General features: G+C 37.0%; 31 protein-coding genes, 3 long non-coding RNA genes, 5 other non-coding genes and 1 pseudogene across 48 annotated transcripts; 22 read left to right on the top strand and 18 right to left on the bottom strand.

Annotated features, from left to right (window-relative positions):
* Window positions 1-484: 484 nt before the first annotated feature.
* Window positions 485-4,847, top strand: LOC130749006 (oxygen-dependent coproporphyrinogen-III oxidase, chloroplastic-like). The gene is made up of 8 exons (XM_057602267.1): window positions 485-1,178; window positions 1,678-1,753; window positions 2,053-2,147; window positions 2,610-2,693; window positions 3,770-3,857; window positions 3,950-4,074; window positions 4,174-4,272; window positions 4,381-4,847. Exons 1-8 carry the CDS (start codon window positions 618-620, stop codon window positions 4,447-4,449), a joined length of 1,197 nt encoding a protein of 398 aa, XP_057458250.1. The 5' UTR covers window positions 485-617; the 3' UTR covers window positions 4,450-4,847.
* Window positions 4,848-5,948: 1,101 nt separating this feature from the next.
* LOC130748779 (uncharacterized) lies at window positions 5,949-16,156 on the bottom strand. Its single transcript, XM_057602024.1, has 7 exons — window positions 15,865-16,156; window positions 15,181-15,314; window positions 14,612-14,701; window positions 13,324-13,376; window positions 7,323-7,425; window positions 6,812-6,916; window positions 5,949-6,415 (listed from the first exon to the last, which is right to left on the bottom strand). Exons 1-7 carry the CDS (start codon window positions 16,106-16,108, stop codon window positions 6,392-6,394), a joined length of 753 nt encoding a protein of 250 aa, XP_057458007.1. The 5' UTR covers window positions 16,109-16,156; the 3' UTR covers window positions 5,949-6,391.
* On the bottom strand, window positions 10,746-12,188 carry LOC130748778 (uncharacterized). The gene has a single exon (XM_057602023.1). The coding sequence runs from the start codon at window positions 12,141-12,143 to the stop codon at window positions 10,746-10,748; it is 1,398 nt and encodes a 465-aa protein (XP_057458006.1). The 5' UTR covers window positions 12,144-12,188.
* A 1,796-nt stretch (window positions 16,157-17,952) lies between the features above and the next one.
* Window positions 17,953-22,305, top strand: LOC130748456 (DEAD-box ATP-dependent RNA helicase 20). The gene is made up of 10 exons (XM_057601674.1): window positions 17,953-18,166; window positions 18,306-18,571; window positions 19,148-19,327; window positions 19,435-19,596; window positions 19,735-19,889; window positions 20,054-20,146; window positions 20,343-20,428; window positions 20,521-20,747; window positions 21,322-21,555; window positions 21,999-22,305. Exons 1-10 carry the CDS (start codon window positions 18,111-18,113, stop codon window positions 22,049-22,051), a joined length of 1,512 nt encoding a protein of 503 aa, XP_057457657.1. The 5' UTR covers window positions 17,953-18,110; the 3' UTR covers window positions 22,052-22,305.
* A 1,394-nt stretch (window positions 22,306-23,699) lies between these two features.
* Window positions 23,700-34,823, top strand: LOC130742511 (nicotinamide/nicotinic acid mononucleotide adenylyltransferase-like). Its single transcript, XM_057594607.1, has 7 exons — window positions 23,700-24,133; window positions 24,461-24,544; window positions 24,760-24,844; window positions 25,351-25,430; window positions 25,996-26,103; window positions 34,565-34,623; window positions 34,724-34,823. The coding sequence occupies exons 1-7, from the start codon at window positions 24,104-24,106 to the stop codon at window positions 34,821-34,823; spliced, it is 546 nt and encodes a 181-aa protein (XP_057450590.1). The 5' UTR covers window positions 23,700-24,103.
* Window positions 29,115-31,600, top strand: LOC130749052 (uncharacterized). 2 transcript variants are annotated; one of them, XR_009022836.1, is made up of 5 exons: window positions 29,115-29,270; window positions 29,811-29,997; window positions 30,350-30,549; window positions 31,050-31,169; window positions 31,277-31,600. It is a non-coding gene; the product is annotated as an uncharacterized LOC130749052 (long non-coding RNA). The 2 variants fall into 2 exon arrangements; XR_009022837.1 differs by having other exon boundaries at window positions 29,119-29,270; window positions 29,801-29,997.
* Window positions 34,824-37,804: 2,981 nt separating the features above from the next.
* Window positions 37,805-40,290, bottom strand: LOC130748495 (uncharacterized). 4 transcript variants are annotated; one of them, XM_057601721.1, is made up of 4 exons: window positions 40,099-40,290; window positions 39,249-39,303; window positions 38,809-39,136; window positions 37,805-38,020 (listed from the first exon to the last, which is right to left on the bottom strand). In XM_057601721.1, the coding sequence occupies exons 3-4, from the start codon at window positions 39,077-39,079 to the stop codon at window positions 37,941-37,943; spliced, it is 351 nt and encodes a 116-aa protein (XP_057457704.1). In that variant the 5' UTR covers window positions 39,080-39,136; window positions 39,249-39,303; window positions 40,099-40,290; the 3' UTR covers window positions 37,805-37,940. The 4 variants fall into 4 exon arrangements, with proteins under 4 accessions (XP_057457704.1, XP_057457705.1, XP_057457706.1 ...); XM_057601722.1 differs by having other exon boundaries at window positions 38,809-39,129; XM_057601723.1 differs by having other exon boundaries at window positions 39,249-39,300.
* Window positions 40,291-42,950: 2,660 nt separating this feature from the next.
* LOC130742507 (uncharacterized) lies at window positions 42,951-45,360 on the bottom strand (annotated as a pseudogene).
* A 2,004-nt stretch (window positions 45,361-47,364) lies between these two features.
* On the top strand, window positions 47,365-54,386 carry LOC130743295 (protein FLX-like 3). Of its 4 annotated transcripts, none has more exons than XR_009021431.1 (6): window positions 47,365-47,521; window positions 47,911-48,471; window positions 48,590-48,735; window positions 49,126-49,205; window positions 49,293-49,509; window positions 53,259-54,386. XR_009021431.1 is itself a non-coding variant. In XM_057595472.1 (5 exons), the coding sequence occupies exons 2-5, from the start codon at window positions 47,921-47,923 to the stop codon at window positions 49,368-49,370; spliced, it is 855 nt and encodes a 284-aa protein (XP_057451455.1). In that variant the 5' UTR covers window positions 47,365-47,521; window positions 47,911-47,920; the 3' UTR covers window positions 49,371-49,655. The 4 variants fall into 4 exon arrangements, 2 of the variants coding, with proteins under 2 accessions (XP_057451455.1, XP_057451457.1); XR_009021430.1 differs by having other exon boundaries at window positions 49,293-49,530; XM_057595472.1 differs by lacking the exon at window positions 53,259-54,386 and having other exon boundaries at window positions 49,293-49,655.
* A 624-nt stretch (window positions 54,387-55,010) lies between these two features.
* LOC130749713 (phospholipase D alpha 4-like) lies at window positions 55,011-59,086 on the bottom strand. The gene is made up of 5 exons (XM_057603092.1): window positions 58,820-59,086; window positions 57,805-58,362; window positions 56,919-57,414; window positions 56,031-56,726; window positions 55,011-55,728 (listed from the first exon to the last, which is right to left on the bottom strand). Exons 1-5 carry the CDS (start codon window positions 58,919-58,921, stop codon window positions 55,292-55,294), a joined length of 2,289 nt encoding a protein of 762 aa, XP_057459075.1. The 5' UTR covers window positions 58,922-59,086; the 3' UTR covers window positions 55,011-55,291.
* Window positions 59,087-63,122: 4,036 nt separating this feature from the next.
* On the bottom strand, window positions 63,123-63,587 carry LOC130743112 (S-protein homolog 29-like). The gene has a single exon (XM_057595226.1). The coding sequence runs from the start codon at window positions 63,585-63,587 to the stop codon at window positions 63,123-63,125; it is 465 nt and encodes a 154-aa protein (XP_057451209.1).
* Window positions 63,588-67,914: 4,327 nt separating this feature from the next.
* On the top strand, window positions 67,915-68,808 carry LOC130749309 (PRA1 family protein F2). Its single transcript, XM_057602643.1, has one exon. The coding sequence runs from the start codon at window positions 68,022-68,024 to the stop codon at window positions 68,586-68,588; it is 567 nt and encodes a 188-aa protein (XP_057458626.1). The 5' UTR covers window positions 67,915-68,021; the 3' UTR covers window positions 68,589-68,808.
* Window positions 68,809-69,548: 740 nt separating this feature from the next.
* Window positions 69,549-72,824, bottom strand: LOC130749733 (uncharacterized). 2 transcript variants are annotated; one of them, XM_057603106.1, is made up of 8 exons: window positions 72,670-72,824; window positions 72,456-72,536; window positions 71,980-72,131; window positions 71,727-71,866; window positions 71,350-71,564; window positions 71,045-71,251; window positions 70,189-70,269; window positions 69,549-70,041 (listed from the first exon to the last, which is right to left on the bottom strand). In XM_057603106.1, the coding sequence occupies exons 2-8, from the start codon at window positions 72,494-72,496 to the stop codon at window positions 69,786-69,788; spliced, it is 1,092 nt and encodes a 363-aa protein (XP_057459089.1). In that variant the 5' UTR covers window positions 72,497-72,536; window positions 72,670-72,824; the 3' UTR covers window positions 69,549-69,785. The 2 variants fall into 2 exon arrangements, with proteins under 2 accessions (XP_057459089.1, XP_057459090.1); XM_057603107.1 differs by having other exon boundaries at window positions 72,618-72,732.
* Window positions 72,825-82,156: 9,332 nt separating this feature from the next.
* On the bottom strand, window positions 82,157-88,498 carry LOC130748034 (inactive protein kinase SELMODRAFT_444075-like). The gene is made up of 11 exons (XM_057601121.1): window positions 88,277-88,498; window positions 88,027-88,187; window positions 86,780-87,585; window positions 86,279-86,433; window positions 86,109-86,203; window positions 84,910-85,952; window positions 84,375-84,535; window positions 84,168-84,244; window positions 83,796-83,943; window positions 83,455-83,604; window positions 82,157-82,912 (listed from the first exon to the last, which is right to left on the bottom strand). The coding sequence occupies exons 3-11, from the start codon at window positions 86,958-86,960 to the stop codon at window positions 82,826-82,828; spliced, it is 2,097 nt and encodes a 698-aa protein (XP_057457104.1). The 5' UTR covers window positions 86,961-87,585; window positions 88,027-88,187; window positions 88,277-88,498; the 3' UTR covers window positions 82,157-82,825.
* A 75-nt stretch (window positions 88,499-88,573) lies between these two features.
* On the top strand, window positions 88,574-90,147 carry LOC130748035 (uncharacterized). The gene is made up of 2 exons (XR_009022573.1): window positions 88,574-89,236; window positions 89,560-90,147. It is a non-coding gene; the product is annotated as an uncharacterized LOC130748035 (long non-coding RNA).
* Window positions 90,148-95,673: 5,526 nt separating this feature from the next.
* Window positions 95,674-96,592, bottom strand: LOC130742494 (LOB domain-containing protein 4-like). Its single transcript, XM_057594596.1, has 4 exons — window positions 96,155-96,592; window positions 96,001-96,059; window positions 95,804-95,910; window positions 95,674-95,720 (listed from the first exon to the last, which is right to left on the bottom strand). Exons 1-4 carry the CDS (start codon window positions 96,590-96,592, stop codon window positions 95,674-95,676), a joined length of 651 nt encoding a protein of 216 aa, XP_057450579.1.
* A 10,244-nt stretch (window positions 96,593-106,836) lies between these two features.
* LOC130749374 (inorganic pyrophosphatase 2-like) lies at window positions 106,837-108,889 on the bottom strand. Its single transcript, XM_057602719.1, has 4 exons — window positions 108,657-108,889; window positions 108,433-108,554; window positions 107,860-108,061; window positions 106,837-107,434 (listed from the first exon to the last, which is right to left on the bottom strand). The coding sequence occupies exons 1-4, from the start codon at window positions 108,798-108,800 to the stop codon at window positions 107,054-107,056; spliced, it is 849 nt and encodes a 282-aa protein (XP_057458702.1). The 5' UTR covers window positions 108,801-108,889; the 3' UTR covers window positions 106,837-107,053.
* Window positions 108,890-124,292: 15,403 nt separating this feature from the next.
* Window positions 124,293-125,723, top strand: LOC130748331 (inorganic pyrophosphatase 1-like). Its single transcript, XM_057601516.1, has 4 exons — window positions 124,293-124,476; window positions 124,595-124,716; window positions 125,002-125,191; window positions 125,290-125,723. The coding sequence occupies exons 1-4, from the start codon at window positions 124,339-124,341 to the stop codon at window positions 125,626-125,628; spliced, it is 789 nt and encodes a 262-aa protein (XP_057457499.1). The 5' UTR covers window positions 124,293-124,338; the 3' UTR covers window positions 125,629-125,723.
* Window positions 125,724-128,271: 2,548 nt separating this feature from the next.
* On the top strand, window positions 128,272-143,017 carry LOC130748330 (serine/threonine protein phosphatase 2A 55 kDa regulatory subunit B beta isoform-like). Of its 2 annotated transcripts, none has more exons than XM_057601515.1 (14): window positions 128,272-128,642; window positions 129,639-129,742; window positions 129,862-129,960; window positions 130,046-130,165; window positions 130,999-131,205; window positions 131,479-131,570; window positions 131,736-131,854; window positions 140,206-140,329; window positions 140,573-140,696; window positions 141,238-141,306; window positions 141,399-141,490; window positions 141,574-141,651; window positions 142,130-142,200; window positions 142,313-143,017. In XM_057601515.1, exons 1-14 carry the CDS (start codon window positions 128,522-128,524, stop codon window positions 142,447-142,449), a joined length of 1,557 nt encoding a protein of 518 aa, XP_057457498.1. In that variant the 5' UTR covers window positions 128,272-128,521; the 3' UTR covers window positions 142,450-143,017. The 2 variants fall into 2 exon arrangements, with proteins under 2 accessions (XP_057457498.1, XP_057457497.1); XM_057601514.1 differs by having other exon boundaries at window positions 128,274-128,642; window positions 130,999-131,208.
* Window positions 143,018-146,329: 3,312 nt separating this feature from the next.
* On the top strand, window positions 146,330-147,757 carry LOC130748332 (uncharacterized). The gene is made up of 2 exons (XM_057601517.1): window positions 146,330-146,920; window positions 147,375-147,757. The coding sequence occupies exons 1-2, from the start codon at window positions 146,739-146,741 to the stop codon at window positions 147,559-147,561; spliced, it is 369 nt and encodes a 122-aa protein (XP_057457500.1). The 5' UTR covers window positions 146,330-146,738; the 3' UTR covers window positions 147,562-147,757.
* A 1,725-nt stretch (window positions 147,758-149,482) lies between these two features.
* LOC130748615 (non-specific lipid transfer protein GPI-anchored 14-like) lies at window positions 149,483-151,142 on the bottom strand. The gene is made up of 3 exons (XM_057601848.1): window positions 150,758-151,142; window positions 150,556-150,657; window positions 149,483-150,040 (listed from the first exon to the last, which is right to left on the bottom strand). Exons 1-3 carry the CDS (start codon window positions 151,083-151,085, stop codon window positions 149,892-149,894), a joined length of 579 nt encoding a protein of 192 aa, XP_057457831.1. The 5' UTR covers window positions 151,086-151,142; the 3' UTR covers window positions 149,483-149,891.
* Window positions 151,143-152,312: 1,170 nt separating this feature from the next.
* LOC130748967 (non-specific lipid transfer protein GPI-anchored 14-like) lies at window positions 152,313-153,681 on the bottom strand. Its single transcript, XM_057602221.1, has 3 exons — window positions 153,307-153,681; window positions 153,105-153,206; window positions 152,313-152,672 (listed from the first exon to the last, which is right to left on the bottom strand). The coding sequence occupies exons 1-3, from the start codon at window positions 153,629-153,631 to the stop codon at window positions 152,530-152,532; spliced, it is 570 nt and encodes a 189-aa protein (XP_057458204.1). The 5' UTR covers window positions 153,632-153,681; the 3' UTR covers window positions 152,313-152,529.
* Window positions 153,682-158,223: 4,542 nt separating this feature from the next.
* LOC130749036 (uncharacterized) lies at window positions 158,224-159,676 on the bottom strand. The gene is made up of 3 exons (XR_009022823.1): window positions 159,193-159,676; window positions 159,006-159,107; window positions 158,224-158,491 (listed from the first exon to the last, which is right to left on the bottom strand). It is a non-coding gene; the product is annotated as an uncharacterized LOC130749036 (long non-coding RNA).
* A 13,871-nt stretch (window positions 159,677-173,547) lies between these two features.
* On the top strand, window positions 173,548-175,376 carry LOC130709456 (dof zinc finger protein DOF1.7-like). Its single transcript, XM_057558827.1, has one exon. It carries the CDS (start codon window positions 174,178-174,180, stop codon window positions 174,835-174,837), a length of 660 nt encoding a protein of 219 aa, XP_057414810.1. The 5' UTR covers window positions 173,548-174,177; the 3' UTR covers window positions 174,838-175,376.
* Window positions 175,377-177,841: 2,465 nt separating this feature from the next.
* On the top strand, window positions 177,842-188,668 carry LOC130709455 (uncharacterized). Its single transcript, XM_057558826.1, has 16 exons — window positions 177,842-178,008; window positions 178,634-179,234; window positions 180,409-180,538; window positions 180,640-180,841; window positions 182,691-182,777; window positions 182,851-182,910; window positions 183,005-183,091; window positions 183,901-183,972; window positions 184,319-184,374; window positions 184,702-184,787; window positions 185,048-185,138; window positions 185,226-185,383; window positions 185,477-185,568; window positions 187,328-187,408; window positions 187,716-187,789; window positions 188,216-188,668. The coding sequence occupies exons 2-16, from the start codon at window positions 178,676-178,678 to the stop codon at window positions 188,289-188,291; spliced, it is 1,911 nt and encodes a 636-aa protein (XP_057414809.1). The 5' UTR covers window positions 177,842-178,008; window positions 178,634-178,675; the 3' UTR covers window positions 188,292-188,668.
* Window positions 188,669-192,592: 3,924 nt separating this feature from the next.
* LOC130746714 (uncharacterized protein At1g51745-like) lies at window positions 192,593-197,346 on the top strand. The gene is made up of 4 exons (XM_057599426.1): window positions 192,593-192,751; window positions 193,025-193,257; window positions 194,078-195,147; window positions 195,862-197,346. Exons 2-4 carry the CDS (start codon window positions 193,055-193,057, stop codon window positions 196,905-196,907), a joined length of 2,319 nt encoding a protein of 772 aa, XP_057455409.1. The 5' UTR covers window positions 192,593-192,751; window positions 193,025-193,054; the 3' UTR covers window positions 196,908-197,346.
* Window positions 197,347-198,689: 1,343 nt separating this feature from the next.
* On the top strand, window positions 198,690-201,597 carry LOC130748632 (60S ribosomal protein L28-2-like). Its single transcript, XM_057601863.1, has 4 exons — window positions 198,690-198,844; window positions 198,939-199,089; window positions 199,403-199,566; window positions 201,238-201,597. The coding sequence occupies exons 2-4, from the start codon at window positions 198,942-198,944 to the stop codon at window positions 201,376-201,378; spliced, it is 453 nt and encodes a 150-aa protein (XP_057457846.1). The 5' UTR covers window positions 198,690-198,844; window positions 198,939-198,941; the 3' UTR covers window positions 201,379-201,597.
* On the top strand, window positions 199,941-200,030 carry LOC130709650 (small nucleolar RNA R24). The gene has a single exon (XR_009010128.1). It is a non-coding gene; the product is annotated as a small nucleolar RNA R24 (small nucleolar RNA).
* On the top strand, window positions 200,183-200,272 carry LOC130709649 (small nucleolar RNA R24). The gene has a single exon (XR_009010127.1). It is a non-coding gene; the product is annotated as a small nucleolar RNA R24 (small nucleolar RNA).
* Window positions 200,411-200,500, top strand: LOC130709651 (small nucleolar RNA R24). The gene has a single exon (XR_009010129.1). It is a non-coding gene; the product is annotated as a small nucleolar RNA R24 (small nucleolar RNA).
* LOC130709648 (small nucleolar RNA R24) lies at window positions 200,656-200,745 on the top strand. Its single transcript, XR_009010126.1, has one exon. It is a non-coding gene; the product is annotated as a small nucleolar RNA R24 (small nucleolar RNA).
* Window positions 200,894-200,978, top strand: LOC130709654 (small nucleolar RNA R24). Its single transcript, XR_009010132.1, has one exon. It is a non-coding gene; the product is annotated as a small nucleolar RNA R24 (small nucleolar RNA).
* Window positions 201,598-215,392: 13,795 nt separating the features above from the next.
* Window positions 215,393-216,320, bottom strand: LOC130742489 (jacalin-related lectin 19-like). Its single transcript, XM_057594591.1, is given in 4 exon segments — window positions 215,393-215,611; window positions 215,858-215,984; window positions 215,986-216,056; window positions 216,312-216,320. Coding segments are annotated over 4 exon segments (426 nt in total).
* A 91-nt stretch (window positions 216,321-216,411) lies between these two features.
* Window positions 216,412-217,331, bottom strand: LOC130742481 (jacalin-related lectin 19-like). Its single transcript, XM_057594586.1, has 2 exons — window positions 217,128-217,331; window positions 216,412-216,705 (listed from the first exon to the last, which is right to left on the bottom strand). Exons 1-2 carry the CDS (start codon window positions 217,329-217,331, stop codon window positions 216,412-216,414), a joined length of 498 nt encoding a protein of 165 aa, XP_057450569.1.
* An 855-nt stretch (window positions 217,332-218,186) lies between these two features.
* LOC130742478 (agglutinin-like) lies at window positions 218,187-223,368 on the bottom strand. The gene is made up of 6 exons (XM_057594584.1): window positions 223,320-223,368; window positions 222,620-222,682; window positions 219,292-219,506; window positions 218,928-219,167; window positions 218,524-218,724; window positions 218,187-218,435 (listed from the first exon to the last, which is right to left on the bottom strand). Exons 1-6 carry the CDS (start codon window positions 223,366-223,368, stop codon window positions 218,187-218,189), a joined length of 1,017 nt encoding a protein of 338 aa, XP_057450567.1.
* A 12,157-nt stretch (window positions 223,369-235,525) lies between these two features.
* On the bottom strand, window positions 235,526-238,685 carry LOC130742476 (uncharacterized). The gene is made up of 7 exons (XM_057594581.1): window positions 238,539-238,685; window positions 237,969-238,233; window positions 237,754-237,850; window positions 237,539-237,660; window positions 237,147-237,231; window positions 236,155-237,066; window positions 235,526-235,799 (listed from the first exon to the last, which is right to left on the bottom strand). Exons 1-6 carry the CDS (start codon window positions 238,683-238,685, stop codon window positions 236,205-236,207), a joined length of 1,578 nt encoding a protein of 525 aa, XP_057450564.1. The 3' UTR covers window positions 235,526-235,799; window positions 236,155-236,204.
* A 1,071-nt stretch (window positions 238,686-239,756) lies between these two features.
* On the bottom strand, window positions 239,757-250,934 carry LOC130742471 (uncharacterized). Its single transcript, XM_057594578.1, has 7 exons — window positions 250,740-250,934; window positions 248,728-250,207; window positions 248,450-248,620; window positions 242,210-242,456; window positions 241,692-241,849; window positions 241,031-241,240; window positions 239,757-240,297 (listed from the first exon to the last, which is right to left on the bottom strand). Exons 2-7 carry the CDS (start codon window positions 250,156-250,158, stop codon window positions 239,962-239,964), a joined length of 2,553 nt encoding a protein of 850 aa, XP_057450561.1. The 5' UTR covers window positions 250,159-250,207; window positions 250,740-250,934; the 3' UTR covers window positions 239,757-239,961.
* A 4,515-nt stretch (window positions 250,935-255,449) lies between these two features.
* LOC130748279 (IAA-amino acid hydrolase ILR1-like 4) lies at window positions 255,450-259,849 on the top strand. The gene is made up of 5 exons (XM_057601462.1): window positions 255,450-255,876; window positions 256,627-256,752; window positions 257,565-257,879; window positions 258,669-258,797; window positions 259,327-259,849. The coding sequence occupies exons 1-5, from the start codon at window positions 255,541-255,543 to the stop codon at window positions 259,732-259,734; spliced, it is 1,314 nt and encodes a 437-aa protein (XP_057457445.1). The 5' UTR covers window positions 255,450-255,540; the 3' UTR covers window positions 259,735-259,849.
* A 5,165-nt stretch (window positions 259,850-265,014) lies between these two features.
* LOC130748885 (uncharacterized) lies at window positions 265,015-270,798 on the top strand. The gene is made up of 11 exons (XM_057602134.1): window positions 265,015-265,423; window positions 266,024-266,266; window positions 266,358-266,525; window positions 267,183-267,292; window positions 267,847-267,955; window positions 268,807-268,962; window positions 269,043-269,158; window positions 269,246-269,412; window positions 269,574-269,704; window positions 269,781-269,926; window positions 270,173-270,798. Exons 1-10 carry the CDS (start codon window positions 265,091-265,093, stop codon window positions 269,886-269,888), a joined length of 1,641 nt encoding a protein of 546 aa, XP_057458117.1. The 5' UTR covers window positions 265,015-265,090; the 3' UTR covers window positions 269,889-269,926; window positions 270,173-270,798.
* A 3,834-nt stretch (window positions 270,799-274,632) lies between these two features.
* On the top strand, window positions 274,633-277,421 carry LOC130742526 (transcription factor bHLH87). The gene is made up of 3 exons (XM_057594623.1): window positions 274,633-275,155; window positions 275,320-275,434; window positions 275,699-277,421. Exon 3 carries the CDS (start codon window positions 275,736-275,738, stop codon window positions 277,038-277,040), a length of 1,305 nt encoding a protein of 434 aa, XP_057450606.1. The 5' UTR covers window positions 274,633-275,155; window positions 275,320-275,434; window positions 275,699-275,735; the 3' UTR covers window positions 277,041-277,421.
* Window positions 277,422-278,553: the final 1,132 nt, after the last annotated feature.

The following is a 278,553-nucleotide window of genomic DNA, read 5'->3' as shown; positions in this document are numbered from 1 at the left end:
GTGTTGAGACTAATACTTCATCTTAATGTTTAATGTTAGTGACGGAATGTTAATTGGGTTGACTGATTTTTTTTTTCCCATTTACCATAGATAAGAACTAATAAAGATTGGTGTATACCTAAAGAGTGTAGACCACTAGCGAGAAATAAGAAGAGAGAAAAGTTAAATGATAAATGTGATATAGTTAGAAGAAAAAAATAGAAAGAAAAAAGTGTCCGAAGGTGTCTGCTATATTTAGTGGTCTATGAATCATTGTTGGATAAAAATCGAACATCGATCTTACTTAAGAGATAAAGTATTCAACTGTGCTTAATTAAATAACTATTATTTAATGTTTTGTATTGTGACTAAAACAATATAAATTCACACAAATTAATTAAATTATTTCATAAGTTATGTAATGGAGAAATATTTTTTAATTTCTTCTAAACCAAAAGACTTATAAAGGTATTTAAATATTTCCCCATTTCAAAAAACAATTCCAAAGAATTAAATTAAATTTTCATTAGATTTGTTCTGCTGAAAGCTTATCGATGCCATCTCTCTGCTAAAGCTTCTTCAATCTCTGTAACTCTTCAAATCAATTTCTGGCGTTTTCGCTCTGCTGCAATTCTACAATGGCGTCTTGTGCATGTGCAGCAACCATTGTCTCATCTCCATCCTACGCCATTCCTCTCTTCACTTCTCCTTCTTCCTCTTCTTCTTCTCCCACCACCACCAAATTCCTCACCAAACAGCGCTGGAAAACCCCTCTAATCGAAACCAAAACCATGAGGAGCAAAAAATCGGTGGTGAGAGCCACCGTTTCGATCGAGAAAGAGACACCGGAAGCGGAGCGACCGGAAACATTTCTGCGAGGTGGAGATGCTGCTACTGCTGCTGAGTCCCTTTCGGTGAGGGCGCGGTTTGAGAAGATGATAAGGGAAGCACAGGACAGTGTGTGCGATGCCATTGAGGCTGCTGACGGCGGAGGGAAGTTCAAGGAGGATGTGTGGTCGAGACCCGGTGGTGGTGGTGGTATCAGCAGGGTTCTTCAAGACGGTGTCGTTTGGGAGAAGGCTGGGGTGAATGTGTCTGTTGTTTATGGTGTCATGCCTCCTGATGCGTATCGTGCTGCTAAAGGTTCTGCTGATCAGAAGCCTGGTCCTGTTCCGTTTTTCGCAGCTGGAATCAGCTCAGTCAGTGTTCATTCCATTTCTCTGCTCACTCTGCATGTTTGGATACACGGTGAAAAATGACAATTAGCCAAAATCACCATGGACAGAAGCAACTTCTGCTAGCATTTGTGGCGGTTGGCAATGATTTTGGCTTCAATGTGATTTTCCATTTTTGACCGTATATCCAAACATGCTGCACTTCCAATTCATTTGCTTGCTCTTGGTGAAAAATCATGGTTAGCCAAAATCACTATGGACAGAAGCAACTTCTGTTAGCTTTTGTGGCTGTTCACCGTAATTTTCTACTGTATATCCAAACATGCACTTGCAATCCATTTGCCTCTGCATGTTCGGATAAACAGTCAAAAATTATAGTTAGCTAAAATCACGGTGGACAGAAGCAACTTTCGTTAGCTTTTGTGGCTTCAGTGTGGTTTTATGCTGTATGTGTAAACATGCACTTCCAATACATTTGTATGCTCTTTGTATCTCAACTTTGTCTTCAATGTCTTCTGTTCAGGTTTTACATCCGAAGAACCCGCACGCCCCGACCTTACATTTCAACTATCGCTATTTTGAAACCGATGCTCCTAAAGGTAATGAACCAATGCCTCCTGCTCTTTATTATTTTTCTGGCCTTTGTTTATTCTTTATGCAAACACTATGCCATGCTCATATGCTAGCTGATTTTCATATCATCATGATTGTAGTGAATGATGTGATGCATGAGGTCTTTGTATGTCAACATTGCTTTCAAAAAGTTTTTAAGTTTTAAATGCTCACTGCACATTTGATGTGATGCATGAGGTCTTTGTATGTCAATATAAATGCATAAAACTGTTGAGCCCTTTTTCAAGTTTGCTGCTATTGATGGTCATGCTGTTGCGTTGTGCAGATGCTCCTGGAGCACCTAGGCAATGGTGGTTTGGTGGGGGAACTGACTTGACGCCTGCTTACATCTTTGAGGAGGATGTTAAACACTTCCATTCAGTATGTGCTTCACACAAAATATTGGTTTATGACATTTTTTTGGTTTAGAATCAACTATGGCATTTTGTTAAGGAATAAAAAATATTTCCCTTTCTTAAAATGCATGCTTTTCGAACATGCTTTATCAGAAACTTGTAGTTGTCATTACCCTCCAATCCCCCCCCCCCCCCAAGCAAACCAGAAAAAAATAGTTTTCTACAAATCGGTTGGCATATAGAAGTATGAACATATGCACCCTTGAGAATTTATAGCAAATGAGTGTTTGGTTTTCAGTTAGTTTCATCCTTAAAACCCAATTGAATCATTCCAATGCAAAAATAAGCCAATGGAGCTATGAGGTTGGATTGAGATAATGTGCTTTCACTTTTTGGAGAATGTTTATACAAACGCAATAGTATGACCTTTTCTGCATGCAAGAGCTAGTGTTTTACTAAGTGTACATCTATCATGCTTCAATTGTAGACTCAAAAACGTGCTTGTGACAAGTTTGATCCTACCTTTTACCCCCGATTCAAGAAGTGGTGCGATGATTACTTTTATATCAAGGTATTGTTCTTCATCCTTTTTCACGTAATAGAATTTTTTAGTATGGGAAATAATTTGTTGACACCCCATTTCCACTTCACACCTAGAGAGATATAGGAATAGAAAAGAGAGAAGTGAGAGATATGATAGGAAAAGAAGAGAGATAGGGAGAGAAAGTGAGTGGAAGTGGGATGGAAGAGAAAGTGGGTTTGAATGTATCAAAATTGTTTTAGTATGTTATTTCACAGTAGTCTTTAGTAGTCTTAGGGGGGCTGTTTGATAAAACAGAAACTACATAAAAAGCAAGCACCAAGCATTCGGTGTTCACTGTTCAATTCGTTAACCTTTAATAAAGTAGACATGGATTATTGTCTTTAATTTGTCATTGATTTTGAAATTTTTCACGTGTGATGTATTAGAGGCTATAATAAACAGGAATTCAATATTGGTAAATGGACAATGGCGATGACTGTTGGTCAGAATGAGATGATAGAATAGGAAGACGATATGTGATGCTACGGAAGGAATGACGTGGTCTGGTAATGGTGGGTGGAGATGCCATGAACTACATGCTGATAACATGATATATTTAGTATTCAGGGGCTTTGTAGTAGTGCAAGGAGGACAATAAGTGAAGTCTTCCCTGATGAGCATTGCTATGAAAAATGAATAGATAGGCGGTGTCTGATGTAGGTTGATTTGTTGTATACATTCTGCAAGAGTGTAAGGTTCATTTGATCTGTAAAACCCTAAATCATGCAAATGAAGGCATATGTGATATGTTGTAGAACCTCGTTGACAATTCTGGGCTTACCAGGCAAATGAAGGCATATGGGGTAGGACATCATTGACGATACTTGGCTTACAAATTTGACCTATGTTTTTAGCCTCTTGTTTGTCAACTGTCATGCACAGCTATCATTTTAGAATATACCAGTTGGGTGAACATAACATGTAATTAAGTGGATCATGGGTACCATCTGTCACGTTTAAGGGGTTAGAGTGAAAAGGAAAAAGAAACTTGAGAGTGCACCTGTACATAGCCTATGTAATCGTTGATTGGCTTTTACTTACTCTTCTTTTAATTCTATGTTCAGCATCGAGGTGAAAGGAGAGGGCTTGGAGGAATATTTTTTGATGATTTGAATGACTATGATCAGGAGATGCTTCTTTCCTTTGCTACTGGTAATGGATTGCTTATCTAAATTTGATAGATTTCACTGGAAAGACATTTAGTTCTTTCTGTTTCATTCCCGTCATATTATGGTTGCTTGCAGAATGTGCAAATTCTGTTATTCCTGCTTATATACCTATCATAGAGAAAAGGAAGGATACACCCTTCACAGATCATCAGAAAGCATGGCAGCAATTGCGAAGGGGAAGATACGTTGAATTCAATTTGGTACACTCTTTAACCTAGCTCTTAGGACAAAATTCATTTGCTACCCTATTTTTCAGGCAAGGTTTAAATTTGTGCTATCAAACACTTTTTATGCAACAGGTGTATGATAGGGGTACAACATTTGGACTAAAAACTGGAGGGAGAATAGAGAGTATTCTTGTTTCTCTCCCACTGACTGCTCGATGGGAATATGATCATGTATGATTTTGGAATCTTCTTTTTTTATTCTAAACAAGTTGAATGTTAGAGACATCTAATTTTCCATTTATGAAATTGTCACTGATATGCTGATATCTTTGAGTGCAGAAACCAGAAGAAGGGAGTGAAGAATGGAAACTCTTGGATGCGTGCATGAACCCCAAGGAATGGATTTAATTTATCAGCTGACCGCCCAATTTGACAGCTTTTTGATAATGAGAGAGCTTGTTTATTTCTTTTTCGGTGTATATCAAGTAATTGTTTAGATGAGTGATGAGTCACAACTGTTAAGCTTCTACTTGGTGGATTGTAAATCATAAGTTTGCAATTTTCAACTGTGTAAAGCTCGAAATGTAGAAAATGACATGTCTAGGCTGCTGTCTGTACCCAATGTGCTATGCCAACCGTTATTTAGTAAGTAGTATAAAAACCCATTGTGGACACAAGTTTGGAGTTTTCCACTGTGTAAAGCTTGAAATGCAGAAAATGACATGTCTAGACTGCTGTATGTACCCCATGTGCTATGCCAATCGTTATTGAAACAGACAATATGGAATTTCTCTGATTGATGCTCATTTCTTGATGAATTCAACCATGCTTCTTATTCAACAGTGTTATCAAATATCTATCGTGGCGCCGCCATGGTGAATCTCATGGCAGATTTTGCCATAGTCCGTCATCCGCCATTAACAACGTTGCAGCCTTATTATATCAATTTTGCTACTTGATACTTCCTTGCAGTTTTGGACAGCAGGTAGCAGGTTCAGATTTGCCTGAAAAACTGAAGAAGAATTATGGTTATTGGACTATTGGTTAATCGACAAAAAGAATGCCCCTACCTGTATTGACAGAAGGAAATTGTGGTTCTCAATAAGTTTGTTTGTGAAATTGAGAGAAATTGATGGTTTGTGACAGAAAATAAATCTGTTACAAAATCCTTGTCAGCGATTTTGCGACGGAAATCATATCCGTCACTAACATTTGCGTCGGTCTGCATATCTGTCACAAAATCCTCGCAGCATATTTGCAAGACGGTAGACAAATCGGTCATAGGGTCTAGGGTCTTTGTAAGTGAGGTGAATTTAGCGACGGAATGTTGTAAGTGAGGTGAATTTAGTAAGTATCTTCGTAAAAAACAAAACAAACACATCTTTTCAAGCAATATCCATTTGTTCGGAGCTGATTGAGTAGCTATTATTTCCTAAATCCATTTAATTTACGTGAACTCATTCGAACAATCATCAAACACTTTTCATGAGACTATTTTAGTTTAGCAAAATATGAAAATAAGCACATCAAAATGATGATTTAATTGAGTTAAAACCTTCATCTCGCCGCTACCCTTGCACTAACCATTCGCCCATCATTTATTTTTTAAACCACTCATAATTCAACCACTCTTTGGATGTTCACTATTCTAGATTCGTGATTTAGTCACAATTAAGACTCTTCATTTCTCTCCTCTCCCGAGAGTATTGTGCGAAGGTTGAACCCAAGAGCTCTTCTTGCACACTAAATCTGTATTGTCAACTGGACTACTCATCGTGAATAATTAAGTATCTATTTGATTTGATTAACATGCGTAATTAATTCCAAATTTACGAGATATAATATTTTTTTACACTTGGAAGATTAATTTACGATATATATAATTGAAAATTTTAACAAAATAATAATAATTCCAAAACAATATTACAAATAATTGTCCCTATGTAACTTAATTCTACAAAATCCAATCAACTGGACTGAACTCGAGCAAAATTTGCAAGCCCTAACACAAATCTACAGCATAGAACCGAAGTTTCACTGCATTATCTTCTTTTGATTGCAATAAAGTGCTAAGAAACTATGGTACTACCACAACCTTTGTATAACAGAAATAGATACAAAGGACCTGAAAGGCTTCAGATCTCTAGCATGGAAAAATATGCTGTTGGAATGTGGTACTGGCACAACAGCTAAGAGGAAGTCAAGCTACTAAGATACGCTTTGCATAAGAATGTAAAACTTTCTCGAATCTGCATGACATTGAATCTTCACGGAAGAATACATGGGATCAAACTAGATCTTGTATAAGTCGTTTCGCCTGCTCCAGTCGAAGATTTCCACAAGATCATCTTCATCTGTTTTTCAACTCACCTGTCTAAATGTGGAAAGAAAATCCAATTTTTAGCTAGTGAACCAACACCAAAGTGTTTGCTGACACTTACAAATAGAGGTAACACCATAAATTATCAATGTTCAAGTCTACTACTACCACTACATGAAAAGTACAAGAAACAGATTCTTGTATAAGCTAGATTATGTTGTTCCATAAATGCAAAAACAGCAGACTTGTTTGGATCATACCATTGAAGCCTTCTATGAGATACTAATTACTTAATTTTCCCCATATTTCGTTTTCTGTAAATTCTGGTTAATTCCCGGTTTTCTGTAATATTAGAGTAGGTTTCTATTTAAGTCCAACTGGGAAAGCAAAAATTAAACAGCAAAAATAAATAGTAAGCTAGAGTGCTGGACTGGATAATATGAAACTTACTATTGCTTCCTCCAAATTAAAAGGAACTGAAGAGTCAACTGAGAATCCCAATGCTACCATTAGCTTTTCCAAGCGATGTACATTTGTCAAATAGAGATAGCCAACCTAGTTCAATAGATATCTGTTAGAGAAGAGGCTGAAAACAAATTACGAAAGAATTATTTTTCTTCAGATTATTCCTAACAAATTATCTGATTGTCTGTCACAAATGAAAAATATTAGCAGTTGGATATGTTGTACCCAAAAGTAAGCTGAAATTGAAAAACAGTGATGTTGCAAATAGTTTTAATAGTTTATTTTGCAACATATAGTATACAAATAAAAAAAAACATTCGGATGTGTGTGGCTATTCCTAGTTGTGTTTTTTAACAGTAATCATTGAGAAAATCAGTACACTGTTGTTGTCATCACCATTTTAGAGTAAAACAATAAAAGAAAAGTCCCAAGAATCAGATGACTATTTTATGCAAGATTTATATCAGAAGAGAACCCAGAGTTTGAAGTCACTGACTAATGTTTCTAGTGAAGAAGCCCTGTTATATACAGCTGCACCAGCACGCTTTTTGGTCTTAGTTTTGCTTGAAGTGATGTTCTTTCCCCATCGAAGAACATCCCTGCAATAAAGTTCATTAAAAGCCATAAGCCAAAGCCAAAATTGTAACTTAACAAATCTCCTATGATCTACCAAACTCTAATCATCCTGAGTGTCTAGTCACTTGTTAAATTTGCATTAGATTAGAAAAGTTGTGGCATATTTCAGCAAATCCAACAGTATGTTCATTTTTTCTTTGCAAAGTTTACTGTTTATTGGCTTCACCCCATCGTCATATGTACCATGATACAGATGAAAATGTCGATTCAAATAAACTCAAATTCGGCATTTCAAATTCCAGACCCCGTCAAATTTCTCAATGCTGTTAGATCTGGTACTGTAAATCCAAGAGAAAAACCTAGAAATCTGAGGAAGAAGATGAGCAGTGAATGTGTATTGAAACTGAGAGAACAGTTAGAAAACGGTTACAGAGATGCCAACTGAATTGCCCTGCAATTCAGTTCTAACCAATCAACTCTATAACTGCCTAACTAGTGAAGACTAAGCTTCCCTTATTTATACTAATCATTCCTAACTAATCTGCTAGGAATTACAGCTGGCATTACAGCTCAGCAAAACAGAAACACCACAAGGGCTAAAAGCTATGTAACTCGGTTCCTTCTCTCATAAACTTTCCTAATAGGAGGCCTAACTTGACTGACAATCCTATCAATACCCCCCCCCCCCCTAAAAGAACCACCTTGTCCTCAAGGGGAAAAGAAGGAAAAGTCTCCAGCATCTTTGAAGCTCGCTCCCAAGAGTTGTCACTGGATGGCATATCAACCCATTTCACCAGAACCTCCATGTTACCTCCGACATCAGTCCTCCACTGCAGAATGTCCTCCGGTTGTACAGCCAATTCTAACTCTTCAGTCAGCATAGGTGGCAAGGTCTGTGGAGAAAGGTGAGGTGTCACAGCCTTCTTAAGCAAAGAAACGTGAAACACCGGGTGAACTTTAGACGCGATAGGCAGATCCAACTTGTAAGCCACCTAACTCTGCTCAGAATCTGAAAAGGACCATAATACTTAGGAGCCAATTTAGTGTATGGTCTATCAGCCAAGGACTTCAGCTTATAAGGCTGCAGTTTCAAGAAAACCCACTCTCCAGCCTCAAATTGCACGTCCCTTCTGTGCTTATCTGCTTGAGCTCGCATCTGATCTTGAGCTTTCAAAAGGTTCTGTCTCAGTTCAGCAAGTAAAGCATCGCGGTGCTGGGTCAATTGGTTGACGTCCTCCAACCTTGATGGAATAGTGCAGCCCTTTATCAACAAAGGTGGGTCTCTTCCATACAAAGCTTTAAAAGGACTCATACCCGCGGACACATTATAATTGCTGTTAAACCAGAACTCAGCCCAATGCAACCAGTTCAACCAAGTCTTAGGCTTAGGGCCAACGAAACACCGAAGATAGGTCTCCAAACATCTATTAGTCACCTCGGTTTGTCCATCCGTTTGAGGATGATAAGCCGTACTATGCCTTAAATTGGTGCCAGCCAATTTAAACATCTCCTTCCAAAAACTGCTGAGAAAAATTGCATCCCTATCCGACACAATAGTAGAAGGGAACCCATGAAGCTTCACAACCTCTTTCACAAACAAGGCTGCCACCTCTCTAGCAGTGTAAGGGTGCCCAAGCGGAAAAAAATGAGGATACTTTGTAAGTCTATCAATGACGACAAAGATGGTGTCCTTGCCCCGAACTCGGGGAAGCCCCCCCACAAAATCCATAGAGATATCTTGCCATACTTGGCTGGGAATAGGTAAAGGCTGAAGCAGACCAGCCGGGTAGAGTGTGGAATATTTATTCCGTTGACACACATCACACTCTTCAATAAATTTCTTAATGTCACCCCGCATGCCCTCCCAAAACAAGAAGCTAGAAATCCTCTTAAAAGTTCTGAACAGACCTGAATGCCCACCACAAGGAGAGTCATGACATTCAGCCAAGATTAGAGGTATCTTGTTAGATCCCTTTGGCAATACCAGCTTCCCCTTATACAATAGTCTCCCCTTCTTGAACTCATATCCCGCATGTGAAGTAGGAGAAACAACTAAATCCTGCACCAGCCGTTGTAATTTAGGATCTTGCTGCATTTCCTCCTCCCAAGAGTCATCATCCTCAATATTAACAACTGAAATGGCAGCATACATGTCTCGTCTTGATAAGCTGTCAGCAGCAGTGTTCTCTCGTCCCGGCTTGTACTGAATTTCAAAATCCAAACCAATGAGCTTGACAGCCCATTTAAATTGCTCTGCACTGAATAAGCGTTGGTCAGTTAAAAACTTGAGGCTCCTCTGGTCAGTTTTCACCACGAAATGGTGTCCCAAAAGGTAATGGCGCCACTTGGTCACAGCCTGAACCACCATTAACTCGCGCTCATAAACAGACTTTTGTTGTGCTCTCAATGATAAGCCTTGACTCCAAAAAGCAAGGGGCCTTCCTTCTTGCATTAAAACAGCCCCCAAACCCTTACTAGAAGCATCCGTTTCCACTACAAACACCTTATTAAAATCTGGAACAGCCAGTAAAGGGAGATCAACCATGGCAGATTTCAAGGACTGGAATGCACTTGTAGCTTCCTCAGTCCACTGAAACTTGTCTTTCTTCAAAAGCTCAGTCAACGGCTTTGCCAATTTCCCATAACCTTGGACAAAGCGTCTATAATACCCGGTTAATCCAAGGAAACCTCTAAGGCCCTTAACATCCATAGGAACAGGCCAGGATGTAATAGCTGCAGTTTTAGAGGGACAAGCTGCCACCCCTGCACCAGAAATTACATGCCCCAAGTACTCAAGACTAGATTGCCCGAAACTACACTTTTTCCTATTAGCTCTTAACCGATTTTGCAACAGCACAGCCAACACTTGCTGGACATGAACAATGTGCCCAGCTAAATCCTTGCTAAACACTAAGATATCATAAAAAAAAACAAGGACAAACTTCCGGAGAAAAGGTTTCAAAACCTCATTCATGAGAGCTTGAAAAGTGGATGGGGCATTGGTGAGGCCAAATGGCATCACCAAGAACTCATAATGCCCTTCATGAGGTCGGAAAGCCGTCTTCTCTATATCTTCTTCCTTCATCCGAATTTGATGATAACCGGACTTCAAGTCAAATTTAGTGAATATAGTTGCGCCATCAAGTTCATCAAGTAGCTCCTCAATGATAGGAATTGGAAATTTATTAGGAATAGTGATTTTGTTGAGGGTATAATCCACACAAAACCGCCAACCACCGTCTTTCTTTTTTACCAAAATAATGGGACTAGAGTAGGGGCTAATGCTTGGTCTTATAATTCCAGCCTCAAGCATTTCAGTAACTAGTCTCTCTATCTCAGTTTTTTAGTAATGAGGATACTTATAGGGTCGGAGATTAGGTATCTCAGCCCCCTCTTTCAAGTGAATGGTATGATCTAACCTCCTATGAGGTGGAAGACCTTGAGGATCCTCGAAAACCTCTGAGAAGTGCTGCAAAACCTCTGAAACAGCTGCTGGAACAACTGAGATCTCAGCTGGTTTCTGCTCAGCAGTGTCATACTGAATTAGCAATCCTTCTCCTTCCTCTTTCAGAATTTGCATGAAGGCACCATAAGACAATTCTGTCTTAGTCAATGAAGGATCTCCCACTAACGTAATCAGCTTGCCATCCTTAGATAAAGTCAGCTCCAACTTGCCAAAGTTAGCCTTGACCTCTCCCAAACTAGAAAGCCAATCCAAACCCAACACCAAATCCACCCCTTGCAAGGTGAACAAATAGAAATCCTGCTCAACCTCTAACCCTTGCAGCTGCAAACACAATTTGGAACACTTTCCCTTACATTTCACCCTATGACCATCACCTACTTCTACAATGTAAGATGGTGTCTTAGCTACCACTAAATCCAACTTCTGTACCACATCTTGTGATATGAAGCTATGAGAAGCTCCACAATCTATGAGGACCACAACCACCTCATTATGAACTTCTCCTTGTATCTTCCAAGATTTTGTGGAAGTCAGCCCCATCATTGAACAAAGAGACAATTGTAAGGACATGAAAGTTTCTACTTCATGAAACTCAGTGTCGCTATCCCCCTCTTCATCTTCCTCCAAAATAATCATTCGGAATTGCTTATTCTTGCATTTATGCTCCCTATGATAGGGCTCATCACATCTGAAGCAAAGTCCTTTCTCCCGTTTTCCTCTCATCTCTACCCCTGTTAACCTTTTGAAATCACCCCCCCTGAACTTATTCACTTCCCCTGCTTGAGTACTAACCAGAGAAGTAGCAGCTTGGCCAGTTTCATTTTTCTTTTCTAACCAAGGCTTAGTATCCACAGTTACAGTCTTAGTGTAAGAACTGGTTTTTAGGTGATTATTTTGTTTATTGAAGCTACTGGTTCCTTTCTTATTCCATACAGCATTCTTTTCTTCAATCATGATTGACTTTTGAATTAAATCAGAAAGAGACTTCAATTCATAAAGTTTTACCTCCACTTGTATCTCCTCCTTCAAGCCATTCATGAAAATTCCCCTTGCAAATTCTTGATCAATGGCCTTCAAAGCTCCAACGTACTTCTCGAACTCTTCCACAAATTCCACCACTGTCCCTGTTTGCTTGAGCGCCAGCAACAACTCAAAAGGGTTCTGCACCATTGATGGCTGGAACCTGCGAACCACTGCCAGCTTGAACCCGTCCCAAGTTGGTTCAGGATTGCACCTAGCCCACCAGTGGTACCAGCTCAACGCTCTACCTTCCATGGCCACCAGCGTCGCTCGCAGCTTCTCCTCCTCTGGAACGCTGCGCAACTCAAAGTAACGCTCCAAACGGTGTGTCCAACCGTAAGCGTCGTCGCCGGAGAAAATCGGAATCTCAAGCTTCCTCCACCTATCGCGCTCGACGTGGTCTCCCTGGGTCCTTCCGCCGCCGCTGGATTCCGCTTCTTCTCTACGCACGGTTTCGCCGCCGCTGGAATCGATCTTGGCCGCGAGTGCAGCCAATTGATCCTCCGTGCGTTTTGCGCGCGCCTCCGCCAGTTCCAATCGCGTGCGCCATTCCTCTCGTTCTTGCTCCCAATCGTTCGAGTCTCTCACCATACTTCTCGTCTTCATGCAATGCGCAGTTCAAGGAAGCAGAAATCAGGGCACCAGAACGGTGCTCTGATACCAGTGTTAGATCTGGTACTGTAAATCCAAGAGAAAAACCTAGAAATCTGAGGAAGAAGATGAGCAGTGAATGTGTATTGAAACTGAGAGAACAGTTAGAAAACGGTTACAGAGATGCCAACTGAATTGCCCTGCAATTCAGTTCTAACCAATCAACTCTATAACTGCCTAACTAGTGAAGACTAAGCTTCCCTTATTTATACTAATCATTCCTAACTAATCTGCTAGGAATTACAGCTGGCATTACAGCTCAGCAAAACAGAAACACCACAAGGGCTAAAAGCTATGTAACTCGGTTCCTTCTCTCATAAACTTTCCTAATAGGAGGCCTAACTTGACTGACAATCCTATCAAATGCCCCCTATCTTTTAGAGAAATAAAGCTGCTACATTTCAAAACGAAGCTAACCAACCAGCTGGCAATAAACTTATACAACTCAATTACATATTGTTCAAAATCAATTCAGGAGTAAGACAGGATATACAAGCATAGAGTCAATAATCTATATGTAGAGTGGCAATTGTTTCTAAAACATATAGACCTTCAAAATATTGGGCAGGATATTCCTTTTTATTTTCCAACAACAGTGATAAATCTGCATATAAGATTAAAGTTCACTTGCTTGTGAAGTTTTCATGCACCAAATAACAGGATCTCATATTTCAGAATCTTCATGAGATGAATCTTCATATAATGTCATAATAAAGTGGAAAATAGGTTTGTTGAACCTGCGGGGGTGGGGGGATGCTGAGACCAAAGAGTAACAGATTCTAACCTCTCTTGATCTGATAAGAAGTCAGTGTTAAGAAGTTTCTGGAGCAATGCATCCTGGAATGCACAAAAGATGAACAATTTCATATATAAGATTAGAAACATACTTTTTTTGTATAAATTAGACTTGAAAGGACTGAAACACTCTCTTTATTGTATTAATGTATTTCTTGCCTATACTCAGTTATAAGCTCTAATTTATAGTACAGCGAATGAAATATCAAGACGACTTACATAATCAGGAAAAAACAAATGGAAAATACTATCCTGATAATAATACAAATATTCTGTCTAAAAATAGCATCCTAATTTGGCACTCTATCTCATTCTTCTACTGATGAGTGTCCTCATAATGTCTTACACTACTGTCTTGGTGTTCTCTTTCAAGACGATGGAATGGGCTAATCCACGGGATGGAAGCAGCCCAAACATCTTGAAAACCTCAGAAAAGCAATTTAATAGTTTGGTATATTAGATCCGTCCGGAGCTAATATACCAGTTTGTTAGAACTGGTATAAAAAGATAGTATTTTATTGATCAAAGAGGACTTCCTAACCTTAACCAGTGAGGCTAGACCGAGAAGACCCCAAGAATACAAGAATGGCACTAAATATTTGAGAAACCCAATAACTCTTCACAGTCTCCACCCAATACAAGTGCTTTCCTTTGTCTCCTTCACTCCCCCTGATTATTCTTAGCTAACTGACTGAAAATGACATCTATCTCTAACTGAAAATGACAACTAAATGTATGTTTGGATATAAGTTAACCCTAAAGTGGAAGTACTTTTTCCTCGATCCGTTCACTTAATGTCTCAAAGTGAGTGTTTCTGCTTGCACTGGTGCCAACAGGTATCTGAACACAGCCTAACTTCTTATTTCAGTTTGCACAGTTAGTACTAACTCTAACAACTCTTAGAGGTTGTTATCTTCTATATTTATCCTTTTTCTAATCTGGTAGACCTCTGTAATTAAGGGTCTTGATCTATCACCCATGCCGGTTAGAAATGAATTAAGTGAAGACAATATAAGTGTAACGGCCCATACACTCATTTTGGGTTAAAATGTGATGTCAGCCTAAAACTAGCATGTTACTTGTCTAACTCCAATGCAAACATGACATGATACATGAAGTTAAAATAAAGAACCAAGAAAAGAACTATTACTTACTTAACTTCATCGCATACATGATACAAAAAATTAAAATGAAGAAGCAAGAAAAAGTTATTACTTAACTTCATCACACACATGATACAAAAGGTCAAAATAAAAAAGTAAGGAAAAAATTCATACTTGAGCCTCACAACGCACAACTGCCATCACACGATCATTGTACTCTTCAATACTAAGGGGAGGAAATAAAAAGTGTCTACGAGCATATAGCTGCATGTTTCAGAAGAAAAATTAGAATAAGATACCTCGAAATTCTGAAAACCACAAGAATTGTTACAATTTTACTGAACACAATTTTTTATACAAAATAGGCAAGCCTCACCAGTTAACATAGGTAATGAAAACTTGAAAATTCAGTTTGTTTCATACAAAAAAGAAGAAGAATAAGAATAGATTCGTAGTGTTATTTTTGTCAAAGATCTCATGGCGGAATTACAGAAAGCCGCCATGGCTGATATTCGACCATCAGTGTTTGTCAAATTTGGCCTGTTTTAGGCTTTCCGCCATCCATCATTAACAACACTGGCCTTATTAAAACTCTAGTACTTCAAAAACAAAATTTTCAAAGTCCATGCTTGACCAAATTCAGTCTCTCTTTTGTCAAATTCAAATTTGACTACATATGAGTTTTTATCTACTGATAGTGGTTAGTGGGAGGAAAAAACAAAGGTAATGAGAAAGAAAAAGACCTCATAAATGCCGTCACCAATATATGCTAAGGTAGCAGCATTAAACACAGAGCGAGGCTTCACCACTTTGGGTGGAGTTGGCAGCCATCTCTCATATCCCAGGTAGGATTCATCTTGTTCCTTTTCTACATGCGCTGTACACAGTACAAACGAATGAGCAATTTGAAGATAATAGACTAATGATACATGTATAAAGCATGAAAAAATATCAGCTTAATTAACCAGTTATCACATAAAAGCTTTTGTTCATAAGTTTAATTTAAGAAGTTTAAAGGTAGCATTAAGTCTGTATCAATCACCTAATATGAGTACGTTATGAATAAGACTTTGTGCTTATTTACAAGGTGCGTTTGGGAAAACAACTTAATTAAGCGCTCATGGTCGGGCATAAGTGCTTATTGCATATCTGTTTATTCAATATTTTAAGAAATTTATTGACCTAAGTTGAAGATAGGTTATAAATAAGCATAAGCCATTTTTCATAAGCTATTCTGAACAGCTTATAAACTATTTACATAAGCTCTTTCAAACGGGTCATGTCATATTTTCAACTTATATTAATAAATTCCTTAAATTAGCTTATGAATAAGCGCTTAATTAAGTTGTTTTAACAAACACACTCTAACCAAAACAGTTGCATAAATAAGCTCAAATTATATCAAATGCGAGCATAATAGAATATACCTATGGTGGGGAGAGGAGTGGTGCGCTCGAGAAGATCAGAAATGTACTGCTCCTTGCGCGGAGAGAGAGGAAGAGGGGATTGAGTTTGAGTGAGAGTAGTAGTTGTTGTTGGAAGGTTGGTTTTCTTGAGCTTTCTGGGAGCGTTGGGGTTGTAAGGGAGTCTCTGTTGTTCTTGAGTGTCCCATGAAGCCCTCAGTTTCAGACACAGTGGTAGTGACATTGATATACAAGATAGAGCCTGCATTTTTCTTTTTGCTGCGTCAACTCACTCACCAAGATATTATTTACTTGTGTTCGGTTACTTGTTTTACAGCTCTTATAGTTTTACCTGTATTGGGCTCTTGCAGTTCATGTTTATACAAGTTAGCCCAATGAAACACTCCCAAACTTTTGTTGGACTCACAGGCTGAACTTTTGGACCAAAACAAATATCATTTTCCACACTACATGAGTATAATTAAGACTTTTACTTTTGCATTTTAGTCATATAAAAAATTAAATTTACAAAGACATGTCCTTGGAACTTGGAAGTCTTTGTGACCTGAATATGAATATGAGGTTTTTTTTTCCCAAATTAGTATGAGAAAAAAAAATAATTTAGAATAATAAAATATTATAAGTGAATACTTTATTTAAGTGGGGTTTGACTAGGTAGAGGTAAGCTAGATGATGAAGTGCTTGGATCATCGCTAACCCGAGGTAGTGAGATGATAACCATGCGTTGGACGCCCCCCCTGTCTCTTGGATCAAGCTGAATTCATATGGATCCCTTGTTTCTCAACAGCAAAGTGCAGCTTGTGGTGGTATTATCAGAGATCATGAGGGCCAATTTCTCCTATGATACTCTGTTAATTTGGGTTGCTGCTCAATTGTCCAAGCTGAGTTATGGGGAATCTTTCATGGTTTGAGGATTGCCTTAGCTAGAGGATTCTCCCAAATCCTCATAGAATCGGATTCCAAGCCCGCTATCCATCTCCTCATAAAGGGGTGCCCTCCTTCTCATTCTAGTGCTCTTCTTATAAGGGACATCAAAGACTTGGTGATTCAATGCTCAGTATACAATTGGAAGCATGTCTACCGTGAGGCGAACTCGTGCGCTGATGCGTTTGCAAAGAATGGCTTAGTCTTGCTTATGCCTATGAAAGTATTTGATAGTTTACCTTCTTTTTGCTATGTTCCTTTTAGGTTTGACTCTTGTAACACCCTCTAAAAGGTAAACTAAATTAAGACCAAAGCATTAATTAGTACACCTATGACTGCAACACATGGGGAAAAGACCTGTATAAGAATGTTGGAAGAATTTTGTGTTAGTAGAGCGCTATTAGCGCGCCATGTGAGTTGGCGCAACTAAGCAGTGACAGCAAGATCCGACGCAGTTTAAGGGACCAGACGAGCAAAACGCAGAAAACATTGTCAACATTACCTCCAGGCCCACTGCAACGACCCTCAAGGAGAACACCTAATCAACACTGGCATGAAGCAAAACGTAGAGGTTGGAAAACAACCATAGTCCATAGACTTAACAACCTTCACATAGATCAATAACGAGATCCAAACACCGCACCGTACCCCACCAACAACCTCACTCCTTGAACATCACTTCCACCGTTGAAAGAGACGTATGAGAAAAACCAACAACCAAAACCCACGTTGGAGACACCCACCCCGACGACGCGTTGAGAAGGCGCACGAACGACAATCGAGGACGACCCAAAGGTGCATGTAAGCCGGAAAGCAAGGGCAGGACCACATGCGGCCTCTGCAACACAAACAACGACAAGAGAGAAGTAAGAAGAAGAGCCCAACAACGCCAACAGCCCAAAACACCCTCCTCCAACTCCAACACCACCAAACGTAACCCCAATCTTCTCACCAACCACGAATGCCCACCGCGATCACGTAGTGCTTGAATTTGGACCCTCTAATACCCTCGGTGACCGCATTACCTAACATAACCCATCATCATTTTTTTTTTGAACTCCCATCATCATTAATTATTATACTTTTTTAATTAATTAATTTTTCATGCAACAATCCCACCCTTAAAAAACAAAATCAACGGTCAAGATAAAATGCAGTGGCAGGAGCTGCAAACCTGCTGAGTATCCATTTTCGCAATACCTCGCATAACCCTATCTAGCAACACTGTAAAGAAGAAACCATACTTGAGTTGGGTGGTGACCGGTGTTCCTTCTCTTCCACTTCCACCACCGTCCTCACCCACTCCGCCACCGTCATCCGCCGTCATGAGCCGCTACGACAGCCGCTCCGCCGACCCCTCTTCATACCGTGATCGAAGAAGGTAACCAACCATTTGACTCCAATCTTTCTCTCTTTCTACTTCCAGTTTTAGGGTTTTACGGAACTGCTCATAGTTTAGTTAGTTTCCAATTCCGTCAAAACTCGTTGCTGAAATGGTGTGTTTGTTTGTTGATTCTCAGTGATTCTGGGCTGGGTGCACCTGCTGCCTCCACCGGGTACGGTGGTTCGAGCATAAAGAATCATGACGACGGTGGTTCAGGGTCGCCCCGTAAGATAAATTTGGATGGGTTGTCGCATTTCGAGAAAAACTTCTACACTGAATCACCCTCTGTTAGGGCAATGACTGAAGCAGAGGTTGATGAGTATCGCCTGCGACGGGAAATCACAGTTGAAGGCCGAGATGTTCCCAAACCCGTCAAGACATTTAACGATGTCGGTTTTCCAGGTACTTCGGAAGTATGATTGTCTTCATCAAATTAGGGTTCCTAGTGAATTTATAGCTTGTTCGATTATGTGGTCGGAGCTCCGTAATTACACATAGATTATGGGATTTCCATAATTTGGATTGTGTGCAATCCAAACCTGTTATTAGCTTATTTAGAAGGAAGGATGGCATTGCCTGATTTAATTTCGTTAGGTTCATTCATGTGACCCTTACCCAACACATTAAGCTTTTGGGATAATTGGTTGTTTGACATGGTATCAGAGCTTCTATGACCAAGCAGTCTAGTGTTCGATCATTGCCACCCCCAGTTCTTCTAATAAAAAATGAATTAAAGCACACGGTAACCAAAATGTTCATTAGATTCAGTGCTTGAGTGAGCTATTGGTGATTAAGCATAACCAATCGAAAGCTCAAGATACATTGAAACAATAAAAAAGAAAGTTACAAAAAAACATGTAGGAGTTATTTTAATTATTGTGTTTAGCTTTTGATTTGTTTTGGTTGTGCCTAATGAGCACTGTGCTCCATGTAAGTATTATTCTATGGGAATTCTGTACTGACCGTGATTTGATGTAGAGTATGTGTTGGAAGAAGTTAAGAAAGCTGGCTTTGTTGAACCTACACCCATTCAGTCACAAGGTTGGCCAATGGCTTTGAAGGGGCGTGATCTGATAGGAATTGCAGAAACCGGTTCAGGGAAGACACTTGCGTACTTGTTGCCTGCTATTGTGCATGTTAATGCGCAGCCAATTCTAGGTAAGCATCTAAGTGAGCAATGTGATTAAGATGTGAATTGTAAATGTGCTTGTATTTGTGCCACCTTGTATTTTCTGTCCAGCAATTGATAAATAATCATTTTTCAGACCCTGGCGATGGACCTATTGTGTTAGTATTGGCCCCAACACGTGAACTTGCTGTCCAAATACAACAAGAGTGTACTAAGTTTGGTGCATCGTCAAGGATTAAGAGTACGTGCATATATGGTGGGGTTCCAAAGGGGCCTCAGGTGCGTGATCTCCAGAAAGGTACGTGGTGAAGTAAGTATTACAAAGCCATGACTCGGGATAAATGACTTACTCTTCTATTGTAACTTTCATGGAAGGGTCTTTATTTTACACTGTTTTTTAAAATATGCTGATGCTTCTGTTTATTTTTGGGGTTAGGCGTTGAAATCGTTATTGCCACTCCGGGAAGGTTAATTGATATGCTTGAGTCACATCATACTAACTTGCGAAGGGTCACATATCTGGTATTGGATGAAGCTGATAGGATGTTGGACATGGGGTTTGATCCTCAGATACGGAAGATTGTCTCACAGGTGCCTTTATTTTCTATCTGATTAATATTTTAAAATAGCACAATATTAAGAAATGGTATGTAGTAGTATTATCAAAGTAGGTCGCTGAAGCTGCAGATAATATTGTGTTTAGTCTCCTGGGTATCTGATTAGTGTCTGGGTTTGGTTTTTCTTTCTTTATGTAGATTCGTCCTGACCGTCAAACTCTGTACTGGAGTGCTACCTGGCCAAAGGAGGTTGAACAATTGGCAAGGAAGTTCCTTTATGATCCATACAAAGTAAGAGATCTTTTAGTGCTGGGACATGTTTTGTTGTCTTTTTTAATATCATTCCTCTGCCTGCTGATATGGTTTTGTTCTGAAATATATAATGTTGTAAGAAAGGTGCATGTTTATTCATGCATGGTATTGTATTTGTGAGAATTTTGTGCTTATATTGAAGGTTGAATTAACAACTTTTATAACCATTGTGCAGGTAATTATAGGTTCTGAGGATTTAAAAGCTAACCATGCTATAAAGCAATATGTTGACATAGTTCCTGAAAAGCAGAAATATGATAAGTAAGATATGATCTACATGATTTTTACTTTTTAATTTTAATACATCATCACATTGGACCACCTAACTGAGTCATCTTGTCATCTTATTTCAGATTGGTGAAGTTGCTGGAGGACATCATGGATGGCAGCCGAATATTGATATTCATGGATACTAAGAAAGGGTGTGATCAGATTACTAGGCAGCTTCGTATGGACGGTTGGCCTGCACTTTCAATTCATGGAGATAAAAGTCAAGCAGAAAGAGACTGGGTGCTCTCGGAGTTTAAATCTGGAAAGAGTCCTATAATGACGGCGACAGATGTTGCAGCTCGCGGATTAGGTATGAATTTTTTTGCTTGATTGTTGAATGATATTCTTATTCAGTATAGTAAATTAAAGTAAGTGCTTTAACTCTAGTTTTGGAAATAGTCAGTAATTTTATTTGAAGAAGATATATCTGTTAAGGCTGGTTCCTTCCATCTTGTTTACCCTTTTCAAGCCACTTTTGATTACTAGATTTTATTTTCATTTTCTCTTTCCTATGCAAGAAACTGACTTAATGTATGGACGAAAGAATCTTAGGTGTCCTTAGTCCTCGCCGACTGCCATTATAATTTTTCATAGTTATGCAGCCACCAGTTCATATTGGCAGTATTCTCAGTGATGGATAAATCTCTACATAAATTGGTTGGCATAAGCTAGAATTGACTTGTGCTGCTTGTCAATGTCTTATTATGTTAATGTGGTGACTTAAATTGGCAAAAGGAACAACTTTTTTTCCATAAAAGGTGTCTTTCTCTCATTTGTGCTTGGCTGCACCACTGCTAGAGGAATTATCACTTTTTAACTTACTCCAATAGTGGTGCCTGTATGACATGATCTGATGATCCTATATATTATTTGGTTACTTACAGATGTGAAGGATGTAAAGTATGTGATAAATTATGACTTCCCGGGATCACTTGAGGATTATGTTCATCGCATTGGTCGGACTGGGAGAGCTGGTGCAAAAGGAACTGCGTACACATTCTTCACAGCTGCTAATGCCAGATTTGCAAAGGAACTTATAACTATACTCGAGGAAGCTGGACAGAGAGTGAGCCCTGACTTGGCAGCAATGGGACGAGGTGCACCTCCTCCACCCTCAGGTTAGTTTACTGGGCCATATGTAAGCCAAGCTTGTATATAATACACGTGTATATATTGGTTCCACGCTGTCCTATTTCTGGTTGAATGGTATGCTTTAATATGACTCTGTGACATGGATCCAAAGGCGGTTATTGTATCTTTGGTCTCTTCACCTGGCTTGTTTAATAAAATAATCTGTTTCTTTTAACTTTTTGGAAAAAAAATCAGAATCTCAAAGAAATTAGCTTTCTGATTATTTTGAGAAGCTACACTGACTCACTGGTAGCTTGTGGAAAAAAATTCTTTTGAAATAAAAATACATTTTTGTAGAAGTGGTGAAAGCATGCCTTTGTTATGCTCAATTTGATGATAAAACATGCAGCATTTTCATAACTCTGCCTTTTTCCCTATTTAACTTTTGATTTAAGAATTTTTCCTTGATATTTCTTCAATGGTCAATCAGGAGGATTCCGAGATCGTGGGAAGGGTTATGGCAGTGGTCGCCCATGGAGCTGATTGATGGAATTCCAACAATCTCCTTGCTACAACCTGACGCATACACTTGCCGTTTAGGTTATTGTAAGAATAGTAATAGGAGTTTGGTTTTTTTCTTTGTTAGACTCCTTTATCACCTATTCATGGTTAATATGTCCATAGAACATTGAGATGCCCTGTATCTACAATCGAACAGTTGTTTATACTTGATAGATACCTCAGTAGTTCATTTTGCAGGACGCTGGGGTGTATTTGATTTAAGTTACTTTTGGATACCTGTTAGCTCTAGTGTAAACTGATGTTAGCACTTATTTCAAGACAAAAATTGAAGGCTTAATTGCAACTTTGGTCCCCGACGTTTACCAATGCCACGATTTTGGTCCCCCACCTAATTTAATTACATGGATGGTCCTCGACGTTGTAGGCCGTGTGCAACGTTAGTCCTACCGTTTATTTCTTAATGGAGGAGGCTTACGTGGACGTCCAGTTGGAGAGAGAAAGGAGGTATGAGGAGAGAGGGAAGCACGTGAGTATCACGTGACCCTTATCTGAACCCATTATACCCAAACCCCTGACCTCCCTGGAACGAAAAAGGTAACGCGATTTAGATCCCTAGGGTTTCAGATTTGGGTATAATGGGTTCATATAAGGTTCACGTGATACTCACGTGCTCCCCTCTCTCCTCAGATCTCCTTTTTCTCTCCAACTAGACGTCCACGTAAGCCTCCTCCATTAAGAAATAAACGGTAGGACTAACGTTGCACGCAACCTACAACGTCGGGGACCATCTATGTAATTAAATTAGGTGGGGGACCAAAATCGTGGCATTGGTAAACGTCGGGGACCAAAGTTGTAATTAAGCCAAAATTGAATGAAACTCAATGAATTTAGATGAGCGTTTGTTCGCATTACACTCAACTAGATTAAAAAACACAATTACATCGCCACATTTATTTTTATTAATGTTAGTTTCAAGGTTGTATATTGTTGATGACTTGGTGCAGGAGAGGTGGGGGGGTGCTTGTTTATGCTTCAAAATATCAGGACATTAATATAATAAATATGAAAACATTGTGGAAATTATAGCGAAGGCAAGAACTGAATTACGATTAATGGTATTGGTAACCTATAATATAAGTTTAAGGTAACGTTCAAGTCATTTATAGAACGTAGAACAACACTTTGATTTAAGGTAATTTTTTATATTTTCTTTAATGATAGGGTTAGTTGTGTTAACTTTGCAATATAAGAGATTAAGTTATGTGTACTATTGACAACGTATTACATCAACATGTTGCACAAATAAAGTATTTACACTAACGATCAATCAGATTTAAAAATGTGATTTAAATTAATTTTTTGATTTAATTTAAGGTTTAAAGGAGAATGCACTGTCAGCGTAAAGTAGCATATCCATTAAATTCTTAATTTAAATAGTTTTTTAAAAGCTAATTTAATTAGTTGGTGTAAGTGTAACACAATTTAAATAAAAAACATTTACACTATCAAACATATATATTATTTTCATTTTTCTTGTACATTACCATGTGAATATATCTTATGAGAATGCCCTTATTATGTAAGAAAAGTAAAAATAAATCATGAACGTTTGATTTAATAATGAATGATCAAACTTAAAAGATTAATATGACTTATTCTATCCATTTATTTGTCAATTTAACGTTTTTTCCTTCATTCTCGTACGAGCTTTCGCCTTCCGGTGTTCCATTTGGATCAGATTTCAGCTCAATGTTTTTGTATTTGAGATTGCGCTTATGATTTTCATTCGGAGGCTGTGAACTCGGTTCAGTGCAAGCCAGAATAGGGATCTTCAATCTTCATCAAGCAAGCATATCATTGATTTTTTCTTCCTCTGTCTGTTTCTTATCTTAAAGTTTAAAGATGCATATATAGTTTGCTTTGTTAGGAGGAGGATGTTTGCTTTGTTAGATTGATTCCTTTGTTTTCTATTTCACTTAATTTCTTCTTTATGTTATCCATAGATAGAACTTGCAAGAGATGCATTGATTTCCAAAGGCTACTGCGTAATTGGAGGTTACATGTCACCTGTGAATGATGCATACAAGAAAAAGATATGTAAAGGTTCTATAATTTTATTAGATACTCCCACGTGTATCTTTGAAACTTGTGGGAAATTTATATTATTGAATAAGGAAAAAACATATGCTTAGCATTTGGGGGTAACACTGAAGTTATATGAGACTCAATGAGCATTGAGCAATATATTTGAGGTTTAATACTCCTTTAATTTTTAATTTGTTTTTCTCATATGCATTTAGACATGGTCCCTGGAGATCAAATCCTAAGCAGCTATTCATACAATCATGATTTTCCTTTTTTCTTTACCTATATCATGTAGTAATACTATTAGTTTCACATTGGTCTTATTGCGTTTTATATGTGATACAGAACTTAATATCTGCTGAACATCGAATACGATTATGTCATCTAGCCTGCAAAAGTTCAGAATTTGTAATGGTTGATCCATGGGAGGTAAATTGCTCTTTCTATAGTATCTGCTAGATTTCAGATGTCTTACTATTCGTCATGCATATATAGTTAGTAAAGTTTCATTGTTGAAACACCTGAATTTGCAAGATGGTGCTTATATAATGTGTAATGTGTATTGCAACTTGCAAGAAATATATCAGTCTGGTGGGCCTGGTTTCTTCATACTTTCATTTTTATCTGGCTATAAACTCTCACAGGCAAATCAAAGCTCATATCAGCGCACTTTAACTGTTCTCTCCACAGTCCACAGTTCTATTTGTGAGACAGGGTTGGTATCTAGAGGTATGCTAAACAAACAAGTCTTCAATAAAAGCACATTAGTCTAATTACCACCTCAGATTGCTCCCCTGTCCCTTCCTAAAATTTTAGACAATGGACAGGAGAAACAACACTAGTCTCTTTACTTTTGGAAAAAATAAAATGTAATGCTTGGCATTAGTGGTTCATGTAGGAATTCTTTGTTTGTTAACCAATTAAAATGTGGTTTAAGGTTTGATCATGTTTTCCTCCCTCTTGTTTTTGGTGGTCCATTGGTACTAGTATTTTAAAATTTCATTGTGCTATGTGAGTTCTTGAATGGCTGGCCTATTCGGTTCTGTATGATACTAAAGCCTTCAAAAGTGGTCTATATGTCATTGTTTGTAAATGTGACTGTAACTGTACTCTAAAAGATTCATTAGTGGTTCCTTTCATTTGATAAAGTCTCATGCTTTCTTTTATTTGTATACATGTTTCTGATTATGATGTAAAAGCAAGACATTGACTTTCTTTAGTATTGATTGGTGTAGAATTCCTCAAGGTCATGCTTGTTTGTGGTTCTGATCTCCTCCATTCTTTTGGCACTCCTGGATTCTGGATTCGTGACCAGGTACTTATGCATTGAGAAGAATAGAAAAATCTTATATTATTTATTTTTAGATCCAAGGGTGTCATTTCTCTACGCTGAATCTCTACTAGACCCTTTTTGGTACAATCGAACAATCTACAGAACCAAACCATAATTCAATAAGCATTGACCACTTTGCTAACATCACAAGTAGCCTAGAAATGCAAGGAGACGGGTTGACGAGGGAGGGCGAAAATGGTTCTATAGTCAAAATCACCTACTACAAAGTCTTGAAATACATTTCCTAGGATACATTGCCATCAACCATAAAGATGGTAAGGGCTAAGCTAACATCTCATTGACACTGTAGATAAATCCACACAGTATGTTTGGTAAACCACACTTAAATGGTACAAGAATTCAAAGTCATAGGAAGTAGATTGGTTTTGAGACGCTTTTATTGTTAGAATTGGTATGCCTATTAAGTTCAGAGGTTTTTCTTCTTCATACAAGGCCTGGGTGGAGTATAAATCTATATGTCAAGTGATTTGGCATAGGTAATGGAAACGATGGATAATAGTTTGGTTATTTTATATTTTTACTTCAGGAAAAGACTATATGCAGAGATTTTGGATTTGGAGTAGTCTGCATTCGCAGAGAAGGACAAGATGTGGAGAAAACTATATGCGATGATGAAATTTTGAATGAGAATCAGGTACATCACATTTCAAACTTGTCCTATTTACCTATACACGTTTAAAATGAAATGTGGACATTTTCAAATTTCTATTTCTTTCCTTTTCATTTGTATTTGATCACATTGAGGTCAAACTACAGGCTTGTTAATTATTTTTGCTATGGGCTGGCTTGCAAAGGCATGTTGTGTCAGTGTGTCTGCATGAGAATTTCAAATTGATGGTAAAAATTTATAACCTGTGTGTGTAGTAACGGGTTAAAAACTTAAAGTTGATCAATTCCTCTCTCAACCATGATTAGTTATGAAACAAGATTCACAGGACTAGACTTGGACTGTGTTTGGAAGAGATTATTTGAGATAATCGTATAGTATAAAAACATATGTAAGTGTTTGAATAAATTTACAAGAATAGTTTCTGTGGGAACCCCCTAACACTCTACTACCTCACTTCACTCCAAAACACATTATCTACTCTTACACTTCACATTTACCTATATATATTTTTTCTTCCCCTATATATATTTTTCCATCACTCAAACTTTCTTTCTCTTTATCCACTCTTCTCAATTATCTAATTACTTCACTTCTCTCTTTTCTTTTCTTCACATCACTCTCATATAGTCGTGTTTACTCACACTTACTCTACACAAACGGAACCGTAATGGTTTACTTCTCTATGCAAACTAACCAACACCATAGACACAATAACATAACATAGTTATATTATACAAGCGTAGCATAAAGGCCAGCAAAGGCCTACATGGGCATGGCCATGCACACGGCCTACAAAGTCAAGTCATATCAAGTACCACAAGTCGTCATACATAAGTACAGACACAGTCATCCGTCAAATAGTCAGCAACACAGAGATTAAGTCAAAGTACACAAACACACACTTACGAGTCACCCCACACCACCCTCTCCACCTCTCTGAGCCACTAGTCCTCCTCATCCTCACTAGGAGTGCTCTCCCTAGTGACTGGAATCCTCACGGTACCAGACAACTCTTCTCCGTTGAACTTAGCACGATACGCTCTAGCATTGCCACCCGTCCTCCGTGGAATGGCAACGTTGTTCCTCACCGTTGTCTGCATCTGAGGTCCATTATGGACAGGAGCTACTGCTGGAATCTCTGGCTCTGGGATAGGCATCTGCTCTGGTGGATCAGGGGGTGCTGATGGCTCCACATCCGGATAGTAATGTGGGGCAAGGTAGCGAGCTGGCAAGCGGAAAGTGAATGATCTAGGTAAAGCTACTGGGTATCCTGGCGCCATAGAACCCGACTCTCGGTACCAGAACACTGACATTCCTACATATGTACATATCCCTGAGGCTGGATCAACTTCCCAGCCTTCAGGAACGATGAAATCAGCATGAATTGTCCCAACAGGTGGCAAGGCCATTTCTCTTGTCCCTGTCACAATCTAAAATAAAGTTACAAGGGTTAGATACATAACATTTCAAGCATGAACAAACATATAAATGAAAGAAGACATAAATCCAGTAAGGACAACTACGCTCAATTAAACACTTACATTCCATATATATATCAACCAATATCATAAATGCCACACAATAGTCACAAGTCATAACCATATGCATATGCAATGAATGCCCCCACACCCGTGTCATTACTCTTCCATAAGGAAACAATAATCTGACACACATTCATAAACTCATGAATGCTGGACTCATTGGCTATACACAGCCACTGACCTGAGGCATGCAGAGCCTCTGAGGCCAGGGTTCACCTCCCTTACGAGGAGAATGATGAACGCGAGAGGTTGATGGAAAAATCCATCCCTCTCCTGGCTTACCTTGCCCTTAAATCACTCATGCAAGAGTTCCAATATGATCCACAAGCTTCCAGAGACACAATGAACGGTTCAAACAGCTCTGATAATCGAAAATTAGACATGCATGAGGAGTTTTGGCTGAAACCATAAAGTGAAAAGTTCACTAAGAGAAATTCAATTTTTCTTCAAACAAAAGTGATATTCAGGCTTAGGAGAAGATGCAGAACAAGAAAATGTAAAGAAATACAAATTCTTGGAATTTCCCGGCGAGGCTCACCGGAGAAAACGGTGGTTGACGAACCTCTGTGCCTGCTTCGTTTCTCTGACTAGAATTCACATGCAAGAGTCCAGAAACACAGTGGAGTAAGTTTTACAGGGTTTGAATGAGAGTTGAGGAAGAAGGAAGAGGACGAAGATGGTGATATATGGTGATGATCGAGGATGTCTGTTGAGAGTTCTAGAATGAGAGAGTTTGAGAGTCACCTAACTCTCTTCTTAGCCTTATATAGGCACGGTTGGAGGTGAGATGGATGTGATGAAGTTTTATCTCATAATGTGATTTTACACCACTTAAAACTAATGAGATGTGATCATGGTGCATGATTTTCTTCTCTAAAATTCATAAGAATTCAGAGTTAGAGATTGGGAATGAGAATTTCAGAAGAATCTCACACTTTAGTCTTTCATAAATTATTCTAGGATTGAATAGAGAATGATAAGAGTTCACATGACTCTTCTATTAGGATAATTATTCACTACCAGAAATTCGCTGTTTAGCGACGGATTTAGCGATCGAAATATTTCAGTCACAAATAGCGACCGATTTTGCGACGGAATCCATGCTATTTTGGTCATATTTCAAAATTGACTTATTAGCGACCGATTTAGCGACGGAATAATTAGCGACCGAAATTTCTGTCGCAAAAAAAGTAGAATAAAAATAATAAAGCAAAGTAGCGACTGTTATAGCGACGAGTTATTTAACGACTGACATATCCGTCGCTAGTAGCGACCGATTTTGCGACGGAATAATTAGCGACCGTTGTTTCCGTCGCTAAGAGTAGAGTAAAACTAACGAAGCAAAGTTGCGACTGTATCAACGACTGATTACTTAGCGACCGATATATCCGTCGCTATTAGCGACTGAGTTAGCGACGGATATAGTAGCGACTGAAATTTCCGTCGCTAATTCGGTCGCTAAGTTGCTTATAGTCACATAACCCTAATTTTATCAAAACTCATAATGTCAATCTAAATTCTATACCTCTGCTTCTAGACGCTCTCGCTCTCTTCTCTGCGCCGCGCAAGATGGTTCTTCAGTTGCACCTTGAAGTCCACCTTGAGTTGATGGGTTGAAGGATCTCCATTGTTAGGGTTCTTGCTTTCTTGGTATGACTTCAATTTGTTGCTCTCTTTACTCTCATGAATCTTTCTCCCCTCCTCTGTGTTCCTTCCCTCTCTCTCTCTCTCACTCCCTTTCTTTTGCGTGGGAGGTGGTGGCGTGGGAGGTGTGATTCTTGTTGCTGTGCTTTTGTACAAATATTTCTTTGATGTCTTGGGTATTTATTTCATGTTATATGGTTTGTGAGTTGATTTTGTGGATAGTAAACCAGGTTGCACAATCTTTTAGGGGGAGTTTATTTTTTTTGTTCCAGTAAGGGGTGTTCTATTTGGTTGGGTGTTTGTCTTGGCTGGGGGTTTCGTTGGCTATTTAAAAGTGTCCTCAATTGGGTTTGGATAATGGTTGTGGCTAAATGGTTTGTTTGGAAGCTTAGTGCTCTTTAGATTCTAGTTTAATGTATCTATGGATTTTTTTTCCCTGGCTGTTCTTGGAAAACTAACCATTCAAATACATTAAAGAAGTGCTAGTTTTGTTCAAGGGATGATGACTTAAGATTTGAAAGACTGAGCTTCATTAGTTTCTTGCAGGGATGAAAAATATTTGACCCAGTATAGAGCAGTATTTGTTGTCAACTGCAAGATTAAGGATGACAAAGTTGTGAAGCAAAATATACCAAAATCAAGAAAAAGAAATAGAAGGACTGAAAGCAATGATGCACATTCGACTAACACTGAAACATTCAAGCAAGTCTGCTGCTATGTTTACTTGACAGAGGTAGGTGCCCTTGATGGAGATGAGGTTTATCATTTCTTCAATGTTCTCCCTAGTGAGTCCTGACTGATTCAGATGTATATGCTCGGTCAAATTATTTGAGTCTATCATTGTGTTGGTGTCTGATTTTTACTATCTTGCAAAATATCAAGTCAGAACTAGTTGGCCTTAGCATCTATATGTCTTAGATCCAAGAGAACACAATTTATCCACTCTGAATATTCAGCAATCAGCATATATCAAAATGCATCATGTATTTCACTTGATCCTGAGTAAACTTGCCACTTATAATAACCAATAGAATTTTTACATTGGTTTCTTTCTTTTAATAACCAGTAGACCTTCCTTCTTCCAGAGGTGTCTATCACAGAAATGGGAACTTGTTTTTTCGTACAAACATTCATGTAGCAACAACATTGGAGCAGAAACAACTTGATTCAGCCAAAGCCAAGCTAAAAAGTCTGAATTCCTCTTCATAGTTATATGCTAGAACTGAACTCTGGTGGTTTGGGAGTAATGCAGCATTTTCCAGTGCGTTAAGGGCAATGAATCAAGGTGACATGTTATGTCCTAGATACTCTGTATGTTATTATTAATGCATTCACACTAATGACATCATTCTAGGCTGCAAAATGAAAGTCTCATGAATACGTTGAGATTTGAGATACTTTACCAATATGAAATTTTCCTTTAATGATCAAAAAAATAACCAGTAGACCTTTTCTTTCTTTTTTTCTTTTTTTCTTTGTGTGTGTGGGTTGTATGCTGGGAGGTGTGTGATGTCCTAACAACTACATGGGCTTCTTCTATCAAGTGTTTGAAACTAAACCCCACATCAGGCAATAAGAAATTCAGTTTGCAGACATTCTTTCATTTTCTTGCTTTTTTGTAAGTTTGTAATATCTCAGATTCTCATTGGTTCTAATACATAAAGTAAATATTTTAATAAGCACTAACTTAGTGAATTTGGTTAAAAGAAAAAATAGGGAACCATGCATATAGTCTTCAATGATGGGATAAGTTCTCTTTCCTCTAAACTATGCTTGTGTTTACAGGTTTTTTGGTGGATGAGAGTATGAATGAGTTGCAAACTCTTTTACATGGTTTTTAAATTTCTCCCGCAAATGGTCACTTGTTGATGCTCTTAAGTCAAATACTTTGATCTTTTGCTTAAGGTATGTTATTTAATTTCTTAACATTGGATGTTTAATGCTAGTTTGAATGGGTATGTTATTTAATTTCTTTTGCTTGCATGTTCTTCATCATCTGAATGGGTAAGAAGATCAGAATTTGATCAATTGAGAAACACTATTATGGAGGAGACTCAAAGAATGGTAAAACAAATGATGGAAGAAAGGATGCAACAACCACCAATGCCAACCCCAAATCAAGAGGAGTTAGAAACTGATGAGTCAGAGAATGAGGAGGATCTTGGTGCTTTTCCATGAAAACTTTGTCAAGCTTTGTTTCTATATTTAATGTAATAGACTATGTTTAATGTAATAGTTAGTAATCTACTAGACTAGTTTAAGTAGTTCATGGTATACTTTTTGTGATGATTCAGTGATGAATTTAGGTGGATATGTTAAGATTGTGTGTTTTGTGATGATTCAATGATGATTATGGTTATATTCAAATTTTTAACACTAAAAAAATCTGTCACAAAACTGATTATTTTTGTTAATTTTATATTTATTACCGTCACTGAACTCATCACTAACTTTTTAAATCTGTCGCTAATTCCGTCGCTATATTATAGCTGAAACCGTCGCTAATTCTGTCGCTAAATTCCGTCGCTAAATTCCGTCGCTAAATTCCGTCGCTAATGCAGTCGCTAAATTCTGTCGCTAAATTTCGTCGCTACATCGGTTGCTACAAGTCCGTCGCTATATCGGTCGCTAAATCGGTCGCAACATTTAGCGACGAGTGAAATACCAACCAACAAAAATCAGTCGCAAAATCGGTCGCTAAAGGTTTTAGCGACCGATTTAGCCCATTTAGCGACCGATTTGGTCCGTCGCTAAATGACTGTTTTCTGGTAGTGATTGAAGATATTATGAGATAGCTCTATCTCACAATTATTCTTCATAATTCATCTATATTTATTTAGTACTTAATTTTATTTAACAATTTATCTAATAATTCACACAATTGCACACACACACATATACATTCAACATATATTTATAAATTAGCTTATTATAAATTATTTCTGAATTATAATAAACATATGAAGCGGGATGTTACAACTTACATTACAATTTATATATGTGCTTTTTTCAGCTTATTTTCATAAGCATTTCAGATTAACTTATGAATACGCGTTTATACCTACTTATAAGTTATTTTGGGCTTATTTCAATAAATTTTTCAAATAAACTTATAACTAAGCATTACAATAAGCACTTAATTAAATTGTTTACCCAAATATATCCTTTCTTTTAATCACATTTTTCCATGTTTTTAAGTTGGACAGTGTATAAAAAACATTCTTGCAACCTATGAGCGTGCTTCTGGGCAAGTGATTAATTTGGATAAGTCCATGCTTTCAGTTAGCCGAAATGTGCCAGAGAACTGTTATTATGAGCTTCAACAGCTTTTGGGAGTAAAGGCAGTAGAAAGATATGACAAGTACTTGGGGCTCCCTACTATCATTGGGAAGTCTAAAAACCAAATTTTCCGGTTCGTTAAGGAACGAGTATGGAAGAAACTCAAAGGATGGAAAGAGCGTACACTCTCTAGGGCAGGTAGAGAGGTGTTGATCAAAGCTGTGGCACAGGCAATACCGTCATATGTTATGTCCTGTTTCATTTTACCAGATGGTTTATGTAATGAGATTGAAGGTATGATTTCACGTTTTTATTGGGGTGGTGATGTGACCCGAAGAGGTATGCATTGGGTTAAGTGGAGTACTCTTTGCTAGCCGAAGTTGAATGGTGGTCTTGGATTTCGGGATTTTAAATCTTTCAACCTAGCCCTCGTGGCGAAAAATTGGTGGCGAATCCATAACCATCCAGATTCCCTCCTTAGTAGGGTATTCAAGGCAATTTATTTTCCGAGGGGCAACATGATTGGAGCCAGAAAAGGCTATCGTCCGAGTTATGCCTGGACAAGCATCTTGAAAACATCTGATTTGGTTCAGAGAGGGACTTCATGGCGCATAGGTAATGGTTTGAATGTCCGAATTTGGGAGGATCGTTGGCTTCCTCATGGCTCGCCCATTAACTTTAGGCATGATGTGGTGGAAGAGCTTAAGCTTGAGACGGTTGCTCACCTTATCCAACCTGGGGCTAGTGTTTGGAACAAAGAGTTGATTGAATGGACTTTCTGTCCTGCTACTGCAAAGAATATTTTGGCGGTCCCTTTACCTCTTCATCCAGCTGAAGATTTGCTGTTTTGGGAGCACACTTCTGATGGGCTCTACACGGTGAGTTCTGGCTATGATTTCCTTCAGAGTTCAGCAAGTCAGGCATCCCCATCTTCCTCAAGCTCATCCTCTGCTGGTTTGGATATGGGCCTTTGGAGAAAATTCTGGAAATCGAGCTCTATCCCGCGAGTGAAAGAGGTTGTTTGGCGGATTTGCGTGGATGCTATTCCCACGCGTGCAAGCCTCAGGAGGAGGTCCCTGGATGTTGATCCCAGTTGCCCGGTGTGTGGTCATGAGGAGGAGAGTGCTAGCCACTTGTTCCTGCAGTGTCCGCTTGCTCGGGGATGTTGGTTTGTGCATCTTGGGGTTCATGTGGGAGCTGGAATGGAGATTATGGACTTCATGAGAGCTGTGCTTAGGGAGCGTGATAGCTGGGTAATTTCTCAGGTACAGACTGTGTTGTATTGTTTATGGGAGGCGCGGAATAGGTGGCTTTTCGAGGAACGGCGGGAGGAATGCCAAACGGTGTTGGATCGGGTTGCCGCGTTAGGTGTTCCAGCGGCGATAGCACGGGACGACGCGCGCCAAGAGCGGACGGGCATAGGGACTTGGACACGGCCAGCAGCTGATATAGTCAAGGTAAATGTGGATGCTTCTCTTGGTGATGACATGTTTGCTGGGTTGGGTTTGGTAGCTAGAGTTGCGCAAGGTGAAATTTTGGCAGCAGCTTCTTCATATCCCACGGTAGCAGCTTCTTCGACTGAGGCGGAGGCCCTTTGTCTCCGTTGGGCCATGCTTTTATCTTCAGAGTTAGGCTTCAGGCGTGTCCAGTTTGAGACGGATAGCTTACAGTTATTCCATGCTTGGAATAGGGGTGTTGGAAGGTCTCTTTTATTCTCTGTTGTTCAAGATTGTAAGGGTCTGTTGAATTTGTTTGATTATGTTGCTTTATCTTTTATTCGTAGGCAGGGAAACACTTGTGCTGATTTTATGGCCCGGAACGCCTCTACCCTCTCAGATGTTGTTTGGATAGAGGAAGGTCCCTGGGTTTGTATGGCCTTCTTCAGGCGGATATTTTGACTTCTATGCCGGCTATGATTTAATCCATTTGATGTTTCGTTCAAAAAAAAAGAATAAGTTGTTGAATGATTTGCTCTATTAGTAAGCTTTATTCATATTTAATTTTGTCACTGCTATTTTTAGGCTAATATTGAAGTTGTAGATGAACTTGTACCAAATCAGATCAGCTCAACGAGAGTAAGGTAATAATATGATTTTGCTTTCTTTTGTAACTTAAAAGTTAAAACACAATGACTTATTGAAGGGACACGTTGTTCAATATTATCCTTTTTTAATGTTCAGGCATTGCATTGCAAGAGGATTATCAATAAAATACCTTACTGCGGATGAAGTGATTGACTATATCAGAGAGCATCAATTATACTTGAACTCAATAACATGATCAATAGGTTCAGCCACCAAGTTGAAGCGCGGGCATACTAAAGTTTATGTTTGTTTTGACGTTGGTACAAAAGAAAACCTGATTTCAAGAATTTCAAGAAAGTGTAGGCAACGTTTTTTTTCTTTAAAAGAGAATTTGCAACATTGAGTTTAATATGGAATAGAGAAGCAAGATTTTACCCCGTTGAACTTAATAAAAAATACTAACAAACACTAAACCAGTAATGATTCATTAGTGCAAAATGTTAGTAATGGTTCATTAGTGCAAAATGTTAGCTTCCACTGATATGACATCATGAATATCCATAATTAAAAAGATGAATGTGTTTTGATTTTGGGACTTAATTTTCCCTAATTTCTTTCGGAGGCAGTTTTCACTAGAAAGTACATGAATAATGATACATTCACATTTCATTTTCTCTCTCATCTATTATCTTTCTATCTTTTTGCATTTCTTGTCACATCACATATCATATCACTTATTTCTCTCATTTCTCTTCACATTTTAAAGAGGTAGAGCTGGAAATAAATGAGAAACCTAACATTATTCGAAAGTACATATGTCTATGTCTGAGGAAGAAGCTTCTTGTGTCTATTGAGCCAAAATGAAGTGATATCCTCATCTGACATTATATATACCTTCTTTTGTTCTTCCCCAACAAAATCCGTCTTTACAACCATTAGTTGTAGGATTATTCTAGTTTATAGAGGGGTTTCTCATTCGAGTCTTTGTGAATGCAGCGCTTTGCTATTTATAATGGTCATATCCATTTCGAACATAATTGTATTAGTAGAGAATGTCTAGGGTTTACACAGAAAATAAAACTCATCTTATGAAATCTAGTCATTGTTATATGGCAATTTATGTAGTTTCAATTGGAAGAAAAAGTATTTAAAGAACCCTCATTTTCCATGATCCACTTTATGAGTCCAATTGTTCTCACAAGTAGTTGTTATTGTCATCAACCTCACATCTATTCATACATATTTATATTTGTAAAATTCGAAAATGCCTTTAATTTTTTTTTCGCTCGCACTGTCAAAGTGCGTTGCCAACGCACTTTAAAGTGCGAAACACACATTTCTTTTTTTATTTTCCTTTTAATTTATTGAACGAGTCTGGGATTGTTACTTCTTGGTTAAGGTAATAGGATAATTTTGTGCTGAATTCTGCAGTAAAAAATTGTAAATTGCAGCGTCTGGTAAGAATAATTCTAAGCAGAATTATGTAGTAAAAAATTAGCAACGCACTTTCAACTTTTTTTTTTTTGCAGTCTCGAATCAATACGGAGTCAACTACAAAATTGAAGAGAAAAATAAAGTAATTGCATGTTTGTCGTTTTGCCATAAGAGCTCTGTCCCGTAGCCAAATTCATTCATTTGCTATTTTATTTTTGATTTTTGAATTTCAATTTTTTTTTATTCCACCATAAATCTCCAAATATTCTATCTTGATTTTCTGTGGTGATCTCATAATTTTTAAAATCATCTGATATCAGATCTGTTGAAATTTGCAGCTATACTTTAAATTGCGTTTAGTTGCAAAAAAAAACCGAGTTTGGTTTGAGGGGTTTCTCTTCTTGCTTCTCAATAGTGGGCATTGGATTACCAGTGGAAATGAAGGTGGGGGTGTGGGCTGCTGCTAGAAGCTCTTAATTTAGAGCTTGTAAGAAGAAGAGAAATAAAGTATCTAGATGATGAGTTTTTTGTTTTTTTTTTAAAGATGATGAAGATCTTAGAAGAAGAGCAGAAGACGAAAAACTTTATGAATATTTTGAATTTTAATTTTAATAAATTTTTAATTAATTATTTTACCCAAACTCTGTTAAATTCTTGACGAAATTGGATAGAAAATTATAAGTGCTAACAAAGTTAAATGTGTGGGACTAAAAATGCAATTTTCAAAGCTTTATGACCAAACTTGCACAAAGGGTATAAAAAAATGCTTATAAGCCTTTTAAAAAGTGAGAGTTTGCTAAAGAATTATGTCATGAGGACTAAAATCACACATCAACTCTACTAGAGGCGAAAAAATGTAATTTTATTTTCTCCATTTCCCATCCTCTAAAAACCTTCTTTTTGAACCACCTATGCTATGATGGCTCTATGTGAAACTTAGGTTGGAATGGATCCCCACGTTGCTCTTAGAAAATCTGATCTTGGAAAATATTTGGCCTTTATCTTTCCATTAACCTTCATACGAAACATGGCTTGAAGGTCAGGGTGACAAAAAGAAGCGTTTGATTAAGGGGTCTCAGTTCAAAAGAACTTATTATGTTTGGCTTTCTACCTGTAATATTATGTTTGGCTTTCTCCTGTAATGTTATGTTTGGCTTTCTAGCTACCTGTAATATTTTTTTTTGTTCAACATGTAATGTTTATTTGAATGGTTGAAATGTAATATTTGAGCTTTTGTGTGTGCTCTATGTTTTTGATTCCTTATTGTTAATAATTTCAAATTTCTTATAGGAGTTAGGTAGTAGTTACAATTGTTCTTAGCTAGTTAGTTAATAAGGGTTCTCTATATGGCCCTGTAAATGGATGTGTAATGTGTAAACCAAATAGAAGTGTAAAGTGCACTTCAGTTTTTCATTTTATTATCTCCTTTCTCTTCCTATTCTGGTGTATGTGTTATTGTGAGTGAGAGAAAGCCTCAACAGATTTGGTATCAAGAGCTGTCATTGATCCATGGCCAATTCAAGAGGGAACGTTCCAGTTACGCTTCCATTCTTTGATTAAAAGAATTATGACAGGTGGAGCACTCAAATGAAGGTGGTGTTTGGCTATCAAGATGTGCTTGAGATAGTCAAGAATGAGGTTGAAGGATAGGGAGAGGACCTAAGTGATGCACAGAAGGCTACATACAAGGAATCTAAGAAGAAGGATGATAGAGGGGTGATTAATCTACCAAGAACAGCTAAGAAAACTAAGAAGAAAATTTTAAGAAGAGTAAAACTACAGTCTATAGGGCCTATAGATTAATTTCACCAAAAAATACTTAAATAACAAATATGATTCACACAATTCTATAGTGTCATTCCATCTAAACCATTGAAGCATACGGGGTAGCAGCCAAATCTGAAGATGACTGACAGTTTTCAAATATAGCTCAACTGCTCTAATAATCAGGGATGGCAGAAAAGCAGAATCCTTTGGCACCCCGCCATGCATAATATGCAATTCGAGTCTCATAAAAGCCTGTACCAAAAAATCAATCAACATGTGCAACAAGTTTAGTCGACAAAAAATCTTCATGCAAGATAAGTTCATTTCAGCAGAGTTAAAGGGTGATAACCATAAAGAGGCTGCATGGCAGATATAAGCTAAATCTACTCTCTATTTATGAAAAAGAAAAGTAGCCAGGCATAAAAGTTCTAGAACAAATAAAACAGGTAAAAATCATGTCAAGCAACATCACTCCACATATATAAGTGATTGAAAGAAATCATTAATTTGTAATGGTAACCATATCCATTCGGATGGAGATATCACTGTTATTTAACTAAATTGTGTTACTATAAATGACATCCCAAGCTGGGACAGGAAATTAGGACATGTGATCTGGATACAGAGTAGTATGCCTCATAGTATGTGTAATCCTAGTTATAAGGCAGAAGCTTTTCTGTTTTACAATTTATTTACAGCTTTTCTATCTTTTGATTAATTCCATATTAAATTCAGTTCCTATTAGAATTATCTCTGCAAATCATAAGGTGCATCCACTATCCTCCAATTGACCAAATTCACTCGAACATTGACAAGATTGAAACCTGTATGCTGGTTTGTATTTCTGACTGTAAAGCTGAAAGCAGTTGCAGCCAAGATAGATCTTAATGCATAACTATTAACATATACACAGAAGCATATTTTCAGCCTCAGAGAGTTGTCATAAACAATTAAAGTTCCTAATTCTTTATATTTATTCAACCAAAGCACTTTGCACACGTAAACAATGCATGTAACAACATCTTGAGACTTCAACATACCTGGGAGAAAGCTAAGAAAGCCAAGGGCTAAAAGGCCATAAGCTTGAGACCGTTCTCCCCCCATATGACCAGTGAAGATAAAGTATGACAGAAATAGTAGTCCTGTACCGAGAAATAACAGGAAGAGTGCAAGGACAATGGATTTCCAGGGAACTTTATCCAAGGCTTTTGGGATATAATCAAATCGGGGGTCAAATGGTCTACTTCTAGCAGCAATATAATCATCCTCATCCGTGGCAAGAGGAGCGTAATGAACGCGTCTAGTTGCCATATCCAATCTTCCTTAGTTCTTTGCTCCTAAGATTTTTAATCCAAAATGATCTGAGACCTTCAAATGAAATAAAAAAAGGGCCACGTTAAATTTAGATCTGATGAGTGCCGAGAGAGAACTGAACCAGAATTTTTAACACCACAAAGTAGAAGGGCAGGCATAGACTTACACTCAATTGGCTGGTTGTTGAAGATTGAGGCCATTTCACTTAAGGGAAGGTTCTGCTGCATAAGAAAAAAAAATCAATCGCTTCAACAATAGCAGTATAATAATATACCAAATTCATTACTTAAATAATAATATAATTCACATTGCATTCAAAAACAAAAAAATCTTCATGCAAACTGTAATCTAGTTTGGAGACTTTGCACAAGGCACTAGTCCCTCCAAAATTCAAGCTCATGAAGCTTAAGATCTTAACTACCAAAAAATCGTTAATTACCTTAAGCATACCTCAGGAAATAAAACTCCCTAATCAATACGAGTAGCTATAATCGCAACAAAGAGACACCAGTAAAACCCTCAATAATAGCTACCTTGAGACCCAACAAATTCTAGACGTTAAAGCACTCTCCAATCATGGGGAAGGCATCTTCAATCATTCACACTCTTAAGGGCTAACCTAAGAGCTCCTCTCTTCCACACCAAGTCTCAATGCGTGTTTGAATACTAGTTAAGTGTAATGCGAACAAACATTCATCTTAATTCATAAAAAGAGTTCCGTTCACTTTTTGTTTCGAAGCGCGTGCTAATACTTGTTTGCACAGCAACAAATATCCAAACAAGAACATAGCAATACATTCACATCTATCTTAGATTTGGATCAAACTTTATATTTCCACAATTTCTTTTGTTCCTATTTTCTAATTCTCCCCATACAATACAATGATAGTTAGACAGAAGAACAAGACAAATAATGAATATGAATGCTCATTAATATTCCTATAAATGAAGAATTGTACACAAGCACCTCACATTCAATTGTATCTTCATTTTCAATGTAATGTGCCCAAACTCACCACATCATCTCCAGCAATGAATGATAAGGGAACTTGTATGAATTCACACACCAACGCAGGCCTGAGACCAGTGAACTCGAAACCGGAGCTACAAATTGGAGAAACCAGTGAGCATGGAATCGTAACCGAAAATGGCGCGATGCAACTTGGGATATAAACCGAAAATGTGAGTGTTACAACCTTATGCTTCAATTTGGGAATTAGGTTGCTGATTTTGATTTTGTTTGGTTTTTTATTTTTCGGTATTTTCCAACGGAGCATGTTCGAGTTGAAAATATTCACATTACAATGAGGCAAACTCTCATATCGAATTTTGTTTTCCATTCACAAAAATTGAACCTGATACATTACTTAAGGGCAATTTGTACTACTTGAACTAATAGCTTGTTAGTTGGTTCGGTTGGTTTTTTTTCCGAACTCACTCTAATAGTGAAATTGGGTTAAATTAAATATGTTCCAAGTCTCTCACTTATTGGTCAAATCCAAATAAATTTCTAAAATATTTTTTTTTATAAGTTTTCATGATAATTAATCTAAATATAAGACTCAGAAACCATGCTCCATTGCTCCTTGTCACATATTAAATTTAATTTTAGTTATCCGAATAAAATGTTAATTTTTTTTTTATGCAAGAGGCTAAGAAACAAAAATAAGAAAAGAAAAATATCAAGCAAACTAAACCCGAGCGTAACTAGTTCCTATAGCGTCCATCAAGAGGAAAGAAACTTTTTTTTTTAAATGTCAAGAGGAAAGAAACTAAAATCACTTATGATATAAACTAAAGTTTTAAGCCTTAATTATTTTAAAATTAATCATTTTTATATCAATTCTTTTACACTAAGTTGAGTTATGTGATAATATAATGTGCATAATTGCTCATTTCAGATATCTATTTCACATACAATTTATATATGAGCTCTAATAAATGAAGAATCAACATCTAAATGCTTTAAGTAAAACGAGATAATTTTGAACAAAATCGATAACTTAATAGCAAAAACACTCTAACAGACACAAACTCTAGGTTGTAGAGAATTTTCATCCCTCGCATGCCGTCGGAGGTCCTCATGAAGGTTTCCTACGCATTCCTAATGGGGTTTCTCCTTCTTTATAGAGGGGGTTTTCATATTTAAGGTGAGATTTTTCTTTTCTGTTCCATCTACATTATCCATATTCTTCTTCGCTCATCCACTACTTTCAATTCTCCCTCCCTCTCGCATTTTTTTGTCTTTTATTTTCCCTTTCAATTTATTTATATTGGATCTCTTTTAGCTAAAACCATAACATAGATTAATTATTTTATTCTATAGCATGGATGAGTAGTGTGCATTATTATCAAATACTAGAATGATCATTTTACATGAGCTTCTCAAAACCCTAAAATCGTGTTTGTGAATTGACTTTTGAAGGAGAATGAAGAAAAAATGAGGCTTATGAGAAACTTTCCTCCTTGTTTGGGAGTTTTTGAAAAAGGAAAGGACGATTTTGGATATCTTTGAAAACCCTCTAAATCCCCAAATCCAGTTGTTTTTATGAGTTCCCCTAAATTGGAGATTCTTTGGATTTTGGACATTCAAACAAGAGGAGGAGTTACCCTCCCCTTCCTGTCAAAATCCCACCCTGCCCTACCAAACAAAGCATAAGTCACATAGACATGGTATTTTGTCTAATCTCAATATTACTCATTGTTAATGTATAGAAAGGTCTTATAATAGATTGTGCCAAGTCTATATATTTGTGAGTATGTAGGGTACATAATGGCACAAGTTGAAACTTTGTGCATATTTTGATGATGGTAAAATTGGTTATAATAAAAGTGTGTTGAAAGTGAAGTGATAACTTATATGTGGATACATTTACGAAAAAAAAGTTGTTGTAGGATAACTTATAATGTACTCTCTATAGAATTTAGCAAAATTGATTTTGTGACTATAATATATTATAACTAGGGAGACTTATACTCAACCACAAAAGCTAGCTCAAGAGTTGAAGTTTGCATTACCTTTATAAAGACTATCAATGTTCTATCTTTAGCAAATGTAGGACATGTAACAAAATCATCTCAAAAGATAACTTATAAACATCTATTTTTTCATCCAAAAATGATTTTATTCTATTAGGATTGTTTTTAAAGTTCTCAAAGAGGAAACCAAACACAAATAAACCTTTTTGTATATGCATCTGTGTATCATATATGCACGTTTTTTCTCTTCAAAATCTTCAAATGGTAGTTTGGATAAGTATGTGCGTTTAATGTGGTTCAATGGATATACAAAAAAGGCTATGGCCTCGTTTGGAAAGATAGCTTAATTAAGCGCTTATGACCATAAGCGCTTATGACATAAGCTCTTTTCCATAAGCTATCCTGAATAGCTTATGAAAATAAGCTCAAAACAACTTATGGTAGGTCATAAGTTGTCTGCATAAGCTCTCTCAAACACTGGCATCAGAGTTTATACTAGTTTTTTTAAACACTTTTGATGCCATAGCTAAATGAGTTGGCTTTAGTGGGCTCATTCAAGATGACTTGAATTGTAGTCGTGGTGGCTTCTTTGGGAGACACAAGCAGATTGAAAATCTACATATGGAGCTACTAGCTCTATTCCATGGCTTGAAGTTAGCATGTGGGATTTTGAGTTGAAGCAAGTGGTATGTCAGTTTAATTCTCTAGATGCAGGGCCGGTCCTGACATTTTGGAGGCCCTGTGCAAAGATTAAAAATGGACCCCTAATAATTTTTTTTAAATAACATTATCTATTTAAATTTTAAATAGCATCAACAACTTCAAAAATATGTGCCTAACATAAACAAAATGTCATATTCTAATCAATATTATCCAAAAAAAAATTTAACTACTTAAAAAAAGCCTCCCTCCTAGCATTTTTTGAAGCAAAATTTTCAATCAAGTCTTCATATTGTATTTTATCCAACAAATTATTCTCAATTGCTATCAATGCTAACCCATTAAGCCTTTCTTGTAACATGGTAGACCGCAAGTAAGACTTCAACAGCTTCAATTTTGAAAAACTTCTTTCTGCAGAGGCAACTGTCACAGGAATAGTCAATAAAATTCTATATGCAATAATTGTGTTAGGGAAAAAATCCATGCCTTTCAAAAATCTCAATATATCAATAGGTCCAATATTACCTACAGGCAGCATATCTCTTAGTAACCTTAACTCCATACATAATTCTTTCCCATCAATATCACATTGCTCATTATGTTTCAATGCCTCTTCAAAATGAATACAACAAGACTCTAAAGTTGCATTGTCCAATGATTTTTAAATTTTGAGAAGTAAACAAGAAACCAAAAACACTTTCATATTGTTGGTATTGCTCAAATCTCTTATTAAGAGATACAATAGCTTGATCAACAAGGTAAAGAAAAAAATTAACTCTAAATGATTCCTCTTCAGATAGCTCAACTGATGGGGTATTCAAATTCTCATCAAACTGTCTTTTTCTTTTGATTATACGCCTTTGAGGAAAGATTGGATCAATATTCAATTCAATGGCAATTTCCGTAGCATGACTCAAGGCATTTTTAAAACCGGTTTCCCTATATTCCTTAAAAAATGAAATCAACCCCGTTATTTTTTTCATAGCAACATCAATAACCATATCGCTTGATTGTAAAAGCTTGCTAACCACATTAATTGCAGATAATATTTCAAACCAAATAATTATCGCGATTAAAAACTCAAAATCACCAAGCTCATTTGTTGCTAAGGATTTAGCTTCACTTCTTATTTTAGAATCAAGATCCTTATCTGACACTTCAAGTAAAGCTTCTCTAAAATCTGACATTTGAGTTTTAATAGCTCTAACACTATCTACATGACTCTCCCAACGAGTGGATGACAATGATTTTGGAGTCAAACATTTTACATTATCTTTCAAAATTTGTCATCTCTTAGTAGAATTAGCAAAAATAGTATAAATGCGTTGAACAACGCCAAAAAAATCTTTAGCTTTAGCACAAGAGTTAGCCATATCACACAATGTCAAATTAAGACTATGACAAGCACACGGAGTATAAAAGGCTCTTGGATTTATGTCTAAAAATTTCTTTTGCACACCTTGATGTTTGCCTTTCATATTAGACCCATTATCATGACCTTGTCCCCGCACATCAAATATGTCAAGATCAAGACTTTTCAATTCATCTTGTAAAACATCAAAAAGCCCTTGACCAGATGTATCATTGACATTCAAAAATCCTAAAAAAGATTCTTCAACACTAACAGAATTTGACGAAATATCCGCATATCGTATTATCAAAGACATCTGCTCTTGGTGACTAACATCAGGAGTACAATCAAGTATCACTGAGAAATATTTTGCTTGTTTGATTTTTCTAATGATTTCATTTTTAATTGCAGAAGCAAGCAAAAATATTAACTCATTCTGAATTTTATGCCCAAGAAAGTGAACATGAATATTATCATCTGTAATACGCCTAACATGTTCTTGGACAATTGGGTCAAATTCAGCTAACATTTCAATTAAGCCTAAAAAATTCTCATTGCTATTTTGGTACAATCTCTCATTAGAACCACGAAAGGCCAAATTATGTTTAGCAAGAAATTTCACTATTGAAATAATTCTTTTTAAAACATTTTTCCAGTGTTCCTTTTCTTTCTCAATCAACCTTTGAGTTGTTTTATCAATAGTTTGAAAATTTTGCATTCTTTTACGCAACTCATACCAAGTAGTCATATTGCGAACATGTTCCATGCCTGTCTCATGCTCTCTAAGTCTCTCACCAACATGTGACCATGTACAAAAACCCTCATTTGCTAATTGACCTTTACCAAACCCTCTTTTAAAAATTTTACAACAAAAACAAAATACTTTATCAAGCTTTTTAGAATAAACAAGCCAATCTCTATCACATTTCTCTCCATTTGGTAAAACTCTAGTATACAAATTAGCCGTAAAACGTCTAGATGATTTATCTTTAGGACCCTTTAGAATAGACAAATCTCTTTTAGGACCTTTTGTTGCTAATAAATCAATCATTCTAGACTCAAGAGTATCCCATACTGTTGGATCAAATATGTCTATATCATCACCATTGTCATTAGCATTATCAACATCTAAATTCACATTTTCAGTATCATTAACATTAGCATTTTCCTCCATATTTTCAGCATCTAAATTAACATTTTCAGTAGCATTAACAGTAGCATTTTCCTCCATATTTTCAGCATCTAAATTATCATTTTCAGTAGCATTAACATTATCATTTTCTTCCATATTTTCAACAATTCCAACATCAACATTTTGATTTTCAATGGGAACTTGTGGTTCTCTTATATTTATTAAGAGCTCCTGATTGAGATCGAGTTAACTCATCAAGTCTCTTCTTTTTCTTACGTTTCTCACATCCAGAATCAAACTTTCTAATCTTAGGAGGCAATTTAGGAGGCATAGGGAAATAATGAAAACAAATTTAGAACCTGAAATAGTGAAATTTCTCACTTTCTCACTGTTCTTGATCAATTCCGCAACGTTGAAGTTGAATTGGTAAATAAAAAATGACTGCTGCAGTGTGCACTGGTTTCCACTACTTGGCAAATGGCAAATTGGCAATCAATCAGTTCTACAATTTTCACATGTCAAAAACTCATACAGTACAAAATAAGAAACTAAGAAAGTAAGAATAACAACAAAATTACAAAACAATCCAAAGCCATCATAATTCATGAACAATTGAACAGTAAATCAATAATCAGTAATCAAACAACTGAAGAAAATACAAATTTACATCATAAATTCATAATTCATTAATTATTTCTAAAATTTTCAAAGTTTCCATCAAAGATGCATACTGGAAAGTAAGAAAAAACAAACCTTTAAAATAAAAAAGAGAATAAGAGAGAAGAAGGGTACCGCCGGTGTGGACAGTGGATGAAGCCTGAAAGGCGCGGTGGACAGTGGGTGGCGGACGGCCGGACGCGGACGGCGCACGACGGACCGGCGGTGGTGACTGGTGAGTGGTGACGTTTCAGTGCAAAGCACGTTTCAACGTGAGTTCTTGCCTCTTGAGTCTTGACGTTTCACTGTTTCAATTTTGAGCACGTTTTAACTTTTAACATTTCATTGTTTCTAATTAAAAAATTAGGGTTTTTTTTTTGTAAATCATTGTTGGATTAAAATAGAACAGGCCCAAATGCGAGCCCACTGAAGTCTTTCTTTTTTTTGGTCGATAGCCCACGCAAGTCTGAAGCTACAGCAAGCAGACTGCCAAACAAATTTTTTTTTGGGGTAAATTTTTTTTTTCTGGGGTAATTTTTTTTTGAGGCCCCCTATTTTCTGAGGCCCTGGGCTGTGGGTCTGCCTGCACAGGCCCAGGGCCGGCCCTGTCTAGATGTTTGTGCTTCTTTTTAGAAGACGTTATCCGGATGACCGGATAGTCATATATGTGCCCCTATTATGGTATATTAGGAACATGCTAGATAAGGCCTCTCAAATTAAGGTAAGTTCATAATATGAAGGAGAGTAATGTGTGTACTGATTTTCTAGCTAAATTAGGAGTAGAACCAATAATAGTTGTTGGTCATTGTTGAGTCGCCCTTGGATGACTGAAACAATTTATCTTTAAGGATGCTGCAATTCTTTTTTTGGATTATTACCCCAATGGTTGCCTAAGACACTTGCATCAGTGAGATTAAAACGTGATGGAGTGATCTTTGGTGTAGTTTCATTCACATTTTTTTTGTTTTCCATTTTTTTTTGATACTACGGAAACTTAACAACAAAATGAAACTAAACAACATCTAATCGCTCCCTCAGCTAACAGCTAACCACTCTCTATCAAGCCAAGGGGGTATAGAGGGTGTGGTGGCTCCTTTCCTTACTAACCAGTCCGTCGGGGTATTGCACTCCCTGCTAACGAGCACCAGCGAAATTTTCCAGTCCTTGTTCATGAGCTCTTTGATATCAACAAGAATTGGTAGAAACTAGCGACTCTCCTCATCCTCTTGTGATCGCAGAAGATCTCGACAGTCACATTGCATATCACATCGCGGAACTCACGCTCCCACACCATTTTCTAGTTATTTTTTTTATATCTCTTTCAACATTTTCTATCACATTATTCATCATATAACTATCTATCTCTCTTCTTTTTCTATCTCACCATTAATATATGATATATTGATATGAGTAAAAGAGGGAAGTGTGAAATTGTAAATGATCCATAACTCTTCTTCCTTTTGGGTTATTGTCTTGTTTGGGGCCCTATGCTCTTGACCCAAATGTTTGTTAAACAAAAATTTTATATCATCGTATTACATTCACGAGTTGGATTCCATATCGATATCAAACCCGTGGGTTCATTCTGAGTTTTCTGTATTGGTGCATCATCCTCACGCGACTGCTACCAGACCCTTGTTCTCAATTCTCTTTCTGTAAGGTACCCTATTCATTCTCTTCATCTGTTAATCCCTATCTAGGTTTTAGTTTCGTTCTCAAACATTGATTTCATTCAATATCTGTCTGTGATTTATTTTTCTTCTGATTTTTTTGGGGGCTTTTGCTTGATGTGCTTCGTGTGCCATTCTCATCTTGTGATCATGTGCGTTGCCACCACCAATCCGATAAAGTTTTTTTTTTTTTTTTGGGATTCTGCATAACCCGTTTTGAAAAGGGGTTAATTATGATTATGACTCGCATTGCTGATCATAATTTGACATACCCTTTTGCTAATGATGCCTAAATTTTGAATCTTTGGTTGAAATAACAACATGGTCATAATTTTGATTCTGATTGTAATGGTATTTTTATCTGATTTTGCTGTTTTAGGTGACTTGAAATGGCAGGAAGGCACCGTGGTCACAGGGAACCGATGAGTGGCCGGAGGGGTTACCCACCTGAAGGGCCTTATACTCGTGGGCCGCCACCGATGCCACGACCGCATGTTCCCCCTCATCCGGCGCTGTTGGAAGAAGAGCTTGAATTGCAGCGTGCTGATATGAGGAATCTTGCGGCGGAAAACAGGAGGCTTGTGGTGGAAAACAGGAACCTGAATGATGACAGGATGGCATTGCAGAGGGAACTTGCAGCCGTCAAGGAGGATCTTCATCGCATGATTGGCAACATTCGCGCTGACCATGATCTGCAATTAAGGGAGATGGCCGAGAAAGGCATGAAGTTGGAGTCTGACCTTAGGGCAACCGAGCCCTTTAAGAATGAAGCTATACAGCTGCGGTCTGAGGTTAAGAAACTTACTAATACCAAACAGGAACTCACAGGGAAGGTTCAGACACTTACACAAGAAGTTTCAAGGTTACAAGCTGAAAATCAACAAATTCCGATGTTGAGGTCTGATTTGGATAACATGCACCAAGAGCTAATGCGTGCCAGGTGTGTGGCTCGATTGTTAATGGTGTTTCCGTTTTTCTATCTTCAAGCTCCTTTGTGATAGGTATTTCCACATTGGTTTGCTTAAACTGATGGTAAATGGTAATTACATTTTTTTTAGAACCATGGTGGATTATGAAAAGAAAGCAAATATGGATATCATGGAACAGAGTCAGTCAATGCAGAAAAACTTGGTTTCCATGGCCCGGGAAGTTGAGAAATTGCGTGCTGAGCTTGCTAACGCTGATGGCAGACATTGGGGTGCTGGTATGACTTGTTTGTTATATTGTCCTTTGCAGAATTTATTATCCTCTAATAGATAACTCACATAACTGGAATTGAATCCATATCTTGGATACTCTGAATAGCAGTACTTTGAGGGTGGTGGTATCTCCCAATTTCCAGAAGGTGCATGTGTAGGGGTATGCTAAAAGAACTAATGCAGCAGCATCAAATGATTTTCTGTTGTTGGATTATTGGATATGGATGTGATATTGATAAGCCACCAATCTTGGGAATATCTTTGCATCATGACCTGAAACTGAAATCATGAATCATTTTTGAAAAGCCATCCTGACCCATTTAATTCCAATTTACCAAAATATTAGTCTTGTTCTTTAGTCTATTTTTTGTTTCATGTTTGCTTCTTTCATGAAGGTGGAACTTATGGAACAAAGTTTGGTAGCCCAGACGGGGGTTATACAGCGCCATATGCAGATGGGTATGGTGTTCACCTGGTATGTGATTTACTTAATTTTTACAAATTTTAGATTTTGCACTCAATTTTCCAAACTTTCATTCACTTTTTATATGCTGCTATGTAGGGTGCTGCAGAGAAAGGTTCTCTGTATGGGGCTAGTGCTGCTTCAAGGCCTGAGAAACCTCGCATGAATCGTCGTTGATGTTTGTGTAATTGATGATACTGATGAAGAAAGGCCGTCACTTTGGCTGTGTCTGAGGGATAGCTGACATTGGGTTTGATGTCCTTCTGTGTGTGCATGCCACATGCATGGCCATATTATCTGGAATTCTGGATATATTGTTAGTTCTAAACTGGCATATGTAGGTTTTATTATTGCTTTACTTTTTCGTAAAAAAACATTGCTGCATTATCTTTATGTTTGAAACTTAGTATGTTGGAACCCTTCAATTATTTTTCATTGATACATATTTCGGGTTTCATATTATTATTTTTGTGTTTTTTGGTTGGTTATTGTTATAAGCATTTATTCTGGGTAAAAATATGTTTTCTATTGGTCATGAGCTGGAGTGCAGAACTGCAACATTGAGGTTTTGTAACCCTGATGTGTCAAATCATGTGGGCTGAAGTTCAACATATGATGGTTTTGTTGGGCTAGCTATATTAGAAGACTCCATATAGATAATTCACTCCTATTCTGAGTGGTGCTGTAGAATGCATTTTATGTCAAGTATTATAATGTGATTTCCGAATTACTCCTATGTAGTGGATAATGGTTAATGTGCCAGAGGAGTCACCACATGTAGAGGAAATACGTTGTACTTTCTGAATAGGTCACACGTTATACCACATGTAGACAAGAATATATTTCTTTTAAGGTAGAATGATAGATTTGAGTTTGCGACTATTTGGAAAGTTGGATAAAAACTGCTCAGGAATGCTAGTGATTTTGGTGGATTTGTGGGTTTCATTTAGCAAAATCCAGTGTAGTCCTGTAAATGATAAAGGAGGCATCCTGCATACAATAGTCCAGAAGTAATGAGAGGAAAGAGAAGAATGGAAAATGAGGAATCTGTGAGATGAGACTCTGATTGCACACATCCAATCACTCTTGTTGACTATGAGTCAGAGAGTGACATAAATTGACACGAAAATAGTGGCTGATCTTGCTGCTCCCATTGAAGATGTTCTTCATTCACTTTTATAGCATCTGGATCCTCTTAGAGAGTAATCGCTTAGGAATTTGAGGACTCGCAACATGGTGAAGAAGTTTTGTCCTTTAATTGCAGCCTCTGTTTGTAGCTTCCATACAAGATCCGGGTAAGTTTTTCTCATTGAGGCATACGGAAAAAGGGTGTAAAATGTAAAGGAGCACTCGCTGGAGCCATTGATGATGTTCTTCATTCACTTTTCTAGCCTCTTAGAGAGTAACCGCTTAGGAATTTGAGGACTCGCAACATGGTGAAGAAGTTTTGTCCTTTAATTGCAGCCTCTGTTTGTAGCTTCCATACTAAATCCGGGTAAGTTTTTCTCATTGATGCATACGGTAAAAGGGTGTGAAAATGTAAAGGAGCACTCCCTGGAGCCACTAGTTGTGCGGTGGAAGAAGGATGCAATATATTGCCTGAACCCTGAAGCTAGCAGTAGTGGCTGTGACATCGATCTTCAAGGGCATACCAGGGCTTAAAGCTCCAGTACCATACAAGGTGTAGAAAAGAGAAATTTCGAGAAGAATGGAAAATGTAGAATCTGGGAGATGAAACTCTGACTATTATGAAGAGTACAGATATATATAGATTATTTGGAGTATAAATTTGTGGGTGACTTATGTTGCTAATGGCTTCTAGGGTGTATGAATATATAGGATTCCCATTTTTGGAGAGTAAGTCTGCGAGCTCTCAGTGAGGAGTGGACTTTTTTTATTAGCTGGAAAGGATGCTTGTATTGGAGGTGGCTGTAATCATTCTTGGAGTCGATATACGTATTTGCTCAAGATGTATTAGTTTGGGAACATTCAAACTTTCTTTGTTCCTTACTTCCTCTCAGCTATGTTTCTGCTTGAAATTACTTGTATTTGCTGGCTTGGAGGGTAGCTGGAGTAAGTGCTGCCGTTTGAAGTGGCATTGTTGATGGCACATTTGTGTTGGAAGCTGCGACCATGTGCAGGCACTTGTGTTTCCCCATTGAGATAATATGGGCTTGCATTATGTTTGTAGTTGAGGCAGACCACAAGTTCAACAAATGTGGATGGAATGGATAGATATTTAAAAGTATTTTACACTACTGTTTAGTCGTGCTCCAAAACTTGTTTAGTTAGCTTTGGGTGCTATAATTTGGTAAATGCTATTATAAACTTGATATCAGTTAACATAGTATTATTTTACATGGGAATTGAGTTCATGAAAGTGCTATATTTTGCCAGCAAGAAGGTAGTGATGTGCTATATGTCTTGTATTGTACAAACTATTTATTTGAAGTGGACTGGAAATTGCTGATCTGAAGGTAGGATGAGATGTGGGAGTGAGCCTACAAATCTGCCCAACACTAGGATCCAAAGGGATGCCAATTTTATTCCCATTTTAATTAATCTTCAAAGAGAGAAATAACTGTCTGGTAGTTTTGTTTCTCATACCATCTCAAAGTTTCTCGTTCTTTTTATTGGTTGGGGCTCTGAAATCTCATTGGTTGAGGCCCTTCCTGACACACAAGGTTCTCCTCTGTCGCGAGTACCACCGCTGAATACCTGAAGAGAAAGCCTTCAGCCTGTGACGTCTGAAGGAGAGCTGTTTATCTGAAGCTCATAGGCAAGTGTTCTGCTTCTCTTTATCCCTGTGAATGATTAAAAAGAATATAGAACTTGCTATTATTATCCTGCTGATTACAATCATGTAAGATAGTGTGCTTCTTAATTTGAAACTGAATTAGGTCACAGGATTATATCAGCTTCAGATTTTGTTACTAGTGGACCAGAAATTTTAGAGTAATGGTCAGAAATTTAAAATTTCAATCAACTTGTGAATAGTAGCAGCCTAGTTTTAGCTGTCAATGCATTCTATCTAAAATCTTAGGAACTAAGATCTCCTATAGGCTCAAACGATTTGTTGGATACTTGGAGCTGTTTGAATTTTAGGGTGGAACACCTTCCTCTTGTGTTGTTCCTATAGGTCTCAATTCTTATCAGGCTTCTATTATGAGCAAAGGAAAATTAAGATCTTGATTTGTATACATAACAAATCAGGTCAAGTGTATAATCATACAGTATTGTTAATTGCTCCTGGATTGCTGGAAGACCCAGTTAACATGGATGTATTATAGCTAAAGTTGAATGCTTGCATCTTATAGGTTGAATTTGTTTCCAGTGGTGGGTTAAGTATACTGGTTTTTATTGCTAGTTTTCTCTAATGAGGGATTCATATAGCAGGATATGGAATTGTGGACACTACCTTGTTAAAGGGCATTAAGGCTGGAGCTAGTTTATTTATATTTTAGGTTATGTTATTACTGCTGACCTTGACATGGATATTATGACTTGAAAAAAGCAGTCTCTCTTGTGTCATGAACCAACTACCCAAAAGCTTAAGCTATTGGGTAAAGGACACATGAATGGTTTTATATTATATATCTAACACTCTGGAATAAGCTTGACTGTGAGTCTGTGCGAGTAATGAGTGGAAAAGATGAACACACAGTTTCCTTAGTGAGATAAAGATCTTGGGGTTATGTGTACTTGTGTCCTGGTTTCGATTTAGATTGAAAATACTGATGTGGAGTTCTGCTAGTACTCAAGCACTTACCCTCACAAGTCTTTTGAGATTACTGGTTTACTTTATCAGGGTGATGGATGCTAGCATAGCTTTGTAGCTTGCTTATCTAGTGCTCATAATTTTGAATAAGATTTTTTCTATTATCATATAAAAGGTCTTTTATTTTGTTTTGATACTGCTATTTCTGTATGATATACCATTAAGTAGTATGTTCCTTCACTTGTTTTTTATTTTGGTTTCTTCATGTATTTTTTCCCCACAGAACTTTGTTTGCATTTGCAAGTAACTTACCATTCTACCTAACCTTGTATTTATTATGGTTACAGGTTTTGGCTGGGAATCTGGTTTGGGACTGAGGAGTGATGTTGCCATAATGTTGTGAGATTTTGAGGAACACTGTAGGTCCTTTACGATTTCAAAAATACAAAACCGGATAACTTATCTTAGGTGAAGACTGGATGTCACTGGCAGAAGGAAGGATGTATTTTACCTGGTTGTGCTGGATCAGGATAACATATAGCCGCCTTTGTTGTTCGGATCATATGATTGAGGTTGGAAATGAAAGCTTTGGTGGTACGCATGGATTGTTTCTTACGAGTTATGTGCTATAAGGTATGGCTGGTGCCATGGTAAGACATCTTCATGTATTGCTCAGTGCATAACTCAATTTCAGATTGATTCTATGCGCAGACTACTATCAGTATGTTTAGAAACTCGTTCAAAAACCACATTGAAGTTAAAATCTTGGTGAAAGAGAAGCTACTTCCCTTAGCTTCTCCTATAGAGTAGAATTGATTATGGGTCTTGAAGACATAAAACCAAACATGCAAATTTTTTTGAAGCCTGTCGGGCAATGATCCTTTACACCCAGTTTGTTTATCATTGGATTTTGGTTTAAATTTGTAGATGAGACTATGTTAGAAAATTTTAGCACCTTTTTTAGAATTTTAGCACTTTAGAGGGTTAAGTAAGAAATCACAACCATTGATTGAGAATGAGATTATGTTAATATACTTGTAAAGTGTATAACTAACTGTATTGTTTCTAAAATCTCAAAAGTTGATTTCTAATTAATGGTTGTGATGATTTACATTATCCTCTAAAGTGAATCTCTCACCTTAGAGGAGCTAAATTAATTAATGTGCCTCAAAGGACTTGAGGCGTAGTTTGTCGGTTCGAGTTGTCCTCTGTGCACCTACCCATACGCGCACAGCCTTGTTATGATCAAATAGCGGCTCAACAGGGGGTTCAGACTTCAGAGGTTGTTTTACCAGTCTAATTTTTCAGGGGCCAATTTTTATGGTGTTGGTTTTGCTGGGTTTGGTCATGGTTCTGCTGTTGTTTTCCAATTTTTAAATTCCCCTCCCCTTATTTCTGCTTTCTGTTGCCTTTACCATCAACAGTATTGAAGTTGCAAGTTGCTGTTTACTCCAACTTTGTAGTTTAGTTGTTCATGAGTAGGGAAGTGTTTGGATAAACAGTTTGATTAAGCACAGCATTTACATTTACCACGAGTTATATTGTACCATGAGTTCAAATAGGTTGTTTCTTTTGAGTTTATGTAAATCTTGTTGATTTTTTTTTTTGAAAGTGTAATGCTTAATAATATTTTTGTGGAAATGAATTTAAAATGAACTGTGTTTATAAATTTATAACACTTTATATTATACCATAATGCTTTCTTCAGATGTTGGTTTTTCATTAAAAGATGAATTTCTATTAAAATTTATTGTCATTTGGCCTTCACCATACTCGGGTTGGAATTGCAAGAGCAATTTAACGTACAAAAAAGAATTTTTATACATGTAGTCACATATTATAATATTCAATGAGATTGATGTTTTAACTAATTATTGTAGTTAAACTGGTTAAATAGGATTTAAAACAAGGTTGAGTATTTTTTTGTCATTGACAAATTTTGATTTTAGTTCCAGTTAAAATTTTATTCGACTTCACTGTATATAAAAATTAAAAAATCGTGGTTTCAGTCCATGGTGAAAGATTCAAATCGCATATCTTTTGAATTTACAAGGATAAAAATTGAATAAATTTGTAATAGTATTAAAACCAAACATTACAAATTTTAAGAAATTGAACGAAAACGGTAGTAACATACAATTTGTGGACATGAGCATATTACACAGCTTATATTTATTCTGCTAGAATGGGAACACGTATTTCTGTGTAAAATGATAAGCAAAAGAATGGTCAGTCCTATGTGTATAAACTAAAGAATAACTAATTGTGTGTTTGAATATCAATTGAGTGAATGAATTTCCATCCCAATTTATAAGAAGAATTATGCTCACTTTTTATCTTGAAGTGAGTACTAATGTCTGTTTGCATTCCAAACACAGCTTTAAGTGGTCGAGATAGGAGGTAACCATTTAGATCTTTTCCCTTTCACTAGAGATTCTGTATCAGGAAAATGACCCTCACCATCATTTGAGTCCTCCAAAGACCCTTCTTGAGTTACTTTCACAGGGTAAGTTACAAGGTGCACACCTTCCATGTCCACAATCTCTTCACCGCTGTATATTTCCCACATTTGATCTCCTATTAATCTGATTCTCTGCACACATTCCAAACTTTCTGGCTCTAAGAACAATTCCTCAGCACTCCCAGTGTGCTCATACCATAGTGACATCCTGTATGCATGAATATCACCCTGGTTTATGAGGTGATCACCTCCATCTTGAGTCTGGTAGGCACCTATGGCAATCTCAGTGTCCCTTTGCCCGTCCATGGATCTTTGGTTCACATTTGCTGATCCTATTATTATGTATACATCGTCCACTGTGGCAGAAGCAAGACAACAATATTTTAGCTAACCAAGATTATCAATACAAAATATTGTGGGTGAGCCTCGGCGCAAGGGTGAAGTTGCTGTCATGTGACTTTGCAGTCATAGGTTCGAGCCGTGGAATCAGCCTCTTGTAAAAATTCAAGGTAAGACTGCCCACATTAGATCCACAAAGTGGATCCGGCCCCTCCCCGGACCTCGTGCATAGTGAAGACTTTATAGCACAAGGTTTGCCCTTTTTATCAATACAAAATACAAAATACAAAATACTAAGTGAAAAGTAGTGTAATCATACCTATCATGAGCTTGGAGTGAACATAAACCATGAACCTCCTGTTCTTTTGAGCATTCCAGTATTGTGTTTCAGGATTTGGAGGATGTGGTGGAAGACACTCCCCTTTTTCCTTCTTTTCCCTATTTGCAAGGCAAAAGAAATTCAAATAGTCTTTTGGATGCCCTGGCTCCCCACATTCTCTTATTGCTTCTCCAATCAACGTATACATCATTTTCATTGTTTCTCTGGTCCAATGCAGTATATCTTGAACTGGTTCACTTTCAGGCACTCCTTCTGGCCACATTGGTATGACTATATACACTGCAAACCTTTCTCTTGCCTTAATCTTATTGACCACCTTGAGTGCAATTTCAATAGGAATCAGATTTCTGCAGCCACTATTCCTATCTTTCTCCCACAAATGGCATCCCCCAATGAAGTACTGGTTTTCAATGTATATAAACCTGTCAGCAAGCCTAATTGCTTCAACATAAGCTTCATGGATGCTACTCTCCACAGTTAGTTTTCTAAATAGCTTGCTAACAGAAACGTTGTCAATTGACCTGTACACTTGAACTTTCCAATTCCTCTCTTTTGGGGTGCTTGAGGGAATTGGGATAAGGTTTAATAAGGTGCTAGCTGGGACTAAAAGAGAAGCATCACATTGCTTTGTCCACCTTTGCTCAAAATTGGTTAACACATCCCAAGCAGCCTCTCCTGCAGGGACAAAACCAGGAAAAATGGGTGAGACGAGCGGAATTTTAACACATTAAACAAAATTATCAACGACAAGCATATAACATCAGTATACTATTCTATTGAGGTTTTTTTTTCCTTCAAGGGATGACGGCCACATTTTGGCCCGATTTCTACCCGACTTCTAATACACTTGCACCCGTCCCTACTCACCTGTAACACAAGCATGAGCATCATGCCAAGCCTCTCTTGGCCCTCCTTTGTTGAGGCTAGCTCCTGCAATGTTTGTCTGGTAGAAGTCATGGTAATGTGATTCCTCATCAAGTGTTTGAAACAATGAATGTTTCTCTGTATCATATCTGCCATCACACAAATCTAAACCCCCCAAGAAGCTCATGATCTCTTTTTCATTAACAGAGTTTGGTGCTTTGGTGTCCACAGTTATGGTCTTCTGATGGTGAGCAAAGAGTGTTGGGAACATGTAGTGTAATCTTGGACACTTTCTGCATATTACTTTTGTGTGTTTGAAGTAAGAAAAAGTGTCCTCATCGTGTGTTTTCATCACACCCTTGTTCATGATAAAAGGCAAGGATGTCTCATCATCCCAAATCATAACCCTCACAGCCACTCCTTCCTCTGCCTTCTTCTTCAATAGCTCACCCAGCTTTATTTCTCTGGCATGAGGTATTTCTGTTTCAGGATCTCTAACCTGCACAAGGAGCATATTAGCTTCCCAACAATGGTATATATCTTACAAATATAATATGTACTATGAAATCATTCACGTGTCTTCACCCAAAAGTTGATAGTTAGTTTGTGACATAGTACCAGAGTCATTATAACCAAGTAATCTAGAGTTTGATGCATGTTGCCCCACTATGGCACTATGTAATAAAAAACTTAGTGCTTGTTTGGTTTACTTGGCGCAAACATGAAAACACTTTTGACGCATTAACGGAGAAATATGATTTAACCACATTGACTCAAACATGAGTTGACGTTGAGTTCATTGGAAATATAGACTTACAAAAGATTTTGGGATAATTGGTTCATTACAATATCAGCATAAAGAAAAAGTGTGAAATGAGATTATATGTACCAGAACCATCTTGGGATTTAAGGACCAGCCTGCTATGTAAATCAAATATTTTGCACCCTCAATGGCTTTATACACATCCTCCCAAAGCTTTCTTGGAGCTCCACATACACCAAAAGGAGGTTGGAAAGCAGATGAGTGGTGAGCATCATGATAGAGTTTAACCTCACAATTGGACCTTTGAGGAAATGTAACATTCCTCAGCCCTTGAAACTCCCCACTGCTAATTAGCTTTTCCCAACCTGGTTCCATATATGCTGGCTTGAACCATAGCAAAAACCTTAGTTTAAGTTGTGGATTTGGCTTTCCATTTTCCATGAGGAGAGGGAAGAACCCGTTGATCAAGGTTTCTTCATTCAACCTCTGGGCCTGGATATGGAGCTTCCCCAATATGGTGCATGGTGTTTTCAGTGTAATGGTGATAGGTGAATCATCTTGATGAGCACATTGAATCTGAAAGGTTTGGTTCCAGACACGTTCACGTTCTAAGGTTGTTTTTGCCACCACATTGTTGTCTATCTTTATGGTCACATAAGCAGGCTTTCCATTTACCAACAAACACTGAAAAAGATAATTTGTTGCATACTATGAGTTCACAAAAAACTGCAGGATTTCACAGAATAGCTAAAGCATTATTTTGGGCTCGTTTGGGTAAACAGTATAAGTAACTCTTATACAATTAGTTTTAAAACTAAAATCAATTATAAGTAGAAACTCATGTGAGTAGCTTCTGGGAGTCAGAATTGATTCGGACGAAAGAGAAAACGATCCTAACATGCTATAATTAAGCGCTTATGACAATAACGGTTTATTCATAAGCTAATTTGAAAAACATATTGAAATAAGTTCAATATAAGATTATATACATCTATAATCATTTGTCCATAAACTAGTTTGAGCAGCTTATGAAAATAAACTCAAAACACCTAAGCAATTTTCACAAGTCCCACCCAAATATTTGCATAAACACTCCTACAATAATATAAGATCATATAAGCTCTTCCAAACGCGGTCTCACGTTGAAGGGAAATCGATGTGAGTAAGGTGTGGCGTTGAAAATGGTAGCTTCAATTGTTCCATGGATGAGCTTAGGCTTTTCCTCCATCGCCTTATCCTTCATATGTTGACAAGGAGCAAATGAGAGAGACAGAAAACTATCAAATTTGGATTTGACTTATATAGGAATCTTTGTAAGTTACTACCCTCATATGTATTTGCCATAAAACTATCATATGTTTGATATATAAATGTTTAAGCTTGTTGTTACATATGAAGAAGCAAAGGGAACCTTTGAATTCAATTGAACTCTTGGTAGGCACAGTTTGGGAAAACTTGTGGAATTAATCAGACGTAGTCACAAACAAACCTTCACACGTTTGTTCTAATAACAGTTTTTCGCTTGAAGCACAAGTTTCTTTAACCCAAATCACAATTTGCCGTGCTTTGCTTAGTAAGATGTTATGAATGTCAACAATGAAAAAAATTCAAAACACTTGTTCTCGAATATTCTCAGTACATTACATTTTATGAATGTCAACAAGGTACTCTTAACATTTATTTTTCCTTATTCAAAACTTTATCCCAATGAATCATATCCTATACATGAAATTTTCCTAAGAAAAAGATGTTACAAAAAGTGATAATGATGCTCACATAAATTATAGCTATTAAAACTGGCCAATCCGGCCCATATGGCTTGGTCGCCATGGATTGTATGGAAAGTGGGTTGAGCTAGCCCAGCTCATTTTTTGGCAAACTAAAACAAAAGTTTTAAACTAATTAATTTGAGGAAAATCTAGCGTAAGTGTGATTAGAAAAGTACTAACAATTAACATTTGTCTATAAAAAAAATAAAAATTAGAATACTACATTATAAATAATCCCCATTGAACTTGCTACTTCGGCGATTTAGCACTGCACACGTGCCCCTTGGCTGTGTTTTTCTAAGTTATCAGCTATGTAGTATGATTTTGCAAAACAACAAATACAAATGAGTTTATGTGATACACGAAATGAATACTCTTAACGATACCTTCTTCATTCATCAGTTTCAATAATGTGAAATAGTCACACACCTTTGGTTTAATAGAAGTTTATATATATATTTTTTTGGTACAGAAGTTGATATATTTGACATAATGCATGTATTTATTGAGAATTTAATTCATATGGACTGAAAGTTTTTTATACACACATACATCTAATTAAATACCTCGATCTGGATTCAATAATTTATGCAGATAGCGTTTTCTATAAATCGATGACTTATAATTGTTTATATAAAAGCTAAAAAAACGTACACTAGCTAGTGTTTAAATATGTGCAGTTATATATATATTTTCATTTAAATTTTTAAGAGGAGTTTCGTTTACTTTATATTAAAAATGTGTGCTAACTTTTTTTTTGGTTCCATGTGAAAAATGAAATGTGTGCCGATATTTGTGACAACTTAGTAATAACAAATAGGCTTAAATATGTTGGAGGCCCCTATAAAATAGGGGTCCTTTGGTTTAAGCCCCTACAAAATTTTTTCTTGGGAATAAGCCCCTAATGAGAAAATAATATATAGTGATAAGCCCCTGCCGTCAACTTCCGTTAAGAAATATATGAGTCAACAAACGGAGCTGACGTGGACCTTTGCCACCTCATCAAGTGGGCCCACAAGCTGTTGACGTGGAAATGAGAAGAGAAATATGAAAATGTCAAATGTGGGATTTGAACCCAAGACCTAGAGCATAATGGGCAACATCCTTCCCACTAGGCTACAAGCTGCATCTTTAATACAAGTGCAAAATTTGATATATATCTCATTTAAACTTACAATTTTTTTTAAAAACACCATAATCAGGATTCGAACACCATACATGGAGGATCATACTCAATGTCCTTACAATTGAGCCACTAGCTCATTTTGTTATTCATGCGCACAACAATATATATATATATATATATATATATATATTATGTAAAAAAAAGAACAAGAATTCAACCCCACTTAAATCATAAAAAACTATTATTTTGTTCTTTCAGTATATATACTCATTAGTACTTAAAAGAAGTCAATATATGAACTCTAATAAATTTGTAAGATTTAACTTTTTTACGTTTTAAAGTTTTGTAAATATGTTTTTCTATTTACATTTAATATTTTATTTTGTTTCAAATTGATACATTATATTTTTTTGAACTCCAATTGATACATTATATAAGAGCGTATAAGAGCCTAAAAATGTAATTTTTAGAACTACCACATCAAATTTATTTAGCATTATCAGTTTGTTTTTAAATATATATTTAGTTTTGCGCTAAAAATACATGCATAAATTAGGCATTGACTTAGTGGTTAGAGCCTCCTCCATGAACCTCTATGTTTTGGGTTCAAATCATGCTTAGGACATTTTTAAATTTTTGGTTGAAATATTAGCAGCTTCAGTTTAAATAAGATATATATTAAATTTTGCACTTATACTAAAGATGCAGCTTGTAGCCTAGTGGGAAGGATGTTGCCCATTATGCTCTAGGTCTTGGGTTCAAATCCCACATTTGGCATTTTCATATTTCTCTTCTCATTTCCACGTCAGCAGCTTGTGGGCCCACTTGATGAGGTGGCAAAGGTCCACGTCAGCTCCGTTTGCTGACTCATATATTTTTTAACGGAAGTTGACGACAGGGGCTTATCACTATATATTATTTTCTCATTAGGGGCTTATTCCCAAGAAAAAATTTTGTAGGGGCTTAAACCAAAGGACCCCTATTTTATAGGGGCTCCCAACATATTTAAGCCTAACAAATATGTAAACACAAACAAAATCAATGGGACAACTTCTTAATTTCACATAAAGCATAATATCTATGCCTCCCGATATTTGTTCTATGCACACCCAATTAACGGGTTAGTGTGAGCTTATCTATGCTAGGAAACTACTATTTTAGTATACGGTAAACGACCAACATTTTGTTCATCCAGATATTAGACACTCGAGATTGTTTTACACCAACAACTCCCGGCATACACTTCGGAATTATCATGACCAGGGTAACTACTATTTAAATACTAGAAAACGCGTTTTGGTAAGACACCTAACCACCGAGAGCTAGATTTGTCACCCCAACCATTAGATTTCACACCCCTAATTTTCGGATTTTCAAGTTCCGAATTATTTCGGAATCTTAATTTCACATAAAGCATAATATCTATGCCTCCCGATATTTGTTCTATGCACACCCAATTAACGGGTTAGTGTGAGCTTATCTATGCTAGGAGACTACTATTTTAGTATACGGTAAACGACCAACATTTTGTTCATCCAGATATTAGACACTCGAGATTGTTTTACACCAACAACTCCCGGCATACACTTCGGAATTGTCATGACCAGGGTAACTACTATTTAAATACTAGAAAACGCGTTTTGGTAAGACACCTAACCACCGAGAGCTAGATTTGTCACCCCAACCATTAGATTTCACACCCCTAATTTTCGGATTTTCAAGTTCCGAATTATTTCGGAATCTTAGATTCCGAAATTAATTCGTGATTTTTAGTTCAAAATACATCTAACACCACACTTTTGAGTAAAAAACCACACTTTTGAGTAAAAAAGTGCTTCGGAAACCTTATTTCCGAAATATTTCGAAAACTGAGTTTCCGTAAGTGGGGTGACATTTCTAATGGTTGGGGTGCCAAATCTAATGATCCTAACCACCGTGAAATGTAATAAAATGATAGTTTTTACGTTCATTTTTATTCATCAATCTGAAAAGAAAAACTTAATATAAACCACAAATATCTTTCATTGAGATAATCATGTTTGAGTCGCGTATGATCAATATAAATGGCTAACCCTACCAAATATTTAATAAACTGCATATTCATAAAATCTATTAAATTTCAATCATGCTCTTTTGAAATGGAATGAGAAAATGTTAATTTTACGTATATATTTTTTACTAACCTTACTTAAACTTTGTCCCCCCTTTTTAATGAATTAGGGTTACCAACATTTAATATGAAAAATGTTAATTCTATGAAATTAGAATGAAAATAAAACTTGAATAAGCAACTTCAAGTATCCAGTCATTTTTTAAGAGTATATGAATCTTCATGTCACTGTCATTTATATGGGAGAAGATATTATTTAGATAATCAAAAGAAAGAAATTTGTGAAACTGAGAGAGAAAAATACTGGAGATAATGCAAAGATAATTATTTTAGATATGATATAAGGAAATGTAATTAAATATAGGAAAATATTATTCCCCATTAATTATTTCATATATTATCTAACACCATTCAACAATCTTAAAATACATTAAAGCTATTACCATGCGTATTCCTTCCACCAGATGTTTTTGAACTCATCGTAAAAATAGACTCCATCTGGTTGAATACTCCGATAGCATTTCGCTATACACTGTTGATTGTCCCTTTTGGCATAATAAATATCAAAACTCTTTACTAAAGTTGTTGATCCAGAAACCCATCTTATGTTGCACCAAAACAAAGTTGTGAGTAAAAAATTTAATTTGAATGACCATCGAAAGTGGTTCCCATTGGGAAGGATATATGGGCCAAGATCATCATTCTTTGAACGACAATGTATGAAGAGATTAACACCATCACCTAAATTATTTACAACACTCACATGAGTTTTGTGCCAAGGCCAAATATTTCCTCCACCTTGTTGACCATGAACAGGCATATCTGATGATTGAACAAGTACTATGGACATGTCTGCTGCAATGATCGCCAATACAAAAAATATTGTAACCAACACCTTCAACATGTTTTTAAGATACTTAGAAACTCACCTCTTCTATTTTCATGATCCACACTAAAAGTTGCAATATATATAATAAAATTGGATGTGTTTGACATTAATAAAAATATAAATGAGTTATTATAGACACTTTATAATATTAATTATATTAATTATTAATTTCCCATAAAAATAATTGAATTGTAAACTTTTAATGCATATAACAATCCTAATCAACTATATTAATAGCACTTTATATAATTAGTTATAATAAAAATTAATTGCAAGGCATAATTAATATATCATAATAAATTGGCTTGACTTAGAAATTATTAATAATATTAATTAATTATTAATCAAAGACATTTTATATTACCAATTATATTAATTATATTATTGAAAATTTTTAATGTGTATAATATACTAATAAATTATATAAACTACAATTTATTTTATTAGTCATATTAAGTTTTAATTGTATGACTTATAATACATAATATATATAGTAAAAATTGGCTTGAGTTTAATATTAATAAATAATTATATTAATATGTGTGTGTATAAAAATTGGCTGAGTTTGACATTAATAACAATATTAATGAGTCATTATAGACACATGATATTATTAAGTATATTTATTATTAATTCCATAAAACTTCAATTTTAAATCTTTTAATGCATACAACAATAATAATCGAATATATTAATTACACTTTATATAATTATTATGCTAAACATTTATTGCATGGCATAATTAATATATATATATATATATATATTATGGTAAATTGGCTTGAGATTGAAATTAATAATAATATCTTTTGAAGAAAAATTAATAACAATATTAATGATTCATGAAAGAAATTTTATTATTGTTTATATTAACTATAAAACTTTTAATGTGTATAATGATACTAATTAATTATATTGATTAAAATTTATTTATTAGTTATATTCATTATTGGCTTGAGATTGACATTACTAACAATATTATTGAGTCATTAAAGACACTTTATATCATTAATTATATTAAAAATTAATTTGAAAACTTTTAATAGGTATAACTAAAGCTGGGTACGTGGGTGGCCTGCCCCGCGTAGGCCCGAATTTTAGCGGTCATCTATTTTCCGAGCTATAGCCCGCACTAGTCCGCGGTTTCGCGGGTCGATCCGCGGGCTTTGGCCTCTCTTACCCCCCTTTTTGCCCTCGTAGGCTCGCCCCGCATTGACCCACCCCGCGCTGGCCCGCTTCGCGTAGGCCCGCATTTTAGTGGTCCCCGCACTAGTCCGCGGACTTCAACCCGCTTACCCAGCTCTATATAACAATACTAATTAACTATATTTATTACATTTTATATTACTCTATCAATCCCAAATTATGAGGTACTCCTATTTAGACACCTATTTAGACACGTATATTTTTTTTAATAAGTAATAAAATTATTTAATGTATTGGTTTTCAAAAAGTTTATACAGTCTTTTGTACCCTTAATTAATGTATTGAAATTTAAAAAAGAAAATTAATGTATTGAGTAATGTGAAACAATATTGATTAAATATACTTTAAATTATTATTAATTATATTAAAGATAAATTGCACCCGCCAGGAATCGATTCCTGAACCTCCCCTACCCAACTCATATATATATATGCCCCCCAACTTCTATCACTTGAACTATTTTACGGGGACTAATTACATTAACGTTAGTAATTGTAAAACTTTTAATTGTAAAAAAATAATACTAATTAACTATATTTTTTTTTGGTGCTTAAAATAAACTAATTAACTATATTGATTACACAAGATATTGATTAAATATAAGTAATAATTATTAATTATATTAACTATATAATTGTCATTTAAAAAAAACTATTAACTATATTGATTACACTTAGTGTTATTAGTTAGATTAACTAAAGACCAAAATTCATTTCATTTTCTACACACATGTATGCATGATGTATCTTAAATTGTATATCAGATTTCTTCCTCTTTCAACAAAAAAAAAAATTGAATATCAGATAAATGCAGATAAATACAAAAATATTGAAAATCTGTGACGGAATATTCTATCACAAAAGAGTCCTCGTAACTATGTGGTGACGGAATACAGCCATCACTGATATGTGAAAATCATGACCACTCATTTGTGACAGAAATTGCAGTCACTGTTATTAACGAAATGAGTCCTTTGCTAACTAGTGACGGAAATATCCTCCTACGCCTATCAATAGTTAATTTATAAGGAATTTTCTTCTCAGTGACCGGTGAAAATTCATCCCTAATTTGTTAGGAACTATAAATTCCATCATAAAACTAGCCACGAGACTTTATGACATTATCTTCGTCACTAACATGTTTTGTGAATGAATCTTTAACACTTTGTGACAAAATTTGTCTGTCACTGATTTTGTGATGTGATTTATGTTGTTCATATATGGAAACTACATTCGTTGCATTTACTCTAGATCTATCTAATTAGGTTTATAACTTTAGTGAATAAACACTTCAATATGATGATTCTAAATTGAATAGGAGATGGTGATTAGTGTTTATCAGTAACACTATAACGGTAGAATTGATTGTCATCATTCAAATAAAAAATCTAGGAACTATTTAGAATCATAATAATTTGAAGCAAATTGGTATTGAGTTATGTCACCAAATTTCAATCATATTTGCTTCTTCTTTTTTAGTTTTTTAATTAGTTTGAAGTTGCTCTGATTTCTATGACTTCTCTTTATATCAGACTCGGACATTGGAAGAAGAAGCTTTACCAGCATCCAACAAATTTCTAAATAAGAGTTTATTGAATCTTCATGTCACTACCATTTACATGGGAGAAGATATTACTTACATAGTAGAAGAAAAAAAGTGTGTGAAAGTGAGATAGAAAAATGCACGAGATAATAAAAAACCAACGCCCTTTATTTTGACATCCCTCTCGAGCTCTTTACAATCGCCGAGCTCGACATCTAAAGCCAAACAACAGCATTGTATGCCACAAAACAGTTACCAGCTCGACCTAGGTGGAGGCGCAACCTTGAAGGCCCCTAATACGATGGAAGACTCGTACACTCAACAAACACCCTTCACTCGACGTCATAAACCCTCAAGAAATCGGCACGAGGCGTCACACTACAAATACCAATTGGTATATGGTCACTAACTGATTGCACCGCCACAACCAAGTATGTCACTACAATCAGTTACATGGCATCCCCACAACCGATTACATATCCATGGTTGATTACCATTCTAGAATCTCTCGTCTCAAATCTAGAGTGCAACTTGGCATGCCCTCATTCACCACATTCAATCGGTTCTCTACTCACATGAACGACGCTCAAAGATCTCACAATAATACACAAGTTACCCTCGGTTGTTTGATTAAACAACGTGTTAGAAGATCCAACGATCATCGTTATACCCGCATACTCATGAAGTTCAACCTCAAACATCTCAATATCGGAGCCATCAAAGCCCAACCCTATAAAAGACAAGTTCCACATTGCACAACGTACACACAAGTTCATCTCTTACCGCATGCTTCTCCCTCACATTCTACCTTAGGCGTTACAAAGTTACCTACAGAGCTACTGCAAGTCCCCCACCAGCGTGGCTCAACAAGGAAAAACACTCTCTCAACCCAAGAAAGCACCCTTTCCGCAAGAAGAACCACCGTTCTTTGTTGTTCCACCTCATCTCAACACATTTCCAAAGTCAAGCTTACTTGATCACAAACTTACTTTTATGGAGTACTCCCCACGTTCCAGCAAGTTTGTAGTTTAAGGTTGTGGTACAAAGAGTAAGAAAACAATTATTGATAGTGTAATTTGACTAGATTGCCCTTATTTAATTTTACTGGTATGATGTGCAGATAGAGAAAAATGTAATTAATAGAGAAGAGTTGTAGTTGGTTAATATGAAAGGTGATAAGTGAGAGAAAATGTATTAAATGAGGGTATAAGTGGAAAAAATTAGTAAAAAATGCATTGATTTTCTAAAACAATAAATATTTTGCAATATTGAAAGATGGTCCAAAACAACAAACTTTGTGAAAGAGTATTATTTTACTTAATGTGGTAACTATTATAATATACTACTACCCTTTCAACATTTGAAAGTTGAAACTAAACCAAATTGTCAATCCACTCATAAATAAACCTTCTCTTTACTCTTCACTTCACATGTGCAAAGAGATGGGTTTCGTTTGTTGATAGTTGAGGCATAGTTTCCAAAAGTGAACTCATCAATCTCCTCTTTACAAAACCCCACACCTTTATAACAAAATGAATCAATAATTAATTGATCAATCAATAAAATAAAATAATCACATAAGATCCACACCCCATTGATTAAAATATCAAAATCATTGACATAGTCTTAGTCTCTCTCAAAATCTTCGTCAAACAAATTACAAAGAGAGCAAGCACAGCACATCATCAACCATCAACAACGATGACCAACTACGGCACAATCCCCACCTCCTCTTCACCACCAACAACCAACCTCGAGTTCATCTCACGCGCCAAGACCAAGATCAAAGAAGGTCTCGGCACGCGCCGCCCATGGAAGCTCATGTTCAACTTCCGATCCTTCAACCTCCCCGCCGGCTTCGCCGACGCAATCTCGCGCGTGAAGATCAACATCGGTTACTTCCAGATGAACTACGCGCTCGTCGTGCTCCTTGTCATCTTCGTCAGCCTCATCTGGCACCCAATCTCGCTCATCGTGTTTCTCGCTCTCATGGCCGTCTGGGTCTTCCTCTACTTCCTCCGTGACGAGCCGCTGGTTATCTTCGGCCGCCTCATCAGCGACCGTGTTGTGCTTGTCCTCATGGCGATACTCACCGTCGGGCTGCTGCTACTCACCGGTGCTACCCTTAACATCCTCATCTCGCTGCTTGTTGGGGTGGTGCTCGTGGTGATCCACGCCGCGTTTAGGAGGACCGATGATCTGTTCGTGGATGAGGAAGAAGCTTATGGGTTCGCTCCCGCCGGTGGCTCCTCCGCCGCAGCGTCTTGATTGATTCTGAATTGGGGTTGTTTTTCTGCGTTCTTCTGTTTTGTTGTATTTTTATTTTTTTTGTGAATTTTAGTAAATTGTTCTGAATTTTGTTACTGTTTATATTTATATATTTTTTTTTTTCTTTTATGGGGTTTGTGAAGAAACTTGATTTGATTCATGGACCTTGGTATTGTTGAATTTTTCTTTGTTTGTTAATTATATTAGTTTTTTTATTTTATTTTCCTTTTTGTCCTCTTTTTTTCTCTATGTATGTTCATGTGGTTTGGGATCCAAATGGCAAAAGTTAGACAATGATAACTTGACAGATTGGCGAGAGGGACAAGGGTCCCTGTTGTAGGTTAGCCCATGTTGGCTAAGGTGTTAATGACGAACAACTTTCCATTGAAAGGTTGTATCATATGTGTTCAATTTTCGTTGCCAATATGAAAATTATGTTGGTGAGACTTGAGAGGTTCGTAAGTACAAACAACCTATGAGTTCGGAAGCATGTCACGGCGTGGTGGTGACTGGAATCGAGTTCATCCAAACTTTTATTCATTGAATAAAAGAAAGGTTAAGTAACCTACCTACCACCTAAAAGATGTTTCTAGAAAGTTAAAAAAATTTATTTTAAATTTGCTTTAATACACAATGCTGTTATTTATTATTTATATACACTAAAATAGTAAGTTTGGTTTATTCTGTATAAAAGCTGATTGCTTTGATTGGATTTGCGGTGCCAAATTAAACATAACACTAATTATATGAGGTCTTGTATAGTTTCAACTTTTTAAATCAATATTAATGAAATAGTAAGTTTAATAGAAAAATATAAAATATGAACTTTATTTGAAAAATTAGCCTGTGTGCCGACATGCCAGCACAACTTTGAACCAATAGTTTGAAGTTAACACCATGATTTTAGCTATAATTATGCTAAAACTGAAAAACAAGATGAAAATGTGATTGGAGATGTGATTGAAGACAAACTGGGGTTGAGTGAATCCAACCCCATATTTTCATGTTCCAAACTCCTTTTCATGTTCCAATTGAACACACTGTTTCTTTTCTCTGTCCAGAGGATAACACTAACGCATAGAAAGATATAAACACAGAAAGGATCATTGCAAAACAATTTCCCCCTTCCAATTTTCATAGTTTCTAAAGAAATATGAACTACAACATGATGCTATGAACAAAACAATGATTAATAGTTCAGGCTGCCAATCTTGGTCTCAAATCCAAGCACCAACACTTGTAGTCTGATTTTGACATGTCAAAGAGTTCATCAGGTGTGAGGTTGTCAAGTTCCTTAGACTTCCAGCCATCAGACATGCCGACAAAGTTATTACTTGAAGTCAATGTTCCGCAGTTTTTCTCCTGATGATTTTGACCTCGCATTCTCTTATACAGCCTCATTGCAGAAATACTATCTTCATATGGGTCATGAGTGCCGAGTTGGATATCATAACTGTAAAGCCAAAGTTGTCAGTTAAAAACAATATAGGATTACTATAGCAACTCATTATGGTGATACTATGTGAAATGCAACTGGCAATTTATCCATTTCAATTTAAAACAATATAGGATCAGATTACTATAGGGCAAATTGACTTACCCTAGATATGTTCTGGTAAGATACTTGAGTGAATGACTGACAAAGTTTGTTTTCATCAATGGACGGTACATTGCAGTGTCTCTGCAACACAAAATATAAGCAAATATGTTAATTCCAATAAATAACATATCTGCTCTCAAATTACAAACTAAACACTAAGGAAAATCAACCTAGCTTAATGTACAGTAAGAAAAACCCAAGCGACTAAATAGGATGGATCACTAAAATCTAGAAACTTATTTATATCAAGAAAAATCAGATCATTGTAGCAATTATGAGAAATGATGGCAAAATACTCTTTTTGATACACCTTTCAATATATTCTATATGATCGGTCTACTGTTTAAGAAGTTAACACATTTTTTAAAAGTGATCAACTTACAAGGCAATAGTGTTATTCTTTAAAAAATGAACTAATCATTACAATGAAATATGAATGTTGCTAGCAAGTAGCAACTAGTAGTTCAAAAAATGCATCATACTCATAACCTCATAAGTGCCAAGAAAAAGGGTAAAAAGCAGAACGAATCTATGGATTTCCAACAATTATTTTATTAATCAAGGGACAAGGGCTTAAAGGGCAAAGCAGTGTTGTTAATCGCAGATCGCAGAAAGCCAAAATCCGCTATTTCAAGCCCCCAGAGCAGAAAATGGTGGCAAATAACGGATAGTGGTGAGCCCTCAAAACGCTACGCCTACTCTATAGCGCCGTTATATCCGCTATTTAACAACACTAGGGAAAAGAAAGAAAAGTGAATGACATGGTTATCAAGAACAGTTATGGAATAACATGGTTATCAAGAACAATTATGGAATGATTTAGCATAATTGAGTAAGTTAGTGAAGAAACACCCACCTCAACATGTGATCTGGATAGTTCATTTTCAAGCAATCTAAATCATGTGCTAATGCATGCCCAACAAGAAGCCTGGCCTTTCCTCCGTCCAATCTAACTTTGCTAATGGATTCTCCATTGTATAAAATTTGCAATATCTTTTCTTTAACTTCTTTAAGGGGCCTCGCATCTCTAAGATCATCTTCTGTTATCCCAGTTATATCATGTCTGAAAAATGTCAAGTAAAGTCAACCCCAACATATTTATATCCTTATCCACCTTTCTATTTCACAGTAAAGGAAAACAATCACACAAGGTTGAAGTACCTATAGTTTGTAACAGGGATTGGAGGCTGTACATATGCATGGTAAAGTAAATTCTCATCTTCATCGACCAAGCATACTCTTACACAAAGATCTAGCGATCCATCACTTCCACCACCAGCCATTTCACAGTCTAATGCAACAGCTCCAGGGTGATCTTCATTAGACGAATCACGATGATCAATTTGGGAGCCTATATAGGGCATTGTGTATATTCCCTGTAACAGGACGGCACACAGCGTAAACTTCCTTACATTAACACAAAACAGAATACAAGAAACATTAATTGTAAGCAGATTTCTTTGCCTGGTCCAAGCAAACGGCACAAAAGGAAATTTTTGTTTCATTTAAATGCCTTATGTAGTCAATAACCAACTTACTAGGGGTACAAAACCAGGGGAAGATAGGCGACATGTCACTCTATGCTCACCGAGAGACCTGGGGCTGTCAAATAGTGTCAAGCAAAGCCGACAACCCTGTTCAGAGAAAATCTTCGAACAAAGTCCTTTAGGCAAAGGACCTATAACACAGGAAACCAAAAGGGCACAAATAAGATAAATAGTGAATCGAAAGTCGAAAAATGCAGGCGATAATGTTGATATCAATCAAATTGAATAAGCACTTATAACTAACCGAAAAGATGTTCCCTTAGAGATTCAAATGATTTGCAATACTTTTGACAGACACCACATCTAGGATGATGGACAGAGTGGTATGAGGCTTTCATGTGCTCAATCAGAGACTCTTTCTTCTTATACTGCTTATAGCATGCTGAGCATTTGAGCCTGTAGGAATGAAGGAGTCAGCAATTGTTTCAACAAGCTTATACAAATAAACAATCATACAAGATTCCACCACAGATTCTACAATTTCATTCATTTGATGAAATTCAGAAACATGCAGAGGTGAGATCAAACAGTAACACTAAAGCATTTTTTGACAATTATACTATTGAAGTTCCTCATCACCCCCACACAAATGCTCTTGAATACGAATTGGGTACAAACCCCATTGTTTAATTGAGCTAGATTTCACTCAATTGAACACTAACAAAGCATGCATGGTGATCAAAATGTAAATAAAAACAGAATTGATAGTAAGAATTTGACCTTTTTGCTGGGTTTTGAGGAGGGTCTTCTTCAATGTCCATTAAGATTGCAAATCAAGTGCAAACGAAGCGATGAACAGAACTGTATCAGACAGAAATGATCAGTGATTTTTCGAATTCTAGCATTACCAGAATGAATCAAATGAGAAATGCAATGTTTTACTGTATAAATGGATAGAGTGTAGCACTGATCAAAGCTATGAGAGTGAACTCACTGGAACTCTTCAAACCCTAATGCGACGGAAGAGGAAGAAGACGCAGAAATCAATGTCAAAATGAAGTCGCAGCATTCGCTGTGTCTTAACTCTTAATTTTGTTTTGAGTGGGATATTAATACCACTGGCTAGCCTAATCCCATTTTTCCAAAAATACTTACCTCTTTGAATTTTGCATAATGCAATTTTAAATGCGGTATGTATTTTTTTAACTTTTCGCAATTTAGAGGTTTAACTCTTATTCAAGATTTGACATATCCACAATTGTAATGTTAGTAGAATGGCGGCGCACCCTAGTTTTCTGGTTTGACGGCGGCGCATCATTGACTCCAATCATTGGTGCGGTGTGGACCTCAGTGCGTGTATGATTAGAAAGACTTGCACGTAAATCTCTTCTACGAGTTTACGTTGTTTCCTTGCGGTGGCTTCTGTCTATTCCTGGGTTGCTATTTCAGTTTCTCTTGAGCGTCTTCCTTCTGTCTGCGAACCATGGACCTTAACTTTGAGTTCGACGGCGAGGAAAATGAGGTCTTGAACGTCGGAGAAATATTGGAGGATCCTCACGCGGCGGAGGACGTTTGGCTCGCCGGGAAGGTCCTTGCACACCACTCTGTCAGTGCTATAATGTTCAAGGATGTGATGCAAGAGCTGTGGGTCTCACGTGGGTGTGTGGAGATCCGTCACGCCGGCGTGAACCTTTTCACCTTCAGATTTTCAACGACAAAAAACAGGGACCTGGTACTTCAGTCTGGGCCTTGATTTTTTGACCGGTACATGATATCTCTCAATATCTTTGATGCCAGGGGCGACCCTGCATCGGTTTCTTTAACAAGAGTTCCATTCTGGGTTCAAGTCTACCATCTGCCTACGGCTGGCCGCACAGAGGCGATGGCGAGGGTTGTGGGGAACTCGCTTGCCGGGTATATTGGATGGGACAGGTCCGAAGCCAGTCGGTATGGTAGTTGCTTCCGTCTCCGTGCTTGGGTTCACGTTGATGCTCCTCTTCAACGAGGGAAGTTGCTGGCTACGGGGGGCGGTGCTCCGTTTAAGGTCACCTTCAAGTATGAAAAGCTGAGGAATTTTTGTTACCGGTGTGGCATGCTAAATCATGTTGATCGATATTGCACTTTGGAGGTGAGAAATCCATTGCCGTATGGCCCTTGGCTCCGTGGTGAAGGGGACCGTGGCCATTGGTCCCGCCAGCGGCGGGTGGCTCGTGAAAATGCTAGGCGTGAGGAACATGGGGAAGCCAACGTGCATGATGATGAAGGCCATGTTGAGGGTGCTGATGAGAACCAGGGGGATAACGTGGCTAATATTGATACAAGGAAAGTGGTTGATGAAATTACAAGCTCTAGTGAAAAAAACAAGGCTGGACCGAGTGGAGACAAAGGCATTTTGGCAACAGGAGGTGATATAAATAATTAAAAAAAGGAGGAAATGGTAGTGGTTGCTAATGGCACTACGGGTTCTCAAGAGTGTGATGATAATGATGGTTTTTCCTTTCATGGATCGCAACGCAAGCGGCCGAGTGGTTCTTCTTCAGCATTTGGCAGCTCTAGCACGGGGGTCTCACCTCCACTGAAGAAGGTAAATTCTGAATTTGGATTGGGGTTGGCGGAGACTGCTGTGTAGTCCCGCCCACCTCAATGAGGATTTTATCTTGGAACTGTCGGGGGCTTGGGAACCGACCGACAGTTCGAGTCCTGCAGGGACTCATCCATTCTGAAGCGCCCGATGTGGTTTTCCTGTCGGAAACCAAGTTATTTGATCCTGAGATGTTGCATCATAGAGGAATTGGTGGATTATCGAATATTTTCCCAGTAACTTGTGTGGGTCGTGGTAGGAGAGGAGGTTTGTGTTTGTTATGGGGCTCTGATGTACAAGTTGAGGTTGTTAATGCCTCCCCTAATCATATTCTTTGTTATGTTACTCACCCCAGCCACTTTAGTGTTATGCAGGTTATGGGGGTGTATGGTTTCCCTGAGGAACCAAATAAATTTCGCACATGGGAGCTTGTTCGGCGGTTAAAGCCCACACCTTCCATGCCTTGGTTATGTATTGGTGATTTTAATGACATTCTTTCCCCAGCTGATAAGCTCGGTGGTGATGTACCCGATGTGGGTCATTTGCATTTGGCAAACCAAGCATGTATTGATTGTGATATTCATGATGTTGGTTTTTCTGGTTACAGGTATACTTGGACTAATAATAGGGGTAAACCCCACTCAGTTGAGGAACGACTTGATTATGCTCTTGTAAATGAGGAGTGGGAGGCTTTATGGCCTGTTTTGAAGCTCACTCATCTTTTTAAACATCGTTCTGACCATAACCCTATTCTTTTCAGTTGTCTATCTCGCAGGGGGCACAGGGAGCTTAAGCGGTCAAACATGTTCAAATTTGAGGAGCTGTGGTTGAGGGAAGTGGATGAGTGTGCGGAGGTGGTTACAGAGGCTTGGTGTCGTTCGAGAACACCTTTGATTTCCAGAATGGAAGAGGTGGGTAGTGCACTTGGAAGTTGGGGAAAACAGAAATTTGGAGATTTGCCAAAAAAGATCTCGGATACGAAGGGTACTCTTCAACAACTTCAACGGAGAGATCAAACTTCCCAAGTCATTGACCAGATCCATGAGGCTGAGAAGGAATTGGATCTTTTGTTGGAACAACAGGAGGTGTGGTGGAAACAACGGTCTAGAGCGGTTTGGTTGCGTGAGGGGGACAGGAACACTCGATTTTTTCATCAGAAGGCTACGCAACGGCGTAAGAGGAATCTGATTGAGGTTATTAAGAATGATAGTGGTCGAGAGTTTGAAGATGATGTGGACATTTCGAGAGTGCTTTCAGATTATTTTATGAGCTTGTTTACCTCTTCAGGGCCTACGGGTATTGAGGAGGCTACAGAGTTGGTGGCTGGCCGTCTTACACCGGAGCATTTGACAGTGCTTTCTGAACCTTTCTCTCGGGAGGAGGTGGAGGAGGCTCTTTTTCAGATGCACCCTACCAAGGCGCCCGGTCTAGATGGCTTCCCAGCTCTCTTTTATCAGAAGTACTGGAGTATTGTTGGTGATGAGGTTTCCCACTTCTGCCTCCAGGTGCTGCAGGGTGGGATCTCACCAGGTATGATTAATAAAACTCTTATTGTGTTGATTCCTAAGATTAAAGAACCAGTACATGCTACTCATTTTAGGCCAATAAGCCTTTGCAATGTGATTTTTAAGATTATAACAAAGGTGATTGCAAACATGCTGAAACTGATTTTGCCTGATTTGATTTGTCCTTCACAAAGTGCTTTTGTACCAGGTAGACTCATAACTGATAATGCTTTAATAGCACATGAGTGTTTCCATTTTATGAGGAAGAAAATTACTGGCCGGAATGGCATGATGGCTTTGAAATTGGATATGTCAAAGGCGTACGACCGAGTTGAGTGGTCTTTTTTACACAGTGTTTTGCATAAGATGGGTTTCCCTCTGTCGTGGGTTAACCTAATCATGAATTGTGTGACTACAGTAAATTTCTCTATTATGCTTAATGGTAACCCCCAACCGGGCTTCAATCCTGGAAGGGGGTTGAGGCAAGGGGATCCCCTCTCGCCATATCTTTTTATTTTGTGTGGAGAGGTTTTTTCTGCTCTTATTCATAAACATGTTGCTTCTTCTGCCTTACATGGCATTAAGATAGCGCACCGTGCACCGGTTATTTCACATTTACTTTTTGCAGATGATAGCATCTTGTTTGCTCGTGCTTCTGACCAAGAGGCTGAGATTGTGAAGAAAATTCTTGCTACCTATGAGAAAGCTTCTGGACAGGTGATTAACCTGGAGAAGTCTATGCTTTCAGTAAGCCGTAATGTACCTCAGAACAGACTTTATGAGCTCAAGCAGCTGTTGAATGTTCAGGCAGTAGAAAGCTTTGATAGATATTTGGGCCTTCCAACTCTGATTGGTAAGTCTAAAAATCAGATTTTCTCCTTTGTTAAGGACCGTGTTTGGAAAAAACTTAAGGGGTGGAAAGAAAAAACCCTCTCCCGGGCGGGACGTGAGGTGTTGATAAAGGCTGTGGCTCAGGCCATACCCTCTTATGTTATGTCATGTTTTATGTTACCTAATGGCCTTTGTGCAGATGTTGAGACTATGGTTTCTAGGTTTTATTGGGGTGGGGACGTCGAAAGACAGAGCCTCCATTGGGCTAGTTGGAGCAAACTTTGCAGGCCAAAATATGATGGCGGGTTGGGTTTTAGGGATTTCAAATCTTTTAATACAGCCCTAGTTGCTAAAAATTGGTGGAGAATTTACTCCCATCCGGAGTCTTTGTTGGCTCAGGTCTTTAAAGGGGTATATTTCCCTAATGGCTCCATCTTGGATGCTAGGCGAGGTGCCCGACCAAGCTATGCTTGGTCTAGCATTTGGGGCACTCGCTGGGTGTTTGAGAGAGGTGGCCGATGGAGGGTTGGTAATGGCACGAGCCTTGATGTTCGCTATGCTAATTGGTTGCCAAATGGCTGTCCAGTTGTTTTTAGTGAGGACCTCATGCAAGAGCTGGGGATCCGACATGTTTCTGACTTGATGAGAGGCCCAGGTATGTGGAACTCTGAACTAATAGAGTTTGTTTTTTGTCCTAATACAGCTGCACAGATTTTGTCTATTCCGCTGCCGTTGCATGGAGGGGATGATACTCTTTTTTGGCCCGGTTCGGTGGATGGTTTGTACTCTTCTAAACAAGGGTACGCCTTCATTCAAAGCACAGTTATGTCATCTCAGGCTGGCCCATCCACCAATGTGACTCCTTTGCAGCCCAAACAGTGGAAGAAATTCTGGAGCAGCTCGGGTTTACCTCGGTGCAAAGAGCTTGCTTGGCGCGCATCTTTTGGATATCTTCCCGTGAGGACAGCGTTGGTGCGGCGTGGTGTGGATGTAGAGGTTGATTGCCCCCTGTGTGGTATGGAACCGGAAACGGTTGATCATTTGTGGATTCGGTGTGCGGTTACTCGAGCTTTCTGGTTTGGTAGCCCTCTTGCGCTACGGCTTGACAGGTTTGACACTTTGCATGATTTCCTGAAATATTTTATTGATTCAGCTGAGGAGGATGCCATCTCTTTGTGGCAAGCGGCATCCTATGCTTTATGGGAGGCGCGGAATCGTGTTGTCTTTGAGGGACGTGCGTTCTCGGTCCCCTTGGTGGTGCAGCGTGCGCAGGACCTGGGTCAGTTGTTGCCGGCGAGTGGGACGGAGGTGCGGAATGCTCCTTCCATGGTGGTAGTTTGGCAGCGGCCTACGCGTGGGGTGATCAAAATTAATTTTGATGCTTCTTTCAGGTCTGCTTCTGATATCGGGGCAGGTATGGTGGCCAGGGATCATGAGGGTTTTGTTTTGGCATCAGCAGCTGCGTTCCCTTTGGCGGCCTCATCTCCGTTGTTGGCCGAAGCTGCTGCTTTGCGTTGGGCTATGGTTCTAGCCATTCAGCTTGGTTTCCGTCGTGTTTGTTTTGAAACAGATTGCTTGCAACTGTTTCAACGATGGACCAAGCCTCCGGATGGTGCTTCTTATTTAGTTTCTATTATTAATGATTGATTTGTTCTTTCCCGTTCTTTTGATGTAATAGACCTTTCTTTTGTTCGCCGTTCTGGCAATGCGGTGGCGGATTTACTTGCTAGGAAGGCTTCCTCATTCGCCGGTTTAGTGTGGATTGAGGAAGTCCCTTCTGAAGCGAACTCATTTGTTTCTGCGGACCTTTTGGCCTCCGTGCCAGTCCAAGTTTAATGTTATTCAGACATATTTCAAAAAAAAATACTTTTTTTCACAAACCAATCTGCCGCTTCGTTACTATCATGATGAGTAGGAAGACTACCTCCACTGCCTTCGAGATTGTTCGCACTCGATCGAGAGAACTTTGGTTGAGAATGAGAGCGTTGACGTGGGCGAATTTCTAGCACCCTCACTTGAAGGTTTGGGTTAGCACGCTAGCCCACAACGCCCGTGGTTTTAAGCAATCAAAGTATAAAAAAATCAGAATTATATATTTCGTAAATATTAGCCAACTAAAAAAGGATATCTATAGAAAGATAGATTGAATAAGTTAGCTATTTTATCTATTGAAAGTGAAATGTTAGAATTGTTTGATTATAAAACTCTGATAAATGATTTTGCAGCTAAAAAGCTATAAGATTAGTATAAAAATTAATATTTTATGTTAAGTTTTTTTAAAAAAATCTAAAAAAAAGACTCCTTTAACATTTTCGCTTAAGGCCCCAAAATGTCTGTACACACCCTGCGTAATAATATGATGTTTGAAACTCAGACTTGGCCTTTGCAGATTGCATGGCGCAACATCTGCCATGATTGCAATATTTTGCTTGCTACATGAGGCTTCTAGTCTGTCTTTGATGTATTATGGGTTGAGTACCCCTTGTACTCCCATTAATGCATTTCTTTGCTTATAAAAAAAAAACATGAGGCTGCAAAGGCAGGTCTTGGATGATGGTTTTATGAATAACATTTGGTTCCCTCCCCTGACAAACTTTGTGAAGCACAATTTAGATGGTAGTTTTTGGGAAGAGGCCAATGCTATGGTGGTGAGGGGCTTATTCGTGGTAGCCATGGTAAGTGGCTCATTGGCTTCTTTAACTTCACAGTGGCTGGGAATCCTTTTCTTGCTGAAGCTTATGCCCTATGTAATGGGATGGCCCTTGCTATGGAAGCACAAGGTTAAGAAGGTGGTTTGTGAGGTGGATTGCACCTATCCAATTACAACATTGGAGGATGAAAGTATTATGATCTTTCATATAGCGTACCCGATGCTAATGGATGTAAAACAACTTTTTAGGAAAGATTGGATGATCAATTCATGTATATTCTGCATTAGTAATGCACGGTATAATGAGTAAACGGCCATTTTGGTCCTTGATTGTGTTCACTTATGATGAACCAGTCCTCATATTTTGGAAATAGTCTTTTTTCATCCCTGAATTTGTCGTCGTCGGTCAAATTAGTCCTTGATTAAGTTTTCCGTTGGTCCCTCAGACGGAAAAGTCCAAATATCACCATTTTTGCCACATTGGCTTGACACATCATCAATGACTCACATCTTATTATGTCAATTTAGTCCCCTAGAAAATAAAAATAAAAAAATTGAATTTATTAATTCAAATTACAGAAAGTCACTTAATCATCAATTCATCATCTTCAACCTCATCTTCATCTTCATCCTCAATCTCACCTTTTTTTCATCATTTCCAAAAAACAAACACAAAATCCCCAAATGTTCATCCTCCATCTTCTTATTCTTCATCTTCTATAATTCTAAATCTTAAAAAACCCAAACCCGGAAATTTAAAAAGCCAAACCCAACCTAACCCAGAAATAAAAAACCCACCCCTAACCTAAATCCCAACTCCATAATACATGGCCACCCCCATCCATGGATCCAGTGACGAGAGTTTGAGATTGAAATTGAGGAGACGCATAGCCACCTTATTTCTTTACATTATAATTTTCTTCACAAAATAAAAAGTCTGCAATTGTGCATACATGTAGTCATTGTAAGAGAATCTGGGTGTAAATTTTGGATAATTTGAATTCTGGGTCTGGGTAAAGTTTCGATCTTTTGTGATCTAGATGATGTCTTCTGGGACATCTTCGTATTGGTGCTACAGGTACAGTCAGTTTATGAGGGTGTGGAGACAGGACACGGTGGCTTGCCCCGATTGCGACGGTGGGTTCATTGAAGAGGTTGAGCATCCGGCGGCGCGTTCTGCCCACGCGTGATTCTTCTTCCCTTTGATGTCGATGACGGCACCAGCAGTGTCCTCTCCTCTGCGGTTCCAAACGGAGCCAAGGTCGCTCTATTCTCAGCGATGGCCACAGTTCCAAACGGGTTTACTCCTTTCAGCAATGACGTCGTTGTACTCTTCCAGCGACGGCGGCGATGTACTCCTCCTTGGACGTCGTCGACAAAAACGGCACCAAGTTAGCCCTTTTCTCCCCTCGGCGACAACGGTGATTCCTCTCACTACCTTTCACCACCACAGTTCTCATACACGCCCACCACACTGGTCTCTTTCCCCTTCTACTTTTCCACCTTTTTCTGTTCTTCTATCACTGGGTTGTTGGGTTTGATAGGGTTGGGGGTGGCTGGATCTGGGTGCTTCGATCTGAATGGGGCTGGGTTTGAATTTGTTAAAAATGATTTGTTTTTGGAAAAATTAATCTTCTATCATCTGTTGTATGTGTTTCATTCCTCATAGATTCACATTCTTAGCTTTTAATTTTCATCAAATTTTACGTTGGCACACTGTTCTTCTTCCACTGTGATTGTTAGCTTCTAATTTCATTAATTTCTATCAATAATCTGATTGTTATGCACACTAGCCTTTGCTTGATTTTTCCCATTTTTATTGGTTTTCATATTGTTGTACCGTTCTTGGTCATGCGTTCTTGGTTTGTTATTGATTTTTTTAGAATTTCTTTACTGAATGGTTATGATGAAGATGTTGTGAATGAAGGTGATGAAGATGTTGTGAATTTATTAATTCAAATTTCAGAGTTTTTATTTTTATTTTCTAAGGGGACTAAATTGACTAAGGTTACAATCTGAGTCATTGACCACGTGTCAAGCCATGTGGCAAAAATGGTGACATTTGGACTTTTCCGTTTAAGGGACCAACGGAAAACTCAATCAAGGACTAACTTGACCGATGACAACAAATTCAGGGACGAAAAAAGACCATTTTCAAAGTATGAGGACTAGTCCATCATAAGTGAACATAATCAAGGACCAAAATGGCTGTTTACTCATACATAAATAAAAGTAAAAATCATACTACATTGTCATATTTACGATATGCATCATTATGTCTCGTGTTTGTCTTTTTGCTTATCACAATCTTAATTGCAGAACACCATCTTTTTTCGAACTGTAAGTTTAATTGCGGAATACAAAATTTTATAAACCCCTAATTTAGAATGCGGTGCCAAATCTGGTGATTTTTCTAAACCACAATTTTAATTGGGGAGTACCAAAATCTTCTTTATCTTTGTTTGTTCTAACCTTTGTATGGAGCTATTGGGCCGGTTTTTCTATGATATGACCATTAACAAAAATACACTAAAAAAATCTATATATAAAAAGGTCGGTTGATATGTACTTCTATCAGTTCTATGTAACAAATATAAATTGATATGTACCACGAAATAGTTACATTTTGGGTGTAAAACATGAAAAATAAGAGAAAAAAATTATCAAAAATAAAACACAAATTTCAATGTTTTTTCTTTCTTTCTTTTCTTTGGTACAAAAGAAGATATAGATAGAATAAAATAGTAAGGGCGGGCCCTCACAATATTTTAACATATGAATTCAAACAACCACTTTTAAATTTTAATAACCACATACAACTCTAAATTAGTTAAGCCTACCAAGATCTTTTGTTTTACTTACATGCATAAAAAAGTTGACATTGAAATTTAGAAAAGACATCTACATTTACACCTCATCAATGCTTCACAATTTTCACATTGAGTAATGCTATAGAAGTCAATAGAGAAAGAGTTAAATGTTTCTTACACTTCCAAAATGGGTGCAAAAACTTTCCATTTAATAATTTCTCTAGGAGATAAATCATTTCCCTTTCACGTTATCATTGCCCTTGTTCTTGTGCCAGTTAGATGGTGAGTCCCCCCTCTAAGTTTGTTTGCTTCTCAAACTCAAAGTATGCATATCAATACAAATGCATTGGAGAGAGACCCCCACACCACCTTACATAGAGTTATATTGATCCATTTGATGAGCATAGACAGATCTTGAGTCTAATCAAAAGGCCATTTAGGCACAAGTTTACATAAATTCCCAAAAGAATTGCAAAAGCTTTTATACATTAGTTACCTATTACTTTCTACTTTCCCTCTTCTATACAGATGCAAAATCAGATTGCATAGCAGAGAAACAGAGAAAACTATTACAAAATCAGAAGCTAAAAACTTACTTAATGTAATAAGAATGCAACTTTTATCATGGACCGCTTTAAATGTCTGTCATCTTCACATGATGCCCCCTAAGTCATGTCCCTCTCACAATAGCTGCATGTGCTTCAGAGAGAGCTACCCACTGAAACAGGGACCACTGTGATGGTGCTACCCCTTCTCTGCCTTTCTGGCTGAAATTAAATGCTCCGGTTTCCGACATCATAACCAGGAGTTGAAATGCAATTCGTGTCCATGAGAGTGTCACCCTCCAGTATTCGCAGAACCTTTACTCAAACAAGCAGAAAAGGCTTCATCAAGGTCAGATGGAGAAACCAAAAATGGTGCAACAGCAATGTGTCAAAAAGCATATAGGCAAAATATATTAGAAGCCATTACTATATATTCTATCACATGAAACCATATAAAAATTAGACCGGATGGTCTTATTTGAAGGGAAAAAAACAGCCTTATCCCATTACCAGTTGGGTGAAAGCATTGAAAATCAATCAAAACCACGGTTGAACAAAAAACCGTCAAGACGTGCCTTCACCTGTTAGATGGACGGTCCGGTTTTAAAAATATGGGATGAAACCATAAAGAGTTCCGCACTGATTTCGTTAACAGGAAAGTGAACCAATTTTAGAAATCAAATTTTAGCAAGGCATTGGACCCTTGAGGTACACATGTTCTAATCCTTTTGAAAAAGATACAACCTATTCACCTCTGTAGGATTATAGCCTATAGTTGTTTCAATCACGACCTAGGAAATTTGTATTGGTAACTCAAGTAAAAAACTTCACAAAAAAAAATCATAAAATTTCCTTACCTGTGACATGCGTGGTCTAGAATAAGGATCTCGCCTTATGCATAATGATGCAGCATGAAGCATGCAAGAAACCTCATCTTCAGAGTAGTGACTTCCCAATCTTGGATCAATGAATTTCTCAATAGCATATTCATCTATCAATGGACGTGCCTGTTTAATATCCAAAATGCTCACACAATTACTCAATGCAAGGTGTGAGAATGTTGAAAGAAACTTATGATCCTCCATTTATCTATTGGAGGTCATGTCTCTCATTTGTGGCATTTAAGTTCTTGAAATGATGTGAATATCAGACCATAAAAAATCACAATGAATTTAGATATTAATACCATTTAACTCACCCACTCAGTAAGACACTGCTGACCCTTGGGTCTATTCAGATCAATAGCTTTTCGACCTGTTACAAGCTCCAGTAATACAACACCAAACGAATAAACATCAGCCTTTTCAGTTATTTGGCCACTTTGAGCATATTCAGGAGCCAAATATCTGCAAAGAAGCAACATAACATGGCTTAGTACATGTTTGGAAATCCTTCTACAATTGATTCTGAAGCAAGATTCAATTCTAGGGCGAAGTTTTTGTAAGTAGACTCCGGGTTTCAAAATTAATTGAGGAAAGAAAAGTTGATCCAAATATGCTATTGCATTATTGTCATCGGACAGGCTAGTTAAAAAATGAAACTAATTAAGGACTACTAATAGACCACATACCCAAATGTTCCAATCACTCTAGTTTCCACTCCTGTGTCTCCATCAGGCTGCCACCTTGCCAGTCCAAAATCACCAACCTTGCAGAAATCAGAAAAATTAGTTGATGAACAGAAAACATTAGTAAAAAGTAGATAGATGAAATAATGAAGTATTTCATTAATAAGCTATAAGACAGCATATCAGAAAACAGGCCAAACAAAACGCTACCAGTGGTTCAAAATCATGAGTGATAAGAATGTTATTAGGCCGCATGTCACGGTGGATTATACAACCAACTCTGCACTCTTCATGAAGATATCGCAACCCTCGAGCAGCTCCAGCAGCAACTTTTTGACGCGCAGACCATTCTAATGGTTCCCGTTGTCTCCCTGAAAGATTTTCAAGTAATATGAGTTTACAAATTACAATCAAGACCGTATCAGTAACATGCATCCTATTTTACATTGTAGTCATTGTAAATTAACATGAAAATATCATGACATTTACGTACTCTGCATAACTGTGACCTTCAAGGCCTCCATCCCATAGTTTAGTGGGCATGAAGACATAAGATAAAGTAACTTAAACATAAGCACAAGACTTCATATTACCTATGTAACCAAGTGCTACCCAAAAGTTTAAGGGTAAAGATCTCTAAGTTTTTTTTTAAAATTAAATATATCCAATCGTTTTACCAGATATTCAATAACACTAATAACTTTTAAGTGCAAGAAATGATTTGGAAGGAAGCAAAAGAAATTACCATATAAATGAGAATCCAATGATCCATTACATATGTACTCATAAACCAGTAGCCTTCTCCTGTTCTCTATACAGAACCCAATCAACATAACAACATTTCGGTGCTGAGCGCAACTCAGGACTTCTACCTCTGAGCAAAATTCAGGATCACCCTGAGAACTAGCCAATTTATGTTGCTTGACAGCAATGACTTGTCCATCTGGTAGAACCCCTCTGTGAACAGATCCAAATCCTCCTTCTGCCAAGAAATTGGCTTTTGAAAATCCACCAGTAGCAAGCTCCAACTCAGCATAGCTGAACCATCTTGGAGGTTTTCCAAAAACAGGAGCCTTGTGTTGACATATTGAGCATAACGGAGGTGGACCTGGTGGGGCATTCCTAGATAATGCTACTGCTTCTCTTACATCTCCACCGAAATTTAAGCCAGTCTTATAGATTGAGGCTTCAATCTCAGCTTCTCCATCCAGCTTTGAGAATTTCTCCCGCAAAGCTTTAGCTGTAGACAGTTGAATCCTATTACAAGATCTCTCCGATCTTTCTTCTGCAGCACGTTGAGATGATTTTTGATGTTGATGTAAAAGTAACTCTGTAATCCATGGCTGGAATCTCAAGCTAGCTGAAGATGTGGACAAATCTTCGCTGTCTGTGTCTGAATTACTATCATCAAGTTCTAGATTTTCTTTGATAGTTTCCTCTTTCTTTGACTCAGCATTCATCTCAGAGATAAAAAATGGTGAAGCTCCTGGATCAGAGCTTGAAACTGATGAAGTGCCAGCTTCAGTCGCAGTTAGCGGAGTTCCTAGCTCAGGGCTGCTAGTTGGAGTGACAACTGGTCCTTTTATGGAATTTAGGGTACCATTCTTCTTCTTGGAGTGTATTCCATGCAACCCACTTTGCTCAGAAGGTAGTGGACATGCTTCTTCAAGATCCTTCTTCTTTGAACCCACCAAATTCAAGCGGAGTACCTTAGGTTGGGAACGTTTCATAACCACAATGTTGCACTGAAGCTCTTCCATGCATTGTTTTTCCTCATGTTTGAGATGTCTGTAAAGAAACCAACACCAAAATACCAACAAAAGAAACCAAATTATCATCTCAGATCAATAAAACAGTCAACCAGAATTTGAAAATCCACCAATTCGGTTTCATATTACAATAGCATGCCTTTCTACGGAAAAAAAAAATAAGATGGAGTATTACTTGTCTAACACAACCCAATTGGCTTGGGCTTTCTTGGCTTCTGCAGCCACTGCTCCACAGGGTGATCCAGAAACAATTTTAATCTTGACATTTATCTGTTGAACAATGATTAGTATACAGATACAAACATAACATTCACTATGAACCTTTCATAGATCAAGGCTACTAACCTTATTTGGATCATAGACATCATGGAGCTGAAGGATCATTTGAGAGCAAGAATCAGTGATATCATTCTTCTGTTCTGAACTTGTTCCCGTGGTCGACTTCTTGTGAAGACTGGCACAGTCGCCAGCAAACCTTGGAAAACCCCATAACTTTTTGCCTACATTTGTGCAGAATAATAGTAAGGTAAACTTAACAAAGGGAGAGAAAGGGTTCAAATTCTCAATCAAAAGCAATAACAAAGTCCAGATTCTTCATACAAATCTAGACTTCAAGCTGAAATGAAGTCAAGAGTAAGTGATAGCTACGACACAAAAACATACTCTTCCCGAACCAAGAAGGAAAGTAAACAATGAACACAGTGTTATTACATGTCATCCTGCAATCTACTATTACAAAACAGAAGAATCACCATGATAAATGGAATGCCACATTTGATAGGATCCAACTGATTAAGTACTAATTTAATAACGAGGGTGTTAAAATGGATGCAAAAGAAGGATTACCTGAACTTTGTGGGGGTACAACCACTAGCAGTGTAATGCAATCCCCAGGTTGAACAACATGAGTCAGAGACCAAACAAGAGCAGTCTTTGGAATTTCCTTTGATGCCTTCACAGCAACAATAACCTTCTCAGCACCATCGGAACCTTTTTCCTGCTTCCCTCGCTTCTGTTCTCGACTCATAGTCCCAAAAAAACTGGCTTTCTCAGCAGAACTCACTCAATAACTCTCAAAAGTCATATGTTCTAATATGATAAAGAGAGAATGAGAAGCCCAAAAACATGTTCAAACTTCAAAATCACTAGTTATCTCACACCTTCTCAAACACTATCAGAAATACAACCAAAATGCAGCATTCCACCATGCAATAATAGAACAACCATTGACAAGACCCTTTTAACCAAATCCAAACCTTCACTGCTACAGAACTGAAAGTAAACCCTCTTTTTACTTTCTCAAAACTTTCAGTCAACAACCTCCTCAAGTATACCTTTTTGGCTCAGAAAGCAAGAAGATGCATTCCCCTGCTTAAAAACTAATGTACATTCCAAGTTTGTGAAATTCAACGAGATTAAAGTTTAAAAGAACTGCATATGAAGGCCGGCGGTACTATCCATTAGAGAGGAATATTACAAACACTAGGTGTGCTTTTGAGCCTTCAAATCATTCTCCAAGGTCAAAATATATATTTGGCTCCAAGTAGCTGGCTTTACTTGTGATAAGACTAAACAGGAACCCTCTACCAAAGATTCCACTATAGAAATAGTAGCATGCCCTTCAAATCATTGAAAATGAAGTATCAATTACCCTGCAGCACAACCCCCAGATTCAATATAAGTAAAGAAAAATAAAAATAGAATAATATTAATCATGCAAAGTTTAATATGCATCAAAAGAGGAAGAGCGTAACAATGTGACTGTGTGAGACTAAGACAATACACATGACTAATCACTGTGGCAACTACCATTTTGTTGCTATGGAAGTTCAAATGCCATCATTGGTGACTAGAAAACAAAGAGAAGAAAGAGGGAGGCCATGAATAAGACCCAAAACCTTTCCTTTTCTCTGTAACTGTTGTGTTGTTTTATCAATCCTTACAGACATTGAACATCCAGCAAAAAATAAAAAACAAAACAACAACCAACAACAACAGTAACAACAAAAGGTGACAAACACTTTGCTGTTTATCATTATTGTTTGTCACCATCGCAACCTCAAAATGTTCACTGAAAACCTGCATGAGCTAACCTGAAAACGAGCACTGTGTCGAATCCAAACACATGAGACAAAAGACCCACCAACAATGAACACAAGCAGTGATTTTCAGAAATGAAAACAGATAATGGGTTGTCAAGCTTTACTTGTCATGGTTCAAAAACTTGCAAAAGCTCAAAGCTTATGAGGTTAACCTGTTGCACAGAATGAAAGGAAAGGAAAATGTGAAAATGGGGTGTGAAAGACAGGCAAGAAACACACAAAGGAAGAAAGAGTGGACCACCAAGGAAAAAAATTTGAACAGAGATAAGATAGGTGCTTAGGCTTCAATGAGAATGGAAAGAACACAAAATGGTTTTTGCCTAAAGGAAGAAAAAGAAGATGTCAGTGTTGTTGTAACTCGACTCGTGTGTGAGTGACCAATCGAGATAGAGACATGGCGAGAAGAGAAAACACTGAATGATGATGATATTGGAGGATAGATATTTCAGAAACAAAATTTATTACAAACAATCCCTGTTTTTTCACAGTAGAAGATTATAAACACCGTGTACAAACGGATTAGCCCACTCTCGGGTGTGTTTGTTTTTCAGTTGGAACATCCAAAAGTACTTTCAAGTTGTATGTAACTTTGTGCCATTATGTTTGGCAAATTAAAAACCACATTCATACAACCCACTTTTTGCTCCAAACCAACTTTCATCTCAACTCTCCAAATTGTAACTTCTACATTCATTCAACATACTTTCAACCCCAAACTCTATTTTGAAATAAAAATATCCAAACATAAATCACATTACAACAAACCCACTTTGACCCAAACTCTGTTTTGTAAACCCACATTCACCCAAACTTTGTTTTGCAAACTGAAATCCAAACACACACCTCATCTCATGTTCAGGGGCGGACCCACATAGCAGTGAGGGGCCTGAAAAAAGAAAAATTTCTACTTACCCCCTTGTATTGTTTCTTTTTTGAACCCCCTGAGAATTTCAATTTGCACCCATGACCCTGCTTACACCTCTCTCACACACTCACAGACTTACGCCCCTCACCCAGTCTTTCTCTCACTAGGTGTGTAGGTCTGGCCGTCAACAAGCACACGCATGAGCAGTCGAGCACGGCGCACCACCAGCCACCAGTCCACCACCGTCGCGCGCCTCTCAATCTCTGTATCTCACGAGAAGGCCACTCTTAGTGCTCTGCGTTGCTAGTGTTGGGAATCTGCACTCAAGGAGTCAAGGTAATGGGTTTACAGCTGTGTTTTGTGCAATGTTCTTTTCAATCGTTTGAATGGTTTAGAAATTAGATTGATAGTGTTCATATTGATTGGGATTTAGAGGCATAAAATGAGTGGGTAAGAAAGTGAGGGAGGGGATGGGTAAGAATGATAGGTTTCTTTCTTCATATCATCATTGAAATTTCGGTGTCTGTAAATTGTATGACAAAATGCCTGAATGAGTTTTCTCTTTTTATTCATGTTTTCTTCCCACTTGTTATATCCTTTAATTATCATAATGTTGCAGCTAAGGTTATCATTCTCTTCATTATGTTTGACATTGGCAGAAAAGGGGCATGATGAAATTGGGCACACCAATTGTTTGATGAAAGGCACCAGTGAAATATAGCTTTCTGGACAATGAAGGGATCTTTTTTTGTGGAAGAGTTGCCTGCCTGGTTAGCTGAGAGTGACATAGAGATCAAGGCCATTACACAGCAATGGCTGGATAAACTGTTCATGATAAAATATGAAGGAGTTGCAGAGAGTTTTGGTAGAGATTTTACTGCAAGAAACTACAATAATATACTGTTTGTTGCAGAACAACTAAGACATTTTGATGAACAGATGGAAACATGGAGAAGAGAATTTCAAATGTTACAAGATGAAGGAGATGAAGAAGGTTTTGAAGAGTTATAGAAGAGCATACAAACTTCGCCACGGCGTGGCTAGCCTTAAAAGGAAACGTTTCAAACCCAGGAAGGGTCTAAACTCAGCATTTTTTTTTTCTTTTGATCAAATAAACTCAGCATTTGAATTCATTAATACATCCAAAACTTGGTTACACAATGCTTTCCTTTCCTAGAAGTGTTAGTGTAAATCATTGATGGATATTTGAATAAATATGCTCACCTATGAATGAGATTGCAGTATAATCTAGCAGAACAGATTCAAATTGTTAATGATCAAATATAGTTGTTGGTTTTGTTTGCCAAAAAAAATTGTTAATGATCTTATAATTCTTATTTTTATATAAAATATCTCTTGCACTCAAACTATTTTTTTGTTATCACTAAAATACCTATGTTTTTTTTGGCACATTCTTTATTTGATAAGAATTGAATTATTTTCATAAATCATATTCATTTCGATCTTAGTCCCCCTTTAGAAATTTCTGCCTCCGTCCCTGCAACCACTACATGTTGAAGTTAATTATGATTATGGTATTGGTATCTTATGTTGATGTATTAACATATTACAATTGTTTTTAATTATATTTTTATCGATGTGCTTATTTGAAAAATTTGAACCCCCTGACTTCGGGTCCTGGATCCGTCACTGCTCATGTTTGTCTTTATCTCTCTTTGAATTTGGTTGACGTAACTCTAACTAAAATCTAGCTCAAGAACTAAATATTATTTTTCTATACGTAAAAGTTATTTTGACGATAAATCTAATTAACGTGAGATTTCTCAATACAATCAAACACGCCTTCAGATGCGTATATGGAGTATTGAATATGCACAAATTGAATGGGCATCTACGAGCAACTCAAAGACAGATGGTCTCCACTACGTACTATGTTAAAATTTGATTAACCTAACTCCGCAGCGAAATTGGCTAAAGATGTAAGGATTGCATTATTATATATCTTAACTATATTTTAGTTAACTTCACAAGAATCTCATATCATAAACACGTAAGTCAGTATCTAAAAGACTTTATATAAATAACTTGTTTTCTATTTATAAGTTATTTTAACTTTATTTTCATAATTTATTTAGATTAGTTTATGAATAAAAATTTATGTTTATTTATAACCTAATTTCAATTAAGTTTTTTAAATTAGTTTATGAATAAATATTTATATGAAAAACACTTATCATACCTAATTAAGTTTTTTTTCTCAACTTAGATAAGTAATTAATCATTAGTAAGTATGAAATGCAATGGAGAGGGCCAGAGGGGGGCAGGGCAACGAAAATGAAATCTGAGTTTAAGCAGAAATAAAAGACAACAACATGATGGGAAATTTCATGATAACATGGTCCTTTTCAATTCATCAGTAATCTGCTCTGCCCAATCTAAATTAAATTTTTTGAACCTTGTCATAAATTATAAAATGATAATAAATGCGACTGAGTGAAACTTAAAATAAAATGCACTGTCACGTCAATGTAGCATTGAATTTCAACACTTGGAGTTGATGTGTGTATCAGTGAGTAAATCCAATGAGGACCCCCACTCGCCGTTTCCATCGCCGTCAACATTATCTCTCGCCACCGCTATCACCTTTCACCACTGTCAAGTCACCGTTGGACTGTTTCCCAATGACAAACGTTTACCGTCTGTTCCAACGTTGGTAGCACCATTATGAATAGCTTTTATTTGACTTTTTTATTTAGGATTTTTTGAACAAAAGTACATTTATGTTGATTTAATGTAACTTAAGGTATAACGGGTTAACCTAATATGCACCAATTTTAGGTGGTGTAATTTTACACCGCCTACTTTGACTGGGTATAGCAGGTCAACACATTATTTTTTTAAAGAAAAAGTATCATTAAAAATTTGTTATGTATTAAATTTCTTTAAAAAAAGATGTGTTGACCTATTATAGCAGGTTAAAAAAAGTGGTCTAAAATTAGACCACTTTAAAAGTGGTCCACATTAGGGGTCACCGTAACTTAAAAGTGAAAAATAATATTTCCTCTCTAGGGTGGGGTATGACCTGAGATGGCGGTGTGAGCACGGTGAAGCTTCCTGAACACGATAGAGGATATGTACTTGCTGAAGATGCTCCGACGTTCAAGTTAGTGAAAACCATAAGAGACTCTAAAAGGGTGTTGTCTTCCGTGGTTCAGTTGAAAAATGAACCACGGTGGTTCACTTTCATATACACCGTTAGATATATTATTAAAAATTTCAATGGCTTAGATCTTATCAGTTTTAAAACGACATTTCCAATAATGTCCTTTTCCTCCATAGCTCCACGCTCTAGAAGCTTCTAGTTTCATGTACGACGACATTAGAACCCGAAGTTCGCCGGCAGCACCTCCTCCAAGCTCTCCGGCGTGACGTCATTATCTCTGGGTCCCTTCACGCCATTATCTCCAGTAGTGACTCTTGCCACGTTCGCCGCCACAAGCAATGAACAAGTTCAGCAGCGACGTGTGTTTCCGGTGGAGATCTTTTAACTCCCGATGTCGACCAACACCACCAAGATCTCCAATGACAGAACCACAATCGGGATTCCGCAACCATTGTTTACATCGCTGAGGTTTCCAGAGAGAGTAGTTGTCTTCCAAATCTGCTCAGATCTGTACTCGCTTGCCGCTTCCGGCATCGCCGCCGGCAATAATGGTTGTCGCGGAAGTGATAAGCACGGAGGACTAATTTCGGCGAAGAAGAAGTCGACAAAAGTTGTTGATGATGGCCTCTTATCCTCTCCATCTCCAGATTCTCATCCCATCTTCGGCAGCCACAACTAAGTGCATAGGCGGAGGAGGGAGGCTACATGGTGGGGAAGAAGAGGGAGGATGTGAACTAGTTGTGACGACGGTGTTTACCGGATTAATCGAAGGAAAGCTATCTCAATCAAAGCATTAATCGAAGGGATGAGACAGATCTAAAAACCAGAAAAAATAAAAGAGTTGGGAGCAGAGGGACCAAGGTCCGCAGCAAAGAAATTGGACCCATGACATATCACGATTACAGATTACTGCTTTGCTTGGACATGGTGTGGTGGCCGGAAGATACACGGCGGAGGAGGTATGGTGGAAAAGAGAAAATGGTATTTTTGGAATATCTGTTTGTTAAAAGGTTATTTTTGTATTTTAAGACAGTAAAATGGAGTGAACCACGGTGCTTCACTAAACAAGCTGACCCACCGAAGACATCGTCCTCTAAAAGTCTTAAAATAACTTTAAAATTGTAAGAATTGATAGTGTATAAGTAAATGAATGATTACAGTGTACTTATAAGCTTGAGTTAATTTCATCGCCATTGCTTCAACAACTTCGTGCATGGGAAGTCTTTATGAGGAGCCTTCCAAGCACAGGATTGGATATAAGTGATATTGTCAGCGTGTTATTTACTCAACCGTCAAACAACTGCTTAACCTTTAACGAGAATGAGTTATTCTTTTATTAAGTCATATAGTCCGCCCCTATGGTATTTGTATAGTCGTAAATCATTTAAATCGGTTGAAAAACTAATAGGTTTCCTAACTTTTTAAATCAGCTAGAACATCTTGAGAAAATTTTATTTTAAATGTGGGACTCAAAAAACTTTATATACGTATTCTAGTGTCTCATGAGTGGCCCTTAAAATGGCAAAATTACTCTAAATCAATTTTCAATAGAGATTTTTTTTTTTTTTATCATCGCCTACTTGTACTTAAATATGTGGACATCCAAAAGAGGTTTAAAACTTTTACACTGTGTTTGGAAAGGTGGAAAATGCCATGAAAGGAAAACATAAGCGTGGAAAAGGACAGGAAAACACTGTGCACATGCGTTTGGTTAGCCAATGCCATGAAAATGAACAGTAAGGTGTGAAAACATCCAATTGCCATTAATATCCTTTTTTATATTCCAACAACCATTTTTAAAAGATTATATAGTAAGGATAATATAGTAAATATGTAAACATCACTCTTACTTTTTCTTTCATTTTTCATTCTCTGTCTCTCAATTCAAACAACTTCAAAATCACCTCATTTTTCATTTATATTCTTTTCTCTTATATTTCTTCCACTCATTTTCACCTCTGCATCCAAAGATAGCATTAGAGTTTTTGACTGCTGGGTGAAAAATGCAACATTTTCCAAATATATGAACCATAGTTGGAAATAAATTGAAGTAAATGGGTGGGGAGCATATAAGATTACATAAAAGCATAGAAAATGAAGGAGGATTTAAAGACACGAATAGGAAATATTTGGTGACATAAGAGTGAAATCACACCGTGGAAGGAAAAAATAGTTTCGATAAGTTGGATAGGAAGGCTTAAATGAGTGATAGCGTTTCCTCTATAACTTATAAGAAGGGAGCTAATTGAATAGCTATAGAAGTTGTTTAAAATCTTAATGAATCAGTTTTATGGTATAAATCTAGAAGTAGATGGTGAGAGAAAAGGATAAAAAAATCGAGATGCTTTCATGCAGTAATAAATAATATACAAACGTATTAGGTTGAATTATCTTTTATACTTCTTTTCCAATATATTTTTTGCTTATTAATAAAAAAATAACATAAAAACGTCAATTTTAACCTTTCGATTAAATCTAGGAAACAAATGGGTAAAAGAGGCAAGAAGAGTCAAGTGTGTTTTATTTTTTTCAAAGAAAAATTTAAGAAAATGAAGTGTGATGGACCTAAGTAGGATAGCATAAATTTTAAAAATCAAGTCGAGAAGACATGGTCAGGTATGAATGTTCAGGGGTGGGGAGCATATGTGAATATATGAATGAATCCTTGTTATACAAACAATCTAGAGAAAGTGGAATATATGAATGAATCCTTGTTACGTTATACAAACAATCTAGAGAAAGATGGGTGAAAGATGGAGATGCCAACACAGTTTTTTCATGGAGTGGTGAACTGGAAGAGAAGGGTAAACGCTATCAGGGAGCTGTACAAATATTCCAGAGAACCCATAGTAATTGTCTACCCTAAGTTTGATAAAGACATAAAATATACTTACAAGACAAACAAAACCTTGTATAGCACAATAATCAACAAATAAAGAAAATTTTAAATAAATTTACATAACTAATTATTCTGTGCTTGAATCTCAAAATTCTCTAGTGGTGTCGTTGTCCATTGCAACTAAGGTCATTGCATAAGGAAGATCAAAGTTATAATTTTTAATAAACATAGTTGAGTAGCCACCCGTATTATTTAGATAAGAAAATATTATAAATAACTTTTATTCAAAAATTTATTTGGACTCAAAAGTCAATCAAGCACAGGTTTTCCATAAGTAGTGAAGGATGAGGTTTAAGATTAAGAATGTAGAGTTGGATCAAATCCTTCCTTTCTTCATCTTTTATTCAAGGCTAGTAATGATATTTCTTAAATGATGAACCTAGTTTTTTTTCCCATTTTCATATAAATTTTTAGGTCCAAATCTCTTCAACAAATACAACAAATAAAAAGTAAAAGCTAAATTTTGAAATTAAACAGAAATACAAATGTTTATTTCACTTACAAATCCAAATTAATTATTTCTCCCATGAAAAATTCATAAAATTAAGTTTAACTAATGGTACGATTATATGATTTTTTTGTCAAAAGCAAAATGAAATTTATAGATATAGACACAGTCTTGAAAAAGATTGTGAAGTACGAATTAAAGCCCTAACAAGCCACAATCTACTACCTAGATTGAACAAAAATTCCAACGATGAAATATAAAATGCTTAAAGAACTAAAAAACCCCGAAAAAAACTCATGAAGCTAAACAAGATCCTCACCACCAAATACCCTACCAGCATGAACATATGCTTCAATCCAAACAAACAACACCTAGAACGAGAACATGTTTAATATTTATACCATTTTATATAATCATTATTATTTTTATCACATTCTAGTCTTCTTTTTTCAATCTTCCTTTCAATTAATGTTTCCTCTTCGTCATCGGTCTCTGACTCTTTATCTTCAACAATCATTTTGCCCTTCAATGCCATAGTGCTGTAAAAAATAAGAGAAAATCAAGTAGTTAAGGTTATAAGAGAGGGAAATAAAAAGGTTTTACAATAATATAATACATTATAACACTACCTTGATTGTCCTTTTTCATGAGTGTTGTTGATATTCATGCTAGGCAATGGATCAATTGTCTAAGAAGGAAAGTATGATATTTAGAAATTGATTATCAATTAGAAAATAAATTAATTTTATAGAAAATAATTGCTATGATAAAAATATGTCTTACAGTTTCAGCCAAGTTTGGTATCTGGGTGCTAGAGGAAGCAACGATTGTGTTAATCTGTGGTTGAATAGGAGAAGTTGTTGAAGTCTTCAGGTTTGATGAGCTTGCTTGATCTCTATAAAACTTGAGAAGTTTTTTTAAAGTATCTAATTCAATCAAAGAAGATGATATTTGGGATTCTAGATCCAAGACAACACCGAGACCGCCACGAACTGGATCATTTGTCCACATTGTACCCTCAATAAGTAAGGATTCAGCAGTAGCTTGTCTCTCATGTGGTCGGACAGCTTGTAGGTTACGAAGTATATTGCTTAAGCCAAAGTGGCTACAAGCATTATCAAATTCTTCAGACCTATTAGCAGGAAAGTATTGACCAAATTCGCAATTACCATGACATATTATTCGTCTGCGTTTACATAAGATGCATGGATGAGAACTCATGTTTCCTCTTCTATTGATTGTTTGTTCTGAAATAACAATGGTTATTCTCACAAATACAAATGCATGTGATCATGAGTATTTATATAGAAGATTATAGGAATATATGAATACATTCTAGATTTTTTTAGGTGATATTGAATTCATGTGAAATCTGAAAAGTAATATAAAACATTTTTTATATTATATAAATTATTACTTTGACCATTATATTATATTTTTATTAATTGGGAAATTATACTTTTAACCATAAAAAGTTGGTCTAGTGTTAGACCTTGACCTAATATGACATATTAATATATTAAATTATATTATTTTAAGTGATGAAGTCTAGTATGACCTTGACTGTCGTCAATAAGTTGTTTTAATTTTTTAAAATCATTAGATATATAATTAAATATTCAATGGTTCAAATTGAATCAATTTTAAAAATAAAATGACAAAATCACCCCGCATCAATCCCTCCTAAGTCCACCATTCACACTAGTGTCAGGCTTGGAGACCATTGTCTTTGGCCATCATTCACACTGGTGCCGCTTGCGGCGACCATTAAATCAACACTTGAAGATTTAAGTATATCTCTTGCCTTTGTAGTGTTTTCAAAAAACCTAATTCAAACAAAAATTCGAATTTCTTCTTGTTTCACTGCTTTGGATGATTTTCAGCCCGAAATTTATGTTTTCCTGCCCTTCAAATCCTTTTTTTTATTGGGTACCTCAAATCTTGTCTTGTTTATCTTCTCTTTAGCAAGTTTGTGTGCGATTGCGGTTACTAAGGTGATGCCGACGGAAGAGATCTCTGGCGGTGGAAGAGGAAGAGGGTGAAGGTGTTATCTCTTCGGGCTTTGAGAGAGTGACAGCAATGAAAGGTTTGGGATGTGTGCTGTTGCGCCCAATTTTGAGGAAAGGGTTATGGACGTGAGGCGAGGAAAATCGCAACATTTCCATGGTGGCGGTGCTTCTATGAAGAGGTCTTCTTATGAGGAATTAGGTGGCGAGTCAAAAGAAGGGAAAACATTGTTTGACATTCACACATCCTAGATCAAAACAATGGATCTTCGAAAATGATAGATTCAGAACTACCAAGTTGGTGGTTTCCACTTTCCACTACCAACCACTACACGAACGAAAGCAATGGTTTCTCTTCCAATAAGACTCAATGATGAAACTGAGACGGTGGAGAAGAAGGAAGAAGTATGGCAGCGACTATCTGCAGAAATGATGGTGGTTCAGTGACCTAGTTCTAAAAGAGGAGGAAGATGGTTGTTTAGTTTTTTTTTAATCTATTCAATTTAGACCATTCATTATTTAATTAAATATCCGACGGCTCAAAACAAGTTCTTACGGTGGTCATATTGACCACCAGAACCATGCTAGCCTTCACCATTTTAAGTGAGTTCTTAGTGAACTTATTAAAATTTGTAGGAAAGACATTAGGATAACCTTTCTCATTATTATTTAATTCACACTTATGGTCATCACATTTCTTGTATAAGTCAGGCACAATATTCAATCTCAATCTCGTATTTGAGATGCTTCAAATCGCACCAAAACCATGTCTTTAATTTTACTTCTATCTTCTTGAATCTCTATCAAATTTTTTATTAAAGGGTGGTTCTTCGGAGCGGTAAGGTTGCGGTTGAGATTTTGATTTGCATTGGTGCTCGCGTATTTGCATTCTAGGGTAGTGTTCGTGGATCTAGGTTGAATTTCGGGGTGAGCACCATGATTTTAGGTGGTGCTGCAAGTTGGGCTTAAATGGTGGAAGAAGTTGGGTGTTGGTTTGGTTAATTGAAGGTGGTTCAGTATAATTAATTAATTTTATAATATAAAAATTGCTTCATTTATAAAACTTGATAATATGGGGTATTAGAAATAATTAATTATTATTAATTTGATAAGGATTCAAAATTTGAAAATTACCTACTAGATTATGAATTATTATTAATTTAATAAGGAATCAATTACGACTATTAAATCTGATCATGAATGATTAAGATTTTTTTGAACTCATGAATGATCAAGATTAAAAAATGATCAAGATTAAAATATGAAGATATAAGCATTAGTATAAATCCCCTATATAAATTACTTTTACAAATTTTAACATTGCATTAGTATTAAAAATAATCAACTAAATACTAATATATAATTTAACACATAATCAAAATCTTCAAAGCTAAATATAATAGGTTGCATTAAATAAATTAAGATTTGTCCACCAAAAATATAAAGTAAGATTTTTCTTTCGGATCATGTTATTAAATTTCCTTCCAAAATTTACCGTGAGTATATAAATAGATATTCACTACAATCAAATCGTAAAGAGAAATTCTCAGACATTTCAAGGAGCTTAAAAGAAATTGTAAATCAACGAGGACCGAGATAAATCTCTTGCAAGGTTTCCTTGACTACACCTCACAGCAGCGACAATACCTTCTAGTTATACGACAAAATGGAGTCTAAGCTCCAACTCAATTTTAACAAGAACTAGTTTTGAGAAGATCCAAAGGTTCAAGAAGTACCAAAATTCTCAACATGGTTGGCTTCAAATTAAGTCACATACACCATACATAAGATAAAATGTAATCGGAGAAGAAAACGCATACTATATGCATAAGATTCAAGCATTAAGAAGCTTGAGTAAAACATGACAACAGAGGGTGATGGTGAGTCAATTTGAGGGTCATTTTTTGTTAGTTTAAGGTGATGAGTATTTTTGAAATATTATTATTTCCAATATTTGATTGTTTACGTCATCTATTGACTCACCGATGCCTTATCATCTTAATTAGTATTAGAGCATCTTCTTCTTAGAGACGAGTTCTTAAGTTAAAAATTAAAAACCAGAGATTTTTAAGCATTGGAGATGACTGACGTTGAATTTTTAGAGAACTTAGTTCTTATTAAGTTCTTATTTAAGCAATTTTGTTTTATGAATTCTTAGCATAAAAAACATTTTTTTCCTCTAAACCAAATTTTATTACTTTATGAGTTTTGTTTTATTGCTTTATGAAAATAAAAAGTATAAATAATGTGATTGGTGTGACCAAATGAATAGTGGTAAGAACTCAAAGTTAAGAACATATGGTTGGAGTGAAATATGCAAAAGTTGCTTAGAGCACATGTGGCAGTACGAGCCTTCGTGAAGAACTAAAAATTAAGAACTAGTGATGAAGATGCTCTTAGCAAAACTTCTTTAAAATGTGATCCTTCTCGTTTTCATCAGCTTATGAGCTTCTTGAACTTCTAAATATTTCTTCAATAAGTTCACTTATTTTTGGTTCTTTCGAGTTATGCATTCTATCAGTTTTAAAATAACAGTTTAGTAAGAGAAGATACACACATATTAAAAAAATTATATTACATTCTGCAATCTTAATTACAGAATACAAAATTATACTCCCATCTAGTCCTTAATATAAAAAACCAAATGAGAGGTGGATTTTGTACCATTATTATTTTACAATATTGCTCTTATTTAATTTTAAATATGTAAATTTGTTACCACTCCCAAGACTTGCATTTTCATGTTGTTAATTATAATTTTGGAAATTCAATAATATTTGAAAATAAATTTCATACAATTAACTAAACTAACTAACTTTTTTAAGAAATATGAAATAGTTGATTGGTTCTAGCTTATATTAAAAAATGAAGAGATCATTGTTATTTGTTATCGTTGTTTTTGTTGGCAGGATCATTGTTCTTCTGTTGTAAGATTGTATTTCACTTTTACTTTTTTTGTCAACGTTATCCTCATCATCTATCGAGATGATTTATATCTCAACTCCTTATTAATTGAATAATTTTTTTGGTTTTCAAAGAAAATGGAGGGATCATAAATGTAGAACAGAGGGTATGGGCGAGAGTAAGTAAATGATGGCATTTTTGCACACTTCCATTCTTTAATGCCGATTCTGATGCTGGTAGGTCATTTAATGCTAGTTGGCCCTTGCTTGCCTCCAAAGATACATTCTACAGATATCCAACTAATGCCATCCCCTACTCTGCCATGAGATGTTGAGAAACAACCTAGGAACCAGATCTTTACTGCTGCTGCATTAACTTGTGACCAGCTTTTCGCTTGCTTCTTTCAATTGCTCAAGTTAATTCAAAGCATTGGAATTTCAATTTCTTGACCAGATATCAGTAGCTTCTGGATCTCTTACACGATTCCAGGTTCCAAATAGTGAAAAACCATCAATCAGTCATGATGATTTTTATTTGGATTAAGATTCTCTCAACAAAATTGGCAATATCAATTGTTTGTTTGAATTCAAAACTACAGTACGAAGAGTTATAAAATATATGAAACAATACCAATTAATAGCTAGCCTCAACTTTTTATTCAGGTTCAAGTGATGGCTAGTAACTAGCATAGCTAACTTATGGTGGCCCGGCCCTAACTTATTATATTTAACAAAACATTCTATATTGATTCATATTCTAGTACTATGCTTCCTAAATTGGCCAATACTTAAAGGAGTCAAGGGGGGGAAAAGTTGGGGTAGGAATACGAATGTATGATACTTCATCCATCCTGCAGTGAGCAAAAAGCCACATGCAAGGACAATTGCCCTACAACTATTTTTGTAACTATTCTCTCAATTAAGTGGATATTTCACATGATACTATCATGTTCATGTTGAAATTATGTGTCTATTTTTTATTTTCATAAATATTAATAAATATGTAATACTCTCTGAATATTTAAGATTACCTAATATTGTCATGTGATCTGTGAAAATTTTAATAGTTGCCCGATCTCATTTACTACATAAATCTGTTAGACTGATAGATAGGATTGTTATCTAGCTTCCGATAGTTTCAGTTGCAAAACTGTGTTATTTTCTATTGTGAACTCCAAGTTTTAGTTAATTGATACAATTAGTTATCTTACTCATGTATATGAGCTGATAAGAATGTTAACTTACAAGATTTTTAATCAATGATACTATCACATGGAGCTCTCTTCCTTCCACAATGTGTCATTTTTCACTAAGTTTCACCAAAAAGGAAAAAGAAAAAAATTAAAGAAACAGAAAAATCTCCAAGCAAATACAGTACAGTTTGTGCTCAAGTGTTTTACAGGCTCAATAATGCAAGGCCTCATGGGTGGGGCACTTGGAATTTGTGCATACATGCAATCTCTACCATGCAAGGTGCCAAGGTACACCCCCATGTTTTTCCTTGTTCCATGAAAAGATGAGAAGACAGGGTCAGCCCCCATTGGAGGGGCCTTTATTGCTTAGTTTCTGTCACCATTCTGAGCTTAATGATTCCATGGAAAGTGAGAAGATTTAACCATGTCATAATTAATTGTGGCCATGGAGACATCCAAGAGTTTGACCTTGCTCACTTGCTGGCTCTTTTACAAACTGCAAACCCAATAGATATCAAACTTAATTTGTCTTTTTCTTATAATTAGAAAATGTTCTGACTCCTATATCCATTACTACTTATGGTAAATCTTTCTCTATGTTCCTTTTGTTGTTAATCATTTCCTTATCCTTCTCTTTTGTTCATCTGATTATTTTGAAGTTTTGAACCTCGTTCCCTTATCATGAACTGCATGAATTAGCTGCAAACTCTGTTACTAGGACAAAAATGTCGATCTGAACATTGACAAACACATAGAACAATCCCTCAACCAAATTGATTGTTCTGTTTTATTTTCCTTTTCAGCTAAATTTTAACTATGTTAGTTGAGTATCAACATAAACTTCCTATTCATTAACATGGTTTTCATCCTTGAGCTTCAGCTTCGCATGTTTTTATTTTTTATTTTTTTGGATTTGACTCTGAGTGGAGGGTAAACTAAGTTATTATACTATTAATAGTGATTACCTTATTTAAAAAAAAAACAATTTAATCACTTTAAGGGCTTATTATCCAAGAGGACTCAAACCTTTTTTTTTTCTTTTAGTCTAAGATGATTAAATTCATACCCAAAATTGCATAGTACATTTACAATTATATAGCATAGGATAACAAAACCCCACGCAGTGATATTGCAATGCTATAACATAAGGCAAATTTTTACATATTGGTTCATGAGGGAGTTATAATGTTCTTTGCCATAACATAAATCATCATAAAACACAACTTGCTTAGTGCTCACCCTCTATTATGAAACTAAATAATGAGTAATACTGCAATGTTACAACATAAACCATATACAAAACTTAGCATGCTCACTAAATGTAAAATAAAAAACAGAAAAACTAGCAGCTTCCCATGTATATTTTTTTAATCGATAGTTCAAAGCTCCATAGAATAAAGCCCAAAATGGCAAACAATAATACAGCAAGGCCCAAAAATAAATTTAAAGCTGCTTTGTTTTGAGAAGCCTCTATGTGTTGTGGGTATTGTAATTGTGAGTAAGAATGCTGTGCCCACCGAACAATGAGTCAACTACACTTTACTTTTATAGATAAACACCAAATAGTATAGATACCTTCAGACACTTTTTTTCCCTTTGGGGAGTTCTCCTCCTCCATTAGGGAGACTCTTCTCCTACTAGTATTGGTATTTTCTTCTAAATTACGTGGTTTATTAGTAAAGAAAAGTGGAGTTCTTTTTTTTCTTTCTCCTTGTTTTGCCATAACTACCGTCCTCCCTTTGTTGTTTGTTCACCACAACCCACCCGTCGTTAGCAGTAGATTTGCAGCCACAACCGCCCACTCACCACTTCTTCCCTCATCACTAGATCTACGACCACTGCCGCCATTTCATCATCAACAGTAAATTTCTGGCCACCACCGCCCACAATACATTTCTTCCCTCATCACTATATTTATGGCCACCACTAAATCCTGCTGTCAGCAGCAACCACCTCGTATCTCAAGCCACCAGCCACCACCCGGAACCACCGCCCATGGCTGACCACCACAATCACTCTTCTTTGCTCTTCTCAGTTCATGTTGTTGTGATACCTTCATGCCTCCTGCAACGACCACCTTTCCTTTGCCGCCTCTTCAGCACCTCCATTATGCAGTGGATGTTTTTGTCTTCCTACTCATATCCAACTGAGACATGTTTGAAATCTTTAGAAGCATATTTTTCTTCCCCATGTTTTAAAAACTGTTGATTGACCCTTGTTAGTGTGTCAGAACCCTTGATGGGCTTCCTTGATAGTCGCACAATTCACAACTCTGGAAAACCCAATTGAGTTGTTTGTATATGAGAGAGTTGTTTAAAAGGATATGTTCTCTTCGCTCATAAGTCTATTAGTTTCTTTGATTTTTTGGAGTTTTTAGGGGGCTAATGTATGCCCTTTAGGGTTTTGCTTGATGTTCTTTCTATTGGTTATGTCAGCTCATTCTTCGTTTCCTTATTTATATGAACACTATTGTAGCACTTTTAGATATTTATTCTCACATGTTGTAAGCGTCGTTTGACAACGCTTTGGGTTTTATTCCATACATTAGTCAAAAAAAGACATGTCCCATGATAAGATATTTAAGTGTATAAACATACCTATATGTAAATCGCATATAGACTGATAGGCTAGCTAGTGAGAATAGGGTGGATTGTGTTGTTAGGTCGATCTCTCAGGGGTTGTGGTGTTCAGATGAGTCTTAGCTTGGAGGAAAAATGAGAGGAGAGAGAGAGAAAGGGAGGTGGAGGTTGAAGAAGCCGTTGGAAGATAGTGGAGCCCTGACCGCTCCGCTGATAGTGGTGCTTGGGTTTAGGGAAGAGTAAGATAGAAAAGACCAAAATTGATGAAATTTTTTTGTTGTGACCAAAACTGATACAAAAGTTTATGTGGACATCTTTCGTCTAACTAAGATTGTAGGCCGGTGACTAAGCAAAAATTAAGGCATGTAAGCACTGTAACATAAAAAAACTAATTTCAATTTTTTTCTTTTTGAGTGACAAAAGCTATGATTTTCTTTTTGAGAAACCAATTTAGATTCACCCATCGAACTATAAACATATTTAACTTTATTCATACATTCTATCAAATTTTATCCTGAACTAAAGAATCATAAATTATTAGCTCTTAAAGATGCATAAAATTTCAAAAGATTTCGCATTAGGCAAACAAGAGCAAATCAATAGTTGATTGAATACCACATTTTCACCCAAGATCTTTAGAGATTGAGTGTATGGCTTCCGTTATAAAGTGCTTAACACTTTCTTTTTCTTCGAACTTCTTAATTACTCAAATTTGAATTCTAAGCATAAATATTAGTAAGAGATTGATTGAATAACTGATATAGAATGCTGTTACACACACCACAACATTAGAATAATTCATTCATTAGTAGGACGAAATGGATTTTAGCAATTGGCACCCCTCTTTTTCTCCTATAGTCACACCACTTACTTTATATAAAGGATTCTTCTTACACGGAACTCACTTGCATAGACAGATTTCTTTGCAAAATTAGACCAAATCATTAGGGAGAAAAGGAATAGCACATTGTAGAAAGAGCAACATTTTGAACAACTAAATATAAAGGACAATCACTGGGAGCGAAATAATGGTGTTCAAGTTATTAATGGTTAGCTTCCCTTATTCTCAATATATATAATTATTGCAGTTTTCTTGCTTTCTCTTTATCTTAATCATGCATGATCTTTGGAAAAAGCAAGAAAAAGGTGGTTTAGTGCATGACACACACTACGCAAAATGAGGCAAACTGATGCATGGAGGCTCATAGAGCTTTTCCTGATTCCATTGCATACCTAAACCGAATTCAATAATTTTAAGGAAAAGCGTAGAAGATGACAAAATAATCAAAATGGATGGGGCATGATGAAGGGAAAGTGAGATTGAATTTTTAGGTGAACATGGACCAGAATCTTGACTGCCCGAAAAAAGCATATTACGTGCATGTGTCTAACTCCAATCGAGGGAAATTTTACACGGCAACGATTGATGAACCTCAGCACATTAACATCCAAGTAACATATAAGTTTTTTGATGTTTTTTAACTGTCATGTCCCCCAAATGTCACGACCTGAGTGTACAAGTATCGGGATCAATTTTACACCATATAGGGAATTGATGAACAGAAAAACCTACCGAGATTGGATCAGGTGGTGTCACTAGAGGGAGGTGAGGGCTTCTAGAGCACATTGAGCGTAAAGGTGGCAAACGATTAGGGAGGGGCCGAAGAAAAGGGTGAGGGTAAGGGTGGTGGTGGAGGAGGAAGGGGCATATGATCATAGCGTTGCTGGAGGGAGAGTGAGGCCGAAAGAGAAAGAGAGTGAGTGAATAGGTTTGAGGAGGAGTAGGGGATTATAAGAAAGATGGGGTGGAGAAATCAATGATGATTAGCGTTGCCTAAGTCGACCCCAACATTTGGGCCCACGAGATGGGTCGTACCTAGTTGATATGAGCGTCATTCACAATCGAAGCTAAGTTTGGTCGGTGAGTGTAACATCGACTCGTTGTCACCGCTAATTCATGGTAGGTGAACATTACATTGACCAGTGATCTCAGTGTTCGCCAAAATCGACGCTAAGTGGCGTCGGTCAGGCAAACACTAAAATTAACTGAGTTTTATGTGTTGCATTGGTTTAGCATGGTGGAGGAGGTAGCTGCTAGGGTGGAAGCAGTGGTGGTGGTGGTGGTGGTGGTGGAGGTGGAGGTAGCTGCTATGGTGGAAGCAGTGGTGGTGGTGGTGGAGGTGGAGGCAGCAGGGCGGGACGGAGATGATAGGACACAACGACGGAGAGAACGTGGAGGTGAGGGCCGACAAGGTGAAGGAAATAAGTGGTAGCCAAAGAAAAATGGAAAAAACGTAGACTAAAAAGGAGAGAAAATCCACTTATTTGAATAGCAAAACCACTTAGTGTGAGGAATATCCACATATTATGAAAAAACAACTTACAAGCAAAAGGAGAATCTCCTTAGAGGAGGGGGAACCCCTAAAAAGGAGTGGTGGCACCCTCACTAAAGTTTCTCTCTTGCTCTCACTTTGCTTGGGCAGAAAGAAGATGGCGGAGCTACATTTCAATTTTATATTGTAAATTAATTCTATGAGAATTTACACCATGGACCTTCAACTTGCACTTTCTCTATTATCCTTGCCCCTCTCTCATTTTGAATTCATACTATTGAAACTTTTGGATAGAATGAGATTTTTGTTGATCAAAGTTATAAAATAATTCATTATCTTAAATCATTTGTGTTAAATTTTATAAAACTAAATAGGCTGACATAGTAGTTCAATACTTTATTCATATTGTTCAGTACGCTGACAATAAGACCACAAATTAGTCTTATAAAAGTTGAACAACAATATTCAATAGTCTTATTTCATATTTCAAAAACAGGAATAAATGGCATTAATCTTGATGCATAATAATATTAAATAATACACTTATTCTTTATTCGTACATTTTATGCATAACCAAAGACAGTAAAAGAAAGTGCAGAAGCTGATTATTGATAAGAAACACAATAGTTATGATATCATACTTATCCTCTGCAATTCTAGTTTCCTAGTTAAATAGGAACTGAAAGGGCTTTAGGGAATGGGTTATGACCATCAATTGAAATTGTCCCAAACTTGCAATCCACTGAAATTATTGGAGTAGAACCACTTGTGCCGTTTGATCCTTCACCATTGATAGTTTTGTTGATAATATGGAGCAGAACATTCTCAAGCTCTGCCCCATCTCTCCAAGCATGTACCTCTGCCTTTATGGCATTGGAGTTTTTAGATACTAAATCACACAATCGGAAGTTTGTTCTAGGCATCAAATAATCACTATCTTTGAGCTTCAAACTTGGACAAAAGTCTCCACTTCCATCTCCAAGATAGATCATGAATTTCTTCTTTCCTGCAGCATCAAGTGAATTTTGGATCCTATCCATCACCAATCCCTACATGTCATTAGAGGGAGAAAGTGTCAAAAATAGTTAAAAGTTCTAAAAAGATGAACTTTTTGCTAGTATTATATTGACAAAATTTAATCACTATTTTGCCAGAAAAGTGATTATAACAAATTATGCCTTGTACCTTTTATTTTGACTACAAAAAAGAAAAAATTTACCTAATCATCCATCAATGAAACCGAATACCAGAACAAGAAACAAATACCACATGGTTAGCTAAAACTTTTAGAAATTCAGTATACCACTAAGAGAATCATATACCATATGTTTACCAAAACCTTAGAAAATTATGTGGGTATTTAAGATATTGTTTTCATCTTACCATTATTAAGAATGTGGAACTTGCATTAATGACAATCTCCCCTTAAATATCAAAGCATAAAAATATATATTTATTAAGCTAGGTTCCTTGCCTTGCACATGTTTGGTGGACATAGACTGCATCCATGAGAAGATTTCAGATAATCATAGTAGGGGCCAATTCTGAGCCTCCCTTCTTCATTAACAAAACTGGGGTTTGCAGTAATCTCTGAGAAACAATGCCTCACCCCATGATGCTTCAAAATTGTTTCAATGAAGAAAATATTTGCATCGCTCACAATCTTCAGCTCACACCTGAAATACAATTCCATCCAAGGTGTTAACACCTTCATCAATGAAACAGAGGTATAAAGATGCCACATGATGTTAACCATAACAATGAGATTTCATGACATATCCACACTTGATACTAGTAAACATACGGAAATTCTTCTACAATAACATGTTTGGATCATCTTATTTAATTTTCTCTTAGGAACAATCCTTGTACTCAGAAGCTACTATGAGTACTTGAGAAGCTTCGCCCCAAAATTGATTTTGGTAGTAGAATCAATGACAGAAGAACTTTCAAATGTGACTAGTTTTTTAAGCTATCAAAATTGATTATGAGGAAATAGAAATTGATCGAAACATGTTATTAAGGTGAGAGCGAAAAGAGAAACTACCCGAGGGAATGAGCTGCCTTAATGGCTGGAACAATGCAAGGATGTATAGGTGTCCTTTTCAGAACTTCAACAATGTCTTCAATGGTTTTTCCTTGTGAATGAAGTTCATTCATCATCTTATCCTATTAAATTTTATGACAAAACAAAGATTATTTCAAATAAGCTAGAAAAAACAACATTGTATCTGAAGCAAGAAAACTAAATTAAGGGAAGGAGAAGAAAACCATGAGAGGGTTCCAACCCCAAGGCGTGGTAGGAAGAAGCTGATAGAATTTCTCAGTTAAACCAAACTCATCAAGTAGCCAATTATCACTATCACACTCGATGATTGTGGAGTCAAAGTCAAAAACCACTACAATCCCAGCCATATTAAAGGCACAAAAGCAATATGGAGATAACTGTGAATGTGATCATAGAACAAGCTGAGAGAGTATTTATAGGCAAAGAAGAGCAAGCTTGCACGAGAAAAGATCCTTTGTGTTTGTTGGGAATTCTTCAAGTAAAAGATAACAATAAAATAAAGAAGTCCTTTTTTAAAGTTAGAGAGAGTGGTATAAAGTATACAAGGGAAAGAACTCGTAAACTCATTACTTTTTAGTAAAAAATGTCATGTTATTTCCTAATGTGATTTACTCGTCATCCAATATAATCATAAAAAATAGGCTTAAATACTCTAAGAGTCATTGAAATTGTGCTCCGTACGAAAATAAGTCCCTGAATTTTTTTTTCCGATTCCGAAACCCTAAAATTGTTTTTTTAATCAGAATAAGTCCATGCTCGTGTTTTAAGCTTATCTGGCATATTTTTTGCTGACTCAATATTTACACGTGGCTTTTTCCTTTATTTTAAATACACATGGAATTAAAAAAAACAATTAAATGTAAAAAGTTGGTCGATTTCTAGTTGGATGGGTCGGATCTAGTGCTATTGCTGAAACCACAAATGATGGTCTGGGCTAGGGTTATGGAGGAGGAGAAGAGATTTGAGGAGATCTTGCCAGATCTGAGGAGGGGTGTTGAAGGAAGTGCTCCACGCTGTCCCAAAGCGCAATGTTTGGGCAGGCTGGGTTTGATGATGACGGTGGACAACGACAGAGCAATGGTGACGGGGTCCAATGGCTGGGTTCGCCACTCTAAAGTCCTTGATTCCACCACTGCCCTTGGTGTCATTCCTCCCAGGTACGGCTGAGCCGATGATCAAGTGGTTCGACATCAACTAGAAAGTGATTAGTGCTTGATGATGCTTTTGTTGTGGTTTGATGATCTGATTGTTAAACCATTGTGTGTGTTGGTACCTGTCGTGAATCTTGTGAGTTGTGATTGTCAGATGACAGCAATTTCAATTTGGTACCCTTGGAGTTCTTCCTTAATTTAAGCAAGGGAATATAATCTCATAATCTGAGAAGCAAATCATTCGGTCTTTAATAGCCAAACTGCCAAAGTTATGTTACATTCCAGATTTGGCAATCACAATTGTTTAACCCTTAATTGTGTGATTTTCCTTATGATGCTATTGGTCATCAATGAATAATTAGGTAAATAAGGTTTTATATTTACATTTAATTGTTTTTTTTTAATTCCATGTGTATTTAAAATAAAGGATAAAGCCACGTGTAAATATTGAGTCAGCAAAAAATATACCAAATAGACTTAAAACACGAGTAGGGACTAATTCTGATTAAAAAAACAATTTCAGGAATCCGGAATCGGAAAAAAAATTTCAAGGACTTATTTTTGTACGGAGCACAATTTCAGGGACCCTTAGAGTATTTAAGCCTAAAAAATATATATCTATAGCTATCTCGTGCTACAACCGTGTGAGATGCAAATAGATACCGCCATCAGTCCATCACCATCAACGTAACACTCTCCTGGCTGGACTGGCAGCCTGAGAGAGAAAAGTGAATTGCATTACAAATCAATTTAATTAATCTCTCTTTGAATTAACTCAAGTCTTTAAATTTAAAAATCAATGGATGAGATTTGATTGGAGGGAGGATGGAGGAAAAGTAGGATCCAAACCCAGCTTGCACGTAAGAATGATATCTCGAAAATTTATGACCAAAAATATAAATTATAAAATACCCATCTTTTTTTTGAAACAAAAACACCCGCATTAAATTATTATTACAAGCAGTCTAAACAAAAATAAATTGTTACAAATAGTATAGATTTTTTAAGGGATTAATATCATATTAATTTTTTCTAGAGCTGATTAATTGTAAAACAAAAATTAATTTTTATAAAAATGATTTGAACATATCGATCATTTGATCATTTCACATCATTTAAAATTTATTAGTTATTTTAAAATGACTTCTACTAAATTTTTCTAATTTAAATAATTATGTTAAAATCTTTCATCCCTAATGTTTTTTTTTACATCAGAAAATTAAACTACAGTTCTTCAAAGTTGATCCTTGGACCTCCCCTTCCCCAACTCATATGTCACGAGATCTTATCACTTAAGTTATCTTTCGGCAACATACCCACTTATAAAAGCTTTGAATTAAAAATAAATTTTTTAACTTTCAACTAATTTATAGTAGTAATTTATAATTTATCAATATATAAACTGCAGCCATTTGTCACATAAAATAATTTGTTTGGACTTTATTATTAATACCACCCATAGATATTATAATATCGTCCTTATGTATATTGCAGTTTTAACGTGCGGCGAGAAAATAATGCATATACACTTTAAAGTGAGATATGCATTTTTTTTCATATCCCACCTTTAAATTGTGGTATCCCTTTAAATTCAATTTTATGAGTTCATTTATCAAGCTTCTACATCTTCAACACAACTCCACCACCTAATCCCACCCCGGACCACCACCACTTTGTTCAACATTGACAAAAAAAAGTGAGAGCTGCAAGCTTTTCAACCCCGATCAGATGAGAAAGTTTGAAGGTTTTGAACCCAACATTGAAGCTCAACGGAACCCAAAAATCAAGATCTCAGAAAATGCCAAAACTCAGTCGTCTATGTTGCACAGCTACACAAAAATTGGCAGAGTACCGGTACCGAGTACGTACCGGTACGAGTACGCAGTGAGTTGTCGTGGGTACGTACCTGGTACGTACAGGTGTTCTGTACTAGGGCAAGCTTATGTAAGAGAGACAAAAAGTAAACCCTAGCAGAGCACTAAAATAGCAAAACTACCATAAAAGGAATATTCTCATTAATGCTGAAAAAGTTGGTTTCGTACAAGTGGATGACCTCCCCTTTTATAGAGGGGGTGGTCATGATATGGATCTTTCCTATATTTGGGCCTGACAATCAGGGCCCAAATCCCCGTACATATAAGACAAATCCAAAGGAATCTTCCAGCTGGCTTGTGGGTCCATCACCTAAGGGAGGGCAATGAAGCTCGTCATGTTGCCTTTCCCGCCATGGCTATCTTCAATGATTATTTGTTCATTTTGGGCGGGACATAATCTTCTTTATGTCCCGCCCAGTCCACATGCCCCCAAGACATGAGACTCGAGTAGAGAGTTGAAATGTCTTCATCATGTTACCTAGTAGTTCGCCGCTATTGTTTATTCGTTCATCGCCATTTTACCTTCGTTGTTACATCGCCATTTTCACGCTTCGCCACCTTTGTTGCCGTTTCAAAGATATGTCGCCATTAATCATAACCGCCAACCACGTCTTTTCAACTGACGCACGTATCCTTATTTTCCGGGATTTCGTCATCATTTGTTATAAATGTAATCTTCAGTTGCGCGTCTCGAGGAGTAATGTCTTTTCGCTTCCTAACTTTTCGAATTTCAAATCCCACGATCCCACGATCTTCCCCCACTCATTCTCTCTCTTCCTTTCTCTCTATAAAATCCCCTTTTCACTTTTCATTTTTCACTTTCTTAAAACTTTTGCTCTGAAAACCCTTTTCACCGCAACTTTCATTCTCTTCTTTGAACTCCGGTGAACCTTTTCTTCCTCCGGCCGTCGTCATTGCGCGGTGCTCCCCTATCGCCGACGTTCTCCTTTCTCAAATTCACGGTTCTCCCTCTGGTTAGTTTTTCTCTTTCTTGAGACTCTTCGTTTACTTCTTTTTTCTCTGACTCTGTTCATCTTCTTTCTTCTTTTAACTCTGTTCATCTTCTTTTTATGAAACTGCCTCGCATGTCTTTACCAAACGCTAGCCTTTCTTCCCTAGAACTTTCTTCACCCTCCACGGAGGAGGAAGTTGTCGCCCCCTCTATAATTGAAATTCATTCCTCGCCTTCTACCCATGATGATTCCGGTCCCGCCGGCTCTGTAGACTCAATTCTCTCCTCTAATGGAGATTTGTCTTCACCTGAATGGCGCTCTGACGTGCATTTAGTTGAAGATAAATGTCTGTTGCATTCTATCTGGAGCAGCGTTGGGAGCATTAGTTCGCTTCGAATTTCTGCTCAAGGGTTCACGAAGATAGATCCCGCCACCTCGAATAATGAAGATCATCTGTTGAATGTCCTCCCATGTGGCGAAGATGACTGTGTTCTGTTGCGTAAAGAACCAGACGATGGATCGCCCGATTTTTTCTTTGTTTATGGCTATTTCTTCTTAGATTTAAACATTAAACTTCCTTTCTCGCCGTTTATATGTCACGTTCTTTCTTTTCTGAATGTGGCGCCTTGCCAACTCCAGCCCAACGCATGGGGTTTCCTCCGCTGCTTTGAAATTCTTTGTGAACACTTGAGTTTCACTCCAACCTATCCCTTGTTCTTCCTTTTCTATAAATCAGTCACCACTAAACCTACTTCTGTGAAATGGGTTCCACTATTAGCCCGTAAGAACATGAGTCGGTTTACCGCCCTTAAAAGCCATTACAAAGTATGGCAGAAGAAATACTTTAAAGTTGTGGAGTCGCCCGAAATAAAGAACTTGTTCCGAGATTCTGACAATAACCCCCTCTTCCCTTTTTACTGGACAAAGAACCCTCGCCGAAAAATATCTGTTTCATACGACGCCTTGGATGAATCTGAACAAGGCGTCGCCGATTACCTCCGCACACTACCAGTAATTTCCGGTCATGACTTGATTGAGGCGTCGAAGTCCGGCACTTTAAATCAATTTTTTAGTAAGTTTATAATCTTTGTACGTAACTTCTTTTTCTTTTTGTTCATGTATCTCGTCTAATTGATGTTTTCCGTACAGCTACGATGGGAAAAGGCAAGGTTGACGCGAACCCACTCAAGATGAAGGAGTACCTCGCCCAGTCTGCTGCGGCGGCGAAAAAGAGGGCCGCCGAAACTGAGCAGAAGAAGAAGAATGAAGGTACCTCGGGTTCTGACAACGTCAGGGACCCTAAACGTCAAAAAACTTCAAGTGCTGCTGGTGGTAAGCCTCTCCACCAATCAACTCTTGATTCAAAAACTCGTCCAGCTGAGAAAAAGAAGGGACATGACAATGTCCCGCCCCCTCAACAAGATCCAAGCACGCTGATCAACCGCCCATCAACTCCATTTGGCCAGGCTGGCCCTAGTTCAGCCATTGGTGGCGAAGCTCCTCCCCCCTTGCTGAGCTTGTCGGATCCTCACTTCAATGGGCTGGAATTCATGACCCGTACTTTTGACAACCGGATTCACAAGGACATTTCCGGTCAAGGTCCTCCCAACATTGCTTCCATGGCGATCCATCACGCGCTTTCTGCCGCCAGTACTGTAGCGGGAATGGCTCAGTGTGTGAAAGAGTTGATCTCAGCCAAAAACCGTTTTGAGAAGAAGGCAGCTGATTACAAGGCAGCCTATGAACAGGCTAAAACTGATGCTGAGACCGCCAACAACAAGCTGAAATCTGCTGAGGAGAAGTGTGCTAAATTAACTGAAGACTTGGCTGCTTCGGACCTGCTTCTTCAAAAGACCAAGTCTCTTAAAGAAGCCATAAATGACAAGCACACTGCCATTCAAGCCAAATATCAAAAGTTGGAGAAGAAACATGATCGCCTGAATGCTTCCATCCTAGGGCGTGCTTCTCTCCAATATGCTCAAGGCTTTCTGGCGGCCAAAGAGCAGATCAGTGTAGTTGAGCCGGGCTTTGATCTTTCCCGCATTGGGTGGCTGAAGGAGATCAAGGATGGTCAAGTAGTTGGTGATGATGACATTAGCCTCGATCTCCTTCCCCAATTCAATGATGAGAGTGAGCCTGAAGAAGATGGTGAGGATGGGGATGAGCAGCACAGGAATGAGGATCAAGGGAAGGAAGATCCTCAAGCTGGGACAAGCCAGGGCAACAACGCCAACAACGAGAACCTGGCTTGAATTTGTTTTTATTTTATGAAGTTGAAATTTTTCTTTGGGCATTGCCCCGTTTTATTTTCATTCCAAATCATGTATGGGCATCGCCCCCTTTTCTCTACTTTAAATGGATATCATCTTAAGTTCATTCGTTGTTTTTAGTTGTTCCCAACTTTCGTTGTTATATACCTTAGCCGATTTTTCGACGAGGCTTGGTTTCTAGTGGCCACTAGAATTGCCAAGGCTTTTAACTTTTGAAGGCGATACTTTCTTATTCCGAAAGGTTTACTCGCGGTATTTGCATACCTTGATACGATTTGCATTGCATGAACTCGTAATAAAAATTCAAAAAACATACGATTCTGTTGAAATGATCTTTTCATTAATTTTCCTTCGTATGGGAACAATATTGTCCCTTCATTACAATTGTCGCCTCATTAAAAACCTTTCCAAAGAAAGGGAAAAAGAGTGCGACTTCATTCACATTTGTTGTTTCTACTAACTAAAATACTGCTTTAGATGAGAGGCGTTCCATGTTCGTGGAACCTTTTGACCGCTTAGTTGTTCCAACTTATAAGCTCCTCCTCCAACATCGCCAATAATCCTGTAAGGCCCGCCCCAGTTGGGTGAGAGTTTGTTGTGTTTATCGGGTATTGTATTTTTTCGGAGCACTAAGTCTCCTACCCTCATTTTTCTTGGCACCACTTTTGTTGAGAACTTTCTTGCCACCTTCACTTTTCCCGCCTCATTTCTTATGTGGGCCTCTCGTTGTTCCTCGGGCAGCATAATTAGATTTGCTATTAAGTTTTCTCCGTTGTCATTTTCATTAAACCGAGCCACTCGCCAATTTTGGTTTTCAATTTCCACTGGGAGCATGGCGTCAGTTCCATAAGTTAGACGATACGGGGTTTCCTTTGTGCTTGACTGCTCCGTGGTGTTGTATGCCCAAAGAACGCCTGGTAGTTCCTCCGCCCAAAGCCCTTTTGCTTCATCCAGTTTCTTCTTTAAACCCTTCAGGATAACTTTGTTAGCCGATTCAGCCTGCCCATTGGTCTGTGGATGTTCTACAGAGGCAAATCGCATCTCGATTCCCATTTCTGCACAGAATTCCCGGGTAACACTACTTGTGAATTGGGTCCCATTATCCATTACTAACGCCATGGGGACCCCAAATCTACAAACGATCCTTCGCCACAGGAAGTTCCTGACCTTGGCAGCTGTGATAGTCGCCACCGCCTCGGCTTCTATCCATTTAGTGAAGTAATCAACCGCCACGATGATGTACTTCATTTGTGCTTTCGCCACAGGGAATGGTCCTAAGATATCGGTCCCCCACATGGCGAACGGCCAAGGCGCCATCATGGTTGTTAATTCTTCTGGTGGAGCCTTGTGCAGGTCAGAAAAGACTTGACATTTTTCACATTTCTTAACATACTCCAAACAATCCTTCTTCATGGTTGGCCAATAGAATCCTGCTCTTATCACCTTAACTGCCAAGGATCGCCCGCCAATATGACTAGAACACACGCCTTCGTGGACTTCCGCCATTATTCCGAGGGCGTCCTTGGTATCGACACATTTGAGCATGGGAGACATGATTCCTCGCCGATACAACTCACCATCCACCAGTGTGTAGAAACTGGCTTCCCTGCGTTTTGTTCTAGTGTTCAAATCATCCTCCTTTGGTGGGTTCTCTAAGAAGGTTTTAATCGATTCCATCCAAGATAGCTCGCCCTCATTGACTGACTTTACAGCTTTCAACTTTATTTCTACCAAATCAATGCTCGGGCGAGGCAGGGTTTCTTGAATGACTGTCTGGTAGTTGCCCAATTTCCCTGTGCTTGCCAACTTCGCCAATACATCAGCCCTCTCATTTTGTCCCCTCGGGACATGTTCTATTTTGATTTCTTTGACCTCCATCATCAATCTGCGCACCACTTCCAAATATTTGGACAGTTGCGGATCCTTCACCTGGTACTCACCTTTCACTTGTTTAACCACTAACTGCGAATCTCCTTTGATAAATAACTTCTGGACTCCCAATTCAATGGCCAACCTTAAGCCGGCAATCAGAGCCTCGTACTCAGATTGATTATTGCTCGCCTTGAACTCGAACTTGAGAGACTGTTCAATGATCATTTTATCTGGACTTTCGATTGTTATTCCCGCCCCACTTCCAGTGTTATTAGAGGATCCATCCACAGACAGGACCCATTCTCCTTGAGTCTTCTCTCCTTCAGTGGGTGTTAATTCCGCCACGAAGTCAATTAAACTCTGGATTGTGACTTGGCCCCTTGGCTCATATTGCAAGTCATACCCTGACAGCTCAACTGACCAGCTAACCAATCGCCCTGATAAATCAGGCTTCTGAAGTACTTGCCTTAAGGGAACATCAGTTTTAATTTTGACTTGGAAACTTTGGAAGTAAGGTCTGAGGCGCCTTGCAGTTTTCAGAATCGCCAAAGCCGCCTTTTCAATTTTTTGGTACCGCAATTCTGCCCCCTGTAAAGTATGGCTCACGAAATATATAACTTTCTGCTTTTTTCCTTCTTCCTGGAGCAAAACCGTACTTACCGCCTTGTCAGTAACCGCCAAATAGAGCACTAATGGAACGCCTGGTGTTGGCTTGGAGAGTACCGGTAATGTGGCCAATGTTTCTTTCAATTTGGTAAAAGCTTGTTCGCATTCCTCTGTCCACTGAAACTTCGAATTCTTTTTTAAACATGTGAAGAACGGGGCTGCTTTGTCACCCGCCATTGGCAAGAAACGTGACAAGGCGGCCATTCGCCCTGTCAAACGCTGAACCTCCTTTACACTTGTTGGGCTTTTCATTTCCAAGATCGCCCTTCCCTTATCTGGGTTTACTTCTATTCCTCTTGATGTTAACATAAATCCCAAGAATTTTCCTCCCTGGATCCCAAAAGAACACTTCTCAGGGTTTAACTTCATTTGATATGTTCTTAACTGATCAAACGCTTCTTTAAGGTCGCCACCATGATCACTAGCCCTGGCGGATTTTACAATCATGTCATCCACATACACCTCCATATTCCTGCCTACTTGCTTTGAAAAAATTTTGTCCATGAGCCGTTGGTACGTAGCTCCTGCATTTTTCAAACCAAAAGGCATTGTCTTGTAACAATAGTTCGCCTGATTGGTCATGAATGCTGTACTTTCCTCATCCGAGGGATGCATCATAATCTGATTATAGCCCGAATAAGCGTCCATGAGACTTAAAAGTTCATTCCCTGAAGCTCCATCCACAAGCTTGTCAACATTGGGAAGTGGGTACGAATCTTTGGGACACACTTTGTTCAGGCTCGTGTAGTCCGTGCACATTCGCCATTTCCCATTGGCCTTCTTGACCATTACCACATTGGCGAGCCACGTTGGGTACTGTACCTCACGGATGAAGCGGGCCTTGATCAATTTTTCAGTCTCTACTTGTACAGCCTTGTTCTTTTCTTCACTCATTCTTCGCCTTGGTTGGATGACCGGGGTCGCCCCTGGTCGTATGGCTAGTTTATGAGTGATCACCTTGGGATCAATCCCTGGTACATCATTGATGGTCCATGCGAAGAGATCTAGATTATCACCCAGAAGGGTGATTAGTCTGTCCTCTTGTTCTGTTGTCAAACCACTGCCAATCTTTAGAAACTTGTCCTTGACTTGCACCTGCTTGGTTTCCTCCAGCGGTTGTGGGCGAAAATCATCAGCATCATCTCTTGGGTCCAAGCTAAATCCTTCTTGTGGGAAGATTTCTGTAATTCGGTGGCTCTCCTTGGCGGCCTTCCGCCCATAGAGCGCCACGCTCCTCAAATAGCATTCCCTTGCTGCATTCTGGTCTACACGCAATATCCCGACCTTCCCGTTGCAGGCGGGATATTTAACAGTTAAATGAGCAGTTGAGATGACCGCGCAGACCTTGTTGAGGGTGTCTCGCCCCAAGAGTACGTTGTAATTGGCTCTACACGCCAATACTAAGTACTTTACTTGAAACTTCTTGACAAACTCTCCTTCTCCAAAGGCAGTCGGAATTTCGACGTATCCCCGCACACTGACACGGTCTCCTGTAAATCCCACCAAAGTTCCCCTGTATGGTTTCAAATCTGATTCCTTTAGTCCCAAGCGATCAAAGGCATCTCCATAGATGATATCTGCCGAAGATCCCTGGTCTAAGAATACCTTCTTTGTCACATAATTGTTAACCCTAATTGTTACCACAATTGGATCGTTGTCATGGGGAATTACATGCGCAAAATCCTGAGGGGTGAATATAATAGGGGAATGATTCACCCAACACTCGCCTTCGCTCGACTCCTGTACTGAGTGTACTGCCGCCACGTAGCGTTTTCTAGCCTTACTTGAAATTGCACCCCCGCCAAATCCTCCTGCAATAGATAAGCATTCCCCAGCAGGATCGCCCAACTCTTCAACTATCTCTTTACCTTTACCTTTGTCCCCTTGAGTGATTTTAGCTACCTCCGGCGCTGCTGTGTCTTTGACAAAGTTTGCCAAATGGCCAGCTTTAATCAAGCGATCAATTTCCCGCCTTAAATTCCAGCAATTATCTGTCGTATGCCCCAACGCTCTGTGGTACTCGCACCACCTATTGGTGTCCACGTTAGCTGGCGGCCGCCGTGGGGGTGGTGGGTACTGCACAACGTTGGTCTGTCCAACCGCCCTTAAAATGGTACTTAAGGGTGCATTCAACTTAGTAAGTGGGATTGGCGTTGGCGAAGCACCAGGCTGACCAGCTGTGGCAGCAGCGGGACCTTGTGAGTTTCTGTGCCATGTATTTTGAAAGCCAGGTTTAGAGTTGTGGTATGGTCCCGGTCTTGGTACACGGGGGGTTTGCGCTATCCTGGTTTCCTTCCCCGCCTTAGATTTGTCTTGTGAAACACCGCCAGATTGAGACTGCTTACGTCCTTCCTCTCTTTCTTGTTTCTTCTGGTCATCTTGCTCAATCAATATGAACTCTTGAACACGAGCGCGAAGATCCATCATATCCTTCGCCGGTCGCCTTGTTAAGTCTCTATTCAAATCTCCCGCCCGAAGGCCATTTTTGAATGACGCCAAACAGACATCTGGATTTTCATCCTCCAACTGCACCGCCATCTTGCTGAAGCGTGCCATGTAGGTTTTTAATTTCTCGCCTGGTTGCTGATGTATGCTGATGAGATCAAACATTGTTGCTTTTGTGGTTTTATTGGCGGAAAATTGAGTCAGAAACTTAGTGGACAGATCAGTGAAATTATCAATGGAGAAGGGCGGTTGTCGAATGAACCACTGCATCGCCATGCCCTTGAACGTGGAAGGCAATAATCGACATTTTACCGCATCCGACGCCCCGCCGATCACCATTTTAGTATTGAAGTATCTAAGATGCTCCATAGGATCAGATTCGCCCGAAAAGGCGTCTAATGCCATGGTTTGCAGGTGCTTTGGAATGTCCACCCTAGTGATGGCTGGAACAAAAGGTTGGAATTCAACTACATCCTCCGCCTCCAGGCGTTGTTCTTGCTTAAAATTCTGCCGCTGAGTAAGATACTCAACTTGGGCTTGCAACTGCTCGTTTTGGGACTGCACCTTCTGCAAGGTATCTAACATTTGTTGCAAAGCCGCAGGCGTGATACCTGTCACTGCCTCTTGCGCTCTCCGTGGAGCAGTTGTTTTAAGATCTTCCAAGTTCACGTAGTCAGGCGGCGTTGAACGCCGCCGAACACCTGGATCTGATTTAGCGATCAGATCTGAAGGTCTTCCCGGAGCTGCATTCACCAATGACGCCGGCGACGGCGCCACTGAGTGGACCCCCTCCGAGGAAGCTTCCTGCTCTTGGTCGTCCAGTACGGGACGGTTGTTGTTTCGTCCGCCGGCGCGACCGCCGTGTCGACCACCACCGCGCCGGCGATGATCGCGCCGACCTACGCCGTATGAACGAGTCTCCATGGCTCGCGATTCCTCCTTCTGTCACCGGAAGAGGTAAGTCCTCCCCACAGACGGCGCCAATGTTCTGTACTAGGGCAAGCTTATGTAAGAGAGACAAAAAGTAAACCCTAGCAGAGCACTAAAATAGCAAAACTACCATAAAAGGAATATTCTCATTAATGCTGAAAAAGTTGGTTTCGTACAAGTGGATGACCTCCCCTTTTATAGAGGGGGTGGTCATGATATGGATCTTTCCTATATTTGGGCCTGACAATCAGGGCCCAAATCCCCGTACATATAAGACAAATCCAAAGGAATCTTCCAGCTGGCTTGTGGGTCCATCACCTAAGGGAGGGCAATGAAGCTCGTCATGTTGCCTTTCCCGCCATGGCTATCTTCAATGATTATTTGTTCATTTTGGGCGGGACATAATCTTCTTTATGTCCCGCCCAGTCCACAAATGTATCACCAAACAAAAAATTTGTGTACGTTTTGGGTACGCCGTGGGTACGGCGGATAAGTTTAAAAAAAAATGAAAAATGTTCAAACCTATGTCGTTTTGTAGTTTTTTATTTAATTTTATCAATAAAAAATTTATTTTCAATTTATTCAAAAAACCAAAACCTAATTTACCTTTTACTCTTTCTAACATACGGCTAATATGAAGAATGAAGAGAGAGTCGCTCACGTTCTTCTTCCTCCCTTCACGTTGGTCTTTGATATGAGTATTGGCCAAGAAATACGATTATTTTATTTTTAATTAATAATATTGTGGTAGAAAACATTTTATTTCTATTTATAATATATATATATATATCTAAATAAATATATATAACGGGTGTACCCGTACCTTGTTTTTTCAAAAAATGTGTACCCTCGTACCCTTACCCGATACCGGTATCGTACCCGTATCCGTGCAACATAGCCGGTTGTGGAGGTTGATGGTGAAGCAGATCACAAGTTGGGTGGAAGTAGATCAAAACTCTGGTAGGGAATTCATTATACATATTATTATTATATCCTTGAAGGATAATTCAAGTGGTACAAGCTAGAAACATAAGGGTTGGGTGGGGTGAAGGGTCCCGGGTTCGAACCCGGAGAAGGGATTAATTTACTGACATTTCTAACAACTAACATTTGCCTATAAAAAAAATGCACACTACTCATTACTCATATATTCATATGGAGATCTGACTTTCTACCACAAAGATCAAGATTCAAGGAGAGAAAACAAAGCGTCATCGAGAGAGAGAGAGAGAGAGAGAGAGAGAGAGAGAGAGAGAGAGAGAGAGAGAGAGAGAGAGAGAGAGAGAGAGAGAGAGAGAGAGAGAGAGAGAGAGAGAGAGAGAGAGAGAGAGAGAGAGAGAGAGAGAGAGCACCTTGTAACCATTGAGAGCAGATTTGGTGCTTGTTTTCCCCACCAGGCTCTACGACCTCCCTCAACCTTCACTTCCAGCGTCGCGCCTCTCTGAGGAAAAGTTTGTTGTGTGCTTTGGTTCTTCCTCCTCGATCACAATCATCACCACCACCACTAAATCGTGAATCGTAGCCACACTCTAATTCCATTTTTTTCTAATTTATTATGCTTTTTAATCAATATACGAAAACCATTTTAATCTTCTAGATGTATATACGAAAAAATAAAATACAAATTTCTTGAGTAATTTCCAAATCAATCCTTTAAAACCATTTGATATCAATTTTTATGAGATATTTGATAATTGATATCCTTTTAAACGTAAGATATTATGTTCATTTATTTTAATTTTGTAATATTAAAAATAAACAAATCATTAAAAAAAACATTTGTCAGCATATATCTTAATGGTAGAAAAATCACAATGGACTTTTATTAATCATTCTAATGTCATCAAAAACCATTAAATGTCAAATTAATACCATAGCTATTTTTTAAAAAATTCACAATTTACTTTTGTTAATTATTCTAATGTCATTAATAAATATTAAATGAAATATTTATAAATTAATTATTTTTAAATTATGAAATTATTTAATATTTAAATTACCAAAAAATCAGAAAATATAAATATGACATCATCTAACTACTAATTATAGTACTCCCTCCGGTCCTATTTATAAGCAACAAAAAAAAAATTCACATAGTTTAAGAAATGTAGTTAAACTAGATAAAATGCATTAAATTTGTCTTAAATTAAAATGAACTTCCAAAATTACCCTTTGTTATTAGTGTTGGAAAGTGGAAAAGAAAGAGAATAATTAATGAGACACATTTTACAAGTTAGAATTAATAAGGGCATCATTGGAAAAAATTAATTAATATAGCTCAAACTTTCATTTGGTTCTTATAAAAAGGACCAAGATTTTTCTTCTCTTTCATGCTTATAAATAGGACCGGAGGGAGTATGAGAGAAAAAATTTATGAAGAAATACATAAAATGAGAGGGTGACACTTGTCAAAGTTGCCATTATTTAGTTTTGAAAAATAGTATATAGAATATTTTTTTGAAATTCAAAATAATACATAGTATAAGATAGGACAAAATGTATCTCTCACTTTCTAAATTTTTAAAAAATAACAATTTTTATTTTACTTTTATTTTTATTTTTAAATGAGCTTCATTATATTCCACTGTGTAAAACCGTTTGAGTTTCATGATTAAGGATTTAATTGTTACATTTCAAAAAAAAAGGATTTAATTGCTTTACACCTCAAGGTAATATAATATATGCAGAGCTTTCCTAAAAAAAAAGTAATATTTTTATGAGCAATGCTATATGGTACGAAGAAAGAGGTACGACAGATGCACGAGAGGCATTTTGTGGCGGTTTTGAACCGCCACAAAACTACAACTGTCAAAAAAAAATAAAAGCTACGGTTTCTGGCGGTTTTAAACCGCCAGAAAGTGCTTCGTGTGTGGTGCACGACGCCCAAGGTCGTACCCCACAGCATTTTCCTATTTTTATTGATAGATGACAAATCGATTTCCATCATATCAGAAAATAATTTTTTTCAATTTAATTTAAATAATAAAAGAATGCAATTGGTAGTCGTCTTGTGTGACATAAAGTAGTTTTTTTTACGGGGTGACATAAAGTAGTTGGTTGTTGGTGATAATGCATATCTATCTACTGAACTCTATAACTAATTTTAACCAAAACAATGTTTTTTGAACGCGCTAACGAAAACAATTTGAAAAGAGAAAAATGTTAATACACTTTATGTAAATTTATTCCATATGCATCATGTTGATTATGTTTTTATTTTAATTAAATTAAAAATAAATGTAAATACTGATTGGCCTAATGTTAGCTGTCACACTACATAAAAATTAAACCCAATTGAGAAATAAGTAATAAGTAATCTTTATCTCTTTCAAAAAAAAAGGTAATCTTTATCAAAACAAAAGGAGAAAGAAACCATGCCAATAATGCACGGCCAACTGTATCTAATTATTATTTCACCTATATGAGATTTTTTCCCCCTAAAACTAACTTTGCTCTCTCTGCCCTCAGATTGTTTAACTAAACCTCATATCCAACGGCTCAAATAAAATTGGGTATTCATTGGAATTTAAATATTTGTTTGGGTTACATTGGAATTTAAATCTAAACTTTAGTTTTTTTTTAAAGTAAATCTAAACTTATGCGTTAGGTTAGGTTTTACATTCACTATAAGTACTCTTTTTATCACATAAGTCAATTCACAATTTTGAGAGCATTTGGAAACACCTATTGCCATTAGGAATCTCATTCTTAGAAGAAGAAGATAATGGCTGGAATTGTGGTTGTTTTCGACTTCGACAAAACGATCATTGACTGTGATAGTGATAACTGGGTTGTTGATGAATTGGGTTTCACTGATTTGTTCAATAACCTCCATTCCACCATGCCATGGAACACTCTCATGGTAACCTTTTAAAGATTTGCTTTAAACTTGTTTTGTTTTCTTCAGATTAAGTCATGTACTCTTTTTTTAGTGCTCTGTTTTCTGATGATAGGCTCTTGGTTTTGGTTTTTATTTACAGAATAGGATGATGATGGAACTTCATTCTCATGGGAAAACAATTGAAGACATTGAGCAAGTTTTGCAAAGGATTCCTATACACCCTAGAATCATCCCTGCCATTAAAGCTGCTAGGAATATGGGGTACATACATGTCTTTTAATTCTCTTTTTTTCTCATTTGATTTTTATAAAAGAGTTGGTGTATTCAAGATTTTAACACCAGGGCCAAAAGAAAATATGAAAAAAATTACAAAATATTTTGAGATTTTGGACTTAGAATAAAAAAAATTCTATATAAAAATACATATGATCAATAAAGAAATTGATTTTCTTAGGTTGTCATGGCCCTTTTAGATATGCCTCGGTCTTGTATTCTTTTCTTCTTGGAATCAAGAAACGCATGGTAACATTAATTTGTAATTTTCAGGTGTGATTTGAGGATCGTTAGCGATGCCAACACGTTCTTCATTGAGACAATTTTGAAACACTTAGGAATAAGGGAGTGCTTCTCAGAGATCAACACTAACCCAAGTTATGTTGATGATGAAGGAAGGTTGACAATTTTGCCTTACCATGTGCACGGATGCTGTAATCCTTGCCCTCCAAACATGTGCAAGGTATCTATCAATCATACATATTTTTTCCAAAGTGATTTTATAGAGTTTTTCTATCATATTATTTGGTCTCTAATTCAAATCTTAACCATTAATCACAGGGTCTAATCATAAAGAGAATCCAAGATACAATATCACATGAGGAAAACAAGAGGTTCATCTATCTTGGTGATGGTGCTGGAGATTATTGCCCAAGTTTGAAGCTTAAAGACAAAGACTTTGTGATGCCAAGGAAGAATTTTCCTGTGTGGGACTTGATATGCAAAGACCCTTCATGTATTAAAGCTGAAATCCATGAGTGGAGCGATGGAGAAGAGTTCGAACAAGTTTTGCTGCACCTAATCAACAAAATCTCCATGCATGACGACATTGCTCAATTCATGTCATCTAATTGCAAGCTTAAAGCAATATTCCCTCAAGTTCTTCCAGTTCAACAATAATTTCTCTGTTTAATATTCTTTGCAAAAGTTACAACGATTTTGTTTTCTTTTACAAATTAATTGATTTAATATATATTATTCAGTTTAACGAATGAATATGAGAGCATTTTAACAATTTTTTGGAACAGTGTAGAAACATTTTACTGTGAGTGGGGATTTTTTTATTAAACATAAGGGGTACAACAAAAACCATCCCCTGTCACATTCTTTACTACATTAACCCAGCACAAAGGTAAACCTACTCATAAGAACATTGAAAACAAAGTACAAAAAAATAGAAGAACTCATAACCGTATAAGAACGGTGAAATCTTTACACTAGCAAAGCTCCAATATCAGAAAGAAAGAAAAATCAAACTATATTCAAAATATAAGAGTCTTTGCTGAGATACTTGACTATCCAAACTGCATTTGGGTGCTCCAATAGTTTTACAAAATTTAGGATTTAGGATTCGATCACTGGGAACCTCACTATAAAGATTGAACCAATAATCAACCTGTGCGTCTTTGTTAAGATACTTGACTACCAGCATACTTGAATATATATTCATCTAAAACTAGCTCACTCGTCTGCTCTGCCCTGCATGTGGACACGATGAAGTACAAAACAGAGGATGCGTCTACCGTGGGTCCATTCAAAATTGGACCAAGATGATTCAATGACATTTTTCGATAATAAGATTAAGATATCCTTCATTTCTCAATTAGTAGTATCAAAGAGCCACTCATGAAAAAACAATTAAGAGTTGTCTTAACGTTTGCTATTTTTCATGACATCGTAAATTTTGTTTTTGCTACATCGGAAAACTAAAAGCAAAAGACGAAAAGCTAAGGAATTGCTAAACGATCCCTCAAGACGAGGATCTCTAAGTCCGACAGCAGGGTCTCTAGGATACACAACTCCATGAATGGTGAAGAAGCTCGGTGAAGAACCTCCCTCCCTGGCTAACCAATCCGCAACTTGATTGCAGTCCCTACTCATAGCAGTAATAGACACCTTCCACATTCTACGTGTGAGCTCTCAGATTTCACTGAGAATTGGGAAGAACCGGCGGTTGTCTTCATCCTCCAACGCCCGAATCAGGTCACAACAATCCACGTTGCAGATTACATCCCTGAATCCTCGATCCCACGCTATCTGCAAACCAAGTTTCAGCGCCCTTGTTCCGACAGCAGCACACTGCCACCCACAAGAAAGCTATGGAACCCACAAACTCACTGCCCATGATGATCACGAATTAGACCACCAGAACCCATGAACTCGCCAGCGTGATTAAAGCTTTCGTCGACGCAGAGGCTGGTCTTTCCTTCTGGTGGTGGCAGCCACCTTCCTGTCATCCAGTTTCAGAAGGGGGATCCTAGAGGAGAAGAAGATCACGGTCTGCACCTCTCTTGCTTTCGCCAAGAAATCCGCGCATGCATTCCCTTCACGTAAGACATGGACTACTCGAACCACCCAATCCTACCTCAACAAATCAAGGATGGTGTTAAGTGTTAACCAACACAACATTAACATGAAAATGTGAGGGAGGCTGATGAATCAAATTCACACCTAGCAAGGAATCCGAAAAACAGTCCACCTGGCGATGACCAAGATTCCAAGCAAGCTCCAAACCATGACATAAATTAAAAAATGTGTCGCGTCAACCACATAAATTAAATATAAAAAAACATTTTTTTCCTCACATTTTTTAAATCTGATAGGATGATGAAGTAAAAAATCTTGGTGCTTGCTGTGGTACCTTAAGCCAGATTAAGGCGTGATACCCGAAATGAGTTGGTTCGATAATAAAGACTCATGTACCGGTTAAAATTTTAATTTTGTTATATCGTAGTAATGCAGCGTTCCATTCTTAGGGACGTGAGATTTGCGAGTTGTGTTTTCTGAGCTTTGTTCATCCGTCAACCATAGTCATTTTACGCGCATCTCCACCATCATCATTTGTTTCCACCACTCGTTCATTTTTCATTAAAATATGAATTTCATGATATGAAGTTAATTGATAAGTAAAGTAAAATCTGAATATGTAATAATATTTACCTTGAATAACATGATAATAATATATTAAATTACTTAATACGGGTACCACATCCAAAAAAAATTCAGGGTACCTCAGAATTTACCAAAAATCTTTATACTAGCCGTGCATGCAATTTTTTCTTTAATTATAATATTTAAAGTATTATTTGTTGAATAATAATCTATGAAAATAACTTACTTAATACATAAAACATTCGAGTTGGTGTACATCTCTTAAACAAGTAGTTGATGGTTCGAATCACAACTCTTGTAAATAGAAAAAAAACCCATTAACTAGAATCCTTACTTAGTGTTCTGACCGTGAGATAAAAAATAAGCCTCATATCATTCAAGTGTAGATACATATAAAAAAACTCATCGTGTGAAGCTTGTATGAATTCATTATCATCTTTTTTTATTTTGCAAGAAATGAAAATTCAAGGTCATTCAAGGCATTTCATGTAATGATTTTTTTTCTTCTGTATGATTCAGGAAAATTAGTAAAAAAAAAAAGGACATAAACCTATCGTTAAAGAGAGAACTCAACACAACACAGATAACATGTCGTACGTGGATGTTGTTTTGTTTTTTTTTCCTCGCCAACAACGCCAAAGAACCGTTTGCTCAAAATTCCCATTTCACCCTTCTAGAGAGAGAAAGTCCTACATAGAGAGAGAACATTTTTGGTCTTTTTTTTCTCTTGTGTTCCTTCCAATGGTTCTTTCAACTGGGAACAACCCAAAGAGAAATTAAGAAATTGTTGTTTCTTTTTTAGATGGGTCACCTATGATCTTGTGAAAACCCAGAAACACCAATCTCTGATGCACTCATAGGATTCATTGCCCGATTCTTCTGCTGATTGAGGTTGTCACAAATGGACGGTGGTGCCGATGAGGTTGTCGCACCAGCAGCTCCGGCGGGTCCACCGCACCCTCTCGACTGGAAATTCTCCCAGGTTTTCGGTGAACGTGCGGCTGGGGAAGAGGTTCAGGAAGGTAATTGATTGTGTATTTAGTGGTGTTGGGATTATACAAAAGGGGTTTGTTTGTTTTCTTGTGTCACTTTGTCGGATCCAATTCTTGTGTTCGGATTAGGGTTTGATTCGATCTGTTTCGGATCGTGTTTTGTTAGTATGTTTGTTTTCTGGGGAGTAATGCTTGTTTTGGCTTCTGGGTCATTGGTTTTGACGTTTGATTTGGGGGGAGTAGTGAGCTTCCGTTCCTTTGACCGGGAACTGTTTTGTTGTAGGTAGTGTGTTTACATTGTGAATTTACTGGATTGGGGTGTGAGGCCGTGGAACTGAGCTGTTAAGGTGTTTTTGGTTTTAGTGGCTTAAGAATTGGTTTCCTTAGCTTGTGTTAGTTTATTTGAGTGTGGTGGGTTAGATCTTGGCATTGAGGATTGACTTCCGGTGTCTGATCTTAATTAGCCTTCAGTTTTGGCTGAGTTCGCTTGGTTGAAGTGCCGGTAATGATTATGGTGGTGTCTCTTGAATGGAAGTGCTTAGCTGTTAGTTTAAAAATAAGTGTGGAGCAATTCTGTCTGTCAGACAGGAAATATCATCTTTTTGGGTGTAAACTGCCCAGTATATGATTACCCTTTGGATGGTGACTATTCTGGATTCGAGATTTACTCATAGTTAAGGCTCTTCATCCCTCCCGCAGGGTATTGTGCGGTGGTCAAACCCGAGAGCTATTCCCGCTCACTCAGCCTGTTTGAGCTATCCCTATGGGTAGGAAATATCATTTTCTGTAAAAACATAAGAGAATAGAAAGTGGAACTATCTTCGAATTAAGTGATACGCAGATATAGTGTGTTACGCAGAGGTTTTATTTAGAATATGGAATAGATGCTTTCAAGGGGAGGAGAGAGTAAGATAGACTGAGTGAGTGTCCTGAAGTTGCAAATGTCTGATTGAAAAATCTGAATTAGCTTTTGTTGCAGGATAATGTGAAAGTTTCCTAATTATTTGCACAAATGTCTTTCTACAGTGGACATAATTTCTGCTATTGAATTTGACAAGTCTGGCGATCATCTTGCTACTGGTGATCGTGGTGGTCGAGTGGTTCTCTTTGAGAGGACAGATGCAAAAGATGTAAGCCTAATTTTCCTGATGCAATCTCTCCTCCTTAATGGAAAAAAACTAAACTTTGTTAGACAGATACCATGTTATGCACTTAGTATTATTATGTGTTTTTATGCTGAAACATGAAGCATGGTGGATCAAGAAGGGATTTGGAGAGTATGGACTATTCTATTGGTAGGCATCCTGAATTCCGTTACAAAACAGAGTTTCAGAGTCATGAGCCTGAGGTAATCATCATTTGTTCGGCAATGTTTCATCAACATCCTACGGCTCAGAATTATCAATATGTATAATACGTGTTCATTGTTTCAGTTTGACTATCTTAAGAGCTTGGAAATTGAAGAGAAAATCAACAAAATCAGATGGTGCCAAACAGCTAATAGTGCCCTTTTCCTTCTCTCTACAAATGATAAAACCATCAAATTTTGGAAGGTATAAAATGAATACTGACTTGTAGCATGCTTAGTGCTGTCTTTTGTAAATAAATTGTGCACAAGATTGCACTTCTGTGGAGTGTGGACTTAAGTTTGATCCTTGTTTTGCGTGCTTTGCCAGTGTGTCTGTTTACAGAGATGTACGGATGCTTATGAGGCTCATGTATCTGCATTTCAATTGGATTCTATTAGCAGGGCTTAGCCTTCAGAAATTGTCTATTATATTTTGAATCAGTGGTTGTTAGTTACTTAGTTGAACTAGACTCACTTAACCAGATAACTTAACATGTGGAGGACCACTTTTGAGGGTGCATGTCTGTGTAGGCTGTTCATTTTAAAGTGCATACTGTTATGAATACCTTTCTTAACGCTGCCATCTATCATCTTTCAAGGACCTTAGCTGTTGAATGTTTTGCGGTCTAAGTTCAACTTCTAAACTTTTTTATGACACATGATGCCTAACTATCGATATCATTGAATGCGTTGAGATGTGAGAAGTAGATATGATATAAGACCATGCTGTGAAACATATACTAAGGGAAAATTATTTTGAATAAACGTGATAAGAACCTTGGTTGAAACATACCACAAAAGCTAGCCGTTGTAGTTGGAGAGCCATAAGGCCTTATAAATCCCTCAATAGAATCTCATAATTCCTATTTGACTTGCTGTTGGATCCTAACATGATGTTACCCTTATTGAATGTTGTTTGTGCGCATAATAGACAAAATGAATGTGATTGTATTCCAATTTTTTTTATTATGCGATAATATGATAAATTCATCTTGTAGGTCACTTGCTCATATTTTTCCTTATCTGAGAGTTGAACAGGTTCAAGAAAAGAAGGTCAAGAAAATTGCTGAAATGAATGTTGATCCTTCAAAAAATATGGGAAATGGCTGTATTGCTAGTTCAAGTAATTCAAATAGTCCTAGACCATCTCTTTCGAATGGTGGATCTCCAGATAGATCATGCAATTATCCAAGCAATGACTTCTCATTTCCACCAGGGGGCATACCATCACTGAGATTACCCGTGGTAGTTGTATCTTGCCCTTCAATTTGCTATTATTTTTGCAATATTTGTTCATCAGGGATAAATTTGGATGTCATAACATCTGCTATAAGCAACCAATAAATTATTAGATGAAAATGAAAGTATTAGAGCTCAGCGATGCATACTTTTTCCCCAATCCTGATACTTTAGATGAAAAGATAAAATGACAAGTGGTTCAAGCACTATCTTTTAAAACTTTGGTGATTGCTTGTTTGAGATTTCGCAGTGCTAACTCACGCGTTGTAAAATATGTAGGTAAGTAACCATGAGAGCAGCTTGGTGGCTCGATGCCGTAGAGTATATGCCCATGCTCATGACTATCATATCAATTCTATTTCAAATAACAGGTAATTTTTGTTTTCTTGGTGCACACTGTAGTTTTCTAGTCTAGTAAAATATTGCTTGATGATGGTCTACATGAATTTTTTCACTTTTTTTTTTTTTTACTTTGTTTCATTATTTTCTAGATACTGATCAATTTTGGATGGTCTTATGTTGCTCACATGTTATAGCGATGGTGAAACTTTCATATCAGCCGATGATTTGCGAATAAATCTCTGGAACCTGGAAATTAGCAATCAAAGTTTTAATATTGTTGATGTAAAGCCTGCAAATATGGAGGATCTGACAGGTAAGCTTGGTGAAAAATTTTATCCTGCAGTATAAACATCTTTTTCGGTACCTTGGTAAAACACCAAAACTAATTATTTTAGAGTTGAAGAAGGTATGGCAAGTTGGCAACATGTAAGTTGTAGTGTATTGACAAGTGGGTGCTCAAGGCCCACCCTATCTGAATAACTCATCCTATCTCAACTCTCAAGCCATTCAGGATTTCAGGTTATTCTGGACCTGGTTCATCTTGAATTTTGGGCTGGTTCCAGGCTCAAATTAATGTCCTGAAGTAAATATCAGGCTGGGGACTGTTTACCCATTTGGATAGATCCAACCCTGATTGATGCTCTATATTTGTTTGTAATTTACAATTTTTTACATTAACCATATCAACTTTTTCAATATTAGAAGAAACTAGTTGCTTTAAGGTGATTGAAAAAATCACTTGTCCTTTAGCCTAGGTTTGGATTGGTGGAATGAGTTGGGGAGGAATGGAGTGCATAGTAGTCAATAGTGCGCTATAGCGGTGTAGCGGAGCGGAGCAGCTCCTTGCCGCTATTGAAATGAAATAGCGGCGCACTTCACAATAGCGGCCGTAGCGGCGTGAATAGCGGCCAAAATAGCGGCAGATCGCGGCCGGGAAATAGTGGCGCTATATGGACAAAGGGAAAAATGACTTAAGCCCCTCGGTTTTAAAATTGTTGGGAAACCTTTTTAGGACTTCTCAGGACTATTTTATGTCAACCTTGAAAGAATGAAGCTTCATTCTTCATTCAGATTTGCAAATCCGACTTCTTTACCTTGCTTTTGAGTGGTTTTTAGATGTGTGTTATTGTTCAAGACTTATGATTTTTATTTCTATTATGAATGTTATGAATTTTAGGCAATATTTGACATTTTTTGGCATTTATATGTATATAGTAGTATACTATTAATTATATATAAAAAATATGAATAGCGGCCATCCCGCTATGCGCTATCCCGCTATCCCACTTTTGGGGTCGGCCGCTACGCACCGCTATCCGGGATTGACTACTATGATGGAGTGGAACCGTGTTGGTTTCCATTGTTTCGATTTTAAATTAGGGTCACAAGGGGGGTAGGGGGCGATGAACCCTAATTTTTTTGTTGATGTTATTACAATATTATCTTTTCATCCTTACACGCTGTTCTAACCAAATTCTTGTCTTGACGTAGTTGCATTTTGTTGCCTCTGGCCATTTCCTTAGAAGATGTTCTTGACCTTTCTCCACTGAAACTGTTTTATGGCATGATGTGGTTGACTTTTATGTCTTGAGTGATCCTCCAACTTTTTTGTCCAGCATAAAATATTATTAATTTCAGTAATTAATTAACTATTTTTCCAACGTATAGTTACATTTGGAGTAGTCGAAAACAACATTCCTTTTTCTTTAGACATTGAACTTATAATGTGATGAATTCTCGGCATCATGTTATGTTACTGATGTGTGTTGACTGCTGCATGGGCATTTGCATTTGAAAGTGCACATAGCCACAAACGAAAATACATTTTGCTTTCGTAGAACATAAATCTGCCACTTTTATTTAGAAACCTTATAGTTGGTTATTTTGGTTAATTTGGAACATATAAAAGTTTACATCTAAGATCTATTCCAAGGGTATCCACCTGGCTTTTTTTCTTTTCCAACTATGCACCTAACTTTCTTCCTCCAACTTTTGGTCTGCCTTGATCACAGGCAGAAGAGGATCTATAGTCTTGGTGCTTATGGAAACAACGTTCTAAATTCCAGCTAAACATCATATGATTAAAAATTTCTTTATCAAAGGCATAATTGCAAGCATATAACTTTCTTTTGAAGGGCAATATAGGAATATAAAAGTTATAATTCATTCCGTTTTTTTCCACTTCTGAAATGATGGATTCATTTCATCATAAAATATCCAAACAAGGGAGTGAACCGTTTACTTCTTTCTGTTTCGCGCTGTTTTGTTCTATACCATCCCTTCCTATTTTATTTCATTATTTTCCATCAATCCAAACATACCACAACAACAACCAAACCTTTTCGACTAGGTAGGGTCGATTCCATGGATCAAGCTGTAGTACTACCCTCCATCTGGTCAACCCTCCCAATTGGTGCGTTTGTGGGTCATCTCATTACATGATTGAACCACTTAAGGCAAAACGCTACCATGTTTTGTACATTGGGGATTACCTAATTTTTTTCTCTAAAAACTTTTTTTCTTATTCTATGTGTTATTGTATATACACTGATCCACCGTATCATTCTCATCTCTGAGGCATTGATTTTACCGCTCAACATTCAGCCCCATGCCGCATTGCAGGTGTTATAGTTGTACGGTAAAATGTCCCTTTAAGTTTGAGTGGCACTTTCTATCACAAATAACACTCGACGAATTCCTTCATTTTGTCCACCTGGCTTGGATCTTACGGTTGACATATCTCCTTTTCATTTTGTATGATAGATCCAAGGTATTTAAAATACGATACTAGTGGTATTATATAATCTCCAAATTTCACATCTATGTTTAACTTATTGTGTCACTTGCTAAACGTACGTTCCATATACTCGATTTTACTTCTAATTAGGAGAAAACTATTGTTTCCAATGCTTGTCTCCATGACTCTAGTCCTTCATTTTTTTCATCCCTCGATTCTCCAGCTAAGACTGTATCATCTGCAAAAAGCAGCACTGAGGCATCATCTCTTTGATATGTTCATTATGCATGTCAAAATGTCAATAACTGAGTTGAAAAGATAAATGCTCAAAGTTGACCCTTGATGCGCCCCACGGTATGGGGAAATTATTAGTATTCTCACACTACACTAGCCGTGGCCCCTCATACGTTTCTTTGATTGCTTAATGTTAGCAATCATAATTTTTCTGTTTTAAAGCTTTCCATTAAACCCCTCTAGGTACTCTATCATATGCCTTTCCAAATCTATGAAAAGTTGAAAAACATTTGGTGGTCTTTCCAATTTATCTAATCTATCTCTATTAATCTTCTTAACAAGTAGTCAAGCTTCCATGGTTGATCTCCCCGACATAAGACCAAATTGATTTTCTGTGATGTGGGTCTTTTGTCTTAATCTCCTTTCATTCAGTTTTTTTTAAAGCTTTATAGAATGACTAGTAAATTTTATCCATCAATAAGTTGGGTAGCTTTGTATGTCACTTTTGTTTTTAAAAGTTGGCAACTTGGCATAAAAGTACTCCATTCATTCGACATGCTCTTGGACTTCACAATCATGTGTAACAGTTGTGTGAGTCATCTAGTAAGTAGTATCTTTTTCTCCTAGTCCCTGCCATACCTCAACAGGTATGTTATCTGGTCCAACCGCCTTACTATTGTTCATCTTCGTTGAAGCTTCCTCTACCTCCAATTCTCTTATTCTTCAATAATAGGAGTAATTTTGATCCTCCCTTCTAGTGTTAAGGCTATAATGTTCAGTGTACTCATGTCCTTCACGAAAATGTTGATGAAAAGGCCTCCTCCATCTTTCCTTGATATCTTGTGCTGTGAAAATTACTATTCATTCACCATCCTTAATACATTGTCACCTGGTTTAAATCTGTTGTTTTTGTTTCCTAACTTTTAACAAATCTGTAGATATTGTGTTCCCTTTAGTGCCTAACGGTTGGTATAAATAAACTATCATATACTCTTGCTTTAACTTCACATACTGCCAATGTTAAATATTTATCTGTATACATCTGACTACATAGATGAATGTTAAGTGGTGTGCCAACCCAAACTATATTTTTAGTGCTGTATAATTTTTTTACTTTGGTACTATATTTTCCTTTCTTAAATCATATTGTGGTTCATTGCTGAATGTGTGCAACACTACAACTTTCACAAGATGTAATTTCGTGCAAGTGCCAAGTATTAGAATTTAAGCTACATCGACATCACCACAAAACCTTAAGGCACTTAAGGACATGGCTGAGTGGATCCTTTAACTTGTATACAATTGTACACTGTACACAATTGCTTATCTATACAATATGAGATTTCATTTTATTCGCACTTGTAACTCTAATGCCAAGTAGCCTGTTCAAAGTGTTCAATATCTGTTAAGATTTAGTTTATTATTAGTCTTATCTCATAGAGATATAGTTAAGATTTGTTTATCTATTTTAGATTAGCATCTATTTAAATAGAGATAGGTTTAGATAGATTTCGTTTGTTTTAATCTCTTTGTTAGTCTATATATATTGTAGTCTGGAAAAGTATTATGAATGAAATACACATAAATAATTTTCATCAAATTCAAGTTGGTATCAGAGCAAGTTTCGATCCTACCGCTGTGAGGGGGCTCCTCCCCCGTGAGCCCCCTCATGGTGACTTTCCAAATCTCTTGGATTTATTTTTCGTACATTGCTTCCGCTTGTTAGTTCTAGCCGTTTTCTTACGGCCTCGTTTCTTTCTGATTATGGTCCCCTTTGTCTTGGAACCCTAGTAATGTTCAACCACTATCAAATCAACGTCCTTCCACGTGCTGCCTTCCCAGCCGTCGTTCGTGACGCTGCTTCCACAGAAAGGTTCGCCATGTTCTCTTGGTTCTTGCGTTCTTGTCAGCCACAGTCACGGTGATTTGGTCTGTTTCACCGCCGTTTTCGATTTTGCCTAGATTCAGAGTATTGATAGATGTTTTTGGAGCCCCTTGCTCTTTATCGTGTGATTTCAGGTTATCTCTTTTGTTACTTCTGCAAATAAAATTGAAGAAAAAGTTGGAGAAGGAAAATGTTCTAGTTATTCCCTTGATGAAGTTGCCGCAATGATATGCAGCACCATATCACTGTATGGAGTTAAGGTTACTAACGTTTTTCAAGATCTAGAAGAATCAAATTTCCTCCGGCCCTACATGAGTAAAGCCATTGAAGATATATTTAAAGCATGTGTGGCTTTGGAATTGAAAGAAGCTGCGTCTCAGATTTCTGTTTCTGCACTCTGATTACTGCAATCAGAGATTATAAGGATTTATGTTCTTGGAGCCTCTTGCTCTTGTACGTTTGTTCGTCTTGCTTGGTGGTATTTTTCTGCTCTTATTTGAGCCTCTGGTTGTTGTCCTTGTTTGTTGGGTTGGAATGTGTGATTTCAGATGCTGAATTTTCGGTGTGGAAACCACAAAAAGATCCTTACATCTGTGGTGATTTCTCAAAATCAGTTTTTCATAATTCATGTGAAGTATTCACACAGAGTAAGCGGTGAAGGGCAATTTTAAGTCTCTACAATTTCTGATTACCGCATTGCATTGTGTGCTCCGTTTGTGTGTGAATTTCTCTCTCCGGCAGCAGCGATTTCTCGAGTTAATTATATTTGTTACAAGCTATGCATATGATATATATGCTCTAGCTTGAGGGGAAGTGTTGTGTGAATTTCTCTCTCCGGCAGCAGCGGCTTCTCGAGTTAATACTATTTGTTACAAGCTATGCATATGATATATATGATCTAGCTTGAGGGGAAGTGTTAGATATTGTTAAATATCTTAGAGACTACAGTCAGCCACCGCCGCCGGATTCCAAGCCACGCGCCTCCCATCTCTCTGCGTGTGAAGTCCACGCGCTGCTATCTCCGCTGCTTTGTTTTCGCTGGTCCTCTTTGTGTATCAGCCAGGTTGCGCCGCTCTCTCCGCTGCTTTGTTCTTGCTGGTGCCGCTATCTCCACTGCTTTGTTTTCGCTGGTCCTCTTTGTGTATCAGCCAGGTTGCGCCGCTCTCTCCGCTGCTTTGTTCTCGCTGGTCCTCTTTGTGTATCAGCCAGGTTTGGTTTTAAGGATCCTCTGTTTTGACGTGTGTTGTGCCAACTCTCATTGTTGGCCAAGTTTGGTTTGGTTTGGTTTGGTTTAGATTTTTAACTCTGTTTTGACGCTCAGGTTCCACATTGGTTTTTGAGACTTGAGTTGTTGTTTGCGTCTCATTGCTCGAGATGCTCTTATTATATTGATCTTGGCTGACTTTATGCAATTTGGTTTTGAAGGTGATAGTGTCACCTTCGTTTGTTTTGTCTCGATTGTTTGGTTTTCTGGTTTTAGGGCTTCAGCTGCGAGTTGCGCTGACCCACTCTCTAGTTGAGAGTTATTGGTGTTGGTTTCAGGGCTTCAGCTGCGAGTTGCGCTGGCCCATTCTCTAATGTTTGAGAGTTATCTGTGTCAAAGTTGACACCATTGTTTGTCTTAGAAGCCATCAATCGATCGACCTCAAGTATGTTTTATTTCTGTGTGGTTGTTGTTGGTGAGTTGTTGCTTCAGCCTTGTTTTGTTTCGGGCGTATTGTTGCTGGTTTTTCGCCCTTGTTTTCTGGCTCAGCTACCCTACGACACTCCAGAAGAATTGGTTTTTGTCTTGCATCAATTTCAGCCAGATCAAGTATGAGAAGTTGTCTTTTGCCTGCCCATGGATTTAGCAGAAGTTCGAAAGGTTATTCAATTTCAAGTATAAGAAGTTGTCTTTTGCCGCCATGGATTTACTAGAAGTTTGAAAGGTTATTCAATTCAAAGATTCGCCAAGACCGTCATTATTAAGGGATATCTATTAAGATAATTTTCTTCTTGGGTTAGATTTGTTACAAGCTTCAAGCTAAGTAAGCTTTTGCTTGAGGGGGAGTGTTCAAAGTGTTCAATATCTGTTAAGATTTAGTTTATTATTAGTCTTATCTCATAGAGATATAGTTAAGATTTGTTTATCTATTTTAGATTAGCATCTATTTAAATAGAGATAGGTTTAGATAGATTTCGTTTGTTTTAATCTCTTTGTTAGTCTATATATATTGTAGTCTGGAAAAGTATTATGAATGAAATACACATAAATAATTTTCATCAAATTCAAGTAGCTCTGGTTTACTAGTTTAGTTTAGGGTTTCAGCCATCGTAGGCTAACCCTTATTTTTACCAGTTAGAATTCCGGAAGCAACCACCGGCCGCCACCACTGCTGTTGGCTGCTGCTACCATAGTCCGCTGCTGCCACCACTGTGTCGTGATCAGCCGCCACCGCCAGCCGCTGCCGTCGCTGCCGGTCGCCGCTGACAATTTTTCTGGGTTTGCTTGTTTTTATTCCAGGATTCCTCTTCTGTGGTTCGTTTCTGTGTTTGAGGTCTCTTGTTTCTGTTTTTTGGCCTGTTCCAGTCAGTGAGCCTTTCGTTTGAAGTGTGTTTGGATTTGTTTGGTTGCGGTTGTTTTCCCTGTCTCTGTTTGTTCTTTTTCTTCATGGAGGATTTGCTGAAGGATAAGTCTCCCAAGGGTGAGAAGAAGAGTCTCATCTCATTTGCTTTTTCTGGGACTCCTGTTATCACTTCTGAGAAGTTGAATGAGGCAAATTATCTAGATTGGTCCAATGCTGTTGAGATCTGGTTTTTGGGTCAAGGTTTGTCCGAGCACCTTACTAAAAAGTGTGCTGATATTGATGCTTCTGAGAAGAAGGAATGGGAGAAGGCTGATTATCAACTTGTTTCTTTATTATACCAGGCAATTGAACCTAGACTGATTGTTCACTTTCGTCCCTACAAAACATGTTATGATGTGTGGAAAAAGGCACAGGACATCTATGCTAATGATATTCAGCGGTTGTATGATTCAGTACGTAATTTGGCAAATCTCCAGATGACTGATCTTAATTTGCCGTCTTACCTGAATAAGGCACAATCTACCATTGTGGAGCTGAAGTCAATGCTGGTTAATGACGATTTGAAGAAGGTGCTGGAGAAACTTGACAATATGTTCATGGTGTTTGTTTTGCATGGTCTCCATAAGGATCTGGAATCTGTTCGAAACCAGACCCTTACTAATCCCAATATTCCTACAGCGGAGATAGCAGCGCGTGGACTTCACACGCAGAGAGATGGGAGGCGCGTGGCTTGGAATCCGGCGGCGGTGGCTGACTGTAGTCTCTAAGATATTTAACAATATCTAACACTTCCCCTCAAGCTAGATCATATATATCATATGCATAGCTTGTAACAAATAGTATTAACTCGAGAAGCCGCTGCTGCCGGAGAGAGAAATTCACACAACATAGCCGAACCTACTTTTTTCTCTTTAGACTTGCTTTTCAGATTATGTATTGTCTAATCTTGGGGTCAGCCTGGCCCTAGTCCAGCCCAACCTTGACTTAGAGGTTAGCCAGTTCTATTAGGTTAAAGTTGGTTGGATGTTTGTTACAGTGAGGGGATTTGCAAGCAATAGGATGGACTTCTGTTGTTTCAAGGCTAAATTGATGGCTGTTCAAGTGCTGTGAACACTTGATTTGGGCTTTCATGTGTTTTAGGGAAAAGTGAAGAAAGAATCATTTGTATTCACTTTTTGCTGACAAACCCCCTTATTTTATAGTTTTGGTTGAGCCATGATCCTTTATTATTATTATTGCAGAGGTTATAACATCAGCAGAATTCCACCCTACACATTGTAATATGTTGGCGTATAGCAGTTCAAAGGGTTCAATTCGTCTGGTTGACTTGCGCCAATCAGCTTTATGCGATTCTCATTCCAAACTGTAAGCACATCTTTTGTTTATGCTCTTTTGTGGGAATCGTATTGATACCTCCTATCAAATGAGTATGTCACTCCTCCCATAAGGCTTACAGTTTTTATCAAATTTTGAGATGGTAGGAAAGTTACAGGAAAGATGATTTATATTCTTGTTTGTGTGGACAATCAAAATGGGGCTAATGTAGAAAAGCATTTATGTACTGTCTTATACCTTACAGACTGTAACAGGCAATACCCTTTGGTGCAGATTTGAGGAACAGGAAGCCCCAGGCTCCAGGTCATTCTTCACAGAGATTATTGCTTCTATCTCGGACATAAAATTTGGGAATGATGGAAGATACATACTTAGTCGTGATTACATGACTTTAAAGGTCTCACATTTTATAGTTTCTGTTAAAGATTTCACAATATTTGAGCTTTCAGAATAGACCCCTTATTTTTGGCAATCAACCTCTTTTAACGTTGGAACCACATCCCAGTTGTTAACTTGTGCCAAAAAAGATGAATATTTTGGAAACTTATTTCCTAACCAGCAATATTTTTCAATAAGCAAGCTATAAAAGAATTGGTAGTTAAAAAGTCTTAAGTTAAAAGTGGATATTACAATAAATATGAACTGACCAGCAAAATATACATAAGTGCTATTACAACATATTTCAAAATTTGATAAATTTCCGAAATTTGAAGTTAAGGAGCTTATTTGCCAAACCCCCTAAGCTGATGTGGTTTTGTATTTTTTGGATGGAAATACGTTAGACTTAATTATTATTTTTGGGCCGGGGTCCGTGTTCTTTTATTTAGACTATTGCTATTATTAATCTAAGTCTCCTTGTTCCTTTAAAATCCAATTGTTGTGTACACATTCTGATTTGAAGCTTGATCTCATTTCACTCATCTTTACTTGTTTGTCAGTTATGGGACATTAATATGGACTCCGGGCCTGTTGCAACTTTCCAGGTTCATGAGTATTTGAGACCTAAGGTTAGATTCCTTTGTTTACAATTACATTAGTGGCCGTAAATTTATTTCTGCTGCTTCTTTAACTGACTATGTTTTTGTTTTGAACATGCCAGCTTTGTGATTTGTATGAAAATGATTCAATTTTCGATAAGTTCGAGTGTTGTCTGAGTGGTGATGGATTGCGGGTAGCCACTGGTTCATACAGGTCTGTGGTTCAAACGTTATCTGTAATTCAGTTTTCTTTCGGATTGTTTATCTTGTATGTTACGATTTTGTTTTTGGATGCAGTAATTTATTCCGTGTATTTGGTTGTGCCCCTGGAAGTGCTGAGGCTACAACTTTAGAAGCCAGTAAAAATCCAATGAGGTAATTTCATGGGAGTTCTAATGTCTTGCACAACTTTTAGTTAGGCATTGTAGCACTAACTAGTGTTTGAAATACTTAAATTTGAAATATAAATTTATAATGAAGTACTATTTTTAAATATAATTTATGGTGTAGATTTGAAATGAATAAATGAAATTTAATATATGAAGTATGATTTTTAAATTAATAAACTTCAAATTTATATTAGTTTGAATTAGGAAATTTATTAATTTGCTTTGAATCTGATTTAGCAACTTTTTTAAAATAAAGATTGAGACTTAAAATTATAAAGTATTTGAATTTAAATAGTTTTGACTTGGTAGAATTTCACTCATATATAGTGTTTGAATTCACTATCCAATGAGAGTGAGAGAATGTTTACTATGAGTTCATTGAGAGTAGAGAGAGCGATGACCTCACTCTCCAAGAAGAGGTCTCAAAATTATGAAGTATTTGATTAACTTTTGCATCTCTTCAGACGACAAGTTCCAACCCCTTCAAGGCCTTCTAGATCACTGGGAAATAGCATAACACGAATTGGAAGACGGGGTCAGTTTCTTATTTCATTTGCCCTTGTCTGATTTGAGCAAGATATCATTTTACTTCTTGTTTCTTATTATAGTATATCACAAGTTCCAATCTTTTCGGTATTCTTGAACAGGAGCAGAAACCCCTGGGGTTGATGCAAATGGGAATTCTTTTGATTTCACAACAAAGTTGCTGCACTTGGCATGGCATCCAACTGAAAATTCAATTGCTTGTGCTGCTGCAAATAGCTTGTACATGTACTACGCGTGAAGAGAAACGATTGAAGGCGACATAACATGTATTTGCTTGGTTACCTTTCTGTGGAGAAGGCTTCGTCTCCCTTCCTACCAACCACTGAGTTGGAGGTTACATTAACACTCACAGTCTCACACTAAAAGATGCGCCCTTCAGAGCTTTTAGTAAAGATCCGGAAGTGGCTGTTTCCCGATTCCCGGGTAGGCAGAAAACCTTATTTTGTTACTGGATGGGCAGCATCATCTCTCTTCTTTTTTCTCCCTAATATTCTTTCCCTCTATTTCTGCACCTCCTTCCGAAAGAGAAGGTGCAGTCAATGTTTCAAATTGTGTTTGGCTTGCAAGTGAAGAAGAAAAATGTCATTGTAGCTCTCCTACAACAGATACTAAAGGATGTTCAATATCTGCCACTAGGATCATTGTTAAAAAAATGTAGTTTTGTTTTTCCTTTTCTCTTTTTTTTGCCCAGATATCTGTGGGATGGAGCAGTTGAAACCTGCAGTGCATCATTTTTTCATTGATTATTTTTGTGTTGGAATCTTATTTGACACGGTTCAAGGTCTAAATTTTGTTGTACCCGTCAATATTATGGTAATAATTTTAGGTTGCAATGTAGGATATAAATTGCTCTACTGTCTCTGCAACCTTTCATCCTGGTGGAGTTGGCCACTATTTTTGCCGGTTCACTCACTAGTACTAGAGTCATTTTTAGAAGTTACAAGTCTTAGCTTTTGAGTAAATGTGTCTTCAATTTTATGCGAATCGTGAAATCAAACACCCCTAAATAGCGTATTGACGTGCGGTTCAAATCCTTAAGCTTATAGTATGTAAAAGGCAATAATATATGGGGCATTTTGTGGAGTGTTGATTGATTGAAGGATGATTGTTTTCTCATACAAACTTATATAACATGACATCTATTGGCAGAACATTTAAGATTTGTTTGGAACAAATCAAGCAGAGTAACAGACCTTTTGTGTTTGGTCTTTTGGAGGAACTAACTCACCTTCACAAAAAGCAAGAATTAGCTCTCCTTTTTTCAAAGTTCAGTAGAAAAAGTTATAATAATAATAATAATAATAAGGCTTAATACATCAGAAGGCACCTGAAATTGTAAAGGGAATCAGTTCCAGGGCCTGAAAATTTTTCGCATCAAATTGGGTCCCTAAATTTTTTTTTTAATTCAATTAAAGCCAAATGTTGCCACCTCTCAATTTTGTCCTAGTCACCAATTCCACGTGGCATTTTTAATTTTTTTAAATTGAAAAATTATAAAACTTTATTTTTTAATTCCAACTCATATTAGTTAAATTTTTCTAATAACCTTTATTCTATGAGAAAATAGGAGATGCACTGACGGTGTAAACTTGTTTTACACATGCACTCAATTGATTTCCGCCACATCAGCAATTTATTAATTTACTAATTAAAATTAAAAAGATTTATAACTACTTAGTCTTATGTGGCATAATGTGATTGGACGTCAGTGTAAAACTTCTTTACACTGACGGTGCATATCCATTAATCTCTTATTCTATTTTTAAATCCTAATCTTTCATCTTCATCCTCTTAATTGTCATCAAGAAAAACCCAGAATGCAAAAATTAAACCAAAAAATTAACATTATCATATTCACCCAAAAATTATAACAATAAGCCAGAATAACTCATTCACAACCATTCATATTCATCTTCATCTTTTGAACTCACATGAAAATAACCCAGTAAGAAACTGAAAATCCAGGAACATCAACCCAAATCCCAACCCCAACCCTCCCTCACGCTCCCCAACCCCAAACCCAACCCCTGAAAACCTGAAAGGCAAACCCTCTTCCCCCATCATCAATCTCCCTCAACCTTCATCTTCTTCTTGCACAGTTCAGCCTCCATATCATAAAACCCTCATATCAGAAACAAGGAAGAAGAAAAATGAAAGAGATGGTGCAGATCGAGGTCAAAAACTTGGAAGAACAGAAACAGATTGGCTGGGTCACCTCGGCGGCGTGGCGTGAACGGGGAGAGGAACCGGGTCAGGGTCGAGAGGGTCCGGGTCAGATTTCGGGTTGGAACTGCAATTCCAGTACAAGGGGTTTGTGATGTCGGCGAAGGTGGACGGGGAGAGGGAGAGTAGCAGGTCGGAGGTGGAGGATGGGGTGAAGCACGTGACTTGCACGGAGGATGCTGCGACATTCGTGGCATCTGCGACAGCCATGGATTTGAGCATGGATGCTTGCAAGCTCTTGTCTCAGACTTCTCTCAGAAGCTCCAAAAGGGGTGAGATTTCTGGCTTTGATTATGGTTTAGAGGCTTTGAAGGGATGAAGAAGAACAATGTTTGATGTGGAGGTTTGAGAGCTTGAAGACCAGATCTGAAAAATTTGAGTGTTGCTGGGTTGATGCTGCGTTGTTGAATTTCTAATTAGAAATTGAGGTAGGCTTCAATTTAGGGATTTGTTATTAGATTAGGTTAGGGATTAATTAGATTTAGGTTTTTGTTTAGGTTATTATTAGATTAGGATTTTATTAAGTTTTGTTTTCTGCTTATATAATTGAGTTGGATTTTAAAAATAATTTTTAATTAATTTTTCTAATTAAAAAAAAATAAAAAAGCCGCGTGGTATTGCTGACTAGGACAAAATTGAGAGGTGGCAACATTTGGCCTTAATTGAATTAAAAAAAAATTTCTAGAGACCCAATTTGATGCAAAAATTTTCTAGGCCCTGGATTTGATTCCCTTTACAATTACAGGGGCCTTCTGATGTATTAAGCCTAATAATAATAAACTTATTATTATTATTATTATTATTATTATTAATTTATTATTACTTTATTATTATTATTATTAATTTATTATTACTTTATTATGATTAAACTTATTATTAAGTTTAAGAGGATGACTGTGTTTATTAAAGATGGTATTGTAAAAGTAAATTTAGCATAATGATTTTTGTTGGAATAGTAAGGGAGTTGCTTTTAGAAAATGATATACTTTGTTGATACATTAGAATGAATTTTTCTTAACGAAAAAAGTACACAATTTACATTCCTGTTAAACATGATTGAAGTTATCTATAGATATATTTTTATCCTATAGAAAAAGCTATTTGTTCACAATTCATGTTGCATATGATTCATTGTCAAAGTTAATTAACAGTAAAATCTTATCTTCATGTGAATATCTCAATTATTATTATTCTGATCTAGAAAGGAAGAGCAATTTTTTCTTTTTCTTTTGGCTTCCATGGCCAATTTCAAAATCTAGCTTAAGATGTTGTCAAAGTTAGCGGTATAAACGGTAATCCAAGTCTAGCGGAGAGTAAAGAGTGGATTCAGCATTTTCCTACAACGTTGCTCATATAAACTTTCAGCTACCCCTTCAGTTCCTAAAACCAAATCCAAATTTTCAATTCTAATATTCAGATTCTTTTTGTCAATCCTCGTATAATTCACTAGCAAAGTGGTTGTTTTATGTAAGGTTCTTTCCTTCTCTTTTCAATTTTTTTTTTTTCGTTCAAGAAGTTTCATTCCTTCTTTATGTTCAGAGGAGGATCAATGCCTTTGAATAATTAAGAGTCTGTTTTGATGCAGATCAAAAGAACATTTATTGGAGTTTTTGTTTACTAATTAAGGTCTAATAAGTGCTCGTTAGTTCGTATCCAAACAAGATCTAAGTTTAATGCTGAAAATTGTGAAATTCTAATAAAAATATAATATATAATCATTCATGTCCAATATAATATAAAAATCATTCCAGTAATAGAAGCAATTGGAAATGTTAGTTCATGAAAAATTCAATGATTCTTGTTCATAAATTTGTAACCTGAGATTAGATAGAAGGATTTAGACTTTGTTATACAACTTTTATGAATATTAAAGGAGAGTATAATTTAAAGATTTGTTAGAAGTCCCACATTGGCTAGAGATAAGGCCAATCAAGTGTTTATAAGGGTTGTGCAAACCTCAACTCTTGAGCTAGCTTTTGTGGTTGAGTATAGGCCTCCCAATTTCTAATATGGTATCAGAGCCTATCCTAGATCCATTTGTTGTTTGTTGTGGAGACTTCCTATATTCGGGGCACCCGTTGTTGTTGATCCCACGTTCCAGTCTGTTCAATCCTGGACGTGAGGGGGTGTGTTAGAAGTCCCACATTGGCTAGAGATAAGGCCAATCAAGTGTTTATAAGGGTTGTGCAAACCTCAACTCTTGAGCTAGCTTTTGTGGTTGAGTATAGGCCTCCCAATTTCTAATAAGATTTTAAGTGAATGTTCCTCCATTGCTAACATGTTGATAATTTGTCTAAGAAATCCATGGCATCAAAGATTCCTCAGTTGCAATCAAAGGTGACTCAAGCATCAGAAGTAGTGGCCAACAATGGAGCTTCATACTACAAGCTGTTGATGGAGCAGAACAAACACTATATCCAGGATCCACCCACCATTGAAAAGTGCCAATCATTGGCCAAACAATTGTTCTACACTCGCCTTGCCAGGTTAACTCTCTTACTTGTTTTACAAGAAATTGATTGTATGTTTGTTTTTGCGAAGATAGAAAACACGAACATGATTTCACATATACCAATTGAGAAGAAAAAGTTTGACATGCTGAATTCAACGTTGTTTAATGCATATCAACATTAAGTTGAATAAAATGTTATGGCGTGAGGGGGTATACCTCACGGTTATGACATGAGAAGGACATGGTCATGAATATATTTTTGTAACCACATTGGATGACGAGTAAATCACATTAGTGAATGACACCATATCTTTTGCCCAAAACCTTAAGAAAATGAGTGTATGAATTTTTTTCACTTATATGCTATTCAACACTCTCCTAATATGGATCATATATACGATGGTTATAGTCGACTTCACTTAATAGGATAAAGCTTCATATGCACTTCAGTTTAAACAAGTACTGAACTTGCTGCTCATTTTCTGTAGTATTCCTCATCGTTACAATGCATTTTGGAAGGAATTGGACCATGCAAAGAACCTATTGAAGAACAGGAAAGATCTAAACATAGAGAATGCTGGCATTGCTGCTTTTTTCGGACTTGAGTGTTTTGCATGGTTTTGGGGGGGTGAGATTGTTGGCAGAGGATTTACATTCACTGGCTACTGTGTGTAAGTGCAACTACTATAAGCATATTTGAAAATTCTTCTGCAATTGATTCTCAAACCAGAATCAATGTTGTGGAGAAGTTTTTGTAAGTTGCTTCTGAGTTTCATGATATGCCAGAATTGACAATAAGCTAATGCATACATGCTATAAGACCATAATGTCATTAGCTTAATTGTTGAACTTGAAATTACTATTTGGTCTATTAAGGAACATAAGGACTTTGATCCAGTTTTACAGAGTACGTTTTGATTCTGATCATTTGATGAATGAAAATGACAAGTCCAGTAGATAATGCGAGCATAATGATGGAATTTGGGGGAACTGCCTCTGATCTTAAAAAGATTATGGAATGTTTGAGAAGCTTTAAGGCAAATACAATGGATCATATTCCTCTAGTTTCATTTTGGTGCACCCATATTTGGGGTGAGCTCTGGGCATCTTGCCTTTCTGTATTGGGTGTATTAAGGAATGTGTTTGCTTTAATGTACTAACTAAATGAAGAATCTAAGCTAGAACCACCTGTTTAGAAACACTTCTACAGTTGTTAAAGTCAAAATTAATTATAGGAGCAACTTTATGTGAGTAGCTGAACCAAACATGTTATAAATCACAAATTGTGGTCAGTTTCACTTTAGGGAGCTTTAGAATCAATTATTATTGATGAGAATCACTATTAAGTGGTTATATAGTGCCCGTTTGGGATTCCGTTGAAAACGTGGTGTTTGAATTAACGTGATTTTAGTATAATTGTGTTTGAGTAAACGTGATTTATGTTTGGATGATTTGTAACAAACGTGATTGTGAAAAAATGAATATTGTTTGGATGAAATGAATCAAACTCACGTTTGGAATTAAATAAAAAAAAGACATTAAATTATCCTAATTTTCCAAACATTATAATTGTGGGTATAAATTAATAACAAAGGTGAAAAATCATCAGATCATAGGGCAGACGGTGCTTGAATAAAAAATCCATATCTAATGCGCAAGGAGTGAGCCCAACTTGGCAACTTCTAATAAATTGCCAAAATACTAGTGGCAGATTCTAATAAATTCAATTTACACTAACTAACAGATTTGGTGTGCAGTGAAGTGAAGTCAAGCCAGAGAACATATCTTGTAGTGAAGAGAGTTGGAGAAAGCCAAAAAATCTCCAACGGTCAAACGCTGTTCCTTAACGCCAACACGCTCCAATTTTACGCTTCAAAAAAAACGTGATTTTGGGGGAGATAAGCGTTCTTGTGTTTTTCTGAACGCCAAGCCAAACGCGTGTGAAAATTGGAAAATAGCGTTTATAACAACGCTAACGCACATTTGGGCACCAAACGCCAATCCAAACAGGCCCATAGATATTTGACAATTAATTTACATAATTGATTATAAAAAGCAAGAAAGTAGGTTTTGAGTTCATCAATTGTGGGATTATTGGGGTTGTCTAAATGACCCATGATAAAGCTTGGGTTAAATAACCCATCATCCAATCACATTGGAGATAAATGAGTTGGAAATAAATTAATAAATAAAATATAGAAATTCTAACTCACTTATCTCCAATGTGATTAGATGATGGGTTATTTAACCTAAACTTTATCACGGGTTGGGAAAAGGAAAGTTAAGTTAACCCTTTACCCAATTCAAATACAAACAAAATTTAAGTATGTCAATAATCATCCGACCATTCATGTAGCTAACTAGAAACTAGATATGAAGAGAAAAGCCCTATTTTCTAGCAAAGGTATTTAAACCTTAGTCCAATAATGGGTCCCTTGAATGACTCCATTAGTTGGGAAATTAATCATACAGACTACTGAGGATGGACAGTTGGACACACTAGTAATCAGAGAAAGAGACAATACAACATTCATCTTGTTCTAAATTTATGATATTTAAGGAATTGCATTCACAACCACCATGTGGATATATATAGCAGAAGAGTAAATCTTGTATCATGGTACATCATCCTCCTATACATCATTCTATTAAATGTATCGAATACAAAATTAAAATGCATTTGATATCTTAAAATATTTTAAGAAGATAAAATAGAAGAACATATCATTATTCCTTAAATGTACACATTATATGTCTAGTCATAATCTCTATTTCTCATTCAACTTGTTAATTTGTGTGTCGTAGTGCCTTGCAGGTACTCACACTTAACGTACTCCGCCGACAATGGGAACAAATAAGAAGGAGTCAAAGCCAGCATTCTTATTTGAATTCTTACCGGAACAAGGACATATCATTATTCATAGTAGAACGTACGAAACTTTGTAATAAATATACACAAATATCAATACATCCTACTATTGAAGCTATGAGCTCTTGATAATGGTTCAGACTAGAAGGAGGAAATGGGAGATGAAAACAAATGGAAAAATAAAACATAGCACCTTCACTACCAGCCATCTCTTTCCCCACACATCGTTCTTATCTTGAGTGCTTGTGCTTGTTCCATTGCCAGCATTAACAAAGGCTACACTAGCTGCAGTAGGTTTTCAATTTCAGCCACAATGTTAAGAAGAAAAAAAAATGTAAAGCAAAACCAGAGTGTATAAAAACAGAACAGAAGAGACAAATGAAGTAACTATATGTTTTGTTTCACATAATCACATTATTCATCCACAGAAATACTTCTAATTCTCTAACATTATTTTTCATCATCAAAACATTAAACATATTCGGGTGAGGTTCTTAAAAGCACTTCACTTCATGATGAAAATCACATTAAGGCCAAAGCAAAAAAACCAAGCTTCCAAGTTAACATGAAAGTGATTTTACTTCTTCTCACAATACATTTCTATTCTTTTGCGATAAAAAATGAAAATCGCTCTTATGTTAAACATAACTAATCATAAATCGCGTTACTTTAAACTTTTTTTCACCATTACTAATTTCGTCTCAATCAATTCTATCCAAAATAACTCCCCATAACACTAAACTAAACCAAACATGCTCTAACATTCTTTAACAAAAATCAAATAATAATATATATCTTACGACTGGGAGAGGGAGCTGGGGTGGAAAAATTTAGGCTTATGCCTTTGTCATATCCCTCAAATACTTTAGCTTCTCGAGATTGAGGTGCCAATTGCAAAACATCTGCAACAACATATCATCAAACTTTGATTGAATTGAAGGCATGCAGCACCAGCACAAAAAAGGAACAAAGGGTGATAGATTAATGGAGATTGATACTCACCAACACACTGAGTAAAGTTGACGGGTGTTTTACAAGCACCTGGTAACTTGAGAGCACGGAGGACATTGAATCTCACGTCTTGGAAGAGTAAACAGAGGCATCTCTTGCCGTTGTGATCAATCTCTTTGATGCCAGTGCAGCAATCTTTGGATGGGGCGCCATTGGCTTGATCAAAGACATAGGGAGAGCAATAAGATATACCAATGAGTTTGTAGGTGCATTCTGCTGCGTCTTGGTTTAGGTTTGAGCTTGCAAAACCAACCAAAAGGAGCAGCAGTAAGGTAGAGGAGAGTGCTAGATTTATATTTATTGCCCTTTTGGAACTCATTTAGAGATGCTGAAAAGTAATATCAAAAAAGGAGAGAAAAGAGTTAGATGCGATATGACAAACTTGATATTTGTAATTCATTTTAATCATCCTTGTCTCTTATAAGAATAAATTATAGTGATGTTGATGATGCATATTTTTATCATTTTAAAATTGTGTCTCTCTTTTCATACTTATTACATATGTGAGATTCTCTTAATATTTAGGAAGAAAAATATAGACACAAGGTTTTACATGACACAATCATGACGACGGCTAAGGTGGGTCGTTTAAGTGACTTACTATGACACAACAAGAAAATTGTTTTGGAAGCCACAAATTAACATGTCAAATTACTAAAATGTATTTCTCTCACATCTTTATGCTGAACCTTCACGAAAATAGGAGCTCTACCGCTTTGGCGCTCCCTACCACCCTCACTACCCCTACAACTCATGCCATCACTCCAAGTCAACCTTATTGCCAACTAGAGTGACCGTGCTCAGCCTCGTCGTCACATTAACCTTGTTTACGACTCTCCTTGCCACCACCATTCTTCGTTCCTAGAGCTTCAAGTGGTCATTGGCAACAAATAAAGACCCCACATGGCCACATGCTCTTCCTCCACAACGACCGTTTTGCAAGCCTCATCCCACCGGTGTTCACCTATGAGGAGCTTGAATCCTCCACAGTCACGTTTTCCCCAAGAGAAAAGTGACAATGAGTTCAACTTTGTCTACCTAGGATACCAACTCAATGGGAGGCTCACGACGATGAAGCACCTCCAGCGGTAGCATCGCGTGAAGATCTCTACTCTCAAGTATGCAAATTTCGTTTGTAATTGGATGACAATTTCACAGAGGGACTCAATTTTCACAAATTAAGACATGAGGGATTAAAATCGCTTGTTTTAAACATTAAGGAGCTAAATCACACAATCATAATAAATGAGGGATCAAAACTGCAATTAAGTCAATAAAATATATGTTTTGAGCATACAAACAAATTCAATTTTATCATTACTACAATGAAATTAATTATTTTGATTTAATCTGACAGTTTCAATTTTTTAGGATTAATTGTTCTTAAGTTAAGTTTACTCAAGTCAAATACAAACAAAATTTAAGGATGTCATCAACCATCCAACCAATCATTTAGCGAACTAGAAACTAGATATGAAGAGGAAGACCCTATGTCATAGCATAGAGATATTTAAAGCTTACAACCTTGGTCTAATAATGGGTCCCTTGAATTAATCCATTAGTTGGGAAATTAATCATACAGACTACTGAGGATGGACACACTAGTAATCAGAGAAAGAGACAATACAACATTCATCTTGTTCTAAATTTATGATATTTAAGGAATTGCATTCACAACCACCATGTGCGTATATATAGCAAAAGAGTAATCTTGTATCATGGTACATCATCCTCCTATACATAATACATCTTTGACCTCTTGACTAGAAGAGGAAATGAGAGATGAAAACAAATGGAAAAATAAAACATAGCACCTTCACTACCAGCCATCTCTTTCCCCACACACCGTTCTTATCTTGAGTGCTTGTGCTTGTTCCATTGCCAGCATTAACAGTGGCTACACTAGCTGCAGTAGGTTTTCAATTTCAACCCCACAATGTTAAGAGAAAAAAATGTAAAGCAAAACCAGAGTTACAAAAACAGAACAGAAGAGACAAACGAAGTAACTATATGTTTTGTTTCACATAATCACATTATTCATCTACAGAAACACTTCTAATTCTATAACGTTAATTTCATCATCAAAACATATTCGGGTGAGGTTCTTAAAAGCACTTCACTTCATGATGAAAATCAGTTAAGGCTAAAGTAGAAAAACCAAGCTTCCAAGTTAACATGAAAGTGATTTTAGTTCTTCTCACAATACAATTCTATTATTTTGCGATAAAAAATGTAAATCACTCTTATGTTAAACATGACTAAACATAAATTGCGTTACTTTAAACCAAACATGCTCTAACATTCTTTAACAAAAATCAAATAATAATATATATCTTACGACTGGGAGAGGGAGCTGGGGTGGAAAAGTTTAGGCTTATGCCTTTGTCATATCCCTCAAATACTTTAGCTTCTCGAGATTTAGGTGCCAATTGCAAAACATCTGCAACACCATATCATTAAACTTTGATTGAATTGAAGGCAGAACGAGCACAAAAAAGGAACAAAGCATGATAGATTAATGGAGATTAATTGATACTCACCAACACACTGAGTAAAGTTTACGGGTGTTTTACAAGCACCTTGTAACTTGAGAGCACGGAGGACATTGAATTGCACGTCTTTGAAGAGTAAACAGAGGCATCTCTTGCCGTTGTGATCAATCTCTTTGATGCCAGTGCAGCAATCTTTGGGTGGGGCATTGGCTTGATCCATGACATAGGGAAGGCAATATGTTATACCAATGAGTTTGTTGTAGCATTCTGCTGTGTCTTGGTTTAGGTTTGAGCTTGCAAAACCAACCAAAAGGAGCAGTAGCAAGGTAGAGGAGAGTGCTAGATTCATATTCATTGCCCTTTTGGAACTCATTTAGAGATGCTGAAAAGTAATCCCAAAAAAAAGGAGAGAAAAGAGTTAGATGCGATATGACAAACTTGATATTTGTAATTCTTTTTAATCATCCTTGTCTCTTAATAAGAATAAATTATATGTATGTGATTCATAGATGTTGATGATGCATATTTTTCTCATCTTAAAATTGTGTCTCTTTCTTCATACTTATTACCTATGTGAGATTCTCTGAATATTTATGAAGAAAAAAATAGACACAAGGTTTTACATGACACAACCATAACGATAACTATGGTGGGTTCTTTAAGTGACTCACTATGACACATCAAGAAAATTGTCTTGGAAGCCACAAATTACTAAAATGTATTTCTCTCACATCTTTATGCTCAACCTCCAAGAACATAGGAGTTCCACCGCTTTGGCGCTCCCTACCACCCTCACTACTCCTAAAACTCATGCCATCACTCCAAATCAACCTTATTGCCAACTAGAGTGACCGTACTCAGCCTCGTCATCACGTTATCCTTGTTTATGGCCCTCATTTCCACCACCATTCTCCATTCCTAGAGCTTCCAGTGGTCATTGGCAATGGATGTAGACCCCACCATGTTCTTCATCCACAACGACCGCTTTGCGAGCCTCCTCCCACTGGTGTTCACTATGAGGAGCTTGAATCCTCCACCAATCATGTTTTCCCCAAGAGCAAAGTGACAATGAGTTCAACTTTGTCTACCTAGGATACCAACTCGAAGGCAGGCTCGTGGCGATGAAGCACCTCCAGCGGTAGCATCGTGCGGTAGGGATTTCTACTAAGTCATTATGCAACGAGATCTTGATCTTCTCCTCCTTCAACAATCCACCCCCCGTGAAACTCCATGGATACTTCAATGACCTATGGAGGTTGCTCCTACTCTATGGCCGACATTGTACTGAATGGTACCCTAGCGAATCACCTCCACTTCCGAAGAAGAGAGAGGTAGAAGATAAGGTTGGACATTACTTTTCAAATCACGATGGTCATGGAGGACCTTGTGCCTCCGATAATGCTCATGGATAACACCTCCTCCGACATCTTCTTTGAAATTGAGATGAGGATCAAGTCGGGTGACTTCGGGCTCTCAAGGTAATCCACTAATCCTCCAACAAATTCGTATGGCGGACAGGAGATAATCATGTATCTGGATCCAAATTACTATAGATTATTATGGTTGGCAAAGAAGAGTGGCGTGTATGACATCATATGTGTTGTTTGGGCTCATATATGGACTCGGTGCGGTTTCATATTCACGATCTACAGTCGTTGCACCAAATCCTTGACCTAGTTCTCGCACTCGACTGCAAAGCTACCACCTTCAATGTGGTTGCAGCATTAGGAAGCTCACATCGCACTAAACAAGGATGATCGCTCAATTCCAAGGTTTGTGATATCTCAGTGGAGCAACAAAGTAGTGAAGTTCTAGTGTTCTAACACAACACAATATATGATTATTCAGTTGTATGGCTGTCGTGAACGAGGAAAATGACGATGAGAGAGACATAAATTGAAGGAAAGATACTTTTGTAGAAAATATTTTGATAAAAACAAACAAAAAAATTACATGATGAGTAATGAAGGTAGTGTTATTAAACTCGGCTCGAACCGGCCGGTTAGACCGGTTGAACCGGGAACCGGACCCTAGACCGGTTCGAGCCGAGCATCGGATCAGCCATGCAAGCCGCCCGATGTGAACCGGTCAACTCGGTCGGTTTTTATGGTTAAACTGGAGACTCGACCGGTCTCGGTTGAACCGGCCAATTTTTTTTCCTCAGTTTTTTTTTTTGAACAGAGCATTTTTTATTTTCTTAGCATTTATTAGTTGCGAAAAAATTTTAGAAAAGTTTTTAGCTTGGATTCGAACTCATTCCCTCAAGATTCAATGCTGTGAACCATACCAACTAGGCTAGACAAGTGTTTTGATATCATGGTTACATTTAATTATATATATATATATATATATAAATAATACTATAAACAAGTAAACATTATTTTTTTTTAACGAAAGTAAACATTAGTGTTATTACACAAACTAACTAAAACACAACCCAACCATTATAATAATTACTTATATATATATATTTAACAATAACTATTTTTTAACGTTATTTAACAATTGTTTCAAAAACGTTATTTAACAATAAGTTAAAATAATTATTTGTGTGTTTTTATTATGAAGTTATTAATTAATGTTAGTTAGTATTATTAATTCTTTTAATTTTTTAATATAGAATGAGTCAAGTTGTTCTGTATATAATTTCTTTGGGTAATGATATATACCCACCTCATTTTTTAAACACTTCATTTCCACCTCTTTTTATTTTTATCTCTCTCATCTTATCATCTATCAAATCTCATATTTTATCTCTCTTACTTTTTCTTTTCTTCCTATCTCTCTCACCATTCCACCTCTCCACCTCAAAAGAGAGGTGTGGATGAAACATTATCCAATTTCTTTGCAAAGTCTTCTTGTCGTTTCTTTGAGGACAAATTAAAGAATATGAATACCAAGCTTTGGTGTTGTAAAAAATTGAAAAATTGAAAATCTTTTTAGTTACCCTGAATCAGAAACTGGATTATATACAAGTTGTTTCATGTGTATATATCATTTGTTAGCTTATGATGTACAAGATCTTAGTTGTTGAATTCTGTTTTAAACTTGTTTATACACTTTTTGTTGTGATTAAAGCGTAAAATCGATGTTGTTTGATGATGTTTAAAACTTATTTTAGTTATTTGTGAGTTGTGACATTTTGTTGTGGTAAAACATTCCTTATTGCTTTTGTGTGTACGATATTTTGTGACATTTTATTATGGTATTATGAATTTTTTTTAGTGTCGACCGAATCAAACGGTTCAACCAGTGACCCAGTGGTTGAACCATTGACTCATTGACCTAGTGCCTCGACCGAGTCGATCACCGGTCCGAGTCTGATAACACTGAATGAAGGCCTTCAAGCTTATAGAAAAATACAAACCTTCAATTTAGGATCTACAAAAAGAATAAACTAAATTTATACTTTATATTAATTTCAAGAATATTATTATTATTAATTTTTTTTTGAAAGAGAATATTATTATTATTATTATGACGAAATCAGTACTTTTGAATTTAATTTAACAAGAATCAATTTTTTTAGATTGATTGTTTTAGAGTTAAGTTTATGGCATAGGCTACGGTACAATAGCCATAATGTCATGTATTGGTGCATGATAGCTTTCCCACCATTGATATAATAATAAAATTTTGGACGGTTGAGATTGGAAGAATGAATTGACTACACTACCCTTTCTGCACTCTCTCCTCTTTGGTGGTTCCCACTAACTTGTCCAGTAATGTTGAGCTCAGAATAATCAACAAAAAATCTTCCCTTTTCTCCTAGAAATTCAACTAATCTGTTTTTTTTTTCATAGGCAAAGTAATTATATTAAAGGGTCCCAATATACAAGAGTAAGAAACAACACAGAAACAAGAAATCAAAACTGGAAAAAACACTAAACTCCTCCAAAAGCAAGCCTCACAAGTAGAGAAAAAATAACAGTCCAATTAATACAGGAGCCTCGATGTGGAATGGAACCAAGATGCTGGAAGCAAGGAAGCAAAGAAACCAATCTGTACAGAAATCACAGCTTGAACAGAGGTAAAGAGTCATAAGAGTGTCATGCTCCAACACTAAAATAGCAAACCATAAATTCTCGGAACCGTGATGTTTCTCCTTTGTTTTCTATAGTTATTGTTGATGTTCAGGTTCAGGATGAAAGTTTCTCTTTTCTTTTCCTTGCAGATCAAAGCTTTCTATGGGAACTGAATTCTCGGAACCGTGAAGATCTCTAACAGAAATGTAGAAACTACATTGTGATATTGTTAATTGTGTGAACAAGATACAATGCTGCTTAATATAGTTGCAGCTTGGATACAAAGTGAATGAACCTAGACAATCTAATGTATCTAATTCCTAACTAACTTCAACAAGTATAACAGAAGCATAACTAACAAAACTACTACTACTAAGCTTGACTCTCACTCACTAAGCTTGAGTCAAGCGGAGGTATTTTTATCTCTAACAATCTCGGCGAGATTGGGCGCTGGAGACCATAAATTCACAATTAAAATTTTCATTTGCTATCCTTTGTTACCTTCAATGGCTTTTTGTACTAGTTTTTTGTTTCGAGAATTAAGTAGCATAGTGGAAACTGGAAAGGAGGGGGAAAAGGTTCATTGGAGGTAGTTTGTGAGTATTCTCTTGATTCTATTATCTTTCAATATTTGGTGAACCGGTATTCCGAACAAGATGCCGCATCAAGCACTGCATCAGAAATTGGAGTAGATTTGTGAAGAGAGGGGAGAAGAAAAAATAAGTGAAATGGCATAGATTCTAAATTTAAGACTACTTTAGGAGTAAATGTGTCAAATGTGGGTGATGTAATCATACACCATTTGAGAGGGTGATGCACCCTAGCCTTTGCCTAAGTTTATACCCAAGTCAAATACAAACAAAAGTTAAGGATGATGACAACCATCCAACCAATCATGTAGCTAACGCAATGGAAGCAAAGAAAAAGGAGTTAAAGCCAACCTTGCCAAGGACATATCATTAATTATTCATAGCAGAACGTACAAACTTTGTAATAAATATACATAAATACCAATACACCCTACTATTGAAATTTGAAACTTAACCTTTTGATAATGGTTCAGACTAGCAGGAGGAAATGGGAGATGAAAACAAATGGAAAAATCACACATAGAACCTCCACTACCAGCCATCTCTTTCCCCACACACCGTTCTTATCTTGAGTGTTTGTGCTTGTTCCCTTACCAGCACTAGCAGTAGCATCACTAGCTGCAATGTCCAATTTCAACCCCACAATATTGAAAATTAAAAGAAGTGTAAAGCAAATCCATTGAGAGTACAGAAACAGAACAGAAGATTAATGAAGTAACTACATGTTTGATGGCATCAAGTTATTTATCTGCCCAATCATATGTCTAATCTTCTCTAACGTGATTTTTCATCATCAAAACATATTTTGGTGAAATTCTTAGAAGCAATTCATCACTTCAGGATGATAAAATCACGTTGAGACCAAAGCAGAAGCCCAAGATTTTGAGTCAACACTTAACATGAAAGCAAATTTAGTTCGTCTCATAATACATTTCTATTATTATACTACAAAAAAAGTAAAAATCACTCTTATATTAAAGATATTCAAACATAAATCATTTTACTTTCAACTTTATTTTACTATAATCAAATTTTCCTGAGTCAATTCTATCTATTAAATTGCTGTGATCACAAGGCTAAACCAAACAATGCACTAACATTCTTAACAAAAATCAAATAATTTATATCTTACGACTGGGAGAGGGAGCTGGGATGAAAATATTTTGGCTCACTCCTTTGTCATATCCCTCAAATATTTTAGCTTCTCGAGATTTAGGTGCCAAATGCAAAATATCTGCAACAACATTTCAAACTTTGATTGGACTGAAGGCAGAACAGAACCAGCACAAAAAAGGAATAAAATAGAGATTGATACTCACCAACACACTGAGTACGTAAAATTGACGGGTGTTTTACAAGCACCTTTTAACTTGAGAGCAAGGGGGAGTTTGAATGGCAGGTTAAAGTTGGGGCCCCCACCATGATTTTTGAAGAGGAGACAGAGGCATCTCTTGCTGTTGTGATCAACCTCTTTGATGCCAGTGCAGCAATCTATGGTAGGGGCATTGGCTTGATCATTGACATAGGGACTGCAACTAAATATAGGAAAGAGTTTGTTGAAGCATTCTGCTGCATCTCGGTTTATGTCTGAGTTTGCAAAACCAACCAAAAGGAGCAGCAAGGTAGAGGAGAATGCTAGATTCATTGCCCTTTTGGAACTCATTTGGAGATGCTGAAAAGTAATCCCATAAAGGAGAGAAAAGAGTTAGATATGGTGATGTTTGCACACCATTTGAAAATTTGTGTTTTTTTCTAGAATTTACTATGGCAGTTTGTTGCTTGTTGTTTTATTTTTTCTTTACTTTTTTTCATCTTTCACTTTTTGTATTTGCGCTTAGCACCGTTATGCTAAATTTAAATGCAATTCTTTCGTTTATAAAAAAAAAAAAACCTAGAAAGTGTGAACACATTTTGCATAAACGTTTAAATGGTCAATGCGTCTGAGCTGCCACCAATGGGTCCCACATATATATATTTGTCTTTCGTGGGCGTGGCTGTGATGTGGAACAGTAGCAAGGGAGCATGGGGGTCCTAAAGAAATACTGAATGCAAGTGCCCTTTTAGATTGACGGGAATAGAACTATAATTTGATTGGGCTGGCTAAATCACCCATAAAATTATTGATAGAAAATTAAATTAAAACTGTGAAATTTATAATATTATCTTAACTTTTTATTGATATACCTAGAATTGAGTTGAATCACTTGCTAAATAATTTATACGACCCCTAATCTAAAGGAATAACGATACATACGAAACTAAATACTAGGAAAAAGGCAAGAACTATTTTTAGGGTTGAAAACTTGAATTACTAGCTACATAAGCTTTTTCTAAAATAAAAAAATTTGAAGTACAAAGAAATGTACATATAACTTTTTATGACTTCAAATTTAAAAAAAAAAAGCTTACAAGCAATTCTTGAGTTTTGCCGTGCTTAGTTTCCTAAGAAACATTCCTATTGATTAAAAATACAGGAACTCAATCCAAAATTCAAGGTGATGATGGTGGGTCAAGGGTGCATGCGAGAGTACCACCTTCGTGTCATGTCCATGTCTCACTCGTGCATCACCCCAATACTCAATTCTCCATGGTATTGCACCGACACTATAAGTCTTGAGCTCTTTTTGAAGCATGTACAATGCATCCCAGGTGTACCAACCATGATATATACGTTATACACTTTATTTTCACTTATTTTTATTTCTATCTCTTTCCTCTTATCATCTATCATATCTTATATTTTCTTTCTCTTACTTTTTTTTTTCTTCCTATCTCTCCCATCCTCCACCTCTTTTCACCTCAAAGAGGAGATGTGGACAAATAATTATCCGTGTTAGTTGGATGAGTAGTTCCTTTAACAAAGAGAGGAATGTCTGTCAAATTAGTAAGATTTCCATGATTTAATTAATATGATATATGAATGATTGAGTCCTACAATGAACATTGAAGGTAGACATATCTATCTATCTATCTATAAACTCTATAAAAGAAGAGTTTTAGCAGTCTTAGGGGTAAATCTGTCAATCAACAAATAAATTTAAAGGCAATGAAGCTTGACCATGGATATTTTGGTAAAAGTCCCTTTTATTTCACTTAGATTGAATCTCAGCCATTGATTCACATTAAGTTATTATTTACGGATCAAATCTTGGCCATCCAAATCCTCCAGCAATCTCCTTCTTTAAAAAGAATCATCGACTCTCTAAAATCCCTAACCGTGCGTTTCTATTTTGGAGCCGCTTCGTCTCTAGCTTTTATTCTTCCTTGCCGTTACTCTCAAAGTCTCTAAAATAAAGTTCTTGCTGAATCACGCTTCAGCCCTTCCCCATGTTCGTCGAGCTTGCTCTTGCTGCCAACGGAGAAGCAGTGAACAACGACGGCGAAGCAGATGAGATTGAAGGCGGATTTCAATCTTCTAGGCTTTGGTTCTTTTCTTTTCTTTCGTCTTTCTGGGATTTCAATCGCGTCGCACGTTATCACTTTCTGATTGTTGTTTTTGTAGGGGGTTCTTTGCTTATTTCAGAAATTGGTGGAATGATCTGGGGTTTAGGGTTTCTGCCGCTCTTTCGATCATCAGGATTTGATCTGGACAGCCTTCCTTCCAAGGTTATCACTTCTCTTTCCATGTTTATTGTTTTCGTTTTGCTAATTTTAGCTTTCACCAACTACCATTGCATGTTTTGTTTTCTATCATCTGAATCCCTGATCTTTCAACGTTTTAACTCATATTCGATTACCCATCTTTATTGTTTCAGATTAATCTGAACCAGAGCATGTCATTTCCGTCATCATCGTCCAGGTCTGGCGCTTCAACTCTTTCCTTTCTCTCTATGTTTTTATTCTGTTAATTTGATTTTTTATGTTTCATGTTTTTGATTTGTTTGAGAAGCTGTTTAAGTCAGTATAGAGTTGGAAAGTGTCGAATAGGGTTTTCAGTAGTGTTAGAGGAAGAGAGCTAATACATTATGAATAATCTAAAATTGATTTTTTGAACTGCGGCTCTTCCGACAGCGGACTAACATTGTTATTCCTGATTTCACCTATTGAGAAGTATATGGTTTCTTTTTTCAATTTCAGGTTTTTGGAGTCTCCGTTTTTCCTTTGCACTTGATTTTCTATAGTTTTCATTGTGCTGAGCCTGTTTTGGAAAACTTCTTTTGGTTGTTATGGATCTTAGGGTTCCAAACTGAGCTGTGATCAGCGAAGAAATGGTGTTTTTCATTCCCTTCAAACTTGAAATTCCCTTCGCTAATAAATGGTGGCCTGAAATTGCATTTTCCCTCTGTTGGTTGCTGCTGTGATCATGGTTGAGAAGGAGCTTTTAGCTTGCTGTTTCATTGGCTGGCTATGTAGCAACATATAATTGTGAATCTGAATTGAGTATTGACTGTTTTAAAATAAACATTGGAGGCATTATATTCTATTGGATATGCCTATTTATTAACCAATGGTGAATGAATGGGAAGGGAGAGTACCGCACAAGATTTATGATCATGCAATTTGATTTAATTTTCACACAATAGGATTGCTTGCTTTAGAATGGGTTAGTTTGACTGTCATAGTTTGGCAAGTATATGTAGGTCGTGGGTCTCTGCTAATGAAAATAGGAACGACAGTAGAAATTTGATGCATAATGAGTGGCCAAGTTGTAGGTTGGATTGGGGATGATTTGTACTTCACCTTCAATTGTTCCACATTTTAGTAGTAGTAGTTTCAAAAAAGTAGGCAGTGATTTACATTTTGAAATTTATCCTTCCCTGTACTCTATTATCTCTCTTCCTTTTGTGAAATCGTCAAATCCACCTGCTTTCTCTATAATATGTGTTGATTCAGATTGGGACTTACTTTGTGGGGCAGTACTACCATATGCTTCAGAATCAGCCAGAGATCGTGTTGAAAGCTGTAAGACCCGGATTTTCGGAACAAGTTAATTTCCGACTCACGCGTGGAATCAGTGTAAGCGTGACAGGAGTTTGATATTTGAGAAAGATTAATGAAGAAGAAAGTTCAGGAATTGCTCGAGGAATGTGGCGTTGTTTCTTTCGGAGCTAGTGCGAGTCGTCTGCACACCTGCCTTATGGCGAGCATGTCCAGAATAGGCTATTTCGCTCTTAAAGCAACGTTTTAAGTGAGAATTCGAACTCTTGGAAAATTTAAAGTTTCTCTTTATTTTTCCATCGACCAGCGTTTCATTTCGGAACTCTGGACTTTACGCACGATAGGTTTAACTTTTCGGATGTCCGCCGACGCTAATTTCTTTGCTTCGAAACCTTAGTTTTGAGCGAAGGATGAAGACGTTTTCTATTCGGGACATCTAACGAAGATTCCGTCCGCGTTTCCAGACTTGTTTCGACATTTCCAATCTTTCTTCTGTTGGAAGTTTTGTCGTCTGAGCATCACAGCAAAAAGTAGTTTTTCGGGACAGACTGACTTACACCGCTTTTGGCGTTTTGGATATCGTTTTTCCCAAATCTTAGATATTTGTTTTGAGTTCTGGAATTCTGACGCCAGAATCTCTCTTAGAATTCCACGGTGATCGTGCTGCAAAAATCGGAATCGCGAAATTTTCATTTTCCCGCGATTTCGCCTGCCTATAAATAGCTCAAAAAGCAAAAATTCCTTCATTTTCTTCCTTTTGTGGCTGAATTTCGTGGAGAGCAAGGGGGGAGGAGATTTTCGCGAAAACTTGACCAATCTTCGTGCAGTTCGTCCCTACTTCTAGGTATCGAGGTAACTAACACGATACCTACCTCTGATTGTTGTTTCTGTTGCGTTTCTGAAGTCGTTTCTGTGCTCACAGTTTTGAGCTTTTTCTAAAATGGTCCGATTTCTTCGATTTCTTGGTTGGGTTATGTTCCTTACGTTCCCCTGAGTCTAAAACCTCTGTCAGTAAACGCTGATTGTGATCCAGTTGTCCAGGATCTGAAAAACTGTTTCAAAACCCTTTTTGTCTCACATTTCGAAACTTTATTGTCGAAAAGACTTAATCTGACTTCGTGCCTTTAGGAATTGTTGTCAAGGATGTCATGAGGATCATTGCTGTCAAATTTGTTTTCAGAACTGATAACTTTGAAGTTTTGAGCCTTTATTTTGGACCAAAATGCCCCTGGATAGTCGTATTTCGGCCCGATTGTCCGAAAATTGTTCTGACAGTTTCTTTGCCTTAGTTTTACCCTAAAACTACCTTATGAATTGATTTGATCGAAGAAAAAGAGTCGAAGCTCTTTTTCCTTTGAGGCCGTGGGTTATTACCTTTAGGGGGGAGTTTTTCGTTTTCGAAAACTTGTCCTTTCGTACCCGATTGTCGTATTCTGAAGCTTTAATGCTTTGTCTATCGTTTATGTATTATTTTGCGATCGAACTAATCGATTTTGTTTGGTTTCTGCTTTGTTTTCCTCCGAGGTTCAGTTGAAGGAACTTTGGAATACTCAGAGCAATTGTTTGAGGAGAACTTTGTTTGCGAAGCTGGAACAGCTCGAGGTTAGGGCAACTTGCTATATTTAGCTATGATTGCATGATAGGCGTCGATAAATTCGACTTATGCTTTATCTGATGTTGTTTATGATGATGATTTATTGTTATGATTGTTTTCATAACTTATGATATTGATGATGTGTTGAATTGAGCGTTTCGACGCAACTTCGGAGTGGAGGTTCATTGATCTGGTGATCTTTGACATTTCGGGTTGGATGAACAACCCTAGGAAAGTCCGAATGTGGGGTTTGAGACTTAGCCATTTGTTGGGATTCGTTGGAATTCCTAGACTTTCCCCGGGAAATGTATTTTGGGTGGTTGATTTTTTGGAAACTTAGAATGATAGAGCTTTCGAAAAATAAAGACTTGGGAAACTTAGACTTTGAGAAATAAACTCATAATTTGACTAATTTGAATTGAAATCATTTTTATTAACGTTTAAGCATAGGAGAACTGAAGGGGAAAAATATTTATGAAAGGCGGGGAAAAGTCGACTTATGTTGTGGGTTTGGAGAGTTTGGAATTGGGAAAGCCATCAAGGTGGGCTATGGTGATGATTGAAAGTCACCGAGTACTCTAGTACTCCTGGTAGTGTTGTTCGAGTCGTGTTGTATTGACCGGCACAGACTCTGGGTTTTGTTTGGGCTGTGTTGTATTGACCGACACTAGACCCTCGTGTATTCTTGTTGGTGGAGTTGTGTTGTATTGACCGACACTAACTCTTGGGTTGTTTTGAGTTTGGGTCGGAGCAGTTTTTGACCATCGAGATTTGATGAGTCAGATGACTCAAGAAGTCATCAAGGGTGATCGCACTCCTTTCATAATTAATTGTCTTTTGTCGCCGAATCGACATATACCTTCGGGTACAGTATATCTATATACCTTCGGGTACAGTATATACCTTCGGGTACAGTATATACCTTCGGGTACAGTATATCTATATACCTTCGGGTAAAGTATATACCTTCGGGTACAGTATATCTATATACCTTCGGGTACAGTATATACCTTCGGGTACAGTATATCTATATACCTTCGGGTACAGTATATACCTTCGGGTACAGTATATCTATATACCTTCGGGTACAGTATATACCTTCGGGTACAGCATGCCTTCGGGTAACTCGGCCATTCGATGGGGGATATGATCGACTGTGTGGTTAGGATCGACCTGTTGATGTCAGGCATAGCGGAGGGAAAAGTCGACCCGCAGGGTTAGGACTGATCCGACTATGTCAAGGTTGTAAGTGACACCCGAGGGTTATGGTCGACACAATGCCAGTGTTAGGACCGACTCGATCGTGCCCAGCCTATTTCCTCCGGAACCCTCTTAATTGACGTTGCATTGACATATCATGCACTCTAACTATATTTGTTGAGGTATTGATGATTGAATTGTATTAGAGATTTGATACAATGCAGAACTTATATGTATATATACAACATATAAACATACCCCCCTCTATCGCATGTTGATTGTATATCTATTGTATTCTGTAAGTTGACCATAGCACCTTGGCTTTGTTTGTATGTTTGTGTTTGGGTGGTCGGCCTGCTGCCAGGCGTCTGTCAGCCGGTTCGTGATGATTCGTTGTGCGGGAAAGACCCGGAGCGAAATGTCTATTACTGAAGCTTTCGACGAGGACCCGGACTTCATGGCTGATCGAGGGAGAGTCGATGATAGTAGTGTGGGATATGGGTGGTTAGAGTCTTTTGAGTTGGTTGTCACTGTCATAGCTCTGATTCGTCTTACTTTTGGGACCGGGTAGGTTCCCGATATATGGCTTTTGTGTGGTTCTCTTGCTGAGGATCACAGAGAGTCTGTCGGACTATAGGGGTCTTGGGTTGAGGCCATTTTGAGGCCGACTTTCTCTTGGATAGTGGTATATTTGATGCTTTTGCGTACAGTTTTGGTTTGTATATATTCGCCTACGAGCATGTTACCTTGGAGTCACTGCGTGTGCGCGTGACGGGATAGTGCAGCAGAGGCTGTACCTTTGTATATGTTGTTTATCGGTTAGTTTAGTTGTTGGGCTTTGTTTTTATTTCTTTATTGCTTTTATTAAAAGGAAACAATCAAAAAAAAATTACCTGTTTTCCGCGTAAAGTTTATTTTTGGTTATTAAAGTGACACCTGGAAATCGGGGTGTTACAAAAGCTAATGGAAGCTGTAAGTTCACCTCCATACCTATTAAATCTATTACTCCTATATATGGCTGCTGCATTAAGAACGTGTTTGTCCAATTGTATAGCTACAATAATTATTTCGCAGTATAATAGCCATAAAAAGATACATTTAATTAGATAGCATTACTCATTTCAAAGTAAATTATACTTCCAAATGAAAATCAATTGAGGTATTGATCAGCTTATCTTTTAGGTGAGATCAGCTTGAGTGAGTGGAAATTAGGAGGTAAAAAAAGAGGGGTTAGAGTTTATATTTGATAAAACAGTCATTCAATTTGACATTCCACATGATTGAATTTTTCTGAATGGTTATTTCAATAATTGTGTTATTGATTGAATAGAAAATTAATCGTGGCCGTCCCTTAGTTTGATCATGGCCGTTGACATCCTGACTTTCTCTCTTCCATTACATTCAAAACATCTCTTTCCAACTTCTCCCTTTTCTGCAGTTACGCTTTCTGAAACATATCAATAGGTCTCGACTCCCCTTCTGAAACGTAATTATCTCTTTAATTTCTCACAAAAACTTCTGGGTAAATTGCTTCCAGTTATAGTCTCTGCAACTCTTGCGGCGCTGCTTTCGTTTCCACTAGGGTTTGGCCGCACAAAATCGTCAACTCTTCAACTCTTTGATTGTTCTTATGAAAAATCCTGATGGAATTTCTTAAGGACTGAGGCTGCTAATAGATCCAGTAAGAATGACACTTGAAGAGGATTTTGAAAAAACAACATGCAAAAGGTTACACTAAATTAAATTTTACTATAAAGTAAATGGAAGCATACACTATAAAGTTCATGAGCATACACTATAAAAAGTACATGATAGTAGTTTCTTGGTTTTAATTGAATATGTTTTGTTTATTTTTATTTTCGCAGTTCCAGGATCAAGTCTCAAATATAAATTCTAACTTGACAGTTGCAAGGTTTTGGATTCTCTGCTTCATAGTCTCAATAGCTATCTGCTTGCTATTCCTCAAACACTTCAATTAGCGTCGTCCATGAATTCTGCAGCAGACCAACCCTCGGTGGAGAGGAGCATTCACGCGAGCCCTATGCAGCAGCTTCGGTGGCACCGACCTTCATATGGATTTGTGAAAGCGAACTTTGATGCGACATGTTCAGATACTCATAGAACTGGCTTTGGTTTGATTATTAGGGATGTCCAGGGGGGTTTATTATTTGCTGCGTGCTACAAACCTCTAAGAAAATTCAATCCCACCTTGGCAGAAGCAAGCTGTTTTAGGTGGGCTTTTGAAACAGATTGCAGTATGCTTACTAAAATATGGCATTCCCCGGGTATTTCTTTATCATATCTGCATTCCATTCTGGAAGAGTGTAAGATGATTATTTCTAATGTAGGCACATACTCTTTTGTTCATGTAAAACGCCAGTCTAATATGGTTGCTGATCTAATGGCAAAGTATGCCTTTGTTTTTCCTGATAATGTATGGGTTGAGGAAGGTCCAGTTGGTTTAGGATCAATATTGTTAGAGGACCAATCTTCCCTTTTCATTCCTAATCAATGATATATATGTGGTTTTCCTGTAAAAAAAACCATATATGTTTTGTTCTACATTAGTTTCTTATTTCATCACAAAAGGATTTATGACATATTTTGCGGTTCAGACATTTTTACTTTGCAATCGTTTTTCGGTGATTGCTTAGTGTTAATTCTTATTTGGTTTTCATTTTGCAGTTACCATCTGAGTCATCTTCTGCACGACCATCGCAGATTCTAGCTCCAATTTTAATGGGGACGTGACATCTACACCTGCGCTGAGCTTTGCCCCACCTGCTTTATTAAGTTGGTAGCAGCACAACAAGAAAGTTAAGGTAAAGAGCATGTAATATAATTCTTCATGTAATTGAAATGGTTGAAAAATAGATATCTTAATTAGATGGTGTTCTCTACATGAGTTCAATTTTGGGATGGTTATCTACAAAAGCTATATGCTTTTGCATTATGCAGACATTCAGACTTTTCTACAATGAGCAACTTCAAGTTAAATTAAGACTTAATTTGTATGAATCTTTGCTAGCATGATTCTTTATTTTGTTCATGGATTTGTTTCACATAATTCATTTTTCAAATTTCATCTTACCAATTACCAAACACGCTTACACACTTCTGTTTGGCAACTATTACATAGAATGCTTCACATCATACTTTTTCTATTTTTCTCTGTTTCAGATTAGTTTCAAATCAAAATCAGGCCGTGTAAAGGAACCTACTCCTACAACATGTTACTTGAATCACTGTGATTAGTGGAATACTTAAAGTGGCTGCTGCGGGAACATGAGAACATAAAATATTGGGATAAGGAAGTTTTCTGAAGGACAATTTGAAGAGGCTGAGATACTCTTCACTGTGATTTTGAAGCAGCTTGGAAACAACGTGCATATTAATTACTGAAATTGAAACCTGTATTGATGTTCCTATTATGTTCAGGATCAAGAGCATAATTTAGAGTTCGACTTTGGATTTGGCAACATTATAGTGGTCAATAGCGGTGCTTCTTAAATTTGTCTAGAGACTCTAGACCATGCTGAGGTGATTTGGCTTTTCTTCCTTCTTTATGTAGCACTTTATGCATGGAGCACATTGCTCAAAGTGACTAATTTTAAGGCTACATACTAAAATTTATGTAATAGTTTTGTTGTCTAATTATGACTAGAAGCATAGATGTGTCAAACAAGACTGTTATATGCACTTGACATGTGCAAGCCTTTGAAGGTCTGATATAAACCTGATGCTTTTTATTGTTATTATGCAGTTTGCTTTCCATTTGCCTCTTTAATTATGTGGGAACAAAATAAATAAACAAATAGTTTAAATTCTGAGCTAGCACACTCAATGGAAATTAAAACCAGGTGAATATGAAACACTTCATCAAACAAGGTTATATTTAGTTTGATTCACAAGTTTCTTCACAAACAGAACACTAAAAGTAATGCTTTTTAGAATCATTAACATATAGGCCGTGCATTGCCATAGAAAGCAACATTTAGAAAGAAAAGTTATCCCAAAAGGTATTATTCAAAGGACAGCAGTAGGAACAAATTTATTTCATAAGCTTTCTAAAAACCTGAAGCATTGTTAATATTAAACAAAACGGTACTCTTATTTAGATAATAACAGTTATAGGTATATGTACCTGCAAGTTTAAAAATTTTAAGACAAGGTACTCTTATTTAGATAATTAATCATGTCTTTATGAATTCCTAACTAATATTGATCACATATTCACCACCAAGATTTAAATACTAAACAAAAAGGTACTCTTATTTAGATAATAGCATATAATTAATTTTGAACTGTGAATATTGGACTTACGTCCAGGGGTTGCCCGCTAAGCGGCTGTCGCCTAGCCTGGGAATTGGGCCTCCTCCAGCAAGGCCCAACCGGCCCAACAGAGGCAGTTACATTTATCAGGCCCAGCTCTCACCCTATAAATAGGGAGCGGTTACCGTTTGTAGAGAACTTTTGGCTCATTTGCTCAATACACACAAGAAATTCAGTTATTTTCTCTCTAACTTTATCACTCTAAGTGCAATCTATCTACTCTAGGGGCTATACCATTTCTCAATGTTCATGGCAAGAACATTTGGCACCGTCTGTGGGGAACGAAAAATTTTCTATTCCCGAATCAGGTGGATTGGTTGCACGGTTGAAAGAAGCTTTGGTCATTGTTGAAGTCTTACAATTTCTGTAGAATTCAATTTCTGTATCATACAATGTTTAAAGAGAAAAAAATGAAAGCATTTTAATATTTTTTTAAACCCACAAGGATATATTTACATGGTACTTCATATAGCTAAAATTTGTATTATTTTCATGGTACTACATTTTCTTTGTAAGAAAAAAAACATAATTCAAATAAGTACAAATTAATTGAAAAAATATAAATATAATAAACAATAATACAAATTGATAAAAATTTAAGTTAAAAATGACTTCAAAAATTTTTAAATTTTTCTATAGGAGAAAATTAAATAATGTAGCATTTTGTAAAATAGGGGTAAAAACCACATAAATAAAATGATTACGTTTTTACAAAATATAAACAAACACATTTATCAACAAAAAAAAATCTTTTCTTATATATATAATTAATTTTTTAAATCCTTAAATTTTCCTTTAACAAACATAATAAATACAATACATATTTTTTTAAAGACGCAATAAACTAAAAAGAAGATCCCGTGCATCGCACGGGTAAATGTACTAGTAAAGTGTATAAAAAATAATAATATATCATATGTAATGTAATGACAGATCCACTTAAGAAAATGTGGAAGGTGTTCTACTATATTTTAAACTTGTTGTTACCATGAGTTATTTAATTTAAATTTTTTCGTGAGTCATTTAAACACAATAGAAATTATAGGAGACAAAATAGTGTATTTAAGCCAATAAATAGAATAGTAATAAGGTCATTAATTAGTTGTCCTATGCTGTGTTTTGAGCTGTTGGAGTGTTGGTGTTTTGATCAAGTCAAGTAGTAGTAAATACTAAATAGTAAATACACTCTATTAGTAGTAGTTTCTACTTTCTAGTTACTTAAAAGTAATCACGTGCCTTTGGACTATTCAGTTAAGAAAATTAAAAATAAGTGAATGCTCAATAGAATATGTTAAATACACGTATGTTCTTAAAACATTTGTTTTCAAAATCCTTAATTTAATTGAGTTGACAGAGAATCCTAATGACAGAAATAATTTCTTTTAACTTGATTATTGCCACCCATTTTTTTATGACCACGGGAATTTAGGTTCTTAACATACTTCCCCACCTAAGGGCCCGTTTGGTGCGACGTATAGTATAAGGCCTGATAGTATAAGACCTGATAGTATTAGGCCTGATAGTATAAGCCCTGATAACTTTCTTATACTATCCAGCGTTTGGTCATACTCTGTATAATTTACAATATCATTTAAATTAATGCAATTTTATGTTTAGTGAAATATTGAATAATGATATAATAAAAATCAAATATGGAGGTGATTATAACGGTGGTGGCGGTGGTGATGGAAGTGGTGGTAGGTTGGTGGTGGTGGTGGCAATGGTGGTAGATTGGTGTTGGTGGCGGTGGTGGTGACAGTGGAGATAAGTTGGTGGTGGTGGTGGCAGCGATGGTGGTTGTGGTGGTGGCGATGATAGGGTGGTGATGGTGGTGGTAAGGCGGTGGCGGCTGCGGTAGGTGGCGGCTATGGTGGAGGGTGGACGCAATGGTGGTGGTGGTGGTGGTGGTGATAGGGTGGTGGTTGTGGTGTCGGTGGTGGCGACGATTATGGTGGTGGTGGTGTCGGTGGTGACGGTAGGGCGGTGGTGGCGACGGTGGCAACGATGGTGGTTGTGGTGTTGGCGACGATAGTGTGGTGGTGGTGATAAGGCGGTGGCGGCTGCAGTAGCGCGGCGACGACAGTGGAGGGTGGAGGCAATGGTGGTGGTGGTGGCGATAGGGTGGCGGTTGTGGTGTCGGTGGTGGCGACATTATGGTGGTGGTGGCGATAGGGTGGTGGTTGTGGTGTCGGTGGTGGTGGCGGCAACACCGGTGGTGGCGGCGGCGGTGGTGGCAGCGATGGTGGTTGTGGTGTTGGCGACGATAGGGTGGCGGTGGCGGCTGCAGTAGCGTGGCGGCAACGGTGGAGGGTGGAGGCAATAGTGATAGTGGTGGCGATAGGGTGGTGGTTGTGGTGTCGGTGGCGGCAATAGAGTGGTGGCGGCGATTATGGTGGTGGTGGCGATATGGTGGTGGTTGTGGTGTCGGTGGTGGCGGTAGGGCGGCGGTGGTGGTGGTGACGGTTGGGCGGCGGTGGTGATCGGGTGGTGGCGGCAACACCCGGTGGTGGTGCCAATGGTGGTGTAAGTTGGCAGCAATGGAGGTGGTAGTGATGGTGACTTATACGTCACAACCTTATCATGTCTTATCCATCACTCACATGATGGATTAAATAATACGTCATTTTAACGTATAAGGGGACTTTGATGGATAAGCTTATACAATACAATGTCATCACCAAACAATGGATAAACTCATAATGTATTGTATAAGCTTATACTATCATGCCTAATACGGCGTGCCAAACGAGCCCTAAATATTCTTATTTGTCTCGTTCTCAAAATTTTATTACATTATTGTTGTCGTTGAATTATTATTTTCATGTGAGTCTTATATATATTACAAATATAAAATATAACATAAATGTGAGTCCTAAATTGTCGTCGACGTGGCAGACTATCGTCGCCAACCTGTCTGGCCGGCCCGACCAACATGTTGCCAACCCACCTAACCTGATGTTGAACTGCTCGACGCCGACACGCCTTGAACCCTAAAGTCGACCATAAATCCGACCTGAACCGTAAAATCAACCATAAATTCGATATAAACCATTAAATCAACCCAAAATCCTAAATTCAACCTACTCGTTTTGCTTGCTTGACTCAACATTGACGCGTCCGACTCAACGCCAACCCTTCCGACCCGACATCAACCCACCCGATCTGTCGCATACTCACTCCAATAGATGCCGATCCACCTGACTCGGTGCAAACCGATGCTTTAATAGAATTATGATGCATTTGTTTTAGGCTTGATGGATTTGGTTCAAAAGCTGGTGTTTTATCCAAATAAAAGCAATGAGATAAACAATGTGTTAGAAAAAAGTACAGAAAAAAAAAAGGTAGAATTGAGATAGAAGAGAAAATGAAAATGAATGTGAATGTATCAAAATCTATTAAAAATGAATTAAGTTTCATTTAAACTCCTTAAAAAGTGGAAATACAGTCGAGAAAAAGAGTAATTGGAAGAAAAGAGAGATAAGATAAGAGATATGACTCGCGAAATAGTTAAAAGATTAAATGAAGTTAAAATTAAGTAATATTCTTAAAAATCTGACGAATAATATTATTCTTGCATTAAAAAAAGTTTCCACATAATGTTAGTTTTTAACTTTTTAGTTAACTTTGGTCATGTGGCTTGTGGGACTCAAGACACAAGCCAATCCTTCTACTCCTACTACTACTAGTGACTAGAATGAATGTTGCAGAGCTATATGTTAGAGAGAGAAAGAGAAGGGTATTCTATTCTCCTTGTATTTGAAGCCTGCTGCATCTTCTCCATCACACTCTATACAAAAATATCTTCACCTGTTCCTCAAAATCTGTTTGTTTTCTCTGCTTCTTCCAACCATCTTCCTCCATCAATCCAAAGAAATCCCAGAGCTAACAAGTGAAGTTCCAAGATCAAATCATCAAAGCATGTAACATCTTTCTGTCTCTCTAAGCTTCTATATCTTGAAACAACTTTGTTAAATTGATCCTATACAATAGAAAACTGCTATCACTTTATGTGGATTTTGGTCTGGTCAGCTGGTCTGTTAGAACTTAGAATCCATTTCAGGGTCTGAATATATATCCTAACTTTTTGTCTTATTTCCACTTTTTGCTTAGTTTTATTGTATTGTAGCTCTACCCTTTACATCTTCCCAAAATCACACATACCCTCAAGTTCATTTCCTTGAAAGATTCAAACTTTGTTGTTAGAACCTTTTACTTTACCCCAAAATCACACATACCCACAAGTTAAATTCCTATAAAGATTCAAACTTTGCTGTCAAATTGATCAAAGGAAGATTGAAGAATGCAAGGCCCAACAGCATTTCAACCAATCCAACCCCAATTTCCTGAACAAGAACAGCTTAATTGCCCACGTTGTGATTCTCCAAACACCAAATTCTGCTACTACAACAACTACAACCTCTCACAGCCGCGCCATTTCTGCAAGAATTGCAAAAGGTACTGGACTAAAGGTGGTTCTCTCAGAAACATCCCTGTTGGCGGTGGAAGCAGGAAGAACACAAAAAGATCATCAACCAAATCCAAAACCTCTGCATCAGCATCAGCATCACCTTCTCCATCGCCAACAGTTTCCTCTACCTCCTCTGCAGCTCAAGCTACAGCTTCAGAGCCTGACCCGACCCGGATTTGCACCAACCCGGTTAACATTGGTGGGGGTTTCAGTTCCCCTCTTGCATCAAATGAGCATTTGGGGAACCTTTCATGGGGTGTGAATTCTAGTGGGTTGAATCTGAAAATGGGGCAGGTGGAAGGAGTAGGGGAGAATGCAAGTTCTGGTCAGCTGGTGAATCCGGGTTCGGGTCGGAGTCCCGGGTTGGAGATGCAGAGTAATAGGAATGCAGAGAGTTTTGTGAGTGTGCAAAATGGTGATTCAAGCTGCTGGAATGGTAATAATGGGTGGTCTAACCTTACAATATACACTCCTGGGTCAAGCTTTCAGTAGAAGCGAAGACAGGAACTTACTAAAAATTTGATCTATTTTGGCTGAATCTATAAGCATGTTTGGTTCTGCGGTTCGAAGCCTCATAATCACTTATGTGGAGAAGCTATGAAATGTAGCTTCGCCGTACTTTGGATTATGTGCTCATGGTGAATCCAAACACTGCTATGAGATTTTCAATTATGTTGATTAGTCTAATATATATGATTAAACATTAATGTTGTGGAAAGAGTTATATAACTATAGCTCAAACATATTGATACCATGCTATGGAGGATCACAAACCAGAAGGCCACTATATTAGCTTCATTTAGGTAAAGTCTCTATTTTGTTTCATTTTCATATATGTTTGTGGTTGGTGTTCTTCACTTTTATTTATCAATGGTGGAAAAGAAAAGAAAAGGAAGAAGAAGAATTTTACTTCTTAGGGCAGTGTGTGGTGAGATATGAATGTTGTTTGTAGTGACTGTCCTTACCATGCAGAGATATGAATGTCGACTTGGTGATTCTAATTTAATCTATGTGTATGTGTGTATTTCACACATGTGATTTGTTATATTTATTTAGTATTCAAGCATCCATGCTGTATGTATGGAAGTGCCTACTTGACAGGTTGCTCTTGTCGATGAAATTGTTTAGGAAATGGAAGGAGATCACATTGAATATGGAAATCCAATAGTGCATGCACTATTTGAAGTTTAATTTCGCTTTGGATAAGTTGTCTGATTGATCTCAATTTGTGTCTGTGTTTAATTGATGTGGGATCATCTTCATCCCAATCACCTACTTCTCAAGTGACCTATCATAGATCACATATTGTGTTGTGTTTAATACTGGACCACCCTGCTCTCAAAGTCTCATTATCATTTACTACCCAACACATGTCTTGAGTTGCCACTCAATTTTGACCAACTGAAGTCGGAGCATATTATTCACTCTCTCTGGTCTATTCAATGAGAGAAACCTGTACAAAATTTGAGAGTCATGATCCGCATCTAGAATCTTTGAATACTAGACCCGTTTCGTTTCTGTGCACAATTAAAAGATTCAAGGAAGTGTAATGACAATTTGATCTGCTTTGTTTTAATGAAATACTAGTGGGGTTCGAAACTTCAATTTCCAAGTATAAAACTTACTCCCTCCGTTCCTAATTTTTTGTTGTTTTAACTTTTAGTCAAAATTCCAAAACTTTTGTTATTTTAAAAACCCAATGCATTTTTTCTCAATTTATTCCATGTATACCCTCGTTTAATATTATATCTCTCACCAACCACCTCTTATTTTCACCAATCAAAATCATAACAAGTTTCTTAACCAATAACTATCATTCTCTTTCTTCACTCTAACTCAATAATAAATAAAGGTGTTTATGTCAACAAATATATCAATGATTGCACTCTTAAACAATGTGCATAACCTTAAACAACAAAAGATCGGGAACGGAGGGAGTAGATAAGTTCCTTACCTCCATTTTATTAAGGTTATATGTAATTTTTCAAATTTTGACAATAAATTCTTAATAAATGACATTTATTTTTAGAAATGATTGCACATGTGTTATCATATAATTGGTAAACTTGATGAAATGGATTTAAGAAACTTGATCTAAGTTTCACCCTTTGTCAAAACTCTCTCATACTCCACTAAACTTCACTAAACTTGTCACTGGATGATAAATACTTTTTAAATACTTTTAATTATTTTATAAAATAAGTATTAAATAATTCTATATTTTTAATGCGGTAGATACATTTTAAAAATTTAACCAAAACCTATGGTATTTTTTTATAGCATTCCCATAACAACATAATCATAGTAAAAGCAACATGTACATCACCCTTATAATAGTATAAATTCTTCAAGTCCAATGTCATGAATAATGAATAATTAGGGACGTCAATGGGTACGGGTATGCATGAGTAGTATATATTCATTATTCGCTAAAAATCTGTACCCGTACCCACTCCATATTCACTTGGATATCCATTAAATGAGTTTTAAATGACTTTTATTCATGGACATTGTTCTAGAATAAACTCTAAGGCAGAGTAAAGAAGCTCAAAAGTATTATTCTGGTAATAGAGTGAACAAACACTGAGTGTTGGAGACCCTTTTTATAGAAGGTGACTCCTAACCCTAAGTGAAGCATTTAATACACAATCAGTTGACTAAACAGACAAGTTGCACCAATCAAGGTGGAGCCCATTATTACTTTCTTCAACCGCGTCCGGGATTGAGGGACACCTAACTATCTTGTTGACCTCTCCAGCTTTCTCAAACATGGTGTGGGCTTTTGACTAAGCTCTTCTAGGCCCAATAATCCAAAACTCGTCCGACCGGCCTAGATGATGGTCCATACATATATGGATTCACAGATATTTCTTCAAATGAATAAAAATTAAATTCTAGATTAAACTCAACTCATGCGTAAAGACAAATACTTATTTTTTCTCTCTTTTTTGGTCTAAGAGCTTCTTTTTACTATTACTAATTTACCATTGTACAAAGTCCTTAAAGATTAGACTCAATATACATCTATATGACATTTTGGTATTTTAAATATCGAGTGCGTATACATGGGTATGGATACCGTAATATCCGCACTCACTCCATTAATAAATTGATAGTAAAAATACTCATTAAATAAATCTGTGAATCCCCGTAAATGTGGGTAGTTTTACCCATAACATATTTTTATCTGTGAGTGTAAATAATTTTCACATTTCTCAACAACAAGTGTTCGCTTAGTTGGTAAGGATATATTATTAAAAAAAAATTGGTGTTTCTAAACTACGGCTTCAAGTGGATGAAAAAACATGTTTTATCCATTTTAATTAAGGTTTTGAGTTCGAGTCTTCTGAATGGAAAAAATCATGTCCTGCTGAAGGTGTGTACGTGTAATTGTAATACCAGTCAGTTTTATTAGACATTCTTCGCATTTCCGAACCAACTTGCTGTTTTTTTATGATCCAAAAACAAAAAAAAAATTATATAAAAAAATAAAAAATAACACTCACTCCTGCTACCTCAACCCAGTTTCAACTTTCAATTCAGTCACCTACGAATAAAGTTTCTCCCTTTTTCATCTTTTCTTGCAAATTCAACTCAAATTGTCTGATTCAGCACTCTCTTCTCCAATTCCAGGACCAAAATCTCACCCTAATTTGTCTGTAGGTATGTTGAAATTTAACTTCTGGGCATGTTCAATTCTCACTTTTTGATCGTCAATAACAACAAAGATACAATATTTTTCCTCATAAACTCACTTTCGTCTATGTGGGCTATTTAATTGCTTGTGGGTTTAACTGATATATGAAAAATGATAGGAGTATTTGATATGTCTGTGCTGAAAGAAACTTTTTTAGGAAAATGATTGCTGTGTTGAATGACATGAAAGAAAATTGAGTCTAGAATTTTTGTTTGTTAAGGTTTTATGAGAATTTTGAATTGGTTTATATAATGCCTAATGCCTAGTTTTTAGTTTTTTGAATTTTGAGTGATTATTCTGTTTAGAGTCTGCACTTTGAGGTGATATGAGTCATGAGGAGTTTAGAGTCAGCAGAATTTTAGTAGTTGATTTTTTTTTTATTGTTTTGGTTTTTCCTTAAACTTGTGTACTTTTGATTTTTTGCTAGGATGGTATGTTGGTTATGTATCTTGTGAATCAAGAAGTAATCTAACTCAATTAAGGAAAGCAATGTTATGAAGCTGAGTGCACTAAATAAAATATGGAAACTTTGACCAGCTTTCTGTTATTCTTGCAACTAAACTGCTGCAAATGGTGTTTGTGTCGTGCTAGAATGTAAAGGTTTTTAGGTTTGTGGAGGGGCTGTCATGCTAAATGTTGCAGTCTGCCAGTGGAGTAGGGATGAATCCTGCAATGGATGATATAAACTTGATTCAGCAAGCGCAGAGGCATCAGTTGGTTGTAAGGGAGATTGGTGAAGAGATTGATTTAGAAATTGGACCAGGAGAAGATGATCCTTCATTTGGTAACACTGCTTTAATTGGTGGCCCTCCACAGGAATCTTCAGAAGAACATGTGGAGAACAAGCAGGCAGGGATTGTTTCTCAGCTTTCTAATGATACTCAAGATATGTCAAACAACCAACAAGGGAAAAAGAAAAAGAAGGTTGTTAAAAGATGGAGAGAGGAATGGGCTGACACCTATAAATGGGCTTATGTTGATGTGAAAGATGGGACAGCTAGGGTTTTTTGCTCTGTCTGCAGGGTGTATGGCAGGAAGCACAGAAGAAATCCTTATGGGAATGAGGGCAGTCGTAACATGCAGATGAGTGCCCTAGAAGAACACAATAATAGTTTGCTTCACAAAGAAGCTCTTCGTCTCCAGGCAGCCTCCAAGGATAAAATTGTCATCGAAAAGCCTGTTTATGCAAAAGGTTGGTCTTCTAAGTGCTATTATCACTGGCATGTGCTGATATTATCTTGTATTATTGATATTGTTGATGGTCTTGTAGCGTGTTTTCTAATATTTGAAATTTGAATCAATTGATGATATGATTCATTGAAGACAGTCCACTATGTGCTTCCCAGATCATCTTAAACCGTAATTAGAGGTGCATGACAGATATATGTTAGAATGGCCACAAAAGATGCATTTTGTAAAAACATTAACAATATCTTGGAAGCACAGACACTTCGGACTTCGATGTAATAGTCGTGTCGTATTGCAATTGTGTTGGATTTTTTTTATCTTCATGCCAATACTTGTGAAATATCACTTAAATTAGATTAGTAGTAGCACTGTATTATATCTGTAAGGCCCAGTTCTGAGTTTTAGAATTTGACTTCCTCTTTTACTTTACTATTTGCATTTTTTTATATTTTTTTCACCAATTTTATGTGCTGTATTACAGTCTTGTTAAGTCCTATAAACTATGAGAATTTTTATGCTCCCATATCCATGTCACGTGTCATATCTTTGCTTTGCAGAGTAATATAGGGTGCTAGAAATTTGCTTTCCAGCTGCATTCTACTGATCCTTTTGAGTCATATATAGTACTAAAATCCTGTTGTTTGATAAATCTGAACGTAGTTCAAGTACTGTGGAAATTGAACCATTTTAGTCATTTGATAGGCTCCTCTTTCAGGCGACCTTTTTTTTTTCTTTCTCTTATTTCAACTTGACCCGTCCCCTAGGCTGGACCTAAAACTTGTTGTCATGCCTCTTAGTTGACCTCATACTGATAGGTTCAAAACTTGAATACTTCAATGGCCACTTTGCAAAACTTAATTGCCATTCACACTTTATAATTTATATAGGTTTCTGCTGATTTCCTGAATTACAATGGTTTTCCATCTTACTATGTAATGTTTCTAAAACCATGTGTTAAAATCCCAGTTTTAGATGATAATTACTTTTGTGAACTGTAGTTCATTCTTGTTTTGTGTATCGAACTATATGTTTTTAATTTTTAAGTAACCTATTCCTGGAATGTGTTTATGTTGGTTATTTTCTTGCTAAGAATTCATGCAAAAATTATAAAAAGACCTCTCTGGTCTTGTAAAAAAAATTTCTGTCTTTTCAGTTGTCTGACAATTCTATGATTGAAGCCCTTGTATCAAAAACAGCTGGATCAATTATTGAAGCTACCCTAAAAAGGGATCCTCATGAGGCTGAATTCATTCAGACAGTTCAGGAAGTAGTTCATGCTCTTGAGAGAGTCATAGCTAAAAACTCCCAGTGAGTCATAAGCACATGAATTTATAATTATATATACTCTGCAGCTGACAATGCCAACACTCAGATATTTGATGAATTTCATTGCTATTATTATGTTTCAGTTATGTTAGCATCATGGAGCGCTTGTTGGAACCTGAACGAGTGATTGTGTTCCGAGTTCCATGGGTGGATGATAGGGGTGAGGCACATGTTAATCGTGCTTTCCGGATTCAATTTAACCAGTCATTGGGTCCATGTAGGGGTGGTCTTCGTTTTCATCCATCAATGAATTTAAGTATAGCCAAGTTCCTTGGTTTTCAGCAGGTATTAATATTAAGAGTATTTTGGTATTTAATGTGAGACATTTTCTCCTAAAGTTGGTAGCTCAACTTTTGCAGAACCTAGCCTATATTTATGTCAATTCATCTTTGTCTATTTACTATCTGAATACCTGGTGCTCATGAAAATTGAGAAGTTGGAATCCCATAGTCTAGTCACCATCCACAATAATGATAATCCTTTCTTTATAAAAAGAAAGGCTTAATTGCACTTTTGGTCCCCCAACTTTAGCATTCCTGCGAAAATAGTCCCAAAACTTTAAAATTAGCAAAAAACGTCCCTAACGTTTACACCCGGTTGCAAAATTGGTTTTCCGTCCAATTCCATCCAATATTTAACGGAATATTCCTCAAAAAATTAATTAAAAAATTTAGTATCTGAAACATTCATCATCTTCATATTAAAAACCCAGAAATTCACAAACTCAAACTCAAATTCACAATCTTCCCAACAACAAACCCATATTAAATTCAACCACAAAAATTTCCAGAAATAAAAGCCATTACTCCTTTTCCCTCACTCAAATCCAAAAATTCAAAAATATTGTTCAGAGGTGGGGTTTTGACAATGCACCAAAGAAGAAGAGGTGGGGTTTTGACCTGGAATTTTGACCCACCTCCATTGAACCCAAATCTGAATCTGCCATATACCACCCCGCCACTCCTCGTCGTCACCGAAGCACCACCGCCGCTCCTCTTTGAATCCTCCATCTCCATCTCTCTTCCTCCCTCGATCCTACTCTCTTTCTTTGCCTGTTTTTGTTTGGTTTGGAGTAGAGATGAAGAAGGCATAGGAGTAGATACGCGACGGCGGTGGTCGGTGACTGAAGAGCTTCAACAGAGGTGGTGATGGCGCGGCGCTTCGTGGACTGGAGATCTACGTAAAGGAGGCGCTGCGAACCCAGAGGTTGTGGTGGCGGCGCGGTTTGGTGGTGATACTGCCAGATCTTGATTTTGAAGAAGAGGAGGAAGTGGTGGCAAATGGCTCTAGCGAAAGAAGGAAGTGGTTTCGAAGAAGAAGGTGGTGGTGGTGCTGGATCTAGGTTCCCACATATCTGACCTCAAATCCTAAAAATGTACTCTGATTTCTTTGAGTGAAAGGAGAATGGAAAGGATTTGCTTTTTTATGTAAGGTGTTTGATGGGTTTTTTTTTATGTAAGGTGTTTCATGGTGACTGGGTTTGAGGAGATTGAATTTTTTTTTTTTTTCTGGAATTTTTTCAGCTTTATGTTGAAGATGGTGATGAAGATGTTTGAAGAAGATGAACATTCATCAATTTTTAGGTTTTTGTTTTATTTTCTTATTTTTTTTAATTTTTATCCCAAAATTCGTTAAATATTGGATGGAATTGGACGGAATACCAATTTTGCAACCGGGTGTAAACGTTAGGGATGTTTTTTGCTAATTTTAAAGTTTGGGGACGATTTTCACAGGAAGGACAAAGTTGGGGGACCAAAAGTGCAATTAAGCCAAAAAGAAAAGAACAAACACAAATATGAGTGAGGATAAGTATGCAAAACACTACACACATGCATATGTACTCCCATTCTGCTATTGATTGAATCACTGTGTTCCAATAGAAGCTAAGTATATATGTAACTAACTGAACAGCCTCAGTTAGTTACTCGAACCTGACTACACATGTGCTAACCCGAAGTTCTAATCTAGTACAGTAGGAGTATAATAACACTATACTCCAACACGTATTGATGTATATATAAGGCCTTATTGGTTGTTTTTTTAATAAACAGTGAGTTTCAAGCATAGCACTGAGAGACGTTGCACGCCGCATTTTTTTTATTGGATCATTTGTGACATACTTCCTTCTCTGCAGACTTTAAAGAATGCCTTATCCCCTTACAAATTAGGAGGAGCATCCGGAGGAAGTGATTTTGATCCAAAAGGAAAAAGTGATAATGAGGTGAGTATTCAACTTATTTATTTGTACTCAAGTAGTTGTATAATTTCTAAGTGTTACTTTAATAAGCTGGTAGATCATGCGGTTTTGTCAAAGTTTCATGAGTGAGATGTATCGGTACTTGGGTCCTGACAAGGTAACTAAATTTTATCCATTCTGTGTATATTTTAACACACTTACATTCAAAGCCCATGCATCATCGTCTTATTCTTGTCATGGATGTTTATTAGGACCATCCCTCAGAGGAAATGGGTGTTGGTACTCGAGAAATGGGGTATCTTTTTGGACAGTATAGACGTCTAGCTGGTCAATTTCAGGTAATGTGAATATTCTTGAAGTCCTTATTAAGTAGTTGTTGTCATCTTCTCTTTAAAAAAAAAAATTATTGTAGTAGGTAGATCTTTTTTTTGTTAATTTGGAACAATGGTTTTTTATCTCTTTAGATTATCAGAGACAAAACAGATTTTGTGAAATTTAAGAATTGGATATCAAGTGTAAGAATGCCTTTTTATACTAGTATATATTCGTCAAGGTGGGTGCTTGAAACAAGAAGTTGGTAGAGAGGAGCAAAGGGCATCATTGTGGACTTGCCTCTCTACACTTTGGTTAATACTAGATATATTGAACCACTGTTAGATAGACTACGGCGAATTAGCTAATGGAAAAGAGTATTGTCTGAATTTCCTACCTGCTAATTCAACTAGAATGTATAATTCATTTGCAAACCTGGAGCATGCATTATTTTGGTTTTTCATGTTTTTGTAATTTTGACATTCTCTGAGATTTGCTTCACTCATTTTCTCTGTTGCTTTTTATTCTTCAATAATTTGGCTGAGTTGCCTTATCTTGTACGAATGAATGTGCATATTTTGCAGTCTTCACAATAAATATCATGTAAAGTGCAGTATGTAATATATCTAATATAAGAGTAATATGAATGACCCTGTGTATAAAATGCACAAGAAAAGGGTATAACCACCCTTGATTTAATTTAAAGTACGTTATGATCTTTTACCCACTAATTTAAACATGGATACACTTTTACTCGAGCACTTTACAGACAAGCTCATGGCAGAAAAGGAAGCTCAGTGACTTATATATGTTTTATAAATGTATGTGTTTGCAGGGGAGTTTTACAGGACCGAGGATATTTTTGTCTGGCTCCAGTCTTCGAACTGAAGCTACTGGTTATGGCCTGGTAATTTTAATTTTAATTGTCGCACTCTCCGGATGCATTGTGGTATGTGAAAATATAAATGACTGGTAAAATGTGTCCTATCACCTTTCAATTTATTTATTTATTAGAATTTCTATATAAGATGCACTTCTGTCTCATTTCAGTTTTCTATGTATAGCTTTTTCTCTTATTAGCGACTTCTTAAAATGCTGCCTCGGTCTCAGAAATACCAAATTGTTTTTCTTGGCAAAGGCCAAAGAGCATATTGCATGCTTGTCTGTTATTGACCAAGAATATCATCATAAAAATTTCCATGCATGTCTTGCTTCAAGTTCTTACATTTGACAAGTTTGTCATGCATCTGCAGGTTTTCTTTGCCCAGCTCATACTTGCTGACATGAATAAAGATCTCAAAGGATTAAGGTTTCTCTTTTAATTTAAGCCATTTTATAAGGATTGTTGCTACTGACTCATCATTATTAGCTCTACCTTTTTAATCCTCATTTCTTGCTATTTAGATATTCTTATGATGGTGTGGGAACCTTCATTTTAGTTATTAGTTGTTTTTCTAAAGTTTGAAACTCAACTGTAATTCGAAAAAGTTCCCATTTGCTTTTATGTCAATATTGTCGTTTGTTTATTTTTTAACTGCTATTGAAATCAAGTATCTTAGATGATATTTGATGCTTATTAGATTCTATTGTATATATTCTTGATTCTGGAGTTCTTCTAATGTATATTTTTCTCTAGATGTGTTGTGACTGGTTCTGGAAAGATCGCAATGCATGTTTTAGAAAAGCTTATTGCTTATGGTGGAGTTCCCATTACAGTATCAGGTAATTTTGGTGCAATGTGAACTTACAGAACCTACTGTGTTTCTTATGTTGCTGTATGCATTCTTTTACTATAACTGAAATGGAAATCTTTCCTTTATCACTGCATGTCAGATGTCATTTTTTAATATTCATCATCACTAAGAGCAGTAGAAAACCAGCAAATAGAAGTAGGATGATATAATTGCTGGGGTCAAATTCCTTCACATAGCCTCCTGATATTTTGAAAGCATAAACAATTTTTTAACAAAATCTTTCCTCAGATTCGAGAGGATATTTGGTTGATGAAGATGGATTTGACTACATGAAACTTTCACTTTTAAGAGACATTAAAGCTCAACAAAGAAGTTTGAGGTTTGTATCGCTTTGTCATCTTGTATAATTTTCCGATGGGCAAATTTTCAATTTTGGGGTTCTTGTTCATAAATTTGGCATGTATAGAGATTATTCAAAGACATATGCTCGGTCCAAATATTATGATGAAGCGAAACCCTGGAACGAAAGGTGTGATCTTGCCTTTGCTTGTGCTTCACAAAATGAAATTGACCAATCTGATGCCACTAATTTGGTAAATTCAGGTTGTCGTTTACTAATAGAAGGTAGCTGTTTCTACAAAATGCAACCAGTTTGACTCTATTTTTCTCTTTCATCAAATATACTAACAGCATTTACATTATATTATTCGTACCAAGGTTCAAACATGCCCTGCACCCCTGAGGCAGTTGATGTACTTAGGAAAGCTAATGTTCTCGTTGCTCCTGCTATGGCTGCCGGTGCCGGAGGGGTATGACATTTACTTTATTTATCCTATTTATAGACACACATATTCCTTGCTAAACAAATCTGCAATAACAATGACGGTTATGATGTACAACTAACCTTCTTAGTTTTTCGTAGTGCTTTGAGGAGATTCAAAATTATGCTAAATACTGAATAGTATAGTTTGATACGGTTATGTTAATTAAATCAGGAATTTCTAAGTCCAGTTTAAGTGAGATCTTTTATGCAAATTTAGTTGTACATTACTTTTTCATATTTGATTTAGGCTTCCTTTGGCTTCATGATGAAGAGAATATAGGAAAGGAGATGGAATATATTTTCTAAGTCTGAGGCATAGTTTCGTTTTTTTGCCCAAACTTGGGGTATTGTTTTAATTGTTTAATAAACATTCTCTGATTTAGTTGACTTTCGTTAGATGAAAATTTTAGCATATTGCTTTTGAACTAATATTAGTAACTGATTCCATTTCCACCATCATTATCCTGAAGTTTCTTTCAATGTTGTAATTGACTAGGAGTTCTGACCTATTTGGTTAGCACCGTAAAGCGGTTTATCGATATTAGAATATGAGTGAAAAAATTGATACGAGAGAAACTATCACAGAATCAGAGGTTTTTGAACTGTGCAGAAACATAGTATTCTATTCTAATCATGAGGGTACAGACAAGGTACTTTTTTAGAGGCAGTTGTAGGTTTAACTGCCTTACAGTTAATTCTCGGACCAAATTCTGCTATCTATTTTACAGAACTCAGTTACAGCTCAGATACTATAGTTTTACATATGTGACTAATACACAACCAGCTAATGCACAATTATGTTTTAGCATAAACTTCTATGCAAGTGTTTGAGAAAACTTATGTAAATAGCTTTATGACCTACCTATAAGGTCTTTTGAGCTTATTTTCGTAAGTTGTTCAGATTAGCTTACGAATAAGAGCTTACGCTCACAGATAACCTATTTTTAGTTTATTTAAAAAGTTCTTCAAATTGGCTTATGCGGTAAGCGCTTAATGCATTAAGAGCTTAATTAAGTTGTTTACCCAAACACATCCTATAAAAATAAGCTCAAGAGAGCTTATAGGTACGTCATAGGCTATTTCATAAGCTTAATCAAACACTTTGTTTATATGTGTATGATATAAGATAGACTCAAATAAGTTCTTCCACATACAATAAGACGAAGCTTAGTCTGAATCATAAAATGCAATAAGAGAAATGGCCTGATTCACAGTAGTTGGCTGAAGCATTCTGTTTGTTTTAGAGATAACAATTGGCAGACTTTGTTTACTTCCACATAGTCAGCTCCATATCTTGTGAGCTTGCTGTTACCAACCATAGGAGCAGAGATCCCTTTGGATGCAATGATATTAGCCTGAGACAGTAAATCTCAAATATTTTTTTTTGACTGAGATAACAAGGGAGAGCCATCCTTGGGATGCTTGTCCTCAATGCTTAAACAACAGGCCAAGGTGCCAAGTTGTTTGAGTGCAAACTGAGTTTAGTAATCAGGTGCTGTCAGTGAATCCCCGAGTTGTTTGCATATAACCCTCTTTGCCCAAAACTCCATTAAAACATGCATTGTTAAGCTGTGCTTGAGTAGGCTTATTTGTCATTTTATGACATAAAACTTCAGATTGAAAGTTTGAAACTATGATATTGATTAGCATCATTTAACTGATTTTTTGTTCAATTTATTATAGATTCTACATCAATCTGCTGAGTTTGAAGATACCTTTCTCTTATGTTTTCTCTTTTCTTGCAGGTTGTGGCTGGAGAACTTGAATTAAATCATGAATGCAGTTTGATGCACTGGTCACCAGAGGACTTCGAATCTAAGTTGCAGGTAGTTCTTTGAGATTTGTTCTTATAAATCATTAGTCCTACTTTCAAGAATTGTAATTGGTTATGAGGTTATCAGGTGGCACATTCTTCCCTTCAATGATAATCTTCTCCACAGAAAAATCGGGTATTTCACAGTTGAGTGGAGCATGATGCTTAAACAAGAATCTTAGCTAGATTGAGATTTAACAAATGTGAAAATTGTTAAATGTTATTTAATTCTTACACTTTCTTTCTCACTTGGATAAGCACAAATTGCATACTGTTTCAGGCCATCTACTGTCCTCAAAATTTCTACTTTTATTTTACAGGAAGCAATGAAACAGACTCATCAAAGAGCAATCAAAGCTGCAACTGATTTTGGTTATCAAAAAGAAAGTCCTGAGTAAGTGTATTTTGCCCAAAAAGTGTAAACTGATGTAAGCTGTTATCTACCTTTGCTGTACTTTCCAGAACCAATATTCTGCTAGGAACTTCCTAATTAAGCGAATATATTACCTACCTCTATAAAGAGCACTTCTGAATATCTTAGTATCCAATATATGCTAATTTTGAATCATATGAATCATGATAATGATACTTATGATAAATGTATTAATGAAACTTATGCTGTCAGTATCTATTATTGCTGTGCTTCAACTATATACTTGAGTGCTAGGTAACTGTTTCAATAATCTCCAATTTTTTGTCATCTGATTTCTGATTTACAATTTTCCCTCTAATTCTACTCAATTGTGCTGTGGGTATGTTTGAATGATTCTTAATCTTCAAGGGGCTGGTTTCCTCACATCTCTTTTTAATACTTTGTCAGGGCTTTGGTACATGGAGCTGTCATCTCTGCTTTTCTGACTATTGCTCAAGCTATGACAGATCAAGGCTGTGTATAATAGTTGATCAAAAAATTGAATGCATCTCATTGCAGATATTTTTAACTATGGAGGGAAATCCACTTTAACTTAATAGTTTGCAAGCTAAGGGTGAATGTTAATACTGCAGGCTCAACACCAAGACGTTGTACTAGCAGTGTGAGAGCGTATTTCCTTGTAAAATATGTAAGGTAACAATTTAAAAGGAGTTGCCTGTGACATAGTTTTATTTGTACAACATAAAGAGGATAAGTTTTTCTTGGCTCATTCAGTCTATCTAGGTGTTTGTTTCAAATTTGGATGTTGAGATTAGAAATAGAAGTTTGGCATTGAGTATACTTGTCCTTTAAAGATCTCTGACCAAGAATTCATGAATGATCTATTAGGTGTCATAATTTTATTTTGGGGTCTTTAATATTGAACTTGAAAAGTAACCAACTTTCTTTCTCTTCCTGAAGGAGATTTTTCTCTCTCATTCCTTTGCATCCTGCAAGCTTTTTAAATAAAATACTTGAAGAAATAACTAAGATAGTTATAAGCAAATATTATAAACTTTCATCTTACTAACTTTTTATTTTAAAGTTTGTTTCAATAAAAAGTAAAATATTACTGGGGTATAATGAAGATATGGGTGATGGTCGCAGTGGTTAAAAGTGGTTGTTTGAATCCCTGAGGTTGAAAGTTTGATTCTTATGATACACATTATTGGTGGGGGCATTTGATCTTTTCTCACACCTGGGTCAAGTATGACTCCCTCAATAGATGATACATATGGTTAAACAAAAAAAGAGTATAATGAAGATTGGTGTTCTATTATGGGGACAGTTGTGCACTTTCATCATTTTTTATGCTGCCTTATGAATGAATGAATTTAATTATTTTTATTCCATAATTTTTTATGCCGCCTATGAATGAATGAATGAATTTATTTATTATTATTCCATAATTTTTTATGTTTTTTTTTACAGAATGAATTTATTTATTTTATTAATGAGCTCTGATATGCAATTAACAAAATTCATTCGAAGAATGGAGAAATGATTTTCGATGAATTTAAAACAAGAATGGAGAGATAATGGTCAGTGTAAGAGTCGTCAGATCGTGGTGGGCAAAAAGATTTCCTTAAAAGCCTCGTGGGCAGCCAAAAAAGTAAAAAATAAGATGGCATTCCCGTTCTATGGTAATCTTCGCTACCAGTGATGAGCTTTTGGCTTTGCCAGATGTGGATATCAAATTTTCTTACATTTTCTCTCCTTTAGAGATGTCAGTCCCTACTCTCTCAGATGTCGTTCTTTCTAGTAGGTACTTTACTAAAACTAAGAAATTGTGGCTTCTCGAGTGGGCCTTGTATTTCGAGAGTGATTTAGAAGCTATTAATGGTTTGGAGAAAGAATTTAGAGAGATATACTCTTCTTAGAGTCATTGTGGTGCCTTTGGGTACTTTTTTCATGGTTTTGAGACTTTTAACTTTGTTTGGTTTTAGAGAGAGAGAGTCATTGTTTGGTATAAAAGAGTACACATGAAATATGGAGGATGGTGGTGGGACCTCCACTTGATTACTCTTTGAAATTGAAGAGAAATACAATGAATATAATGGTAGGACCCACCACTCAACATGACTTTCGAAAAATGGTGGGTCCTACCATTTAATGAGATCATTAAATTGACAGTGCTATAGGGGAGATGAAAGATAAACTGTGGACCCACCACTTGACGGAGTCTTCGAAGTTGAAATAAAGAAAATGTAGGATATTTCTGGATCTCGTGTCACCTTATTGTGATAAAATTTTCAATTTACCCCTTGATACGAATTTTTTTTATATTTTATAATGTATATATAATAAAAAAAAAAACTATGCGTTTTAATCAATTTATTTATATAGTTTCAAAAAAAATTATTTATATAAAATTATATTTTGTTATTTTTATACAACAACTATTTATAATTGATTTATAATTTTTGGATATTTAAAGTAAAAAAATTATTTTTTACAAAAATAACATCCACTCTTTTCCCTTTTATACATTGAGAAAAAAAATATTTATGGTATTAAAAAAATCCTCAATCTCTCAAAATATATAAAATTAGTTTATTCCTATGAGTCTTGGAATTCATAATGAACTTATCAATCAAAAACTTTTATCCTCATTCCCCAAGATAATCCTCTATCAATATTAAAAAACTCATGTCCAACATTAATATAATAACCCTATGTTGCATGCAAGTTTAGGTTCATCTTTAATGTTGGTAAAACACAAGCTAGTTTTCAGAATTGAGAATTCCAATCTCAACATAAAAATTAGTCTCACGAAAAAAATCACATCATAGCAATATTAATAACAAGATTCAGTCTGTTCAAAAATAACAAGATTCAGTTGCACCTCATTCTTAGATGATTAAAATAAACAACAAAAGAAATGTCAAGATAAACAAAAGATGAATGACTAAGTTTATTTGAAAATCACATGTAGTGACATGAATATTTCTATCGTAGTTGTACATGCTCAATTCATTTGAAATTGTAACTTCTTCCCTTTTTTTATCTATGTTTAAAAAATTCCCTAAGTACTATGAGAATTCATAAAGTTCAAGAAGTGCACCAAATCAAGTGCAAAACATGTGATTTTAAAAACACTTGGAATAAACATAGAACTAGACTAAAAACTAATAAAATGACCTGAAAACAATGTACGAGCAGTTAATTGTGTATTCATCACCAACACATGTTAGCTCAGTTGGTAAGAACGAAACACTTCCCCTTAAAAGGTCGTGTGCTCGATTTCCGCTGTCGATGTAAGGGTTGTTTTGGCAGACGATTCATAAGTAGGCGACCTATGGTCCCAAAGACATGCTTAGGCTCGTGGTGGTGCCCGAAGCGGAAACCACCCAAACTTTTCTATCTGCAAACAAAAAACATTGTGGATTCATCAACCATGCCATGATTAATGATGCCTGGTGCAAAATTCAAACCTTGAATGTTTATATCCGGATGATCAGCCAACTAATGAAAATGATTCTTAGAGATTCGTTGGAGGGGAATGGTTGTCCAACTCACATCATTATGCACTTGGTTGACATTCAGGTGGTTCCTACATGGGATGAGATATACACGTGTTTCATAGATTCAACCGCACACTCGATGAGTTGAATTGGTCACAATTTTTGAGTCACTAACATTCATAAACATGGGTCCGCATTAACTCAAATGGTTTCTTCCTGCATCTTTGGCTCTAAGTGTGACGTGGATGATGATAATTGCTTATCGAAACCAACGATATTGTGATCTTTCTCATGACAAGATGTATCCTCATCATTAAGTGAGAGAAAGCGGTTATATATTCACCAATGATTACCTCGGTGATTTTCCTACTTCTCAGGAGATTCCCTTAGCTACATTTTGTCGCCTTTTGAGATATAAATATCTAATTATAGTGCAAATGATTTGAGATCTATTTAAGATAAATTCTCTCCTCCTTAAATTCGATGTGTCTGTTAAAGTCAAATTGCGAATAATCATGACATGACGACACTATTGTCCCTTGGTGCTTATACATACTACTGAGTAATGATTGGTGGGGTCCCTAACGACCTATCCTCCATGGTCATGGGAAGAAAATGACTTGGAAAGGCGACTATATCATCCATAGTCCAATAACATGTGAAGCCCTATATTCCATCTTGTACCAATATCCTTCAAGCCATTCTCTCCCTACCACGTGTCGGTTCAGTTCAATCTCCAGACCAACTCGAGCAAATTTACACCTTTCGACCTACAAGGTATTGTTCTTCGCTTTCACTGGTTGACATACTGACAGGGCCAAAGCTAGCAAGAAGTTTTCATAACAACATAAAGTAACATCCACTGGCTTCCTTCCACAACACTAATAATCCATTTTAGTGTTAAACTTAGCTACAGAAACCATTAACCGACGTTCATGACAGTGGAATCTCAGTAAATTCTCAGAATTCTCTTAATCACTTCTTCATGATCTTATATCATACTTTCTAACAAAAAAAGGTTTAACATATCTTTCCAAAAGTTACATAATTATTAGAAAGATGAGTCTATTTCCTTTTCCAAACTCCACATAAATTTACCTCAAAGGAAACAAATCAAACTTACCATCCATAACTTGCTTTTACCAAATGCAAAACCTGAGTTTACCTTACTCACCCATTCACCTCAAACTTTGACACGTTGATTTTAACATGTACTCAAGCAATAAGATTTCGTCAGGTTGATCTTAACACTTATCAAACGAATGAGATTTTAACACGTTGAAATCAACCGATATAAAAATAACTTGTGGGGACTAACATAAAGCTCTCTCATTGCTTGTTTGGAGAAAGGCCGCAAAAGACGCAGCAGTTCATCTAAACTCTGTCTCTAGTCTCCTTTCTTTCAAACCTCACTCCCTCTGCCTCCGTACAACACGGACAAGGAACAACCTGGGTGTGATCAAAGCCAGCTGAAACTCAAGTACTTACTGTTTCTCGTTTTCGTTTCTGCATCTGAATTTGTCTCTAACATCAGAAAAACATTGTAAAAAAAGAACCATTGTTGTTTTTCTTTGATTTTGCTCTGTTTCTGATACTGATCCCTTTTCACTGGCACCAATTCCCGGTGCTTCTGCCATCAGAATTCACAACTTCTTTGAATTTCATCTCTGCCCTTTTCATTGCATGCAAGAAAAGATCACCCCAAAGCAACACTCTCTGATTTTTTGTTTTGTTTTGTGTTGGTGAATTTCAGGTGTGAACGGTTTTCTGCAATGGCGGGTTGATGAGCGAGACGAAGAAGCAAATGGGTAGCTCGGGAGAGAACGGAATCGATGCATCGGAGGGTGGGTTGGTCTGGGTCCGCCGCCGTAACGGGTCGTGGTGGCCTGGCCGGATAATGGGTCTGCACGAGCTGTCGGAGAGTTCCTTGGTTTCTCCGAGATCGGGGACTCCTGTTAAGCTCTTGGGTCGCGAGGACGCAAGCGTGTAAGTTCCTATGCTATCTATCTATCTCTTTGATTTTAATTTTATTTGATATTTGTTGGTGAGTCTTCTATCATTTGGTGTGTGCATTTATCTGCCCTTGTTTTCAATTTAGTGTTTAGGATTGTTCTTCTTATGATACATTGACTTGGCAAAGTGTTTGATGGCAGAGAGCTTGCTTCTTCCACTGTTTGTTTGATGCAGGTAGAAAGGCATGTTCAGGGTTTTGAATTGCGCGGTTTCAATTTCGGGTTTTCCGCGGAATTGAAAACAAATGCCGCGCGGTTGACGCGGGGCTCGGAAACCCTTTACTACCGGTTGCAATTGCCAATTGCGGTTGCAGACAACAATTTAAAACTCTGGGTTCAAAACCCTTTTAGGTTACGGCTGCAATTGCGGTTGCGGACCTCAATTTTAAACCCTGGGCATGTTGACTTGACTTGTCTCTCTTGAATTTAAAACTCGCGGGTTTGACGCGGGGCTCAAAAGCCCTTTATGTAACGGCGGCAATTGGGCCGATTGCAGACAACAATTTAAAACCCCTGTCTCAATTACGTCACCGGCTACAATTGTCTCTCAATTTAAAAAGCCTTTATGTAACGCCTGCATTTGCGATTGCTGACAACAATGTAAAACCCGTATCTCAATTATGATACGGCTGCAATTGCCACTGCATACCGCAATTTAAAACCCTGGGCTTGTTAACTTGACTTGTCTCTCTTGAATTTGTCTGTTGTTTGTTGAGTTGTGAGTGCTTAGTGATGTGTATTGTTTTTTTTTTCATATGGTCTGATTTTGGAAAAAATCCTTTTTGTTATTTTAGGGATTGGTATAATCTTGAAAGATCGAAGCGGGTTAAACCTTTTCGATGCGGGGAGTATGATGATTGCATTGAAAAGGCAAAGGCATCTGCTGCCAGCTCAAATAAGAAAGCAGTGAAATATGCTCGCAGGGAAGATGCTATTCTTCATGCTCTTGAGCTGGAGAGTGCTCGCCTCGGCAAGGAGTCGTTAAACTTCTGCTCTAGATCAGATACATTAGGTGGTGAACCTGTTGGTTTGGCTGGAGAATCACCGATCATATCTTGTTCTGGTGAGGATAATGAAGACTTGGCTGATGATCTGTCTGACTCTGAAGACAACTCTAATTCATCCCTTGAATTGCATCAGTCTGAAATATCACTTGAAGAGCCAAATCAAAATGGTTCTTCCAAGATGCAGTCTTTGCAGGGAAGGAGAAGAAGAACACCAAATGATTCTGAAGATGATGGAACAGAAGGAGTCAAGCGAATGAGAGGGCTTGAGGATTTGGGCATTGGTGTAGTGCCAAAGACAAAGGTCCTGGGTGCAGGTACACCTGAGATAGCCCAGCAAGATGGTGCTTTGAGCGGCAATTCAAACACAGGGAACTTCCTGGTGAATGGAACTTTTGTCAATGGTGGAAAGGGTCATTTTTCCACACTGAAACGAAGGAGAACACAAGTAGCAAATGTTCATGAATCATTGAAAAGGAAAAATCGACGCCGGCCATTGACCAAGGTTTTGGAGAGTACGGCCATGGTGTCAGTTCCGGCAATTTGTGATGGGCTTACTAGTTCAATCAGTTCTCCATCACTTGGGGTGACTTATAGCAGCAACCCTTCAACATTATATTCCAATGAATTACAGGAACGTTCTCCACTGGCAAATCATGTTTTTGTTAGTACAGAGGCTGCTTTTGAGAATGGAACTTCAGCAGATATTCAGGAGGATGGTCGTGAAACTTCTCAAACCAATTACACAGTAAAGGAGAATGAGGCTTCTGGCATATCAGGGCAAATTTGGAATGATTTTTCTGATAAATTATTTGATGTTCCATTTATGAAGGTTGGAAGGGAGGAGAGACCTTTGACAGGTATTTGCACTGTGGAGCTTCTTCTTTACTGCAAATTTTACAATCTTTTATTTATCACCATGTATTGCATGCCCCCCCCCCCTCCTTGCGTTTTAAACAAGTATGTTGCAGATATGTTAAGATTTTTTTGAACTGTCTCTGCTATATTTTATCTGCTCTCATGTTTGGCTTTTGTGTACGTGGTTATTTGGCATTTTAACTATTCTAATTGCTTTGCTTATATCATGATTCAAATATAAATTCAGGCACATGGATTTAATAATTATAGATGGAAAAGGAATCCTTTAAGAGGTACAGTGATCATACATTAACAACTGAATGAGCTAAATTGAAACATGGTTTTATGGTTGTTCCTTTTATAAGGGAGAGTTTGAAATAAACTAATCTTTAATTTTGCGCATGAACAAATATCCTCAATCGATGACTTCAGTTGCAAAAACGATATTCCTCCATGCTTATGTTTTCTCTTAATTTTTCTCATCTCATTGTTATGTAATATAATACTAGTAACTCTTTATCTATTTCTTATTGTTTCTCTTTCCTCTACAAAACCCTCTTCCTATTTTCGAAGCAGCTGAATATATTTTGGTGTCATTTCCTCTGTGCTTCTGGTTCAGCTTATTGTTACTGTTTTTGTGGTTCTTTATATGCTCGGTGCTCTGTAGAGGCCCGTGTTGAATAATTTACCTGCACTGATGTAGTTCCTTCTATCAGGTTTCTCACCTGTACTTGCTTCTTGTTCATCTGGAAAGCCCGGAGTTGATGTATTGGGACAACAGTCTCGCCATCTTGGTCAATCTGAAGCCCTGTCAGCGAGAAATGAGGGCTATAGTACTGGTTTTACAAGTTCAATTGCTGATCATAACATTACTGACCTTAGAGCAGAGATAGGTAGTTCAGAGTGGCTTTCAAAAGGAAAGAGGAATTCAAGACATGCTAGAAAAGAAGCCTTAAGAACACATGTGGACATGTATGATAAATTTAGCACTCATTTGGCTGGTGTAGAGAACTCTGATGGATACTCTCAGGGGACTGGTCAGAAAGCTGATTGGAATATCACAGGAGCCCCTGTTGCTTCTTACAATGGTACCTCTCAAGCTAGGTGCAAGCAAGTTGCCGAAGGCGAACTAGGCGGGTTTCGGGATTTGAGCAAGCGTATTAAGGGGACAAGAGACGTGAAGCTATTGCCTGATCGATCTCTCACACCTCAGGTATCGCTTCCTTATCGTCAGCCTCGTTTACCCCTGGCCCCAAACCATCCAATGTTAGATTGTCCTGGAAGAAATAGTTGTTCTGATGGTTCATTATATGATGTTAAGATAGAAATCAAATCCAGCTACCGTCCACAACATGTCCCATTGGTTTCTCTTGCAAGTAAACTAAATAGCCAAGCCTTTATTGGACACCCTCTAACAGTGGAGGTTATGCCTGATGGTCAATGCGATGACATGATGAGAATGTATGGACCTGGCTTGGAAGGTGGGGACACCTCTGGTGTGGTGAAGCCAAGAATAAAACCTTCCAAGAAACTGTCGCAATTTTCTCGCAGTAAATCTTCCAAATCAAAAAAATCTGGTCTACTAAATAAGAAGACTCGAAAGCTGTCCTCGCTGACTGGGCAAAAGAAATCAGAACGGAAGAAGGTTGGTACGCCTGTCGTAGCTTGTATTCCCCTGAGTGTAGTATTCAGCAGGATTAATGAAGCAGTAAGTGGCCAGGCGCGACCAGCTCACCGTGCACCACCAACATCCAACCCATAACTTGTTATTGGGAAGGAATTGCAGACAATGGATTGTGTGGAGAATTGCTTCTTTGGTAACTTGAGAACTTTGGTATAGTGCTTTAGTTTTGCAGGTGATAACATTTGCTTTATCTATATTTGCTGCACCAGATTTTTTTTCCATGAAGGTGGAATCTTCTCTGAAACTTGAAGACATTTTACATGTAGAACTGGTAGGAGCTGAATCATAAATCATAATAACCTGAGGCTTCAGTTGGCTCTGTAAATTATGTAAACATTAGCTGAGTTGTAAAGATGGTCTAGTATTAGGTGTTTTAAAAAAGTCATTACATGAAAATAGGATCTCAAAAAAGTTGTCTTCATATGGTACTCTCATGTTGGGCATGGATATTTATTCTTGAACCCACCTGAATTCTATAGGTTTACATGACTTGAAAAGGAAATTGAAATTGAGAATATTTGTATCGGTTGCCATTTTAGTCTCTTATATTTGTGTTTGCAGGGAGCTTTGTCAGAATTCATGTGATCAGTACATGAAGCTGATCAAATATTTGTGAGCCAAGATTAGTGATCAATGTATGATCAATACATGAATCGGTTGCCATTGTAGGCATGCAATATTCTCTAATCTTGGCTTACCCTCTTTGATCTTGTTGCCATTGTAGGCATGCAATATTCTTTAATCTTGGCTCACCCTCTTTGATCTTGATCCTCCTATCTCATATTTATGTCCCCCCCATGTCTACCCAAGCTTTTCTTATAAAATATTCGTGTTTCGCCACTTTGGTTATTTTTTTGTGGTCTTTTAAGATCAAATGAGGTCTTCATATTTGCTATCAAACAACTAGATAGATCCATCATTTTACCCAATTAATTTAATCGTTTTTTTATCACTTGATTTTTTTTAGTCCTCTTTTATCAAATCATCTTGTGATGTACATTTTTCATTTTGGACCCAAAGATTTTTTTTTAAAAAAAAAAGGCTATGAAGTTTTTAAGGGGATTCACCGTCATATTTTCCGCCCATACCACTATATTTCTTAGTAAGTTTCCAAACTACTCCTGAGAGATCAATGAAATGGAGATGTTAGCAACACATTCTTTTGAACATGTTCTCACACAACTTGATGTTATTGGTTTATTTTTATAAAAGCCAACACCATTATTAATATGCGAGAGAAAAATATTAATTATTTTAAAAATAGACCAATCATAAAAAGTGTGTTGGAAAGTATATTCAAAATATGTGGGTAGCACTCTTCAATTGAGAGAAGGGATGCTACCGAAATTTAATTTTTTGGGAAGAAATTTTTCCTCTACTTTCATAATTTCATTTCAGATATTAATTTATAAATTATATGTTTCTCTAATTCTGAAAATTAATATCTACAATAAGGAACATTACATTCTAAAAGTAAATTTCCTGATTTTTTGAAAAGTATGGATGGGTGGAAAGGGGGTGAGATATTGCGGCAATTTGAGGGTAACAATAAAGAAGGGCACATGATTTCTGTTAAAATGTTACTGTTCAACGAAAAAGTTTCAACATTTATGAGTTTCGTTTTCGTACCACCTAGCAATGCTCTTGCGACAATTTGAGGTAGAGATGACAATAGATACTTTTTACGGGTACCAATAAGTTCGGTACTCATTGTCATCCCTGTGTGATGGTGAGTGTAATAATTTTAAGTTTTTAATTTTTTTTTCAAGGGTAGTGTGTTTAGCAAAAACATGGGTGCTAAAAAGTAGTAATTTCCACTTTTCAATCCAATTTTTGTTTTTTGGTCTCCAAGTGATAATAGCTTCTGGGCTTTATAACTGAACCAAGCCCACCAAAGCGTTGAGAATTAGGGTTTCGCAATTCGCTTTCTATAAATTCACACAGAAAGAAAACCACACTCTTCTACCTCGTGCTTCTTCCTCCTCTGCACTCTCCACAACAAGCTTCAATCCAAGGTTCTCTCTCAATCTCTTCAGTATTCGGTTTTTTTGCTTTCATTGTTGATCGCTTTCAACTGAATTTGGATCTGATTCGGTTTCTGTGTTTCAGGAGATGGCTGCAATTCCTGGACAACTCGTGTGGGAGATCGTGAAGAGGAACAACTCTTTTCTGGTGAAGGAGTTTGGCAATGGTACTCAGAGTGTTCAGTTCAGCAGAGAGCCTAACAATCTCTACAACCTCAACACCTTCAAGTACTCTGGTATATATATACATCTTGCCCTTTTCATGTTACTATGCTGAATCTTATTTCTGATTAGAAATTTGTAAATCTATGAGTGTTATGAGAAATGGGTACTGATAAAAATCAGATTTTAGGTCATGGTTATTTACATTATTTACATTGTATTTGTAAGCATGATTATTCTATATGAATGTTATTTTCTTTCTGAAATGTGTTATTGAGTTGATTTGGGAGATGATCTCAGAGTTGTAACGTTCTGTGTGTATGGACATTGCATTTCAATTGTTTGTTTGTGCAAAAAGCTCAGTTTATGTTTATGGTGGTATGATAGGTTTGGCCAACAAGAAGACTGTGACCATTCAGGCTGCGGGCAAAGATCAGTCTGTGTTGTTGGGAACGACCAAGTCAAAGAAGGAGACCAAGCCTGCAGCTTTGGTTCACAAGTCTGTCATGAAGAAGGAGTTTCGCAGGATGGCTAAGGCAGTGCAAAATCAGGTATATAGTGTGATAGTTGTAGAAATCTGTTTCTCTTCCAATTTTGTTGTTATTTCCATTCATATTTGCTGTCATTGTAGGGGAAACATTTCAGCTAGACCTAGTTTTTTTGTACATTTCATTGTATGTCTTTAATGTGAAAGAGTTGGTTGATTTGTTGGGATATTGGATTCACTGGTTTTTTACATGTAATTTTTTATATCAATTTTTTGAGCATCTGTCATTGCCTAGTTGGAATGGCTTACTGTTTGATTTCTAACAGATCTCTTAATTTATGTTGTTAGTTAAGACAATTAACCTTACTCAAATGCTTCTTTATGAATACTTCACATGTAAATTGAAACATTCACTGTGTGACTGATTTTCTCTAGCATCTAGCGGTGATGAGGCTCTAACATGTAAGAAGACTCCCTTTGTGGGTTTCTTCAGTGAAATTTGCTTGTTACGCTTGGCTTCTGAGCTTTGATTGAATGCATGAATGGTTTTATATTGTATTTCTATGTTGTCTTTTAATTTATGTTGTTGATTAAGTCAATTAACCTGTCTCCTCAAATGCTTTTATACAAATAAACATGTAAATTGAAACAGTCTTGATGTGACTGATTTTCTCTTGCACCTAGCGGTGATGAGCCTCTAACATGTAAGGAGTCTCCCTTTGTGGGTTTCTTCAATGAAATTTTCTTGTTACGCTTGGCTTCTGAGCTTTGTCTAATACATTGTAATTCTATTAGGTTTCTTAGTTATGTTGTTGATTAAGTCAATTAACCTGACTCCTCAAAATCTGTTAAATTAATAATTTACATATAAATTGAAACAGTCTTGATGTGACTGATTTTCCTAGCACCTAGCGGTGATGAGGCTCTAACATGTAAGAAGACTCCCTTTGTGGGTTTCTTCAGTGAAATTTGCTCGTTACGCTTGGCTTCTGAGCTTTGATTTGATGCATGAATGGTTTTACATTTTATTTCCATTAGGCTCTTAATTTGTGTTGTTGTTTAAGTCAATTAACCTGACTCCTCAAAAGTTTGTGATACATATAATTTAAATATAAATCGAAACAGTCATGATGTTACTGAGTTTCTCTTATACCTAGCGGTGATGAGCCTCTAACATGTAAGAAGAATTCCTTTGTGGGGTTTTTCAATGAAATTTTCTTGTTACGCTTGGCTTCTGAGCTTTGATTTAATTATGAATGTTTTTACATTGAATTTCCATCCTATCTCTTAATTTATGTTGTTAATATAGTCAAATAACCTGTGTTCCACTCTGCTATACTAAAAGTTCAAGTAAGTTGAAACAGTAGTGATGTGACTGAGTTCTCTCTCACCTAGCCAAGATGAACTCTAACATGTAAGAGGAATCCCTAGTTTGGTTCATTGAAATTTACTTGTTACACTTGGCTTATGTGCTTTGATTGTTCTCTTTTGATCTCATCATGATTTCATGTTTTATGCATGGCAAGATTACCTCTCGTGGTTAATTGATGACTCTCCCCTAGTGCTGCTATACAAATTATATCATAATAAATATTTTGTTTTGGTCTGAATTTTATTTGAATCAATCAATACCCTATGTTATGTTAAATTATGTGTCTACCACATATTTTTCTAGTTCTCAATAATCTCCATGTCGGTATTGCTAATTTATCTCCTTTTCTTCTATGTGCTTCAGGTGGCTGATAACTACTACAGGCCTGATCTCAAGAAGGCAGCTCTTGCAAGGTTGAGTGCTGTCAACAGGAGCCTCAAAGTTGCAAAGTCTGGTGTCAAGAAGAGGAACAGACAGGCTGTGAGGGTCCCTGGTAGGCAGTGAATTGAGAAGAGTTAAATTACAGTTTACATTTCTATCATTGTTTTCTCCTTTGCTCCTTTGTAGTTTGTGTACTAGAGTTCGGTTCTGGATGTTTGGAATTTTGTTTGAAAAGGCAACTATTGTGTTTTCCGCATATAACTGGAGCTACCATGTTTTTATCTGGTTTTAAAATTTTCGTGACTTGATACAAATGATTCAAGGATGTTCATATTTTCTTTACTTTGTCAACTGGCAATGATGGTGGGGATCTCTAAAGCCACCAACCATAAGGAAAACGGGTTTTGGTGAGCTGCTTTGGTAAATATTTTCCAAATAAGTCGTGTGCCCGATAGTTAAACTTAATTTTCATTAAATGAGCTTGAGTTCTTGTTCAGCCTGCACACAAAGAAACAACAAAAAATCTTAACAAAGTTTTATTGAATCCAATTATACGTTCTAAGATAGTCATTTTATCATATGTCGAATCATTAAGAGTTTTATGTAGGCATATAAATTACTAAATAAGACAATAACATTTTAACTGGGGATAAAAAAAGTTATGTATACATATAAGTTGACTAATTAAATAAAGCTACATCTTAACCTCTAATCAATCAAGGCCTCAAGGTAAAAGAAAAAAAAAGAATGTAATAACAAAAGATTAGAAAGGAAAATGGACCAACTACTTCACAGGAAACTGAATGACTCCTATTTCTGGATGGGGTAGATTTGGCTCCTTCTGAGTTAGGAGAACCAATCTTGAGGCAGAGTTAGGAGCTTCATTTTAATTTGCTTTATTATTCTTATCCACACCAAGGTTTTTATGAATTGAACAATCTCAATTAGTCATGCTTTCAGTCTCCTACAATTTGAAGTAATGGAAAATGGCATTAATCAGAACACAAATTGATCAATTTCAATCATGGTGATTTCGTGGCTGAATTGATCATTGATGCATCAAGTCTGTACCAAGAATCTAACCTTTGTAGATCTATTTTTGCTTATTCATCTCTGTTAGTATATTTGCATTTTTGGTGATTTTTCAAGTGGGTACTTTCCAAGAAATATTGATGCACCTCCTTATCACAAAGCCTTTAACTTGCATGAAAAAAATAAGACAATATTAATAACCTTGAATCATTGGTATCAAAAGCCATAAAAAAATTAAAACCAGCTGAAACCTATGTTTTAGTTTTATATATGCTGAAAAGTGAAAACACAACTATTACACAACTATTTGCTTGATAAAATCACCAAGTTGTTTTCCAAGTATGTAGCTTTCGGTGTCAAGGTGTGTTCATATTTTTAGTGCATAATATCAGTTCAATTTCTCGGAACATGTGGCTAAGATTAGTGCTGGTATTTATCAATGTTATTTACTTTTCTTAAAATCTCACTTTGAAGACTAAGTAAAACACAGATAGAACATTGATGGGACTAATTTTATAATGTGGATTAGCTTACCTCACAGCATACGGAACCCATTTTTAAATCTCTATCTATACTCATCAAAGAGTATTGGTTCTCCTAACTCAGAAGGAGCCAAATCTACCCCATCCAGAAAGAGGAGTCATTCAGTTTCCTGTGAAGTAGTTGGTCCATTTTCCTTTCTAATCTTTTGTTGTTACATTCTTTTTTTTTTCTTTTACCTTGAGGCCTTGATTGATTAGAGGTTAAGATGTAGCTTTATTCAATTAGTCAACTTTTTTTTTTTGAAACTAATTAGTCAACTTATATAGTTATATGTATACATAAAGCTTGAAAAAATTTGGTTAAAGCACCCCTTCATTATATGATAAAACTTGTAATTTTTTTTTTGGAAATCGTCGCTTATTCTAAGGGCATTTTAGCTTTAAAACTCAAGAATTTCGAATAAAAAATTGAAAATTTCCACCAACACTAACTTTTGCACAAATTTAGCAAGAGAAAGTTTTGTTAAAGTTCCCCTTCATCATATTATAAAACGTGGGGAATTTAATTTTTTTTCGGATTTCGTCACTCATTCCACGGGCCAACACCTTTAAAACGCAGGAATTACGGCTAAAAAAAAACTACACCGATACTAAACAAATTCATAACATTAATCCTGAGTATAACTTAGTTAAATCCTCCCTTCTTTATACCATGAACCTCAAAATATTTAAATTGTTTAAATTTCGCAACTAAATTCATGGGCTAACACACCTTTAAAACTCACGAATTTTGAGAAAAAATTAAAAATTTCCACAAACAGTAAATAATTTGCCCATATTTTACGTTGAGAAAGTTTGGTTAAGGATCCCCCTAATCATACGATGAAACTCGGAAAAAATAAATTTTTTGAATTTTATCACCCATTCCAAGGGCTAATACTTTTAAAATTCAAGAATTTCGATAAAAAATTGAAAATTTCAACCAGCACTCAAAATTTTGAACAAATTTTGGCTTGAGAAAGTTTGGTTAAAGCTCCCCTTCATCATATAATAAAACTCGGAAAAATTAATTTTTTTGAATTCTGTCACCCATTCCTAGGGCTAATACCTTTAAAATTCAAGAATTTCGATTAAAAATTGGAAATTTCCACCAACACTCAGAAATTTGAACAAAGTTTAACTTAAGAAAGTTTGTCTAAAGAACCCCTTCATCATATAATGAAACTCTAAAAAGTTAAGTTTTTTTTTGGAGTTCGTCGCTTATTCCAAGGGCATTTAGCTTTAAAACTCAAGAATTTCGAACAAAAAATGAAAATTTCAACCAACACTCTAACTTTTGCACAAATTTAGCAGGAGAAAGTTTTGTTAAATTTCCCCTTCATCATATTATAAAACGTGGGGAATTTAATTTTTTTCGGATTTTGTCACTCATACCACGGGCTAACACCTTTAAAACACCGGAATTACGACTAAAACCAAAAACAAAACTACACCGATACTAAACAAATTCATAATATTAATCCTGAGTATAACTTAGTTAAATCGTCCCTTCTTTATACCATGAAACTCAAAAAAATTAAATTGTTTAGATTTCGCAACTAAATCCATGGGAAAAAATTGAAAATTTGTACAAACACTACAAAATTTGCCCATATTTTACATTGAGAAAGTTTGGCTAAGACTCCCCTTGACCATACGATGAAACTCGGAAAAATTAATTTTTTTGAATTCTGACATCCATTCCAAGGGCTATTACATTTAAAATTCAAGAATTTCGACAAAAATTGAAAATTTCAACCAGCACTCAAAAATTTGAAAATTTTTTTCTTGAGAAATTTTGGTTCAAACTCCCCTTCATCATATAATGAAACTCGGAAAAAATAAATTTTTTTAATTTTGTCACCCATTCCGAGGGCTAATAATACCTTTAAAATTCAAAAATTTTGACTAAAAATTGGAAATTTCCACTAACAATCAGAAATTTGCAAAACTTTTAGCTTGATAAAATTTGGTTAAAAAACCCTTTATTATATGATGAAACTTGTAATTTTTTTTTAGAATTCAACGTTTATTTTTTATTTTTTTGAAAACGAAATGAATAGTATTAAGAAGTTGCTTGAGCCAAAATAGTCTCCAGGCCAGAGCAAGGTACAATATGAATCAGAGAAGTTCCTGAATAACGTTGTGCAAAAGTGCACCAAACTCACCACCAACCCGCAGGGTGACAACTAGCATATTCCCAAGAAGGAGCCTCATTAAAACCTTACTGAGAAAAACCCATTGGGAAAAACCCCAGCAAGGAAAAAGAGTACCACCAACTTGGGATAGCCACCCTGCTACTAGGAAACATGAAAAAGATCCCAAAACAGCAGCTGAAATTCGTACACAGCTAAAACAGCAACATTTCGAACTTTCTATGACACGTAAATAGCAAAACTCAAAATTTTAACGTTTATTCCGAGTGCATTTAGCTTTACAACTCAAATTTCGAATAAAAATTGATAATTTCATCTAATACTCCGACATTTGCACAAATTTAGCATGAGAAAGTATGATTAAAGTTCTCCTTCATCATATTATGAAACGTGTGGAATTTAAATTTTTTTGAATTTCGTCACTCAATCCATGGATTAACACCTTTAAAACACATGATTTACGGCCAAAAACTACACAAATACTAAACAAATTCATAATATTATTCCTGAGTAAAACTTAGTTAAAGCCTCCATTATTTATACCATGAAACTCAAAAAAATTAAATTGTTTAGATTTCGCAACAAAATCTATGGGCTAACACTTTAAAACTCACGAATTTTGAGAAAAATTAAAAATTTCCACAAACACTAAATAATTTGCCCATATTTTACGTTGAGAAAATTTGGTTAAGGTTCCCCTTAATCATAAGATGAAACTCGGAAAAAAGAAATTTTTTGAATTTTGTCACTAATTCCAATGGATATACCTTTAAAATTCATGAGTTTTGACAAAAAAAATTGAAAATTTCAACCAGCATTCAAAAATTTGAACAAGTTTTGGCTTGAGAAAGTTTGGTTAAAGCTCCCCGTCTTCATATAATGAAACTCGGAAAAATTAATATTTTTGAATTCTGTCACCCATTCCAAGGGCTAATACCTTTAATATTCAAGAATTTCGACAAAAAATTGGAAATTTACACCAACACTCAGAAATTTGCACAAATTTTAGCTTGAGAAAGTTTGGTTAAAGCACTCCTTCATTATATGATAAAACTTGTAAAATTTAATTTTTTTTTTTGGAATTCGTCGCTTATTCCAAGGGCATTTAGCTTTAAAACTCAATAATTTCGAACAAAAATTGAAAATTTCCACCAACACTCTTACTTTTGCACAAATTTAGTAGGAGAAAGTTTTGTTAAAGTTCCCCTTCATCATATTATAAAACGTGGGGAATTTAATTTAGTTTTGTTTTATAGATGCAGGGTGGCTTTCCCAAGTTGGTGGTACTCTTTTTCCTTGTTGGGTTTTTTCCCAATGGGTTTTTCTCAGTAATGTTTTAATGAGGCTCCTTCTTGGGAACACGTTAGAAGCCATCATGCGGGTTGGTGGTGGGTTTGGTGCACTTTTATGCACTTGGTTTGTCAGGAACCATTCTGTTTCAGATTGTTATTTTGGCTCAAGCATTTTCTTAATAATATTCATTTCGTTTTCAAAAAAAAAAACATAGGAATTACAGCTAAAAACAAAAAAACTACACCGGTACTAAACAAATTCATAATATTAATCCTGAGTATAAATTAATTAAATCCTCCCTTCTTTATACCATGAACCTCAAAAAATTTAAATTGTTTAGACTTCGCAACTAAATCCATGAGCTAACACCTCTAAAACTCACGAATTTTGAGAAAAAATTAAAAATTTCCACAAACACTAAAGAATTTGCCCATATTTTACGTTGAGAAAGTTTGGTTAAGGTTCCCCTTAATCATACGATGAAACTCGGAAAAAATAAATTTTTTAAATTCTGTCACCCATTCTAAGGGTTAATACCTTTAAAATTCAAGAATTTCGACAAAATATTGGAAATTTACACCAACACTCAGAAATTTGCACAAATTTTAGCTTGAGAAAGTTTGGTTAAAGCTCACCTTAATCATATGAGAAAACTTGTAAAATTTAATATTTTTGAATTCTGTCACCTATTACGAGGGCTAATACCTTTAAAATTCAAGAATTTCTACTAAAAATTGGAAATTTCCACCAACACTAAAAAATTTGCACAAATTTTAGCTTGATAAAATTTGGTTAAAGCACCCTTCAATATATGAAGAAACTTGTAATTTTTTTTGTTTTGGAATTCGTCGCTTATTCCAAGGGCATTTAGCCTAAAAGCTCAAGAATTTCGAACAAAAATTGAAAATTTCCACCAACACTCTGACTTTTGCACAAATTTAGCATGAGAAAGTATGATTAAAGTTCTCCTTCATCATATTATGAAACGTGTGGAATTTAATTTTTTTTGAATTTCGTCACTCATTCAATGGATTAACACCTTTAAAACATAGGAATTACGACTAAATATAGAAAAAAAAAACTACACCAATATTAAACAAATCTACTACTTCTTATTTGTGAGTTTCATTTTCACTATTCCTACAAGACCTCCAATCGTTGCTTGCCACGTGGCATGCTCTCTTTCACATATTTTTTTTTTCAACTGGACCCTGCAAAACGACGTCGTTTCTTTCTCTGCTCTGTTTCTCTCCCAACTCTAATCAACCCTAGCTGGCAATCACGTGTTTCTTCTCCCTTTCTAGCCACTCCATCGTACCATTCACCTTCTCCCTTTCTCTTCCACAGCTCATAGTTTCTCATCTACTATCGTCATCTCGCGTATGTCCTTCCTTCATTACATCATCGCCGACGCTCGTCGTTCTGTGTTCAAGGAGATTTCACTCGCTGGAAATGGAGGAACCAACCAGATTTCGACAAGCTCCCTTCATCACTGTTGATTGCTCATCCTTCTTTCTTAATTTCCAGATCGGAATGCATTCCCTAGGAGCAAATCACGGATACACAATCCTTTGGTTAGTAAGCAGTCTAAATCGCCATTATTTTTACGGATTTTCTTTTTTGTACTTTTTATTCATCTTCATCTATAAATACTCCATGTGTGAGGATGTTCATTCATTCTGCTTTTCCATATCCCATTTGCACCTTTGTTCAACCATTTGTGTATTTTCACTTATTTCTCCTATGTCTGGTCCTGCTTCAGCAAATTTGAAGCTTATGCCATGGAAGAGTATGCCCTGGAAGAGAAGCATGAAAGATCAGAGAAAGGGTTATCAGAAAGGGAGTTCCATAGTTGGTAATTATGATCTTGAATTTGTTGAAGTAGTATCTGCCACTGGTAGTATGTAGTTGTTTTTGTTGCTTATAATTTTAATTATTTTTTCCATAAATAGGTGATTAGGAATAGTTTATATTTTTTCAATTTCTCAATCCATAATGTTTAGGGATTCTGTGTTGTCATTGTGATGTATTCACCTATTCATGTATTATATTTTGAATAAGTACGAAAGTATTTTTAGATTCACCACCAATATCTTATTGAAAACTTGACAGCATTTGCATTTTGTAGTGAGGATAACATGCAACTTTTTTTGTCATGTTTATGTGTGTCTATTCCCAAGCTGGAAGCTAAGCTGAAAGGATTTGTGCAATGATGGTTTCAGGTAATGGGAGGAAGGACAGTAGCATGTTTCCAGAAGTTGACAGTACTTGAAAAGTATGTTACAACTTCATTCACTGATAGTTAATTCATCTTTACTATCATATTTTAGTATTTTCATGACTTCAATGCAAATCCGTTTAAGGAAACAAAGATTCATCTTGCTAATACTTAAGGTTATAAAACAGATTGAATTTTAATGTGCTGAGTTTTTGGTAGTCAGACCTTAGAGTGCTAGACTGGCTTGAATACTCAATCCATAATGTTTGTGAATCATGTCTTTTCTCTGGTTTATTGTCAAAGAATTATCCTTTTACATGGTGCCTAGATACCAGAGTATTTGCAAGGTTAAGCATGAACATTGTAGATCATATAGATAGGGTAAAGAATCCTAGAGTAGATACTAGAGAAAATAGAAAACTCTGTTGTATTTATCGCATATTACAGCCATTAAGCTCCTATTATATAGCCTAGAAACGTTAAAGCATTTGAAGGTGGTAAATCCAAATTGCTTAACAATACATATATAGTTTATCAATATATTTTAACAGTTAAAAAAGCAGCAACTAGCATGGATAGTTTATTAGATGAGGATGCAAAATAAGTTTTAACCATAAATATATTTTAGTTGTGTTCATTTGTCTTAATTATTGATTTTATCCATGTTGTTGTGTATCTAATCGAATTCTCATATCCCAATCCTTCTGCTTCAAACCCCCCACCTCTATTTTATCTCACTCACTTATCTGTTTGAATTTTCCTGCTCTTTTATTTATTCTGTATCTGCACACATGAATTCCATTCGAAGCTTATGCCATGGTAGAGAAGAATGGAAGATCAGAGCAAGGGTTATTAGGAAGTGAGAGATGACACCTACTGCTGAACCCACTATAAAGGTGGATAATCTGCCTATAATTAATGTTTCTGATTTTAGATTATGAGTTTGGTGCTTGAGACATTGTTTATAAACTAGAAGGTTTTGTATTCTTGTGGTGCATGTAAATTTTATGCTCTGCACTATATATGGCAGGTCATAGTGATAATATTTATGCCAATTAGGATTAAGTAAAAAAGCATAGCACATTACTGTCATGCAAATAATAATAGAAGTGTTATACAAATGTATGTGGATTACTTCAGGGGTGCATTGGATCCCAAAACTCAATTGATCCTTTGAATAATTCATGTTAAATAAAGGATACTGAGTAGTCAAGGGCTCACAAATATAGGCAAGTAGACAATGTGATGCTTCGTTATTATGAAGCATGTATTTTTCTGATGTCCCATTGTTCTCTTAAGATTTTGTGTCCATATATATTGCTTTATTTTTGGACATGAACTCTAATAGGTTTTCCAGTGAATTATTATAACCAGCTTGCTGTGATTGGTTCATTTAGGAAAAAAAAATCTGATTGTTTGGTTAATATTTTCAAATTTATTTTTTTCTTATCTAAACTATGCTTCGTGAAGGGGGTTTCTGTGCAAAGGAAAGAGTTTAATTAAAGGTTGGTTTACTCAAGTGTCATGGTTCTCTTCCAAAGTGTGTTTTTCAATTGATATTACTTGTTGCTTAAAAGATAAGGGTGGGAGAGGTGGGTAATGTAATCTTTGGGTTGAAGAATTAATCAGTCATTTGATCCTTCAAAAAAAATATTGACTGTCACCTAATTTTGTGACTCACCTATGTGTTTCCTCTGGAAATTTATTTAGCATCATTTTCATTTAGTTCCAATGTGTAAATCTATTGATTCTTTAATAATTTCTGATATAAAGCTCTAAATTAGAGAGAGGGCAAACTATAATCCACTTGATTTATCAACAGTCACTTCCAAAGGTTTGTATTCCCTGTTTTCTGCCACACACATGAATGCTCCATGACTGTAGCATATCTCATCTGTTATATAAACACAGGTTAGTGAGATTGTATATCATTACTAATTTCTTTGTTTTTGTTCTGCAGAGTGTGAGATTGATTTATTCGAGGGAGTTCAAGTGATATGGTTACTGGGTATATGGACTATAGAGTGGATGCCATCATAGAGCAGTGAAGAGGAAAAGAAGTAGGAACAAACTTCTACCAGAGATAGAATTAGTTGCTTTCTTAATCTAGGCTTCTCCTTCCTCAACTTTTCACATTTTTTCTGTGAATTTAATTTACATTATGAATTCATTATTGATTTGGGTTCGTGGAAAGTTCATGTGTTCTAAGTGAAAGTAACATAATCTCCTAGGATGAGAACTAACTAAAGAAAGAAGAAAAAATAAAAGGCAAATTTTAAGCTATTATAGGAATGATCAAATGTTAGAGCCAGTAAAAACAACTAAGCATCATTATGACAAGCAAGACACATAAGGTGAAGTAGAAAAAGCTAAAACTAAGATATGACCATCAAAATCAGAACTGATATCACAATTTTCCTTCTTAGAGTCTGCATATGAATTTCTCTTTTCTCCACCTAATGTACTTCTTCTATCAATTTTATAACTCAATGATGAATCTGATGTGATCCTTTTTTGCTGTTAGAAGATCCTGTATCTATCTGGTGTCTCTTTTTAAGCAAAATTATAACTCCATTTCTTTGTGAGTATAGCATAGCTGATTTTATGCAATATTTTGTAGAACATGGTTACTATCTTGTGTGGCCCTGGTGCTATCTATGACCTCTTCTACCGCATATAATAACTGTTGAATACAAAATCTGGCATTATATTTATTTCTCAAGATGGCATGTCCCTGATTATATTCACCAACACTGAGATTTTATTATTAAAGTTTTACACTCCATTAAGTACGCCTGAGATAAAATGACAAGTTAAGCATGAGCTTGACAAGCTCATGACTTTAAATTTTCCTTTCTATTCAAAGTTTTCCAGTTTTGTTTGTTCCATTATGCCTCATGTTTTGCTCTCTGTTTATCCCCCCGGTGTGGTGAAACATTGCTTTCTTTTTATGATCATTGTGTGGTGGAGCAGCATGCTATGTGACTTCAACTTATCTGCATCATTTGGACCTTTATTTGATGTGTGTAATACAATACTTTCTTGAGCCATCTTTTAGCTGTTATGCATTTTCTAGCTGATCTTTTTTAGTTCTAAATTAATCTCATTTCGTCAACATGGTTCAACAACCCATTACTTGGCTGTATATTATTGATTGACATCAACATGTGTCATTTTCTGCTAAGGTCCCCTCCAAGTCTATGCCTTTTAATGTTCTGTTTTTGTAAGATGATCGGTGCTATTGTTTGATTTAATTTTAAACTCATCTTCCGCTACTTTTTCAAGACATGTCCCAGTTATCTGATGATGCTGTATAAGTTGTTGGCACTCATGATCCTTGCAAGGTTTAGATGACGTTGGTCTCACGTGCAAATAGGTTCAAATGAGGATGTTGCTTATATGGTCTCTACAAATCGCTTTTCTGAGGCCATCTAGAAGAGAACCCGTTTGAATAAGGCCATCAAGAGATAGGCAGTGAAAGTCATGTTTGATATGAAGCATTTCGTTATGGAGAATGCTTTGGGGTCTCTTTCATTTTGGAGAATGCTTTGAGGTCTCTCATTTTTCGTTGTTTAGGTCTCTACCATTTGGGTTTTAGTGGTTTTTTGTTGGTCTTCCTTACTTTTATATATTATGGTTTAAGTGTATTTGATTTTTTTTTTTATGTACTGGATGACATGAACCATTTTACCTTTAATGTTATGATCTATTTTAATCTCTTTTAAAGTTATATGATCATGTCTCTAATATATGATCTGATATATGAGTATGAACATTTTTAAAATAATCATATTTTTTATTCAACTATTTGGAAAAATGTACCACATTTATTTTTTTAATTGTTTAATAATTTCATGCTGAAATCTATTTTTTATATTTTTGAAAAAAGACAATTGTGATACGTTATCATCCTTTTTCTCAAATGTAATTCAAGTACAAGTATGATGTCTATTTTTTTTGTTTAATGTTGAAATTTAACTCTAAATTTTATTCTATCATTTATATACGAATGACTGTTAATTTATTTGAGATGACATCATGATTATATAACTCATGTGTTTATCACATAATTAATCTGAGCGAATTGTTGAATATATTTCCCGTGCATCGCACTATATATGATTACAGAAGGATCGAATGAACATAAAAATAAACAATGGATAAGGAACAACATAAGTAGCTTAAATAAAAGCAACTTCTGTAACAAATAAAAAGCAACTTCAAATAAACACATGTCTTGGAAATTACACATTAGAATCCCTTGGAATACTAAAAAATGGACATCTCCTAATCTTAGGGTCTGTTTGGTGCACCGTATTAGGCATGATTGTATAAGCTCATACAATACGTTATGGACTTATTAGTTGTTTGGGGCTTACATCGTATTGTATAATTGTACCCATCAATCCCTTCTAATACATTAAAATGATGGATAACTTAGTCCATCACCCAAAGGGAGGATAAGGCCTGATAAGCTTTGATGTATTAGCTACTTAAAAATATTCCAACCCTAGCCTCATTTATCTTTCACGTTCATCCACGTTACTCTTCTTTCCGCCTCTCCATCTCTATTGCCTTCATTCATCTTCTTCCTCCTTTCATCTTCCTCTTCATCTTCTTCCTCCTCTTTTCTATTTTTTCTCCTAGCCCCTTCTCCTCTTCTTCCTCCTTTCACCTTTCACGCTGTTTAATTTCCTGCTTACCCCAAAAAAAAAACGCTGTTTAATTTCCCCCCCCCCCCCAAATTAGGAGCTAGATTAATTTCTCTTTGTGTGGGGAATTTTTTCGATACTATATTCATATGTGGTGATGCCTCTGTGATGTGATTATTTGAAAACTACACTTGGCTGAAGGGTTGAGATGAGAACTAAATCAATTGTGGGATCTGTGGCTCTCGAACCAGAACCCAAAACCTCCACAAAATCACCGCTTCTAACCTCCAACATGAAGAGGAACAACCCAGGAACCCATCAGAGGAAGCTCCGCCGCGATCTGGACGCTTCCTCGGCGAGCAACTCGACCTGCAATCGACTATATCTCTCTTCTCCAACCTCCATTGCCAACGAAAATGTCACCATAGTAATCAGATTGAAGAGAGGAACAATCCCCTTTAGCGTTTTCATCTCCGGCGAATTTCGCCGCCGCTTTCCGCCGTTATCAACCTTCTTCTCCGGCGAAGACTCGCCGAGAAATTTCCAGAACCTGATTTCTGCAAGCTCTCGATCCTCTGGGCTTTCTTTTAACCTCATATCACCAAGATTCAAAGAAAAATAACATTTCTCTATGGGTTTGGCTCAAATCCTTGGTAAAAAAATTCAATTTTTCTTATTATGAATTGGAATGGGAACCAAGGTTGTGCCTCTCTATTACATGATGACAGATAGATAGGAGGTCGTGCTTGGAGGAATGGCACTTGTTCTGATTTGTACTATGTTATTGTGCCACTAAGCATTAGTAGGCTTGTTTTTCTCCTTTTTTTTGTTTTGTTTCTGGACTTATGCTTTATAACATGGGGTTGGGTTTTGGCTTGGCCACTTGAGTTTCTTGGGGTGTGATATTTATTTTAGAATTGAAGTTTTTTAGTTCAAATCTAGAAAATATTTTGGCAAGTATTATAAAGTTTGTTTAAAGGGTATTTTGTTAAAGGGTAATTTTGTACAACTATTTAATTTTTATACTATCCATCATTATTCATCACTTCACCAAACATATGATTGTACTAAGTTAAACAATACGACAAGTTATACAATGTCACACCAAACGCTGTATAGTATTAAATTTTTATCAGACCTTATACTATCAGGCCTAATACAATCATGTCTTATACTATCAGGCCTTATACTATACAGCATACCAAACGGGCCCTTACAATATATAATTATATAACATCTAACACCCAAACACATAAATGTGTGGGATATTGAGGGCAGATTGATTTAGGGCTTTATCATACTTAGAGATACAAAATAAAATTTGATATCCATGAAAGTACAACCATAATATTACTCTGAAGATGTCCATTATAGATACATAAGCAACTTAACTTTTCATTCTTCACATGGATCAACCTCTTCTTCATTGCAGGTTTTGATGTACTTGCCTCTTCAGTGCCTGGGTTGGAAGGTGGTAAAGTAACTGTTGAATCTCCACATGAAGAAATGTCATCAAGAGAAACAGTGGTGTCAGGAACTGAAGACAGTCGGCTAGAAGAACCAATAGAGTTTTTTTTTTTGGAAATTCAAATATATTAATAATAATAGAGAAGGGAGCGCCTAAGATCGAGAATAGGACAAAGAGCCAGCAGAGTTATCACTAAACAAAGGTTCTTTTATTTTGTAATCTCATTACTCTTGGATATATGTATAAATATTTTCTTTTAGTTTCAAATATCTCCATCATAGACTAATATGTTATTACATTTCAGCCAACTTTTCATCTTTTACAGTAAAGATTGCGCCAAATTACAAGTCGACAGAGGGTCAAACACAATTCACATTTGAAACTCAAATATATAGGAAAGATAAAACATTTAAAAATAAACATAAGAAAATAACGATATGTAAGTGTTTGACTAAGTATAATTGTATGTATTAGAAAATACATCATTGTATTATTCCATATATATCAAATTCTGAATAATTGTAGTTCACAGTAGAGTTCGTTAAAAATTATCCGTGCATCGCACGGACAAACGGGTATAATCCTAGTTCATATTATTATTCCTGAGTAAAACTTAGTTAAAGCCTCCATTTTTTATACCATGAAACTCAACAAATTTAAATTGTTTAGATTTCGCAACTAAATCTAGGAGCTAACACCTTTAAAACTCACGAATTTTAAGAAAAAATTAAAAATTGGCATAAACACTAAAACATTTGCCTTTATTTTACGTTGAGAAAGGTTGGTTAAGGCTCCCTTTAATCATACGGTTCACTTCGTCCCTTGAAGCCCAGAATTCTGCGTCCATGTGTTGATAAGGTGAATGGAGTGCCTGGTTCAACTCCATATGGTCCAAAAGTTCTACGGTTGCTCTGAAATGTTAGTGACCGAATGTATGAACCCTTTTTGTATCCATCTATTGGACCATAATGCCCACTTACACTGATCAAGAACTCAATTTGGTGTTGCAGCATGATCTATGAAACATGAACATACACATACATGTTTGTTAAAAAGTTAATTTAGAAACAATGAAAATAAAGTGTTGCAGATGAAGGAATGAAAATGATCAGTCTAATTTCATGTCTTTATTCGTGTCCCACCAATTGAAATTGTGCAATATAATTGAAAACGACATGCGTGAGCCGGTTACAAATTTACATGAGTGTTTTTCTAACTATCATGGCTAAATTGAGAAAAGATTTTGGAAGTTAGGCTCTCACCTCAGCAGTTCTTTTGCCTCCACTACCTCCATGTTTTTCTGATTTGAAAGGAAGACCGTGATCATCATAGACAACACTGATTGCATCTATAGAAATGCCATATGAAAGTGTGATTGATCTCACTCCTGCTTCCATCATCCCAATTTATCCCACCGGTACCACCCCATGGTCCTACTACAAAACACTTCTCTGTTTCATCCTGCAAGTATTTAACACAAATCAATTTGTAAGGTTTTTTCCACCTATTTCAATATATACAAAATATTGAAAAGAAAGAAATAAACTTAAAAAAGAAATGATATGTTTTTTTTGTGTCTATCTCTCTTTTCATGAAGATTTAATTAAAATGGATCACCTATACTTATTTAGTGAATACACATGAAGAGAGAAACAAACACAGTCTGAGAAAATTATCACATGAGAGGATTATGATGTTTGTCGAAGCTTGACAAACAGAAAACATTTTAGATGATTTAAGAAGGAACAACTTAAATTCTAAAACAGTTTGTAAACATTGGATATAAAGAGTTTATTTACAACAAAGTCTTATTCATTTATGCACCTTTGGAAGCAAGGTCCTTGGTTTTGTAAGCAAAGGTCCTGCGTTTTGCTTGAGACAAGTGTAGCCCAATAGAATCCAAAAATTCACCACTACTTCCATGGAAGCCCACAATTTCATAAAATGGATATGATGAAAAGGTGAATCTCTTCCCTTCTTCAACTCCATAAGGTCCAAAGGTTCTGCGGTTGCTATTGAATGTCAATGACCGAATACATACATAACTACGCCACAAACCATAATGCCCAGACACACCAAAAGGGAACTCATCTGGATAATGCAGCTTAATCTACAAGACACAAAATTGAATTGCAGTTAAAAATAGCACTGCAATATGTTACAAGGGAAAAATCAGCAAACAAAAAAATTCTGACATGATGAAATTAGAAGTGTTATTTGGCATTAATCATGGAGGAATAGTGAGATTGATTTTCATATTGTAACTTTAAGTACTTTCCTTACATTAACAACAACAAATACTATATATAGATCAAAATACGTCATCGAGTTCCATTAAAAACCAGATTATAAGATATTGATAATGACAACTTTTAGTCCTTTCTTTCATAAAATAAAAATAGTAGTAGTATGTATATATATACACACAAATGCACCTTAGGGAAGGAATCAGGAGAAGTGAAGATACATATATGAAACTGAATTTGATGAAATGTTGAATAATAAAAGGAAGAAAACATTAAGCTGGATCACCTGAGCAGTATAAACGCCACCATGTGCTCCATGTTTTTTTCTTTTGAATGGCTGGTTTTGTTGATCATAAATCACAAAAATGGAGTCTATACATTTAGCATACACGAGTTTGATTTCTCTCACCCCTCCATAAGTCCCATCATTCCATCTTTTTCCACCACTGCCTCCCCATGCTCCCACTTTGATACAGCTATTCTTCTCCATTTCTTCGTTTACTTTCTATTATGATGTAACATTTCTTAATTTCCTCTGCTTTTATTCTAGTAACTAGTGGTAGAATTGAATAAAATGCTGTATCAACTGAGATGTTGATTCACTTTCCGCCCCCAATGAAATGGGGAATTGTTCCTACTTTCTCATTGCATTTAATAATCTGCTGCAAAAATGTTGCATGCTCGATGGCTCTAGTCTCCCTATGCAAAATCTATTCTTCTTCCCCACACGGAACCATGGCACCTGTTTTGCATTAAAATTAAAAGAGAAATGCTATTTAATTTACCAACCACTAAACCACCACATTATTAATTAGGGCCTTGGATGGTGCAGAAGACAAAGTTAACAAAATTGAATCCAAATATTCTTTTCTTTGCTCTGATACTATCTTTCACCATTAGTTCCATTCACATTTTAAAAATGTTTCAAATAGAGGAATTGCTCATTTCTTACATGATAGGCATTTATATTTGAAAGTGATTGAAGGAATGCGAAAATATTCAAGGAGATAAATAAGCAAATTGAATCTATAGACGTTTGGTGCGGTTCATCAATTCCATCATGCAAACAACAATGTCTATATTGTTCAATCCATACATAAATTGATCAAGTTCTGATCTAAATAATGCCATTTTCCATTACTTCAATTTGTAGGAGACTAAAAGCATAACTACTTGAGATATATTGTTCAATCCATAAACCTAGGAATGGATGAAATTAAAGCAAACTAAAATTAATCTCCTTACACTGCTTCAAAGAATCCAAAACTGAAGGAGCATATAAGTGCATTACAATTAAATTTAAGAAGTGCTATGTATGAACTTGGTTTTCTAGTCATATAATTGGTTACATATTATCTGACAGATGAAATCCAATTGCGCTCAAAAGCCAAAAACCTCTTCCCTTGAAACCCAGAATTCTGCGTCCATGTGTGGGTAAGGTGAATGCTGGGCCTCTTTCAAGTCCATATGGTCCAAAAGTTCTATGATTGCTCTCAAATGTTAATGACACAATGTATGGATCACCATATCCATCTACTGTACCATAATGCCCACGCACATTGATCAAGAACTCAACTGGGTAATTCAGCATGATCTGTATATCATACACAATTTGACTTTGTTATACTTAAAACAAAGTCAGATAAAATAAAATAAAGGCAGATAAAATAATTTAAGCTCACCTCAGCAGTTTCAATGCCTCCACATCCATGTTGTTCTGCTTTGAAAGGAAGACCGTGATCATCATAGACAACTCCTATGGCAGTTACAAAAGAGCCATAGAAGAGTGTGATGGATCTCACTCCTGTGAAGGCCCCATCATCCCAGTTTATTCCACCGGCACCTCCCCATGGTCCTACTACAATACTCTTCTCTGTTTTATCCTGCAAATTTTAATTGATATGTATTTTATTAGATTTTCCACTTATTACAAGCTCAAAAATGCTAACAACACTCTGGAATCTTTTATTGATCGATCAAAATTCATGTAGAATTGACTAAATTATATGAACCATACTTACAATTTAATATTATTTTCCTCTCCACCAAGTTTTACTCCCTTAGGAAAGGTCCTTGTTGGTTTTACAAGAGATAAATGGAGCCCAATTGAGTGCAAATTTACGCTACTTCTTCCATAGAAGCCCACAATTTCATAGGATGGATATGATGAAAAGGTGAATCTCGCCCCTACTTCAACTCCATATGGTCCAAAGGTTCTCCGATTGCTCTTGAATGTCAAAGAACGAATACATACGTCTAAACCCATGCAAAAAGTAGAATGCCCAGACACACTAATAAGGAACTCATCTGGATATTCCAGCTTAATCTACATTATTAAGACATAAAACTGAACTGTGTAAACATAAAACATATATGAATCACAAAGGAAAAAGCAACATTGATGTTGATCAAAGAAAAAAGGAAGAAATTACAACATTAAGCTCGATCACCTCAGCAGGATAGTTGCCTTTAACTCCTCCATGTTTTTCGGCTTTGAATGGCTGGCCTTGTTTATCATAAACAACAAGAATGGATTCTATGCATAGACTATACATAAGTTTGATTTCTCTGACCCCAGTTAAAGTCCCATCATCCCACATTTTTCCACCACTGCCTCCCCATGCTCCCACTGTGTAGCTATTATTCTGCTCCATTTCTTGGTTTACTTACTTTCTTTGAGACTTTGTTAACTTGCTCTGCTTCTATTCTTGTAGAATATAGAAGGTTATATAAATCGAAATGTTCATCCGTTTTCCGCGCTCAATGAAATGAGGAACTGTTTCTACTTTCTTAAATTACATTAAATAATGCTCATTGTGCTAGTCATTGCAACCCAGAGGTTGCTGGATGGATATGTATGCCAAGTCTATTCATCTACCCCCATGTCGAGTTTCTAGGTTTTGCCCTGCACTAAAGTTTTGCATTAAAATAGAAAATTTGGTTAAAACTTAAAAGGCCTCATTAAATATACAATAGTGTGGTAAGTATGATATGATAATGGTATGACTATTATAAACTACTCCCTCCGGTCCTATTTATAAGCAACAAAAAAAAAATTCACATAGTTTAAGAAATGTAGTTAAACTAGATAAAATGCATTAAATATGTCTTGAATCAAAATAAACTTCCAAAATTACCCTTTATTATTAGTGTTGGAAAGTGAAAAAGAGAGAGAATAATTAATGAGACACATTTTACAAGTTAGAATTAATAAGGGCATCATTGGAAAAAAATCATTAATATAGCTCAAACTTTCATTTGGTTCTTATAAAAAGGACCAAGATTTTTCTTCTCTTTCATGCTTATTGTTCTGTACTAGGGCAAGCTTACGTAAGAGAAAGACAAAAAGTAAACCCTAGCAGAGCACTAAAATAGCAAAACTACCATAAAAGAAATATTCTCATTAATGCTGAAAAGTTGGTTTCGTACAAGTGGATGACCTCCCCTTTTATAGAGGGGGTGGTCATGATATGGACCTTTCCTATATTTGGGCCTGACAATCAGGGCCCAAATCCCTGTACATATAAGACAAATCCAAAGGAATCTTCCAGCTGGCTTGTGGGTCCATCATCTAAGGGAGGGCAATGAAGCTCGTTGTGTCGCACTTCCCGCCATGGCTATCTTCAATGGTTTATTGTTCATTTTGGGCGGGACATAATCTTCTTTATGTCCCGCCCAGTCCACATGCCCCCAAGACATGAGACTCGAGTAATGAGTCGAAATGTCTTCATCATGTTACCTAGTAGTTCGCCTCTATTGTTTATTCGTTCATCGCCATTTTACTTTCGTTGTTACATCGCCATTTTCACGCTTCGCCACCTTTGTTGCCGTTTCAAAGATATGTCGCCACTAATCATAACCGTCAATCACGTCTTTTCAACTGACGCACGTATCCTTGTTTTCCGGGATTTCGTCATCATTTGTTATAAATGCAATTTTCAGTTGTGCGTCTCGAGGAGTAATGTCTTTTCGCTTCCTACCTTTTCGAATTTCAAATCCCACAATCCCACGATCTTCCCCCACTCATTCTCTCTCCTCCTTTCTCTCTATAAAAACCCCTTTTCACTTTTCATTTTTCACTTTCTTAAAACTTTTGTTCTGAAAATCTTTTCACCGCAGCTTTCATTCTCTTCTTTGAACTCCGGTGAACCTTTTCTTCCTCCGGCCGTCGTCATTGCGCGGTGTTCCCCTATCGCCGACGTTCTCCTTTCTCAAATTCACAGTTCTTCCCCTGGTTAGTTTTTCTCTTTCTTGAGATTCTTCGTTTACTTCTTTTTTTCTCTGACTCTGTTCATCTTCTTTCTTCTTTTAGTTTGTTCATCTTCTTTCTTCTTTTTATGAAACTGCCTCGCATGTCTTTACCAAACGCTAGCCTTTCTTCCCTAGAACTTTCTTCACCCTCCACGGAGGAGGAAGTTGTCGCCCCCTCTATAATTGAAATTCACTCCTCGCCTTCTACCCATGATGATTCCGGTCCCGCCGGCTCTGTAGACTCAATTCTCTCCTCTAATGGAGATTTGTCTTCACCTGAATGGCGCTCTGACGCGCATTTAGTTGAAGATAAATGTCTGTTGCGTTCTATCTGGAGCAGCGTTGGGAGCATTAATTCGCTTCGAATATCTGCTCAAGGGTTCACGAAGATAAATCCCGCCACCTCGAATAATGAAGATCATCTGTTGAATATCCTCCCATGTGGCGAAGATGACTGTGTTCTGTTGCGTAAAGAACCAGCCGATGAATCGCCCGATTTCTTCTTTGTTTATGGCTATTTCTTCTTAGACTTGAACATCAAACTTCCTTTCTCGCCGTTTATATGTCACGTTCTTTCTTTTCTGAATGTGGCGCCTTGCCAACTCCAGCCCAACGCCTGGGGTTTTCTCCGCTGCTTTGAAATTCTTTGTGAACACTTGAGTTTCACTCCAACCTATCCTTTGTTCTTCCTTTTCTATAAATCAGTCACCACTAAACCTACTTCTGTGAAATGGGTTCCACTTTTAGCCCGTAAGAACATGAGTCGGTTCACCGCCCTTAAAAGCCATTACAAAGTATGGCAGAAAAAATACTTTAAAGTTATGGAGTCGCCCGAAATAAAGAACTTGTTCCGAGATTCCGACAATAACCCTCTCTTCCCTTTTTACTGGACAAAGAACCCTCGCCGAAAAATATCCGTTTCATACGACGCCTTGGATGAATCTGAACAAGGCGTCGCCGATTACCTCCGCACACTACCAGTAATTTCTGGTCACGACTTGATTGAGGCGTCGAAATCCGGCACTTTAAATCAATTTTTTAGTAAGTTTATAATCTTTGCACGTAACTTGTTTTTCTTTTGGCTTAATTGCACTTTTAGTCCCTGATGTTTAACCTTTGTGCAATTTGAATCCCCTTTGTTTAAAACGAGCGATTTTAGTCTGCCAAAGATCGATTTGTGACAATTGGGTCCTGCCGTTAGTTGCCATCCAATTTTTAACGGAATATTCTTATTTTGATTCTTTTTTACTAATTACACCACCATGTATGACACATAAGTAAATAAATAATATAAAATAGAAAATAAATAATATAAATTAACTAAAAATGAAATTAAACTCCCCACCCCAGAAAAAATCATCAACCAAACCCACAAAATTCATCATCTTTTTCTTCTTTGTTGATTCAAACCCAGGCCACCCAGAAATGAGAAAGATTGGGGAAAAGGATGAAGCTAAAATCCAGACTGGTTATATCCTATTTCACCATCTTCTGAGATTAGTTCTTTATTCTGCATCTTCCTCTTACAGTAGCAATTCACAATTTTTCCACTACTTTTACTTTTTTCCAACAAGCACGAGCTGGACAACCCTGTCAAAAACAACATCCAATCATGGTAAACTATATGAACAAGTGAACCCACATCTAAGATAGAAAGAATATGATTCTCTGAAATTGTAAGATTGCGTTGAAATTACGGCATAAGAGAGTATTCAAATGGGTATTGTTGTTTTGGTTGGACTTTGATTCATGGGGGCTGAATTTGTTGTTAAATATGAGTTTTAAGATGGGAATGTGAGATGGATTGAGTTTCTATTTTGCTATGTGGTCTGAGGGATAGGAAAGTTGAAAGTGGTTGAGGGGTTGTCCACGGTGGAGGAAGGGAGAGGGTGGAGGAGAGTTCGAAGGTTGAGTTTCTCTGCTGTTTGGCTATGGATGTGGGTGAGAGAGGAAGAGAGAGTGAGGGGGACTGAAAGATGAAGGTAAAGATGAAGATGATGGAGACGATGAAGACGATGGATGGAGAGGGAGCAATGGTTCTTTTTTTTTTGGGTGCAAAGGGGAGGCGATGGTAGCATTAGTTTTTTGTTTTACACAGGGTTTTTTAATTTACTTTTTAATTTATTTAACTGTTTATTGTATTTGTTTATTTATTTTTAGGATTAAAGTTAAATAAATTATGATTTTTTTAGTTTTTAGAATTTTAATTAATTTTATTTTTTATTACGTGGAGTCCTAGTGGCATCTAAGTGGTAAAATGTGTCAGGCCATGTCATTAATAAGTGCCACGTGTGTAAATTCCGTTTAAAATTGGATGGCAACTAACGGCAGGACCCAATTGTCACAAATCAATCTCTGGTGTACCAAAATCGCTCGTTTTAAACAAAGGAGATTCAAATTGCACAAAAGTCAAACATTAGGGACCAAAAGTGCAATTAAGCCTTTTCTTTTTGTTCATGTATCTCGTCTAATTGGTGTTTTCCATACAGCTACGATGGGAAAAAGCAAGGTTGACGCAAACCCAATCAAGATGAAGGAATACCTCGCCCAGTCTGCTGCGGCGGCGAAGAAGAGGGCCGCCGAAACTGAGCAAAAGAAGAAGAATGAAGGTACTTCGGGTTCTGACAACGTCAGGGACCCTAAACGTCAAAAAACTTCAGGTGCTGCTGGTGGTAAGCCTCTCCACCAATCGACTCTCGATCCAAAAAGTCATCCGGCTGAGAAAAAGAAGGGACATGACAATGTCCCGCCCCCTCAACAAGATTCAAGCGCGCTAATCAACCGCCCACCAACTCCATTTAACCAAGCTGGCCCTAGCTCAGCCATTGGTGGCGAGGCTCCTCCCCCCTTGCTGAACTTGTCGGATCCTTACTTCAATGGGCTGGAATTTATGACCCGTACTTTTGACAACCGGATTCACAAGGACATTTCCGGTCAAGGCCCCCCCAACATTGCTTCCGTGGCGATCCATCACGCGCTTTCTGCCGCCAGTACTGTGGCGGGAATGGCTCAGTGCGTGAAGGAGTTGATATCGGCCAAGAACCGTTATGAAAAGAAGGCGGCTGATTATAAGACTGCATATGAGCGAGCGAAGGCCGATGCTGAAACCGCCAACAAGAAGCTGAAGGCCGCCGAGGAGAAGTGTGCTAAGTTAGCTGATGACTTGGCTGCTTCTGACTTGCTCCTTCAGAAGACCAAGTCCCTAAAGGAAACCATCAACGACAAACACACTGCTGTTCAGGCCAAGTGTCAAAAACTGGAAAAGAAGTACGAACGCCTAAGTGCTTCCATCTTGGGGCGTGCTTCTCTCCAGTTTGCTCAAGGCTTTCTGGCGGCCAAAGAGCAAATTAGTGTGGTTGAGCCGGGCTTTGATCTTTCCCGTATTGGGTGGCTGAAGGAGATCAAGGATGGTCAAGTAGTTGGTGATGATGACATTAGCCTCGACCTCCTTCCCCAATTCGATGATGAAAGTGAGCCTGAAGAAGATGGCGAGGATAGGAATGAGCAGCACAAGAACGAGGATCACGAGAAGGAAGACCCTCAAGCTGGGACAAGCCAGGGCAACAACGCCAACAATGAGAATCTGGCTTGAATTTTTAATTTGTTTTTATTTTGTTGAGTCATCTTTTATCTTTGGGGCCTTGCCCCTTTTGTCTTTTTTCATTCCAAATTATGTACGGGCGTCGCCCCTTTTTCTTGCTTTTAATGAAGACCGTTTTAAATTTTGTTGTTACCTTGAGTTGTTATCAATTATTGTTGTTACTTAGGTCTATATACCTTAGTCGATTTTTCGACGAGGCTTGGTTTCTAGTGGCCACTAGAATTGCCAAGGCTTGCAATATTGGATGGCGATACTTTCTTATTCCGAAAGGTTTATTCGCGGTATTATATACCTTGATACGATTTACTTTGCATAAACTCGTAATATAAATTAAAAAGTAACTTCTGTTGAAATAATCTTCATTTCTTTTTCATACTCATACATGGGAACAATTGTCTCCATTCTTTATACATGCCGCCTCATTAAAAACCTCTACAAAGAAAGGGAAAAAGAGTGCGGCTTCATTCACCTTTGTTGTTTCTTTTAACTAAAATACTGCTTTAGATGAGAGGCGTTCCATGTTCGTGGAACCTTTTGACCGCTTAGTTGTTCCAACTTATAAGCTCCTCCTCCAACGTCGCCTATAATCCTGTAAGGCCCACCCCAATTGGGCGAAAACTTGTTGTGCTTATCAGGTATTGTGTTTTTTCGGAGCACCAAATCTCCCACCCTCATTTTTCTTGGCACGACTTTTGTTGAGAATTTTCTTGCGACCTTCACTTTCCCCGCCTCGTTTCTTATGTGTGCCTCCCGTTGTTCTTCTGGCAACATAATCAGATTTGCTATCAGATTTTCCCCGTTGTCATTCTCATTAAACCGAGCCACTCGCCAACTTTGGTTTTCTATTTCCACTGGGAGCATGACGTCAGTTCCATAAGTTAAACGATACGGGGTTTCCTTTGTGCTTGACTGTTCCGTGGTGTTGTATGCCCAAAGAACGCCTGGCAGTTCCTCCGCCCAAAGCCCTTTTGCTTTATCCAGTTTCTTTTTTAAACCTTTCAGGATAACCTTGTTAGCCGACTCAGCCTGCCCATTGGTTTGTGGATGTTCTACAGAGGCAAATCGCATCTCGATTCCCATTTCTGCACAAAATTCCCGGGTAACACTACTTGTGAATTGGGTTCCATTATCCATTACTAACACCATGGGGACCCCAAATCTACAAACAATCCTTCGCCACAGGAAGTTCCTGACCTTGGCGGCTGTGATAGTCGCCACCGCCTCGGCTTCTATCCACTTAGTGAAGTAATCAACCGCCACGATGATGTACTTCATTTGTGCCTTCGCTACAGGGAATGGTCCTAAGATATCAGTCCCCCACATGGCGAACGGCCAAGGCGCCATCATAGTTGTTAATTCTTCTGGTGGAGCCTTGTGTAAGTCATAAAAGACTTGACATTTTTCACATTTCTTAACATACTCCAAACAATCCTTCTTCATTGTTGGCCAATAGAATCCTGCTCTTATCACTTTTATTGCCAAGGATCGCCCGCCGATATGACTAGAACACACACCTTCGTGGACTTCCGCCATTATTCCGAGGGCGTCCTTGGTATCGACACATTTGAGCATAGGAGACATGATTCCCCGCCGATACAACTCACCATCCACCAGTGTGTAGAAACTGGCTTCCCTGCGTTTTGTTCTCGTGTTCAAATCATCCTCCTTTGGTGGGTTCTCTAAGAAGGTCTTAATCGATTCCATCCAAGGTAGCTCGCCCTCACTGACTGACTTTACAGCTTTCAACTTTATTTCTACCAAATCAATGCTCGGGCGAGGCAGGGTTTCTTGAATGACTGTTTGGTAGTTGCCCAATCTCCCTGTGCTTGCCAACTTCGCCAACACATCAGCCCTCTCATTTTGTCCCCTCGGGACATGTTCTATTTTGATTTCTTTGACCTCCATCATCAATCTGCGCACCACTTCCAAATATTTGGACAGTTGCGGATCCTTCACCTGGTACTCGCCTTTCACTTGTTTAACCACTAACTGCGAATCTCCTTTGATAAATAACTTCTGGACTCCCAACTCAATGGCCAACCTTAAGCCGGCAATCAGAGCCTCGTACTCAGATTGATTATTGCTCGCCTTGAACTCGAACTTGAGAGACTGTTCAATGATCATTTTATCTGGACTTTCAATTGTTATTCCCGCCCCACTTCCAGTGTTATTAGAGGACCCATCCACAGACAGGACCCATTCTCCTTGAGTCTTCTCACCTTCAGTGGGTGTTAATTCCGCCACGAAGTCAATTAAACTTTGGATAGTGACTTGGCCCCTTGGCTCATATTGTACGTCATATTCTGATAACTCAACTGACCAGCTAACCAATCGCCCTGATAAATCAGGCTTCTGAAGTACTTGCCTTAAGGGAACATCAGTTTTGACTTTGACTTGGAAACTTTGGAAGTAAGGCCTGAGGCGCCTTGCAGTTTTCAGAATCGCCAAAGCCGCCTTTTCAATTTTTTGGTACCGCAACTCTGCCCCCTGTAAAGTATGGCTCACGAAATATATAACTTTCTGCTTTTTTCCTTCTTCCTGGAGCAACACCGTACTTACTGCCTTGTCAGTAACCGCTAAATAGAGCACTAATGGAACGCCTGGTGTTGGCTTGGAGAGTACCGGTAATGTGGCCAATGTTTCTTTCAATTTGGTAAAAGCTTGTTCGCATTCCTCTGTCCACTGAAACTTTGAATTCTTTTTTAAACATGTGAAGAACGGGGCCGCTTTGTCACCCGCCATTGGCAAGAAACGTGACAAGGCGGCCATTCGCCCTGTCAAACGCTGAACCTCCTTTACACTTGTTGGGCTTTTCATCTCCAAGATCGCCCTTCCCTTATCAGGGTTCACTTCTATTCCTCTTGATGTTAACATAAATCCCAAGAACTTTCCTCCCTGGATCCCAAAAGAACACTTCTCAGGATTCAACTTCATTTGATATGTTCTTAACTGATCAAACGCTTCTTTGAGGTCGCCACCATGATCACTAGCCCTGGCGGACTTTACAATCATGTCGTCCACATACACCTCCATATTCCTGCCTACTTGTTTTGAAAAAATTTTGTCCATGAGCCGTTGGTACGTAGCTCCTGCATTCTTCAAACCAAAAGGCATTGTCTTGTAACAATAGTTCGCCTGATTGGTCATAAATGCTGTACTTTCCTCATCCGAGGGATGCATCATAATCTGATTATAGCCCGAATAAGCGTCCATGAGACTTAAAAGTTCATTCCCTGAAGCTCCATCCACAAGCTTATCAACATTAGGAAGTGGGTACGAATCTTTGGGACACACTTTGTTCAAGCTTGTGTAGTCTGTGCACATTCGCCATTTCCCATTGGCCTTCTTGACCATCACAACATTGGCGAGCCACGTTGGGTACTGTACCTCACGGATGAAGCGGGCCTTGATTAATTTTTCAGTCTCTAATTGTACAGCCTTGTGCTTTTCTTCACTCATTCTTCGCCTTGGTTGGATGACTGGGGTCGCCCCTGGTCGTATGGCTAGTTTGTGAGTGATCACCTTGGGGTCAATCCCTGGTACATCATTGATGGTCCATGCGAAGAGATCTAGATTATCACCCAGGAGGGTGATTAGTCTGTCCTCTTGTTCTGTTGTCAAACCACTGCCAATCTTTAGAAACTTGTCCTTGACTTGCACCTGCTTGGTTTCTTCCAGAGGTTGTGGGCGAAAATCATCAGCCTCGTCCCTTGGGTCCAAGCTAAATCCTTCTTGTGGGAAGATTTCTGTAATTCGATGGCTCTCCTTGGCGGCCTTTCGCCCATAGAGCGCCACGCTTCTTAAATAGCATTCCCTTGCTGCATTCTGGTCTACACGCAATATCCCGACCTTCCCGTTGCAGGCGGGATATTTAACAGTTAAATGAGCAGTTGAGATGACTGCGCAGACCTTGTTGAGGGTGTCTCGCCCCAAGAGTACATTGTAATTGGCTCTACACGCCAATACTAAGTACTTTACTTGAAATTTCTTGACAAACTCTCCTTCTCCAAAGGCAGTCGGAATTTCCACGTATCCCCGCACACTGACACGGTCCCCTGTGAATCCCACCAAGGTTCCCTTGTATGGTTTCAAATCTGATTCCTTTAGTCCCAGGCGATCAAAGGCGTCTCCATAGATGATATCCGCCGAAGATCCCTGGTCTAAGAATACTTTCTTTGTCACATAATTGTTAACCCTAATTGTTACCACAATTGGATCGTTGTCATGGGGAATCACATGCGCGAAATCCTGAGGGGTAAATATAATAGGGGAATGATTCACCCAACACTCGCCTTCGTTCGACTCCTGTACAGAATGTACTGTCGCCACGTAGCGTTTTCTAGCCCTACTTGAAATTTCACCCCCGCCAAATCCTCCTGCAATAGATGAGCATTCCCCAACAGGATCGCCCAACTCTTCAACTATCTCTTTATCTTTACCTTTGTCCTCCTGAGTGATCTTAGCTACCTCCGGCGTTGCTGTGTCTTTAACAAAGTTTGCCAAATGGCCAGCTTTAATCAAACGATCAATTTCCCGCCTTAAATTCCAACAATTATCTGTCGTATGCCCCAACGCCTTGTGGTACTCGCACCACCTATTGGTGTCCACGTTAGCTGGCGGCCGCCGTGGGGGTGGTGGGTACTGCACAACGTTGGTCTGCCCAACTGCCCTTAAAATGGTACTTAAGGGTGCTTTCAACTTAGTAAGTGGGACTGGCGTTGGCGAAGCACCAGGCTGACCAGCTGTGGCAGCAGTGGGACCTTGTGAATTTCTGTGCCATGTATTTTGAAAGCCAGGTTTAGAGTTTTGGTATGGTCCCGGTCTTGGTACACGGGGGGTTTGCGCTACCCTGGTTTCCTTCCCCGCCTTGGATTTGTCCTGTGAAACACCGCTAGATTGAGACTGCTTGCGTCCTTCCTCTCTTTCTTGTTTCTTCTGATCATCTTGCTCGATCAAAATGAACTCTTGAACACGAGCGCGAAGATCCATCATATCCTTCGCCGGTCGCCTTGTTAAGTCTCTATTCAAATCTCCCGCCCGAAGGCCATTTTTGAATGACACCAAACAGACATCTGGATTTTCCTCCTCCAACTGCACCGCCATCTTGCTGAAGCGTGCCATGTAGGTTTTTAATTTCTCGCCTGGTTGCTGATGTATGCTGATAAGATCAAACATTGTTGCTTTTGTGGTTTTATTGGCGGAAAATTGAGTCAGAAACTTAGTGGACAGATCAGTGAAATTATCAATGGAGAAGGGCGGTTGTCGAATGAACCACTGCATCGCCATGCCTTTGAACGTGGAAGGCAATAATCGACATTTTACCGCATCCGTCGCCCCGTCGATCACCATTTTGGTATTGAAATATCTAAGGTGCTCCATAGGATCAGATTCGCCCGAAAAGGCGTCTAATGCCATGGTTTGCAGGTGCTTTGGAATGTCCACCCTAGTGATGGCTGGAACAAAAGGTTGAAATTCAACTACATCCTCCGCCTCCAGGCGTTGTTCTTGCTTAAAATCCTGCCGCTGAGTGAGATACTCAACTTGGGCTTGCAACTGCTCGTTTTGGGACTGCACCTTCTGTAAGGTATCTAACATTTGTTGCAAAGCCGCAGGCGTGATACCTGTCACTGCCTCTTGCGCTCTCCGTGGAGCAGTGGTTTTAAGATCTTCCAAGTTCACATATTCAGGCGGCGTTGAACGCCGCCGAACACCTGGATCTGATTTAGCGATCAGATCTGAAGGTCTTCCCGGAGCTGCATTCACCAATGACGCTGGCGACGGCGCCACTGAGTGGACCCCCTCCGAGGAAGCTTCCTGCTCTTGCTCGTCCAGTATGGGACGGTTGTTGTTTCGTCCGCCGCCGCGACCGCCGTGTCGACCACCACCGCGCCGGCGATGATCGCGTCGACCCACGCCGCATGAACGAGTCTCCATGGCTCGCAATTCCTCCTTCTGTCACCGGAAGAGCTAAGTCAGAGCCACAGACGGCGCCAATGTTCTGTACTAGGGCAAGCTTACGTAAGAGAAAGACAAAAAGTAAACCCTAGCAGAGCACTAAAATAGCAAAACTACCATAAAAGGAATATTCTCATTAATGCTGAAAAGTTGGTTTCGTACAAGTGGATGACCTCCCCTTTTATAGAGGGGGTGGTCATGATATGGACCTTTCTTATATTTGGGCCTGACAATCAGGGCCCAAATCCCTGTACATATAAGACAAATCCAAAGGAATCTTCCAGCTGGCTTGTGGGTCCATCATCTAAGGGAGGGCAATGAAGCTCGTTGTGTCGCACTTCCCGCCATGGCTATCTTCAATGGTTTATTGTTCATTTTGGGCGGGACATAATCTTCTTTATGTCCCGCCCAGTCCACTTATAAATAGGACCGGAGGGAGTATTAATTAATATTAGGATGACAATTTAACTCTCCATACTCGCCCCGACTTGACCTTGACAGGTAAAATTCGCTTTGATTGAATTTGGGTTCGGGTTTTGGTTAAACTCGAGGTTTATAGCATCAATGATACTCGAATGAACTCTATTTATATAAGCTTATGAGTGCAATCACATGAAAAGGAAGATTATATATAGACCTCATCATAATCATTTAATGAGCGAATCATTAGTGCATGTCATGAATGGTTGAGCCAAAATGAAGTAATTGAAAGAATCCAATTATTCATTATTAAGGGTTGATTGATGGTTCAATGGAATTTTTTTTATAAGCAATGAACTATATATATTGAAATGAAGTACAATGAGAACTTCAACTCAATACAGAAGATAAAGAATCAAGACAAAGCAATGAGAATGAAAGCATTATATAATTTTGTGATTGATGATGCAGCCAACATGGAAAGAGGAGAGTACAACATGGGAATTCATCAAGCTTTTAAAGCATGTTTATAATGGTATTTGTAAGACCTGGATTTTCAGAACAAGCTAATTTCCGACTCACGCGTAGAATCAGTGTAAGCGTGACAGGAGTTTGATATTTGAGAAAGATTAATGAAGAAGAAAGTTCAGGAATTGCTTGAGAAATGTTGCGTAGTCATTTTAGGAATTAGAGCGAGTCGTCTGCACACCCGCCTTATGGCAAGCGTGTTCAGAATAGGCTAATTTCGCTTTAGAGCAACGTTTTAAGTGAGATTTCGAATCCTTGGAAAATTTAAAGATTTTCTTTATTTTTCCTTCGACCAGCGTTTCATTTCGGAACTCTAGACTGTACGCACGATAGTATTCACTTTTCGGAAGTCCGACGACGCTAATTTCCTTGCTTCGAAACCCTAGATTCGAGCGATGGATGAAGACTTTTTCTATTCGGGACTTCTAACGAAGTTTCCGTCCGTGTTGCCAGATTTGTTTCGACATTTCCAATCTTTCTTCAGAAGGAAGTTTTGTCGTCTGAGCATCACAGCAAAAAGTAGTTTTTCGGGACAGATTAACTTACACCGCCTTTGGGATTTTAGATATCGTTTTTCCCAAATCATAGATAATTGTTTTGAGTTCTGGAATTCTGACGCCAGAATCTCTCTTAGAATTCCTCGGTGGACGTGCTGCAAAAATCGGAATCGCGAAATTTTCATTTTCCCGCGATTTCACCTGCCTATAAATAGCTCGAAAAAGCAAAATCTCTTCATTCTCACCCATTCAAGGCCGCGAGCAAGGAGAGAGGAGGAGAGGAGAAATTTTCACGAAAACTTGACCAATCTTCGTGCAGTTCGTCCCTACTTCTAGGTATCGAGGTAACTAGCATGAATCCTACCTCTGTTTACTGTTTCTGTTGCGTTTCTGAAGTCGTTTCTGTGCTCACAGTTTTGAGATTTTTCTAAAATTGTCCGATTTCCTTGATTTCTTGGTTGGGTTATGTTCCTTATGTTCCCATGAGTCTTAAACCTCTGTCAGTAATCGCCGATTGCGATTCAGTTGTCCAAGATCTGAAAAATTGATTCAAAACCCCATTAGTCGCACATTTCGAAACTTTATTGTCGAAAAGCTGTAATCTGACTTCGTGCCTTTAGGATTTGTTGTCACGGATGTCATGAGGATCAATGCTGTCAAATTTGTTTTCCGAACTGATAACTTTGAAGTTTTGAGCCTTTATTTTGGACCAAAATGCCCCTGGATAGTCGTATTTCGACCCGATTGTCCGAAAATTGTTCCGACAATTTCTTTGCCTTAGTTTTACCCTAAAACTACCTTGTGAATTGATTTAGATCAAAGAAAAAGTTCGAAAACCCTATTTTCCATAGTGGCCGAAACCTAATTGCTTGGGTACCGTGTCCAAAAATAATTTTTGGGTCTCTATGACCTGAGCCATTGCGTAGCTCTTTCAATTGTCGAAATTTTGGCGCCGGTTTCGTGTCATTCTGAGTTCTGTAGCTCGAGTTATGCTCGTTTTAGCGAACGAAGTCTCCGTTGTCAATTTGTGCCTAAATAGGAACTCTGAAGCTTTAGAGGCTTTCTTTACGATTTCGATTAGTATTAGTAGATCGTGTTGCTCCTAGTGAAGCTTGTGTTGATGATTGTGTTTTCTTTGTTCTAGGTTCGCAATTTCCATGCCCAACTTCTACTCACGAAGGTAAGGGTAACTCGGTTTTAGAGCGTCTTTGAGTCTTGCATGCTTTTATCGCACTGCCTGTGTTTGAGATGAAGATGTTTATATTGATTGGCAGATGATTATTATTATTATGCTGAATTTGGAAAATGTTTTCTGAGAGGCTTCGGCCGTTTACTGGTTTCTGTCGTTACTGCTTCCTAGTGGATGGAACATGTGGTTACTTTGGATTGGTCCTTGGGTGGGCTTTGTTATTGTCTGACTTGGCATATAGGGCTTGAGTCAAGTGGCGATGAGGAGGTGTGTCCTATCATTGTCCCATCTTGCGAGGTGCTAAGTGGCGATCAGGAGGTGTGTCCTATGATTGTCCCGTCTTGTGTGACGTTAAGTGGCGATTAGGAGGTGTGTCCTATGATTGTCCCGTCATGTATGACGTTATAAGTGGCGATGAGGAGGTGTGTCCTATCATTGTCCCGTCTTGAGAGACGATATTGATCGATCCATTTTGTTAGCAGCATATAGTTGCATTATAGGGAACTAACACCTGACCCTATGTTGTTGGATTTTCGTATTGGTTTATTGATATCTGATTTGATGTTACATTGTTGAGGTTATTATTATCTGAGTCCGATTTATGTTTAAGTTGTTGATATATGAGTTGAGTTATGTTGCTAGTTATTTACCATGCCAGGTAATTAAATTCGAACAACATGATTTTTCTCTTTTATACATGGTAATTGCATGGAGTTAACCCTTTCTATTTGCTACTTGTTGTTTGGGCGCTTAACGCTATTAGGCGATGGAGATCCTTCCGCCGAGGCATAGCTACTCGAGTTGGAGATCGAGTTGTAAGCGGTGGAGTAGAGTTATGAGAAGCAGCTTTGCTTCTCTTCTTGTGGATTATGTTGGAGTCTCTTTTACTTTATGAGAACTCTGTTATTAAAGTCTTGCTTCCGCCACTGTTAAAGTGCGCATGTTTATTCTGAACCTTACTTATGGTATTGTAAACTATTATTACTGTATATCGGGAAACAAGTTATCTAAATAAAGTTATGGTATGTTTCCAACCTTTTAGCCGAAGTGTTTAGTTGTTTTACAGAAAAAAAATTCCCTTGGTTTTTAGGGATTGCAGATTGGTCCTTAGACTTTGTTAGGTTACTAATGTGACTCCTCAGTTGAGAAATTGGGGTGTTACAGTATTAGAAATAGAAGAAGGTAGAACTTGAAAGGTCATCGGTTATGGATGAAAGAGCCACGGTGGGGAAATGGAAATAGAAGCATTAATGAGGTGTGCAATGGTTAAAAAGAGTGCAAAACTCCATAATTATGGAAGGGAGATGGCCAATGAAAGGGAAGATTGGCTTATAAATGCATTAGAGTGGTGGTTGTTGATAACGAAACTCATTTTATGTGGAAGGTGAATGAAGATGAAGAGAGGAATCCATGAGAAGAGTGCATCTAGAGTGGATTGTGAGTGTGCCACATAGGATTTAGAGGTCCTTTAAATATTCCCTGAATTTATATGTTATGGATTATGGATATGTTCATTTGCATTCCTTAAAATATGAATAAAAAATTTGAATTCTTTAAAGTTTGTAATTTATGTAAATCAACAATTTATTTTGGTGCTATTGTAACTATTTTAAAGTTACATTCCCAAAAAAACTGCATAATATTTATCCATACCTATATTCGTGCAATTCATATAGTAAATTGAGAATTTCAAGTATCTACCGCCTACAATAATGATTAATTCTCTCATTGTAGGTGTTTGCACTAAGCGAGAAACGGCTAACTACAATATGTGTTCTTTTCCATGAACAAAAGTCGAGTAGCCAACTTTATAGTTAATGAATAAAGTGAGCTGACCACTACAACACAAATACATTGAGGTTAAGTAAGACAATTTTTCTTTATTTAAAAAAAAAGACTTCCATTGTTTATTACTGTACATGTTATATTCTACTTAAATGAGTGCTATCCAATAATGTTCTTTCTAGTTTATTGTGGTATCATACACTTTCCTAGTTTACCGCGAAATTAGTTTGGAAAATGTTTGTTCCCAAGTGAAATTGACTTCAACAGTTCAACTAGTTCTTTCACAAGTTTATTTACGAACAAGTTTATAAAATCAATGGGTCAAGATCTTTCACATGCTCTATATCGTTCAATCCATGAATTGATCCATTGAAGGTGACCGGAAGCATTACTATTTGAGATTGCTTGCACCTGTATTTCACCTTGACTTTAACTAGTGTAGTGACCGATGCACGAATTGTTGGACTCTAGATGAAATATATTGTGAAAACAAAGAAACATTGTCAACTAACTACCACAATAGATAAAAGAACATTGATCACTAAATAAAACAACTTAATTAGTTGAATACTCATAATACTACTTAGCAACATAGTGACCCAAAATAGAAAGCAAAACAAACTGAAAAAACATGGCGTTCCTCTGCATGATAGCATTGCCAACCTCCAATCCATTAGCCCTGCAAAATGTCATCCATCCATTCTTGACAATCAATTGGATTCCTACCTTGTGCTGGAAATGCATGTAGAAGAAAGTTTCAAAAATTTAACAATTATAGAAACATATATAAAAGCTTTTAGTAGTTTTCGCAAATGAAACTATATGAATAACATGCAGATGACAAACCTTGTTGGTATAAGTTGTTTGTTTGAGTTAACCAAAACAAATAATAATTGAAGTACTTCATACATTTAGCAAATAGGCATATAACACAAATTCAGAATGTTAGCTCAGGTTTAGTGAAAAGGGCATGATTCAATAGTAGGCCACATTAAACAACAGCAAAATCAAAAGTTAGATGGACTAACATTGATAAGAACATTATGGAAATATCTAATCAAAAACGTGAAGAGGCTAGAACACTGACCTCATAGCACTCTCAGGTTGCTTAGTTACATGATATGCTAGTTGAAGTTTTCAAAGACCTCTTTTCACAACATTTTTTGTAGAGCCAGACACTCTTCCTTCCTTATCCAGAATTAAAATTTTCAAGCCTCTTCGTGATTTTACTCTTGAAACAGCAGCATAAAGTTGACCATGTGTAAGAACAGAGTTACGAAGGAAGAGTCCTACATTTGATAGTGACTGTCCTTGGCTTTTATTGATAGTCATAGCAAAACATAAACATATTGGGAACTGTCTTCTCTTAAACTTGAACGGCAATGTAGAATCTGAAGGTTCAAAGTCAATTCTGGGAATCAATGTCTTTTTGCCAACATGACTTCCTGATATAATTGTTGCTCCAATGACAAATTGTCCCAGCTCATCAATTATTAGTCTAGTTCCATTGCATAAACCAAAAGCTGGATTTGCTGGCTTTATGTCTCGCAAAAGCATCACTGGAACTCCTTTTTTTAAAGTTAACTTGTGATTAGGAATGCCAGAGCATTTAATATCTTGAAGAAGTTCTATTGGAATCCATTCACCTCCTATCTCAGTATTTGCACTATAATATTCCCTTTCATCTCCGGGAAATATCGAGAGGACAAAGTCATTAACCATCTCAACAGATTCCAAAGCTGGACTCAATATAGTTCTTTCCCCAAAATATCTGAAATCCTTCATGTTCTGCTTGAGATTAGGATAAGCAAAGTTGACCAAATCAAGCAAAGGATTAGCAGAATCTTGAATTAGCAAATCTTGAGGGATTTGTAAGTCAGATTTTTCAGAATCCCCATGACCAATCCTACGAATCCAATCCGCAAATTCCTTCAATTCATCTGCGTTCTCATTTATATTTTTGAGTCCTTGGGAAGAAGATTGAGAACTATGTGTAGCCCTGCACGTGTAATTCATAGTTAAGCTCAATCTCAGAAAGAGTAAATACATGACCACAATGCATGAAAAATAGATAAATACCTCTTCTTCAAGTTGACATCATCAGTGAAATCTGGGTTGAAAACAATCCTAGTTGAATTGATATCATTTTGAAGGTTCATTTTTCCTAAAACAGGTTAAATAAAATTTCAAGTCTGAAATGCATCAATTACTATATAAAATGCAATTTATTTACTCATTATCACATGGATTTAATTGTGATGCATTGTCACCGTAAAACAATTTTACACTTACACCAAAAAATATTATGTCAATAGGATGTAGGAGCAGTTGCAAATTCAATACTTTATGTGTGGATGTTTGTGTGAACAAAGTTTACACTAAATCATGGTAAAAACAAAGTTTATGTTGAAAGTGTACTGAACAATAGTCCTCATGACATTCCAAAAGTGAACTCAAAGACACCAAATTACCTTGAAATTCCTTCATCTTGGCTGAAAAAATGACCACTACAACTTTCTTAGCATCACCAGAAGCAAGAAATGAATTCAACTCATCAACATAGTGCCCCCATAAAGTACAATTGATTTTAAACCTGAAATATACAAAACCATTTTAAGCTATATCAGATATGTTCCAGCACTACAATAAATTGTTTCTAATGAATGAAAGTGTAAACAAAACTAACCCAGAGTCTTCTAACTCAATAACCCTTTTCTTTATCATCTTGCCATTTCTCTCATACACTTCCACACTTCCAACATCAGTTAGATTTCCCATCACATCTATTTTTTGACAATTGTGTTAAAAAGATAACTTAGAAGCAGACAAAACAGCATTAGCATTTAGCAAACAGTATTAGTGTAGCAATTAGTATGAGAGCTACAACAAAAAACTACATACCAACCAAAATGGAACAATCAAGTCTCTTATTGATGATATCATCCAATGATACAAAAGAAAATGGATTTCCAGACATTTCATGTTGTGGTAGCAAAATAGCACTGGTATCATGCTTAAAGCTTATCCTATAGTCATGGGCAGTGGTCTTGTATTCACCAACATTAGCAACAACACCAAAGTCACGAATAGAATAAACATCACCTTCCCTTAGATGTTCAAATCGGCCTATGAGTGTCTTACTAACCGATGCATGAATCTTACAACCCTACAATTAAAAAACAATACTGTAAAAATTAAGGCAGAAATCAGGGTTTTATATAGCAATCCACAACCGCAATTGCACCCGCAACATAAAGAGTTTTAGAAAAATCAGGGTTTTAAATTGCGACCGCACGGTAAAGGGTTTTAAATTGCGGTCTGCAGCCGCAATTGTGATCGCAACATAAAAGGTTTTAGACTCCCTGGTTAGCATGGCAAGCGCATCAACCTGCATTTGTCCATAATTTTTCAACGCAAAAGGGCGATTGTAACCGCAATTTAAAACCCTAGAAAAATTAATATGTAAAAAACCTGATCATCCATGAGTATCATCTCTTTGGATGAGTAAACCCTAGTTTTTTCACCAACAGGTAGAAACCACAATCGGACAATTTTAGCAATGATATAATCATGCTTTGAGGCATTGATATCAGCAATAGTGTGAACCCTGGAAGCCATAGCTGAAGAAGAGAATGATGGAGAACACAAAAAGAAAGTGAGGAGTCTCAGAGAAGAAGAAGCAAGTATTTATAGGCTTCAAAGAAAGGGAGGGAAAGTAATAATTTGAAATTACTGCGAGCGGTAAAAAGTAAATACCCTAACTCAATTTCACTCTGACAACTAATTTATTTAATTTAATTTAAAAGCAAAAAATAAATAAAATAAAATAAAATCAATGGCTAGTATTCAAGACTGAGGTATAAATCAGTGGCTGGTGGAAGTAGAGTGTCAGCTAAGTAACTATGCTATGCCAAGTCTATTCATTTACCCCAACGATTGAGCGTTCTAGGTTCTACCTGCAATAAAGTTTTGCATTAAAATCAATAAATTTTGTTAAAGGTTGATTGATGCGTTTAAATTAGTGGTTTTTGAATGAGATGTTTCAATTTGATTTGTTGAATATGGAACAAAATATAACTGAAGATCTTGTTAAATGAGTGGTTTTTGAATGACATTTCTAAAAAGAAAAAAAAAATTATTTTATTTAAGGTTTTCATTTGGTGTTTTCTCCCATGTCCTACAATCAAATTGTTTTGTGTAACAGTGTATAAATATTACAAGAATTAAATATGTTTTTATTTCCTTTAAAATGGGGATGAATTGGATTTGATTCTTATAAAAAATTCATAGTTTTTATTCCTCATATAAATGAAATTGGTGAAATTAGTATCTCGGTTTATTTTGTGGCGGTTTAAAGTACCACTTAAACAAAAGATAAATATTTTGTGGCGGTTGAAAATTGTTGCTAAAACGGGCACATAAAGTATGACATATGCTAATTTCACTTATTTCAATCATGTTGATGACAAGTTCAAAAAAAAAATCATGTTGATGACTAAAAGCTATGAATTTTTTTTAGATTGACGAGATTCAATTCACTCAGATATTTTACAAGACTAAAACATATTCAATTACAATAACCTTATAAATGACTTTTTAATAATTACATATTTACATAAATGTGTATTTTTTTAACCACATGTTTAATCTTGTTTGAGCTGGGTATGACAATTATGAGTAGTAAACTCATGAACTCAAACCTGGAACCTCTGATTAAGTTAGAATAGCATCATCTCAGTTGATCTATGTTACATACTATTTTTCTTGTAATATGCTCATCTCAATTATAGTAAACACTAATAAAGAGAAAACAAAGATCACGAGAAGCATAGCTACATAGGAAATCATCACTCTTTATTTACACACACATATGTAGATATATCCCTATGGTCCTCTAAGCATCCTTGGAGGATGAAGAAAATTTTGGAGCAAAGGTTGTAAGCCTGGAGAAGCGCCTCTGCACCTTGTGAAGCATGGACTTTGATGGTGCAGAAGACAAAGTGAAGGCAATTGAATCCAAATACCAATCACCTCGCCCCTTAAAACCCACAACTTGGCCTCCATCTATTGAAAATGTGAATGGTGTCCCTTCTTCAACTCCATAGGGTCCAAAAGTTCTGCGGTTGCTCTTGAATGTCAGTGACCGAATGACAGGGGAGCCACCACGAACAACAGGACAATAGTGGCCACTCACACTGATCAAGAACTCATCTGGGTATTGGAGCTTAATCTGGTGGAGACATGAAAAATAGGCCTTTCATAATCACAAGCTAATCTACCCACCTCAAAGAGAATAACAGGACACATTTATTTATATGTGTTTCGAATTTGATGAATTGCCATATTGAAAATCCTTTTACAATTTGATTCAAAAGGCAAAATTATGGAGAAAACTCTTTTGAATGCGTAAATAGTAAAGCTTTTTGTGTAACCAAAAAAAATAGTAAAGCTTTTTTTCAAATTGATTTTGGATAAAATTGATTACGGTAGAAGTGAATTGATTTATATTTGAATACATTTGTGTAGAGTAGTATATCGTGAAATTCAGTTCTAAATTTTTATGATTAATTGTGTTCAACAAAGAAACTACTATCTCTAGTTTTAATGCAAAATTGAGTTCGGGATTGAAACTATCACACTCAAACATCTATATTGTTGTAAAAAAATGATTTTACCAAGTGAGAATTGATTTTAAGGTCCTTGAACGGGTAACAAAACATGCATTGAGAAAATTTATTTTGAGAAAAGAAAAATTGATCCCAACGAGCTTTTGAACATCATATATGATATAAAAAAAGTTGATTCAAACATGTTATAAGTGTGCGTTTGAAAATATTTCTATAATTGATTTTGAAGCCAAAATCAATTTTAAGGAGACTTCTATCTCTTAGAGTTGATTAGGAGGAAAAAGAAGTTATCAAAGCATGTCATAAGAAAAAAGAAACAGTATACTTGAGTCTCACCTCTGCTGTTTTATGACCTCCAACTCCTCCATGTTTTTCAGCTGGGAAAGGCTTACCATTCTTATCATAAACCACACGGATTGAGTCTATACAATGATCATAAACTAGTGTCACTTCTCTCACCCCTGTGAAGCTCCCATCATCCCAACTATTCCCACCATTACCTCCCCATGGTCCCACTATTAAGCTCTTCTTCCTACTTGTTCCTTCCTACAAAATATGCACACCATAGGTTTACATATGAAGAAGAAAAATATCCAAAAAAGAAGCATACTTAACACAGATGATTTTTCTTTTTTGTGAACGTTGAAAATTTAACAGCAGCATGTTCTGGAAATTCAACATTTTCTTATCTTTTTCCAATTCTGGTAAATGTCGCGATATAAACTATAATATTATCAGCGTGTTTGGAAGCGCGATCAAAACTTTACAGAACCATTTCTGCCCTCATAAAAACTGCTCCTTATATAGCATGTACCAGAATCACTTCTCACTCAACCCAAAAACCTACCAAATTTCCAAAGTGAAACTACATTGACCAAATAAAACAACCAGAGTACTAGACTATCCTCTTTGACAACTACTTCTACAGAACAACATTTAAAAACAAGGGAAACACAAACTATTAGATGAACATAATAAGGATCTAGTGTTTCTTTACCATAAGGACAATTGACTTGCAAAGGGGTGTATATACCAGAGATTGGAACAAGCAGCGGCTTGTTATAATAACGCAACTAAATATATTATATAAGCAACCAAATTGCTGGCTTCTGTGCAGTATCTGATTCGAACAATTTTGACAGAATACTAATTTTGCTTTTTAATAAAGTATAGTCCATTATCATGAAAGGAATAATTAGTAGAACACCCTAGAAAAACAAACTATAGCTCATTTTCATTTTATAATTTACGATCTACTAGCTGGCCACCATTTCCACAGTAATGTCAAATGGAATTTAAGAATATGGCAACACTTGAAAAAGGGTATCAAAAAAGGGGCCATAAAATCATGCACAATATATCAAAATTTCCACCTATCAATGTACCAGTAATCAACAAAATTTTAGGAAAAGAAAGAGCGAGAGTGCCTAAGGAATATATTCCACAAAACAACTTTGAACAATTTTCTGTCAATCAGTTCTAATGAATTCTTTTAAGCCTACCCACCACCATGTTAACGAGAGTTCCAGTCTAATCTGAGAATAGTGGTCATCTTATTCTGAGCCTGGAATGCTGTAGATTCCGATTTCAACCAAGTAAACCAGGACTTAATCCTTTTGTCTTCGATGTCTTCAAGCTTTATATCTTCCAGGTCCTGAAACTTAATATCCTTCAAGAAATGACGCCAACATTTATTGGTGGAAGCGTTGTAGCTGCAACAGATTGGATCCTGGTCTTTGATCTTTATCATTTCATACACTACCTGCAATCATGTCATTTTAAAAGTTAATAAGCAAAAGTAGTTCAAGTTGGCCTTCAGCAGGTATATAGTCTTGCTTCAGCACAGATAACAGATATTTAAAATAAAAAAAGATGTACATATTTATTATAAAAAAAAACTTAATCGCACTTTCAATCACTCTCATATGACAATTGTGTGATTTTGATTCCCAATAATATTTTTGAGCAGATTTCTCTTAAGTTTTTTTAATTGGCTACAATCAAGTTCATCAACCACTTTTGTTCTACTCAAAACTCTGTTAGATTCTCATTGGAGGAAAATATTCACAAATTGAATCAATTTAATAATTGTAGACTTTTCCCTCTCAAAAATCATTAACCAGAAGATTAAATAAAAAAATCTCAAAACGTTCTTCAGTTCTTGCCTTTAAACACTCACTTTATCCTACAGAATCCTTTGAAATTTATCAAATTTTCACTAAATTTCATACTTCAAATCAAACTTCTAAAATTATTTCATATCTACAATCTACATCTAAAATGACTCATAACAGATATAGAGTATGCTTCATCACTATGACAGACATTTAACATCAACGTGGAAGTCCATATGCATTAAAAAAAGAACTGACATACTGATACAGACCCTTTGGTCAGGCCCAGATTTGGGAAGGTATATACTAGAAAGCCCAAACAGGTGCAAGCTGTACCTGATGAGCTAACCTTCTAGAAGGTATCTTTTCAAAATAACCACCAGGTGAGGTGGCAGCACCCATGTGGGTGAGGGGGGGACCATAGGCATTTGAGTATATAGGTTGGTTATGGAGAGAGAATTGGTTAGGCAGAAATTATTCTGGAATTAGGAGAGATTGAGCACTCTCGAATTGCTCAAGGTTATCTTGTATTTTTCCTTATTTGTAATTCCCCTAAACACTGCTTCTGGGTTTATCCAGAGGATTCAGTGCTATAATTCATATCATCTTCTTCATTCAGTGCTCTATTTTTCTGGTACCTAACATTGGTATCAGAGCTCCCGATCCAAAGGGAGCTTTGTATGGTGCTTACCCGCAGCGCTATGGAATCGAGAGTCGACAATCTGGAGCGTTCCATTACGGAGATGAAGGAAGAAGCTCACGAACAGTTCGAGGAGCTCCGACGACTCTTCATGAGTCGCGAGCGCCGTCGCACCAGGGGACGTTCCAACACCCCGCGCCACCGGCGAGTTTCACGCGACCACAATTCTGTTTCTCTGGCTCGTTCAGACGACGGGTCGCGAACCGGGTCACGAGCTGTGACTCGTAGTCGTGAACCTCACGAGCACGTTCATCATCGGAGCCATCTTCGAGCCGTCACAGGTCGACGTGTGGATATCCCGATGTTCAATGGTAACGACGCTTACGGATGGATTACCAAGGTGGAGAGGTTTTTCCGACTCAGTCGAGTCGAAGAAACCGAGAAGGTTGAGATGGTGATGATCGCCATGGAGGACCGCGCGCTCAGCTGGTTCCAATGGTGGGAGGAGCAAGCTCCAGTGCGAGCTTGGGAACCGTTCAAACAGGCCTTGATTCGCAGGTTTCAACCTGAACTGGTTCAGAATCCTTTCGGGCCTTTGCTCAGTGCTAAGCAGAAGGGAAGTGTTATGGAATACAGGGAGCATTTTGAACTCTTAGCTGCGCCTATGCGAAATGCTGACAGGGAAGTGCTAAAGGGAGTGTTTCTGAATGGGTTGCATGAGGAGATTAAGGCTGAGATGAAGCTGTATCCATCAGAGGATTTGGCAGATCTCATGGATAGAGCTCTTTTACTGGAAGAGAAAAACTCAGCCATGAGAGGAGGCAAATCCAAGGAGGAAGACAAACGAGGATGGAAGGAGAAGGGAGGATTTGGAGGAAGATTTTCTACTAATTCGGGAGAGACCAGAGGAAGGTCTATTTACCCTAATGTGAGTTACCAATCTAAGGGAGCAGGGGGAACTCAGGGGAATGAAGGGAAACCTCAGCATCTTAAGGAAGGGACTGAGAACACCAATAATGAAGGAAAAATCCCTGAAAGGAAATGGAATGGGGGACAAAGACTTACTCAAACAGAACTGCAGGAAAGGAGCAGAAGGGGTTTATGTTTCAAATGTGGAGAAAAATGGGGAAGGGAGCATATTTGTGCCAAGAAGAATTTTCAACTGATATTGATAGAAGGTGAGGATGAAGAGGAAGAAGAAGAAGTGTTTGAAGAGGCTGAGGATGGAGAATTTGTCTTGGAAGGGAAGGTACTCCAACTCTCTCTGAACAGTAAGGAGGGCCTAACTTCCAACAGGTCCTTCAAGGTGAAAGGGAAGATAGGAGAAAGGGAGATCCTAATTCTAGTAGATTGTGGAGCCACCAGCAACTTTATTTCACAGGAACTAGTAGCAGAACTGGAAATACCAGTGGTTGCTACTTCAGAATATGTTGTGGAAGTTGGAAATGGGGCTAGGGAAAGAAATTCTGGGGTATGTAAGAATTTGAAGTTGGAGGTGCAAGGAATCCCCATCATTCAGCACTTCTTTATTCTGGGTTTAGGAGGAACAGAATTGGTGCTGGGGATGGATTGGTTGGCTAGCTTGGGTAATATTGAGGCCAACTTCCAGGATCTGATCATCAAATGGGAACTAAATGGACAAAAGATGTGTATGCAAGGGGAACCATCTTTTTGTAAGGTGGCAGCCACATGGAAATCTATAAAAAAGACAAAGCATGATGAGGGAGAAGAATATTTTCTCTCATATGAATGTTCAGAAGAGGAGCCTACAGCCAATGTCACTATACCTGAACTCTGGATCAAGCTTCTTACTGAATTCCCAGAGGTATTCCAGGAGCCAAAAGAGCTACCCCCCAAGAGGGCCACTGATCATGCTATTCTGCTACAGGAAGGAGCACCAATCCCTAACATCAGGCCCTACAGGTACCCTTTTTACCAGAAAAATGAGATAGAAAAGTTAGTAAAAGAAATGTTAGCTGCTGGAATAATTAGACATAGCACTAGTCCTTTTAGTAGCCCTGCTATTTTAGTGAAAAAGAAGGATGGTGGCTGGAGGTTTTGTGTGGACTATAGAGCACTTAACAAGGTGACTATTCCTGATAAATTCCCAATTCCAATCATAGATGAACTGCTGGATGAAATTGGAACAGCTGAGATTTTTTCTAAGCTAGACCTCAAATCTGGATACCATCAGATCAGGATGAGGGAAGAGGACATCCCTAAAACAGCATTCAGAACACATGAGGGTCACTATGAGTATTTAGTCCTACCTTTTGGTTTAACCAATGCACCATCTACCTTCCAAGCATTAATGAACCAGGTTTTGAGGCCATATTTGAGGAAGTTTGTGCTGGTATTTTTTGATGATATACTGATTTACAGCAATAATGTAGACCTACATAAGGAGCACTTGAGGGAGGTGTTACAAGTTTTAAGGGACAATCACCTAGTGGCCAATCAGAAGAAGTGTTCCTTTGGACAATCTGAACTCATCTACCTGGGGCATGTGATATCCAAAGAGGGTGTGGCTGCTGACCCTAGCAAGATAAAAGATATGCTGAATTGGCCTCTTCCCAAGGATGTGAAGGGATTGAGAGGATTTTTGGGATTGACAGGCTATTATAGAAGGTTTGTCAGAAACTATAGCAAGTTGGCTCAACCCCTAAACCAATTGCTCAAGAAAAACAATTTTAGTTGGAGTGCTGGAGCAACTCAAGCATTTGACAAACTAAAGGAGATCATGACAACTGTACCTGTTCTAGCTGTGCCTGACTTTCAGAAAACATTTGTGTTGGAAACTGATGCATCGGGGAAAGGGCTAGGAGCTGTACTTATGCAAGGGGGGAGGCCAGTAGCTTACATGAGCAAAACCCTCTCAGAAAGAGCACAAGCTAAATCAGTGTATGAGAGGGAATTGATGGCAGTGGTGTTGGCTGTACAGAAATGGAGGCACTACCTCTTAGGCTGCAAATTCATAGTCCACACTGATCAAAAGAGTTTAAGGTTCTTGGCTGAACAAAGGCTCATGGGAGAGGAGCAACAAAAGTGGGTTTCCAAACTCATGGGATTTGATTTTGAAATTAAATACAAGCCAGGTATTGAAAACAAAGCAGCAGATGCTCTCTCTAGGAAACTACAATTTTCTGCCATTTCCTCAGTTCAATGTGAAGATTGGGAAGATTTAGAAACTGAGATTCTAGCTGATGACAAGTATCAGAAAATCATTCAAGAGATCACCACTCAAGGACCAGTTCCAGCTGGTTACCACATGAGGAGGGGCAGGCTTCTGTACAAAAACAGAATTGTTCTACCTAAGACTTCCGGGAAGATTCCTATCATACTACAAGAATTTCATGACTCAGCTGTTGGGGGACATGCTGGAATTTTCAGGACCTACAAGAGAATTTCTGCTCTATTCTTTTGGGAAGGAATGAAGCTGGATATCCAAACCTATGTCCAAAAATGTGAAATATGTCAGAGAAACAAATATGAGACACTTAATCCAGCGGGTTATCTTCAACCACTTCCCATTCCCTCACAAGTTTGGTCTGATATCTCAATGGATTTCATTGGAGGTTTGCCAAAAACTATGGGAAAGGACACCATTTTGGTTGTTGTGGACAGGTTTACCAAATATGCACATTTCCTAGCTCTATCTCATCCCTATAATGCTAAAGAAGTTGCAGAACTCTTCATCAAGGAAATTGTTAAGTTGCATGGGTTTCCTACATCTATAGTCTCAGATAGAGACAGGGTGTTTCTGAGTTCTTTTTGGTCTGAATTGTTCAAGCTTGCTGGGACCAAATTGAAGTTCAGTTCTGCTTACCATCCTCAAACTGATGGGCAGACTGAAGTGGTGAATAGGTGTGTTGAGACCTATTTAAGGTGTGTGACTGGGGCTAAACCCAAGCAGTGGCCAAAATGGTTAAGTTGGGCAGAATTTTGGTATAACACCAACTACCATTCTGCCATCAAAACCACTCCGTTTCAAGCTCTGTATGGAAGAGAACCACCAGTGATCATTAAGGGAACTGATTCATTAGCTTCAGTAAATGAAGTGGAAAAGATGACAGCAGAGAGGAATCTATTTCTGGACACATTAAAGGAGAACTTGGAGAAAGCCCAAAATAGAATGAAACAGCAAGCTAACAAGCACAGAAGAGACATACAACTGAAGGTGGGAGACATGGTTTATCTCAAAATCCAACCTTATAAGCTTAAGAGTTTAGCTAGAAGGAAGAATCAAAAGCTTAGTCCAAGGTTCTATGGCCCTTATCCTGTGATTGAGAAGATCAATGCAGTAGCTTATAAACTCCAACTGCCAGAGGGTAGTCAAGTACACCCTGTTTTTCATGTTTCTTTACTCAAGAAGGCACCTAATGAAGGAGTCAACAGTCAGCCACTTCCAGTTTACATGACAGAAGAGTGGGAACTTAAGGTGGAACCTGAGAGCATTATTGATTCCAGGGCAGGGGATAAAGGTACTGTGGAGGTTCTGGTCAAATGGAAGAACATGCCGGAGTTTGAGAACTCTTGGGAAGACTACACTGAACTGTTGGAACAATTTCCTGAACATCACCTTGAGGACAAGGTGATTCTTCAAGGGGGGAGAGATGATACAGACCCTTTGGTCAGGCCCAGATTTGGGAAGGTATATACTAGAAAGCCCAAACAGGTGCAAGCTGTACCTGATGAGCTAACCTTCTAGAAGGTATCTTTTCAAAATAACCACCAGGTGAGGTGGCAGCACCCATGTGGGTGAGGGGGGGACCATAGGCATTTGAGTATATAGGTTGGTTATGGAGAGAGAATTGGTTAGGCAGAAATTATTCTGGAATTAGGAGAGATTGAGCACTCTCGAATTGCTCAAGGTTATCTTGTATTTTTCCTTATTTGTAATTCCCCTAAACACTGCTTCTGGGTTTATCCAGAGGATTCAGTGCTATAATTCATATCATCTTCTTCATTCAGTGCTCTATTTTTCTGGTACCTAACACATACCTTAGGGAATTCACTGCCAACAGGAGAAACTACAGATAGAAACACTGGGTGTGTCCGCAATAGATTATACAAAATACCATCAACACTTGCGGATGATTTGATCATTTCAAAGCAGAGGATGGGCACTGGAGCAAATCTGATGTTGTTCATATCTTCGTGAATAACAATACTCTGAATGACGCAACCAAGTAAGGAAAAATAAATGAGGATATAATTATTTTGAAATGGGAATTCTACAAAGAAGCCAACCAAATATGAAATAAATATTAGAACCATACCTCGTTAGAGGAGAGAACCAATATAAATCCTTGAGGATCGAAACTTCCAACAAAGTTTCTCATCATAGTCCAAAAATTGTCACCATAGTCAACATCTTTACTTCTAGACTGAGGTTCAAAAGAAAGCTTGATATTCATGAGGAAGGGAGCAGAAATATCAAAGCTAGGCATGCTTTCACCCTTGAACTCAAAAGACAGAAGATTAGGAGCATCTATTGTAACATCACCCAATTTCTTGTATCCTTTCAAAGCAATTGACTGAAGCTGAGGATTTCGTATTGTTACATATTTCATCGTATCAGATACAGTCAGATCCAATTTTTCAAGTAAGGGAAAATTGGATATCTGCTTTTCACAAAAATAACGAGTCACTTGGGGATGATCTAGTGACAACCTCTTCAGAGATTTACAGTCCTCCAAATCAACTTTACAGGAGTTTGTTCTCTTGCCGCAATACCCGAATGTGTCAAGATATGGAGCATTGATTTTAACACTCTTCATTTTATTGCAGTTGTAGATCTCAACCCTATTCAGTCTATTAAGATTTGCAAAACACACATTTCTCAAACCTGAGCACTGTATGAGTCTTAAATCCTCAATTGAATGGCGGCAGCAGAAAATCAGATTTAGAATATTGTGCTGAGTTGAATCAAGTTTCTGGAGATATAGATTCTTCAGATTAGGAAGCTTTATGTTGTTGAAAAATCCGAGATTGCAACAACTTAACCTCAGCCCGGTCAATGTTACAGATGAAAAGAAAGATGGTGGAAAAATGTAGATGCCCTTGTTAACATGAAAATCTAGTTCTTTGATGCCACTTTCCTTGGCAAGATCTAGCCAATGGTCCATAAGCAGAGCATCCTCTAAGCCAACGGAGACCATAAAGGTGACCATATGCAGCACCAATTTCTTTATGGGCAAGTTCCTTTCAGCATGAGCATTCAGAGAGGCACACACATGATCTCTAAACATCTTTTGACTTGTATCTTCCTGCCCAATCCCATCCTTAAATTTCCTTTCATCAAAAACCAAAAGGGAATAAGAATACCAGATGCCTCTCCATTTCCTGGACAAAATACTGGTCCGAACTACATCCTTCACATTTCGGAGGAGGGAAAGAATGTGATGGATGACTTCCAGTGGCAATTTTGAGATACAATCCATGGGGTCAAGACTCTGGTCCATTGGGACTACAACATTTTCACCTTGAACTTGTTGAGCACAGTTGACATTATCCTCTGCCTGGTCCATTGGGTCTATTTCTAATTCACCTTGAAATTCTTGACCACCATTGACATTATCCTCTGCCTGGTCCATAGGGCCCATGTCTAATTCCCCTTGAAATTCTTGAACATCATTGACATTATCCTCCATCTTGTATTTCCTTTTTTTCCCCGAACGCACACGCGAAGGCACTTGATCAGAGACCATTTAACTTGACAACCACAATTAGGAAAAAGAAATGCAGAATCTCCACAACCTTCATATTTGAAATGCCAATCATTCAAACAAACTACAATTAACAAAATGCTTTAATTCCTTAGCAAGAAACATGAATAGGAAATCAGTTTAATATTAATATCATAATCATAACAAGTTGATATCAACCAGAAAGAGCAAAACACACAACAATTCAAAACATCTTCATATTTGAAATGCCAATCATTCAAACAAACTACAATTAACAAAATGCTTTAATTCCTTAGCAAGAAACATGAATAGGAAATCGGTTTAACATTAATATGATAATCATAACAAGTTGAATGTTGATATCAACCAGAAAGAGCAAAACACACAACAACAAAAAAAGATCAAGAAACTCATGACAGCAACTAGTTATCGTAATCACTTCATAACTCATAAACTAAACCCAGAAAAAAGATGAAAACTTTAACATTTCTATGCGAACCCAGATACAAAACAGTAATTTTCAAAAAAAAAGGGAATTCTCATGAATTTTACAAAGGAATCGATTGAGCACTGAAGAAATTCTTGAAGAATGAGAGAAGTACCTGGAATTGAGTTGATCGTTGAGGACGCAGCGTTGAAAAAATTGAGAAATTGAGGAGAAACGAAGATTGTTGTTGTTGCAGTTGAAATTAGGGTTTCTGATTTGAAGAGTCAGAGATTATTACATGGAAGTTGGAAGAGTAGGGAGCGGAACGAAGAAATATAGCAGCATGTATTTGTCTGTTTGATTTGGGCTTTCTGAGTTCACAGGAAAAGTTTCCCTTTAAAAATGCATATAAATAATAATTATTTAATTATGTAATAAATATTTATAATATTGAGTAGGAAGATCATAACTTTTAAGTTTTAACACACCTCAAAATAATTATTTATGTACCTCAAATATTTTAATACCCTTAAGGCTCATTTGGTTTGCCGTATGATATAAGGTCTGATACTATAAGTCTTGATAAATTTCTTATATTATCCAGTGTTTGGTCATATATTGTATAATTTATCATATCGTTCAAATTAATGTAATATTATATTTAGTGAAGTATCCAATAATGATAGATAATAAACGTGGTTATAGCGGAGGTGGCAGTGATAGTATTGAATGTGAGGTAGTGGAGAAGGTAGTGATAATGGAGGGTGGTGGTTGCTGGTATATATAGTGGTAGCAGTACCAGTGGTGGCAGCGGTAGGATGTTGGTCGTGGTGTCGGCGGTAGCACGGTAGTTGGGGTGGTGGTAAGGTGCTGGTGTCAATGGTGGCTGTGATGGTGGTTGTGGTGTCGACGATGGTGGTGATAGTAGTGGAGGAGGACGATGGTTGTGGTGGCAGCAGGGTGCTGGTAGCGATAGGGTGGTGGTGGTGGTCGAGGATGGATAATGGTGGTATCAACGACGATAATAGTGGTGGTGTTAGAAGTGGAGGGTGGTGGTGGTGCTATTGGTGGTGGAGGAGGGCGGTGGTTGTGGTGATCGTAGGGTGGTATCAGATGGTGGTGGTCGCGATAGTGGTTGTGGAGGGTGGAAGCAGTGGAGGGTCGTAGTGATGGTGACTTTATATGTCAAATCTTATCAGCATTATCTATCACCTACATGGTGGATTAAATAATACATTATTTTGATTTATAAGGGTGAGTTGATGGATAAACTTATACAATACAATGTTAGCATCAAACAATGAATAAACTCATAATGTATCGTATAAGCTTATACAATCATGCATAATACAACATACCAAACAAGCTTTTATAAATTAAAAATTAGTTTCTATGCACAAAATATGTTAACCAATCATATTTGAAAAATATGTCGCATCATCTTCTAAATGTTTAAAATGTTCTAATTAAATATAATAAAATAATTATTTTGTCACTTTTCTCGAATATGATTGACTAACACCGTAAAACTCCATTACATTAATATTTATTTACTGGTGTATATGGATTTAAACATCTCATGCATTTTTCCGGAACTAGCATTTATGCAAAGCAACTCATTTTTTCATTCTCACTCAAAGTATAACTATTGTCTTCCCAAAAAAAAAGTATAACTAGTGTTCGTTATGTAAGTTCCACGGTCCATGGCTCAAAAGATAAAATTATTTTGCTATATGAACTTTAAATTGCAAAAGTGCGACTATTGTACTCTCAGAAGTTCAAGTTGGACAAGTAAAGAAAAAACCAAATTTTGAACCTTCATCTTCCAAAATTATAAAACTATAGTACCAGCATAAATGAGAATTTTCTAGAAATAAATGGTGAGAATTAAGGGTCGAAGAATATGGAAGAGTTGTCGCCGCCTAAGCTTCCAAATGGCCGGAGGATGTGAAAGGTCATCCTCATATGAATAAGTTGTTGGGAAGTCATCTTCATGTTCAAACCAATAATAATACGGATTTTATATGACAAAACATGATTAAAATTGAATTTCAGTATGGCAACAAACTCTAGTTAGGTGTAATGTTGATGAACAAAACTTTTCAGGATTTGCGTAAATCATGGTGTGAGGCTTTGATAGTCATTCTTCTTGGGAATGATCTTGGTTCTATGAGAATAAAAGGAAAACTTAAAGATTTATGGTAAAATTTGACTTGGAAGATGATAGGATAAAATTAATACCAGAGGTCATGGATGATATATGACTATCATCTTATGGTTAGATGTAGGGGTCATGATTTTGTTGCACCAAACATAATTTGGATATGATTTCCTAGCCCTAACATTGTTTTTTAAGGCAAAAATGTTCTTGAGACTTTAGCTTTCACTATTGGGAAACCGGTCAAAATTAATAAAAACATGCTTCAGGTAAACTAGAAGCAAGTTTCATGTGTTGAAATTGATTTAACTATGCCAAGAATAGGAAAAATTTGCTCTAAAGAGTTTTTTTTTTTTTTATTAACAAATGTTAGTGGTTAGTTGTTAGTAATTACAAATTATCCTCCTCAGGGTTCGAACCTTGGACCTCCATCTCCAACACATATTTCTATCCTTAGCTCAACCAGGTGAGCTACCCCTCCCACCCAATTTGCTCTAAAGAGTAATTGTATTGTTCCGGTTGACTCAAAAAGCCTTATGATCTGACGACATTGCGACCAACTCCATAAGTAATGCATTTAAGAGTACATCTCTCTGGTCAGTTGGAACGGTGTGGTTCAGAAACGGACTACCCCGACGTGATTGACATTGTGTCCAACCGGTCTGGCAAAGGCCGAGACAAATACCTAAGCACGATGGTACCAAGCCAATAGTCCACTTGGTAGGCTCGCATAAAGGACTTCTCACTTACTTGCAAAGACCCCGACATACACTTCAAACCTATGGATACAAGTTCTATTGTTCATTTACGTAACATGTGATTTATTCTTAGCATTTTTTATTTTTTATTAGACTCATGGAGACCCTCTTTTCTCTCACATTGACTGGAGCGTCAGAGTGTCTTTTGCGGGTACTCTCTGCTTCGCTCAAGGCCAACACCGCCGTTGTCTCAGGCCAAACACCATTAAGCATTATCACCAAGCATGACAAGGAGAGCGCTCCAATTTTTAAGAAGAATATTTGACGTTGTATGTGAGGAATATTTTCTTCTTTCTTCCTATACAACTTCCCAATGTGAGTGCCTTGTTAACAATCATAACAAACCAAAGGAGGGATGAGTCCAAGGATAAGCATCCGAAGAAGTTTCAAAACATGTAAGAATTCTCGAAGCTTCAAAGTAATGCTTTGGAATTTCGGCACGAAAGACTTTTTCGTTGAAAGAACCAGCTTAAAGTGTTTACAAGTCGTTTACTGAAATAATCCAATTCCTAGAGGTTCTAATGGGGTGGGAGCGGTGGTGAGGATGGTAGTGGGAGGGAAGAAGATGATGGGGATGAGCAGGGAAGAAGAAGAAGAACAGGTTTGGGAATTTTTGTAGTTTTTTTTTATGACAAAATTAATTTTCTCTTAATTATCTATGTGGGTGCTTGTCCCCAAATGATAACTCAATTGGTACTATGCCACATATGAGTTCGGGTGAGAAATGTCCAGGAATCATAATTTATTATCTTACCGATGTAAAAAAGAATTTATGTGGATGCTTTGTTGGGGTGCCAGCTCATTTAATGAGATTCACACCACCCACTTTCGTTATCTTTTCGATGGAACACTAACGGACGAATCAAAATTACTCATGTAAATAAGATTTTATTATAATAGAATCGAGTTAGATCAGAGATTAAGAGTGCAATCATGCATAGAATAATGTTACTTCGACAATTGATTTCCACCTCCACCTTAGCTTAAGAAGAAGAGAAATAAGAGAAATGAGTGATATAATTTGTGATGTGATAGGAAATGAAGAAAGAGATATGAAGAAAAATGTGTGAAAATGAGATGAAAGAGAAAGTGAGGTGTGTGTGTATATCATTACTTTCATGCGTAATATTAGTAGGTTTATTTTCCCATAGACAAATGATAGTTGTTAGTAAATTAATATAAATTATATCTACTCATGGTTTGAGCCCTGACCCTTCACCTGCAATTTTTATTAGCTCAATCATGTGAGCTATCCACCCACCCTACATAATTTTAGTAGGTATAATCCGAAAATCAAATGTGGGCGACTGGACGTGAAGAAATGAATATTATCACGTGCTCCGATTTTGACCTGCTGATTGGACACAACTAGCCGTCCTTTTAACCCACATGTTCATCATTTTTTAAGTTGCTATTACGATAACCATACGTTTGGATTTTCTTGTTTTAGGTTAAAATGTATAATTTATACTTTCTGTTTTTTTTTTCTGAAAAATTAAAAATAATGATTTCTCTTAAAATAAAAAGTACTATTAATCTACTCAACAAACTCTACAAGATGCTCTATTATTTTCAGTTTTTAGAAAAAGTATTAAAAAATATTTAACAAAAAGACATTAAAAAATGACATTATGATGTAAATATTCAGTAAATATTTTTGGGTTTGCATTAATTTTAGTAAATTTATTATCCTTTTTGTTTTCTAATGATAACTAAGTATTAAGAGTTATGAGATATATGAGTTGAGTGAGGAGGTCCACAGATCAATTCCTCGATGAAGCAATTTATCTTTTCGATATAAAAAAAATTATTATCTTTTTGCAATAGTTAATAATAAATGGCATATCTATGATGTAAATTTAATTCAGTAAATATTTTTGGGCTTACATTAATTTTGGTTAATATATATATTTTTTTGCAATATTAAAAAAAGACCAATCTGTTTACTATAAATCTGTGTTGAATTCACAATGACAAGAACACTGCAACTGCTACTGCATAAAGTCTAGTGATTTTTGCTCCTCCACCATACCCACCCGCCTAAAAAATTCATAGAAGCCATGAATTTCTTCAAGTGGGTCAACTGGTTCATCATTTTCCTCTGCTTTGCTGCAACACAGATCTTCTCAGATGAACACTCTGCAACCAAGTTTCTGGATTTTGCAAAGGAGCCTCAGGTTTTTGATTGGATGGTGAATATCAGGAGGAAGGTTCATGAGAATCCAGAACTGGGTTATGAGGAATTTGAGACTAGTAAGCTGATTAGAGCAGAATTGGATAAATTGGGTATCACATATAAACATCCAGTTGCAGTTACAGGTGTTATTGGCTTCATAGGGACTGGACTTCCCCCTTTTGTTGCAATTAGGGCTGATATGGATGCTCTTCCTATGCAGGTTTAGATCATCTTTTTTTTATTTTTTATTTTATATTCACTTTTTTTTCATACATGTTTAAGATATGCTTGCATGAGGGTTTTGCCTTTCAATTATTTTGATATTATGGATTGCCTTTGGGTTTGATGCAAAATAAAAAAAGTTTGCCTTTACTCAAGTGTTCCTTGTAGAATGTAGGGCCTTCTGCCCTCTTGCAATTTACTGGTTATTTTTCTAGTAAATCATCATTTTTTGTCCCTAAAGACATTGGATTGGTCACTCTAAAGTATGGAAATGACCTTTTTCACCCTAAAAAGGTGTCTATTATGATGTGTTGCATGTTTGATACACGGTAGAAAAACATGGTGAAGCTGAAATAATGTAGGCAGCCTCAAAAGCTAAGAAAAGTTGCTTCATATCCACTGTGACTTTGACTTACCCTGATTTTCCATTGTGTATGCAAACATGCATGTAGTCAATTAATAGCATGGTTGAAAATTCTTTTATGATTGGTTATGTAGCAAAAATCAATTTTTGGGGAGAAGTTTTACTGACTCTATGAGTAGATTTTGAATGGCAAAATTGATTCTGAAGAATAATATTAAGCTGATTCTAACATCCAAAAAAAGATGATATTTTTCATCTTTCATGGACACAAAAATGTTATATTTTTCTTTCAATGGACCAAAACAATGATTCACTCTTATTTTTCTAAGAGGATACTGCTTCATCTATATTTAATTGATTTTTTTTTTTGGTCTCTAACCTTAGGAAATGGTGGAGTGGGAACATAAGAGTAAAGTACCTGGAAAGATGCATGCTTGTGGTCATGATGCTCATGTTACTATGCTTCTAGGTGCTGCAAAGATCCTCAAGGAGCACGAAAAAGAGATAAGGGTATGATTCTTATGATTTTATGATTTACTTTTTTTTGGGGTTCCTTTTCCTTTATATAATACAATAAATACATAGATAATAACAAGGTCAGCTATTTTCTTTTAATGTTTTGTGACTTACTGTTCTTCAAGTAATTTTGCAATGGGAGGAGGTCACAGCTTCCAATTTGCTGTCTCCTCAAGAAATTACCAATTTTTAAGGTTTTAAATTGAAGTTGCAGATACATTATAATTTATAATCCTTGAAATTGCAATGCAAACAAATATGGCTGATGCAGCCAGAATAGTGATTGTGATAGGGTTGTGAAAACTTCTGAATCTCACAAATGTGGTTGGAAAACAGTTGCATAAACTTCTGAAACCTTAAACAATATGAAAACTTGTTCCTGATGGTTGTATACTTCTGTTGTTTATGAGGATCATGGCAAAGTCGAATATGACATTATTTCTGACATTGGTCATATTGGCTAACTGCTGCCAAATTATCCTCATTAAGCCAATTTTGTATGATTAAATCATCCTATAATATGGCATTCGAATTTAGTCTATAAAAACATGAATCTATGCATCTTTGATTGCTGTAATCATAACAGACACAAACTCATTATCTAGAAGGAAGTGGAAAAGGAAAAAGTTGGCCACTGTATTATCTACTATCCCTGGCGAGGTGTTTGTATATGAATGGAAGAAATACTAACTGTTGTAATATAGAATTTTTTTCACTCTTGCCTACTACTTGTGAAATTTTCAGCTCTATTGTTTTCATCATCTTATGGATCACTGATATGATTCATTAATTTGTTGTCTCTACAGGGAACTGTTGTTCTTGTTTTTCAACCAGCAGAAGAAGGAGGTGGAGGGGCTAAGAAAATTTTAGATGCCGGGGCCTTAGAAAATGTCTCTGCGATATTTGGATTGCACGTCTCACATAGAGTACCAGTAGGTGAAGTGGCCTCCAGGTCTGGTCCTATGTTTGCAGGAAGCGCTTTCTTTGAAGCAGTAATAAGTGGAAGGGGAGGCCATGCAGCTATTCCTCAGCATTCTATAGACCCCATATTGGCAGCTTCCAATGTGATTGTTAGCTTACAACATATTGTTTCTCGCGAGGCTGATCCTCTTGACTCCCAGGTAAACTCATTTCATTAATCCTTTTCCTTCCAATCTCCAATTATCATTTATTCTTATTAGTTTGTACTATTTTTTGAATCCTATTCTCCCAAAGCAGACATCCTGTCTTCTATATGTTTACCTAAACTAAATGTTAGTTCAAGTGGTACATACTTGATTCGCCATAAGCAAGGTCTTGAGTTCATGTCTTGTGTATGGAAAAAAAACCTCACTGAGAGAGCTAGGCCCCATTAGGATCTGGATGTTCCCGTCTCAAACAAGACTTCCTCCTGTAGAGTATACCCGTGTTAAACCGAAAACTAAAGATGGACATAAGAAAGAACAAAGGGAAATAAAAGAAAAGCATTGGCAAGGCCAAAGCTAGCAAACCCATTTCCTTAGCAATTCTTGGCTTCCCTTGTTTTCGTGTACTACCTTTTTGATTATCTAAATATAATTTAAGAAGTATCAGTTACACCTTTTGTCACCTACCTTAATGCAAGACCTAATGTTTGCTATTAACTTATCATTGTATGAGCATTAAAAGCTTTGTATTCTTTCTTGCTAGACTTAGATGTGTTGTTAACAAAGAATAGGGTTTCTTATGACTCATACAATACTTGCCTTGACAGTACACTGTCTTGTGTGCTCTTGTGGTCGATTTGAGAAAGAAAAAAATGTCGGGAAACATACCCCAACATATTCTGTTTAAAATGACTTTTGAATATGATGAAACCCTTGTTTCCAGAAGTAATTCCTTATATATAGAGGCAATCCTTTAAGTCATCCTAACACAGAATATTCCCCCAGGTTTTGACTGTAGCAAAATTTCAAGGAGGTGGTGCTTTCAATGTCATTCCAGACTCTGTCACAATTGGTGGCACCTTCCGAGCCTTTTCAGATGAAAGTATCATGCAAATGAGACATCGGATTGAACAGGTCTGTTATGGGAAAAGAATATATTCATTTTTTATGCTTAAAATGGTACTATTAAGCTCTATTTTTTAAATCATCAACTCAAACATATGTTGGTTGTAACAATGTGTTTTATTCTTAGTTGTTGCTATACAAATATTAATCAACATAACTTCAAGTAGACGCATGGATTACGAATTTGGATCCCGCAATGAGTTTTATTTTTCTTCAAATTTAGTGTCTCTAAGGAGAAAGATAGACATGACCCATACATTGCAAAATTTGTTGATCTTTGCAAGGTCTTTGTGTTTATCCATCTTCATGTGAGTCTTTAAAAGCCTTGGCGAGGGGGTTCAAATCCATGGATAGCTAAAGTTGGGGAACTGAATTCTTGTGCAATTGCTTTTTCTTGAAATTTTTACCATGCAAGTAGATTCATAAATTGTAGCTGGGTAAACAAGGTCAAAATGCAGTAGTTCTCAGCCTCTTTATCTTTTGTTGTCAATCTTATTTGATCTTATTATTAGGGGCTAAGGTTGATTCATTTATGTAGGTTATCATTGGACAAGCTGCTGTGCAGAGGTGCAATGCAACAGTCAGCTTCCTTGATGAAGAGAAACCTTTCTTCCCTCCAACAGTAAACAATGGTGACTTGCATGAGCATTTTCAAAGTGTTGCTAAGAGCTTGCTTGGCGTCAATAAAGTAAATGGCATGGAACCATTGATGGGATCTGAGGACTTTTCATTCTACCAACAAGTTATTCCCGGATACTTCTTCATGCTTGGAATGGAGAATGCTTCTATTGGACATTTTGAGTCACCACACTCTCCATATTTCAAAGTCAATGAAGATGCACTTCCTTATGGAGCTGCACTTCATGCATCATTAGCTACTAGATATCTTCTCACATATCATCAGGACATACCAATAACAAAGGGAAATTCTCATGATGAATTATAACAAACGCCCTTGCTCTTGGTGCAATAAGGAGGTAGGGTGGCATTGGTATGGCATTAGGGTTGTAAATGAATTTCATTTAAATTCAAATAATTCCATAGGCTTCTGTTTTTTGTTACACCGGAAGACCTCCCCTCCCCAACCCATATGTTACCTAGCTTTTACCACTTGAGAACTATTTCATAGGCTTCTAAGGTGAAATCTTTAAATATACTAATCTACTTGGACAAATCAAGTGAGAGAAAAGAAGTTTTCGAATATCAACTAGGGATGGGGATGCATTTGTTTCAATTTGAAAATTATTTGGAAAGCCTTGTAATAACATATTATATGCGTCTAAATCATAGTTATAAAACTGGAGCAAACCGACTAGTCTGTTTGGTTAAATCAGGAATTCGTACAGTGATCGGTTCGGTTGAAGGTAAGAATCGGAGGAAATTAGAATTGGGGTAAAACTAGTCAAAACCGGTGCTATTGAAGAGGCTAGAGCTAGTCTAAATTAAAAAAAAAATCTAAAAAAATCAGAATTTTTTATTTATTGAAAAATAATAAAAATATTTTTTTTTATACATCGGAAAGATAAATTGCACCCGCGAGGAATCGATCATTGGACTTTTCCCTACCCAGCTCATATGTCACAGCTCCTACCACTTGAGTTATCCTACGAGGACAATAAATTTCATTTAATTAAGATACTCTTGTACATGAATGATTATTTTTTTATTCAATATTATTATCTTATAGATCACATATTTATTTTAAAATAATTTTAATTAATTTATAATGTTAATACCAATCAAACCACGATTTCACTACGGTTGAACCTGTGAATTGTGAACCATTGTCCTCACAAGTTTGATCAGCAAACCAATTTTAATAACTTGGGATGATCCATAACTTCCATACTTATATAGTGATGACAAAAGAGTATAATATTTCTCACATTTATGTGCACCAAACTTGCTACAATAGAATTGATTTTATGATCTCACAATGTCCGAAGCCTAAGTTCGAAGCCTTGTTAATTGCATTTCAATTGATGAAGCTAGTGGTATTGTGGTTATGTTTCCAAATACGTCCTTCAAAGTGATAATATATCTCAATGCGCTGATCTTGTCATGAAACATTGAATTTGAGGGAATGTCAAAGGCTTCTCTTATCAAAAATGAGTTTTATGTGTGTGACATCATAGAACCTCAATTCTTGTATTAAGTTATCGCAGAACTTCCTCAATTTAAACAAAATCTCTAATTGAAAAAGACATCTAGTCACAAAATTATCAGTTCTAGGGACAAACAATCAATCAACCTAAGTTGAAATCAGAAATCAAATCAGAACAGTCAAATAGAATTCTATTTGATTCATAATTTTGGTGCATGTTTATATGAAAGGATATCTGTACTTTTAAACTTTTCTATTATCTTTTTTAAAAGGCAAGATTCTAAATGGCCTAAGCTAGAAGAGAAAGCAGCTATTGGAAGATTTCAAGCTATTGAAGAACATAAAAATAAACAAGCACGAGTCTGGCGTGTTCTATATTTCAATGTATTTTTTTATTTTGCTATTTTACATGAGTTTTACATGCATGATCTGACTGTTTGAATTCACATGGATCTATGTGTTGGCCAGTTTCTATGTGTACCTTTACCAACATACTCATATGCTACAGACACCCTCTTTCCGCTCCTTATTTTCTCACCAATTCAAATTAGTCTAAAAATATATCCTGTTAGAGTCTTACATTGGCTAGAGATGTAATCAATCAAGTGCTTATAAAAGGTAAAACAACCCTCAACTCTTGAGCTAGCTTTTGGATTAAATTAGGTCTCCCTAATCCTAATATGGTATCAAAGCCTATCCTACATTCATTTGTTGATTGTTGACTCTCTATATTTGGGTTACTCGTTTTATTCCACGCCCTAGATGTCCAACTCTGTGCGTGAGGGGGTGTGTTACAATCCCACATTTGCCCACATTTGCTAGGCCTCCATAATCCTAATATATGCTTCTCTCTTCTCTCTTCCTTCTTTGATCTACTCTTGGATTTTTTTCTTCGTGGCACGATCTGTTTTATGTTGGTAGCCTTGTTGCTGGGTTGTTGAAAAGCACCATTTCCAAGCTTCTTCTTCCTTTAAAAACTCTCATTTTACCTATTCATGCATGCATCTACTGAGAAAAATGGTTTCTGGATTTCTAACCTTTTACGTTTCTCGCTACTCTTCTTCTAGGGCTACTGAGAGAATTTGTTTATGAAAAACCTGTGTTGTAGATGACATGTTATGCTTCCAAAATGTGCATTAGGCCTCCTAAAGGGTAAAACAACCCTCAACTATTGAGCTAGATTTTGGATTGAGTTATGCCTCCTTAATCCTAATATATGCTTCTCTCTGCACATCCTCACACTGAAAAACCCAAAATCTCGTAAACCCTCTGCGACTGCGATTCACCTCTCCGCCATCACGATTACATTTTACCTCTGCAATTCCGCGTGATTCAGCGTCCGGTTGTCCCATTCAAACGATTCAACTGTCGTCTCTTCTTGCTCAGCTCAGCAGAAGAGAGAAAGACTGCACTGCGTCTACATCTTCAACCCCCAAACCAAACGCTTGTGTCTAAAATCACTCTCACACTCAGCCAAGCCATGGAACTTAGTAAACAGCCCCACAAGAAGAAACCAGAGGGCTGGATATGTTTGGGTTAGGTCTCATAATATATTTTAGCCTATCACAAGGAGGTCATCCCTTTGCATCGGAGAAAGATGAACCCAACTCGCGCAAGTGGCAAGATAACATTAACAAGGGTCAATTACATCTCAAGAATGATTTCAATGAAGAAGCTAGAGATATGATTGATAGTCTATTAAGCTCTCTCCCAGAAAACAGGCCGGATACCTCATATGTTCTCTCACATCCTCTATTTTGCCTTCCTCATATAAAATTATAATTTTTATGTGAGGTAAGCAATAAATTGAAAACATTTAAGCATGTCATCCAGTAGAGGTTAGCGAAGGAAAATGGGACGATAAAGATGTAGCGATTAAGCATGTCACAGTATTGAAAAAGGTAAACGTGAAATAGAAGCTTACAAACGACATAACAATGGTCAAGACGTGGTTCGCTAAAAGACTTTGGAGCTAACTCTTGAACAAGCCAAGTGTATGCTTCTTGAATTGGTCAACCATGTCTGCTGGGAAATTAGTCACGTGACTTATAATGAGAAAAAGAAGGAATTCCTTGAGGAGGCAGGAAAGATTATTTTAGGGACCCAACTCCATTATCTTTTGGCATAATAAGTGATATTGTTTCTGCGGTGGACTACCTGTACAAGGAACAAATGGTCCATCAACATTTGGAACCTGGCAACATCATGATATTTGAAAAGGGTGAAGGAGAGGCTAAAGGCTTACGCGCCAAACTTTCCATGAGTCGGGGTGACACTATAGGTTGGAGGGCTCCGAAACTTAGTAAACAACCCCACAAGAAGAAACCAGTGGGCTAGATATGTTTGGGTTAGGTCTCATAATATATTTTTGCCTATCACACGGAGGTCATGCCTTTGCATCGGAGAAAGATGAACCCAACTCGCGCAAGAGGCAAGATATCATATAAAGAAAATATTAGACGTGAAATAGAAGCTTACAAACGACATGACAATGATCAAGACGTGGTTCGCTTGTATTATCATCATGAAATTGAAAAGACTTTGAAGCTCATTCTTGAGCAAGCTAAGTGTACGCTTCTTGAGTTGGTCAACCATGTCTGTTGGAGAATTAGTCTCGTGACTTATAATGAGAAAAAGAACAAATTCATTGAGGAGGTCAGGCAATATTATTTTAGGGACCCAACTCCATTATTTTTTGGCCTAATAAGTGATATTGTTTCTACGGTGGACACATTAATAAAATTATAATGAAGGAGTGCGGCCTGAGAAAGGGGGACAAATGACCATCTCCGTCGTCGTCGTTGGTGCATAAAAAAATCTGAATAAGCTCAGCGTTGAGCACCTTGCACCCGTCCTCCGAGAGTATCATCAGTAGAGATTGTCATGAAAATCCTTCATTACTATAGCTTGGTTCTTCAGCGAAGTCTCGTCAAATCTTTCCGCATAAGCAGCAAAATCAGGTTGAAATGTGTTCATCGCGACAGCTTCAATTGAGAATGACCCTCCTCCTCCCCTCCTCCTTCGTCAAGTTTTTCATCTTCATCAAAATACAAATTCCAGAAAATCAAACTTCTTCAAACTTACCTAAAAAAAAATTCCAGGAAGAACTGACCTCCTGCAAAATTGTTTTTTTATCAATACAAAGCAAAACTAACAGAACAGTTTTTATGAAGAAAAACAAGAAGAACATTACCTCTCAAATATATCTTTCATGAACACCCCAAGGTTTGGGTAATACGTGAGTTCACCGTCTATTAAATTTTTCAAACAAAATTGGGTTAACATGTAATCAGTGCATCCCATTTTAATGATGTGCTCGGGCTTTCCTTGATATACCACATCTGTATACTTTATAGGAGCCAATGAAATGTGGTTCTCCCCCTTACTATAGCCTTCATAAGGTCCATCTTCACGTGTTGCTGCAATAGGATCAAGAAGATGATTCTTCCTATTCGTAACAGAACCTTTTGGCAAGGAGGGTTTGAGAAAAAGGAAGAAGAACCGATGGTTGGAAGGAAAGAGAGATCTGTTTTTTGAGTGCAATAGAACAATACCTCTTAGAGCTTCTAGGATCAAGAAAATGATTCTTCCTAGTCGTAACAGAACATTTGGTAAGGAGGGTTTGAGAAAAAGGAAGAAGAAGGGATGGTTGGAAGGAAAGAGACATCGTTTTTTAGTGAGGAGAAGAAGGAAAAGGGAGAGATTCAATGTGTATTGTGTATGAGGAGGAGGGGAGACATTCCTATTATATATAGTGTGAGTGGTATGTGATTGAAGCCAGGGACGCATGGAAAACAAATTTTGGTCAGATATGTAGCTACGATCGATAAAAGTACCTAATTACCTCCTTATCTTCTTTTCTTACTATGAGTACCCACACACATTACATTAGGTGCAACATTTTGCTTAACTCCATCCCATGTGCTATGGTTTTCCAATCCAACTTGTATCCTTATTCCCACAAAACTCCTCATCCACTTTGTTTGGTTCACATGAAAATGAAGGAAAAGAAAGAGAAAGGAAGAAAAAGTAACCTTTCCCTTGTTTGGCTTACTCACCAAAAAGGCAAAGGAAGGAAAACAAAACATGGCCCCACACAAATCTGTTTCTTTTCTCCCCTCCAATTGTGATATCACTGATATGATATAACCTGTTGTTGGTCTCACTCTCACTCACCGGCAGCCCAAACCGCCGCAAAATGGCCGCCACCATTTCGAACCTGACCAACACTCTGCCACTTCACCTCCGCAAGCTTCGACCATCATCTCACCGTCTTTCTCTCTCCACACTCGCTTGCTCTCTCCCCGAACCCACCACCACCACCGAAACCACCACCACCACCGCCGCCACCACCAGTTCCTATTTCCCAAAGCGTGGCCAGACCCTGGAGCTGGTGTGCGAGTCACTCGCTTTCAAAGGCAAGGGCCTCTGCAAGGTCACTGAAACCGGCTTCGTCGTCATGTGCGACCGTGCCCTTCCCGGCGAGCGCTTCATTGGCCGTGTCACCCGCAAGAAGGGCAATTATGCTGAGGTCCCATTTCCTTTTTCACTCTCCATTTCCATTTGCATTCATAGATATCTCAACTTTATCTCAATTAATAGCAGTAGTGTAGAAGGGTCATGTGTTAGTGTAAGAGTGAAAGTTTAACAATGTGTTAGTGTGTTTGGATAAAGGTTGAAAATCAGTTGAAGTTGAAAATGTAGAAGGAAGAGATTGTTACATTGATTTCAATGTTTAAGTTGGCTTTGACTGTTAAACAATCATACACTAACACTATAAGATGAACAATGGTTGATAATAAGAGTAGGTAGTATAGAAATTTTTAGAGGGGTAAATAATTGAGAATTTTTTTCTCTTGAGTAAATGGCGAAAGTTTAACTCGTAATTCGGTAACAGTGTGTTTGGATAGATGTTGAAAGTCAGTAATAAGGTAGAAGGAAGAAATTGTTCCATTGGTTTGAAAGTCCTTTTAAGTTAGTTTTAACTGTTCGCCAAACATACACTAAGTAAGATTAACAATGTTAGTTGTAAGAGCAATGTAAATTTTTTGATGGCAATACAAAATTTGAATTTTTCTCTTGCGGGTGACTGTCCCATTTTTCAATTATGTAGTTCTGTCCCTGAGTGCAGGTTACTAAGGTGAAGACCTTAACTCCTCCCCGTGATGTTGTTGATGCTCCTTGTGTCTATGCTCCTTACTGTGGGGGATGCAAGACTCAGAATTTGTCTTATGAAGCTCAACTCAGTGCTAAGGAGGAGCAGGTCCGCGACTTAATTATACATGTGGGGAAGTTTTCTATCAAGGAACTGGAATTGCATGGCATTATGAAGCCCATTGTTCGTTGTGATATTCAGTTTCATTATAGAAATAAGGTTAGTTGTGTAAGATTGTAGTAGTAGTTCTTTGTAATATCAAATATTATATGAGGATGGTGAATGAGTTCGGTTTTTATGCTTTATGCAGATGGAATTCTCATTTGGTCCACAGAGATGGTTGCCTAAAGAATCCCTTCATGAAAGACGTGAGGATGCTGGTAGTGAAAATTATGCATTAGGATTGCATGCTCCCGGCTTTTTTGATAAAGTTCTAAATGTTGACAAATGCTTACTGCAAACTGATCCCGCTAACAAGGTATGCAATGTTATTATTTTTTATTTAAAATCATAAGACTGTATAGGTGAGGCAAAGCTAGTCATTTTTCCCGATATGTTATCAGTATAAGTTAAAACGCTCATAACAAATAAGGGATGAAAAGCCCCAGGTTAGGCAATCCTAGATTCATATTGTAAATACAAATCAGTCTGTTTTTCTTGGGTGTCTCTTATTTTCTCAAATTTGACTTGTGCCCGAACACCCTAGGCTACAGATATTTAAAACTATTCTTGATCATTTTGGCAATTATACCCCATTAGAAAGTTAGATGTGTGTGCATTTGGGATGGGGTGGCTCTGGGGCATGAGCTCTTTGCCTGAAACAGAAATTTGCTATAAGATGCCAGAGGCACTGATCCTTTGATAACTGAATGGGCCTTACCTGAAACGCCAAGTGGCACTGACCCGTTAACTTCCCTTGTCTCATCTCACTGCATTGGACTCTTCTTTATGTGTCTTTACTCTTTAGTTACACTGCATTACCCAGTGCATTAATTTTGTAAGGTTTAATTGTTCTTTTATTTTTGGGACAATAATCTACTCTTAGATTTTTTAGTTGATTTACTATCACATCTTGGTAGTTTGTTCAATTAGGGAAATTACACTTTCCTTCTGTTTTGACTTGAAATCTGAATAGGTACTTGCAGCTATTCAAGAATGTTGGAGAGATCCACAACTTGGTTTATCTCCCTATAATGTTTATTCACACTTAGGATTTCTTAAGCATTTGATGCTGAGATCTGGAAGGTATATAACATATATCTTATGTTCCCTGGTTTGATTGTTTGAGGTACTTTTGGATCCTGTAGATATTGCATCTATACCCTCGGATAATTCTCAAACATTGCATGGATATGGGCATGACAGTTTTTCTGAAACTAGGGAGGGTATGAGTATGTAAAGATATATTTTTTTCTATTTTTAAATAATATACAAATAAGAAAGTAAATGAATCATTAGATAAAGACAATTTCCATAATTGTTCAATCCCCAAGTTCTCAACGAAACTGCATAAAATATGTCAAGTATACAAAGCAAGAATACCTGAAGAGGAGGGTATCAAGGGGTGAAATAGCAATTTGTTTTTTTTGGTAGCAAACAGATCTGGAATTTAATGAAAGAGAAATGAAACACAGTACTGGAGGTTCTGGAATCCTCCTAGCGGCACTGGGGAAAAATAAAGAAAACAAGAATAGTATAAGACACTTTCTTGAATTGAAGAGTGTCATGGTTATTTGTGTACATCCCATACAGTTATACCTTATTATGTCTTTGAAGGGCGCCTTGTTTTTTTATTTCAGGGATGTAACAACTGATCTTCCTGAACTTATGGTCAACTTTGTGACCTCTTCCTACAAGCCAGAGCTGCTGAAGCCCCTAGTTGATAAAGTTTCTGCGTTTCCTGAAGTGGTTGTTTTTTTAATTACTTTTTTCTTTTGCATATACATTCTGCTTCAGCTTCTCAACCTGTGTCTCTTCCTTAACTTTCCAAATGCCTAAAATCTGTTTTGCTTGAAAATAAGTTCTGTTTTTGTTAAAGAAATTGACCATTCAAGTACTTCCACCTATCAACTCATGGTTTTAGGGGTGTTGGTCTCGGAAATTGATGTGGTGGTAGTAGAGCCTTTTTGATCAAATGGTTTGAGGTTTGAGCATTGTTACCTCCATTCTTGATAATTACGGTGAATTTATTTACAAGGTAAAATTGGTTTGTATGTTCTCACTATGCTTCAAGCCTAGAGGGCTATAACATGAGGGGGTGTCTAAATGACATAAAACTATCCGTGCTTTCACCAACCTTAAGCCTTTAGAAGAGTTGGTCCTTACCAATTTTTGTGAATTATTTGATTGACCCCTAGATTTCAAGGTATATCCAAGGGATAGACCCTGTAACATTATCTTCCCACTACTAAATGGGGTGGAAGTGAGGGTGCATTTTTGTTTTTGTTGTCTAAGACATTTCACGGTCTCGCACTGAACTCATTGCTAAACCATGCTTTGGACTTTGTGTGGGGTCAGGTGTGAGAGAACCAATGAAAGTTGGATGTGTAAGAGATCCCTTTAAAATAAGCATTTGCATTTTAGTTTTGTTGGTGAACTCTATTAGTCTATTAGTTTGCAATGCATTTATACTCAATATTTTAAAGCCAACAGTGTTATAGATTTTTTTTTTGGGAATTTGTCACGTAATGACATTGCTAACTTATTTCTAAACAGTATATATGTAGTTTTTAATACCATTTTCTCTGCCTGATTTATAGGTAAGCATCATGAATAATGTAAATACTTCTGTTGGTAACACATCTGTCGGGGAGGAAGAGTACACTTTGTATGGGAAATCTAACATTACCGAGACCTTAAGAGGGCTTACATTCCAAATATCAGCAAACTCTTTCTTTCAAACAAATACCTCTCAGGTTTGCAATAGGCCAAAAAGTTTTTCTCTTTAGATCCTGCAGTCATCGTTCCTGAAAATAATAAATTTTATCCATTTCAGGCAGAGGTTTTGTATAAGCTTATAGAAGAATGTGCTGGTGTCAGAGGAGATGGCTCAGAAATTGTCCTTGACCTTTTTTGTGGGACCGGCACCATAGGTCTGACACTTGCAAGAAGGTAATCTCTTATATTCATCTGGTTTTCTTGTTTTTTAAGAAACTGTCAAACCATGAAAGTAATGTCTTCTATTCCTATTTTGAACAGTGCAAGACATGTTTATGGCTATGAAGTAGTTCCTCAAGCTATCGCTGATGCCCGTCTCAATGCCAAAATAAATGGTATACAAAATGCAACATTTGTCCAGGGGGATCTCAATAAAATTGATGAGAATTTTGGGAGGAGTTTTCCTAAACCTGACATTGTCATATCAGGTTTTCTTTCTCTAAGTTTCATTATTCCTACTTATTCTCTATGTTTTATTTATCTCTGTCAATTAGATTGGCTTGTGTTGGAAGCTATTTATTGACTTGAATATAGTCTCATTGTGTGACCTCAATGCATCACACTTCTCACCATTATAAACTTTATGCAGATCCCAATCGCCCAGGAATGCACATGAAGTTGATTAAATTCCTGCTAAATCTTAAGGCCCCTCGAATAGTGTATGTGTCGTGTAATCCCGCCACATGTGCCCGTGACCTTGATTATCTCTGTCATGGTGTGGTATGTATCATTTTATCATACATTAGATTTTGTTAGTTGAGATCAAGTCATTTGAGTTGTTGGAGGTTTTGTGCAGGCAGAACTGAATCTGAAAGGATGTTACAAGTTATTAAGCCTGCAACCAGTTGACATGTTTCCGCACACACCTCATATTGAGTGTGTTTGCCTTCTGGAGCTTTCTTAATCTGCGAATTGTGATCAATTAAACCTTTACATTTCAAGGTTGGGCACAATTTCATTTTCTCTGCTACATATTAGACCTTGGATGGCTGATGAATTTTGAGTTACTGTTTTTATGAAACATCTAAGGCACTGTTCATTTGGAATAGATTTTGGAAAGACCTAGCAATTATCATTACACTTGAACTAATTCAAATTATATTTCTTAAAAAAGTTATATTATTGATTGTTTGCTTATTTGCTTCTTCCTTTTAACGTCTATTTCTCTGTTTCTGACATGTCGTTCAGGCTATAACAAGGTTGACTCAAGATATAATTCAAGGTTGGGTCCTCAAGGTGATGATACATTTATGCTGCAAGGTGTGACTAATGCTTAGCCTGCCCAAAACTATTGCATCAGTGCTCCCAAAAGGTTGGAAAACACGGATCAATGACTACATTGTTGCAAACTTGTGAAAGTTTCTCAGCTATTTCTATTTATGCAAAGCCACCAACAGGTTGGATTAATGCCTAGCCTCGAAATGTGGATTACTGTTGAGTGTTGGTATCCCTCACCATGTGACAAGTCCATCATGAAATGGATCATGTGCTACACTTGTCAGATCCTTGCTTACTTAAAGAAAGTTGAGGTGCAAATCCTCATGGATTATTTCAGATGAGTATGTATTATTCGATGTGTGCATAAATTGATTGTATTCAGTTCTTATCTAGTTCTTCATAGTTTATATAGCTTCAAGACTAAATGCTGCTGTCATGTTGGGGAAAGGTGGCTGGAATAGGCTTCCAATTCATTTTGATTTGTGTATTGATATTGTTATTCCTGGTTTTGCCTGAGATCAAAGGGGTACTAGGTTCTAGCTCTGAACCAATGCATGATGATATTCAATAGCTAATTTAATCACTATATATATCGAGATTATCCTTTCCCTCTATATTTAACTGGGTTCACGTAGTCAGTATTCAAGTGTTTCTTGCCATATATAACTTAATAGTAATCATACTTTTCACCAATCATATGCCATATGCCATTGGTTCTACACTATAATCCACAACAATTAGCAACTAGGTTCATGGTGATTTCTATATTTATAACGGATCAAATAACTGTATGAACTTTCAAGAAAAACCAAGTTAGTTGTTCATTGATCAATAATTCTGTTACGTACATACAAGGAGATCGAAAACAAAAGAAAGAAAAGGACATAGATCGATGATTGTGTGGGCCTGATGTGTGCACGTGGGGGTCAGCATCATCATCACCTCCTTTTATTTGGTTGTTATAAGCTAAGGCCTATGAATGTGACAAACCTTTTCTATATGCATGCATGGGACTTGGGAGAAAAACTCACTGCCATGAAATTTACGACAATGACAAGTCCTGCATATATGTATAGTTGAAGTAAATGCTTTTGTTTCAACGATTCATATTGATGATCATGCCCCTTTTCCAATCTGATCCTTAGCCGACACGTTCGTTCGTTTTATTTCTACACTTCGAGCTTTAGCTATATCATGATGCAAGGAATGAAGGATATGGAAGAGCTGGCCATGGGCCACCTAGTTGACATTATTAGTTAAAGAACTCATTGAGATTATTTAAGTTTGCTTATGTTCTCCAATGAGAGAATTTACCTCTACTCGAGATATGGTGCACGGTGGTGAAAGAGGCCGAGAAAGTTTTCCGATGTGTCGAAAAAAAAGAAAGAGGCCGAGAATGTGGCAAGACAGTGAAAATTCATGGCGGGAGATACACCTAAAAAAACATTCTGACGTTTGAGTTAGCTTAAGGTTATAGAAAATGACTTAAAGTCTAGGACAACAATATATGAGCAAATGAATAATGTTTAAGTTATAAAATGACAAAAATTGTATTTATAGAGTTTTGCTGAGTGATATTAAAAGATTATAAGTGACTTCCAAGATGTTCGCTCTTATTCTGTAGTGTCGAATCACATTAACTTTAACAACTTAGCATTTTATTTGGATGACTTAAGATTTTATCTTGATCTTCATGATAGAGGTATTTAATTTACTTGGTTGTAAACCTTGCCGACTAGGATGATAGTGGGTCAAGTGATCATTTAGACCGAACAAAACGGCTTCCAACTTGGGCTATCTCATAATGGTCCATATATATAGCTAGGCTACTACATGTGAAATGTGTTCCGGTTTTTCTAGCCTTCCTTGTCATTATCCATTTATCCTTTCTGTTCCCAACTTCTTCCTTTGTTTATCAACAAAGTTTAACCAATTATAACATGTAAGCATGTGGAATCAAAAAAATGAATTTGGATTATCTAAATGCAATGATCCTAAATTATAACTCTTCCCTCATTTAGAAACTCATTGGTGAAAACTCAGGATTGGATAGTAACATGAGATGAGGAAATATGCAAAACAAAACATCTACATCGAATATGAGAAGATTTTTAAAATTGAGTAAGATAGGATAATTATCAACGATAAGGATTGATAGTGGTTGGATGCATGAGATGGTCATGGTCCACACCACAATTACAATACATCTCCATTGTTCTTTTTTTTTTCTTACATTTTTTAATTTGACGCGTATCTCATTCATTCTCATCAGAACTTGAACCAATGAGAAGTGGCCATGTCAAAACAAGAGCGTTGAGTTCACGTGTGATATGTTATAATTGAAGTTTGTGACTAGTGGGCCTACATTGTAAATTTCAATTAATTTGGGGACCATTAGAAGCTGGCTATTATTGGGCCGAGCCGATAAGCCAACAGCTCATATCCTATAATGTTGGATATCCACACACAAAGCCCCAAATAACTAGGCAGCTGGTAGGCCCAAAGTGGGGGCCCATATATTTGTCAAACTTCCATTCACACCTCAACTTCCATTTTTCATTTTCAAACTATTTGAAATATTATCATGAAGAGTTCTTATTTGTAGATACTAGGAATTTACATGATGATGAATGTTGGTCACAATAGTTAAAAATGTTGTTTGGATTTTTAAAGTTGAGAGTTCGATCTTTATAACTCACACGCTTGATGAGACCTTTGACCTTCATCACCACACCTCAGTCAAACATGATTGTCTCAATAAAGGATATTTGTGATTAAACATACACGTTTAGATGTGAATTTCCAATATGTACAATTATATGAATGAGGTTCAAAATTAATTTGATTCCAATTATACTCCTATATACATTGGCATAACCCTTGAGGAAAATAAAGCCAACTTATTTGACTAAACCATCATCATGGGGAAGATAATTATATGGTTGAGGTTTGAATTATAACTCTTATAAATGAAAAAAAAAAACTCATTGGTTAGTCATTTATCGGTTAGTGCACTGACCATGAGAGATGAATGTAGATGCAAATTTGTTATTTGAACGAAATAGTTTTACTGATCATTATGCACTTTATATATAGAGTAAATACATCGATAAAATATGATTTCTAAAATCAAATGATAAATCATAAATGTAATCTTGATTTTAGAAATAACTAATAATATCTTAACCTTATTCTGATCTGTAAACAAAATACAACAATATCTTAAAACAAAAAACTAAATCTTAACTAAATATCTCATCTTAATTTCATCCATTATAAACACATTCTCAAGACCGGTTACCGGAATGAATTATTATATTCTATTACTACTCTTTTTTTTTTATCATTTCTCACTGTGCACTATGTGAATGTCTCCTAATCATGTTCCTTGTTTATTCTCTTGAAGTCAGGAAATTTCTCTAATTTTCTGTCTCGTTTTCCACTAGTTGATGATGAGAAACATGAGAGTTGACAACATAAGAGAGTTGAGCAAATGCAATGGGAACCCATTCACTTAGCTATATGTAAATGATGGGGCGCATGTGAACACACCCGGCTCTGATTCCGTGAGAGCAATGCAATGCAACAACTCCCCTAATAAACTTCAAACATAAATTCTAATGTCTAACAAACCAAAATTTGTAGTCAACTTGCAGAAGAAATAATCCTATATATGAAACCATATTTGTAGTATTGTGTGTTAGATTTTTTCATTTCTAATAATTTTTCAAGTGTTGCACCTATAGCAAGCACATTTTCTTAGCACACGATTCAGTATTTATATATCATATTATGATTAACTTCTGTTTCCTCAAAATCAATTTTGTCATCGACCGGAGTTGATTTTCTCTTATAAGGATTTCTAAAAATGCACTTAATAGTTGTTATTTGGCTATGCATACTTGATCTGATAAATACCATGATCCTAAATATGCAATACAATATGAAATTTCGGTTCCCTATCCTTAATACAACTCAGAAAGCATTTATATCAAAAGCAGAGCAGAGTGCAGAGAAGACCTGTTAAAAAAGTAAGCAAATAAATATTAATCAGTTATTTGACTCATCAAGTCCATTAACTTTTGAATTGGGAGCAGTTTAAGTTGCAAAAAGTTGAGTCTTACTTCAGATTTAATCAGTAGATTCCTCAAAGAATTTACCACCCAAACATAAACAAGCATTTTAGTAGAAAGTGAGAACATCACAAGGCTATGATTATAACTATGATTAACACAAATCTTTGAAAATAAAGTGATGCTGCTGTTAAAAGATGCTCTCACTTTGGCTGCAGTTTTCACTATAACTTTACAGTGCGCATGGAATATACATAAGCAACCAAAAAGAGGTCAGAGCTTTCCCCACTTAAAAAGAATACAAAAGGCTGGAAGATAATAAAATATTGAGATTCAAAATTCTTCTCTGAATTCTCATGCTCTCACACACCCATCCAGCTGACCCAAAAGCCTTATCTTTTCCAAAAACCATTGTAATGCTCAAAACTGTTAAAGCATAACCAACGAGTGGTTGCGATTGGTTCAAGTGGTATATGTTTGATTGCCCTTAATTAATGTCTCAGGGTTCGAGTTAATCAATGTCGCGGGTTTGAGTATCGTGGATGGAGAAAATCTTGCTGGCAGAGCTAGCACCACCAGAATGCGGATGTTCCGGGCTCGCATATGATTTGCTTCCGGTGGAGGATAATTGTGCTGTGTTAGAAAAATAAAACTGTTAAAGCATGTTATAAATACTAGTCTCTCCTTTTTTTTCCCTATTGCATAATACATGATCAAAGGCCTATTTGTTATACAAATTTCGTGACATAATTGTTCAAGTACCAATATTTGTTTTGTTGTACAAGTTTGTACCTATTGTTCTTCCTATCTATATAATCTTCTCTTCAACAAACACACCCTGCATCAGCAATTCAGTACCAGTCTTCCATTTCATCTGGAGGTACAACCTTTATTCTCTCACTTTCTATTCTCATCAATTTTGCTAAATGTATCTGGTCAAAGGTTTATAGCACAGAACTTAAGTCTTAAGTTTGCAGTTCACACTAAAACAGTACATAGCATTCAGTTGCTTAATCTGACATAGTCTTTGGTTGTTTTCTTTAGCTTTATCACAAATTTTCATCCAACTGAATTGAAGAAGGAAGTTAAAGCAAGGACTCTCATCCTGTTGGCTCTTTGGGTAGTGTTCTGGTTTTGAAAGCAGCTGGATCTAGACTGAGTAAGCCCTTCAGCTTCAACACTAATAACATGTTTGAAAATCTTTCTACAATTGATTTTAAAGGCAAAATCAATTCTAGGGAAGAAGCTTCTACGTGGTATCTTCTGAGTGCCAGAATTGATTTTGAGGAAAAATAAGTTGATCCAAACGAGTTTTTACCTAAATATCTTCTGGATATATGTTTATTAATTTTATCTGATATTTTGTCTTCAACATGAAAGAAGGATCACTTTGTCTCACAACTTTCAATTATATCTCTTTCAGCTGCACTTCATCAAAGATTGTTGTTAACTAGTTATCAATGGATGGTCTGAGCTGGGATGCTTCACAACTTGTTGAGAACATACCAATCTTGTGGAGCACTCAGCCACAAGACCTGGATCAAATAGACTACTCCATGACCAACCCATGTTCAAGTTTTCTTAATTATCAAATGCAAGAGATGATGCAGAAGGAGCAAACAAACCATCTATATCCCATTTCTGAAAAGGTGACTTCAGAGATAATGAGTGGGATGCTAAACACAAATGTGTCACAGAGAGAAGAAGCCATGACTGTGAAATCAGGAGCTGGAACCAGTTGGGAAGAACCTTTCACATCTCAATCATGCATGTCCCTTTCAATCAGCAATTATGTGACAGATTTCAACATGGCCCACCAGCAAAAACAACAACTTATCAATGGCACACAAAACATCAATGCTAGTACTACTTGCTCTCTAGAATCATCACTTGATTGCTTGCTTTCAACCACTAATAGCAACAACACTGACACATGTGTCCAAGATGATGGCATTTCCATGATTTTATCTGACTGCAGAAACTTATGGAACTTCAGTGCAGTTTCCTCTGGTGAATCTGAGAGCAATGCTTCCAATGCTAGAAACAAAGACATGCAGTATCCTCCAGTCAATGAACTAGATGAAATCATATCTCAATGTCCCTCTGATCAACATGTCAGTCAAGGTACTAATATCATAGATTCTAATGTTCATTGCAAAAAAAGGAACAATGAGCTTATCAAAATTGCAGCAAGTGAACCCTGCTTCAGCATTACTGAAAATTGTGGCGGTTTCAAGCTTATCTCAGAGAATCCACCACAATCCAAGAAACCCAGATTTGATAAGTGTCCTGGCTCATCAAACATAAATTTTCAGCAGCCAAATTCTAATTCTGTGTCACATTCCATTGAAGAACCTGATCCAGAGGCCTTAGCACAAATGAAGGAAATGATATATAGAGCTGCAGCTTTTAGGCCAGTGAATTTGGCTGAGGAAGTGGTGGAAATGCCTAAAAGGAAGAATGTGAGAGTATCAACTGATCCACAAACTGTGGCTGCAAGGCAGAGGAGGGAGAGAATAAGTGAGAGGATTAGGGCTTTGCAGAAGATTGTGCCTGGTGGGAGCAAGATGGACACTGCATCGATGCTTGATGAAGCTGCAAACTACCTCAAGTTTCTCAGATCTCAAGTCAAAGCATTAGAGAATCTAGGGAATAAGCTTGACTCAATGAAGTGTCCTCCTACTAGCATAGCCTTCTCTTTCAACCCTTCTTTTCCCATGCAAACCCATTTCCCTGTCCAAAACCCTAGAGGCCACATCCAATAGCAAAATGATTTGTGGACATCCGCATAATGCAGACACTCCGCAGACACCTAAAGTGAGAAAGGAAGAGAAGAAAGAGAAGTAATAGTGATTTATGTTGTGATGTGAAAAGAAGAGAGAAATAGTGAAAAAATATGAGAAGTATGTTAGGTGTCTAATTGTTTAGATGTCTAAGTATCATTAGTGCATCCAATGCTCCTGGAGTTGAAATAATTATTATCCATATCATGGAAGAACAGATGTAAAATGGGGTCAAATAACCCTTCATACCCTCTAATTGTTTCATCTAATGACAATTATTGACATATCCTCATGTTGTAGCCAGAGTTTCAATGTTATTCATTGTAGACCAGGATGTAATTTTCTTCAGAACATCTCTAATGACTTGTTTAAAATTCTTATTAATGAAGGTAGATGGTGTTTTCTAGTTGCTGTCATAATTAAGTAAGGATGTTCATGTGCATGCATGAGATCAAATAGTATACTCTTCCATACATCTCAAATTCAAGTTTTGCGTATGCAAAAAATCCTTTGGGAGAGTTAGCCACACCAGAATGTGGATGTTTCCGGCTCAAACATAATGGCTTTCTGTGGAGGATATATATCTAAAAATAGTGGTTTTTTTTTATAATTCTATGGTGGACCATGTTAAAAACTGGTTAACGCATAAACTATGTTATTACTACACATTTTATAATGTGTTAAAATTAATTTGCAGGTATCAGATTTTTCTTACTTCACCATAGAATAATCCTTTTTTGTTATACTAATGCTTTTGATGCTTTCACTGCAATTATATTTTCTCTTAGTATAAGATGGTTACAGTGAAAAGTAGTCAAAGTAATGGTAAGTGAATCATTAACCTTTTAGCATACAGAAAGGTCAAGCAATTATAACATTATGATTAAGATCAAGGGCTAGAAAGCTATTGTCACTTTAAGTTGTTTTTAAATAGTTTAATGCAATATTCTATGTACTTAAAGGGTATTTTTCTTGGAGTTCTGCAATGGACATTCTCTTATGAGTAGTGAGCTCAGGCAGTGGTCCTGTCTCCTTGATTCAATCCAAAGCGTGCTCTTAAAATGACTCTAAACTCATTGCTCAGCACGTGTATATTCTTCTTTTTTGTCATCATTAGCATATAATATATGAAAGTTCCTTAGTTCTAAAATAATAGTGTGACTAATGATATTGTTAATGATGATGACTATGATAATTATGATAACGATGGCTTCAAAGAAAGCATGATGTAGGTTTTGTGTTATTGTCATAGAACATGCATTATTTTAATTTGGCTTGCTTGAATATCTTCACTAAGCACATGCCTCTGTGACACTGTTTCTGCATATATGTGGCATTTCCAGTACAAAATGTAACCCTTTCCGCCTTTGCTCTGCCATGCTTGAGAATTAATCCTACTTTTTGTTCACCATTGAACTTGAACATAAATTATTATAATCTGTTATCTTATCACTATCCTATATATGGTATTTATATCTTTTAACAGGTTTTTCCT

The sequence above is a fragment of the Lotus japonicus genome, chromosome 3, assembly GCF_012489685.1.
Source record: "Lotus japonicus ecotype B-129 chromosome 3, LjGifu_v1.2".
In the NCBI taxonomy this organism is placed as follows: domain Eukaryota; kingdom Viridiplantae; phylum Streptophyta; class Magnoliopsida; order Fabales; family Fabaceae; genus Lotus; species Lotus japonicus.
This window is presented reverse-complemented; position numbering and strand designations above follow the sequence as displayed.

What these genes read in the sequence shown, in the direction of transcription:
- LOC130749713 (XM_057603092.1), bottom strand. Translation starts at nt 58,921, where the DNA reads ATGAAGGATAAGGCGATGGAGGAAAAGCCTAAGCTCATCCATGGAACA. An exon ending in CACATCGATTTCCCTTCAAC is followed by an intron (nt 58,363 to 58,819) that starts GTGAGACCGCGT and finishes TATCTTTTTCAG; the next exon opens with TGTTTGTTGGTAAATGGAAA. An exon ending in TAAATCCCAAGATGGTTCTG is followed by an intron (nt 57,415 to 57,804) that starts GTACATATAATC and finishes CTCCTTGTGCAG; the next exon opens with GTTAGAGATCCTGAAACAGA.
- LOC130748778 (XM_057602023.1), bottom strand. Translation starts at nt 12,143, where the DNA reads ATGGAAGGTAGAGCGTTGAGCTGGTACCACTGGTGGGCTAGGTGCAAT.
- LOC130746714 (XM_057599426.1), top strand. Translation starts at nt 193,055, where the DNA reads ATGAGCGAGACGAAGAAGCAAATGGGTAGCTCGGGAGAGAACGGAATC. An exon ending in GGTCGCGAGGACGCAAGCGT is followed by an intron (nt 193,258 to 194,077) that starts GTAAGTTCCTAT and finishes TTGTTATTTTAG; the next exon opens with GGATTGGTATAATCTTGAAA. An exon ending in GGAGGAGAGACCTTTGACAG is followed by an intron (nt 195,148 to 195,861) that starts GTATTTGCACTG and finishes TCCTTCTATCAG; the next exon opens with GTTTCTCACCTGTACTTGCT.
- LOC130709456 (XM_057558827.1), top strand. Translation starts at nt 174,178, where the DNA reads ATGCAAGGCCCAACAGCATTTCAACCAATCCAACCCCAATTTCCTGAA.
- LOC130748332 (XM_057601517.1), top strand. Translation starts at nt 146,739, where the DNA reads ATGGCATCAAAGATTCCTCAGTTGCAATCAAAGGTGACTCAAGCATCA. An exon ending in TTCTACACTCGCCTTGCCAG is followed by an intron (nt 146,921 to 147,374) that starts GTTAACTCTCTT and finishes CATTTTCTGTAG; the next exon opens with TATTCCTCATCGTTACAATG.
- LOC130742478 (XM_057594584.1), bottom strand. Translation starts at nt 223,368, where the DNA reads ATGACATGGCCTGACACATTTTACCACTTAGATGCCACTAGGACTCCA. An exon ending in AGATGCCACTAGGACTCCAC is followed by an intron (nt 222,683 to 223,319) that starts GTAATAAAAAAT and finishes TGTTTTTGACAG; the next exon opens with GGTTGTCCAGCTCGTGCTTG. An exon ending in AAGGCAACTATCCTGCTGAG is followed by an intron (nt 219,168 to 219,291) that starts GTGATCGAGCTT and finishes TTAATAATGTAG; the next exon opens with ATTAAGCTGGAATATCCAGA.
- LOC130743112 (XM_057595226.1), bottom strand. Translation starts at nt 63,587, where the DNA reads ATGTTGAAGGTGTTGGTTACAATATTTTTTGTATTGGCGATCATTGCA.
- LOC130742526 (XM_057594623.1), top strand. Translation starts at nt 275,736, where the DNA reads ATGGATGGTCTGAGCTGGGATGCTTCACAACTTGTTGAGAACATACCA.
- LOC130748034 (XM_057601121.1), bottom strand. Translation starts at nt 86,960, where the DNA reads ATGAGTCGAGAACAGAAGCGAGGGAAGCAGGAAAAAGGTTCCGATGGT. An exon ending in CTCATGATTTTGAACCACTG is followed by an intron (nt 84,245 to 84,374) that starts GTAGCGTTTTGT and finishes GATTTCTGCAAG; the next exon opens with GTTGGTGATTTTGGACTGGC. An exon ending in AGCAGTGTCTTACTGAGTGG is followed by an intron (nt 83,605 to 83,795) that starts GTGAGTTAAATG and finishes GATATTAAACAG; the next exon opens with GCACGTCCATTGATAGATGA.
- LOC130748967 (XM_057602221.1), bottom strand. Translation starts at nt 153,631, where the DNA reads ATGAGTTCCAAAAGGGCAATGAATATGAATCTAGCACTCTCCTCTACC. An exon ending in AAACTTTACTCAGTGTGTTG is followed by an intron (nt 153,207 to 153,306) that starts GTGAGTATCAAT and finishes ATGGTGTTGCAG; the next exon opens with ATGTTTTGCAATTGGCACCT. An exon ending in CCCAGCTCCCTCTCCCAGTC is followed by an intron (nt 152,673 to 153,104) that starts GTAAGATATATA and finishes AACCTACTGCAG; the next exon opens with CTAGTGTAGCCACTGTTAAT.
- LOC130748615 (XM_057601848.1), bottom strand. Translation starts at nt 151,085, where the DNA reads ATGAGTTCCAAAAGGGCAATAAATATAAATCTAGCACTCTCCTCTACC. An exon ending in CAACTTTACTCAGTGTGTTG is followed by an intron (nt 150,658 to 150,757) that starts GTGAGTATCAAT and finishes ATGTTGTTGCAG; the next exon opens with ATGTTTTGCAATTGGCACCT. An exon ending in CCCAGCTCCCTCTCCCAGTC is followed by an intron (nt 150,041 to 150,555) that starts GTAAGATATATA and finishes AACCTACTGCAG; the next exon opens with CTAGTGTAGCCTTTGTTAAT.
- LOC130742476 (XM_057594581.1), bottom strand. Translation starts at nt 238,685, where the DNA reads ATGGCTTCCAGGGTTCACACTATTGCTGATATCAATGCCTCAAAGCAT. An exon ending in TGATACTCATGGATGATCAG is followed by an intron (nt 238,234 to 238,538) that starts GTTTTTTACATA and finishes TTTTAATTGTAG; the next exon opens with GGTTGTAAGATTCATGCATC. An exon ending in GATGTCAACTTGAAGAAGAG is followed by an intron (nt 237,067 to 237,146) that starts GTATTTATCTAT and finishes TTACACGTGCAG; the next exon opens with GGCTACACATAGTTCTCAAT.
- LOC130742511 (XM_057594607.1), top strand. Translation starts at nt 24,104, where the DNA reads ATGATGCATACAAGAAAAAGATATGTAAAG. An exon ending in TAATGGTTGATCCATGGGAG is followed by an intron (nt 24,545 to 24,759) that starts GTAAATTGCTCT and finishes AAACTCTCACAG; the next exon opens with GCAAATCAAAGCTCATATCA. An exon ending in ATCAGCTCAACGAGAGTAAG is followed by an intron (nt 34,624 to 34,723) that starts GTAATAATATGA and finishes TTTAATGTTCAG; the next exon opens with GCATTGCATTGCAAGAGGAT.
- LOC130748779 (XM_057602024.1), bottom strand. Translation starts at nt 16,108, where the DNA reads ATGCAGGCTCTATCTTGTATATCAATGTCACTACCACTGTGTCTGAAA. An exon ending in CACTCCTCTCCCCACCATAG is followed by an intron (nt 15,315 to 15,864) that starts GTATATTCTATT and finishes TACTGTGTACAG; the next exon opens with CGCATGTAGAAAAGGAACAA. An exon ending in TTGTGCGTTGTGAGGCTCAA is followed by an intron (nt 13,377 to 14,611) that starts GTATGAATTTTT and finishes TGTGCATTCCAG; the next exon opens with GATGCATTGCTCCAGAAACT.
- LOC130748885 (XM_057602134.1), top strand. Translation starts at nt 265,091, where the DNA reads ATGGCCGCCACCATTTCGAACCTGACCAACACTCTGCCACTTCACCTC. An exon ending in AGTTTCATTATAGAAATAAG is followed by an intron (nt 266,267 to 266,357) that starts GTTAGTTGTGTA and finishes TGCTTTATGCAG; the next exon opens with ATGGAATTCTCATTTGGTCC. An exon ending in ATTATCTCTGTCATGGTGTG is followed by an intron (nt 269,705 to 269,780) that starts GTATGTATCATT and finishes GGTTTTGTGCAG; the next exon opens with GCAGAACTGAATCTGAAAGG.
- LOC130748331 (XM_057601516.1), top strand. Translation starts at nt 124,339, where the DNA reads ATGGCTGGAATTGTGGTTGTTTTCGACTTCGACAAAACGATCATTGAC. An exon ending in TGCCATGGAACACTCTCATG is followed by an intron (nt 124,477 to 124,594) that starts GTAACCTTTTAA and finishes TTTTATTTACAG; the next exon opens with AATAGGATGATGATGGAACT. An exon ending in GCCCTCCAAACATGTGCAAG is followed by an intron (nt 125,192 to 125,289) that starts GTATCTATCAAT and finishes CATTAATCACAG; the next exon opens with GGTCTAATCATAAAGAGAAT.
- LOC130709455 (XM_057558826.1), top strand. Translation starts at nt 178,676, where the DNA reads ATGTTGCAGTCTGCCAGTGGAGTAGGGATGAATCCTGCAATGGATGAT. An exon ending in GTCATAGCTAAAAACTCCCA is followed by an intron (nt 180,539 to 180,639) that starts GTGAGTCATAAG and finishes ATTATGTTTCAG; the next exon opens with TTATGTTAGCATCATGGAGC. An exon ending in AAGGAAAAAGTGATAATGAG is followed by an intron (nt 182,778 to 182,850) that starts GTGAGTATTCAA and finishes ATAAGCTGGTAG; the next exon opens with ATCATGCGGTTTTGTCAAAG.
- LOC130742471 (XM_057594578.1), bottom strand. Translation starts at nt 250,158, where the DNA reads ATGGTCTCTGATCAAGTGCCTTCGCGTGTGCGTTCGGGGAAAAAAAGG. An exon ending in ATTAGACTGGAACTCTCGTT is followed by an intron (nt 241,850 to 242,209) that starts AACATGGTGGTG and finishes TTTATTAAAAAG; the next exon opens with CAAAATTAGTATTCTGTCAA. An exon ending in GAGGTCATAAAACAGCAGAG is followed by an intron (nt 240,298 to 241,030) that starts GTGAGACTCAAG and finishes TGTCTCCACCAG; the next exon opens with ATTAAGCTCCAATACCCAGA.
- LOC130748495 (XM_057601721.1), bottom strand. Translation starts at nt 39,079, where the DNA reads ATGGCAACTAGACGCGTTCATTACGCTCCTCTTGCCACGGATGAGGAT. An exon ending in CTTTCTTAGCTTTCTCCCAG is followed by an intron (nt 38,021 to 38,808) that starts GTATGTTGAAGT and finishes TTTTTGGTACAG; the next exon opens with GCTTTTATGAGACTCGAATT.
- LOC130742494 (XM_057594596.1), bottom strand. Translation starts at nt 96,592, where the DNA reads ATGAGTTCTCATCCATGCATCTTATGTAAACGCAGACGAATAATATGT. An exon ending in CATGAAAAAGGACAATCAAG is followed by an intron (nt 95,911 to 96,000) that starts GTAGTGTTATAA and finishes TATTTTTTACAG; the next exon opens with CACTATGGCATTGAAGGGCA. An exon ending in TGAAAAAAGAAGACTAGAAT is followed by an intron (nt 95,721 to 95,803) that starts GTGATAAAAATA and finishes TTTGGATTGAAG; the next exon opens with CATATGTTCATGCTGGTAGG.
- LOC130743295 (XM_057595472.1), top strand. Translation starts at nt 47,921, where the DNA reads ATGGCAGGAAGGCACCGTGGTCACAGGGAACCGATGAGTGGCCGGAGG. An exon ending in TGGCAGACATTGGGGTGCTG is followed by an intron (nt 48,736 to 49,125) that starts GTATGACTTGTT and finishes TCTTTCATGAAG; the next exon opens with GTGGAACTTATGGAACAAAG. An exon ending in ATGGGTATGGTGTTCACCTG is followed by an intron (nt 49,206 to 49,292) that starts GTATGTGATTTA and finishes GCTGCTATGTAG; the next exon opens with GGTGCTGCAGAGAAAGGTTC.
- LOC130742481 (XM_057594586.1), bottom strand. Translation starts at nt 217,331, where the DNA reads ATGGAGAAGAATAGCTGTATCAAAGTGGGAGCATGGGGAGGCAGTGGT. An exon ending in GTGGCGTTTATACTGCTCAG is followed by an intron (nt 216,706 to 217,127) that starts GTGATCCAGCTT and finishes TGTGTCTTGTAG; the next exon opens with ATTAAGCTGCATTATCCAGA.
- LOC130748279 (XM_057601462.1), top strand. Translation starts at nt 255,541, where the DNA reads ATGAATTTCTTCAAGTGGGTCAACTGGTTCATCATTTTCCTCTGCTTT. An exon ending in TGGATGCTCTTCCTATGCAG is followed by an intron (nt 255,877 to 256,626) that starts GTTTAGATCATC and finishes CTCTAACCTTAG; the next exon opens with GAAATGGTGGAGTGGGAACA. An exon ending in TGAGACATCGGATTGAACAG is followed by an intron (nt 258,798 to 259,326) that starts GTCTGTTATGGG and finishes TCATTTATGTAG; the next exon opens with GTTATCATTGGACAAGCTGC.
- LOC130749733 (XM_057603106.1), bottom strand. Translation starts at nt 72,496, where the DNA reads ATGGACATTGAAGAAGACCCTCCTCAAAACCCAGCAAAAAG. An exon ending in ATCCCTGTTACAAACTATAG is followed by an intron (nt 71,252 to 71,349) that starts GTACTTCAACCT and finishes GACATTTTTCAG; the next exon opens with ACATGATATAACTGGGATAA. An exon ending in CTTACCAGAACATATCTAGG is followed by an intron (nt 70,042 to 70,188) that starts GTAAGTCAATTT and finishes TTGGCTTTACAG; the next exon opens with TTATGATATCCAACTCGGCA.
- LOC130749374 (XM_057602719.1), bottom strand. Translation starts at nt 108,800, where the DNA reads ATGGCTGGGATTGTAGTGGTTTTTGACTTTGACTCCACAATCATCGAG. An exon ending in GGGGTTGGAACCCTCTCATG is followed by an intron (nt 108,555 to 108,656) that starts GTTTTCTTCTCC and finishes AAAATTTAATAG; the next exon opens with GATAAGATGATGAATGAACT. An exon ending in GTCCACCAAACATGTGCAAG is followed by an intron (nt 107,435 to 107,859) that starts GCAAGGAACCTA and finishes AATGACATGTAG; the next exon opens with GGATTGGTGATGGATAGGAT.
- LOC130748632 (XM_057601863.1), top strand. Translation starts at nt 198,942, where the DNA reads ATGGCTGCAATTCCTGGACAACTCGTGTGGGAGATCGTGAAGAGGAAC. An exon ending in CAACACCTTCAAGTACTCTG is followed by an intron (nt 199,090 to 199,402) that starts GTATATATATAC and finishes GTGGTATGATAG; the next exon opens with GTTTGGCCAACAAGAAGACT. An exon ending in CTAAGGCAGTGCAAAATCAG is followed by an intron (nt 199,567 to 201,237) that starts GTATATAGTGTG and finishes TATGTGCTTCAG; the next exon opens with GTGGCTGATAACTACTACAG.
- LOC130748330 (XM_057601514.1), top strand. Translation starts at nt 128,522, where the DNA reads ATGGACGGTGGTGCCGATGAGGTTGTCGCACCAGCAGCTCCGGCGGGT. An exon ending in TTCAGAGTCATGAGCCTGAG is followed by an intron (nt 129,961 to 130,045) that starts GTAATCATCATT and finishes TCATTGTTTCAG; the next exon opens with TTTGACTATCTTAAGAGCTT. An exon ending in GTGATTACATGACTTTAAAG is followed by an intron (nt 140,697 to 141,237) that starts GTCTCACATTTT and finishes CTTGTTTGTCAG; the next exon opens with TTATGGGACATTAATATGGA.
- LOC130749006 (XM_057602267.1), top strand. Translation starts at nt 618, where the DNA reads ATGGCGTCTTGTGCATGTGCAGCAACCATTGTCTCATCTCCATCCTAC. An exon ending in TGAAACCGATGCTCCTAAAG is followed by an intron (nt 1,754 to 2,052) that starts GTAATGAACCAA and finishes TGCGTTGTGCAG; the next exon opens with ATGCTCCTGGAGCACCTAGG. An exon ending in GCTTCTTTCCTTTGCTACTG is followed by an intron (nt 3,858 to 3,949) that starts GTAATGGATTGC and finishes GGTTGCTTGCAG; the next exon opens with AATGTGCAAATTCTGTTATT.
- LOC130748456 (XM_057601674.1), top strand. Translation starts at nt 18,111, where the DNA reads ATGAGCCGCTACGACAGCCGCTCCGCCGACCCCTCTTCATACCGTGAT. An exon ending in GAAAAGCAGAAATATGATAA is followed by an intron (nt 20,429 to 20,520) that starts GTAAGATATGAT and finishes ATCTTATTTCAG; the next exon opens with ATTGGTGAAGTTGCTGGAGG. An exon ending in TGCACCTCCTCCACCCTCAG is followed by an intron (nt 21,556 to 21,998) that starts GTTAGTTTACTG and finishes ATGGTCAATCAG; the next exon opens with GAGGATTCCGAGATCGTGGG.
- LOC130749309 (XM_057602643.1), top strand. Translation starts at nt 68,022, where the DNA reads ATGACCAACTACGGCACAATCCCCACCTCCTCTTCACCACCAACAACC.